Source organism: Mus musculus, chromosome 1, assembly GCF_000001635.26.
Source record: "Mus musculus strain C57BL/6J chromosome 1, GRCm38.p6 C57BL/6J".
NCBI classification, from domain to species: domain Eukaryota; kingdom Metazoa; phylum Chordata; class Mammalia; order Rodentia; family Muridae; genus Mus; species Mus musculus.
Genome location: NC_000067.6, coordinates 156803719 through 157092076, shown reverse-complemented (window position 1 = coordinate 157092076; position 288358 = coordinate 156803719). Strand labels below are relative to the sequence as shown.

Genomic DNA, 288358 nt, shown 5'->3' with positions numbered 1-288358 from the left:
TCCCTGGGACTCCTTTGCTGATTGGTGTATGCTTTTCTGTAAGTCTCAATGTCACCTCATGTGGAGTGGAGTGACTTCTTGTAACTGTGTAGACAGTGTTTTGTAACTTCTTATAACTGTGTAGACTGTGTCTTGGGGGACATCTCTCCAACCCACTTCCTGCTTCTTTGTGCTAAAAAATCTTGCTCTTCTGAACATATCTAGGACCCAGATGATAGCCAGGTGGTGTCTTAGTTAGGGTTTTACTGATGTGAAGAGACACCATGACCGAGACAACTCTCCTACAAGGACAACATTTAATTGGGGCTGGCTGACAGGTTCAGAGGTTCAGTCCATTATCATCAAGGCAGAAGCATGGCAGCATCCAGGCAGGCATGGCGCAGGAGGAGCTGAGAGTTCTACATCTTCATCTGAAGGCTGCTAGCAGAATACTGGCTTCTAGGCAGCTAGAATGAGAGTCTTAAAGCCCATGCCCACAGTGACACACCTACTCCAACAAGGCCACACCTCCCAGTAGTGCCACTCCCTAGGCCAAGCATATTCAAACCATGACAGGTGGATATTGAACCCAGTTGTCTACTTGGATTTCTTTCCCTGGGAATTTGGAATAGGATGTAGTTGACTCCGTTGGCCTGCAGAACTGAGAGCTGGGAACTCAGTTAAATACATACAGAACAGAACAAGCAAAGGCTGTTGTGATAACAACAAAGAGTCAAGGCCTTCCTTCCATTCAGTCTCACCTTCCTGTCTAACCACAGCTATGCCAGGGATGCAACAAAAGGAACTCTGTTCTACTCTGATTTCGGAGAGGAAACAAATGATCTGTGGCTGTTCAGGGGAAACAGAAAGGCTATGTGTGCTAAGCAACACAAACACACCCATGCTATAGAGGATGGCCACTGGCTAGTACAGGAGATAGGGAGGGCCCCAGGTGACAGCATCTTACGCCTATAAGCTCAGTGACAATGACAACAGAGTAAGGAGTAACTGACTCAACCCACCCCACCCACGGCAACAGGTGCTGCAGCCCCAGGCCCTGACACAGGCATCATCAGAGACACATAAGTGAGTCATTTGAGAGCAGCTAGAGAAAGGAGGGCTGGGCTCCAGTGGGGAGAGGCCAAATGGTGTCAACCATTCCCAGTCCCTGCTTCTGACCTGGCACAATACCTCCCCCTAGCAACCTCTCTTCTGTCACAAGGTGAGCGAGGATGAGCTCAGACTCCCACCACTGCATTCTCAGCTTAGACCCCTCTCTGTCCCAACATGCACTCCATTTCTAGAAGACCAGGACTCCAGCCGTCGTGTTTTATAAAAAAGAAAAAGAAGCCAGGAATGTTTGGTGAAGGCACAATATGGTGGGGAAGGGGGCTCCTCTGCCAGCCCATGCAGAGACATCCCTTCCCCCTGAGGTACCAGTATAGTTTAGAATAGAGCTTATTTAGGGCATGGGGAGGAGGGTTGGGGGGTAATAAAGGCAGAGAAAGGCAGAGAGAGAGAGAGAGAGAGAGAGAGAGAGAGAGAGAGAGAGAGGAAGAAGAAGAAGAGGAGGAGGAGGAGGAGAAGGAAGAGGAGGAGGAGGAGGAGAAGGAAGAGGAGGAGGAGGAGGAGGAGGAAGAGGAAGAGGAAGAGGAAGGCAGTGGTGGCGCACGCCTTCAGTCCTAGCACTTGGGAGCCAGAGGCAGGCGGATTTCTGAGTTCGAGGCCGGCCTGGTCTACAAAGTGAGTTCCAGGACAGCCAGGGGTACACAGAGAAACCCTGTCTCGAAAAACCAAAAAATAAAAAATAAAAAGAAGAAGGAGGGAGAGGGGGGGAAGGGGGGAGGGGAGGGACATATGGAGAGAGAAGTGGGGAAGGGAATGGGGAGAGAAGGGACAGAGGGGGAAAGAGTAAGAAGAACTAGAGCAAGAGAGAGAGAGAGGAGGGGGCAAGCAGACTTTATAGTGAGTCAGGCATACCTGGCTATTGCCAGGTAACTGTGGGGCAGAGCCTAGACGAAATGCCAATACCAATATCCCCAATGGGCCTCAGTGGTTCCTTCCCTAGAGCCTCCAGCAACCCACCCAAGTATTTCAAAGACCATATACCTCTCTATATCTGTGACCAGGGTAGCTTTGGGATGTTTCTACATTAAAACGGAATAAAACAAAGCCAAATTTAATCACCAGACCTGAGACTGAAGAGTGAGTGAGAATAAGAACCTGCCTTCTCACCGCAGAGGAACCAGAAGGAGCAGAGGGCCTCAGGAGGATGGGGTGGAGTGCCTCTCAACAGAGGGAGGTCCTGCCCATCTGACATTTATTTTATTGTATTATTATTCTTCTTTTGAGAGAGAGTCTGACTAGCTCTGAGAGTCCCAGAACTCACTACGTAGACCAAGCTGGTGACAGATGCTGGGGTTAAAAGCAAGCACTACCATACCGGCCCACTTGGCATTTTAGTACTGATAACCTCATAGCTGAGTTCTAGCAAACATTCAAAGAACTTTTACTAACACTTCTCAAACTTTTCCAAAAATACTGAAGAAGAGAGAATGATTCCAAACTCATTTTACAAATCTAGCATTGCCTCAACAACGAAATCAGAAAAAGACAAGAAGAGGAAATCATAGACCAATATTTCCAATGAACACAGATGAAAAATCCTCACCAAAATCTAGTGGTCCAAATTCAATTGGTTCACCATAATCGATTGTGATTCATTCCTGGGATGCAAAGGTGATTGAATAAAGAAGTCAATAAATGTCGTTCAATCACTATATAACACAAAACAAAACAGACAATCATCTGAAAAAAATGTAGAAAAAACAACTGGCAAAATCCAACATCTTTTATATAAATGAAAAAGCTCTGGTGATGTAATTCAATATAATAATTAGGCAAAGTATAACTCCGCAGCCGATATAATCAGAAAAAGACAAGAAAAGGAAACCACAGACCAATATTTCCAATGAACACAGATGAAAAATCCTCACCAAGAATCCTGTTCTCATTGTACTGTTAAAGAGTTTAGACAAAGCCGTTGGGCAAGAAAAAAGTAAAGACATCCAAATAGAGTAGAATAGAAAATCGTCTCTGCTGCTATCGGCTTTCAAAAGTGGGGAGCACAATGTGTTGCTTCTTGTGGACAGTAACTAAGCAGAGAAGAGCAGCCCTAAGAGAGATTCGAATACAGTCTTTCTGGGGGCAGTTATAAACTATCACTTGCCTTAAAGACAGGGAAAAATGTGTGCCAAGATTTTACTAGAAGGTTCATCAGAGTTGTTCATTATATATATTTAAAAGTTTGAAACAGCAAGGGGAGGAGGGTGCACGCCTTTAATCCCAGTACTTGGGAGGCAGAGGCAGGTTGATCTCTGTGAGTTCAAGGCCAGCCTGGTCTATAAAGTGAGTTCTGAGACATCCAGGACTATACAAAGAGACCCTGTCTCAAACAAAACAAAACAAAACAAAACAAAACAAAACAAAACAAAACAAAACAAAACGTTGGAACAATGTAAGTGGACACCAGATAGAAATGCTCTACTGATATTAAAAATTATACATACTGAGGCAGATATGGTGACATACTCTTTTGATCCCAACACTCAGGAGGTAGGAAGGAGTGGTGGGCAAATCTTTGGGTGACTTTAGAGCCAGCCTGTTTTATATAATGAATCCCTGACAGCCAGGGCCACTATATAGTGGTGGGTGTGTGTGTGTGTGTGTGTGTGTGTGTATGTATGTGTGTGTGTGTGTCAAGATGTATTTAATGCAATATTCAGCTACTAGCTACGACAGGTAAAGAGACAGCTCAGCAGTTAAGAGCCCTTGTTCTTGTTCTTGCCGAGGACCCAGGTTCAATTCTTAGCACCAACGCAGAGGCTGACCATCGTCTGTAACTCCAGTCGCAGGGATGCAGTGCTCTCTTCTGACCTCCTCAGGCACCAGGCACACACGTGGTGCATACATACATAGAAGCAAAACACTCACACACATAAAATAAAAAGTCTTACAAAAGACAAACATGGCTCTATGGGGTCAAATTCCATGTTTGTATGAGCACAGAGGCCTGAGCTGAAAAAACCTCAGCAGGATGCAGAAAAACCTCAGCAGTAGTCTTCCCTAGAAGTCAAATTATGATAGGCTCAAGGGAGTCCCTGGAGTCACAACCAGCTGGAGCTGCCTGCTCTTTCCCATCTTGTTAGGTCTGCTACCCTTAAGCTCAGAAGTTCCCAGTGGTGTTTGTTTGTTTGTTTGTTTGTTGTTTTTGTTGTCCTTATTTCTGTTTGCTGTTTGTTTTATTTTCTCGAGGCAGGGTTTCTCTGGGTAGCCCTGGCTACCTACAGAGCCCTGGAACTCACTCTGTAGACCAGGCGGCCTTGAACTTGCGATCCACCTGCCTCTGCCTCCAGAGTGCTGAGGTTAAAAACACGCACCCACACCACCCGGGCTCATCCGTCTCCATCTTCACCACTCCCAGCCCCGTGTTACTGTCGCCTCACTCTCTGGATCTAGCCACACTGTTCTCTTAGCATTTCTTCAAATGTATTATGTCCACTCTTGTTTCAGGGCTCTTCTTGCTCCTCCGCTGTCCCCACGGCCCCCTCACTGGAAATTGCCTTATTTATTGTATGTAAATACTAGTTCTCACTCCCAGCATTCCTTGCCTTCCTTGGTCTGCCTAGCCCTGGAAGCAGACTTGTCACCAGCTCTGCAGATAGCACAGCCTCTGTGACTCGGGTCTGTCTTCTCTAGAGGGCAAGTTATTTAACAGCAAAGTTGCTCTTGTCTCCCCTAGACTTGGGTGACCATGACAGTTACCAGGTGGGAAGGCAAACACAATGTATCAATAGTGTGGCAGGCAGACAGGCTGAGTACACGTGACAACTGGCATTGCTTCATTTTATTATTTAAAAAAAAAAACATGGAATCTTTTCGCATTCTGTGAAGTCATTCAAAGGGTTGTACCACTTTATACAGAACAAAACAAGCCAAGAGACGGGTGAAAGTAATTCCTTCCAAGGTCATGTCGCAGGCGGCTGAGCTGGGATTTGAACAGGGCTCGCATTGGTTGGCAGTTTCCTCTTTGCACTTGCTTCTCACAGGGAAGCCTAGGACTGCTGGCATCATCGCTGTCTGAGCACTTGTCAGAAAGGCACTTCGCTGGCTCTGACCTACAGAGTGGGAACCTGCCCTGGACATACACTCTAAGAAGCCCTGCTTGGTGGCTCCAAAGTTCAAGTCTGCTGTGTGGATGGGGTCTCCGGCTTAGCCGCTGTGCCCAGTGCCCTTCAGGACAATCTAATACCTGCTCCCGGGGGAGGGGAGGCTTAGCCCTGACAGAATCCTTTGGCTTTCTGTCCAGCTGTTCCTCAAGCCTCAGGGGAGAACCGAAGTGATGTGTTAGTGAAAGTGCAGCCCTGCTTCTGTGCAAGAACCGTCTCGGAGTTGTTTCTTCTAGCGGGGAGAAACATCTCTTGCTTTTCTTAAGGGACGACAGAGCAGACCTGGAGTAGAAGTCGTTTCTATTTGAGGCCCCACCCCCACCCCCACCCCGGACAGACCGGAGAGGCTGTCGACCCTCCTTTCATTGGGGTTATTGGTACCTAGACGCTCCCTCTGGCGCTCAGTTTTATTAGCATAAAACACTCTCAGATTTGACCTTGACAGAGAAAAGGGCTTAGAGTGAGACCGGAACCTTTTCCTAAATCCAATACAAAACAAAGACCTTGTATTCCCAGGCGGGAAGGGAAGAGGGGTGGGGAGAGCAGTCATGAAAACGCGCCAGCAGAGGGCGCCACAGCCCCATTAGTCTCTGCCCACTGAACTTCCCAGAAGCCAAAGCAGCCAGGATGCAACGGGGACTAGACAAACTAGGAGTCTAGACCCTGGGTACCACCTTGGGATTTTGTGGATCTCCGGGCGCCTGATGATACAGACTCGTGTGTTTACTAGTGTTCATTCTCAGAGAGATTAGTCCCAGACAAAGCCAGTACATGAATCTACAGTAAAGAGATTGTCATCCAACCTTTCGTACACTTCACCAGCGTTGGCTGAGTGAGTGTGTGAGCCAGGCCCAGGGCTACAGAGCATGTCCTCAGAAAATCGGGTTACTGTGGCTAGGTGCTAAGGCTGACCTCTTAAAACCTTTTAAATATTTAAATGGGGGAGAAAAGAGCACTATTTTTTATTTTAACTTCTAGAATCAAATAAAGGTTATATGGAACGGTGGAGAAGAGAAAGTGTGGAGAGAAAAGGAAGAAAGAAGATACACAAGAGTTGGGGACAGGAAGAGCAATCGTATTTTAATTCGTCTCTTATATACATAAAGTGCTAGACAAAGTCCAGTTTTGTCAACCTCCCATTTGCCCTACTAGACCCTAACTTGGGGCTCACGTCTGCAGATCTACTCCAAAATTCAGCACGTGTAGCCTGGCTGGCTGGCTGGCATAGAAGCCACACTCTCGGCTTCTCTCACAGCACCCCTCCCTGTCTGCACCCCTGCACACCCAGGGCTCTTCTCAGCTCCTGACGCTCCACACTGCAGCCCTACCAGGAAGATGTGCAAGTTAAAAGCCTGATTAGTCTCCTTGATAAATTCCCAGACAGTGGGCTAAAGGGAAGTGGCACCGGGCTGCTTGTGCTGAGGATGTGTTGGGGGCACCTGCCAGTGGGCTCTTGTCCTCTTAGCACACTGGTTCTCAGCCTTCCTAATGCTGTGGTCCTTCAATACAGTTCCCCAAGTTGTAATGATCCCGACCACATTATTTATGTTGCTACTTCATGATTGTAATTTTGCTACTGTTATGAATCGTTATGTAAATATCGGTGCTTTCTGATGGTCTTAGGCGACCTGATGTGAAAGGGTCATTTGACCTTCCCCTTACCAAGGGGTCACGACCCACAGGTTAGCAACCCCTGTCTTAGACAGAACAGCTTTCTGGGGAGATCTCTGAGCAGCCCAGAGCTAACTCTCTAAACAGATTTGAAGGGTGTGTCAGCAGGTTCTGTGCAGCTCTGTGTGTGCACTTGGGTGAGACCAGAGAGAGGTCAACCCAAGGAAAAGGATGAGCCATCAGGCCTGACTCTGGAAAACCGCTGAGCTGGGAAGAATTGCCTTGCTGTGACAGCTTACAGGCCTGGCTCTCTGGGGACCCCCACTGAGAGCGCCCCACCCCCACCCCCCCCCCCCCCCCCCCCCCCCCCCCCGGCCAGCGTTTTGTGCTGCAAACAGATAATCCTGGGCAGTCCGACTGCCCACACAGCATTCTCCTGGAGTCAGAGGTCCTGCTTGCAAAGTCCTGTCTCAGTGCTGAGGGGTGGGCTGAGATGGGGGCTGGGACTTTCCTAGAGAGTCTTCAGGTGGGAAGTACATGAAGACCACCAGAATCAGACCGGACCATCGCAAAGACAAGATCCTTCTCCATCACGTTCCACCCACAAGCAGGATTCACCTGCGACCCTCTGTGATGAGTCCGCATTAGAATGTGCTTGCTGCCAGGCATATCTATCTGTGCCTGACCTTTGCCTCCCAGAGTCCCGACTACAAACATACCTGCTTGCCACTTCTTTGTAAAGCTCTGATGGCTACCCAGGGAGAAGAAAAGCTGTTCCCTCTCAGGTCTTGGTAGGACAAGACCAAGGGAGCTCTCACGAAAGACGGAGACAACTGACAGGAGAGCAAAGGAGAATGAAGGGGTATTCAACCATAAGAAGAAAGTGATAGAAGATCCCATAGTGTCCATGAACCTTGAAGATACTCCACTTACTGAAAACAACGGGTATGCTCCTTTAATCCCAGCACTAGAGAAGCAGAGGTAGGCGGTAGGAGTTCGAGGCCAGCCTGGTCTACAAAGTGAGTTTCAGGACAGCTAGGGCTACATATCAAAACTTTCTCAGAGATGGATGGATGGATAGATAGATAGATTATACAAATCTTCAAGCTTACAGGATGGCTGAAAGGAGCTGGGATGACTGGTTATATGAAATTTTTGGTGTGTGTGTGAAGAAATGTTCTGAAATTTGCTGCTGGTGACATTTGCCTAACCGTGACTCTACTGAATAGCATATTGTACCATTTAGTGTGCCCTTTGTCCCGTGTATATTGACTCTCAATTTGTCTTAAGCTTAAGCGGTGGCTCCACAACTCTGTGGCTATGAATTTTTTCTACAAAACAATAACATAAAGCAAACACAACAACATGTCTCAGCTAAAGTACCACCTCCTCCAGGAAGCCTCCATGACTGCCATGCTGAACTTCAGCAATTCAACATCAACACACACATCATCCAGTCGCAGAGCCTGACCACCTACAGAGCCTGGAGAGGCCTTGCTGCAGCATCCCTGGGAGCTTGTTAGGTGTGCAGCATCTCAGGTCCCAAGACCAAGGAGCCAGGTCTGCATTCCAGCAAGATCCCGGGTAAGCAAGGGATAACTAAAAGCTGGTGAGGCGATGTGCTTGAGTCTACCCACCTCCCGCCACAGAAGACACTCAAGTGCCTGGACTTCCATGTCTACCAAATGTGATCTCATCTTTGCCGGTTCCACATTCACACATACTAGGCCTACAAGAACACTCGGGGGCCTCAGCACTAAAGCCAGCCCTACTCTGACTTTTAACACCAGAAGAGAGACAAACTGGAAGGGCTTTTGGCCACATTAAAGTGTAAAGGAATTCCCAGCCTCCTGGCAGGGTGTCCACATGCCCTTTCCTATTAGCTGAAAGCAACACTCGACTCTTGAGCTGTGTGGGAAATGTACAAGGACAAGGTGAGGTTTGCACAAACTGTAAGATTGGTTTTGATTTCTTTGAGACAGTCTATGTCACCCAGGCTGGCCTCAAATTCTCCATTCTCCTGCTGAAGCTCCTGAGTGCCAGGGTTATAAGACTGTGCCACTACATTCAGCTAAAATGGTGTATGAATTGCAACTCTGGGGCCCTGTCTCGCTTGAGAAACCCACACCCACGCTTCTTGGCCACGTACAATGGTCTATTTCCTCAAAGTCAGTCTTCCTCCCTCTCCCTCTCCCTCTCTTTCCTCCTTCATGCTTAAATCTACAGTAAAACCTTTTATTTAAAAATATTTTATCTCTATTATTTTTAAATCATGTGTGTGTAAGTGTGTCAGTTTACAGAAAGTGGGGACAGCGAGCATGTAAACTACACTACAGTGAGACCATCAGCAAAACATGCAGGAGACACACCCCAGTGCTTCTACGAGTAGACTGGAAAGAAAACACGGGCCAGAAGAATAACCTATAGATTAATACACGCTAAAACAGACACCACTTGTTTAGTTTAGTCAGCATCTAAACTGAACTCAAGAGTCTCTGATTCAGTCTCTAAAAGTCTTCATGCATGGTGCTGTAAGGGAACGTGAACACTAGGAAATGTTCATTTGTTTTGGTGCGTGGGGAGTTGTGATTACAAACCATGTTCTTCCTGTGTGATTTGCTAACACATTTACAGACAGCATAAATATGAAACCCAAGGTATACCTCAAAACAGTGCAAGAGAGGCTGAGGTGATGGGGGTGGGGAGTGCTGGCTTGGCCTTGTGGGGCTGGGACACGTAGGTACACACTTCTTCAAGATGCTATCCTGTTTACCTCCGTGCATGTTCAAAAGTCCAAAGCAAATGAAGCCAAAACAAAAACCAGATGTGTAAAACGTAACAATAGATGGTACATTATGAACTATTGACTTAAGAGAAGCAAATATATACAAAACAGAAATGAATTTAAGGATCCCTTAACTGCGTAGGAAAAATAAAGTGCAGTGTGGTTCAGTGGTTAAGAACGTGTGCTTCTCTTAGAGAAGACTTGAGTTCAATACCCAGCACCCACGGCTAGTGGGTCACAACTGTCTGTAACTCCAGTTCCAGTGGGGATTCGACGCCCTCTTCTGGCCTGTGCGGGCACTGCATGCACACACATGCCTCCCCCACAACCCATCCAACCACAAACACACACACACACACAATTTAAAAGACGAAAATAATCTTTTTAAAAGGTCAATAAATATTTTTCCTTGTTTTCCCACATCCATGCTTCTGAAATGTAATAGCTTGCTTTCATAGGCGCTTCAGAGAATTAAAACTTTTATGTTACTAAAATCTAAGAAGAGTTAAAGGGGAAAAAATCCAAGGAAGGTTGGGTTTCAGAAATGAGCATAGCTCTAGGCCACCAATGGAAGGCCTGAGAACCAGCTGCAGGTGCATTGGTGTCTGGGTCAAACAAGAACGTGGAGTCCCCTGTTTAGCATCCCTGTATACACTCCAGGGTCAGAGCTGTGGTCTGAGCCTTGCCTGCGGGGGGAGCGGGGCATTCTGGACACTGTGAACAGGAAGGCTGGTGCTAAAGCAATTGAATCAAGCTCTCTGCTGGCAGCCTGAGGCGGCAGAGGTTCTAAATACTCTTCAGCTGACTCAAGTCCACCGCCAGAGGGAAGACTTCCGGTGTAGTGAAGGGAGGAGGGGTTTAAACACAGAGGAGCAAATGAGCGGTGGTCCACTCTGCTGTAACCTCTCCTGGGTAAGTGGAGAATGGAGCTGCCAGGGAGACATTAGGCAGCCACCTTTGCCCTGTTTGCTATGAGTCACTTGAGGGCATTTGGAGACAGTTGTGTCCAGTCTGAGTCATTTCTCTCTCAGGTGTGGCCGAGAGCCCAGCGGGGCCAAACTTTGGCTTTTCTGGGCCGAGATGAGGGCTCCTTTGGTTGTGGGTTTTTATCGAGTACATATCAAGTATGGGCTAAACAGCTGGTGTGAATAAAGGGTGGGAGGGGAAGGAAGGTCGTGGGTCTATGAGGACTGACCTCCTGCTGAGCCCTGGGCCGTGATCCAATCCCAAGTGACACCCAGCACTAACCCAGCAGACCAGATTCCAACCCCGTGCAACAAATCCTCTCCCGCTGGATCAGTGTCTGGCACCGGTGTCACAGAAGGACATTCAGCTAGTGAGTTGGGACAGAGATTCAAGCATAACTGTCAGGAGCTATGGCCAGCCACAGGGGCTAGGCTGAAAAGCACTGTGTTAACAGTGGCAAGTTCTGGGGAATTGGTTCACTCGGTTATTTTGCTCTGGCACTGGGTCTCTCCCAAAAGCATCCCCTCACGGGGCCAGCAGAAGCCTGTCATGCGCCACCACTAAGACTGACTTTCAGCCCTACCTGTGAGCTTTGTGCCTAAGTAGGCCTTGCACCCTGTGCTCCCTCTGCCTCAGTGTGACCCCACCTCTGCCTCAACCCCTACAGGCTTGCCCACTGTCCACCCATCTGCTCAGTGGTGCTGGTGGCTCCCTAGCACTGGGGTCCCCTTGGATCTGCCTTTTTGAAGAGCTTCCCACAAGGCGTGGCCTGACATCATTGCTGCTGCATAATCAATGATGTAGCCACTAATCAATGAAAGGTTGCAAGCACATCCCACCTACAGCTGGGAACCAGGCCTGATACAAAATTGTAAACTTACCTAAAACTTTGAGGTTTCTTGGGGTGGGGGGGGGGGGCGTGATTTTAAAAAATGACTTTTTTGGCCTGTTTTCTGAGCATGAACTTGGTGATGCTGTTGTGTTATAATGGAAAAGGGTTGAACAAATCTGGAATAAGCAAATTGGATTTATATAAAGGCAGAGTAAGGAGGCTAAGACCTGTGGGCTCAGAACTGGGACTATTTCAGATACGAGGAGGGCAGGACAAGGTAAGATGGACACACAGAGTCGCAGTGAGGAGTGGTAGGGCTGGACTGTCCTTCAGGGATGGGTTGCTGAGAGCTCTGAAGGTAGGAGGTGCTTTAAATATTTACCCATGGACTCTGTCCCACCAGAACTTGAAAGGGCTGGCTGTGCCAAGTGCGATCATTAATTGCAGGATTGGAGAAACATGGCGGCTCTGGGAAAGGCCCAGGAAATAATAACTGTCATTGGTTGGGGGGCTGGAGCTCAGGGCAGCAGCCGTTTATCAAGCAGTGTGAACGTGGCTCACTATATTTAACTGTGACATGGTAAGGTGTGTGCACCCGTGGGATGTCTGTGCTTGTGACTCGGCACTGACCCAGGCTCAGATTGACCCGTGAGTGGCTGAGCGCAGTAATCAGAGAGACAAACCTCACCTTTGTCTGCTTCACGCTCGAGAGCTCCTGTTTATCTCCCTTCTTGAAAAGATGCTATGTCCCAGAGCAGTAGAGAGGCCCTTAGCGCCCTAACTTATGAAATGCTGGGTGTCTCTATTCTGGCCCAACCAGTCCCTTCCACCAGCAAGCATTCCAGGCCCCACCCAGAAGCAGCTCAGAGCCTTCTCTGTGGCCTCCGGGTCTGAGACTGTCTTCTTTGTGAATCAGTCTTTGCCGATCGATAGTAGTGAAGTTGAAAGGAATTCCAGTAATGCCAGGAGCATGAATCTAGACTTGCAAAGCTGCATTCAGGGCCAAAGAAAGCACAGGGTTGTCTATGGTACATGATGGCTGTTGCTCTGATCTCTGTAATTAGACATGTCCTTTGTGCAACCCACTGCAAAGAGGCTCCAAGGCTGTGTGAGAAAGAAGCCTTCCTCCTGCAGAGGGCACAGTGGTTCAAGCCTTCCTCCTGCAGAGGGCGCCGTGATTCACGGGGAGCCACTGAGAAGGGGCAAGAGTCCTTCCTGCAGGAACAGAGGAGAAGCCCAACACTATTCTGACATAGCAGCATGAGTTTGGCTGTGTGGGGAGTCCGGTTCAGCCCATGCTATGAGATCTGAGGTTAGGAGGCTGTCTTAGCAGGAATGGGACATTCTAATACAGACTCTCCCAGGACATCATCAGGGGAAATCTGGCGACCTCAGTGAGGGAGACGTAGGCCCTAGGACAGACTGGCAGCAGGAGAGGTGGGCAAGACTAAGTTACAGAAGTGCAATAATTAAGATGGGACACAGAATGCTGCCAGGGGCTTGTTGCTAGTGCTGAAAACGGGTCTTCCCCATGACCTTTATGGTGCATATCCCCACTTGGATTGTACAGGATAGGACGTCTGCAACTGTGCGAGGAAAGGGAGAAGGGACTGACCTTCAGGACTCCCTTGCAAGGGTTCTTTCAAACACAGTGGCTAGAGAGATGGCTCAGCAGTTAAGAGTGAACACTGCTCTTCCAGGGGATCCAGTTCAGTTCTCTCCCAAACAGAAAGACAGCCGGAAGCCACGCAGCCCCAGGGAAAGGGTCCCCATGTGCTAGAGAAGCCATGTGGGTAGCGGAAACCGGGATGTGCAAGTCTTGTCTTCACACCTGGAGAATATCCGGAGAGAGGCAACACCTCACAGGTGAGAAAAGAGGTTCAAGGCTCTGAGTTCATCTTTCTGACCCTCACGGGGCAAAAACAACCATAAAACTGCAAAAATAACACTTGCGGGGTAGCCGGCCGAGAGGCTGTGCTCTGCACGCGTACGGCAAATGTCTTGATTCTTAACCCTCCAGGGAGACTCAGTTCTTGACTTGTGGAGGTCCTGCATCAAAGGTTGAGAAGTGTATTATGTGGCTGGTGATGGAGGCTTCCTTCCTGACTGATGCAGTCTCCAGAGTGGGGTGGGGCAGGGGCGTGTGAATGCTCTTAAGTCTGTATACCCATGAGACATTTGTGGAACAAGAGTAGTGTCTTCCTGGGGTCCTCTGAGGAGAACATTTCCTAAGCATTACCTCATCCCAACTCCCGGAGAACTGACAGGATGCCTAAGATTTGCCTCCATGCCATTGTTCTAGGCCTGGCATCCCCTCTACATCCCCACTAAAGGGTCGCTCTCCACAAGGATATTTACAAGGCATCTCTGAACACACTCAGACTGGAAGGTGTCACTCCTCTTTCCTGGCAGTGAAACCCATTCATTTCCCATCCTCCCTGACAGTTCTGTCTCAGATAATAACTCCCCTCTTTTACCAAGAGAGAGAACCGGGTGGGTGAGATGGTTCAGTGGGTCAAGGTGCTTGCTGCCAAAGCTAAAAGCTTGAGTTTGAACTCCCAGGACCTCCATGGTAGGAGAAGAGTACCACCTCTGAAAAGTTATCCTCTGACCTATACAGCCATGCCACCGCACACCTAAATGAATAAATAAGTCAATAAAACAAATAATTAAATAATTGTAGTTTGGCATTTTTTCAAAAGAGGGAGCCTGACGTAGCAGTACTCTCTTGTAATCTCTCCAGTTGATAGCTGTGTGACTTCATACAAACTTTCTGTGCCTCAGTTTCCTCACCTGTAGAATGGGGACAATAATACTTAGCTCATAGAAATGCTTTGAAATTTAAAGACTTAAAAACTGTGCAAAGGGTTTTGAATTTTATTCGGCTAACAGTGGGTGTCAGCTTGTTCTACTCAAAACACTCAGGACAATCTATCCCACCCGTCCTTTGATTCTTCTTCCCTTATTTACACACCCAAATTCACCAGCAATTTCCATTCTTCCGATTCGAACCTCACCTGACTCTACGACTTTCGCGCGCGCGCGCGCGCGCGTGTGTGTGTGTGTGTGTGTGTGTGTATGTGTGCGCGCGCGCGCACGCGCACGCGTTGTATGTGTTCATTTGTTTGCACGTGTATGCATGAGCACGTGAGAGGTCAGAGGTTGGGGGAAGAGCTTGGATCACTGGGGTGTACTCTTAAGGAGACCCAAGGTCCCCAGCTTTTGCCATGAGATGCCATGCTGCTTTACCACGGCCTCAGGACGCAGCCCCACCTCTGAGGGCCCAAACCTCTGAAACAGCAGAATGAGTCTTCCCGAGGCTCCCACCCACTGCAGAACTGGATACCAGGTGGAGTGGCGATCTAGGCCGGCTCTCCTCGCTGAGTGCCACTCTGGCCGCCAGGTGGCGCTGCAGCACACTGGGGTGTTGCAGAGATGCACTTGTGGCTGCCTGAGTTCCGGTGCCAGCTGGCAGCATCCTCCGCCTAGGAGAGGATTCCCTTCTTTTCACTGTTCCCGTAGGTAGGCAAAGTTAGCAACGTAGAATAACCCTTCTCTTCTTGAAGGCTGAAAAAGAAAAGCCAGGAGCCCTTGGCATGGCCACCCTTGCAGGAGGCAGGTGTGGATGAGTCGCTTCCACTCAATGGGCATCCAGGACTAGAGTAAAGGGCAAGGACGGCTTGGAGACTAATCGCTGCCTGTGTGTAATGTTTAACCCAGAGCCGCAAGCTTCCATGTAGTAATAGTAATAGTCCTGAAGACGTCCAACTCTACCCTGGGCTGCCAGTGAACTGGCCTAGGACATGGGAAGTAGTGAGAATTTGAAGTCCATTGACATAAGTGTCACTAGCTGTACTATTGGCATTACCGCCACTGCCGTTTCTTTTCCCTGGAGGCAAGGGGAAGGCGTTTCAGGAATAACATTGGTTTATTCCTAGCATAAGAACCAGAGGAATGATAGTGCTGTGTGTTCTGGGCCACTTTTTTTTTGGTTTTTCTAGACAGGATTTCTCTGTATAGTCCTGGCTGATCCTGGAACTCACTCTGTAGACCAGGCTGGCCTCGAACTCAGAAATCCACCTGCCTCTGCCTCCTGAGTGCTGGGATTAAAGGCGTGCGCCACCACGCCCGGCTCTGGGCCACTATTCTAATGTGTTGTGTCCTGAAGTATGCCCTGGGAGAATGCCAGGATCAAGGCATGCATGCAGTTCCGATATCGCCCACGAGGTGGCGCAGGCCCCTGCGCTCTGTCCTGGGATTACAGAATTGATTTTAGCTAGGCTGGGCCAGTGAGTTAAATCGAGCACTAGACAGGCGTTTGGGGTCGTAGGCAAGTGAAGAGCTGTCTCCGCCCCCCCCCCCCCCCTTGGATTTGAGTCTCACAGAACAGTCACGGAGACCATTAGTTTTCCCAGGCCTCAGATGGACCAGAAGTGGGTTCAGGAGGGTGATGGGGTGAGATGACACAGTGGATCTGTAGTCAAAGCTAGACCTTAGGGTCAACTTTTGCTTTGATCTCTTGGCTGTATACCGCTTACTTCCAGAGCACCATCTCTGGGTTCTGACGCTTCTGGATCCATTTATAGCCTTTTTGTCCCCTTCCTGAGCCCTGGCAGTTTCCCCTCCTCCCCCTCCTCCCCCTCCTCCCCTTCCTCCTCCTCCTCCTCGCCCTCTTCCCCCTCCTCCCCTGCTTGGCCTCTCTGGTCAAGTGAGTGAGCCCGTCAGAAAACAGTATCCTTATTAGTGTTGAGACCTCCAACACCAGACAAATCCTGCTGTAAGGAAATCCCCGCTCCCTCCCATTCTCAGAACCTGTGTCCTGGGACTTCAATTCTTTTTCTTAAGCGCAGTTTTGCTCTGAGCCAGAGGTGTCTCCTCCAGTTCTCTGAGCCTCAGAAATCCCAGACCTCAGGGCTGTCAATCACTATTTCTTTATTCAGCATACCTTTTGAGGAATCAGAATAGATTCCTCCACCCCAACCCCGTTGGGTAGCGGTGATGGAAGCTAGGGTCTTCTACATGCTGGATAAGCTACAGTCAGCTACAGCCTCAGGCCTTGACTAATAAAGATTGATTTATTTAATGTATGTGAGTACACTGTCACTGTCTTTAGACAACCAGATGAGGGCTTTGGATCCCAATATAGATGGCTGTGAGCCACCATGTGGTTGCTGGGAATTGAACTCAGGACCTCTGAGAAAGTAGCCACTGCTCTTAACCACTGAGCCATCCCTCCAGCCTGCGATTTTTTTTTTTTTTAATTAGAAAATGCCTCAATATCTTTATCTATGGGTAAAAGTTTACAGTCACTTGTCTGGGTACTTTTCTCTCGCAGCGTGCTCTTCCTTATAGAATAGAAGGTTGGCTGATGAGCCAAGACTTCCAGTCTGGGGGTTTTATTTTTTGCATGATGAAAGCAATGTGGTATCATGGCCCTGCTAGCACAAGGAGTGATCTCTGGGGAAATGAGTCACCAGCACCTCCCTCCGGGTGGCTGTCCTCCCCCACCCTGGGGACGGGATGCACTGTACAGGAGGGAATCTTTGCAAGGCATTAACAATCTGGAGACAGAATGCAGCAACCAGGCCAGCCTGGCCTGTTGTTTTCACGCTTTGAGGGAGAAGTGAGAAATGCAAACCGGTCTCTTCACCTTCCCCGCAAATACAGGGCAGCCTTGCGCTAAGTCTCCTCTGATTTCATCTCCCTGGACACAAGCTGCCCAGTCGCACAGAGTCAAATCCAAACAAAAGATGACCGTCCATGCAGCTCCTCGAGGACCGGGGTTCTCTGAGTACATCGAAAGCAAGGGGGTGGGGGTGGGAGGTGGAGGGGAGGGGGTTGGGGGTGGGGAGGGGCCACGCCCAAGTTCTCACTGTGTCTAGAGACCCCTGGTCACACAGGCGAGGTACAGTTCAATCATACCCCAAAATTGGTTTTAAAGTTAAATTAGGTGTTGGGGCTTCAGGAGAGAGAGAGAGAGAGAGAGAGAGAGAGAGAGAGAGAGAGAACGAGCGAGAGCGCACGGCTGTCTCTGGTTTAAGGGCGCTCAGCTTGCTAAGGCTGCAGAAACTACAGAGAATATGTTTCCTGGCTCCCTCCCAGGCCACGGTCTCCTCAGGCCCCACCACAGGACCACACCTCCCTGCACTGACATACTGCTAGGTGCCAGCCACATACCCAATGCTTTAGTTCCCACAACTATCCCAGAGTTCTTGTCTGCAGATGAAGGCCAGGCCAAAGGATGCTTCTATTTGTCACCTCCATCAGATTAGTCTGTAGGCAAGCCTGTGGGGGCATTTTCTTTTCTCTTTTCTTTTCTTTTCTTTTCTTTAAAGATTTATTTTATTTAATTTATGAGTACATTGCAGCTGTCTTCAGACACACCAGAAGAGGGCATCAGATCCCATTACAAATGGTTGTGAGCCACCATGTGGTTGCTGGGATTTGAACTCAGGACCTCTGGAAGTGTTCTTAACTGCTGTGCCATCTCTCCAGCCCAGGCATTTTCTTGATTAATGATTGATGTGGGGTAGCCCAGCCCCTCTCGGGGTGGTGCCCCTCCCTGAACAGGTGGTCCTGGGTTGTATAATAAAGCAGGCCGAGGAAGCCATGGGGAACAAGGCAACGGGCAGCATTCTTCCATGACTTCTGCTTCAGTTCCTGCCTCTGGTTCTGCCCTGATTTCTCTTGGTGATGGACTGTGACAGGGACGTGTTAGCCAAATAAACATTGTGCTCCACAAGTTGGCTTAGGTCTGTGTTTTATCATAACAACAGAGAACCAAACGAGGACAAAGGCTGGCAGACTGGCTCCAAGTCACAGTGTCACACTAACTGTGCTGTCCTTCACCTGGGTGTCCTGGGTATCTGGGACATCAAGCATGATGGTGGGTAAATGTGTAAACAGTGGAAGAGCCTGTCTAACTGCAGTGACTCACGGTCCACACCCTCGCTGGTCCATCATAACCTTCAAAGCTGAAAAGCCAGGGCAGGGCTGGGGTGTAGCTCAGTGACAGAGCATTTGTTTGACATGGGCCAAGCCCTCAGTTTAATCCCAGCACAGAGAGAAAAGAAAAGACCAGGACACCCAAGAACTGCTGTGTCCCCACCCCGCCTGCATCCCTTCTGAAGCTGTTTAAGCTGCTTACCATTCGTACCCTTCACCAAAGAATAAACTCCACAGTCATGAGCATAAACAGCGCCGTTCTGTCTTGTGGTCTAGAATGCAGGATAGACAAGCAACTAAGGACAGCCACAGGGCACCTCAGAATTTATTTTCTAAATCATGGAGAAAGAATCTCAGGTTGGTATTGTAGAGACAGAGACAGAGAACTCAAACATGCCCACTCTGTCGTGCCCTCTCATGACGGTGGCAGATGAGCAAGGGAGAAGCTCTGAGCCAAGTCTGCAAGAGAAAGTGGGGAACGAGAGCGAGAGCCTGTGCTGTGTAGAAAAATCCGAGGCAACTTGTTTCCTGGACAATGCTTTCCAAAACAGCCATAGGCCTTGACCACGGTGGAACAGTTCTAAACAGCATCCTAGAAACTGGGGCCGGAGAGATGGCAGTGGGTAAGGGGACTTGCTGCTCTTGTGGAAGATCAGGATTTGGTCCCTAACATCCGCATGGTGGTTCAAAACTGCCTGTAATCCCAGTCTTAGGAGGTCTGACTCCCTCTTCTGGTCTCCAGACATTTATTCCGAATACTTAACACGCAGGCAAAACACTCATACCCATAGAAATAAAAACTGAAAATTCATCTTTTTTTTTAAAAAAAGGAAAATTTAGAAACCATTAAAAATAAACTTGAGAGACTGGGATGTAGCTCAGTTGGTAGAGCGCCAGTCTAGCATGCAGGGAACCTTGGCTTCATCCTCCCAGACTACATGAGCTAGGCCTGGTGGCTTGTAATCTCCGGACTCAGGAGATAGAGGAAGGGGGATGAGTTCAGGGTCATAGGGGACTTCACAGTGACTTTGAGGGTAGCCTGGGATGCATGAGACCCTATCTCAAAACAAACAAGGGCCCAGGAAAATCTTGAAAGTTTTGTAAGCACACAGGTGGTATTGCATTTCCCCTAAGTGAACACTCCCTCTGGAAAGGAGAGGGAGTCTCAGGAAAGTCTTCATGTCTGGTAACAAATTTGCAGGATTTTAGAGTTCCACAGCCCCCTCCTGGCACCCCAGCTCATGGAGGAGGCTGGTGACTCTGCTGTGAGAAGAGACACTCCTGAGTGGCCTGCAGGTTGTTCAGAGACCAGGGCTTGCTGCTTTTCTCAAGCTGCCCCTCGTGCTGGGTGTTAGGGTGGGCTTTTCTGTGATGTGGTCGCTTTTGAGCCATCCTGCCCCTTCCTGTAAGTAAATCCTAATAAGATCTCATTGGATTGCTAGGCTGGGCTTCAGTGCAGTCAGGGATTGTGTGTGTGTGTGTGTGTGTGTGTGTGTGTGTGTGTGTGTGTGTGTGTGTGAGAAGTTTCAGCATCTAATCCAGGAGAGTCTCTCCCACAGCACCATGTGATGGAGATAATGTTATGGGGTCCTCTTAGATCTAACACAATGCAAACACCAGGTCAAGGCAGATGACACAAATGTATTGTAATCAAGCTGCTATTTGACCAATCAGGGCCACAGAACAGACTCAGAAGCAGAACTGTGACCCTGGGGCCAGAAATCCACACAGAATTTAAGCTTTTTAGCGATGAGGGCCTTCGTCTTGCCGTTGATCTGTGTCAATTCATACAGAATATAGGTTTTAGAATCCATCCAGTCAAATCCAGTCTCACCCCCTCGATCCTTTCTATAAGAGTTCTCATCCCATTTGTGAGGTAAGGGGCACTCACAGCCTAACTCCTACAACCACTGTTCTGGGACATGCTGCGGACAGAGAACCAAAGACCATCACCCTACGCACTGCATGCTAGTAAGCTGCTCCCTGGAAGCCACATACTGGACATTGGACAGGGTCGTCCAGGCTCACATTTCTCGTAACACTTAAAGGGCAAGGCCAGCAGAGAGTAGAGGAACAAGGAACACCTTATAGGCTGAGCTCACTGCCATGGAGTGGGAGAGGTGAAGAGATGAACAAGGAATGTGGCCCTCCGTTGGGTTTCTGGTTGCAGGCCTCAGAGATGTTCAAGGCAGCCTGGTTATGTCTTAGCCAGTTCACCATCCATCAGAGCTCTGTAATTCTCTGCTGTTGCTGTCACTTACATGGAGCCAAGAAACCAGTCCTCTCAGTAATAAAGTGCCTCGTAAGAACAAAACCATGGTGAGTCTGTAAATAACTAAGGTATGGAAAAACAGTGGAAACTGTAGGTCCTAAGGAATTCAGACCCTGCACCTAGATTAAATTAATTCAACTGTAAAACAAAGAGGGGGGGGGGCAAGGGGAAACTAATACTGAGCCAGAGGTGCCAGCCTTCTTTGTGGTAGCCTGTGTGATGTGGTTCTCTTGTTTTTAAAGCTGCTATAACTTCATTCTCTTAGATCCCACCATTTAAGATGTGGGTAAATGTTGCCAGGCTTAATGGTGTGGGCCTTTAATCTCAGCACTTGGGAGGCAGAGACAGGGAGATCTCTGTGAGTTTGAGGCCAGCCTGGTCTACAGAGAAAGTTCTAGGACAGCCAGGGCTACATAGAGAAACCCTGTTTCAAAAAATAACACACACACCAAACAAACAAACAAACGAAAGATGTGGGTTAATGTGCCTGATTAGTCTGAATGGAAGTGTTCTTCTATGGCACTGAAGAAAAGATTAAGGCAGAGGATGAAGCTGAGCAAGTTTTAATCAAGGAACCACTCTTTAAAGGACCTTTCCAGGATAACTGCTGACATGCGGATGCCACAACGAATTATACAAGACTCACAGGCTCTTAGGAGAAGGCTGAGCAGAACTTCTAACTGGAATTCTGTAGGTAGCAGCTCACATCCCATCACAACCAAGTCCTGATGGCTGGTCCTTGGGGGAAGGCAACATGGGTTGTTGTGTCCGGCCAGCAGATCACAGCCTGGGTTCTAGCCTGGAAAGGCATTTTGGAAACCTGGAAGAGAAGAGGGGCTAGGCGGTGAGAGAAAGAAATGCAGCTAAGACAGGCATTCTGATCAAAGCTCAATTTTACTGTTCTGCACGCAGTTATGAAGCAGGGGAAAGGGCCCCGATTCCCGCCAAATAATCTCAGAGTCCAGTATCAGGGTGACCACGTGTATGGCTCCAAACAGCAAAGCAGCAGGTTCCAGCAGTGGACGTGGCAGAAGGATTGAGCGGGAAGCTCCACCCCTGAGCAAGCAGGTTTCAGGCTGGGGGAGGGGAGACTACAATGGGTCAGTGTCTGCTCCACACACCCCTTGCTCCAGCACACAGGTGAAGCCTTAGGTGTGAGCACGATGCCTCACAACTGAGAAAGGCGAGGTCCCCAAGTGCTGTGCTGGAATCACCCAGCTGGATCAACTGGTCAACCAAGTGTATGTTTTAAAATAAATCTCACATGTGTGCATAGGTGTGTTTATCTGTGTGAATGTGGAGGTGTCGTGTTGTTGGCTGGTTGTGTAGATCAGGCTAGCTGTGCCATGAGCCTCTGGGAGGTTCCTGTCTCCACCTCCCATTTCCCCCATAAGAGCGCTGAGATTACAGATACAAGCATGTTGTTTAAATTAGAGGGGAAATATGAACCCAGGTCCTCATGCTGGTACAGCAAGTTCTACCCACTGAGACATCTCTCCTATACATATACATATATTCTCTTGATTTTAACAAGCTCAGATCTGCTCTCTCTGATCTGGGTTTGGTGAGTTGCACTTCAGCAAAAACAATATGAAATACTTTATTATCCAATTAACTGTTATCCTATACTATGCTAGGAATTCGGGAGAACAATTGTGTGGTAGAATATCCAGTCTAAGCTTGGAAATCAATTATCGAAACACAATTCTTATTTCCAGTTCTAATGCGGTGTTTATTATGTGCGATCAAGGACGAAACCAGCACTGATTCATCAACAAGCCCTGGGGGAAGCTCTTAGCCAGCTGGCGTGCCTGATGCGTGTGGAAATCCCTCCTTTCACTGTCAGAGGATTGTGTAAGGTGCTAACTTAATTACCAACGAAATGTATGGAAGGGAAAGTCCATGACCTCTATAATATTCCGGACAGGCAAACGCAAGCCAAAGAAAATTGGTTAATCTTCTAAATGCTGACCTGTTTTCCCCTTGAATAACCATCGGCTCAATGTTCAAGGGATTATGCAAATACGTTGTATCCTTTACCAGACTTTTTAAATGGTAACTTGCCCTAACTAGCAGCTATAATAAGGTCCAAAAATGGTTGAAAAGAAGTGCTTCCACCTTTTTCCTTCAATATCAAGGATAAAACACGGGGCCTTGCCCACCCTGAGTTGATGTTGCCCCTTGCGCTGCATCCTAGCCTCCAGCTGCGGCAGTAACTAAAGGGAATCAAGTCAGGACCTAGTAGCTTTGTAGAGATTTCTTTCTTAAATCTTATTTTTAAGTATATATGTGTCTATGTATGGGTATCAGATCCCTGGAGCTGGGGTTACAGATGGTTGTGAGCCACACGATGTTGGGTGCTGGGAACCAAACTGGGTCCTCTGCAAGAACAGCGCATGCTCTCAACTGCTGAGCCAACTCTCCAGCCCACGGGATCCAGCATATTTTTAAACTGCAAGTAAAACATTGCCACCTTATAATCTGCAAAAAGCATCAGAAAAAGAAAGAAAGGAAGGAGGGAGGGAGGCAGGGAGGAAGGAAGGAAGGAAGGAAGGAAGGAAGGAAGGAAGGAAGGAAGGAAAGAAGGAAGGAAGGAAGGAAGGAGTCTGCCTGGGAACAGAGGCAGACACAAACCAGAAGGTGGTATTAGAAATGGTAACTGGGCTGGCACCCACTGTAGGTGACCTACTCCAGGAATCATGGTCCCACTATCTATACCGAGGGTCCGATGATCAAAAGTGCACTGTGGAGAGACACTGGGAAAAGGCCAGACAGGACCAAGAACCCCACAGAGAGGAATAGCTAGCTATGGAGGCCAGCAAGGCTCAGGAGACTGCTCTGACTGTAGGAAGTGGGGAGGAGCCAGAAGAAGGCAGGCTGAGGACTTGGAGCTCCTCCTCACAGGTCCCCTAGTTTTTCCTCCTGCTGGCTCCAGCTGCCCCTGCTCCTCATAGAAGCTCTCCTTTGAGAGATGAGCCAGGGCCACTCCCTGGGAATGAATGAATGAATGCTCAGGTTTCAGTTTTGCCCTGACCTCAGCCTCAGCCTCTCCATGGCCTATCTGATAAAGTTACCAAATGTGAGCAATGACAGGTTCCTGGAGGAGAAGGCTGGAAATAATGGCCAATCCCAAAGGCAGTTTTTGAAAGTCCAGGACCTACTTTCTGATAACAGCACTTGAAAGCCACCTTGACTCCACATTGGTTGGGACTTTGCTACTGTTTATGGAGATTTGCAAAGCAGGCTGGGACTACAATATAAAAGCTACCCACCTTTCCATTTTTGGCTTCTGTTTTGTGACAGCCTCGCTCCATGGCCCAAGCAGGTCTTAAAACCGAGATGGTTTTAACCCAGCCTCGTAAAGAGCTGAGAGATTACAGGTGTGTGCTGCTCTGCCTTGATTTTAAATACGAAAAACATTAATTTTCTTCTGCTGTCCTTTTACGTTAAAGAAGTCTGTGTCATTGTAGGTGGGACTCTTGAGCCTTAGAAAATCGTTTTACTCCACGAACTTCACTTTAATCCTGTTGAGTGTGTCTTGGGCTGGGTTCAGAGCCCCATGCTGGACGGTGGTCTGATAGGTGCTGATGGCTTGGGTCATTGCCTTCACCAAGGGAGGGGACCTGGGCCTCCAGTCCAAAGACCTCATAGAAATAATGGGGCCTTGCCAGAAAGAGCAAGAGATGGGGGTGTGGTCCTGATGGCTGTCTTGAAGAGGAGTGTTGGGAGCCGCCCCCACATTCGCCGTCACAAGATGGCGCTGACATCCTGTGTTCTAAGTGGTAAACAAATAATCTGCGCATGTGCCAAGGGTATTTTACGACTACTTGTACTCTGCCTTTCCCGTGAACGTCAGCTCGGCCATGGGCTGCAGCCAATCAGGGAGTGATGCGTCCTAGGCGAAATATAACTCTCCTAAATAGGAAAGGGGTTTCGGTTTCAATATTGGGGTGGCTTTCGCTTTTGGGGCTGGGAGTTTGCGCTCCTAGCTCCTGAAGATGTAAGCAATAAAGTTTTGCCGCAGAAGATTCTGGTCTGTTGTGTTCTTCCTGGCCGGGCGTGAGAACGCTATTAAGAGAGGAGGTGTCTGAGCAGTTGATGTGTTCAAGCTTGGGGTGGTCATGGGACAGTGCAAGGGAGAGAAGGATGGGAGAAGGGAAGGGTAGCCAGCCATCACTGCCATAGAGCTCCACACACAGGATACCTTCTGGATGTCCAGGCAGAGCCACCGTACCTCAGAGTAAGGGAAAAAGGCAAAGGACCTGCTGGCCCTCCCTAGCCTTGGTTCTCACTGTAGGGCATTAGTTCCCACACGGCTCTCTGCCTGTTATGGCCTGGCCTCTCAAGGAGTTGATAGTAAAGTGAGATCCGAGCTCACGTTTCACCCACTCAGGTCTCCTCTGTGGGGCGCATGAAACAGGCAGGCCCCAGCGGGCTTGCTTTGTTTTCTGCTGTTGGATTGCCTGGGAGTGGGTAATTAATTACTTCTGGGCACTGAGAGGTCCAAGAGCATGGAGCTGGCCACTGGTGAGGGCCCTTATGTTCATCATTTCATGATGGAGGGCAGGGGGAACAAGAGAGGGCAAGACAGAGAGAAGAGGGAGCTGCACTGTATGCCATTCATTCATTCACTCATTCATTCATTCAGGAAGACAGAGCCCTTGCAACTTAATAACCTTTTGCTAGGCACCTCTCAGCTCCATTGCACTGGTGACAGAACGACCAATACGGGAACTGTGGGGGACACGCTCTAGCCACAGGAACAGTGCTCACCCAGAAGTGATGGTATCAGTCGCTGTACTGGAGACATATAAAGTGGACTTGGTTCCATGATGAGCTAGGTGTTGGGAGTGAAAGGCACAATTGCTTCCTTGCTGGTCTGTCCCAGCCCGGACCCCACTGCCATTTACAAAACACATGTGTGTTTCTCTAGATTGACATTACTCTGGCAGCATGAACCGATAGAGAGATTAGAGGGGTTTAAGTGTTCTCACTTTGCAAACTACCCCATGTTTCTACAAAGCTTAATGAAGTGTTATGTGACCCCATGGAAGCCACTTACCCCCTCTGAGCAATGGAAGCAGTTTCGTGAGACCCTGGGTCTTGTTATTATGTATAACACCAGATTCAGTGAAATCACCATAGCAACAGCACTTTTGCTCTCTAATGTACTGAACAAGGCAGGGGCTGTTCACCGTGCTCCCCATGCCTTCTGCATCCCTAGTCACTGGGCCTCTCCAAATGGCTCTGCCTCCTTTCTTTGACCCTATTAAGCTTGGTTCCAGTTGTGTTTCCAGTAGCCCTCCCTCCCTCCCGTTCCAGCCCCTAAATGCAAGTTCAGTGCTGCCCTCTACACCTTGAATCATTTAGCACCTGAGCAGCCTGCTCTTGGCGCTGTATTAGAGGGAGTAATCTTAACTACAACCTCTTGCCAGGATAGTAATTCCACAATAGGATCTTTCCCTTGCTGTGCTGAGCGAAGTCTCCGCAAGTGCCAACATGCCTGGAAGGAGAAGGCTTGCCTGGGAAGAGCTGATCCAACTGTCTCTTAGATTCGGCTTCATTTGTCTGAAAAGACAGGTGGGCTTGTCTGTGACTCCTCTCTCCAGCCCCCAGGATCCAGCAGGCTCTGGATCTCTCACACAGGTTCCCTCTCACCTCACGGTGACCTCTGTGTGGTAGGAAGGGCATCTCCATTTTTACAGTATAAGAGGTTTGAAGAGCCCAGCAAGTGGCTGTAGGCTAATTTTATGGCCAATGTGAAGCCAGCCAAAACTATTAACTGTGCCTTCTTGTTCCAAGTTAGTTTCTGTCCCTCTTCTTCCCTTTGTTTTGACCTGTTCTGATTCTCTTTGTTCTTGCCTTTCACAGAAGTGTGCATGCCTGTGTGCTAAGCAATGCTGTTTATTTAACTCGTCATATAATGCTGAAGCCTTGAGAGACTCATGAAGTCCACACGGCCACATTCTATCTTGAGGTAAGTTGAGGCCAAATGGATCTTTCTCACAGGCCAGAGGGCTTCTTGGAGCCATCACCTGCTTCCAGGTAAGGACGATCCAGATTCCCTTCAACTGACCTCATGTCGTGGGCTCTCTTTGTGGTGTGGATACCTCCATTCCCTGAGGTGCAGTGGCCTTTGTCTCTATTGGTGGCTCCCTTGAGGACTGTATGAGTTCCATTTCTAACTGTGAGTGCAATAGGCAGCGTCCAGAGCAGCAATAGGGTGGCTGCGATGTGGGATTCTAGAGGAGAATCAGAGATAAATCGAGGCAGAACATGGCTGTGTGACATGAATCCACCCCTCTTGCTCCTGTCCCTGATGGAAGCTCAGTCCAGTATGTGCTATGTGCTGGTGGAATTGGAGTTAATGGAAAGGGATGGGTCATGTGTGACTGAATAACTAAGATGTGGCAGGGGCCACCCAGAGCTCAATGTCATAAATGTTACACCATGAAGGTCTCACTAGACAAGAGGCTAATGGGGGCCTATGTCAGCAAGACATGACTCGCTTGAGCTACAGAGACAAGTCTTTCAAGAAGCCCTGTGCTTAGTTAGGTTTATATTAGCGTGATAAAACACCATGATCAAAGCAACTTGGGAAGGAAAGGGTTTATTTGACTTACACTTCCACATTGCTGTTCATCCATTGAAGGAAGTCAGCATAGGAACTCAAACTGGGTAGGAACCTGGAAGCAGGAGCTGGTGCAGAGGCCATGGAGGAGTGTTGCTTACTGGCTTGCTCAGCCTGCTTTCTGAACCCACAACCACCAGCACAGGCATGGCACTACCCAAGATGGGCTGGGCCCTCCCCCACCAATCCATCACTAAGGAAATGACTTAAAGGTTTGCCTACAGCCCAGTTGTATAGAGGCATTTTCTTAATGGAAGTCCCCTCCTTTCCGATGGCTTTAGCTTATATCAGGTTGACATGAGACTAGCCAGCACAGTCTGCTCGGTGTTCATTCCAAACCATTCTTCTTCTCATTCAAAATCAAGTCTGGGGCTGGTGAGATGGCTCAGTGGGTAAGAGCACCCGACTGCTCTTCCGAAGGTCCAGAGTTCAAATCCCAGCAACCACATGGTGGCTCACAACCATCCATAATGAGATCTGACTCCTTCTTCTGGAGTGTCTGAAGACAGCTACCTTCTTCTGGAGTGTCTGAAGACAGCTACAGTATACTTACATATAATAAAAAAAATAAATAAATCTTTAAAAAAAATCAAGTCTGTTTCTTCCATTATTACAGTGAGCGCATGTGTCAATGTCAGATATTCTAACTCATAAAACCAAAAACAATAGAAAAAGGAGCTTTGGGGGAGTCACGGGTGGCAGAGTATATGAACGGAGTCCACGGAGACTGTGGACAAAGCAGTCTGGGGAAATAAATTACCTGGTTGCAGATACTGGGACTGCGGCCAGAGGAAGGAGCTATTGCCCTGCAGAAACGGAGAAGAACAATTCCCCTGAGGCAAAACAGAGGATCACGTCAGCAAAGTCAAAATCACCCAGCCTCTTCAGGGATGTGACGTGTCTTTTGATTCTACTCACCCCCCCCCCCCCAAGCCACCTACTGAAGCCACCAACCCTGACCATACAGCAGTGGTGGCTTTCATCTTCAAGTGGTACAAAGCTGTCAGCACAGTTTACTACCCTCAGCCCCTCCTCCTCACATGAAAACCCATCTCCTGTCTGTGCCAAGGACACTCCTGCCTTTGACAGAGACCCAGCCCAGGCCTATCTTCTCAGGGAAGATCTTTCTGTCTATGCTACTCGAGCCATGTAGCTGAGCTAGAAACACATCCAGCCTTACCCATAAGCATCAACAAATTTTCCTTTTTATCAGCTGCCATGTAGATTTCAGAAAGCATTTTGCGTCTCATTTCACCCGACATCTGAGAAAATTGTTGCACGCCAGCTGAGCTGTAAGATGAACCTGCCTGTGATAAAGGGAGCTGGCTTAGCAAAGGCAGCAAGGCCAGCTGACTGGAGTTCTGTGTGCTGCAAGCTATTTCCACCGGGCTGGTTCAAGATCAACTCTTTGTTTTTGCAAGGACTATCGGATTGTCACCAAGAATCAAGCCCATGGTTCGTGACAGTTAATCAGCAGAGAAACCTATGATACATATGGAATGAATGAAACCAGAGATACATATGGAATGAATGGATTCAAACAGACGAGTCGGTATTTGTAATGCATTCAGGACAGACAACTTTGCATTGAACCATTAGCCTAAATTCAGTATTCCTAGCTCTTCCCAGATGGGCCTAGAATTCTCTTCCTGTATAGTGGGGAATGCTTTGCATAGAGAATGTTTAAGATCTCCAGCCTTGTGCCAATTAGAATGAGTTAGATACGCTACAGCATCAAACATTCCCAAATCCTAGAATGGATATAACACAAGTTTAATTTATTTTAGTTCACATGAGATCTTCTGTGGGTTCAGATGGGCAGACTTTAGGGCAACTTTCCTCGTGTATTGATTCTGTATGATGATCATTCATAGCTCTCTATAAGCACATACCTCTGTGAATGCCACAGCGGAAGAAGAACAATTAAGTGTGCCCCCCCCCCAGAAGTCACATGTGCCATATTTAAGTTGCAAAAGTAAGTCTCCTGACCACACTGAACTCCAAGTCAGCGTGTCAGTTATCAACTCCTATAAAATAAAAAACAAATGACCAACCAAGTTACAGTTTTGACAACACAGTTTCTAATTTTGTATGACTTGTGAGTCAGAAGAGAGCTCTTTCGCAGGATTCCCCCCCCCCCCCACACACACACACACAGACAATGGTATCTGGCTGGGGGATTAGTGGTTTGGTTGGCTCAGAAAGGCCACAATGTCCTTGTATGCCTGTGTAGCCCTGGCTGTTGACTGTTGACTGTTGCCTGGGTACCTTGATGACTTCTTATCCTGCAGCAGGCTCAGTTCACCTCCTTACACAAAGGTCCCAGGACAGTGTTTCACGAGGACAAAGCCAAAGAGCTGTCGAATCTCTCGAGCCTAGGCTCCAGAATTTGTACAATGCTGTCATGTTTTATTGGCCAATACTGGTAGCAAATCCAGCCCAGGTTCAAGGTTTATGGAGATGATTTCCGGGCGTAGTTACCCATACTACAGCCAGGCTTTGGCCTATTAAATCAGGCATGCACACAACCCATTCCTGTCACTCACAATCCACTGTGGACTCTGAATTAAATAATACTGAGTCATGGCTGCTGAGGAAATAGAGTGTGTTCCTACAAGCCTCTGGCACATAAACTAATCAACTCTCTAACCTTGTTTTCCATCTACTTAAGGCTATCTTATCTAATACATACCACGGATTTGTAAATATTGAACTCAGAGCCCACTGTGTGTTCAGCCCACTGAAGTCTCACCCCATCAGAGCGTACCGACATGCACTTCCTTAAAAGGCACACCATAGCATTTATGAGCCAAGGAGCGTCAACAACGAGCGCCATGTCACCCACTGTACTCCATGGACACTTGTTAACAAAGTAAGAGCTGGGTCAAGATGGCGAAATATCTCAAATTGTTTCCCACTCTACAGTGCCCCCAAAGACCACAGAAGCAGCGTGAGTCATGAGGACTGATTCTGAGATGACACATTCATTTTTGCAAGGAGATAAGCCCACAAATATGGAACCCACAAATAATAAGAATCAGGTGTACAGGGGGAAAAGATAATGGTGGGAAATACACTGTATTTTCTTTATTTGCTTGCCTTTGGTTGAAGGTTGGCACTTTATTTAATGTGACAGTTCGAAAAGTCCTGTAATCAGATTCTCCACCCACTTTGGGTTTGCACTGATTGCTATTTAGTCACTGTTCTGAGCCGGGATATATTCTCTCTTTCCCTCCCTCTCTCTCGCTGTCTCTGTCTGTCTGTCTGTCTGTCTGTCTCTCTGTCTGTCTGTCTCTCTGTCTCTTTCTCTCTCTCTGAGACCCCACAGAATTGAACCTAGAACCTCAAACATGCCAGACAAATGCTCTATGTCCCCAGCCCCTGAACCTGAGTACCCACTGTTAAGTGTACCCACTGAGGGCTCTGCCCAGTTAGCCAGCCTGGTGGCATGCTGATGACTCAGCTTTCCTGCTCTTGCTTATTGGCTGTGTATGAGTGCTGCAGCACGCCATGGACAGAAGCCGACCCTGGCTGCTCTGTTTTAGTCTTGCTTCCTTCCATTTGGAAGTCTGTATAAAAATTTGACCTACTTTTAGGAAGCCCCGAGGCCAGCAGAAATAAACAAACAAACAAACAAACAAACAAACTTTCTTACATGTCACATCCATCTGAGATACATAAAAGTTTGATAACTGACCTGAGGATACCCCAGACAGCACACAGTGACCCTAGGATGCAAATGGTGATCTGCCCCCAAAGCCTGTCCAGTGGAACGCTTTGCCTTGTTGCTGAAGGAACAGGTTTAGAAAGCTTAAATGGCTGGAGGTCACACAGCTGGCCAGGGCCGATCTGCCTGGACCCCAAACTCATCCTGTTCTCCACTGTTTGCCCAAGCCACTGATGAGCTGTCAGGAGGGAGGACAAAGGGTGGGCTGCAAGGTTCCGGCTGGAGCCCTTCACTCACACACACACACACACACACACACACACACACGCGCACACACACACACACGCGCACACACACACACACACACGCACACATGCGCTCACTCGAGTGTGCTGCAACAATGGTTATCTGAAGGTCAGCAAATGATAGGGATTCAAAGCATAAGCTTCAGAAAGACAGACATGGGGCCTTGCCTGTGTTTGGAGCAGGATTAAGGATCCTGTTTGATACATGCTGTGCGCTGCTATTATAAACCTACTAAGAGTTGCATTCCTGCTGGGTGTGGGTGACTCATGCTTTTAGTTTTGGTTTACAGACAGAGTCTGTCTCTCTTTTTTTTTTTCTTTTTTCTTTTTTCTTTTTTCTTTTTTCTTTTTTCTTTGATTTTTTGCGACAGGGTTTCTCTGTATAGCCCTGGCTGTCCTGGAACTCACTTTGGAGACCAGGCTGGCCTCGAACTCAGAAATCCTCCTGCCTCTGCCTCCCAAGTGCTGGGATTAAATGCGTGTGCCACCACGCCCGGCGACATGTGCTTTTAATCCCATCACTCGGGAGGCAGAGGCAGGTGGATCTCTGTGAGTTGGAGGCCAGCCTGGCCTTCATAGTGAGTCCCAGGCCAGCCAGATTGGACAGTGAAAGCCTGTCTCAATAACGAGCAAACAAAAAATGTTGCATCCAGTGGAGCTGAGTTCTTTCTGTTCATTTTCTCGATTAGCTCCTGGACCTGAGGCCCCTCCAGCCGGTCAGCGGATTCTCAGACCCTCCCACGCATAGGAGGCTCAAGATGGATGGAGCGCCAGTGAAACTCAGGTCTAGAGTTCCATGAGCCCACCTACGCGCTTCACTCTTTTTCTCTGTCAGTTCTTTTCCTTCACCCTGGATAACCCTACAGCTGATATCACCGAGAACTCAGTGTGTAGGTGCGCACTGCGATTACAAATACCAGATGAGCTTCCGGTTCAGCTGGGGCTCCCTGTCACGGTGCTCAGAGGACACACTCCAGAGAGGGTGTCAATGAAACTGTAGTTCTGATCAAACAGAAGCCCAATTGAAGTCTGCTCGCTAATATAGAGCATTCACAGCCACCCAGAGAGAACCCACTGTTCTGTGTGCAGTTTGAGTTCATTACAAAAACACAGGACTCGATTCCAGCAGCTGGAGTAATTTTAGCTCTATCTAATGGTGGATGTTTGAGGCACTAAACTCATGGTTGGACCTCAGGGTTCTCAAAGGGAGAGGCCATCTGCTCCTTACTTACTTCATAGTCGGGAGCCTCCCCATTGCAATGACAAGAGCTTACTCTTCAACTCTGGTACCCCTAAATGACTTGTTCTGATACCCCCTATACACATACCTGTGTATTGGCATTGCTTATGCATGTGCATGAACACATGTGCATACAGGGGGAGAGAGAGAGACAAAGACAGACAGAGACACAGGGAGAGACAGAGACAGAGAGACACAGAGAGAGTCCCAGATGCCCCTGTCTTCTCCTTGGAACATTTTCAGGCTTCCCCACAGATCTTTCTTGAACTGTTATACTTGGAATTTTCTTCTGTCCAGTATAATTAACAGATCTTGGATAAGGAAAAAAAATCAAGTTTAACTATTTTTAGTTAGCCATTTTAAAATTTTATTGAAATTAGCGTTCTGTAAGACAATTCCAATCAAACTGTGTCATCATCTCCTTTCTCCAAAGTCTTTAGGGTCAAATCCACTTGTGTTGGGCAGGGACCACTGGTTTTGAGGGATTCATGTTAAAAGAACCCTTGGTTGGTGGTGTGTTCACACAGTACTCCTGCATTAATCCATTGTCCTTAATTCCCCACAGTGGGCTGCCATTTTGATTTCTCACTGGTAGGGTCCTCTTCATATGACTCTGTGCAAATATTCCCATAGATGTCTATGGTGTACTGGCCCTTTGCTCCATCTGGGCATTCACATGTTTGAAATATAAAACACAGACTTTTTATCAAAGGATCCCTTTCATTCTCAAAGATAACACTTGTCTTTTCATTGCTGTGAAGAGACACCATGACCAAGGCCACTCTCGTAAAGGAAAACATATAACTGGGGCTGGCTTACAGTTTTAGAGGTTCAGTCCATTATCATCATAGTAGGATGCATGGCACCATTCAGGCAGACGTGATACTGGAGGAGCCTATAGATATACATCTTGATCTGCAGGCAGCAGCAGGAGACTGTGTTACACTAGACATAGCTTAAGCATATATAAGATCTCAAAGCCCACCTCCACAGTGACACACTTCTTCCATCAAGGCCACACTTCCTAATAGTGTCACTCCCTATGGACCAAGCATTTAAATACATAAGTCTATGGGGGCCATTCCTCTTCAAACACCACAAACTCTATTGTCTGGGTCTTCAAAATGACACCTGGATAAGGGCAGTGTGTCTTTAGAACCACCAGGAACCACAGTCATTTTAATAAATTACCAGGGCAGAAAGGGGCTCTCCTGGTGCAGCTGTATCCATGTTACCTGGAAACTCAGATGTGTGTGTGTGTGTGTGTTTTGGGTTTATTTGTTTGTTTGCTGTGAGTTTTTTGTTTCTGTTTTCATTGTTTCTTTTTTTGAGACCAGGTTTCTCTTTGTAACCAGCCCTGCCTGTCCTGGAACTCCGAAGTCCAGTTTGGTCTCCAACTCAGAGATCCACCTGTCTCTATCTTCCCAGTGCTGGGATTAAAGGCATACACCACTACCACCAGGCTCAGGTGTCATATTTTAAAATAGCCATAAACTCAGCTGTAAGAGGTAATGGAGATGATGCCATTGCTCTTCACCCAGCTTATTCCCAGTGATGACATCTTAAAACCTATAAACCATATATATCACAGTCAAGATATTGACACTGGTACAATACATAGATCTCAATCAGGTGTCATGGCACCCTATATATTCATATGTGTGTGCACGCAAACATGTACTTAGCCGTAATTATTTTATGACAAATTGTGTGTATCAATATTTCTCATTCTTATGTTAGTTTATTTTCCTTTTGTTGATGCCTCCATCCTCCAGCTTCAGCTCCTATTGATTGCTAACCTTTGCTCTCTCATCCTAACACTGTTATTTCAGGATGCCATATAAATGGGGCACATGTATATACATATGGCACGTATGTATATATACATATGGTACATATGTATAATCTCAGCTTCTTAGAATACAGGAGCCCAGAATTTTGAGGCTAGCCGGGGCAACACTGCAAGACTCTCAAAAACCTAAAGATATCATTCATATACATGACAAAGTAGAATATGTAACCTTTTGTCACTGTATGTTGTTACCTGGTTTTCACTGAAGTCCACCCAACTTTTTTCACATATCAAAGTTTCTCCCCTTTTTATTGCTGAGTGTTTGTCCAAGGCTGTGCTATTTTAGGCTTCTTGAAGGATTTTCTTCTGTTCCATTTTTCTATATGTCTATGTGTCTATGTGTCATAGAAACAGGATCACTCTGTTTCTGTGACTCTGTCATCTTGTTTGAAGTTAGGTGAAGTGACACCTTTCATATGTTGTTCAGGACTCTTTGGCTGCTTGGTTCTTTGTGTCTCTGGATACATTTTAGGATTTTTCTTCCTACTTCTGTGAAGAATGTCATTGGAATTTGGAAGAAGCATAAGTTTTTTTTTTTCATTTTCATGTGTATGCGTGGTATGAATGTGTGTATGCATGTTCTGTATGTGTGATGATGCATGTGTGTGAGTGTGTGTGCATCAAACGTGTACTGTCCTTGCAAAGGACCCAGAGGTCAGTCCTAACAGCCACGCCAGGTGACTTACAACTGCCTGGAGCCCTAGCTCTAGAGCAATGGCTCTCAATCTGTGGGTCACAACCTGCCTTAGTCAGGGTTTCTATTCCTGCACAAACACCATGGCCAAGAAGCAAGCTGGGGAGGAAAGGGTTTACTCAGCTTACACTTCCCACACTGCTATGCATCACCACAGGGAGTCAGGACTGGAACTCAAGCAGGTCAGGAAGCAGGAGCTGACTGCAGAGGCCACGAAGGGATGTTACTTACTGGCTTGCTTCCCTGGCTTGCTCAGCCTGCTCTCTTATAGAACCCAAGACTACCAGCCCAGGGATGGCACCACCCACAAGGGGCCCTCCCACCCTTGATCACTAATTGAGAAAATGCCTTACAGCTGCATCTCATGGAGGCATTTCCTCAACTGAAGCTCCTTTCTCTGTGATAACTCCAGCTTCGGTAAAGTTGACACAAAGCCAGCCAGTACACAACCCTCTTGGGAAACCAAATGATGGTTTCACAGGGGTCACCTAAGACCATTGGAAAACACAGATATCTTACATTATGATTCATCACAGTAGCAAAATTTCAGTCGTGAAGTAGCAACAAAAATAATGCTATGTATTGGTTGGGGGTCACCACACGTGAGGAACTGTATTAAAGGGTCTCAGCATTAGGAAAGTTTAGAACAACTGCTCAAGAGGGTCACCTCTGGCTTCTATAGGTACCCTTCTTCACATGTACAGACTCACACAGACACAGAATTCAAAATAAAAAGGAAAAAAATTTAAGTTAAGCTATGAGGGGACTGAGGGGACTTTAGTGGGCCAGGTACTTATCTTAACCAACATGTATACGTATTCAATCCTTAGCACTATAATAGATAAAAAACAACTAATTAAATTATGAAGAAAAAAAAAGACATGTGCGTATTTCTTTTCTGGATTTACCAGAATGAAGAATCAGATAAACCAGCTGCCTTGCTCTGATCTGCAGGAGGCCTTGACTCTGGGTAACTCAAGCTCCATCCTGCGTTCAGTAGAGATAATTAGGAAGCCCAGTGTCCCAGGCCCCTATTTGACTATGACAGACATCTGGCATTCTTAACAGAAAAATAAAGGTCGCTCTTTTTTAAAAAGCAGGGACCCCGTTGCCTGAATACAATGGAGAACACACACCATGGTAAATGTCGGGGACTTGTAACCTGTTTGTCCTTATTTCAATTTTCAAAATATAAGAAAAATAAGAAGGAGCTTAACAAATAAGCCGCGTCTGCTCGGGCTCTCTCTGTTCTATGTAGTACGTGTGCCCCACGCAGCGGCATACACACATGCATGCAGCAAGCACCTTAGAATGAAACGCCTGCATCTATCCTCACAGTATCCGGGAATTCTAGTAAGGTTTATTCAAAGCAGCATCCATCAAGGCTATAAATAGCAGACATGGGCCTCTGTAAGCACTGTAGCTATTTATTTTTTTAATAGGGGTTCTCATGTTACAAGGACATCACAGATAACTGAATAATTTATGTAATGGTAGATGGTATGGGCTTCGTTCCTTGCCAGTGAGCTCATTCCCAGGTGTCTAAAGCAGATAAGGGGAGCAAAAAGCTACAGCCCAGGGCTCTGCGAGCTGTCAATTCATTTTTGCTAGGAGGAATTCGCCACCGGAGGTGTATGTATAGTCTTTAGTTAATGTTATCTCAGCCGTGGAGGGCATAGACACTGCAGGCAATTCCTTAGTCGCCTTGAGCCAGCTCATAATAATGCATAAAGCACAGCATGAGAGCCACCCTGCAGAATAGCAAATTGCTTTCTGAATGCTTGGTGATCTTAACAAAAGATGGTGGTGTGGAGGCGTATGTTTGTTCTCTAGGAAAATATAGGGAAATGAGGGAGTTGGGAAATGGAGATAAGAAAAAAAAATGACCTGGACGGCTATGTTTCTGGGAGCCTCCATTGTTATCTTTTCAGAGACTTGAAGTATAAAAATAATCTATCGTGTGCTTTACAGATTTACCTTCAGCCACACACAGTAATCAGGCGAGCAGGTGACACTCAGAAGTCAGGCGCGCTTTTCTCTCCAGTGTAATTTTAATGAAGACAAAATTTCATCAAAAGAAAAAAGGTTTAATTCTGTAACAGGAAAACAGCCAAAAATACTCAACAGACCCATAACACGAGAGGAAGTCAGGTGGCCGATAAGCAGTAGGAACTCTTCTGATTTCACTCAGGAGGCAGCGGAGTGCAAATTGTGCCCAGCATGAGACTACAGCAGTGCACCTGAGCCCTGGACATGCTCAAGTTTGGTAATGGCAAGAGCGAAGGATGCAGGGTGTTGGGAATCCCTGGAGAGTTTAAGTTGAAGAAAGAATTTTGGTAAACACTTGCGCATATTGGTAAGTTGCCCTAAGGCAGTGATTCTCAACCTGCAGGCTGTGATCAAAGTAATGTTCAAATGCCCCTTTCACATGGGTAGCCTAAGACTATTGGAAAACACATTATGGTTCATAACAGCAGCAAAATCACAATTACGGAGTAGCAAAGAAATAATTTTATGGTTGGGGGGGTCACCACCACATGAGGGTCTGTATTAAAGGGTCGCAGCATGAGGGAGGTTGAGAACCACTGCACTAAGGCGTGACTTGTCCTGTGTCCACTGTAGGGAAATGCCCCGGAAGTGAGTGTGTCTACTTAACTAGTGGAAGGCTTCAGCACAAAGTGTGCTGACAAGAGCACAGCTCACAAATCCCACAAACTGGAGACAGCTGTGTGCCTGCTCACATAGAAAGGGTCAGAGCCAGACCCGCTCAATGATGAGCAAAGCTGTAAGCCTTGACTGAACACATCAAGCTAACAAAGCTAACCTCTCCTACTGGCTGGCTTTGTGTGTCAAGTTGACACAAGCTGGAGTTATCACAGAGAAAGGAGCCTCCCTTCAGGTAATGCCTCCATGAGATCCAGCTGTAAGGCATTTTCTCAATTAGTGATCAAGGGTGGGAGGACCCCTTGTGGGTGGTGCCATCCCCTGGGTTGGTAGTCTTGGTTCTATAAGAGAGCAGGCTGAGCAAGCCAGGGGAAGCAAGCCAGTAAGCAGCATCCCTCCATGGCCTCTGCATCAGCTCCTGCCTCTAGGTTCCTGCCCTGGGTGAGTTCCTGCCTGACTTCCTTTGGTGATGAACAGCAATGTGGAAGTGTAAGCTGAATAAACCCTTTCCTTCCCAACTTGCTTCTTAGTCATGATGTTTGTGCAGGAAGAGAAACCCTGACTAAGACACCTCTTCTGTTTCGGCATGTGCACTGGGCTGGGAAGAGAGCAAAGGGGGTCACTATGCTAAAAGCCAGGATGCTGGTGACTTCAAGAAGGAGAAAAGAGGAAGCGGCTGAGGGAAATATACAATGGACTTCTGCACAATGGGATTGTTCTGTCCCTTGGTCTGGTTGTGGCTTTGTGTGTTTTCTTTTTATAAGTATGCACTAAGCTGGGTGTTTATGTTGAGCCCTTTTCTATGTGTATCTGTGTCAATAAAATACATATTACTAAACAGGAAAAGATCTGAAAAGGAAGTTTCTTCTTCACTTTTAGTGCCTTTCACAAGTGCACCTGAGGCACGCAGCTCAGCTTAATGATATTTAAGTCAATGCTGCTAATAATGGCATACCTCAAGGTCCCAGCAGGCTGTGGGGTGAGAAGAAGAGCAGAGATCTCTGGCTCCAGACTTGATGTCTGCTGTGACCTTAATAACTAGGCTCCCACCCACCCAGAGCCCTAAACACACACACACATACACACACATACATACATACACACACACACACATATACACACACACATACATACATACACACACATAAATACACACATTTACACATATACATACATACACACATACACACACATACATACACATATATACACACACATACACACGCACTCACACATACACATACATACATACACATACATACATACACAGGCACACTTATACACATAAGCATACAAGCATACACACAAGCACCTACACACATATGCACACATGTGCATGCACAGACACACACACACCCTGGGAAGCTCTCTGGCCTCAGCTCTCTCCCATAAAGAGCTCAGGCCTATTTGAGCTCTGTCAAGAACCTGTTAATATGTTCTTAGAAAGTCTTTGTAAAAACTTTTAACTTAAAAAATACAAATTATTATATAGCTCAAGTCATAAAACACTTTCCTAGCATTCACAAAGTCCTGAGGTTCATCTCCAACGTCAGCATGGTGGCACCTGCCTGCAATCCCAGTCCTTCGGGAGGCAGATGAGGAGGGGCAGAAGTCCAGTGCTTTCCTGGGATATGGTGAGATCCACGACAGCCTGGAATACATGAGACCCTGTCTCAAAAGAAAAAACTTATTTTCATTTTGTCAAGAATCTAGATTCTTATGAGCTGCTTCTGGGGTCATGGGTCCACCCCAGAGCTAACCAATTAATATCTATGAGCCAACTGGGAATGGGATGTGCTATTTCAGCTGCCTTGGGCCAATAAGAAAACACAGGTGACCTTAGTGGGCAGAACACACACTGGCAAACAACTTCAAGGAGACCTCATAAACAGAGTGTCCATACAGCATTGGAGAAATAGTATCACATGAGATTTTGGTCCTGGGACAATACAGACAGGGCAAGCCCAATCGAATCATACTGGTACCCAAGTACAGAGTAAAGGGCATCGTCAAAAAACCTCATCATACCCTTAGGAAGGGGTATGGATTCCGTATCCACTCTGCCACAGGGCACGGCCGCTTGGGGGTGTGGGAGAGTTAACAGTCGCTAGGTGGATGTTGGGCCATTCCGAAGCTCTGGGACACCAATCTGGGAGTGGGGAGGGCCCAGTCTGAGGTCTAGGACAGCTGGAGCTGGCTCAGGGGGTCCCCGGGCCTGTGATGAGGCAGGGGCTGGTTCTCAGGCTCTCGGACACCCAGGCACAGCTGGAAGCTGCGGGACAGCTGAGAACAGAGTGAAGACCCATGGGCTGGATCTGTCTTGGGGTCGTGGTGGGGAGAAGGAGGGAGCTCTGGCTCATCCCACAGGGGGGAATTCTCGGCTTGAAGGCAGCTACAGGCTTCGGCTTGGCTTGGTGGCCATTGTCCGGAGCACAGAGAGGCCTTCTATGGGAGATTAGACTACAGCTCTATAAGCGAAGGCCTTCTCCATGGCTCCCCACAGCGGAGCTGGATGAAAAGAGGCAGTCCATGACTTTAAGGCATTTATTGTCATGGCGGAAAGTGGATGAGTAAAACCCTACCCCAGGCCTGAGGTTAAATGCCTTTTGCAGGGAGGAGTGTCTGGGAAGGAAAGCTTATTGGCTAAACCCTCCAGGCCTTTAGGTACCTCATTAAAATGGAGATCTGTCTTGAGCCTATGTTACTACAGGTCACATCCTTTACATGTGGAGGGACACTGTGGCGTTGCCCTTAGGTAACTGATGGCCACAAATCTATGGGAGGCTGCGGCTAGTGACAGGGACCTGGTATCTGGGAACAGGCAAAACTCCTACCATCCCTTCAGGGTCTTTGGGGTTTCTAGCCTTAGCTTAATGGGGAACCAGGCTCCTTTTCATAGTCCCACACCGTTACATCAGTTGGATGCTATTATATGTGGTTTGTTGTGATTGGGTTTAGTTTGAGTTTATAGCTGTAAAAAAGTTGCAAGCCTGCGGGAAGTTTGCCAGTTTTATGGGTGTCATATTTAACGAAGGATCTCAGTAAAAGAATTACATCAAATCAACACTGGGAATCCTTAAAATCCTTGGAAAGATGCCACATGTCACTCAAATCTGAGCCACATTGGATTCCATGACCCCTGCTGATCCCTCCTGTGATTATATTTCCATTTTGGAACTTAAAACCGCTCCAAAACCAGCGGCAGGAGCATCCCTGGGTGGCCAGGCCTCCAACACGAGGGACTGTCGTGTTGGACAGAACCTTTCAGTTCATACAATGGGATGAGCGGCTGGCCAGTTAGCAGAAGCCAGGGATACTGCCAGATATGCCAGAATGCTTAGGGCATCCTCTCCTGCATAACTGTCTGGACCATGGTACGCAGGCTGAGAACCCATGATTCTGGGCTCCAACCTCCTCCATTAGGAGAGCTACATTGGCTCTCCATTAATCAGTGGAGACAGAGTTGTCTTTTACAGCTTGCCTTTCTTAGTACCCCTTTCCTTCAGCTCAACAGATTAGATTGAACAAGCCCCCAAATCCTACACCCAGCAGGTTAAGATTGCAGTTAGGGGTGACATCAAGCCAGTCTCCCTTTTCTTGAGACAGGCTCTCTTGTGTCCCAGACTGGCTTTGAACTCACTAAGTATTTGAGGATGATTTTGAACTCTTGATCTTACTGCCACCTGCTGAGTTTGGAGATTATAGGCAGGTGGGTTATTCCATTTTCAGATCAGATCCAGGGCATCGTGCATGCTGGGCAAACACTACCAACTGAGTCTGTATCCCCAGCCCTGTCTTTTGAAGTGAGCCTATTCCTGGGCCTTGTGTATGTACAGAGCAACTTTTCGTATCTTGTGAATGCATACCTGATGTTTGCAGCTGGTCACATCAATGGATGTGTTCCATGACCACTAGAATAAACCACCAAAACCATATAAACAGGTATCAACAAGAGCATCAAACAGATGGCGGTGGCTTAGAAGAAAGGCAATGTCTCTGAAGTTGACCACAGGCCCACATAGTTACATTTTTTCCATGAGTTTAGGAAGGTTGCTGGGGGCTTCTGGTTGTCTCTTTGAAACATTTGTCTATAGTTTCCACTGCAGTAGGCTACTATGTAATTCTACATTTAGGCTACTATGTAATCCTACATTTGTTCCTGAGGATCTTGCAGTCTGTTCTTGGCTCTAACCCTGTCTCCATCAGATGTGTAAGTCTTTGAGAACATCCCCAGTCTTATCATGAACAGACCCACCAGCTGACCCAGGGCAGTGGCTTGCTCTTTAGGTAGATTGCCTATGCTGCTGCTGAGTGTAACAGACTAAGATGGTAAAGATGGCTGGGGTAGCACTGGGACAGTGACTTCCTACACATCCTGTGTTTTCCAGCTCGTCCTCTCCTTCACCAGAACCCAGCCACCAGCAGCTTTCCTCTGTCTTTGAAGCATTAGACTCCGTGGCTTCTTCTCCATGACAGAACAGCCCTCTATCTCCTCAACAACAATAATAACAAACAACAACAAAGTATATTCTTACTCAGTGGGTCAGGGAAAGCTGCCCAGGGTGTGACCCCTGGAGTGATATCTGTGTACCTCTCCCTAGCCCTCGTCACCTCATACAGTCATGGAGATTTCTCTGGATAAGATTTCACCCATCCCAACAACCACTGATAACTGGGCAGCAGCTGGCACATGGCATCTGTGCCCAGGTCTCCTCCATAGCACGGGTCCTGAATTCTGTGTGGGAGAAATAAAGAGAAGGAGGAGGAAGAAGAAGAGGATGAGGAAGAAAGTTCTATACCTTTAGAGCAATGCAGATATAGAGTGTAACAGGACCCCTGTTTATTAGCCTGGACTTTTGGGGCCACTAAGACTCCATACGCACAAAGAGATGGGAGCTGCTGGGGCAGAGAGACCTGAGGCACAGCCCTTCTCAGCACACACAGCTGCCAACCTCTTCTCCCTTCAGACTTCAGACATCCTCAGTCAGTGAGGCAGCTTCCTCCTCCAGGTTCTGGGATCTATAGCACAATGGAGACCTGCATTAAGTCCTAGGAGCAAGTACACAGCGTAGAGCAGCTCCCTGGAAAGAGAGCTCAAAGTGGGATGAAGGAAGAAAATAGGATGGAAGGAAGCCTGCTGGTGAGAAGCTGGACCAGGCCAGAAAGGGTCCGAAGTGTGGCTGGTTAGCCTGTAGAATACCGGGTAATGGGATGACCAGGCTGGGCTGGCACTAATGGGGTCCTGGGGATATCTTAGGCCTAGGGTAGAACAATGAAGGCAATCACTTCCTAACACTAAGGTAATTGGGTAAGCCAAACCAAGTGTGGTGACTTGTACCTATAATCCCTACAAGAGGCTTGCCATGAATTTAAGGTCAGCCTAGGCAATACATTGAGATCTGCCCCACCCCCAAAGTGAGCAGGGGGGCCTCAGTGAACCCTCAGATCCACACTTAAAATCCACGATGTTCAGATTTGGTTGGAAGAAGGGAATAAATAGCTGTGTCTATTCTCCAACCTTACCACACAGCCATACTCTGGAGCTGAACCGGTGACCCAAGCAAAAGCCAATCCAGACTCCACCCTGCTCTGGCATAAGGCAAGTTTCTGCCTGCCTGTGTGGAGGAAACGGCTAAGCGTGGCCTCTACACTTTCAATCCAGCCAGAGCCTAACTTTAGCCTATGCAAAACCACGCCGGCTGCCTCGGTCCATCTTGCACCTGTGGTATTTGAATGCCTGTGCTGCCGCCCGGTGGGGCCAGTTCTAGGGCTGAAAACCTTTCAGATTCTTAAACTCTTTGTTCCCTTAGCAACCAACTCCCTCATACCCTCCCACCCCACAGGCAAAGCTGTTCTTCATTCTGCCCTGTGGGTGGGCCCCACGACCTGGAGGGGGCTCACAAAGGTTGCAGTTTGGAGCAAAGTGGAGGTTTGCGAGGTTTTCTGTGGCCCTGTGGGAAGGGGTAGAGTTGGGGGTAGAACCTTGTTTGCCCCGACCCTTCTGACTGCTAGCCTTTTGTTCTTGTTATGGCTCATTAGTTCTCTAAACAGAGGTTGAATAAGGAAAATGAAAGCAGAAAAAAATGGGGGAGGGAGTACTCTAGTAAAAGATGTGGTGGGGAAGGAAGTTAAAACCAACCATCATGAGATTTCAATTATCCCACCCACTGACCTCTTGCTGGTGCATAGCCAGGGGCCAGAATTAAATGCCACACGGGGACATGAAACACATCTTATGCCTGTTATTGGTCTTCAGTTTGAAAGCATGTGAATCCAGCCCCAGGATGCTGCACTGGGGCTCATTCATTGGAGGAGACCAAGCCCTGCCATGGGGGTGTCTAGGAGCACCAGGCTGAGTGTGGAGCTCTAAGATTTAAAGGGGTTGGGCTGTAGGCACGAAGACCATACAAGAAGCAGAGAAGCATCTTCTGCACACCACTTCCTGGAAGATGGCCAGAGTCTTGATGTCTGGGCCAGAGGAATTACAGCGCTTTAGAGGAACATCAAGGAACAGATCTGAGCCGTGGGAAGAGGCCAAGCAGTAAAGCCCCAAGTGCCCCTCTGGCAACAAAGGTGGGCCTAGCTGCCAGGAACATTAGGTCCAGAGTTGTTGCTCTCTGCTTTCCACCTCCTTTGTTCTTTCTCCTCATTGCACTGTCAAAACAAGATGCTAAGGCTCAGCACCATGAGCTGCATAGTTCTAGAATCTCAATGGTCCACTAAAAAGTGGCCTGGGGATGGGGGAATGCCAGAACCAGTGGAGAAAGAGGAAGCCCTGAGATAAGTTCTATCGGCCTGTGTGCTTGCTGTGCAGAGTTGTTGACCCCACTAGGAGCCCTGTCCCTACCCTGTCCATAGGGCTCAGTCAAGTCCTTGGCCCCTCAAGAGGCCCACCTTCTCCAAGGGAAGAGCTGCTGACCCATGTCCCTGGAATCCTTCTGACAGAAATCACAGACCACCAGTTTAGTTCCTACCTAGAAAATCGTGCCTCTGACTTAACACCATATCATCACTATATTGTTTTATAGACAGCAAGGAACATGGAGATACAACTCAAGCCATTTTTGGCAGTTCCATATCCCACCCTGAGTTAGGATCATAAGAGCACAAGGATTTGCTAAACCCACCCTCCAGATCAACCGCACAGTCTCAGCAGCTGTTACCTTGAGAGCTGGAGGTAGAGCTTCTATGGCAAACCCTAGCCAGAGGGCATTGTCCACACTGACCCTCGCTAGGAAGCTTTCTGGCTTTGCAGATAGGGAGCCTAGAAGAAGGTACTGGAGCAAATGTGTTGTCACAGTTTCAGGCTGTTTCCTCTCTGTGTAAAGCATGGCATCAGATGTTGACCAGCAGGACAACTACAGGAAATAAGTTCCCCAGGCTCCACCTAGAGAACAGAGTGGCATTTCCACCACGTGCAGTGTGTCTGGAAAAGTAGAGGAGGTGCTCACTCTTCCCTGTTAAAGTGGAGAAGAAAACATGCCTCGGAGGGGCCGGGCTATGGCCAGGCTGGGGATGTGGCTCAGTTCAGAGAGTGCTTGCTTTGCTTGCACAAAGCCATGACTCAGTGCCAGCATAGCATCAAAACAGTCAGTGTGAAAAGTGCCTTATGGAAAGGGTGGTGGCTCATGCTGTTAGTCCTAGCACAAGGGAGGTAGAAGCAGAAGGGTGATCATTGGCTACATAGTGAGTTTGAGGCCAGCCTAGGCTCTATAGAAGACCACCACTTCATTAAAAAAAATTTTTAAAGAATTTTTTTTCTTCTTGTAAACTATTAAAGCAAGTAGATCAGTCATTTGCGTTCTAAAACATACGATTTTGTCCCCCTAGACCATGGATGAATAGATGTCACGCAGATACAAAAATGTAGAGATGCTGGGGGAAGCAACACTTCCCGCTTATATGGTATTGTAGGGCTACCTTCGCTCTCATGGCTGCCCCTCATGCTCACAATAATTTATTTACTAGACAAAAATTAGGGTCTTCATTTCACAGAAGAAAAAGAAGTAGGTTACACGTTACATGGCTTCTCAAAAGCCTACCTCTTTCCAAGGGGCAGAGCTGGGGTTAAAACCTGGGTGCTCTGGCTTTAAATAATTTAACAGGGCTCTTCTAGCTATGCCAGGGATGTTTAACTGTGTACTTAACAGGAGATCCTCAAAGAGGAAAGGGATGCTGGCTTCTCTGTTTTATCTATGAGAAGTGTTGAGGTAGATGAGATTTTTTGTGTATGAGAAGTTTCAATGTGGTTTTGTTGAAGTTTCAAGGTTTTGTTGAATCGTCGGAGAGTTTAAATTGAAAACTCACGGACCCATGCCATGATCTCTCCAGCCTGCAGTCACCACACAGGGAGCCTCACTTGGAAGTGAATACAAGGCAAAGAGGGGTGGTGACACCAGCCTTAGCAGCCCAGTCAGTTCCAGGAGAGCTCCCAGCATGCCCCAGCTTGTGTTCTGCAAAGGTGCGTGCTACAAAGTTTGCCCCACCATGTAGCAGTATTCGAAGGTTAGTTGCTTAGTTCAGTTGCTGTGACAAAATACAGAACAAAAGCCACATAAGAAGGAAGGGTTTATTTTGGTTCATGGTTTGAGGATACAAATCGATCCTGGCAGGAGAGGCATGGTGGCCAGGGAGTGAGGCAGCTTGTCACATTGGGTCCACTGTCACAGACTCAGACAGCAGGGAAGGAGGAGTACTAAGACCGCACCCCCCTTTACTCCTACAGGATGATGCTGTCCACTGTTGGGGTGGGTTTTCCCCCCCTTGGATGAACATCTCTGGAGACTCACTCACTCCTACCAGCATGTTTGCCTTTGAGGTGATTCCAAAATCTGTCAAACCGACAATGAAGATTGATCATCACAGAGAGAGTGGGGTCTTTAAGAGGCAAGCTTATCGGAAGGCAGTTAGGTCCTGGAGCAGTGTCCTAAGGCAGGATTCATTGTTCTTGAAGAGTGGGCTAGTTCTTGGGCCACCAGAATGTTGTTCATTGAGGTTATGTATGCCATGTTGTTGATACCATCTGCCTACAGTACTTTTCTTTTCATTTCCTTTCCTCTGTTGAGTTGTGCTACATGCCAGAACACCAGCACGGTGCTGTGTGGACCCAGCAGCCACCAGAATCATGAACACAATAAGCTTCTTTATCTATTAAGTTAATAAGCCCCAGGCATCTCTTTAAAGGGACACAAAATGGACTAATTAATATGGGAGAAACCACTCTCTGTTTGAATGAAGGGTTCATGGACTGACATTACACGGTGCTGTCTGGCCAACTCTGTGGCTCTTTCTCAGGTATATTTAAAACTTGGGTTCATAACCTGCCCAAACTTAACCAAGTTCTCCGGCCCCCTTGTCTGGTGACAGTGCTTCCAAGTTTCTCTAGGCCCGTCTTTCAGTGAGATTTATGTTTATTCTAAGAATTACTCTAACACATCAATTTTCCATGGTGCAAGGACATATAGGATGTCTGATACCATAATTCCTAAAATACCCATTACAGGTTGTAAAGTGTTTGAAGGTTTCCTAGTTGGGTCATATATTAGAAACTTGGTCTCCAAGCACTGGAACCATTAAGAAGTAAAGTCTAATGGGGGATATTTGGGTTACTGGAGGCTCTGCACTCAGAAGAGATTAACACATCTCTCACAAAATGGGTTCTTATAGAGTGGTGTGGTGTGTGAGAGCAAGACTGGCCACTCTGTGTTGCCTCTGGCATTTCATCTGGTCCAGCAATCTCTCATTTTTGCTTGGTGCTCTCATACCTACCGAAGGAGCCTTTCCCAGTAGGCCAAACATATCTGCTGCCTTCAGCCTCCAAATCAGCCAATTAGACCTTTTGTAAGATTTCAACACTGAAAGACTAAGGTAGCCTGTCCACCCTTAGTATTTCCAGGCACTTGTATAAAACTCTGCTCTTCTCCAGTTGCTACTTCAATCCAGGAAGCCTGTTTTACCTGCTGCTTTCAACTTCCCACTAGCTCTTTAGGAATCGCCTCCTGATCTTAACCAGCTCCCAGCTAGCAAATATCTGGGTCTCCCCAGGGTCTTCTGTAGGCAGTACACAGGGAAATCATTTAGGGTTGGTTTTTTACCCCCTTAACCTAGACAGGTGAGCAGCTGCCCACTGGAGAGGAAAGACCCAACTATAACCTCTAACTCTGCCCCTGCCGAGCACCACGGAGGCCTAAATCCATCCCTTTGTTTTGATTTTCTGAAGCGGTTGTGTCTTGGTTTTATCATGTGCTTCCGTGGCTCACTCCTTAAACTATGTACGGCAGAGAGACATCAGACAGATTGTTTTCTATCCTTGTTTTGCATTTACTTGGACTGGATACTCGTCTCTCTGATCTTCCTTTTCCTCATCTCTCTGAAGAAACAGCATAGATCATGGAACAGGGCTGTTGTTGTTAAGTGAAGAATGAACAAGAGTCTTGTTTGGGACCAATGAGATGACTCCATGGGGAAGGGTGCCTGCTGGGCAAGCCTGCTGACCTGAGTTTGATCCCTGGAACCCACATAAAGGTGGAAAGAGAGAAGGGGCTCCCCAGAATCCTATTCAGTGAGCGCGTTCACAGTCAGGGTTCAGCAGATGCCAGCTTCCCCTTCCCCCACAACGGGCACAGCCCAGACCTTATCCACAGCTGTGTCGCCAAATTTAATACAAAGGCTCTCACGAAGCATAAATGCAGAAGCCACCAAATCCAAAACAAACAAACAAACAAAAACCTAAGAAAGAGACTTACTTCCAAGTCTGGTTCCAGAAGGAGTTGCCAAAGCTGGTTGAATCCCATAACTCAAATGATCAGATGTTAGTGTTAGAATTTGAGGATTTGGGCTGGGAACCCTGGATTCATTGTAAAAGAGGAGAAAAAAAAAAAAAGAGGAAGGAAGGAGGGAGGGAGGAAAAGAAGAGGAACAAGAATTTGGAGACAGGACGAAATGAGAAATACACTTTAAAAAAATAACAAACACACCAAAGCAAATGCACAGACATTCAGTGCAGTGGTCTTTGTAATAAAGAACTTGGAACAGTCTAAATGTCAGAAGGAACTCTGGGAAGTGGAAATGCCCTCAAACCATGAAGACGAGCTACCTGCTTTTAAAATGTATATTTGAAAGTATTTATAAAGATACCTCAAACATGTTTTAGAAAGAATGGTATGTTATAGAATTTCACATATTTTTCTCTTATAAAATTTTCTATTTTTTAAAATATATAAAACAAATGGCCAGGTTAGGTGTGGTAGCTCACTCGGCTAACATAAAATGGAGTTCGAGGCTAGCTGGGACAGCATACTAAGTAAGTTCCAGAATAATCAGACCCTGTCTCAAACAAAGCAAAACAAGAAGCCTGGGAAAATATTACATGTCACTGTCTCTAGCTGGCTGACAGAGTAACAATTTTTCCTTTATACATTATACTTTTCAATGTCATTATTTTCCTTAAAGAAGTATTTTATTTTATTTTTTTATGTGTCTGAGTGTGAGTAGGCGCATACAAGTGCAGTGCCCATAAAGGCCAGAGACATAGAATCCTCTGGAACCAGGATCATTAGCAGTTGTTAGCTGCCTGGTGTGTGGGTAACTCAGGTCCTCTGTAAGCGCATTGCCTGTTCTTAACCACTGAGCCTTCTCTCTGGTTTCTCCCTGTTGTTTTGAACTGTTTAAATGAACAGCATTCTTAAACTCAGGAAAAGAGAACTTTCTTTTGGAAAATGAAAACGCGAAAGAGGTGTAACAGTGATTCTGTGTCTTGGTTCTGAATGTCAATGCTCACTTTACATTTATTTACGTTCAAAGGAGGATACCTCTGTGGAGAGCCGTGCAATCGCGTGCGTGCCGTGAGCAATCGCCATTATAAGATGGCACTGACTTCCACTGCGCCTAACTAGTAAACAAACCTTATGCTTAAGTGCAAGAGTGAACTCACGCCTAGTCACTGCCCATTTCGCAGCGTAGTAATGGGGTGATGGGCGAGCAACGAATCAGGAGCTGTCACGCCACATCAGGTGCTGAAACGTCACGCTGTGGGCTATATAAGCAGCGCCATTTTCCCGGTTCGGGGTCTTCCCTCCTGATAAGTAAGCAATAAAAGCTTTGCCGCAGAAGATTCCGGTTGTCCTGAGTGTGTTCTTGCCGGCGGGGACAAAAGCTCGGGCAATATACCTCGGAAGGTTACTAGGCTGAGGTGAGCTGGCTGCACCCTACAAGAATTGGAAATTCCCTACAGCTGCCACAGTTCGCCCTCGATCTGCTTTGATGGGCCTGGTCCAGCCCCTCTCCAATAAGCCATTTGCTTCACCAGGACCAGAAAGAAATGTGCTATCATGATGTCCCCCGGGCACTGTGCTCTGTGTCTCAAGGTCATAAATTCCAAGGAGGGATGGCGGAGTCCTGCCTTAATTTAGTCTCTACTGGAGACAACTGTAATCTAGATTGGTCCAGCTTGTGGCCAATCACACATTTATGTCCATTCACTGTGACCCAGGAAGCAGGGCCGTATAGTCAGGGCTTGATGGATAGGCTGAGAAATAGCTGGCCACTTCCCTGTACGCGTCTATGAACCCAAATGGCCTTGAAAGGGAGGATGAGAGGGTAGATAGTTTGTTTTACTTTAAAAAAGTCAGACTGCAGGAAAGCGGTAGGCCAGAATGGCGGGTCCCTGACGATAATCACCAACAGGGAATGGGGTCTCAGAGAAGGGGCTTGGGAAAGGAGGAGAAGGAGAAGACACGAGATGTTATGGACTTCCAATGATTCTCCTAAGATGGGTTTCCTTCTATCTCAGTAGCTGCAGCTCCTTCCCAGAAACTTTACCATGTCTGAATTCACCGCCTCTCCAGGTTAATTAGTCTTTAAACTTAGCCATAGCTGTTTCTTTTTGACTCCAGGAATGGAATCACAATGAGAAGTGATGAATAGAGACTGACCTGGGCTGCTGGCTCTGAGAGGGTGTGGCCTCTGCAGCTAGAGTAAGAAGAGTTCCCTGTAAGCCAGAGACTTGGTTCAGCAGTTAAGAGTGATCCTGTTCTTCCAGAGGACTTGATGGTTCTTAGCGCCTGCATCAGGTGGCTCACAGGCAAAGCACAGGTGGGTAGGTCTGGTCTCTGCAAACTCACAGTTGTACATATTAAAAAAAAAAAAAAAGAGTTGCACACAAGGCCGGGGAGACAGAGCACAGCCCAGAGCATGTATACTGAGCCTGCATCCAAAGGCCAGGCAGGGCAGGGTATCCACAGCTGCTGGAAAGAGACAGCAAAGTCTGTGGCCAACCACTGCTTAAAGTAGAATTCAGTACCTAAAGGGGCTCAACCATAAGCCTCCTCTTTCCCAGTTGTTACACACACACACACACACACACACACACACACACACACACACACAGACACACACAGACACACACACACACACACACAGAGCACGAATATACAAATACAACCCGCTGAGTTCATTTTTGCTGTTTATGTGTATATGGCTTCAGGACTGAGGACTTTGCTTTGGATAACCATTAGGGGATTATCCCTGGGAGATCCTGTCTCCCTCTCTCCGCAGTAATCAGTCCCTGTGCAGTTTTAAACAGCACATTCTAAGAGTTTTGATTTATAAATGTGTTAAAAAAATATATATATATATATAGTAGCTGTCTTCAGACACACCAGAAGAGGGCATCAGATCTCATTACAGATGGTTGTGAGCCACCATGTGGTTGATGGGATTTGAACTCAGGACCTCCGGAAGAGCAGTCGGTGCCACTAAGCCATCTCTCCAGCTCATAAATGTGTTTTTATGCCCAGTTAGAAAAATAAATGGAGGCAAGCCACCAACATATGATAGCACTTATGGTAGAATGCAAGTGCAGGTGCTATAAAGATAGAGATGATGGAGAAGGAAATATGTCCTCTGGATTTGATAGATTCTAAACAATACGCGGTTGAAGAGACTGTTGCACTGGAGTAAGAAATCCATCTAGACTGTAACAATGGTAATGAGGTGATAAAAATTGAGAGTGCCTACTGTTGGGCAATGGACAGAGGCCAGTAGAAAGGCTGCTCAGAGGAGACCTGTGAGCAGTAACCTGACCGAGTCAGAACGGCAGTGCTGTGAATGTAAACAGAAAGAAATCCAAGCGCAAATAGTGGTCAGAGCATTAAGCTTTCTAAATTGCTTTAAGAATTAAGGTAAATAACATAAGGATAGTGCTTGATATTGATACATAGTAACAGTTTGAATCTCTTCTACTTGGACCTAGGGATCTAAGTAAACAGAATTCACACTACCTCTGTGTTAGGGTGTGTGTGTGTGTGTGTGTGTGTGTGTGTGTGTGTGTGTCTCCATCCTTGCTGGTTGCTGGCGTCATACCGAGGGAATTTCAGTTGCCTGCTTATCTCTAGATCCAACAACAGTGGTCTTAGTTCTCTGTGACAAAGAGCCTGCCCAACCGTCAGCTGTCCCTTGCCTGCTTTTTCTTTCTTGAGAACATACTCTGTTTACCCTGCTAGCATTAACTAAAGAAGCCAGTCTCGTCCAAATTTTCAAAATGTAGAGGTGACATTTTGAATATCCAAGCAGCCTGGCTAGCAGATTCCCCCCCCCCCCCCAAGCTCAATATTCCATCCACACAGTGCCATGGAACTTCTGGCAGACACTGGGAGAGGTGGGGGAGAAGCGCAGTCTTTCTGAGCACTAAGCCCTTTCCACTCCTAGGCTGCTGACAACATCTCTAAAGAAAAGAACAAACAAGGCTGACTCCCTGTAAGCAGCAACAAAATGTTCCATCAGGCATTTGGGAAGAGCAGCTTTCCAGCATTTGGGAATGTGAGAGACTGGATGGCATTCGAAGCTAATTCCCCCCAGAACGATAGAGAGTAATCCCGGGGGGGGGGGGGGGGCTCAGCTGCATTTAAAATTCCATACTGTGAAAGAGAGTGGGCTCCATGCCAGGGCCAGGGGGTGGCAGCTGGGGATCCTGGAAACTGAGCCAGGAAGGGACGTGTGACAGACGGCCAAGGACGTGAGTGAGTTGGCAGTTTCTCTCTCCCTTGAGCGGAGCAGATAAAGGAGTCTGTGATGCCCCGTGGAGGGGAAGTTTGTGTTTGTTTTTCTAACCAAAGAGAAAAACGTGTTCTACCCTCAGAGTCCTTGGTCAGGAAACGGTTGTTTGCAGAAGGAAGAAGAAATTCCCCTTTGCTGTCTGACACTGGCTTCCCCATTCGCCTCCATGGGGCAATGCAAGCTGATGGACCATCTTGCCTCATGGATATGCTGGGTTATAACCAGGCACTACCCCTCCCCCTTTGTCAGTCTTGCCCGGGCAGCTCCATCTTGTCCTCATCAGCACAATTGTCCCACACTAGGAAATCTATACAACACGTCACCCCTCAGTTGCTTGGAGTTCTTTCTTTCTTTTTCTTTCTTTCTTTTTTTTTTCTCCCAGAACTGCACATCTCACCAAGTGTGATTTATTTAAAAGAAAACCATCAGGAACTGAACATCCAGACTTGGGCTAGGTGGGGGGGGGGGGGGGTGAATGCTCACGCTTTGAGTGAGAGAGAGGAATTGTGGGTAAACAGAATTTCCCACGTCATCTCACAGCCCATGATACATCTTTCTCCTAATATCTGAAGGAGGCTTCAGGAGGGAGGTGGGGGACTTCAGGCCACATTACAAATAAGATTTAAAAAGCAGATGTTTGAGGTGAGGGCAGAGAGGAAACTGTTGCCAAACACTACCAAAAATTCAAGAGTGTGGCGGTGTCCGCAAGCAAGGGCCTGTGAGCTGGGACATTGCTCTGGGACCTTCACGTGTGTTTTACTTTCTCTCTGTTCATCCCATCCCCACATGCGGCGTAGTAAGATTTCAATTCGCATGGTAAGCAGGGGAGAAGGGGTCATCAGAAGCTTCACGTTGGTGGGGGTGGGGGAGAGGGCAGCTGTGGGGTTTTTTCCTCTAAGCTTAGCCCTTAGGAGGACTGAGACAGGAGGACTGTGAGTTTGAGGCAGCCTGGGTTACATAAGACATAAGCCTGTCTCCAAAAGAAACCAAAACAAAACAAACGAACATCAAAAACCCAGCCGACAGTGGGGCATTGCTTAGTAATGTGTGTTTAGCAGCTGAGGTCTCTAAGCAGTAGGCTTGTGTGTGTGTGTTGATTAATGCAGGGTACTAACATAGCAGGTGAAGTGGTTCCTTTTCATAGGGACTGGCATTTTGCCTTAATTTACAGGTGCCAACCCGCAGAGATGGCCAGAATCCGTCTAAACAATAAGTTGGAGTCTCAAAGCTAACGCCTTCTGAAGCTGGTCCTGAGGTGCAATTAGAAGCACCATGTTGGCCTTTGTTCCCTCTTCTTGCCTCTGCTACTTTAGGACTTTTGAAATACCTGTGCTTTTTAGAGTCAACCCTTTCATAGGACTCTAACCCATGATCCTGTGGGGCAGTGGGCAATGCACAGACAGCCTGGTCTCCAGTCGAATATAGGTCTTGAACCCCGGGGGGGCGGGGGCCAGTGGGTGGTAATTTCCACCCATATGGGATGGAAGGTATTTGATCATGTCTCCTGGACCCCTGGCTCCTGTCAAAGTTACTACCCCCACAACCCCTTCAGGAGAGGTGTGTGGCTATCAGTCACGTGGGAGCAGCACCAAGCCTTCCCACATGCAAATAAGGTTTCCCCCAAGCTCTCAGTCCAAGCCAATGAGAGGTACCTGCTGTAGACCCCTGAATCACCCCCAGAACTGTATATAAACCCATCCAGGGAATTAAAGATGTGTGAGAACTACTCCTTCCTCTGAGTCTTTTGTTCCAAGAGCTGTAACACTTGGGAAGAGATCTGCTCTAACGAAGTGCCACCTGAGGTCCAGCCACACTCCTCACTGGATAGTTGGCTTCTCCAGCCCGACCAGACTCAGTGCAGAGCAACTCAGAGTTACCGAACGACCTGGAAGGCACAGCAGAGACTTTGTCTCCTTGCCTGCCCTCTCTTCCCTTCGCTGGAACCCTCAAACCAGGCTTGGCCAGAGATCTCTGTGGAAAACCTCTGTTACCCAGGCCCACATGATCCCTTGTGACATTCAGAAAAGTACCCTGAAGACAGGTGACTTCCAAGCCACTCTCCTGTCTGCCCTCCACTGGGAAGATGCAGAGCGGGGAAGCTGGAGAATAAGGGTGGAAATCACCTGTTTACCTTGTACAGGAAAATAGCAATTAAGCCAAATGAGAAATTAGTATTTACTGGTTGCAAGTGATCTTTTGAAGAAGCACATTTTCAAGTTCAATTAGACTCTACAGAACAGCTGTACACAGGAAGGATTGTGTCATGTGCTCATTTGTGTAGGGACACATTGAAAAGGATTGCAGAGGACATGTGGAAACTCCAAGACATCTGCTGAGCTTAACTAGCAATATTCATTTGACTAGTGAATAGCTTGACTCGGGGCAAGAAGAGTACTCTACTGAACGTCTTCTTGGATATGGCTCCCAGACACCGTCACCAGCTGCTCCCCTCCCCCCATTTGTCTCCGAGCAGCAGCAGCTCAGCAGCTGTTACAATTCAGCTACTTCATTTCTATTTTAATCAGAGCAGATTACTTTTGACCAAACTAGCATCTCTGGATACAATCTACATCACCGCACCTCTTTCCATTAATGAGAAATGGCCCCTTCTGTTCTTTCTCTGTTTGTGGGAAGCTCATTTGTCCGACCAATGTTATTATGCTAATTATGTAAACACCGGTTGCTCTTTCAGGCGATTTTGATTGTAAGAACTCTTGAAACTGCAGTGAAAGAGAGCAAAATGGGACAGACAGGTAATTAGGGAGATTGCAAAAAATCCATCCCCAGGTAGAAGAAAGACCATTCTAAGTGTGAGAATTTGGGCCTTTGGATTACAATGTGTTTTCATCATCTGGGCCAGGGTGATTCTTCAGTTCCTTGGAGGAAAATCTCAGGTGACTACCATTGACAGGAAGATACGTGAATAAAAACACGGGTGTGGTTCCTGTACAGTTGTGGGAGTGAGGACTGGGAAAGCCTGGGTCAAACTGGAGTCTTGCTGCCTCTGGATCCCCCTTGAGCGCCACCATAAAGAGATCTGCTGGGTTTGATGAATATAGGAGGCTCTGGTGAACAAGTCAGTCACTCAGGGGGGATCCAGGCCTGAGAAGCCCCCTGCTTCGTGAGAGTAGACTCTAGGAAGGATCTCAATGAGATTCCCACACTACACATCAGAGGGAGAAAACCCTCAGGCTCCTAGGGGAGGAGGAAAAGGAGAAAGAAAACATCTTGAAATATGCCAGAGTATTCTGTTCTTAATGAGGCCTTCCCTCGGGAGAAACTCTATCGCAAGCCCAAACTGCTAGAGCTTTATCAGTGTTTAACTGATCTCACTGGAAATGCAGCAGCGACTCTGGGCATCCTGACACAGGTCAGAGAAACTGGTGTCCCTAAAACTGAAGAGATAGATAAGTAGATACAGAAAATCACAGCATACCTACCAGGAGGACCAGTGGGGAGGGAGGCACTGAGGGTGTTGGGAGCCATTAAGACAACACAATTGTCCTGATCTCTGAATTGGGCCTCTCCCCCGAGAAGAAAAGGGGGTCAAAAGCGGGCCACGGACACACCGATTCCGAGAACAACCACAGAATGTTCCAGCCCTAAGTCATCGCCGATGTCCTGACCACACCCTGATACCACCAAGTTCCTGCTTCCCTGTGTAGCCAAAAGAAAAAATTTCTATTGCCCCTCCTCCCAATTGATAAGTACTTCTCCTTTTGCTTGTATTGCCCCACCCCTCCTGCTGATAAGTACCTGTACTTCCCCTTTTGCTTGTGCATTTAAACCTTGGGCCTGACTAATACATTGGGGTCTTGATGCAATTCAGAACGTTTCCATGTCATTATTCGCACAAGACCCTCGTCTCTCTTTACCCCCCAATTTGGTTCTTAGGAGACAGTCCCCTCGAGACCCTCGAATAACTGGACCTGCTGGACGGGTCATGAGGGGTGAGTGCAGTGCAGAGGCAACAGCACTGAAAAGACCCAACCTTGGAAGTACAGACTACCCCTTCCTCCCTGTGCCTACCTGCATGATATGGAAGGCCCAGCTCGGGGCCATTCATTCCCTTACCCAGTACATCACGGCCTACCAAGAAGGCAACAGTACAAGGCATGCTGAAAAGCTTTAAAAAAAATAGTTTGAAAAACAGAACAATCCCCACAACCAGATATGGGCAAATGCTGGAATGATCAGAAGGAAATTTTAAAGTATTGACTATTTATTTACCAAAGACTCTAATAGAGAGCACGCAAAAGTAGACGCTAACACATGGAGAAGTAGAAATCCTAGGTAGAGTAGAGAAGAAAACTGTGGCAGAGACATGGAGATTCCTGTGATGGGCTCATTGGGAGCCTGGACACAGCTGAAGAGAGCATCTCTGATTGCTGGAATATCAACAGGAAGAGCACGTAGTGAAGAACAAAGGGAACTAAAATGCAAAGCAAAGACTATCTGAAATGTGTGCTCATGCACAATGCATGTGTAATAGAGGGTCACATCACACCACAGACTCAAAGAGGTCAGGAAACATGGAGAAAGCCACTGGACCCATGAATGCCATATTCAAAACCCATCAGGAACAAGACAGACCGAGCAAGAGGGAGGCTGGAGTGTTCACTGGTCTCAAAGGTGACAACCCATCGCTTTCGCCATTTCTGCAGCCCACACCCCAGGAAGAGGAGTGCATTGGCAAGAGAATCAGGGGTGAGTTCTTGGGAGCTACTGCCAAGTGTAGAGTGCCCCCTGTCGCACAGACTCTACAAACACAAACGCTTCTCTGCTACAAGCGGCAACTCACATCAAAATGATCATCCATCACGACCAAGTACGCTTCATCCCAGGGATGCAGGGATGGTTCACTATATGGAAATCTATCAACGTAATTCACTATATAAACAAACTCAAAGATCATGATCATCTCATTAGATGCTGAGAAAGCATTTGACAAAGTCCAACACCTCTTCATGATAAAAGTCTTGGAAAGAACAGGAATTCAAGGCCCGTACCTAAACACAATAAAAGCAATATACAGCAAACCAGTAGCGAACATCAAACTAAATGGTGAGAAACTGGAAGCAATCCCACTAAAATCAGGGACTAGACAAGGCTGCCCATCTCTCCCTACCTATTCAATATAGTACTTGAAGTCCTAGCCAGAACAATTAGACAACAAAAGGAGATGAAAGGGATACAAATTGGAAAGGAAGAAGTCAAAATATCACTATTTGCAGATGATATGATAGTATATATAAGTGACCCCAAAAATTCCACCAGAGAAAGGCTAAACCTGATAAACAACTTCAGTGAAGTAACTGGATATAAAATTAACTCAAACAAATCAGTGGCCTTTCTCTACACAAAGGATAAACAGGCTGAGAAAGAAATACCCTTCAAAATAGTCACAAATAATATAAAATACCTTGGTGTGATTCCAACTACGGAAGTGAAAGATCTGTATGATAAGAACTTCAACCCGGGCGTGGAGGCACACACCTTTAGTCCCAGCACTCTGGAGGCAGAGGCAGGCAGATTTCTGAGTTCGAGGCCAGCCAGGGCTATACAGAGAAACCAACCCTGTCTCGAAAAACAAAAACAAACAAACAAAATTCCAACTAAATTCTTTACAGAGTTAGAAAGGGTAATTTGCAAATTCATCTGGAATAACAAAAAAACTAGGATAGCAAAAACTATTCTCAACAATAAGAGAACTTCTTGTGGAATCACCATCTCCAACCTCAAGCTGTACTACAGAGCAATTGTGATAAAAACTACATGGCACTGGTACAGTGACAGACAGATAGATCAATCAAACAGAATTGAAGACCCAGAAATGAACTCACACACCTATGGTCACTTGGTCTTTGACAAAGGAGCTAAAACCATCCAGTGGAAAGAAGACAGCATCTTCAAAAGTGGTGCTGGCTCAACTGGCAGTTAGCATGTAGAAGAATGCGAATTGATCCATTCTTATCTCCTTGTACAAAGCTCAAGTCTAAGTGGATCAGGGAACTCCACATAAAACGAGAGACACTGAAACTTATAGAGGAGAAAGTGGGGAAGAGCCTCGAAGATATGGGCACAGGGGAAAGATTCCTGAACAGAACAGCAATGGCTTGTTCTGTAAGATGGAGAATCAACAAATGGGACCTCATAAAATTGCAAAGCTTCTGTAAGGCAAAGGACACTGTCATAAAACCAAAAGGCAACCAACAGATTGGGACAAGATCTTTACCAATCCTGAATATGATAGGAGGCTAATATCCAATATATATAAAGAACTCAAGAAGTTGGACTCCAGAAAACCAAATAACCCTATTTAAAAAAATGGGGTACAGAGCTAAACAAAGAATTCTCAACTGAGGAATACCGAATGGCTGAGAAGCACCTAAAAAATGTTCAACATCCTTAATCATCAGGAAAATGCAAATAAAAACAACCCTGAGATTCCACCTCACACCAATCAGAATGGCCAAGATCAAAAATTCAGGTGACAGCAGATGCTGGCAAGGATGTGGAGAAAGAGGAACACTCCTCCATTACTGGTGGGACTGCAAGCTGGTACAGCCATTTGGAAATCAGTTTGGTGGTTCCTCAGAAAATTGGACATAGTTCTACCAGAAGATCAAGCAATACCACTCCTGGGCATATACCCAGAAGATGCTCCAACCTGTAATAAGGACACATGCTCCACTATGTTCATAGCACCCTTATTTATAATAGCCAGAAGCTGGAAAGAACCCAGATGTCTCTCAACAGAGGAATGGATACAAAAAATGTGTTCATTTACACAATGGAGTACTACTCAGCTATTAAAAACAATGAGTTTATGGAATTCTTAGACAAATGGATGGATCTGGAGGATATCATCCTAAGTGAGGTAACCCAATCACAAAAGAACACACATGATATGCACTCACTGATAAGTGGATATTAGCCCAGAAGTTCAGAATCCTTCTTAGAAGGGGGAATAAAATACATGGAGGGAGTTACAGAGACAAAGTTTGGAGAAGAGACTGAAAGAATAACCATCCAGAGACTGCCCCACTTGAGGATCCATCCCATAAACAACCACCAAACCCAGACACTATGGCAGATGCCAACAAAAGCCTGCTGACAGGAGCCTGATATAAATGTTTCCTGAGGGCCTTTGTCAGTGCCTGACAAATACAGAAGTGGATGCTCACTATCATCCATCCATTGGATAGAGCATAAGGTTCCTAATGAAGGAGCTAGAGAATGTACCCAAGGAGCTGAAGGGGTTTGCAGCCCCATAGGAGGAACATCAATATGAACTAACCAGTACTCCCAGAGCTCCTTGGAACTAAACCACCAATCAAAGAAAACACATGGTGGGAAATGTGGCTCTAGCTGTATATGTAGCTGAGGATGGCCTAGTCGGTCATCAATGGGAGGAGAGGCCCTAGGTCCTGTGAAGGTTCTATGCCCCAATATAGGGGAATGCTAGGACTGGGCATGGGAGTGGGTGGGTTGGGGAGCAGGGGGATGGGATAGGGGATTTTCGGAGGGGAAACAAGGAAAGGGGATAACATTTGAAATGTAAATAAAGAAAATATCTAATAAAAAAAAGAATTGAACATATATATATATATATACACATATATATAATGTTAATGACCTTAATTTTTGAATTATATATATATAGTTGAATATATATGTATATATGTATGTATATACATATATATAATGTTAATGGCCTTAATTTTTGTGTCAATACACAGAGATCTAAACCAATGTAACAAAATATGACCTTAATTTCTATCAATTTACAAAGATCTCTACTAATATAATATTACTGCCTACTAAATATTCTTTGGTTTAAGAGTAGATTCAATAGCGTACTTATTTTTCCAATTATTCCTATAATATTTCTATATCCCTCAATGTATGTTAATGGCTAAAAGTATGGTAACTATCAATGATAATTCATATTTCAAGACATTACATGAAAATAATTATATTTATCCCAGTAATAAAAAAATTTTATGTGTGTGTCCATATTGTTGAGTACTTGAATTTTTAGAAATAAAACTTAATATATGATAAAGCTAAGCTATATATTTTTAACCTAGAATTATACTCCGTGAACTTTCTATATTATCATATATTTGAGAGGAAATTCAGAGCTATATATAGTTATTTCTGGATGCCATACCAATGTAATGGGCTTGTGTTGTTTATAAGATTGTGTGGTTCAGTGCATAGCATTATGCTTAATCCAATTTACAGAGGATTTTCTTACATGTATTTTCCCCAAATCAGCTTCTAGAATAAAAGGAATTAAAGAAAACTGTTACTGTTAAGAAAGAAAGAAAGAAAGAAAGAAAGAAAGAAAGAAAGAAAGAACGAAAGAAAGAAAAGGAGGCAACACCTTCTCTTCTTCACTGCAGTCCCCAACATTCTCATCCAAACACATTCATGGCTCTGACTTGTTGAGCACCTGAACATGCCCTGATGAAAAGCAACTAGGAAAATCATTGCACCCCAGAGTTAGCTGCTTAGATGATGCATCTTCTCTGTTCAAAGCACCTGTTCATCAGGTGACCTTGGGAGTGGACAAGCATCCTTCCAGAACAGCCTTGGAAAACATGTCTTTGTCTAAATCAAAGAATTTGCTTCCAGCCATGCCGAGAGAGATGTCTCAGTCCAAAGCCACCCCTGAGTTCTCACTCCCTGTAGAATAGTTGAGGCTGGTGATTACAGTCTCTGAGGGAATCAGTTTCCCTGGGTTGGTGGAACTTTGAGACATCTAAAGTATCCTCGTGGTGTGCCTTAACCCCTCTCAAATGTGAAGACTACTGCATTAATTGTAGTTATGTGAGACCCTTCCTTCCTTCCTTCCTTCCTTCCTTCCTTCCTTCCTTCCTTCCTTCCTTCCTTTCCTTCCAGAAAATGGGAAGTAAATTTGCTCTTTGTGCACCACCAAAGAATTTTGAAAGCACTCATGGGTGCTTTTTAAAAGTCTGTTTTAGTCCACTGGAAATCTGTATTTCCTTCATGAATGGCTCTCTTCAAAATTGTGGCCATAAGCCCACTACATCTTCATGTCCCGGAGAACTCGTCCATCTTGGAAAGTTAGCCTACTGCTGTGCGCACACACAATCTCCCAGGAATCTGGTCAAGTGAGCTTCTCCGGCCTCCTACATAGAGATGACGGCTGGCACTATATCTCCACTTCTGCGCTCTCTCGCTCTCTCTCTCTCTCTCTCTCATGTTTGTTTGTTTGTTTGTTTGTTTGTTTGTTTGAGACAAGTTTTCTCTGTGTAGCCCTGGCTGTCCTGGAACTCACTCTGTAGACCAGGCTGGCCTCGAACTCAGAAATCCACCTGCCCCTGCCTCCCAAGTGCTGGGATTAAAGGCGTGCGCCACCACTGCCCGGCTTCTGGTTTCTCATTTTATGAGTCCCTGGGCAACACACTACACACTTGTAGGATATTTTCCCAACTGATGTCTTTGGATTTTACTTTTATCACACGTAGGAATCTAAGGCCTACAGATAATATGACTTAGAACAATCAAAGCTTTTTTTTTTTTCTTTCATTATCTCAAACCTTATTTTATAAAATGGCATTTGGTTCTTTCACAAGGTCAGGAGTCCCATCTGAATGGTAGAACAGCTGCTTTGCTTACAGGAGGTCCAGGGATAATCTTCAATAGCAGCAACACACACACACACACACACACACGTTCTTTCCCATAGAGAAATCCACTGGACTTTCTATCAGTGATCTGGGTTAAAGTCTTGGGCCCATAACCCTTATCACTTAATATTCAGGCTTTGGGAAAGTTACTAGCCTTCCAGGGACCTTATTAACAAAATCCTCATCTTGAAACAAGGTCAAACAGTCCTAGTTTACAGAATGGCTTCCCGGGTTAGATTCTAAGCACACATCTCAACAATGTATTTATCAGGGTACAGGAGTTGTTGAAAAATGTTAATTTTCTGAAATCTTATGGAGAAACAAAGAAAGGTCCCAAGCTCCGAATGTTCAGCTGAACAGGAGAAAATGAATCCTTGAGTCTATCTAAACCATTGACCTTGCTGTATCCTCTTCATTCATCCCGTTAGCAATTTGTCATCCAAACATCTGGACTCATCCTTCAGGCAGCTTTGTGCACTGGGCTGTGAAGTGGCACAAAAGAGACTGTCACTCTGTGCCCTCAGAGGTGAGCAGATTTGCCCCTGGGAGTCACGAGGAACACTACAGGTGGTGCCCGTGGAAACATAGCTCGGTCCCTTCCTGAACTCAGGTTATTTTTGCATTTTCTGTTGTAGCCTTTGGATCTGTCTGTTTGGATAGAGCACATAAAGACTCCTGACAAATTTCCACCGTAGACAATTCTCAGGTGCAGATGCACACAGAATGTCCTCTCTTGTACCTGTGAGCTGCACACAGTAGGCTCGGACTGTCTAAAACATGTGCAACCATGTGGACACACACAGCACCCTGATGTCTGGCCAGGAGGAAGTAAGCAAAGGGACAGACATGGTCCGCCATCAGGTGAAGGAGATGCTCATGCAGAGGAGGTCACTGGCTCTAGGGGCCTGGGTCTATGTCTAGAATACCATTAGCTATGAACAGATAACACAGGGAGAGGATAGGGCCAAGGTACCTCTTGGTCACTGGAGGAGTATGAGGTCTTTTGCAGCTAGAGAGTAAAGACAATGGGCACAACTGATGCTCTGTTTGGAAAGGCGGGGTTGGATGGCATCATCGGCCATCTTCCCTCAGCTTTCTCCTTCCCAAGATCTTACTGTGGGATCCAGCTCTGCCGTGGTTTTCATCTCTAATCCAGAGACCTAGGAAGATGGTTTTATTTCTTATGTGCCCTACCACATCTACTTTCTTCCTCTTCTCTGCCACTGTCCGCTCCATGCAGCTTCATCTATGGCCACTGGTGACAGCTGGCTGCAGGTGCCTCTGCGGGGAGCATGGGGTTCCTTGTACGGAAGAAAGATACCTTCCAAAAGCCACATCAAAATTCAATTCTAATCTTGCCAGTGAGTTTCCTCTGGGATTATCCAGGGTGGAGGTGGTATTCTCCCGCTCCTGTAAGTTCAGGAAATGGATTTATGGTCCCAGCTCACCAGGATCGTCTTTTCACTTCTGTGGGGAGTATTCTACCTTGCCATTTAAAAGTTTTCAATCTCTGTTCCTTTGCATATGTAATAACCTATGGATAAAAGCTCCAAGAGGAGAGACTCCAGTGTAAGAGAATCATTGCAAAAATCTTGGGTTTTTGTGCCCCTTACCCTCCCTCCACGTCATCGCTAGCCTCTTCTCTGTTTTAGTGGTGTGTTTTAAGTAAAAAAAAAAAATTAAATATAGCTTTTATTTTTTTGTTTCATTTGCATGTGGGTTGGGAAGGGGGGAGGGTTGGCTGTGCAGGCAGGCATGCTCACTCACGCATGTCCACATGGAGGCCAGAGGTCAATGTGGTGTGTATTCTTCTCATGATTTCAGCTTTGGTTTTGAGACAGGTTTTCCACTGGCCTGGAGCTCACCGTTCAGCCTGACTAGTTGGCCAGCAAGGCCCAGGGTCCATCTGCTTCGGACCAGTGTGCCAGGGTGGCAACCTGCACCATTGCACTCGGCTTTTGGTGAGCTTGCCTGGGCTCCAGATTTGGACCCTCTTGTTGGAGTAGCGAACCCTGTACTACTCAGCCCTCTCTCTGGCCCCCTAACGTGTTGCTTTCGTCCACGTGAATACTGGATTTTTTTCCTTCCTTCCTCCCTTTATTTCTTTTTATTTGTCTATTTTGATTTTTTTTTCCCTCATGAAACCTAGTCTAGCCTCTTACTATGTAGCTGAGGCTGGCTTTAAAATCCTGGTGATCATGTGTGCATCATTATGCTTGGGTAAAATATTCAACTTTTATATCCTGTCTAAGGATTCAGGAGCTAGCTCAACTACAGGAGCTATGCCTGCCTACCAGAGCATCAACAAAGCTGACCCCCCCCCCTTGTATGTGTGTGTGTCCATATGTCCGTGTATGAATTCAGGGCTGTGTGCTAAGGTATACATATGTACACACATGGAGGTCAGAGGACAACCCTTGGTGTTCATCCTCAGGTTCCTCTAACCTCTCACTGGCTTGGAACATCACCCAAAACACTAAGCTAACTGATAATAGAGCCTCAGGGATCCACGTGTCCCTGCCTCCCCAGCATGGGATTACAGGCCCAAACCACCATGTTGGCTTTCTACATAGGTGCTGGGGATAAGAACTCAGGTCTTTATACATTTGAGGCAAACATTTTATCAAATGAACTTTGTCCCCAGACTGAGTTTTCTATTAATAAGAAACTGCACTGAAGCGATGGCTTCTGTGTTTCCATCTTCAGAGCCTTCCCCCACAGCCCCCACAGCCCCCACAGCCCCCACTCCCCCAACCTTCTACTCTCCTGCATGACTCTAGGGATGGTAATAGTGGCCCAGCCTGGAGGACAGAGTGAACTGCTCTAGAAAGCAAGAAGGTACAGGGCTACAGCTATGACACATTTCCACAGCGCTTGTCTGTGCATGTCACACAGACCCACAGCAGGTTCCTGGTCCTGAACCTCACTCCAGGGTGTGAACTCCACGGCTGTCTGAAAGGATGCCATTTCCATTAAAGGCATTCTTGAAAGCCAGTGCCTCAGGAAGCATCTTCCCAGCATTCCCTTCCCTCTCCTCCCCTTCCATCTGGATTCCGAAGGCATGACCTGCACACACACACACACACACACACACATTTGGGGCCTACCCTTTGTTCTTAGTGTTTATAATACCTTTGTAAGGTACACAGGCGACTTTTGGGGTGCTACACCCAATAAGTGATTTATTTGAAAAAGAAATATCACACACTTGGAGGCCATCAGTCTCTGGGCAGAAGGTGGAGGCAGCAGGCCCAGGAGAGGCACTAATGGTTTGAGATAGACTGCACAGATTTCCCCTCTTCACAATTCAGAAAGCATTTGCCTGCAATGCAGTGCCCAGTGTCATGGTATCACCAGCATGCGGGTAGGGCTGCCTTGCATTTCATCCTGAAAGCTAATGAAGATGTTGGTGAGTTCAGTGAGCAACTTGCATGGACATTAACAGGAAGGGCATGAGGTCAGTAGATCTTTGGATTCCAAAGCCTGTTCTGGGTCTGTTGCAGCAGGCTACACAGCAATGAAACTAAAACCAGCTTAAATGACCACGTAAGGAAAGACTATTGAGACAGAAAATCACATAGGACATGACACTGAGAGGCAGAGAAAACTGACTGTGAAACTAGAAGAGGAGCTGGAGAGATGGCTCAGTGGGCAAGGGCGCTTGTCGCCAAAGCTGATGACCTGGGTTCAATACCCGGACTCATATGATGGAAGAAGAGAACCAACTCTTGGAAGTTGCCCTCTGACATTCATACAGGCATGGCATCATGCGTGAGTATGTGAGCACACATATAAATGCATACATGCACACACACACAGAAACACATACGTGCACATACATGCACACACATACACAGAAACATACATGCACAAATACAAAAACAATCCTTTAAAACTATATGATCATGTGGTGCTAATCTTTTTAAAAGTATACCAGAAAAAAATTTTTTTAAATACTAGGAAAATATCAAATTGCTGTTGGGTAATCCTTACTTATATCCGAGTCATTCTTACTTTTATCATTACGCCTTTCTAAGCCGAAGTTCTTCCTTAAAATTGTATTGCTGTTACATGAGGACAATCCATGTTTTAATTATAAAAGGTACATACTGTTATGGTAGAAATCGCCAAATGGTATTCTTGCAGAATTTTCTACGTAAATGGAAGTATAATTCTATTTTTATGTCATCAATACTGGCATAAAGTGTGCGTTGTTCTCCATCTTATTTTTTCAGTTGGTATGGGTTGTTAAGATTTCCCTATCAGAACCTTTCATTCCTAGTAGCTGCTGTAGGAGGAACCCATTGACTATCAACATCTGCTTTGCCAATCCATTTTTAGATGTATTTAAGATGTTCACACAACACATTCTACATAGGTAACATCTAGGTAGAAATGCAATTTTGATATATTTGTCAAATTTCTTGGCTTCACTAACCATGAGTAAAATGTTTAGATTTTTGTCAATTTGATATAAAGGGGAAAGGGAGGGGCTCTCTCTCTCTCTCTCTCTCTCTCTCTCTCTCTCTCTCTCTCTCTCTCTCGACAAAATATGTTTTAAAATCCAGGTGTTATAACATACATGTGAATATGTCACAGTGAGACTCATTTTATTGTATGCTAACTAAAACATTTATTTAAAAGTAAATTTGAAGAGAAAAAATTCCCATACTAACTAATACAGCATGTATGTATCAACATTCCAAAAGCTATCAAATAATTCTGCAATTCTCTTAGATAAGCTTAACCCTTAAGTAAATGTAACTGAAGGTTATAGTATTTTCCTCTTGGTATTCTCTTATGAAAAATGACTGGTTTTTTTTCTCATTTTTAATGTGTATTAGTAATGAAGGCCCAGTCCTATTTCCAGCAGGACATGAGAACCGGCTTGTGACATTACTGTGGTCCACGATACAAGGCAGTCACTAGAATGTTCATCCCTGTGACTGAATGACCACAAGAAATGTGCCAGGTTGCAAAGTTTAGCTGGAAATAAGGAAGGTTTTCAGGGGCATAGCTCTCAGGGCTGGGGCGGAGGCCTACTTATCACACAGTGGACAGTCCAGCCTAGGAGATTGGGCAGCATGCTCTAGACAGTCAGCAGGGGTCCTCCCTGGGAAGAGCCCCTCTAAGTCTCTGCCCTTAGCCTCTTCCACAAGAACATCGTGCTGTTCAGAGAACCTGGGTGGGCTGCTCTGTCGGTACCTCCTAGCTTTATAGTTTTCAGTTCCAAGCAGGGTCCACATTTTTCCCATGTGGCCCATCTGCCCATTGGAGGTTTGAGGTCATCTTGCTAATTTGGAAAAGATTGTGAAGCGACTTCAACGTGTCGTTTTAGCCAAGACCTAACTCAAATCAATCCACTATTTAGTTCTTTTAGAATATTCCTTTCAAAATATTTGAACAAAGAAATTTCTGTATTAAAGGGTTTTTCCCCCCTTAGAGAAACCCAAACAAAGACCAGTAGAAAAGTCCTTGAAAGCAGAACAAGGCCAGGGTGCCCTTGCCCCCTTTGTGTGGAAGTTGGCTGCTGTCATGACAGCCAATGGCTGGCCTGGAAATGCTGACAATAACAACACTGGAGCGGGACAAGAAATCATCCCCACAGGAAAGCAGTAAGACCCTAGAGAAATGGTGTTCTTATTACCTTGGGCATTATGGAGTACAGGGCAAACCTACAAGACATGGTAATATGCACAAAAGAGATTCCATTTTAAAGAGGAAATAAAAAAAACCGCATACATTCTTGAGAGTTGACTGACCTCAGAATAAATGATACACTATCTTATTCAAAGAAATATAAATCACCACAGTAGAAATAACAGAGACATTAAAAAACGGCCACAGTGGGCTCCTGTTGAAGAACATACAGTAAATTGGTATGCAAAGCAAAGTTGCCCTCTAAGACGATTTATAATGTGAAATTATTCATCTAAAACCAAGAACAGCTAGGAGTAAAATCTCTTCAAAACTTTGCTGTCGAACCCTGTTAGATTTTGAAACCATGTGACAACCCATGTCTCTATAAATTGTGTGGTCCTGACAAAGAAACGGGGAGAAAAAAAAAAGACGATCTGACTCAGGTCGGCATTTCAGAAACAGTTCCAGCTGCTTTTGTGGAAATATTCTGAGAAACAGAAGTCTGAACAGAATCACTACAATAGTAATAAAAAAAGAATATTAAAATAAAGCTGTAGGGAAACCTTGGGTGGAGAGTTTCATGTGTTTGTCTATAAAACAGTGATATGTGGTAATTTTCCGTTCCTTCAGATTTTAAAGTTCAGAATCAAACTGAGACATGATGCATTACTGACAGAGGGAAAGGGGAAGCAGACTTCGCTTCCTTGTAAGTCCTTGGCTGGGTTTTTGTCCCAGATTTTCATTCAGCATCATTAAAACAGAAACGAAATGAGCCAGATGCCATGATTCACACGGGTGACCCCAGGACCAAAGACAAAGGCAGAGGACCGCGAGCTTGAGGTCAGTGTGAGCTACCCAGTGACATTCGTTCTAAATCAACCAAACAAAAGTAAGTGAGCGTGGCATTCACTTAGTTGACGTAGTTTACTACTAAGAAAAGTTACGATTTCTGTTCAGACCAATGGACTGAAGAGGCAGCTGGTCTAAACCTAAATTGTAATACAAGTCTGAACAGATTTAGCATCATGGTTAGACCACTCACTGGTGACAGTTGTGTGCTAACAGTGGATATCCAGATCATATCTTCTCCTCTCTCCCCTCTTCCCAGTCAGTCTTTTCCTCTCATCTTCCCCAGTTCCATCCTTTTGTTCTCCTCCCATGGATGTCAACCCCCCTTGGCATATCAGGTTGTTGTAGGACTAGGTACATCTTCTATTGTGGCTAAGCAAGACAGCTCAGTTAGGGAAAAGGAACCCAAAGGCAGGCAACAGAGCCGTACACCACCCTGCTCCTGCTGTCCCACATGAAGACAGAGCTTCAGAACTGTCACATATGTGCTGAGGGGCTGGGTCTGTTCCACGCATGCTCTCTGTTTGGCAGTTTAACTGTGGGGTCCCTATGGGCCCAGCTTGGTTGATTCTGTGTGTTCTCTTGTGGTATCCCCCAAGGCCCCCCTTTTTTTGTTCCCAACACTTGACCTCTTTGGCTCCTCCCCTCTTCAGTGGGACTCCCCAAGCTTCACCTAATGTTTGGCTGTGGGTCTCTGCATCTGTTTCCATCAGTTCCTGGGTTAAGCCTCTCAGATGACAGTTATGCTAGGTACCTATCTATAAGTTCAGCAGAATTAATATTATAATATTATATAATATTATATTATTAATAGTGTCTGGGGTGGACTTTCTTTCTCATGGCATGGGTTTCAAGCTGGGCTAGTTATTGGTTGGCCATTTCCTCCATTTCTGCTCCATTTTTACTCCAGCACATCTTGTAGGCAGGACAAATTGTGGGTCTAAGGTTTCTGCCTGGGTTAGTGTTCCAATCCCTCCATTGGAAGTCTAGCCTGGTTACAGGAGATGGCCTTTTCAGGTTCCATATCCCTCATTGCTATGAGTCTTAGCTAGGGTTACCCTCACAGATTACTGGGGGTTTCAATTGTTCTAGATTTCTATCTAGCTCATCCTAGCAATGCCCTCCACCAATACTAATTCCCCCATGCTCTCTCCCTCGGACCTCCCCCTTGATTCCTCCTGTTCTCCTGCTTACACCCTCCCCCTCCCAGTTTCCTCCATCTATCCCCCCCCCCATGTCTATTCTATTTCCCCTTCTCACTGTGATTCAAGTGACCCCTATTGGGACCTGCTTGTTACTTAGCTTCTTTGAGTCCTTGGATTGTAGCTTAGCTATTCTGTACTTTATGAGTAATACCCACATATAAATGAGTACACACCATATTTGTCTTTCTGGGTTTGCATTACCTCACTCAGGATGACCTTTTTTTCTAGTTTTATCCATTTGCCTGCAAATTTCATGTTTGTTGTCCTTATTTTTAACAGCTGTGTAATACTCCATTGTGTAGATGTACTATATTTTCTTTATTCATTCCTCAGTTGAGGAACATCTAATGTGTTTCTATTATGAATAAAGCTGCTATGAACATAGTCCTTGTGATTGGTGGAGCAGATTTTGGTTATATGCCCAGGGATGGTATTACCGTGTGGGGGTGGGGTGCGTGTGTGTGTGTGTGTGTGTGTGTGTGTGTGTGTGTTTATAGAATACAAGTAGAGGTCAGAGGACAACCTCGGGTGTCAGTCCTTATTTCCCCTCCCCTCTTGTATGAGAGGCTAGTGTGCCACTGCTGTGTCCATTCGCCTGGCTGGCTGGCCTGTGAGAGTCCAAGGATTCTGTCTTCTCTGCTTCCCACCTTCCCATAGAAGCACAGGCCCTCGCAATTGCACCCAGCTTTCTGAGGAGAACCAAGGTCCTCGTGCATGCAGGATGGGCATTCACGAAGTGAGTCATCTGGCCAACCCTCTTCCAAGCTTTTGTTGTTTTGTTTTGTTTTCTCTTTCCACAAAGGATGTTCCTTCCCACTGCATCGCTAGCTGTGTCTGTTTATTTTCTTTAGGCGATCGCACAAATTTGGATTCAAGAATCTAAATTTAGTAAGTTGGAATGTCATGACTATTCAGGAAAACGGCAGGAAGGCCAAGCTCAGTGTGGCAAGGTCTGAGCTGCTGTGAGTAGTAGTGTGTGACCTTGTAAAGTTGCTTGCTGCCCAGCACTGTGGTCTCCCCCAGACAGGATGGATCTGATGCTCCCCTTGCTGAGATTCCTCCGGGGCTAAGGTGAGGCTCAGGTGAGATATGTCACAACTGTCTTCATTAACATGAAGTCTATAGTCCCCTAAGGTATTCTTATTGGCACTTACTAAGACTCTCAGCACTTAAAGCCCACAGTGCACTAAACTGCTCAAACTGTTAGGGCGCTTTGGTTTTGTTTTATTTATTTTTTTGTTTAGTTTTAGGGACATGTCATACATCCCTGGGGGTCTGAAACTCTCTCTGTCATCCAAACTGGCATCCTACTTGTGTCAATCCTCCTGCCTCAACCTCTTGGGTGCTAGGATGACAGTGTAATCCACCGTGCTGGGCTGACTTGCTAGTTTAAATGCTCATAGTGGGTTCTACGTCCATAGGGAAGAGTCCGAATGGAAGGTATACTGTTGACTCCTCCCCACTCAAAGCTCCACCCTCTGTCCTGGGAGGTGATTTGAATGTAAAGAATCTTGGGCCAATCGATGGAGAATCACTGGTATGGAGTCGAACTATTTGAGAACTCCAGAACTGGTCCTTGCAAAGGATAAACTGGGTCCTGTTTATTTTGGGTTGAGTAGTCAAACACAACATCGCTTTAATTAACGGGTGCTGCATTAAAAGGTGGTACCTGAGGTGGTTTCCCAATGAGTTTTCTGCAGAAGATGCGTCTCCTAGGAGAGTTTCCTTCTCCATCCAGCTGGGTCTCTTTTAGAGCTGGTTGGAAATGCACAAGGCCTTTTGCTTTCCCTGCTCTAGCTCCTCCCTTCCTATTTTGGGCAGCTTGTGCCTTCACTCCCTCTCTGACACGAGCAACCTCCTTCTGGTTGTTCCTTTTCACTTTGGGGAGACTAATGAAACCTTGTCATTTGAACAAGGCTGTGTGCTGAGCCACGTGGGCGTGTCACAGGCCAGATGGATGAGTAAGAAATGAAACTTGAAAGACACTGGCAACGGTTGGTTGTGGAAAGCCTTTTGGGGTACCGTTTGGCAGGAGTCTGACATTGGCTAAGGACAAAGAAGTGGGCTTCAGACAGGAATCTGACGTTGGCCTAGGACATGGAAGTAAGCTCAGGCAGGAATGTGACATTTAGGGCAGGATAAGGCAAGAATCTAACTTTAGGCTGTGATAGGGAAGGAGGACTTTGCTTGCTGCTTTGTTAGTAGTTCCTTATCGTACTGCTGCTTTGTTCCTTATTGTCTTGCTTGCCCAAAATACTTGCATGTAATTATAATGGTATAAAAAGTGGGTTGGAAAATAAAAATTTGCCTTCAGTCTCAGAATTGACTGGGGTCACGCTACAGTGTTGTCTATCTGTCCTTTTTCTTTTGAATCCTCACTCCTGCGCTGGAGAACCTGTTGACTGACTGAGCGGGCTTGGTCAGTTGGTACATCCAGAATGGGAAGTAATAGAGATGCTGTGACCATTCAACAGCTATAGACTCCAATGAGAGCAACTTTGTCGCTCAGGACAGCCCTGAGATAAAGTGCTAGGTCATTAGAGTCCGCTTGACTTTGATGTTGGCAGGATCTTCACTGCTTTATCATCCTTAGGGTCCCTGCCTCTTACCCTGACAGGAGCTCAGCACACTCTCACTAGGATAGCCAACCCTGCCTCTCTGATTAACTGCAATTGGGAACTTTCCTTTTCCATGATGGTGCCTAAGTGGCCTATTGTTTCCCAGAGTTAAGGAGACAGTCAGTTTATAGCGCTTCCTATTAGTCTAATCAACAATTGTGGCTGGGGACATAGCTTGGGACAGGAAATTTGCCTAACACGTCCTGGATTTGATCCTCAGCACGGTAAGAAAACAGGTATGTGCTGGGTTTAATGTATGGTTCCTAAGAAGTTACTGGGGACCCCCTGGACCCATCCTACTTTACCAAGTTTCCTGGCATGGCTTATTGTCCCACACCTGGGGGGCATTTTCAGACAAGACTCCATTTAAAAGACCTTGGACTAATGAATGGTTTAATATGTTGACATGACAAGCTCAAAATCTGAATGGAAGCTGGGGATGTAGCTGAACTGTGGAATGCTGGGATAATTACATCACAGGAATGCTTTTGAGGGCATATCCTGCCTTGGCCCCTTCCCACTTCCTGGTTGTCATACGATAAGCAGCCTTCACAATAGACTCCTGCCTCCATGGTATTCTGCCTAAACTTAGGCCCAAAGCAACAGACGCAGCCAATCATGGGTGAACATCTCTAAAACCAGAACCAAAATACAATTTTCCTTATTTAAACTGTCTCAGGTGTTTGTTACTGTGATGAAAAGGTCTGAAGTTATCTCCCTCCTTTGAAATACAGATCTGACTGGTTGGTACCACTTTTTAAGCAATGTAGACAACCACTTCTGCCATAATTAATAGTGGTGCTATCCTGTTACTTTATTTTTAAAATTATTTTATGTGTACATGTATTTTTATGTACCATGTGTGTACCTGGTGTACCTGGTGCCCACAGAAGCCAGAAGAGGGCATTGAATCCCTGAAAATGAAGTTAGAGATGGTCGTAAGCCACTGTATGAGTTCTGGGAATCCAACCTGGGTCCTCTGGAAGAGGAATAAATGCCTAAACTGCTGAGCCATTTCTCCAGGCCCTCTTAATATACCTCTACTTCTACCTCTACCTCTACCTATGACAGTATTTGTGCCAGGCCTGGTGATGTGGGCTTGCAGTCCCAGCTACTTTCCAGGCTGAGATATGAGGCTCATAACGGCAAAGTCAAACTGGGCAGCTTGGTGAGATAACAAAGCCCTAGGTTTCCATCCCCAGTACCAAAAACAAAGAAGGAAATGGGAGCATAAAAGGGATGTGTATTAAGTTAATTATTTTCAAAAACAAGCATTTCAACTCAATCAGCAATATTTAGATGGTCAATATCAGAGCTATAACATGCTTTCTATTGTTCCGGTGGTACTTGTATGGCTAATTGACCCCGGCAGTTACTTTCACACAGACTAATTGATCTGATCATCCCGGCAGCTAAAGCATCTTGACTGGTGGATTTGGGGGTGAAAACTGAGCAGGAGTCCCTGGCTCCCCCTCCTCACTCCTTTGGAAGCAGCGACTGATTTGGAGGCCACATGTTCTGTTTCTCCTTTAGTTCTTTATAGAAGCCTGTGCTGCCCAGGTGTTACCCTTGATGGTATGGGAAAGGCTCTCTAATTCTGGGGTAAGGCCCAGGAAACTCGTTTGCCTACAGCCACAAGCCACAGATGTGGTTCTGCTTTCTTCCGCCTCAGCACTTCGTTTGTTTCTCGGTTGATTCAGGAACCATCAGGCAAAGAGGAATCTGTTTCTGGACCTCTTAACCTCACTATGAGGCAAGGGAGGTGTGGCTCAGAACTCAACCTTCCAAGGACTTTACTGAAATGATTCTGCGGATTAGTGGGAAAGCCGTCAATCTCTACCCCGGACGCATTCATATTAAAAGTGTTAATGTCCCACTCTGTGGCAATGTCATGTGTCAATAAAGCTCCAGTTTGGGGTGGCCCAGCTCCAAAAGTACTTTCTAAGGGGGAAACAAAACTCCTGGCTTTTCTTCAGAGTCCTCCACCATACACACCAGCAGCCCTGCTCCGGGCTGGGTGGGGGGCCTTTGATCTAGACGGGGGGTCCTCTTCCAGGCCCTTTTGAGTTTCATAACTGAACATTACACCTCCCACACGCTCACCTGGGTTTCAAAGCAAACACTTCTGTCTGCAAACATCTAATCTGAGAGTTCAGACCCTTACCAGAGGGGGAGAAACCCCTATGAACTGTTTTTTCTTTCTGCATCTCTGAAAAGTCCAGTTGAGACTATCTTCATCAGGGAGGACACAATATTTGCTGTAGGAATGTTTATGGGAGTTACTGAGATAAAAGAGACAAGTGAATGTTCCTGATACATATGTTTGAAACCGTCATTGAGGACACTCTCTAATCATCTTCTAGAACCTTCTGTCTGATGGCCTCCACGAGAGGGACTGGAAAGTTTCATCTCCTGTGGGGAAGTGACTTCCTCCTTCCTGTAGGATGAGCGAATTCAACTTTTCTTTGTCTTGGCTGTCAAGCCTGATCCGTCAAGCCTAATTACCTCTGTCTCAGCCAGACTCCCACTGCTGCGATCAAACGTCATGACCCAGGCAACTTGTGGAAGGAAGGGTTTGTTTCCTCTTACACTTCTGCATCACAGCCCAGCATGAAAGGAAGTCAGGCTAGGAACCACGCAGGAACTTGGAGGCAGGAATTGAAGCAGAAGCCGTAGAAGATCACCCCCTGCCTGGGAGTGACACCAACTGCTGTGGACTGAGCCCTCCAGCATCAATCTCCGATCAGTAAAAATGCTCACAGGCTTATGCACAGATCAATCTAGCGGGCATTTTTCTCCATTGGGATTCCCTCTTCCCAAATGTCTAGTTTGTATCAATTTAACAAAACAGCTAACCAGGTCATATACTAATTTTTATTGGTTTAGATTTTTCTCTTTCCTGTTCTTCTTCCTTCCCCTTTTATTGATTTTTGACATGCGCATGTCCTTCTAAGATGAGTTTGAAAGCCTTGTGAAGTGATTCTATAGTCCCTTGAGGTCAGAGAGGGGACTACAGGAAGAAAGAGGGATGCTCCTCGGGAGGATAACAGAATTTCTGTCTCTTGACTGAGGTAGTGGTGACCTGGATGGGAGTATTTGTAGCAGTTCACTGAAGTGACAGGTTAAGATGTTGCATTTTACTGTAGATAATGAAACCGCCTTAACTTTGATTTATTCGTCTAACATGAAGTTGCTATACTCTACCAGGCATCTTGCATGGCTCTGGGTAGAAGAACATACACACACTCATGTGAGTTGTTCACCTACCTACCCCAGGAGCAAAAAGGGCCTGAAATCATGGCATATCTGTTCCTCAAGCCACTGCTTAGCAGGGAGCCCGCTCTTCTCAAAGGAAAAAGCAGCTTTTCCATTTCAAAGTTGGCATTGTGTAGGTTCCTGAAAGTCTGATCCTACAATAGATCAAAAAAAGACGTGGATAATTCCCTGTCATTGTAGAGCTTTGAGGCGGGGGTGGGGGGTGGGGGTGGGGGGTGGGGGTGGGGGTGGTGTGTGTGTGTGTGTGTGTGTGTGTGTGTGTGTTTGTGTGTGATTACAAGCCAGTAAGGATGTCCTGTGAAGTGTCTGGCTTGGGGTGGGGATATGTAGTCTAGGCAAGAAGTCCAGGACAGCTTATATGGGAATAGCATTGCAGCTAAGTGGTGAAAAGAAACCATATTCATAAGTGTGAGAGGAGTGGATCCCAATGACAGGGACAGCCAGAGTGACTTCCCAAAGTCCTGTGGACCATGGGAGATCAGGAAGGGGGCTGCTGCGGCATGAAGAGGCAGGGCAGAGGCTTGCCGAGGTATCGAGTACACAACTCACTTCTGAAGGGTTAGCTAGAAACCGTAAGACGTGACTCTGAATAACGCTAAGGATACTACAGTACCTTTTGCTCCTTAACAATTTTAGGATTGCAGGAGACCTGGGAGATAAGACAGGCCTTTAGCATCCGTCCTGCAGTGAAAGGAATAAACAAGGCCCAGAGACCCAGGGAGTTCAGGCACAGCTGTGTTAGAACTCAATTTGGTTTCAGTTCAAGTTAAACCGGCGTTTGCAGATCATCACACGTGTCGGGTTCTACTGTCTCCCTGTCGCTCCAGAGCCATTTAGGCATTGCAAGACTCAAAACCCACAACAACCAGACTGGTGAGACTTGTGGCTGGACGCAAGAGTTCTGGGAATAGCTGGGGAGCAGGAGTTCAAGGCTAGACACAGCTACACAGGAAGTTCAAAGCCCATGTGCTCTGAGACCTTGTTCAAAACAACAAAAACAAAGCAAAACAATCAGTGTTGAAGCCAGTTCTTGACACAGAGATATAGAAATGGGAGGATGCACGCGAACGCTGTGGAGACGGGAGGATTCAAGAGAACCAGAGTGCTGTGTCTGTCTGTGCTAAAAGGGGATGCTAACAATACCAGGAAGCCCAGAGTCCTCTTTGAAATCCAAGAAAAGCAAGACTTGGATGGAAGCTCTGTCAGGAAACAGCCCCCCACCTGACCCCCACCTCAAGCCATGCCAGTATCCACATGACTCTTCCTAGGTGTGGTCTGCCCCGTCCAGATGCACTGCTCATTACACAAGTGGGAATACAGACGAGTTACCTAGCCTTCATTCCTGCATCCTGTTAGATCAGTGGTTCTCAACCTGTGGACCGAAGACCCCTCCGAGTTCAAATGACCCTTTCACAGGGGTGGCCTAAAACCATTGGAAAACACAGATATTTACATTATAATTCATAACGGTAGTAAATAATAGTTATGAAGTAGAAACGAAAATAGTTTTATGGTTTGGGGGAGGGGGTCACCACACCATGAAGAACTGTATTAAAGGGTCACAGTGTTAGGAAGTTTGAGAACCACTCCATCAGAGGATCTGCTGACCTGCAAAACCAAAGTTCTTATTCCCCCTGTCCAGTTAAAGAATCTAGAAGCATACAACTGAGCAGCCTTCCGCAGAAACACACAGCTAACCCGCTGCGTCCTGCTGTGTATCAGATTCCAAGAGAAGCAGGACATAAGCCTGCCACCTTCTACACTAACCCAGGCGCCGTTCTCAAGCAGATAATGAGGGAATACTGAGAGTATGGCTACCGTTCCAGGAGACGTTGTTCCTTGAATGGGAGGGTTCTTGGTTTTAGTTTTCATTTCCTTTTTTAAAACGTGATCTTTTTCTTTCTTCACCAAGCTAGCAGAAATTTCCTTAGCAGACTTCTGAATTTGTATTTGTGCCCTGAGCAATGGCGTTCATTAAATCGGCTGCACCAATGACCTCGGTGAGGAATCTGGGTGGTACAACTTTAAGCTGTTGCCAATCTTTCTCTTGTAAGGGAATGGATCAACTTGTACCCAGAGGTCAGCGAACTCTTTGTAGCTTGTGGCCTCACACTTCTGCTCAGCCTCTCCTCACATGGAATCTCTCTGCCGCTCAGTGTGAAGAAGATGACAGTGTAGAAATTATCCTCTTCAAAGTTAGGGCTCCTTTTTTGGGGAGCAACAGGGTGTCCCAGAAAACAGCCGCAGCATGTAGCTGGCCTCGGGCCCAGGAGGGTCAGCATCCTGACAGAGTAACGGCAGAAGTCTTGCTCAGTTGCTAGTCCCTGTTTCTTTCTACTCAGTTACAGCAGTTTCCCTCTACAGATGAGCTCTCTCTAGTCTCTAAACCCAGCAACAGCCATAGCCCGTATCTCCCATCCTTTCACGTCTTCACTTCAGGGGAGGATATTCTGAGAATCAGGCCAGTCCTAAACCTTCAGCAAGGCCTTCTGATTCTCCACTGGGTTATCAGTGTCTTTCTGGACAGGGCAGAGCCTGCTATGTGGATTGACCCATGCATGGCAAGACACTGAACACATTGACCATGCTGTCAGTTTGCACTCTATCCTGCTCATGTGACAGCTATGAAAACATCTTCAGCCTTTGCCAAATGGTCCATCTCAGCTTGCTTCATTTGCCGTCTGACTCCCAGCAAAGTCTAACACTGGACTTAGATCCCTAAACCCAGACAGGGGCTTCTCTCCAGATGAATCCTAAAGGGTAGGGGTATATGAAACCTTAGATAGTGTTTTTATTTCTTTGATTCAGAGTTACCTATGTTTGCTTCCTAAAAACTGGACTGTGTTTAGAGCCTGAGCCGTGCCTTCCTTTTGTCTCCCAGCTGCCTTGTAAGCACACGATGACATCGTGATGCAATCGAGGATGTGGGAAATGTTTACTTCTTTTTAATCAGATAGCAGAATTAGTAGTCAACAGGACAAATATTTACTTCTGAGCTGGCGTTCTCCTTTGGACTCAAACATACAAACACCCATACTCCTCAAATGTCCCTCTGTCAGGCACCCCCAAAACAGTGCAGTGTGGTGGGCCGAGCAGAGAAGGATCCTGCCAACTGACTAAGGCATATTTTTCTTTCATCAAAATCTGCTTTGTCTCTGTCACACTCTGCCCACTCCTTTTCTTCCCATGGGCTTGAGATGGGGTTCTCCCTTACCTCAAGGCTGGTTGCATAAATAAGGTTATGTTTCTCACACAAGCACACTGAAAAGCACTTAGAGCAGGCAGAACGGGCAAACATTGATTTTAGTGCAAAACAAAACAAACAAAAAAAATGAAAACAAAAAAACGAACAAAAAAATTGTTGATTTTTAGATAGTCTTCCACTCTAGTAAAGAACAGCTTCAAACTCATGGAAATCTTCCTGTCTCAGTCTCCTGGTGCTGGGATTATAGATGTGAGCCACCATATCCTACTCAAGAAAACTTTTAAAATTGCTATTGTGACTCAGAAAGTACCCAGCACCATAGCCCCAGCTCCACTGAGACTGCTGTGTACTTTGCTCTAGCTTGGACCCCGCACTGGTTAAGAAAGAGGATGGCCATTAAGTTTATGGGTCCATGTTTATAAATATTCCAATTTGGTTTGGTAGTGTTTACTCTTTCTTTTTTAAGTATTATTATCTAAAAAATGCAAACTCCACGTGTGGCTTTCACTTACCCTGTACATGCTATTTCTGTTATGTAGACTGGGCTACAGTATTTTAATCTTCATAAAGTTAATTTTTAGCTGAAAAATTAAAACACACACTTTTCCTATTCAGTGTATTGTTTTGAAGCATAGCATAACAATGTTCTGACCAATCATGGCATAGGATGTTGACCTTGTAAGGTTATAATGACCTTGTAAGGTCTAATATCTAGTAGCATTGTAGCCATGCTCAGGTGACAGAAGAACACATTGTTCACATGGTTTATGATGACGTTGGTATAAACAAACCTACTTTGTTGCCCGTCAGTCATATAAAAGCATAGTATATGCAATTATGTATGATGCAGAATACATGATGATGATAGTAAGCGATCATTTACTGGTTTGTGTAGTGACTACACTATACTTTAAAAAATATTTATTTTTATCATTTTTAAATTATGTGTATGTGAGGGGGTGGGTACATCCACACCAGGGCGGATGCTTATGGAATCCAGAAGAAGGTGTTGAGTCCCCTGGATCTGGAGTTGTGGGAGGTTGTGAATCTCCCAACATGGATGCTTGGAACTCCATCTCCATTTGGATCATCTACAAGGGCAGAGCATCAAGTGCTCTTCACTGCTTAGCCATCTCTCAATCCCCTGTTTATTTACATGAGTCTGCATAGGTATGTATACACACATACACATATATACACATACACACACATATACACATACACACACACACATATACCATGTGTGGGTGGGTGTGCATACCTCTCTGTACATGTGTAGCCCAGAAGAGGGTATCAGATCTCTCAAAGTTGGAATGTTCAGAATGCCAGATTTCTTATGTGGCTGCTGGGATCTGAACCCCGACCCTCCTGGTTACTCAGCAAGTATGCATAGCAACTGAGTCATCTCTCCAGCCTGTGTGCTTTTAATCATTGTTTTGGAATGTACTGTTTATTGTGGGAAAAAATAATTAAGGTGAAGCACAATACTGTACCAACAGTAGCCAAACACATCTCTGATTACAGCATCTCGTGATTGCATCGAGGGGTAATAGTGGGTGAGTGACCTCTACTTTCAAGGTTTGTGTAAGCTGTGCTCTGTGATGTTCAGATACAATTGTGAAACTGTCTAATAGCGCGTTCCTCAGAGTATGTCTCTGCGGTTAAGCTGCATATGACTGTATGTCAGTCTTACCTCTGAATGAACGTGATAAGGTAATAACCATTCTGAATTAATAGTTTTGTAAATGGCAGTACAATGTGGTAGAAAGAGATTTAACTTGGAAACCAAGAGACATGAATTCTAGAGTTAAGGAATCTATGAGTTTTCACTGATATGAATCAATGAAGAAGACAACTTTTATGTAAAAACTTAATATAAAATTCCAGTGAACAAATGTGCAAAAAAGGATATCATTAAATTCACCTCCTGGTAACAACCTAATTCAGACAAAGCACCAGGGGTTAATGAAATTGGAGCGAGAAATGTGTGGGAGAATAGACCTGTATAACATCAAGCTCTCTTCACATGCATTAAGTGATTGCAAAAAGTGATAACCTTATTTTGGAAAAACCCAGCAGATACCATCTTCACCATAAGATCAACATTGCCATTGCTGGACATTGTTGACCTCAGGTGCCGCTGCTGTGATATTTGTGTGTGCCCCAAATTCAGAACTTGAGTTTTATCGCAAGGAAGCGATAAAATAAACCTACATTTCAGGCTATTCTTAGGGTAACTGACCTGTACCCCTTAAACACATCAAGGTCCTGAAAGACAGCGAACAGAGCCAGAGCTGTTTCAGATGAAAGGAAACAATAAGGTCCAACTCAGCCTGTCCGAATCAGGACCCCATGAAGGGAGAGTTGATTAAAGTTCACACTGTTTTAATGTTCATTTCTTCATATTGTAATTTTACTGTGACTATGACAGAGGATATTCTTGCTTTTTTAGAACACTTGGTAAAGTATTAAGTGCAGAGGAGAGAATGAGACTCTTGGCAAGCTCTGATAACCAAAAAACCTAGGACAAGATGCTCGTCTAAGCAGTGGGCATGCTGCTTCTTCTGTAAGATGGGAGCTTGCGCTACTTTAGTCCTCTTCAGATTATTATCCTCCTGAAACAGCTGGGCCATAGTAAGGAATGTAAATTCTTGGGCTCTATCCCAGATGAGAACCAGAAACTCTGAGAATATTCTGATGAACTTGAGACATGTTCAGGTTTGAACAGTACCTTCCTCAATGACCTTTAAGATCTCTTTAACCACGGGAGAGGTGGCTCAGTGGTTAAGAGCACTGACTGCTCTTCCAGAGGTCCTGAGTTCAATTCCCAGTAACCACATGGTGGCTCACAACCATCTGTAATGGGATCTGATGCCCTCTTCTGGTGTGTCTGAAGACAGAGCCAGTGTAAGTACTTATATACATAAGATAAATTTTTTTTTTATTCTTAAGCCTTAATATTCTCTGGTCCGAAAGGCACCCTTCTTCCAATTCATTTGTCATTTTCTTGGTATCACCAAAGGGACCTGGGAGAGTTGGAACTACAAAAGTATCGGTTCTCCTCCCAGGCAGTCAGACTCTGCTTGCAGTAGATACAGATTAAACATAAAGCATTTAATAACCACACTTGGCTTGAGGATCATAAAAGAAACCAAGTAATGCATAATTAAGTTCCATGCAGTGTGCCTTACCTGCCCTGGACTCTTACTAAAATGCCTGAGTCAGTTGTTCCCGGAAGGACAGGGCGGAGAATCATTCCTGCGCGTTTCTTAAGAAAAGTTCACCCAGTCTCTCCACCGGGCAAAGGTTTCCTGGATTGCTCCAGGGGTGTGAATCTTTCCTCCTGCCTTCTAAAGACGTTTTACAAGTGCGGAGCTAAGCTGCGACCTAAAAGAGTATTTAAGCTTGTATCTCATTGGCTGTTATGAGACAGGGTTCTCTGTGCAGCTCTGGCTTTGTAGAACAAACCGATCTCCAACTCAAATACCCGCTTGCCTCTCCCTCCTGAGTGCTGGAATTAAAGGTGTGCACCACCACTGTCCAGCTAGAATTGCTATTTTACTTCAAATTTCTTTTAAGTTTTTAATCTTTTTAATTTTACATTTTTATTTATCGAACTATTATATATTCATATCATCATAATTTAAACGACATGAAGGTCTCTGTAGAAAAAAGATCTATATGCCCAGAAACCTTTCTTCCTCTCATTGCTCCCACCCCCCAGTCCTCCAGGATCAATTTCTAGTTGATTGATGATGGATTTTAAGATTGGGTCTCACAAAGTTGCCCTGGCAGTCCTCAAACTTCTGAGAAACTAAGACTGCAGATATGTAGCACTATGCCTGTCTCCAATAGATGCTTGGCTTGAGAGTCCCTTTTACAAATCGTTGTCACCTGAAATTATGTCCAGAAATGCACTGATCATCTTCCAACACAGGACACACTTTAAGCTTCTGTGTCATCGCTTCTGTGGGATTGTAGTGATAGTGACGCTGTCCTCACAGAACGGTTCCTTCCTCATGGTGACACATTTGGATGCACACTGTTTAGGAACTCAGCACTCAGTAAAAATTAAATCCTGATGACCCAGTAACTGTTATAATCAGAAAAGGAAACTCTTCTTGCATTGAATATCCAGGCAGGAATTTGTCTCCCTCCTCCTCCCCCACTGTCCCCAGTTCCCCAGTCTTCCAAAACAGCAACCTCTGGGGTTCTTTCCCGCCCCCCTCCCCTCTTCCCTTCCATTTTGGTCTTATCACACTTCACACTATTCCATTTTGGAATTTTGGCTGGAGCAAGAAGAAGCCAGAAAATTCCCCTGGGGTCCTGTCTGCCTTGTTCTCAAAGGTCTCATGGACTGAGCTTCTGAGAATATCCAGCTGCTGGGTCACACAGCCTGCTGCAGATACCTCTCAACGCTGTCTCCAGTGTCTCTTCCAGAATGTTGTTAGCAACATTAGAGCTTCATTCCTGACATTGCTGTTTCCTCCTGGGCCAAATGACAGACACAGATATATTTAAACATGTGAGGTTTCCTGGCTGTCTTTGGTTCCTTAATCCTCCCACTGCAGCTTAGACCTTCCCACTTCAACTCTCACAAACAAATGGACAGTTCTCATTTTTGCAATATGAACATTCATAAGAATATATCCTTCTACATAGCACATATTCCAGTCCTTAAACATGTGGGATAACATCTTGACCTTAGAGGCAGGGAGAGGAGCAGGGCATGACTGCCTCACTGACTTCAGTCAGCATTTCTTAGATGGGAAAGATGGTGCCTCGCTCACTTCTGCATTCCATTCTGTAGTCTGTCAGCTCTATTGCCCCATTCCCTGCCCTTAGCAAATGGGCGTTCAACACTAGTGACTGCATTTGAATCTAATTACATAAATCATGAAAAAGTTTTAAGCCCTGAGTTAAGAAAATCTTTCTCATCTTCATGGTAACTATGAAAGTGACTAGACTAGTACTGTTTTTCTGTGTATGTGTGCATGTATGTTCACGTGTGTGTGGATGCCTGAGCACATGTCTGTGCGTACATGTAAAGACCTGAGGTTGATGTTAGAAGTCTTCTTCAATTGTTCTCTATCTTATTCATTGATGCAGGGTTTCTCAATTGAACCCAGACTTAATGATAAGACTAGTCTAAGCAGCCAGCTTGCTCTAAAGCTTCCCTGTCATGGTCACCAAGAGTGCTGGGATTACAGGTGGGTTGCCACACCCACTCAGCACTTACATGACTTCTGGAGATCCAAACTCCATTCCCTAATGCTTGTATAGCAGGTGACTCAACCACAGGTCCATGTCCCCAGACATGGTACCCGAACTTTCAACTGTTCTCCGTGTAACAAGACACCTTTAGAGCACTACAGTAGGACTCGTCCACTGAAACTACAGTCTAGCAAACTGTTGTAATTTTGCCAGATAAAGGGGTTAAAAGAGATATGGTTCATGAACCCAAGCTAAACGTATCTGTTCTCTCGTTGTAATGTTTTATCATAGACATCTAGAGGCATTAGGTTGATTGCAGTGTGTTCTTCTATTCTGTAATGAAAGCTTTCACCGTGGGGCATGTTGGGGTCAGGCATATCCTCCTCCACCAATCCTGCCTTGACTTTATCCTGTTTCATGACTTTAGTTCTCCGCACCCCCCACCCCCACTCCCACCCCCGTGTTCTAGTTATGGCTCCTATTGCTGTGACAAAACCCCATGACCAAAGCAACTTGGGGAGGAAAGGGTTTATTTGGCTTACACTTCCACATCTAAGGAAGTCAGGGCAGGAACTGAAACAGAGGCAGGAGCTGAAGCAGAGGCCATGGAGGGGTGCTGTTTATTAGCTTGCTCCCCTCCTGGCTTGGTCAGTCTGCTTTCTGATGGAGCTCAAGGATGGCACCAACTCAAGGATGGCACCATCCACGATGGGCTGGGCCTTTCCCCATCAATCACTAAGAAAATGCCCCACTGGCTTGCCTGCAGCCTGATCCTATAGAGGCGCTTTCCTTTTCCTTTCCCTCCTTTTTATTCATTCTTCTCTCATATATTACATCTCAACTGCAGTTTCCCCTCTCACCTTCCCCAGTTTCTCCCCCCACCTCCCTTTTTTCTGTTCCACCCTTCCTTCATTTCCCCTCAGAAAAAAAGCAGGCCATCAACCTGGAACATCAACCAAATACGGCATAACAAGGTACAAGAAGACCAGGCACATAGTCTCGCATCAAGGCTGGACAAGGGAATCCAATAGGAGGAAAAGGGTCCCAAAGGCAGGCAAAAGAACGAGAGACAGCCCCGACGCCCACTGTTAGGAGTCCCACAGAACATCAAGCTACACAACTGTAACACATGTGTAGAAGACCTAGGTCAGACAGGCTCCCTAATCGTAGATTCCATGGAAGTTTGGGGGCATTTTCTTAACTGAGGCTCTCTCCTCTCAGATGACTTTAGCTTGTGTCAAGCTGACATAAAGCTAGCCAAGAGGCCTGGGATCACATAATCCAAAGCTAGATGCAAGGAGCCACTGCTTGGGGCCATGCATTTGTTTACAGAGGTATCTGACAATTATGCATCTATGAATCTTGCCAATGTGAGGGTATGTCACACAAGTACAGGTGCCCGAGGAGGGCAGAAGAGTGTACTAGATCTTCTGGGGCTGGAGTTACTGGGAGTTGTAAGCTGCTTCGAACCTGGGTCATTTCCTGTCATTGGATATATTTCCTGATAGAAGGGACTAGACGGGAATAAGGAAATTTAGCTTGCCTAAATGTGGCCTCTAGTGCTCGTATTGCCTCCCACACACACACCTGCCCCATCTTTGCAAGAGCAGTAACAGAAGAGTCTAGCCTTTGCTGCTTCTGTAAGTAGAGAATGTGAATGTCAAGAACTGCCCGTGGAAGGCAGGCGGGCCAGGCCAGTGTCTCTGCCGTCCCTGGAGGGGCTACTTTTCCAGCAGAAGCAGATGCGGCAGACTACCGCAGCTCGGCGACAGGAGCCATTAAGACCATTTCAGATTGCCTTTGCTCTGGTTCCGCACTCCCTTTTAATTGTGCTTTGTCTGTGAGGTTTTTATACAGCCAGATAGATAATGAACTGATCAGCCAGAGTGAAGGCTTTTAATCCACTTGATGTTATTTCTCCTTCATAAATTAGTAATTTGGCCTTCTGGTCCATGCATCATTATCTCATGGGTTGTGTAAGTATGAGTGAGCAAATAGAGCAAGCGTCCTTAGCTGGAAAACCATGGGTGGGCTTCAAGGGATCCACAAAGCTCTGAGAGTGAATGCAAAAATAAGTGTGTGTGTGTGTGTGTGTGTGTGTGTGTGTGTGTGTGTGCTTGGGTATGTGTACATGCCTGTGTGTGTATTTATGTGTGTGTACACAAGTGTGTATGTGTGTGTGTGGTGTATTTATCAAAGGGTCAATAGCTTTCACAAGGTTCTCATAAAGACTTTCAGATGCACTGACAAAACAGAATTTCTGTTTTTGTAAAACCAGAGTGACCCTAATAAAAAAAAAACTATGCTAACATAGCAGTTTTTCTTTTCTTCCTCCTTCCATCCTTTGTCCTTCCTTCGTTCTCTCTTTCCTTATTACACTATAATACAGTAGGGAAACTATTTAGTAATATGGTTTTACTTATTTAATTTTGCTTTTGAATTTTTGAGACTAGGTCTCACCCCACAGCCTGGGGCGATCTGAAACTTTCCACGCGACCAAGCTGACTTCCAGCTCTTGGCCATCCTACCTCAGCTCCTGAATGTTAGGATTACATACGTGAGCAACCGTAGCCACCTGGCAATTTTTTATTTTTATTTTATTCTCACAGAACACACTGGGATATCTTCTATTGCAATTATCCTTTGCCATCATTTTTGAAACGTCATTAAAAAAATACAATTGCTTGAATTCATCTCTTTTAAACTTTTTCGCTTATAGCCTCTGGGAGGAGCTTTGGATGAAACGCTTGCTTGGTGAGTAAGAGTCATTGTTGCTAACAGTTGACATTGGTGAAGTAACAGCTGTGTGTTCCAGGGTAACTTACTGCTTCCCATAGCCTAAACCGAGCCCTGGGAAGTAGGACTGATTTCGACTGAACAGCTGAGAAAACTGAAATACAAGAAATTGACAAGAACACGGCAGTACCGCCAAATCTGCTGATCTCATCCACGGATCATGATGTCCAAGGTTATCCATTAAGTTCTGCTCGGGTACACTCAAAGCTTTATTTCCACTCAAAATAACCTCTCCCTTCTCGGAATTTTCCTGGTTCTTCAACTGCCTCTGAGCCTCCCACGTGAACCCCATTAGAAGCCCCCCGTAGAGGCCCAATGATCATTTTCGATTTGGAGGCCCACATAGTCTGTCACAACCTCTCAGCTCTGCTGCCCACTGTAGCATAAGACTGGCCATCAACAATAAACAAATTAATGAGCATGGCTGCATTTCAGTTAAATTGTACTTAGGCGTGTTGAGATTTTATGGGGGTGGGGGTCTGGGGAGATAGCTTAGTTAGTAAAGTGCTTCCCTTGCAAGCAAGAGGACCTGCGTTTGGTCCCCAGAATAAAACTGGATGTGATAGCGCCTGTTTGTAGTCCCAGCAATTGGAAGGTGGACACAGGTGGATCCCAGGGGCTCAGTGGTTGACCTGATAAGGTCCAGGGCAGCAAGACAGCTTATCTCAAAAACCAATCTGGGGATCTCTGACTCAGTGGTTAAGAGCACTGACTGCTCTTCCAGAGGTCATGAGTTCAAATCCCAGCAACCACAGGGTGGCTCACAGCCACCCATAATGAGATCTGAGATCTGATGCCCTCTTCTGGTGTGTCTGAAGACAGCTACAGTATACTTATATATAATAAACAAATAAATCTTTTTTTTTTAAAGCAATCTGGGTGACTCCTGAGGAATAAGACCTGAGTTACCCTCTGACCTCTACAGGAACATACACAGCCCAGCATGTGTAACTCGTAGCCTCATGTATATTCATAGCTGCCCGTTTGCACATATGTGCAGCTACATTCACATACACATATTTACAAAAAGATGCCTAATGTCATGCAATTGTCGCATGCCATACAACACTGTTCTTCTTCTGATTTTCTTTCTCCAACCATTTAAGAACAATGCTTCTTTAGACCCAATAGAGCGGCACAAAAACAGGTGTCAGGCCAGATTTGATGTCCGGGCCAAATTCTGCTGCTTGACCCATTTTATATGTCCGCATTCGCCACATCTAAATAGAAGAGACATGGAGCTTAACAGCTGTGTGCTGTTCTCCACGCTCTCTCCATGCAGGTCTCTAACGTGAAACACGTCCATTGAAAAACAGGTGCCATCTTTATTTTCTTCACCCTTCACTCTCTCTGATGGGATTCTGTATCCCTAAAAAGGTCACAGCAATTCTTCACGTCTGAGGCCCGAGAAGAAGCTTCTATGAGCTAACTTAAAGGTCTGGTGGCATCTTGGCCTGGGCGCCAAGGAGTGTGGCTGGTGAAAACTCAAGCTGCCATGCTTCTGACTCGGGTTTCCTAGCTCTTTCCACATGAATTTTTAGATTGTTTATCATAATGGGTTAGTGCATGAGCAATCATCTTTAAAACCATAATCCCCAACCAGATGAGATGTCATACCTCGATGGACTAAATTTAGGAGCGTGAGAAAGGCACTCTAAGACCAGCTGCCCTACATTTCCTGGGCCTTGCTCCACCCTCGCCCTATGGTCAACACAGAAGTTGGGTGTGAAGTGCCCCTTCGGATAAAGCCCAACAGCTGCCGGTGTGTCCATTTGTTTTGGCTTAACCCATGAAGCAGAGCTGGTATACAGTTCTCTAATATAGGAATGTGCTCTCTTTGTCTCTCTCTCTGTGTCTTTCTCTGTCTCTGTCTCTGTCTCTCTGTGTGTGTGTGTGTGTGTGTGTGTGTGTGTGTGTGTGTGTGTGTGTTGTGTTGTGTTTTAAGCATCTCAGCAGGCCATGGAATTAAGCTGGTATTTACTACCAAGGACACAGTTAGAACTGATAGAACATATGCCAGTGAGGTCCTTTGTTCAGTGTGAAATCCTTGGGACCACAATCGGCCACTCCATAGAATGACAGTTATATTGGTTTCAGTAAGGATGCTCAATAACAGTTTTCAAGGTAAAACTTGTTCAATATTCCCAGCCCCCCGGCCCCGGCCCCGGCCCCCAGGGAGGTGCTAACTGCCTCACGGGGAGGAAGGACCATTCTGATTTATTTTTAAGTATGTATATATATATATACATACTTAAATATATATATGTATATATGTGTATATATATATATATATATATATATATATATATCAAACATGCTTTCTCACTAGCATTAGTTTTCACCCACTTTTCACATGCTTTAAAATAACCTGGTGTTGAAAAGTCTCCAGACAGCTGCCACCTTCCCTAGGAGGTGAGGAAGCTGCTCCCTAGGGGCGAAACAACAGGTGGTGCAAAGCAAATGCTGAAAACTGGCTGGGACAGAGCTTTAGGAGTGCCTGTTTCCTTGGGTCCTTTCTCTAGCCCCTCCATTGGGGACCCTGTTCTCAGTCCGATGGTTAGCTGAGAGCAGCCCCATAGGAAGAACAACAATATGAACCAACCAGTACCCCTAGAGCTCCCAGGGACTAAACCTCCATCCAAAGAGTACACATGGAGGGATCCATGGCTCCAGCAGCATATGTAGCAGAGGATGGCCATGTAAGTCATCAATGGGAGGAGAGGCTCTTGGTCCTGTGAGGGCTCGATGCCCTAGTGTAGGGGAATGCCAGGACCAGGAAGTGGGAGTGGGTGGTTGGTGAGCAGGGGGAGTGGGGAGAGGATAGGGGGTTTTCGGAGAGGAAACCAGGAAAGGGAAGAACATTTGAAATGTTAAAAAAAAAAAAAAGGAAAGAAAAGAAAGAAAAGAAAGAAAGAAAGGAAAGAAAGAAAGAAAGAAAGAAAGAAAGAAAAGAAAAGGAAAAGGAAAAGGAAAAGGAAATGGGAAAGAGAAAGGGAAAGGGAAAGGGAAAGAAAAAGAAAAGAAAAAGAAAAAGAAAAAGAAAAAGAAAAAGAAAAAGAAAAGAAAAGAAAAGAAAATATCTAATAAAAAAATAAAGTTCCATGCATGCTAATCAAAAAAAAAAAAAAAAGAAAGAAAGAAAGAAAGAGTACCTGTTAACTATAGAAAGAAGGGACCTTCCTACTTGGAAACCCATCTACACACTTCAGCAGATTCATGATCCTCTGTGTGAAGGAAGACAGAAGTCTTAATACAAGTCATATATGTTACATATAAGTGGGCTTAAGGAAGATGCTTTTCAAACATCAATTGCAATTACTATGCAGAAAGCTAACTGGTATTTAGCTCTGTAACCTGAGCCTTCATCCCAGTTGAGGGCTAAGGATGGCTGCTGCATATATCCAAAGATATAGCAGCTGCCTTTTACGCCCCAAATGCTGTCTCTTGCCACGGATGGGCCAGGTGGAGCCTCCCTACCCAGCTTGTGACATATAGTGGGTGTTTGTGGTGCCTGGGTGAAAATTGCTTATCGGAGTGCTGCTACTTGATAATCATTATTATAGGACTGAGAAAGTGGACCGCCTTGTGTAAATACTCTGTTTTGATGTCAGACACTCCCAGCCCCTGATTGGCGGTTAGTGTCATTCTGGTTGGCTGTTACAATCTGTGGTGGCTATGATGGAGCCTTGCCAAACCTAACTCCAAAGAGTGGTTCGCAGCTCTCTGTGTGCATTAGTCACAGAATCATTAATCAGCCAGGAACTCAGGCTGCTGGCATGGCAGATCCTGTCTCTTACCTGCAATCTCTCCCTTCAGCTGTAATGACAGCTCCAAGGTAGAGGTGAAAAAAAAATCTTTCCCCCCAAATTTGAATTTCTCCTGTTTGAAAATGGAAAGCCCACAAAATATTTTCATTAGATAAAGCCTTTAGTTAGCATCAGAAAGAAGGAAAGGGAAGGAGTGATCAGGGGAACTTGCTAGGTCTGTTTGATTACTTTAGTAATGATTAAGTCCCCACTGAAGGCAGAGATGCAAGAAGCTGCATTGCCTAGGAGACTGTAAGCCAGGAGAATATTCAGACAGGTTGGCCACATAAAGGGCCACATGTGTGGATCTGGGGAGATGGCTTGGCTGGTAAAGTACTTGATGAGCGAGTTTGGATCCTCAGCACCACATATAAAGCTGAATGCAACACAAGACTGTAATCTCAGTGTCAGGGAGGCAGAGATGGGTGGCTCCCTAAAGCTTGCTGGCCAGATGGAGAGATTGAAGAAGTCAGTCAGCTCTGACCTCTGTCCTCCATACATACATGTACACAGTGTATCTACACTACACACACACACACACACACACACACACACACAGAGGCACACATATAAGATACACACACTAAACATAGAAGATCCACAATGGTAAACAAAGGCAAGATGGACTCTTCTGTCTGCTAATCAAGTCAGAGGACAGGGGAAAACTAACCATTAGAAGCCCCTAAAAAACAGACGGGTGGACAGCGCGGCAGACTCACAGACCTCCCTTCTGTCAGGGAGCAAGTGTGTGGAGATGAGAAACAAGCCAAAGGCAGAAGTCTCCCAAATTCTGTGATCACGCGCACCAGTCCTGCCCAGTCTGACCAGGGGCCTCTCCAAACACACTCCTCCCTGCATCCTTCCGGCTCCTTTCCTTTCTAAAGCAGCTCCGTGTGTCACTTCTCTGTCATGCCCATCCCCCCTTCCACCCCACTCCATTTCCATTTCTTGGGTCTCTGCAGGGACGTGTGGCACCGAACAACACATCATTCCGCAAACACTGGACTTGATTTAAACCTGCTCAGTTTGAGTCACTGTTACTCTGAGGCAGAGACCCACAGTAGAGACTTGCTTCTGGCTTTTTCCCTTTGAAATTTAAAATATATAGAAAATCTGTACGAATAATACTTGAAACTCTAAATACTTTCCACTTCTACCCTCAAGTACCCCATATGCCGGTAATTACCCAGAACACTAATTTATCACATCTGCTTCATTCTCTGGACATACCCAAGCCATTTGGAGAAAAAAAAAAAGTTGTGGACAGGATGCCCCCTTCCCTGTTTAATCCTAGAATGTGTGTTTCTTATAAACAAAGACGCTATCTCACATAAGAAACCCATCAATGATCAGTATCCATGAACAACACTGGCTACCAATAATCGTCCTAATTTACCATATAACCCAACAGTATTTACCATACAATACCAATTATACCTCATGCCGTTTCAAACTCTTTAAATAGCACTTCTTTTTCATCTTCAGTTTGGAACAATGTCTCCATTTTTCTTTCTTCTCTAACCTTGACATTTTCGGATGCACACGTGTCCTTTTCTGGTTTCTCATATGATTTCCCTTGTGATTTACGCATTCAGAGCAAGAATCTCTGAGGTAAGGCTTTGCTCTCCTCATTGCATCGTGCCAGGAGGGAAAAGCTACCAATTTGTCCGCTTGCTAAAGTCAGTATTTGACGAGAGATTTTCACAGAGCGACACCTAAGTATTTGGTCATAAGATACCTTAAAGCTTCCATTGAAAGACAAAGGTTGCTTCTTTTCTCTATTTGCACATTTTGTTTTGTTCTTGTGTAAAACGGCTCATGTGTGTGCCTGCATGTGGAGGCCAAAAGACAACCTTGGGCGTAGTTCCTCGGACATCATGTACCTGAGTTTTCCTGGGCATTTTGTTTGGTGGTTTTGTTTTTGAGCTATAGATCTAACATGAGCCTGGAACTAGCCAAGCCACAGGTTGCCCCATGGATCCATGTGCCTCTGACTCCCAAGCCACGGGAACCCAGGTTCATGCCTTCACTCCTAACTTGTCCTCAGAATCCTGGGGATTGAACTCATGTCTCTGTGTCTGCAAAGCAGGCGCTTTGCTCATGGAACTAGCTCCCCAACCTTGTTTATTCCCTCTTAATTAGTACAGACCCATGGATTCCTGTTGTACTCTAAGCGTTAAAATCAGGAACTATTGCTGGGCATGGTGACCCCACCTGTAGTCCTAGCTACTCAGAAAGCTGAGGTCTGGGGTTCTCCTGAACCCAGGAGTCCCAGATCAGCCTCGACCTGTAAGAAGCCCTTCAGGGCAGCCAACTTCTGGGTGCTTTTGCTATATCCCCAACACGCTTTAAACATCTCCTTACTTCATAGTATAAATGCCCCTGTCCCATAGTTTATTTTCAACACTCCAGCCCTAGTGTAGTCAACCATTTAAGTGGAGAATGATATTTAGAAGCTGAACTCTTATCTAGGCATGCTCACTACTGTCAGGATATCCTTGCTTCTAACCTTCTCAGCCTAGAGAACCAGGAAATACACACACACAAATGTATGTGTGTGTATACCCACCTACATATGTATCTATATCTATCTATGTATGTATGTATGTATGTATGTATGTATGTATGTATGTATCTATCTATCTATGAATTTGTGTGTGTGTGTAACCACATACACATGTATTTACCTTTACACTAATTCAATATCTATGTCTACTCAAAGCTCTGCGTTTGCACCAGCTCTTGGACCACACAGTCTAGCAACACAGTCTATTGTCTGAATTGTAATTTCCTCCAGACAGCAAGAAGCGTGATGCCCCCCCCCCCATCACCCTCCGGGCATTTACTTATTTGACTAACAATCTTTACACGACCTCAGGCCCCAGCTGCAATTGCCAAGAGCTTGCTGGCTTACCACAGGGCTCCAAATTGGCAAGTCCCTCCTTACAATGGGAAGGGAGCTGTGAATGAACAATGACTCACAGTGATCACCGTGCACCCTGGGAGTGAATTCTACCCGCTCCTGCTGCTGTCTGGACTGAGACCTGGTGGCGACATGGAGTTTGCTTTCCCTGTTGTTGCCTAGCAGAGTGGGTGTGGTCTTCTCTGCCATAGCAGTGAGTGACCTCTTTAAACATGATTTAAAAAAAAAAATTTTTTTTTTCTCCTTTTTACACTTTACCCATGAGACCGAAAAGAACTAGCTGGATTCATTTGAAGACGTGTGGTATACCAGGTTTCCCTCAGGAAGGGTGTGTTATAAATTTTATATAGTTGTTAAGGCCCCAGCTGGAGGTCAGAGGTCAGCTGATCCCTCCCCACAGCTGCCAGATGGTTGGCTCTTCTGGCACATTCTCAGGGCCACAAACTTATTTCCTAGATACCAGTCTTCAAGTCATGCCTGACTCCTCTGTCCTTCACTCCCCCCCTCCCTCCCTGCTGCAAACTTGGAAGCATCAAGGTCCCAGGGCGCCACAGCTGTTCCTCGGGTTCTCCTTGACTTGTTCACTGTGGCTGTGGGGACGGGGGTCTCACAAGGTCCTCACTGTTCTTCAGGGCAAGGGAAACCCTTCTCTGAATGCTGAATCCTCCCAACTCGTTTCAGGGTTGCTTACAGGATTCTTAAAAACCAGACAATTAAGCACTCCATGTTTACCAAGGGCAGTTGGAAATCCAGTTTCTAAAATCACTGTCAACTCTCCCACACTTTCTATTGTCAGGGAAACTAATGAAGCCCCCAGACTTTCATCTCAGAATTGACTTTTGGAGATCCACAGATTGCTGCCTGGCAACACAACACATTGCTGTGCATCGCTTTTTTATTTACAGCCAAGGCTGGAGTAAAGGAGCAGATGGTGAGAAATCGGATTTAAAGGAGGGACAGATGCGCCCACACGGGAGCTGGGTAAATCTCTTGGCTACCGGCGTGCACACAGACGTGAAGCCTAACTACCTCCACAGTTGCATCCCGCTTTACCGTTGCTCTTAGCTTGTTTGGATCTTGTCTGCGAAGATGGTTTAATATATCCCATTACAAGCAGTTTCTCTCATCCCACCCCACTAGGGACTGTGTTTTATAGAAAGTAGCTTCTTGGTCATCTGTATGATCACAGATCTAAAATTTCACGGACACTTAAGCCGTTAGCCTGCTTGTCTGGAGGAGACAGCTTTACATCTCTGTGATCTTAGAAACATTTACAAGGAGCTCCACACATTCATAACTATGTACATAAGCCCCCTTTCTGCCCACCCCCTCTTTCTTTCTCTCTCTCTTTTTTCCTGTGAAGGCAAAAACAACTTTCAGTTGCTGACCCACAGGGTAGAAAATAGCTGTTGTGAATGCAAATGTCGACACTCCCCCAGGCTTACCCCGCCCTCCTAGAGGGAAGTAGAAGTTACACACTTCAGCTATAATTTACTACGCTTGCTCCCTTGGGAGGAGAAAGAGGAAGGATACATGCTTGCTACTCCAGCCACATACAGTCGCAGGAGGCCCAGTTGTTCAATGCTGGAGTAAGTCATGGACAGCTTTATTCCAAAATGGCCCCCCCATATATTTATATATATATATATATATATATATAAGCACAGCTGGGTATGCAGGCTCATTCCTAACATCTCAGCACTCAGAAGCCCAAACTGGGAGGATTACCAAGAGTTGGAAGCCAACCCTGCATCAAAAAAAAGAAAATTATGGCAACTCTGTGGCCTTCACTTTTCTACACCATTGCACCGTGTCAAGAAATGGCACCATTTTCAAAAGTTAGCAGCAGCAGGTCCTGTGGAAGTCACTTTCAAATTAATGTTGACTGAAAGATGGAATTGTTTAAGCAGAACGGTCACATGTTACAAAAGGTCCCTCCCTTACAAAGTAGTCATGAATTTAAAAACTCAGAGCCAGGCGTGGTGGCGTATGACTTTAATCCCAGCACTCGGGAGGCAGAGGCAGGCAGATTTCTGAGTTCGAGCCCAGCCTGGTCTACAAAGTGAGTTCCAGGACAGCCAAGGCTACACAGAGAAACCCTGTCTCAAAACCACCACCAACAACAACAAAAACAAAACAAAAAAAAAAAAAAAAAACCAAAAACCTCAGAGCATTGCACAGGGTTTGCCATGGAGCACATCTGGGTGCGTTGTCAATGAAGTTGTAACTGGTTCAGCTTTACTCCTTGCTTCTCAGTCTATGTCAGGCCAGTTGTTCTTCTTGGACTGGGGTAGGAGTGGGGTTTCTTTTAGCTGGTACCTAGCTTCTCTCTAATGAAACTGCAAGTTGGCCTCCCAGTTCCTCTTGCTACTCCTGAGGCTGTACCCTAGACCTTCTGGGCAACTCTCACATCTGTAAAATTCTGTGTTCAATGTTTGGACAGGCAAGATTAGGATAAGGGGCCCATAGCTTGCTGATACCCTCTTATCTCCCAGGGCATTTAGATTCTGGCTTATATCCTTACCGTAACTGCAGCAATGGGCACAGAGATTTCTTGCTCCTGGCAGACAAAGGCTAAGCCAGCCATGGGATGCCTAACAACAATTTTCCACTCTGTTAACTGAGTCATAGTCTTTTACCTCGCCTAACTTCTGAGCCAGCCATGAATGCTAAACTCCTACCTCCATCCTACTGCAGTGAATCAGAGAGGATGTTCTACCAAGAAATCCCAGAATAACCCACGAGGCATACCTTTTTCACAAGCTACATCCTTGGACACAGGGTTGACTCAAGGTCATTGATGAAAGTCCCAATCGGGGACAAGCACCAAGGCTGTGACTCATCCTACCAGAGTTCTTTAATTCACTTTTGTTGTTTGGGAATCACACTGGTTTCAAGAACGTCATTGTTCTTGCATCTTATATTCCAGGAAACATTGACTGATTCAGATGCCGGCTCTGACCAACATCAGTCACCAGCCTACAGCACCAACCATGTGTTTGCCTTGTTCACGTTCTTGTCTTTGCCTGACACAAATTCCTGTTTCAGTGGATATAAACTTTGAGAAAAGAATCCCACTTGGGTCATTTTAGTGCAGTTCCTTGGGGTCTCCCTAGCCTCTACCATTTAGATTCATAAGATCCAGGGTGGGGCATGGAAATGCATGGCTTCAGAGGCGAACCTAATTAGAAGAACAAGGGCCCTAAATAATAGCTTTTGTCTCCTTGTCTTTCACCTGAAATAAGCCTCTTTCCCATCTGTTTTACCACCAATATGCTAGTGACTTCCACCTGTATATTTTTATTGCCCTAACTATTGCCCTCTAGAACGGTAGGCCAACAGTACCCTCTCCTTCACAAAGCCAGTCCTGTAGATTTGCTAAGTGGGTCAAACACTGAAGATATAACAATTAATAAAACTGATGGGTCTCAACTAGCACTTCAGGTGTAAAACATAGCACATCTAGGCCTATAATCCCCTAAACATGAGTTCTCAACATGGGCCAGCAGCCCCCAGTGATAGATAGTGATAGGTGGTGGGCTGCACACAACCTGGTCTCCAATTGAGCAAAGGTCTGGAACTCCGGTGACCCCATGGGTGGTGATTTTCACCTACATGTCTCCTGGGCCCCTAGCTCCTGTTGAAGTTACCGTCCCCACAGCCCTCCACCCCCACAAGAGAGGTGTGTCATGTAGGAGCAGCACCAAGCCTTCCCGCATGCAAATAAGGTTTCCCCCAAACTCTCAGTCCAAGCCAATGAGAGGTACCTGCTGTCAAACCCTGAATCACCCCCAAAACTGTATATAAATCCATCCAGGGAATTAAAGGTGCGTGAGAACTACTCCTTCATCTGAGTCTTTTGTCCTAAGAGCTGTTTGTAACACTTGGAAAGAGATCTGCTCTCCCGTAGCACCGCCTGAGGTCCCGCCACACTCTTCACTGCCTACTCGGCCTCTCAGCCCAGCCCCACCCGACTCAGTGCAGAGCGGGCGGAGTTGGAGTTACCGAGTGACCTGGAAGGCATGGCAGAGACAAAGGCTCCCTGCCCACACTCGCTTCCCTTCACCGGAACCCTCACACCAGGCCTGGCCAGAGATCTCCGTAGAAAGCCTCTGGTACTCAGGCCCCCAACAGCCCATCTTACCTGTGGTTAGCACTCATTCTTAGGAAGCACTTGTCTAAATGGTGTCAAAATATAGTCTTCTGCTCTGTCTGTTGACAGGCCTGGGGTTCCTCCTCTAGAATGGTTAAGTTAAATGTACTTCCAACTGAACACACTTCGAATAGCAGCCAGTCCACACAGTCTGCATCCTTCTGCCTGTTTCCTCCTTGTCTCTCTCTTTCTCTTCTCCTTCCACTGCAAGCACAGGTCAGAGCTGCTCCCTTCTGTTCCCAGCGTGCATGCATGTGCATATGTGTGTGTACATGCACATGTGTGAATGGATATGAGTGTGTATGAATATGTGTGCATGTAAGTGTGTGCATGTATGTGTGTGGGAATGTGTGTATAAATGTGTGTGCATATGTGCATGAACACATGTGAGTGTGTGTGCTTGTACACGTGTTCATGTGTGTGTGCCTGCACATGTATATGTGCATGTGTGTGGTGTCCATCACTAGTTTCATTTATAGCCCCTTACCCCTACTTTTTATCTTCTCTTGGCCTTATGTTAATGTTTTGACTCTTTGAGACTTTTTATTTGTATGCTTTTTTACTTTTTTTTTGCCCTCGTGCCATGTCTGCCCCTCCTCAATCTGTGTCTATGTATGTTTGTATATTGCTATGTGTGCCATGACATACCCATGGAAATCAGAATATTTTTCCCCTGCTTCTATGATGTGGGTTCTGATGACTCAGCAGCGAGCTTCCTTTCCCACTGAGTGAGTCGTGGTCCCAGCCCTCTGTGCCTGGTTTTTGAACTAGGCTATTACCACTTTGGACAAACTGGAATCAGATAGGTGATGGTGAAGAGATAGTATGAAGGATGCATTAAGTCTGCTTTCTCTTTTGGGGTCTGTTTTGTCTTTGGCAGGGTCTATTATCTCTTTAAATCTAGATGAATAAGTACTAGGCAGAAACTGGGTGGTTCAGGGGAATCCACTCATGTAAATCTTTTGTGATTACTAAAACAGATGATAGCGGGGCATCAAGCCTTTGTACAGAGAGAGAACAAGAGGGGGATTGGACATGGGGGACCAACAGATGTTTCTATGTCCCTGACTTCCAGAATCAGCACTATCCAATTTTAGTGTATTCTAACAGCTACCAAGTAGATCAATGAAGTGGATAGTTTTCAAAGCAGAGTAACCCTGCTCCCTTCTCATAGCTAGCTTGTTAATATTGTTCAGATATATAAGTCTGACACATTGTGCAGCATAATTAGCAAGTGCTTTGCTGGTGAAGCCGTGGCCTGGTTTCCTCGAGACATCTGTTTTCCAAAAGAGTTCTCTCTCTCTCTCTCTCTCTCACACACACACACACACACACACACACACACACACACAGATTAACAGTCACTATTCAATGGCTGCCAAGTAGCATACTTGACCTTCACTTAAATTAGAATCTTGAAGGAATGGCAAATGATTCTGTAGTAAAAGTTGTGTCAGGCACTGCATGAGACATGCATACCCTAAGAAAATACTGTTTACCTGTTCAGCCTGTCTGACACCCGTCTTCCTTCCTTTCTCTCTCCCCTATGTCCCTTCTTTCTTTCCATTTTTTTTTGTTTGTTTGTGTGTGTGTGTAAATGTGTTTGGGGGCGGAGCAGGGCAGGGGAGAGGTTATATAAAGCTCCATGGTATTCACAAAGAGGTCAAAGGGCAGCCTCAAGTATAAACCTTCACTTTCCGGCCTGTTTGAGAGAGGGTCTCTTTGGCTGTTTATTGTCTAGTCCAGCCTAGTTGGCCCAAAAGCTTCCGGTCTCCTCCCATAGCTCAAGTGTCTACTGTACCCAGGTTATGGGGCCTCTGAGGATTCAACGCAGATCTTCATGCTTCTGAGGCAAGCACATTACCCACCAAGCCACCCCACAGCCCCATCACGTCAGCTCCTCTTCCCTTTTCTCTCTTCCTTTCTTCCTTCTTCTCTGTTCACTCCCTCCTTTCCCCATCTCTCACCTCCCTGCCCCCGCCCCTCTTTCCCCTCACCCACTCTTCTAAACCAACACCCACCTGACTGCTCCTGGTCTTCTACTGACCCCCTTTCCCGCCTCTCCATACACCTTCCTTCCATCCCTTCCCCCTTTGCTTCTTTCCCTCCCTCCCTCCTTCATCCCCTCCCTCCTTTCTTCCCTCCCTTTACCCCTCCCTCCCTCCCTCTTTTTTTTTCTTCTAAAAAAATATATATACTCAGCCCATTCCTTAAGAATGGTCTCTTAGGGTGGAGGGATTGCTTAGTGATTAAAAGCACTTCCAGAGGACCTGATTTTAGTTCCCAGCAACCACATGGTGGCTCACAACCACCTGTAATGGGATCCAATGCCCTCTTCTGGTGTGTCTGAAGACAGCTGCAGTGTACTCATATACATAAAATAAATAAATAAACAACTCTTTTTGAAAAAGCTAAAAAAAAAAAAAAAGGTCTCCCTAGTGTGAAGTGTGAATGAATGTTCAGTCTCCCCAGGCCTACTGAATAGTCTCACCTCTATTTCAAATTGGTTTTTTATTTCATCCTCATGGGACAACATACAATAGATGTGTTGCTTTTGCTGGTTTCTGCTATGGGGTTTTAAGATGGATGCAGGATACATTGCTCAGGAAAGCTGCTTTAGCAACCTCTGAACCGATGACTAATCGTCCAACAGTTGAAACAGGTGTAACCAGTCCAGCTGTACAAATGACACGAGCGTCACACGGGTGGAGATCTGTGATAGTTAAGACACAGTTCTTGTCAACAGGAAGCAGTGTGCTCCAAGTTATCTGCAGGGATCTGAAGGCATGTGTGTTTAACTTGTTCCAAAGAAAGATTGATTTACTCTTTTACCTTAGTACTGTTATGACCCCACTTTAGCCCATAAGTTCCTGACCCCATCCAAAGCCAAGAGAATAATCCGTAGGATGTCTTCTCTAAAGGCTCTGGGTCATCCCATATATCACGAGGCTTTATCGCTTACTGTCTGAGGAGTACCTAGCTGAGACATGTCTGGCTGGGATCGTCTCTCCTCTGCTACTGAGGCAAGCAAGTTTTATTTGCTTGCCATATGGCTGATCCTCCACCTGCACCCCGACCCTGTCTCGTGTGTGTGTGTGTGTGTGTGTGTGTGTGTGTGTGTGTGTGTGTGTCTATGTATACACTCGCATGTGCTCACAAGTGCTCTGTCTCCAACCCCTCTTTCATCATTACTTGTGGCTTTCAGAGGGAAATCATAAACAGAGGACAAGAAGTCACATGCTTGTTAAGAACAAGCTGTGTCAGTGTCCCTGGTGTGAGGCTTTAACTTGCTGAGTCGTTATTGTTAACATGTTAGACAGACGCAGGCTGCTTCAGTGTGCAGGCATATGCCTTATGTCTCTGGAAATGATAACTATGTGATCAATAAGCTGTTATCTGTGTTTAAAATGTTTTACTAAGAATCATCTATGATATGAATGCATGTACTCAACCTAGATGCTTAGAAATGTCAAAGAACTTAGTGGAGCAAGAATGAGATACCTCCAAGCTACAAAGAACAAACCTGAAACCCGGTGAGCCTTTGGCTCTTAAAACTTCATACACACACACACACACACACACACACACACACACACACACACACACAAACCCGTCCCTCTCGCTGTTGTAAATACAGGCTGCTCTGTGCCCCGTCTCCAGGGACTCTGTTCCGTGGGCCGTACAGCATTGTTTGTGAGAACAGCTCAGGAGCCAGACTCACCAGCTGCTGCCACTCTCTCGGGCTTCAGACTCTTCGTCTGTGGATGTGAGGGGCACAGTGCCTATGGCTTGGTGTGTAGCATAGCTGGTGACCACATGGGAAGCACCAAGCAGAGGATGTTCGTGTGACAGCAGCTGATTTTAAAGTAGCACTGCAGGTGCCCTAGATGCTGGCAAGGCTTTATTTTATTCTTTTAATTAATTAAATTAGAATAATCCCACAGTCCTACCTTTCCTTTCCTTCCTCAAACCCTTCCCAGCCCCTCCAACCACCTCTTAAACCGATGGCCCCTTTTTTAGTGAATTATTTGGTTATTTGCAGAAATACGTAAATACAATATGCTGAGTTCATTTAGTGTTGCTTGCATGTATATGGTTTCAGGGATGACCATTTTGTTTTGGATAACTAATTAGGAGACGCATCCCTGAGGGGGGGAAAAAAACCGAATCCTCCCTTCACTCTGTGGTCCTTAGTTGCCTGGAGTTCTTTGCCTAGGGATGGGACTCCGTGAACTTCCCCCTTGTTAGCATGTCTATTGGTATCACCATTGTGTCATTTAGGCAGCTGGGTCGTAGAGATGTCATGGGTACAGCTTTGTTTCTAGGAGATGCAATCTTAGCAGCTTTCCTGGTCCTCTGCCTCTTAGGGTCTTTCCTCTTCTGAAATGTTCGCTGAGTCTTAGGGGCAGGAGCCGTGTTGTAGATGTGTCTATCGGGATGGACTTCCCACAGTCAGGTGATCTCTGCATCATGACCAGTTGTGGTTTTCTGTGATGGTCTCTGCTTGCTGCAAAGAAAACCTTCTTTGATGTGGGATGAGAGCTACAGTTATCTGTGGGAATAAGGGTAAGTTTTAAAATGCAGTTGGGAATTATGTAGGTCTAGTAGAACGGCGGTAGTAGATTCTCCTCTAAGATCAGCCCACACTGTAATGAACACTGTGGCCGTGGGCTGGCTTCTGACGCAGCTGAGCTGTGCATAATTTTCTCTGCTTTTGTTTACTGCTAGGTGAGCTAGTCTGAGAATCCAACCCTCAAAGATCAGAGGAAGCAGAGGGGTCAGGAATACCACGAGAACAGAGCCCACAGAATTAGCTGACCAGGGCTTGTGGGAGCATACAGAGATCAAGGAGCCTTTAGGGGGCTAACCTAGGTCCTCTACATGTATGTCATGGCTGAGTAGCTGTTCCTGTAGGATCTCTAACAGTGGGAATGGGGGTTGCCTCTGACTCTTTTGCCTATTTAAGGGACCCTGTTCCTTCTACTGGCTTGCCTCATCCAGCCTTGGTGTGATGGTATTTGCCTGTCTTATTGTAGCTTGTTATACTGTTTGGTTGATGTTCTTGGAAAGCCTGGTTTTTTTTTCTGAGAGGAGGCCAGGGTAGGGGATGGTGAGCTGGAGGGTGGATTTGGGGGAAAGGAGAGGTGGGGGAAAGAGATCGAGGAAATGGAGGGGAAACTGTGGTTGGGATATAATATATGAGAGAAGATAGATAGTTAGATAGATAGATAGATAGATAGATAGATAGATAGATAGATAGATAGGGACGTAGAGCCCAGCAGTGTCTTTCTGCTCTGAGAGTTTGGAACACTGTGAAGCACATGGCAATCAAGGACCCTACCGAGATCATGTACACCAAAGAAACACTGTCAGCAGGGCTGGTGAGATGGCTCAGCGGGTAAGAGCACTGACTGCTCTTCCGTAGGTCCTGAGTTCAAATCCCAGCAACCACATGAAGGCTCACACCCATCTGTACAACTACAGTATACTCATATATATAAAATAAAAATAACAATAAATCTTTAAAATCTTGTGAAGGAAGGTAGCATTGGTCCTTCCTGACAAACCTAACATATATGGAGCTGTTAGCATACTGTACACCGTGTCTGAACCTAAGAACCTAAGTTCTAGAACACGCCTTCCGGTACCGCCTTCCTGACCTCAGATGCTCAGAGCCCTGGTCCTCTCTCCTTTCGACCTACATTCTTTTCTGAAGTTGTGTTCTGCAGGCTCCTTGCTTTTTGTTTGTTTGTTTTTCAAGACAGGGTTTCTCTGTATAGCCCTGGCTGTCCTGGAACTCACTTTGTAGACCAGCCTGGCCTAGAACTCAGAAATCCACCTGCCTCTGCCTCCTGAGTGCTGGGATTAAAAGCGAGCGCCACCATGCCCGGCTAGGCTCCTTGCTTTTGATGAGTCCCAAGTTTCTATTAGATCTCATGTTGGGCCACAGACTCTTATACATCCCATAGTCTGCTCTGCATCTATCGGGGCGGGAGGGGGTGTCTAAAGGGCTTTTATACTTAATGTGTTGGAAAAGTACTCTTGCTTCCAGATCCAAGAGCCCCACTGTCTGTCTACACAAACCTGCCCTCACTTCCTTCCCCGAGTGTTTCCTCCTGGGAACGGGCACCATGTATGTCCCTTGGGGTACCAGGCTGAACACTGAGGAGGAATTCTGGATTCTGGTCCCCACCCCATGCCTGACATCTCTCCCCACTCTATTCCACTACACATTTCCTACCATGCTCTGCCCCACCCTTTATCTCTCTAGAACATTCACGCCTCAGGAACTTCCTGCATTCCTTTTACTTCAAACACTCTTCTCTTGTAGTAATTGCTGGACAATTTGTTTTAGTGATTTAAGCTTCTGTTTAAATAGCAAAAAAACTCCTCAAAGAAATCCTCTTTACCACCACATGGAGAACAGACCTGTTCCCATGGCTGTGCCCCAGTCCTTACCTTATCTTTAAAAAAATTAATTAATTGGCTCATTTATTGTTATTTAACAATGTTTTCCTTATAGCTCATTGGTCAACTTGAAGCTATGGTACTTCTTAGTATACTGTCTTCTACATTACAATAAAAATCTTCAAGAATCTGAAGACTATCTTATTCAACATAGTATCCCAAGTTCTAGAATAGTGAGCCACTAACACTGTGCTCTTCTAAATACTGGTTTCAAGAATGAATGAATGAAGGGTGAGTAAATGAATTGGAAGAATAATTAGCATTAGTATATTACATTTTTTAAAAAATTCTACTTGGCTCTGAAGGACTGGAAGGACCTATCAGATAGGTGAGTAAGAAGGAGGACAAGCAGGAAGAGAAGGAGGAGGAAGAGGAGGAGGGGAGGAGAAGGGGGAGGGGGAGGAGGAGGACAGCCTTAGCAGGTGGAGAAATAGCAAAGGGAAAACAAAGAAGATCACAAGATCTGTGTGAGAGTAGATACAAAACTGATCTGGTAGCAAGTGACAGCCATAGAGAAACAGCAAGGAAAGGCATAGCTCTGAGTAAATGCTGAATGTGGTGGCGGTGGGGTGTGTGTGTGTGTGTGTGTGTGTGTGTGTGTGTGTGTGTATAAAATGGGAAGCTGGGAATAAAAAAAACTTGGCCAAAGCCTGAGGAAAAGATAACGGACTCTACAGTGAGCCTTCCCCTGGCCTCAGTAGATACTCAGGAAGAGGCCCCTTTGCTCTTGAAATGTCAGAAACAAGTGGTTGCAACAGACTCTGACAGTGGCCCAGCCTGCGCTCAGTGCGCACGGAGGAACTGTTTATTGCTGCGAGGTCTAGCAAGTGTTAGGGATTTGTTGTTACTGTTGTTTGTTTGTTTGCTGTTTCTCCTGAACACAGGATCATGGGGCCCTACTTCTCAAAGACGAGTTGGAAATATATGGGGGAGAATGTTGGGTTTTCAATCATCAAAAAAATAATCACAGTGGTGTCCCAAGTGAATCACCTCCATGTTCTTTGGTGTGGTTGCTTCACAGGCCATCCTGCTTTAGGAAGTGAGATTTTTGTATTTGAAGTTGTGCTTGGCAGCCTCGCTCTGAAGATGTGCATGTGACCTTTTGGGGGAAATCCCGTTTCCTGCTGATGTCCTGGGCTTGTGTCAGTGGTGCAGAATCCACTGACTGTGTGAAGATTCCGGAAATGACCTAGATAAGTCCAGCAAAGCCCAGAGGATCTGCTCGAGTTTGTTGTTGTTGTTACTTATTCATTTGTTTATTGTATTAAGATCAAGTGGCTAATTGGCAGACAGGCAAAGCCTGGTCCAGTTGCCTGGCTTCCACCTCCCCTCCAGGATGCAAGCAGCAGCTCATTATGCTGCACCAAAGCCATGGCTTAAAGAAGCCCTCAGCATCACTTCAGCCCTAACCTGTAACTGGGTCATTCATCCTGCTGGGCAAAGCCATCCTCCCACTGTGCCTCCCACCAGCTCACACACCAGTAGCATCTCCGTGGGTGGTAGGAGCTTGTGCTGCCCTCTCCTTGGCTCCAGGGTGTCACCCCTCCCCCATTTTCTGATAGGCTTGGAGAGAAAATTGCATTTATGAGATGTTACATCACAGAGTCCCCACTGTGTGCCTTCCATGCAGTCACTAAGTGAGCCCTCACACCATGAAGAAAGTGTCACACTGGCACACCATCACACAGGAAGAAAGTAAGCCCAGAAGACATCTGTCTTTCATGGTCTGTTTCTTTCAGATAAGGAAATTGTTGACCCTCTGAACTCTTCTGAGGCCCTAAACAACAGTAGCCCCACCTAGTCACAAACACAAAGATCATTTACAATAGCATTGCTGTTTGAGCTTGCTCTATATTTTCAATCTTTCTCTAGCTTTGGGTAGGGGGAGAGGGTTGAAACAGGATTTCTCTGTGTAGCCCTGGCTGTACTGGAACTCACTCACTCTGCAGACCAGGTTTGCCTCAAACTCTAGAGATCCACCTGTCTCTGCCTCCCTGGGTTGGGATCATGTGCAACCACCACCTGGCTTTATTTTATTTGGGTGTTTTCATTTGTTTTGGTTTTTGAAACAGGATGGTGTTTTTTAGCCCAGGTTGATTTCAAACTAGCAATCCTCCTGCCTTTACCTTCCAGGTCCTGATATGACACATGCCAGATTTCACTTATTTCAAGCTATAGCTGAGAAGACAAAACTAGGAATCAAAAGAACATACACGTCACACACAATGAAACCTTACCTCTTCCTCCTGCACACAGCGCTGCATCCATCATTTTTGTTAATCTAATCTCAGTGCTTAAAATAAGGAGAAACTGAAGTAGACTTGCGTGGTAACAACCGGTCCTGTGTTGTAGACTGCAGCCAAGAACAGGCCCAGATGAACTGCCTCTGGCAAAGTTCTCTAGTTCAAACAGCTCTTGAAAAAAGCTATTGCCATCATTATTATCATTATTATCACCATCATAGCATTGCATCCAAAGAGTAGATGCTTCTTCCAAGCACCTGATAACTGCCTGCCTGAGAGGGCTACTCTTGGCTGCCAACGTGGCTTCCTCTGGAATTAACAGAATCCAAATGGGTGGGCACACCTGTGAGGAATATTTTTTTTTCCTTAAGGATATCATTTGAATGGGAAGCCCTACTTCTAATCCAGATCTTTGCGGTGGGAAGATCTACCTTTAATCCGGGCCACACCTTTTGCTCGCAGCCTATGTAAAGGACATGGAAGAAGAAAGCTTGCTCTCTTTGCCTGCTTGCTCTTGCTAGCAAGTCCATTCCTTCACTGGCTTTAGAGCCCACTTCTTTAGGGTCCTGGCATGTGCTGACATCCATCTGAGACATCCAGCCTCATGCACTGAATAACTACTGGATTCTTGGACCTTTGACTGGAAAACAGCCATTGTTGGATTAGCTGGATCATAGCCTAAAAGCCATTCTAATAAATCACATACATACATACATACATACATACATACATACATACATACATACACATTTTCTAAGTTTTCTTCCTCTAAAGATACCTGACTAATATACTGCCTCACATGGCAAGTGTTGCCAACAAGCCCAGCTTAATTTCTCCTCCTCCTCCTTCTTTTCTTCTTCTTCTCCTTCCTCCTCCTCCTCCTCATCATCATCATCATCATTTTTTGTTGTTATTGAAACAGGGTCTCTGTGCATCGAACCCTGCTGATACTGAACTCAAAATCCCCCACAATCCTCCTGCTTCAGCCTCCTTGTGTTGGGATTACAGGCAGACTAAGCAGACCCACCTTCCTCTAGAAACTGGGCAGATATTAAACTTGGTTAAAGCATTTTTTAAAAAAGTATTAAAATTACTGTTAGTCAGTAGGAACAAGGGCTGTCTCTGACTCAGATGCCTGCCTTTGGATCCTTTTCCCCTATCTGGGCTGCCTTGCCCAGCCTCAATAGGAGAAGATGCGCCTAGTCCTACTGCAGGTTGAGGTGGGTCTAGGCCTAGACAGGTTGATAACCATGGGAGCTCTCTCCTTCTCTGAGGAGAAAAGAAGAGTGGGGAGGGAAGGGGGGGTGAGGGGGGAGAGACTGGGAGGAAAAGCAGGAGAAGCTGAGATTGGGATGTAAATTAATTTTTTAAAAAGAATTGAAAAGAAAAACATCACTATTAGTGTTAAAGGTAAGTTCTTCACGTTCTAAGGTTCATTTTCCCATAAATAAGCCAAAGCACTGGGGATGGGTCGATCTGACTCCCTAATTATCAGCTATTGACCTCTCTCTGGTTGCCTGAATTGTCTCCAGCAAAAGCACTTTGTGTAAGAGATGGTCAGACTCTTTTGCATCCCCACCTTTGAGATAAAGGCACCAAGAGTACAGTTGATTGTTCCCGGCCCAGAGAAGGTGCAACCAGACAAAAGCTGGTTAAAGCAGCTTGTTTCAAGCTTTTTGCAGTCCTAAGTCAAGGTGTCCTTGGTGAGACACGGTGCACTTTCTGTGGCGAAGGGACTTCTGTGATTGGAGAGAAAGGGGCAAGGCTAAGTTTGGTTTACCACACAATCCTTACTGACTATTGCAGGTTCTTAGAGGCAAGGCCATAATTGGCTGGAGCAAGGACCCCTAATTGTCCCCAAATTAGTGGCTGTGATTGGTCCAAGCATCTCCTCAAGCTGCTTAGCGTCACTGGGGGAGTCATTGAAGCTGCACGTGAAATCTAATGAAGCCTTCGCTCAAGCAGATTTCAGTGTGACCTGAGCTGGTACAGCGCCAAAGAGGCGGAGAGTGAGAAACAAAGAGAAAGCAACAATGTGGCTTGAAAGCTGAGCAGGTGTCTGCCCCAAGTCACATGGGATCCGGCATCGCTTGCCTTGTGACCCCTGATGCTGGACTCCAGAGCCGCCCAGTTTATATTACTGCACTCCTGGCCCCAACTTCCAGACATGCTATCCTGAACAACCCGACTTGTAACTGGCGCTCAGTTCTTCCTGGACCCCAGTTCCTAGGGCAGAGAATTGAACTACTGAATATCTGCCTACCTGCAGCACCCACTGCCTTAACCTACCCAACTGTATCAATGGCTGCCCAGGGAGCCCATTGACCACTGGGATCCTGCTTGCTGGCCAATGGGAGCGGATGCCTATCCCTGAGTATTCCAGCCATGCCCTGTGCCCAGTTCCTGAATGTCCCACAGAAGCCCCAGCTTGCACCCCACCCAGCTGCTGAACAGTTTTGACAGAGGAAGATATTCCAAATAGGTTGTGACAGCAGCCACTGAATAAACAAATAAACACATCCAGAGCAGCCTTTGACTTGCAACATGACATTGTGCTCAACAAATGTATTCGTAGCCGTTCTGGGGCATCTGCAACCAACGGGCTGGACATGCCTAAAGCTTTCTGTGCCAGGGGCCATCCATTCACACTCTGCATAGCATTCGCCATGCTGCTACCTTGTGTGTAATACATTTTGTGCAAAAAAGGAATGGATGAGGAGGGGAGTGAGAGAAAGGGGAGGAGAGGGAAGAATGAAATCGTTTTCTGCTTCTCAGCCTTCATTCGTCCCAAGGCTGCTCAATTTGTCTCCAGTTCCCTTGAAACTTCATACATAGCCTCTTCCCCACCCCATCTCTCTCAAGTGAACCCTTGTGTCTAGGTGACATTTAGAGCTTTGCTTTTTCTTCACATTACAGCCTCTGTATTAGCCCCCTAAACCACACCTACTACTACCATGGTCTTTTAAGCGAGACTGGACTGGTCATGAAACACACTTAAATTACAAAGCTACAAAGCTACAGGTCCTTTGCACTCCAAGGTCATCCTTTTCTGTACCACGTGGCCCAACCATGTATAAAGTGTAGGAGAATGGCAGATGCTCGCGAGCGCACGCGCACACACAGAGAGAGAGGGGGGGGGCCAAGAGGAAATAAGCTATAAGCAAGCTGATAAGAGAAGAGGGGACAAGCTGGAGGAGTCAGTTGGTAGGAACAGAAGCACCTCAAGGAGAAGCAGAGAGGTTGAGCAACACAAACAGCAGAGCATTCAGAAGTGCATAGCAACCTCTTCCATTCACAGTGACGGACGGATGCTGCCCAGTTAGGCTGTGATGGATTTTACCCTAAGCCTTCCACTCCCCTCATTATGTACAGAGGTCCATGAGGGCTAGCTGGTCATAGATTCTGCCTTCCCCATGAGACCTGAGCGTTATTAATGACATTTCTGTCTTCCTTGCTTTCCTGAGTATTTTCTATTTTAACACACAAAGACTGCAGAACCGTGACAGGGAACTCGTATGCCCATTGTTTAGAGTCATCAATTTTTAATATTTTTTTCATATTTCCTTTTCTCTTTCTTGGTTTTTTTTTTTCAGATGCATTTAAAAGTAGGCTGCAAATACTGTGCCCCTCTGCCTCTGAATATGATAACATATTTTCTTAGACGTTTTCACACAGTCTCGTTACAGACATCAAATTCAGGAAATTTTGCATTGAAGGGTTACTTTAGCGTGGAAGTCCACATGCATGCCAGTTCTCCCAGCAGCGTTGTTCACAAGAGACAGTGTAGGAACAACCTCAATGCCCATGGAGAAATGACTGCAACCAGGCTCGTGGCATTTACTCCTAACCCTATACACACCTCGCATCCTAGCACACGGAGACTCATAAGGGGGACTATGTTCAAGCTAGACTGTGTTACATAACAAAATCCTGTGTCAAATTTCTCAGAAATTTTTGTTTTACCTGGTGCTAGAGACAGAACCCAGGGCCTTGCACTTTCTTATTTATTTATTTATTTATTTATTTATTTTGGCCTTGCACTTTCAAGACAAGTACCTTGCTGCGGCAAACCCTCAACCCCTTGAAAAATATAAAATTAAGACTGGGAATATAGTAGGGGAATTCTTGCTTAGCATGTATGACACCCTGAGCTCAAATTCCTTCCTGCCCCCATCACCTAAAGGACAAGCAGGTAAACAAGATGTGGTACATGCAGGCAACCCAGTCTTAAGATAAAATGAATTCTTAGATAACATTCGTTTTGGAAACATTATCCCAGGCACAATAGGACACATGCAGTGTGGCGAGTCCACTCAAAGGTATTTAGGAAGGGCAAATTCCTAGAAAAGGAACGAATGGTGGGCTGAGAGGCAATGGGGATTAATTGTCTGACAGACTCGGAGTTTCTATTTCTGGAGATGGGATTGTAATGTCGGCTTCACAGAATGGTAAACGTGCTCGCTGCCACTAGACCGACCATTCCAGTAAAATAGCTAAGGTGGCAATTGTATCCGATGTCTATTTTGCCACATTTTATTAAAGGTTCATGTTATAATTGTGTGACCCATTCTGATAACATCTTTTATGCTACTTTCCCCTGGAATATAGAATCCACACCAGGACCCTGCCTTTCACAGGTAGCTTTTAATTATTATGTGTCCCTAGGAGGGCTCTTTGGCATGCTCTGGTTTGCCTGGACCCTCTTAATGTTAGCACTCAGAGTCCCACATCCTGGATAACTGTTCAGAGCCAAGCCAACAGGGGCAGCTTCTCACCCTACTTTTCAGCCTCTTTTAATCATGATAGCTCCTCAGATTTGCTTTGCTTTTGTAATACTTTTTTGTTTTTTTAAAGAAGTTAAACCAGAGATGGGTGTGGTGGCTCATGTATGTCACCCTAGCGCTTGGGACGCTGACATGGTGGAATTGCTACTAGTTCAAGTCCAGTATAGGCTACGTACTGTAGCCTGGGCAACAGCATAAGACTCTACCTCAGAAAAAGAAACAGATCCAGTCATTTATCTTACTGACTGTCCCTCAGTTCGTCTGTCTGATGCTCTCGCAGGGTATGCATTTGGGGCCGGGATGCTACGCTAGCAATGTGTCTGTTTCAGCGTATAGACATCGGAGACATAGATGTCTATCTGCATGTGCTGGCAACGCCAAGTTTGACTATGGTCGAGGTGTGGGCTGGGTTCATATTCGTGTACATATGACTTCCTCGCCTCTCCATGCTTGCTTACAGTAAACTTTTGCAAACATACAAACACATGCACATGGACACACACTCATTTTCCTTGTGTACTTCAGAAGCTCAGCACTTCCTAGGGAGCAGTCGATAGCTTCCTTTCACTTGACAAAAGAAAGCTCCTTTGAGTCCTCTCCCATTGTCATGCACAGTATAATAACAACCCATCTTGGTCCTCACACTTTCTCTTCTTTGTTACTTTAAATATTTGAAAGGAAAGAGTTTTTTTTTTATTGTATTTAATCTTTTTTTACAGTCCAGATTTTTTCCCCCTCCTGGTCCACCCTCTGACTGGTCCACATCCTGTACCCCCTCCACTCCCCCCCCCAACCCCTGTCTCCAAGAAGTCCGCATCCTCCACTCCCACCCCACCAGACCTCCACACTCCCTGGAGCCTCCAGTCTCTTGAAGGTTAGGTGCATCTTTTCTGAGTCCAGACCCAGCAGTCGTCTGCTGTCTAGGTGTTGGGGGACCTCATATCAGCTGGTGTATGCTGCCTAGTTGGTGGCCCAGTATCTGAGAGATCTTGGGGGGAGGGGTCTGGGTTAGTTGAGACTCCTGGTCCTCCTACAGGGTGGCCCTCCTCCTTAGCTTCTTCCAGCTTTTCCCTAATTCAACCTCAGTGGTCAGCAGCTTCTTCTGTCCATTGGTTGGGTGTCAATATCTGCATCTGACTCTTTCCGCTGCTTGTTGGGTCTTACAGAGGACAGTCATGATAGGGCCCTTTCTGTGAACACAGCATAGCCTCAGTAATAGTGTCAGGCCTCCCCTTGAGCTGGATCCCAAGAAAGAAAAGAATTTTCAAACTGCAATTGTCTCTTTTAATTTGTTTTATTACATTTGTGTGTGTGTGAGAGCACACATGAGAGGCTTGGTGGCAGTCCCCTTTATCCCCTGAGCCGTCTCACTGGTCTTTTTTTTTTTTTTTTTAATTTTATTTTTAATCGAACTTAAAATTACAAAAGCTTGTATTTCGACTGAGCCCCTTTTTAAAAGGCATCCTGTTATACGTGAACAAGGCGTGTTTTTCTGTTTGAATCCAGGGTCTAAATAGCTGTTCTGAAAGTGAAAACTGTTCAGGGAAAGAAAGCATACGGTGTATGTGTAGTTGAGACCTTTACACTTTGATATTGACAGTCTCCATTGCCAGTCAGACTCTGTTGGGTATTTAGTAACCAGAGAGCTGTCTGCATTTAACCACAGTCTAGGGGGTTGGGTTTAATGGGGAACGGGTAAGAGATGGCAAAGGTCTTCGGCTATCTGAAGACACAGAGGTCAGCAGATATTGGGCACACTGTACCCAAGTACTAACCAAGTTTATCACCTGATAACATGCCGCATAATCTACTTATTTCTTATTTCTGCTGTTTATTATTTTCCTCCCTCGGTGCTAAATGAAGAAAGTTCTACAAAGCCAGGCAGCTTTGCTTTGTTCCATAAACACTGGCTCCTGTTCCACAGCCTTCCCTCAGATCTGCCGGGTGAGCAAGCAAATGAGCTTTGTCATCAACACTATTAATGTAATGACCGCCATTGGCTTGCCTACTTAATGTGATTAAACAGGAAATGTATTTTGCCACATACACACAAAGTTAAAAATACAACCAGTTGCCAGGTGTGGTAGCCCATGCCCTTTAATCCCAGCATTTGGAAGGCAGAGGCAGGAGGATCTCTGTAAGTTTGTGGCCAGCCTGGTCTATAAAGAAAGTTCCAGGACAGGTAGAGCTACATAATAGGGAGACCATGTCTCTAAGGAAACAAAACAAAACAAAACAAAACAAAACCAATAAGACAACCAGACAAACAATTGCAGCCAGTTAACATAGGCTGGGCCTGGATTATTTGGTATAACCTCTGCCCTCCCTCATCCCAAGGACCAATGGAAGATCAGTCAGCTTCAAGGCCCCTTGAGCAAGCCCGGTTTAAATGTGTAGTGTTTCTTGGTGAGGCCGAAGGGTTAGACAGATAAATACTTCCTTTAGTTTTAACTATTCCTGCCCTGTGGTACACCCCGGGGCTCTTCTTGTTTCTGCTTTCAGAGGTTTAAAGAATGAAGCCTCAATCCCTAAAGTCCCCAGCTGATCATTTTGCTTTCCCACAAGAAAAGGTGGGGCTGAGATAGAGAGGACTCTGGTATTTTATGCCGTACTACTGGTCTACCATCCGTACCTGAGTGCTTGATGCTAGGATTCTAGAAACTAGTTGTGGCATTAGGTACTGCCCCTGTCCTCAGGCAGGCAGGTCCTCCTGCCTCAGCATGGGAAAAAAAAAAAAAAAAGTACAAGGATGACAATGACTAGGTGGTGCTCCTGGTGGTGCTCCTGGTGGTGCTCCTGGTAGTGCTCCTACAAACCTGGATCCCAGAACTTAAGAGAATAAGGGAAGAATTAAAAGTCTGAGGCCAACCTGGACTACAATTAGAGACCCTGTTTCCAAAAGAAAGCAGAGTAACAACTATAAAACATTCTGTGAGTTCACCTAACACAAGAGTAGTAGCGACATTTATCATCTACCCCAGGGGAACTTTCTGCATCTTTGTACACGGCCTTATGGCTCCTGATTGACAAATACAAGCAAAGCCTCTACTAGGCAGAATGTAAAGTCATTACATACGGATCAAAGCTACTACACTTTGCCTTTCAAATGACCTGGTTTGCTTTTGAAGTATGTAAGCATTTTGCACGAGGTAGGACACGAATCTGGACACATCGTGGTCTTTATGAGTAGATCCTGACCTATAAAAGTCTGCACCCCAACACGGACTTACTCTGAGGTTTGAGGGGAAAAGAAGCTTACAGAGGTGCAAACTCACAGAAGCTTCCGAGGTTCATAGGAGAGCTGGCACATAGTGAGTGTTGTACCCCACCAATGCATCCTATTGAACTTAACATCTAATCCAGTGAGTTAGTGCCCGGTGGGAAACCAGCAACACAAGATGTTAAAGGGCAGAATGGGTGAGCACGTGCCACTCACAGGTTCAGACAAGGATACTGCAAGCACCAGATGCCAGTGTGTACCATCTTCAGCGTTTCTGTACCGTTTATCTTATTTCACTTACAGCAATAGCTACATGGGTCAGAGAATCATACTAGGGCCGCAGTGTGGCTCAGGGGTAGAGCTTGGGTCTGACTTGCAAGTTAAAAAAAAAAAAAAAAAAACGTAAAATAAAACAAAACAACAACAATTCTAGTACCCAGCGTACCCTGTCTGTCTCTCTCTGTCTCTCTCTTGGGAAAACTATGCTATATCGTTTATTTAACTTTTTTTTTCCTGTGTTGGGGGTTGAACTCAGAGCCTCAAAGGTGCTAGGCCAATGCTCTACTGCTGAGCTTCAACTCCAGCACAGCGCTACCTAGACCACTTTGAGACAAATGGCTGTGTGCTCTGCTAGGAACCTGTCAGCCTCCCTCTCTCTTCACTTCATTCCATCTGCCTGTGTTTTCCTCAGACCTTCTCTTCCTTTTGTACATTACAGAAAGAGGAAGATATTTTCATTTTCATACTGCTACCTCCAAAGCTTAGATCCCTATTTCTCGCCATCCTAACAAGTGGGGAAAGAATGCTTGTGTGGAAAGCCTGCAAGGTTAATTTTATCAACTCCAAGCCGATATTTTGTAACTATGTTTTATTGTAACTATTCATTTCTGTTAGAATGTCACTACCGTCACTACCATATTTAGCTTAATTGCACGCTTTGATTATGGGTTACAATAAAAATGCTGGCTTTGAACTAGAATTGTCACAGAAGAAAGTACAAAAGTTGCCAGGGGAAAGGATAAGAACTGTTGCCTCAGCTGAATGTGATGGTGCACGGCTGTGATCCTAACACTTGGAAAGCAGAAGCAGTAGGATCGGGAGTTCAAGGCCAGCCTGGGCTGGAGACTGGGTCTCAGAACAAAAGCAAAATCCAAAATCCAAGGACAAACAACTAACAAAAAGTAGTGAGTTCAAGGCCTGCTAGTCTGGAATCCATGAAAGCCTGGAATGAGGGTGGGGGTGGGGAGAGGAAAGGAAAGGAAGAACAGAGAGAGAAAAAAAATTAAGAAAAATTCCTTTTATAATAGTACCAAAAAGAATAAGATATTTAAGGAATAAATTTGAGCAAGGAGATGTCAGACTTATGTACTGTGATGGTTAAAGTCTTGACCAAGGAAACTGACAGACACAGGGAAAGCCAAGGCTGTCACGGATCAGCATTGACGGATGCTACGAAAGCATCCATTCCTCTCAAGCGATGCTTAAACATAAGCTCTAAAGCCATAAAACTATTAAAGGAAAACATAGGGAAACCCTCAAAATTAGTCTTGGCAATCGTGTGTGTGTGTGTGTGTGTGTGTGTGTGTGTGTGTGTGTGTGTGCACACGCGCGCGCGCGCATGTCCATCCTGAAGCACAAGTGACAGAATCAAAAGAAGCACTCAGAGTGCATCACACTGAGACGCTTCCGCACTACAAAGGAAGCAATCTGCAAAAGGGAAAAATAAAAGAATTGCTGGCCCAGGTCTGGCAAGCGGGTGATGCGATAGTTAGAACTGATAAAGTAATTATAGAAAGAACTCAATGCTCAGTGCTCAACCAACCAAACAGCAGAATGGTTTTTAAATGGGCAAAATATCTTGCATATGGTGGCCCATGCCCCAGCACTCTGAAGTGAGGTAGTGTGACTGCTATGTGTTTGAGGCCAGCAGAGACCACACAAAGAGTCCAGGACAGTCTGGCCTAGAGAATGAGATCCTGTCTCAAAAACAAACGAACAACAACAAAATGAGTCTAACTTTGTCCAGCTGAGGGGCTATGCTGCTTAGTTTTATGTCAACTTGACAAAACCTAAAGTCATCTGAGAGGAGAGAACCTCAATTAAGAAAATGCCTCGAAAAGATGTGTTATAGGCGCCGGACGTGGTGGCGCATGCCTTTTATCCCAGCACTCGGGAGGCAGAGGCAGGCGGATTTCTGAGTTCGAGGCCAGCCTGGTCTACACAGTGAGTTCCAGGACAGCCAGGGCTACACAGAGAAACCCTGTCTTGGAAAAAAAAAAACAAAAAACAAACAAACAAACAAAAAAAGATGTGTTATAGGCAGGCCTGTAAGGCACTTTCCTAGTTAGTAATTGATAGGGAAAGACCTGGATCATTGTGGGTGGTGCCATACCTGGGCTGGTGATCCTGGGTTCTTTATGAAAGCAGGATGAGCAAGACATGGGAGCAAGGCAGGGAGCAGCACTCCTCCATGGCCTCTCCTTCAGGTGCTGCCTTAGGGTTCCTGCCTTGTTTGAGTTCCTGTCCTGACTTCCTTTGAGGATAAACAGTGATATGGAAGTTGGAAGTGTAAGCCAAAAAACCCTTTTCTCCCACCTTGCATTTTGGTCATGATATTTCATTGCTGTAATAGAAACCCTAACTAAGATAGTAGTGGAGTTCTTGCCTAGTATATGCAAAGTCTACCCCCAGCACCACAAAGACAACAAACAAACAAACAAAAATGGATCAAAGGAACTGAGTAAGCAAACATTATCCAAAAGTGACAGCACATGACTAGAAGGCATGTTTTAAAATGTTCGGTGGTGGTCTGGCGAGATGGCTCAGCGGGTAAGAGCACTGACTGCTCTTCCAAAGGTCCAGCAACCACATGGTGGCTCAGAACCATCTGTAATGGTATCTGACACCCTCTTCTGATGTGTCTGAAGACAGCTACAGTGTACTTATGTATAATAATATTATTATTACTTATGTATAATAATAAATAAATCTTTGTGCTTGGAGCGAGCAGTGACTGAGCGAGTGGAGTTGCCTGGAGTGAGCAGAGGTTTTAAATACAATCCCCAACAACCACATGAAGGCTCACAACCATCTGTACAGCTACAGTGTACTCATATACATAAAAATAGACAAATCTTTAAAATAGACGTTCAGCGTCATTAATCTTCAAGGAGACACAAATCAAAACTGCAGTGAGATAGATATCTATCATCACCACATGTTAGAGTGGCTGTTGTCAAATAGATAAGTGTTCTCAGGGCTGGGAAGAAAAGGAAGCTCGCACGCTGTTGATGGAGCATAAATTGGTACAATCACTGTGATGAAAACAGTGGAGGATCTTCCAAAAGTCAAAAACAGAATCGCTAAATGATCCAGCAATCCCACATCTGGATATGCAGTTCAAGAAATGAAATCAGTATGGACACGTGTCTGCATCCCCGATGTTCATCACAGTAATATCCATAATAGACAAGATCTAAGGACAACCTCAAAATAAGAAGATGGGTGGAGGGATGGATAACAAGAATGTAAGACACAGACAGACAAACTTATGCCAAATAGGATAATTAGCCTTTTAAAAGGAGAAATCTGAGCTAGGCAGACAGCTCAGTCAGTAAAGAGTTTGCCTATGTGAGGTGATGGGTGTTAATTAACTAGCTTGATTAAGGTAGTAATATCAGAATGTGTGTGTGTGTGTGCGTGCGTGTGTGTGTGTGTGTGTGTGTGTGTATGTATCAAGTTATCACAAAGCACATCTTAAGTATATGGGATATTATTTTTCAATTATATTTTAATAATATTTTTAAATTATATTTTAATAATCCAAAATAAAAATAAATATGATCAGTTTGTAAATTCTCATTTTAAAAATCAGCAAGATGACTCAGTAAGATGGCTCCGTAGGTAGAAGCTCTTGTGATAAGCCTGACGACCTGTGTCTGTCTGCCCACTGCACTACCCGTGGCAAGGGAGAGAGCGAGCCGCCCTCTGACCTCTACAGTACATTGTATTATATGTGCACTTGCCCTCACACATCCATGCTAAAACTTTTAAAAGCTTTTTGTTTTTTTTTTAAAGGAATTCAAGAAAGGGAAAAGAAGAAAACAAGCAAGGAAAGACATATTTTAAGCAGCCATATCATTCTTCCTTACCTCCAAACATTTGCTCAAACATGGCTTTCTCGGAGACCTTTTCATGACGTCTGCATTGAAATTGTTGCTCACGGGCTGGGGGTGCTGGTGAGGATGCTTGCCCCAGTGCCAACAGCACCAACAATCAACAGATAACTAAAATAATTGCTGCTCATCGCTCATCCATCTCCACACGTGAGCACTGGGCATTCCCTATCTTCAGCACCTCCAGATGTTTGAGCCACCATTTGATCTATCTCTGTACCCTGTGTCTCTCTCTTCAAGTTGTTCAACCCAGTGAGAACAAGAGTTCTTCCCATTTTATCCACGGTTCTAACCTAACAGCTACACTGTCAGCCTTGATAAATGTTTGTTGAATAAATTGAACACAAATACGATTAACACAGGAGTGTGTTTCTTCCAGCACTTTTACATGTATACGGTGAGTTTATTATTATCTTTCGAGCATTAAGAAAAAGGAACATCTTTTAAACATCAGGCACAGTGTAGGGATTTTACATATTGTATTTCATTTAATCTCTCAATAACAGTGAGAGGTGTTATCTCTGGTTTACAGACCAGAAAGCCAAAGGCTTGAGATATTAAGCAATGTGCTCAAGGCCACACTCATAAAACCAAAACTATGTATTCAAAGCAAAGTGCTTGACTCCAAAGCCTATGTGATTTCTCTGAGCCTTTGTCCCTCTACCTGTCTTTATTCCCGTCTCTCTCTCCTCACTCAGCTCTATATCTGAAGCATTTTTTTCATATTTCATTGCCCATTCTGAAGTACATGCTAACTGTGTAAATGAGGGTCACAGTGGAGAGAGATGAAAGCCATATGTATCTCTCGTCGTAGTATTCAGTCATGAGCTTTCCTATGTATCATAGTTAGCCCAATCTCTGTGCTTTTATCCAGAAGCATCCCCATCGCTATACGTCTATGGGTTAGGATTCTTGGGTTTAGACAAGCTACTAGAGATGATTTTTGTTGCTATTGGTTTCGTTTGGTTTTAGGGAGGTATTTATAAGAGGACACTAAATTTGAAACTGAACAGTTAAGCCCTGAAAGGACATGTCCACTGGCCCCTGGCCACTGAGGCGTTCTAACCACGCCCCCTCCCTCATTTCTGCATGTTCCTGTCAGGCTCTCAGGGAGAGGATTGGGGGTTGGGAGGTTTTTTTTGGGGGGAGGGGCTTCTCCACGGGAGACATCTAGCTATAGGCGCACATCCTTGCAATTTCCTAGGAAAAAGAGAAGGGGGATGGGAGAGAACAGAAGAGGCAGGGAAAGGAGAGAGAGAAAGAAGGAACAAGAGAGGAGAGAGAAGGAAGGAAAAAAGGAAGGTGGATGGGGCAGGAAGAGGGAGAAGAGAAAGAAGAAAAATGGCAGGGATATCTTTATTTAGCTTTATTTAGTTTGAAAGGTATTGGCAAAAGCACAGATTGGCCTGGCTGGAGACTTGAGCCTTATGAGGACTGGCACATGTGTCCCTGGAAATGAAGGGCGGGGCTGGACTCAGCTTGGGTCACGGGTCTGTCCTTGGAAGCACTTTGTGATTAGTATCTCTCTCCCCACATGGAGCCTGTTTCTGGAAAGTGTCTGCAGTAGATAAACCAAGTGTTGACTGCTCCACGGGGTCACAGGAACGCTGACTCCTTCCATGACTCTTGTAGGCAGTAGTCATACCATAAGTACAAATGCTACCATGCAGAAGGCATTGCTGGGTCCTGCAGACACCCATTCATTAAGCCTCTCTCCTAGGGCCATGCTGAATCAAGCCTCTCTCCTAGGGCCATGCTGAATCATCCGGGACACGGCAGTGAGGAGGACAGATGAGTCAGATAAACGTTGTCAAATAAGAACAAGTAGATAAATGAAATGAGGCTGGCTTGTAAAAAACTTCATTCCAGGGTAAGAAAATAATGAGGGTGGGCATAAGGACTGAGTGCTCTTAATGTGGTGAAGGCCAGTTTCTCTAAAGAACTGACTGACTATAGATGAGCCACCCAACCTACTGGGACCTGCTCAGCATTCTTCCATGGGATTAAAGGCATGTGCCACGACACCCGGCTCGAAATTTTAAATTTTTAACTGAGACCTCTTGGTTAAAGAAGTCATTTAGGACTTAGGGTTTTGTTGTTGTGTTTTGTTTTATGGGGAGAGACATTATTGAGCAGTCATTAAGAAAAAATGTGTCCACAGGCACTGCCAAGCTCACAAGGTCTTAGCACTCATTTGACACGAGCTTCAGAAATAACAACCAAATGTATCGCTGCCGACCAACTCCTTCAAAAGCGAATCCACAAGGGCAGGCAGGAAGGAGCAAGGCTGTGTGTGGTCCGAGCTGCTGAGCATCAAAGGGGCTCCTCTGCGAGCCCAGTCATCTGATGATTTGCATCATTTTCTCCCTGGATAATTTTGTGATGATTTATGAACAACAAATAAGAAAAAAAAATGCATTTCAGGATTGCTATGAATGCATGTATGCTAGCTAAGCACACAGAATCACAAGCATATGTGCATGGTGCATATATACACGTAAACACACTTATGAACGTAAAGGCAGGGATGTGTGGGAAGGATCTTTGGGGGTTAGATATTCAAAGGCTTTCCTGCCTGAAAATCCCTTTGTAAAATTTGTATACTTTGTTAACCCTTAAAGCAGGAAAGTGGCCAGGGCACTGCCTGCTGAACTCCATCAACCAGGCCCCTCACCTAGACTTCCCTAACTGTCATAACTGTCACAAAGGTCATCTCCAGCCCCTCAACAGGACCCTCTCCAGTTTATGCTAATTTTAGGTGAAAAGTTGGAACAAAATCCACCAATCCCTGAGCACGAAAATCCACCAATCCCTGAGCTCTGCATAGGAAAACCCACCAATCCCTGAGCTCAGGATATGAAGTCCCACCAATTCTCACCCTAGAAATCTCCACCCTAGAAAGGTCCCTCCAGGGACCCCTATATAAGCACTGCCCTTTGTCCAATTCCCTACTGCTGTCTGCTCCCTCTTGGGAACTTAGGCACCCACTCCTGGGTTCATTTCTCCCCTGAACCCTCCTGGAGATACCTTCCCCTGGGAGCTCTAATGCCTCTGCTGAGGAGGCTTCCTCTCAGAGCTGTGTGGTTCCTGGGCTCCTGTGTCCCCGGATTCCCGTCCACTGGGATACCTTCTCCCCCCAGAGCTATACAGTTTCTGGGCTTTCAAGTCCCAGGACACCTTCCCATCGGAGCAGAAAGGCCAACGCTGGGTGTGGTTGATTAGAATTGGCTCTCAATTCCAATTCTGCATCTTCTCTGCTATGTGATTTTGAACTCAATACTTAGCCATTCAGGATCTAAATTTCTACCAGTAAACAGAGATAACATTTTCATTAAATGAGTGTTTTAGATGCTAAGTGGTATATAAAACAAACACTAAAGCGTACTGATTACACACCAAGTATATTAGGCATGGATCAGACATAATCATTTAAGTTTATAGTCTATGAAATAGCAAACTTGGGAAAAATTTTTTGTATGTGATTCTGATAGAAATGTTGGATGAAAGCAACCATTCAGATACTGAACATAAATTGAAGCAGGTCCAGATGTGACGTCATCAGAAGGAGGTTGATCAGAGTAGAGGGCAGTGTGATGATTCACGTAAACAGAACGCGGCAAAGCGTTCTGTCAGTCAGCCCTTTAGCGCATCAGAGTGTCTGTGAGATGCAGCTACTCTCCTGGCTGCTCTGCTCATTCTGACGTCCATGTTCTGTCTGGTTCACGTGCCCTTTCACAGGCCTGACCCCACCCACTTAAGCCTCATCCTCCTTAGCGACCTACTCACTTCATCTACCATGATCACTATGTTTTTAACCAAAAGGGGCCTAAATATATTTTTCCAGTCATTAATTTATTTTTTAACTTTATGTCCTGATTGAAGCTTTCTCTCTGCACTTCCTCCCAAGTCCTTCTCTCTCACCTCCTCTTCCTCCCTCCCCTCTCCCTTTTTCTTCAGAGAAGGGGAGGGCTCCCATGGAGATCTCTCTCTCTCTCTCTCTCTCTCTCTCTCTCTCTCTCACACACACACACACACACACACACACACACACACACACACACACACCCCGTATTGGCATATCAAGTTGCAGTATAACTAGGTGCAGCTTCTCCTATTGAAGCCAGACAAGGCAGCCCAGGTGGGGAAAGGGATCCAAAGGCAGGCAGCAGAGTCAGAGGCGGCCAGTGCTCTTGCTGTTAGGGGCCCCACATGAAGACCAAGATGCACACCTGTTACATATGTGTAGGGAGTAGTTGTTTTTGCTTCTTTATTTTGGTTGTTTTTTAACCCTATAGTTCCAGTCTTCACAAAGCTTTTCACCAAATGGTTCCCTGAGATTAACTCTAGAGAGTTCTGGCAAAGGGACATGAAAAGTGGGAAAGAAAAATGAAGGAATTTTTCACATTCCGTGAAAAGTTTTGATTGTTTTTACCTTTGTGGATGGATTACTTATGCAGTGGGTTTCATAGAATAAAGTAATCCATCTTTGTTTGTTTGTTTGTTTGTTGTTGTTTTTTTTGAGGCAGTGTAGTCCTGGCTGTCCTGGACCAGGCTGGCCTCGAACTCAGAAATCCGCCTGCCTCTGCTTCCCGAGTGCTGGGATTAAAGGCGTCTGCCACCACGCCCGGCAGTAATTCATCTTCTAAAGGACACCTTTGAGGTTTATAGGTTCAGAGGTTCAGTCCATTACCATCAAGGCAGGAACATGGCAACATCCAGGCAGGAATGGTGCAGGAGGAGCTGAAGGCTGCTAGCAGAAGACTGGCTTCCAGGCAGCTAGGAGGAGGATCTTAAAGGTCACGCCTACAGTAACACACCCACTCCAACAAGGCCACGCCTACTCTAACAAGGCCACACCCTCTAATAGTGAAGCTCCCTGGGTCAAGCGTTTATAAACCATCACAAATCCCTTATCCTTTTTATGTCTCTTCTCTCTCAAGTAGGAACTCTCCTGGTTTTTAATATTCTTCCTAGAAGGAGGTGATCGCTTTTATTGGTCACCTCTGCACCCTCCATTTCTCCCTCCTTCTCCCTTCCTGATTTCCACCCATGTGGCCTGGAGAGCTGGGAACCACAACACACTACCTGGTTAGTGTTTCATTTTCCTGGGCACAGTGACATCTTATGGAAGGCACAGTTGGTAAATCAACCCAGTAAGGGGAAAAAAAAGAGAAATCTTAGGACTTCCTCTAGAATTGCCAGCTCTACGCTAAGCAATAAAGGATGCACGGAGGCTTGGGAACAGCTGGCATTCACCTGCTCCGTGAAGGAGGAGCCCGTCTGAAATAATCACTCTCCAGACGCAAGTGGAGAAAGTCTGAGGTCGTTACAACAGGAACTCTCGGAGAAGCTTTGGGTGTTCATTCGGAGTTTTCGTTTCGATTGCTTTTGTTTTTGAGACGGAGTCAGATTCTGTAGGTCAGGGTGCCCTAGAATTCACTATGCGGTTTAGACAACCTTCTACCTCAGCCTCCCAAGTACTAGAGGTACAAGTGTGAGCCACCATGCCTTGCTCCAGAAAAGCGTTCTTTAAAGGATAGTTCTAGCCTGGACCTGGTGGTACACACCTAGGTCCTCAGCTTTGGGAGGGAGAGTCAAGGTGATTTCAGCTCAAGGCCAGACTGGGCTACACCAGAACCAACAACAATAAGTGATGATGATGATGATGATGATATAGAGAATTGTGTGGTTTAAATTATAGGTATGTTATTTTACTTAGCCCCGGTTAATTCTAATGCTTTGTTATTCACAACTTAAAATATGCTGACTAGCACAAGAGATCTGGATTTTTTTTTTTCCCATGATTGCCTTCTTTGGACAAACTCTAGTTTGTCGTGACTCTCTCACCACATTCTCAGAAGAGAGCCCCCTGTTCAGTACTGACAGGGCAGTGCAGGTCATGAGTGTCTTCACCAGTCCAGATTAGAGTGTGTCAGTCTACCTGAACTGGGGGTTGTGCTAGGGTTTTGAATATCTCATTGCCAATGGCCTTCTCTGAAAACCACCCAGTTTTCCAAATTGTTGTCAATACAAACACTAAACACCTAGGATCTCGAAGAACAAAAGTTACGTTTTTTAATATACTTTTGAATATTATTTATATGTCAGCCCTTTCCCTATAAAAAGTCTCCAGCGCCCTTCCGGTTTTGCATTGGCTTTCAAAAGCAAAACACCAGCCCCTTTCTTGGCTCAATGTTATCACATGTCTTTAACAAACTGTATCATTCAAATGTGTAATTAGATAAACACTATGTTAAAAATACTATTTCGCTAAACAAAATGACATTGTTTTGCAAACATGTTGAATGGTCTCTACCCACAGTGGAGTAAGAAAAACAGGGCTCAGCCGGGTGGTGGTGGCACACGCCTTTAATCCCAGCACTTGGGAGGCAGAGGCAGGCAGATTTCTGAGTTCGAGGCCAGCCTGGTCTATAAAGTGAGTTCCAGGACAGCCAGGGCTATACAGAGAAACCCTGTCTCGAAAACCCAAAAAAAAAAAAAAAAAAAAAGTAAAGAAAACCAGGGCTCTTGGTGCTGCCTGGTCCCACTCGCGGCTCTGGGGTGATCTGTCTTTGGTAACTTTACCCAGGTGCAGGTTCTAGATCTCAGTTGGACATACTTGAAAAGTAGGCTTTGAAAAATGTACCCAGACATGCAAACTCAGTGACTACTGCCCCACCCACCCCGGTCCCGACAAAGGTAGATATGAAAACCAAATGCCACTACATTTACTTTATGGAAGAGGGAAGATACCCTGCATCTCATTCAGAACAGAGATACCCAGGATGCTGAGTTAGTAAGCAAGAGAGCTGTCTGTGAGCATGAAGGGCTGTTTCCTCCAGGCCTTCATGGCAGTCTGAGCAACTAGATCTTCATACCCTGGACTTGTGGCATGGCCCTTACTGCTGACGTTTTCTTTGCAGAATGACTACTATTTAAGATGACTGTGCTTATCACGTGGCCAGTTGCTGTTCCAGACACCTTAACTATAAACCATTTTATAAAGACCTTTTGTAGTTTGAGATATCAGCCCTCCCCCCATTTTATAGATGGTAACACTGAGACACAAGGGTATAAGACAGCTGCCCAAAGCTGCACAGTTAGTTCAGTAGTGAAGTAGAGATTCCCATGTATCCTGGCTCTGGACTCTGTGCTAAGCTGCTATGCTGTCCTACCCTTGGATGCTGTGCTTTCCAATGCTGTGCATCTGCCTCTCTCTCTTGCTCTATTGCACAGAATAGATCAGTTGCCTAATATCCTTGGTCATGCCTTCTTATAGATCTGACCTCCATTGACATTAACATTGTTGCTGAAATATTTTTCCTTTAAAGTGTTATGTAATAGGGCCTGAGGATGCAGCTAGGTTGGTAGGTGCTTGACTATCATGCAGGAAGCCCTGGGTTGGGACACTACATACAAGGCATGATGCCACCAGACTGTAATTCCATCACTCGGGAGTTCAAGTTCAAGGTCATCCTAGGCGACAAAGCCAGTGTGAGGCAAGCCTGAACCATATGAGACCTTTCTTCAAACAAAAACAATGTATGTGTGTGATACATATGTGTATATACATATAATTACATTTTTCTTGAGATTTGGTGTGTTGCTACATATTATAATGCTAAATTCTGTATCCCAAGGTTTAGTTGCCTCAAGAGGAGGGACTTCCTCATATACCAGCCTTTGTTGTGCAAAACTTGCTCCTTAATTTAAAACTACTAGTTGAATAAAAATGGCTACAGGCAATTACTGGAGGGAATAGAGGTAGGCATGTTTTTTTCCAGTTACCTGGTTGGGGGTGGGGGCGGGGTAGGGGTTGGGTTGAAGGTCATGGGTAGAGAGGAAAGAAGTGAGCCGGAGGGTAGAGGAAGCCACCATGAGAGGAGATGGATCCTAAACACTTGGCCAGGAGAAACAGCGAGTCTTTGGGGTACATGGCTGGGGAAATAGCCAGTCCAGCAGTTAGGAAAGTAGATTAGGGGTAGCTTCCAGAAACTGTCAAAGCCAAATAAAATAACCATAGTCTGAGTCTCATTCATTTGTAAGCTAGATTGGATATGTTTAAATTGGTTCAACTACAAGATTTTTGCAGGCATATACAATCTTTACTGTTACTTTCACGCATATCAACATATCCCAGCAAATCTGAGCAAAACCATGCATGGTGTGGGCTGTTGGCCCAAACGGGGACTTTGTTATATTGAAGTGGACAGCGTGATGATAGCTGTTAAAACAGGAGAGTACCCACACTCAAGCCTTCTACTAAAAAGGAGATACTTTGTTTCAGACAGCTATTTAGAAGTTGCCACAAGATCTATTCTAAGGGAATGAGAAGCATTCATTGGCTTGATGCTCTGGTGAGAGCCAGCTGCTCCCCCGCACAGCTCCAGGCTGCACACCCTTGGCCACACTCTCCTCAAATCTCTGCAAAAGGTTCAGGTTAGTTCTGGATTTTATTAAACTGCTCAGATCCTGTTTCCGCAAGGATTGGGGTTTTAAAGCCCAATAATCTTAAAGAATACTTCATTATTTCCCTTTTTGGAAATTAATTTAAAACAAAACAGATGGATGCTTCATGATTTGAGTGCTTCAATGTACAGAAGGCCCTGCAGTGCCTTGCCCGTGGAGTCTTCCCACCAGACCCTGCAGCCCTCGCTTCCCTCCTGGGAAGCAATTAGCAGTTCCTTTTTTTTATCTTTCCAGGGTGGTCTGCTACATCCTCTTCCTGTCACAAATTTTACCCCTGGAGAGCTGATCTTAGCTTGCCAGGCTTCCCTCCCTTTCCCATCCAAGGGAGACAAGGTCTCTGGGGACTTTTCTGTCAATGCCAACGTGTTGAAAGTGAATTTTTGTCTTAACGCCTCCTCTCAGCTCTCGTTTCTGTTCTGGCTGGGCATACCTTTTTTTACACGACAGCTGGTGGCCCCAGTCACCTTCTGGTGCATGATGAATGGAACCAAGAGGAGCAAGTGTTCTCTGATATCATTAATTGCAAGGTTTTTGCAAATTCAAAACTCAAAGAAAGGACAGTTGTCTCCAACTGTTAGCAGCTGTTCATTTGCCTGTGGTGGTAGATACCAGAATGCCCTTCTGCAAACCCTCTGGGGGCAGGCAGCTAGCTGCTGCCTCGGTACACATCTCTGTCACACTTCATTCTGATTTTATTTTTTAATCACATCTTAAACCCTTTCTAGAATCCCACTGTCTACTACCTACCAGGAGACCTTGGAGGAGTAACCTAACCTCAGTCCCATGCCCTAGTCTATGAAATGAGCAACCTCCGTGCAATGACCTTGTGGCTTCCACCCCTAAGAATTCCATAGGAATGGGATCTACTGTTAAGTGGTGAGTGTGGCTGCAGTCCTTTGCCCTTTACCTCAGAGAACTGAAAGCCTGAGGGAGTGGAGAATCCATGATCTTAACGCCTAGCTTATATGTTCCTGGGCCATTTGAGAGCAACTGTGAAAGGGCTTCCTGTCTTTTGACCTAGAACTAAGTCTCTTTACAAAAAACGAAAATCCTGTCCCTGTGCTAGGGCCATGAAAAAATCATGTTGAACTGTAGGTCCCATTTAAGAGATGGAAGTAGGCTGTTGTATTATAAAGGATCTGCCCTTATGAATGGTTTGACCTAGTCACCAATCAAAAGATTATCCTGATAGTAAATCTGATATAAAGCACTGTGATGGTTTGTATATGCTTGGCCCAGAGAGTAGCACTATTAGAAGGTGTGGCCCTGTTGGAGTAGGTGTATCACTGTGGTCGTGGGCTTTAAGACCCCCCACCCTAGCTGCCTGGAAGTCAGTCTTCCACTAGCAGCCTTTAGATAAAGATGTAGAACTCTTAGCTCTGCCTGCACCATGCCTGCCTAGATGCTACCATGCTCCCCACTTGATGATAATGGACTGAACCTCTGAACCTGTAAGCCAGCCCCAGTTAAAAGTTGTCCTTTATAAGACTTGCCTTGGGAGCTGGTGAGATGGCTCAGTGGTTAAGAGCGCAGACTGCTCTTCCGAAGGTCCTGAGTTCAAATCCCAGCAACCACATGGTGGCTCACAACCATCTATAACGAAATCTGATGCCCTCTTCTGGAGTGTCTGAAGACAGCTACAGTGTACTTACATATAATAAATAAATAAATAAATCTAAAAACAAAGACTTGCGTTGGTCATGGTGTCAGTTCACAGCAGTAAAACCCTAACTAAGACAAGCATCTTTGGGGGCAGGGATATAATTCAATCAGTCGAGTACTTGTCTTGCAAGCATGAGGAGCCCAGTCTGATCCCAGGAAGCCAGGTAAAAGACAGCCTTGATGCGGTGCAGGAGAGATGCAGCTAGGGAACCCTGGGGCTCACTGGTCAGCCAGCCTGAACTGTCCAGCAAGTTCCAGGCCAGTAAGAGACCCTGTCTCCAAAACCAAGGCGGATAGGTGGATGGCTTCTGAGGAAAGACACCTGAGGCTGATTTCTGGCATGCACACATGTACACACACACACACACACACACAGACACACCATCTTGGTTTTGTATCTTGGTTTCTCCCTCATTGTGTGATATCTTTGACCACCTGCATCCTCAACAACAAGCAAGCTTTTAGTAGATGTAACCCCTTGAGTCTCTGAAACCCTAAACTGAATAAATCTATGTATCTCTAGATCTATGTATTGGTATGTATGTATGCATGTATCTATATGTGTGTATGTATTTATGTATCTATGTGTTTATCTATCTCCCTACTTATTTATTTTGTGTGTTGTGTATGTGTGATATATAAATTTTCAGTGAGGGTGTGTACATGGGCAGGAACATGTTGAGGCCTGGGGTTGATGTCTGTTGTCTTTCTTGGCTGCGCTCCATCATTGTTTTCTGAGACAAAGTCTCTCACTGAACCTAAATCTGCTCATTGATTCAATTAGAATGGCTGGCCAGGGAGCTTCATGATCCACCTCTCTCTGTACCTGTCCTCCCCACCCCCTCCCTGTGGTTATAAACACGTGCCACAGCACCCCGCTGTCTACATGCATTCTGGCAAATCCAAACTCAGCTCAGGTCTTCAGGTCAGCCTTTATTTTAACAAGTGAATTACCCAGTGAATGGAATGAGGACTTGACTGCCCCAAGGTAAGTAGACGGGAGGTTTTTACTGTAGATGTGAGAGGGAACAGCCAGGGCCATCTGGAGGAGTCTATCTAGAGCAGGGAGAGAAAGCAGTAGACCAGCAGGCTGAACTGAGTGGGAGGTGGGCTGGGGGGTGGCGGGTGTTAGGTGAGGATGAGAGAGGAAAGAAGGGACAAAGGAGAGGAAGACACAAGAGGAAGGAGCCAGAGAGGGCTTGGTTGAAAAGGCAAGATTGTATAAAAATGAGACGCTGGAGGTGGGAGGGAAGCAAGCCCGCGGGCTAGAGAGGTTTAGGTAGGGGGTGGGGTGGGAAGAGGTGAGAGGAACCAGGAAGGCATGGTAGGACTCTGTACCCGGTACTTGAAGTACTGAGCCAGCCTAGAGGCCAGTACTTGCTTTGTTATGCTAATAGGCACCACACTTGGCCATTTGTCACTGACAACCAAGTCTGTGACAGAGAAAATGAATTGACACCTGGCATACTGGTAGGTAATAAACATTCTTCATCATTTTAATTTATGGAAACATTAACTTTAAAAAAAAAAAAAAGAGCTACCAGGCAACAGAAAATCTCACCTGTATAATGTCCAATTAATCTAAACTGCGTGCTCAAGTTTGAGTTATCAGAGTCACAACTTGGAGGTATGCTTTCTGCATAGATGCAACTCTCTGGGAAAGGCCGACCTGGCTGCTGGAACAAGGCCCACGGGTTACTTCTGTAAGAATGGGCATTGGTGTATAATATGTTCTGAAACCGAGTTCTGTCAGGACACATGAAGTATCAAGTTTTAGGGTCCAGCTACACAATGAAAACTCCCAAGAGACTGGTATTCAAATGGGATGGACAATCAATCCCCCCACCTCCTGGCCCCCAGTGGAAGGGACCCTGGGTCTACTGTGTAATTATGTTCCTCAGTGATGAAGAACCTTCGGGGAATCCCTCTGATTCAGAAGATACGAGGGACATGGAGTGAGAAAAAGGAATAATATCAGACACTGGTAGGGAGAATGGACAACTCCTGTCCCACAAGAGGGAAGCCTGGATTGCAGTGTCTGATATGAGGCACATTCAGCAAACACTTGTCAATCCCATGAGCAGATTTACTGACATGTTTGTTTGTTTACTTGGTTGGTTGGTTAGTCAGTTTTGGTTTTACTGAGACAGGGTTCCTCTGTAGAACAGCCTGTCTGTCATGGAATTTGCTCTGTATACCTGGCTGTCCTTGAACTCAGAGATCCACCTGCCTCACCCTCCCAAGTGCTGGGATTAAAGGAGTGTGCCATTACCACCTGGCCAGATTTACTGAGGTTTTTAATGTGTAATTTCAGCTTTTAGGAGTCGGAGACGAGAGGATTGTGAGTTCAAGGACAGAGTGAGTTACAGAACAAAAACCTGTCTCAAAATTCTGAAGGCCGGGGACAAAACTCAAGGTTAGAGCACTTGTTTGGCATGTGCAAGGCCATTGATTTTATCCCATACATCACCCACAGCCAAAGCTTATGTTTTATAGACCCTTACTAAAGTCCCTTCCATACCATGATTAATGGGATCTTGGTAATATGAATGCACATTTATTGATTTTTTTTTTTAATCTGAAGAATTAAGATAATCTTAGTTCAATCTGTTAAGACTCTGGTGCAAATCCCTTTCAGTAGGATGTGGCAGACGTGGCCACAGGCATCCGAGGATCTGGCAAAGGAGGACCTGAGTTCAGGATACAGTCTTCTGGAGATTCCTGGTCCACAAACACTTTTGTAACTAAGTAAATCACTTGTGGATGCTCTCTGTCCAATGGCTTCAGGATGCTTCTTCTATACACTGAGCAGCCTCACCAGGCACTGAGACCCAGAGGTTCCAGGCCAGATGCATGTTACAGTATGAACATGTCCTGGCACATTATGAGAATAACTTCTATTTTCCTGTTGCAATAAGATTAAACAGCTTTTCATGTTTCCATTGAGCCGTTGGGGCTTTTTTTTTTTTTAATGCTCGCTCTAATGTGGCTTTGTTTCTATGTTTCTTTTTTTTTGAGGATATAATTTTTAATATTCTGGCTTAAATTATTTGCCAGTTATGTTTCAGGAATATCTTCTCAAAGTTTGCAGGCTTGTCTTTAATAATCAGTGATGAAACCTTAATTATTATTTTTTAAGTGTGTGGTGAGTGTTTGGTTGTTTTTTGTTGTTGTTACTACTTTATTTCCCCTTGAGACAGGGTCTCTCTGTGTGGCCCTGACTGTCCTGGAACTCACTCTGCCAACCAGGCTGGCCTCGAAATAACAGACATCTGCCTGCATCCTTCTGAGTGTTGGAATTAAAGACATGCAGCACCACTTGTTTTTAAAGACTCATTCAAGCCAGGCTTGGAGGCCTATACTTATAATCCCTGTACTTAGAGCCTGAAGCCAGAGGAGTGAAGGTTAGAGAGCAGTCTAGGATACACAGTGTGATTCTGTCTCAAAAATAAGAAACAAACAAAAATCCAGTCTTGCTCAGGAAGTCCTTCTGTAGGCAGGCCATTCCTCCTTCCCTGCCTGCTGCTCTCTTTACAGTATACCACAGAAACTTGAAATAAAACTAAGACTAAAAATAAAACATAAAGGTATTGTGGGAAAAGGAGGAGGAAGAGAAGGAGAAGGAGGAGAATGAGAAAGAAAAGGAAGAAGAAGAGGAGAGAACTTTATTCCTCGGCTCAGAAATTACGAAGGTATTTCCTGAGTGATTATCTAAAAGCTTTGTAGTTGGGGCAGGTGATAAGGAAGCTAGAAATAGAACTCAGTAAAGTGCTCTCCATGTAAGCATGAGAACCGAAGTTCAGTCCCTGGCACACGACAGAACACACACACACACACACACACACAGGTAAGGCATGCACCTATGAACCCAGTGTTGGAGAGACAAGAAACAGGAGGATCTCTGGGGTTTGCTGGCCACAAATCTGTGAGCTTCAGCCTCACTGAGAGCTTTTGACCGTTATAACTATCTGGAGTTGGTCCGAGTAGGTAGACAGACCCAGCACTGTTGCCTGTACTTACTGCACTGACAGAATTCAACTTTGCACATCTGTGTGGTCTTTTTATGGGCTCCTTATTCTGTTTTATTGATCAATTTGTCTATTCTTGAATTAACACCACACTCTTAATTACTCTAGCTTGACAGGAAGTTCAGCTAGTTGATAAGGTAACCCTGTGCTTTTTTAAAAAATAGTTCATCAAATTCCAAAGGGACAGAAATATGGCAAGCTTTTGATTGAATTCACACACATTGAACCTTTAGAACAGTTTGCATTGACCTAATACGCTATGAGACTGAGATTTCTGAAGCCTACAATGATATGTATATTTTTATTTATATGGATCATCTTTAATGACTTCAATAAACTTAAAGAACTTTTTATAAATCATGTGTTTATGTTGTTACATCCATTTATATAAAGATTATTTTTTAACGTATATTTTGCGTTCATTTTCTTACTGTTTCCAACTGGGAAGTAGTATAGCTCTTTCTTTAACCCATCAGCCTTAGGAAACCCTCTTGATAACTAGCAACTTCAGCTATAGATTCTCTGCAATATTTATCAGTTTCTTCCCTTCCTGTTGTCATGCTTTTGTCTCTATCTTGTTCTGGGAGGGCAGCTTTTTGAGTTAAACAGAGGTCAAGATAGGTAACTTGGTAGTGGATCTTAAAATGAATGCTTTCTATCGTGATCCTGAATAGATTTTTTTTTTTTTTACAAACACTATGCCAAGGTACATATCATTGTACAAGAAATCATTTCATTAAAAGACTAAAAATGACAGACATTATTTCTCATGATTCAGTGGGGTGAGCTAGAGTTCCAGCCTCCACTCTTGCTAGTGCCAGAAGAACTGACTGCCAGGTGTGTAAGAGAGTCTGGAATAGCCTTACTGCAGCAGAAGTGCTCGAAATTTGGGGCTTCTGTACCCAAAATCTTAATTCCTTTACAGCCTCCCAGTATTCTTCTGCAGAGGACAGTCAGGAGTTGGCTTTGTTTTGTTTTGTTTTGTTTTGTTTTGTTTTGTTTTGTTTTTGTGAGACAGTTCAAGGGCTTCCAAGTAGATGATGTACCAAGCATCAAAGCCCAGGTTTAGAAATCTGTAAATGGGATAAGTTCTTCTAGCTGGGCTGCCTTGTGTGGCCAGCAGTGGGAGAGGAAGCACCTAGCCTTGCTGAGACTTGAAGTGTCACGGTGGGGGGAAAACCCAAGGGGACCCTCACCCACTCAGAGATGAAGGGGAAGGAGGATGGGGAAAGAATTGTGGGCGGCATGGGGGGGGGTGGCAGTCAGTGGGATGTAAAGTAAATAGGTAAAAAATAAATAAATAAATAAATCCCACAGCAACTTCCATTGCAACCTGGTGCAAAGTTCACAGTAAAGAGGGAGGAACACAGTGAAGCTTGCTGGGAGCCACCTGGCTCTGAGGAACAGCTGCTCCGAGGACATGTGTTCTCTGGTTGTCATAAGGACATCAGCATACCACGAACCAGAGCTGATTGTCATTTATCACCACATTGATGCTATTGGCTGGCCTTTATTGATGTTTCCTGATGCCTTTTTTATGAGCAATATCAACCACTTCTGGTTTTTTTTGTTTGTTTGTTTGTTTGTTTTTTCAAGATAGGGTTTCTCTGTACAGTCTATGTAACCCTGGAACTCACTCTGTAGACCAGGCTGTCTTCCAACTCAGAAATTTCGCCTGTGTCAAAACTGGGAAGAGAAAGAATTGAGAAAATTAGAAGCTGGGTGTGGTTATATATGCCTTTAGTCCCAGCACTGGGGAAGCAGAGACGGGCAGATCTCTGTGAGGTCTACGGAGTGATTGATTTATAGGCCAGCTAGCACTACATAGTGAGACCTTGTCTCAAACAAAACAAAACAAAAAAATTGGAGCAGTCCCTACCCTAGCTTGGCTAGGAAGGACATCTTCACAGGTTGTGCCTATGCGAAGGAACACAATCTAAAATACCAAAGTGAAGCCTGCCCTGCATTTCACCTAACAATCAATGCCTTAGAAACCTTTGAATTTTCCACAATGGCTCTTTTCTTTGGTGCTGCATGAAGTAGAGAGATGCCTCCAGCTTGAGAGGCATTCCATTTTCAAGGCACATAGCCTCTGGGAAAGTTAGAATGAGACCATAGCATCACTCAGACTGCCTCAGATTCACATCCACTTTCATTACTGAGCGTTGTATTAAGACCCGGTAGGAGTCTTTCCACTGATGCTCGCTGGGTTCGTCGCTCCTTTCTCACCAGCTCGTTGAGGAGCTAAAGAGTTGAGGCCCGTGTGACCCCAGGCACCCAGGAAGCTGTCAGCTCTTCCTGGGTTTCGCTTTCACAGATAAACCAGATTTCCTTTCCTCTAATCTGCTAAGGTCAACCCCACCCAGGGCGCGGATGTTTGATGGGAAGACAGCCTAGTAGGGCGGGGACCAAAAGTGAGAGAGATGATAGGTGGAGAAGAGATAGAGGAGGGTGGAGTTTTAAGTACTAAGGAAAGAGAAAGCTAAGGTCTTTGCAAATAGAACAGGTCTGATTAGGTGGGTTCCTCTGATTGGTGCCCTTGGGCCCCTCCTGTAAAGGACGCAGTAAGATGGAAAGAGGAAACAGACAGGAAGTGGGAGAATACCCAATACACAGCCCTTGCATCAGCTTTGTCTAGGATTCACTTTCCCCCTCTTGGACTAATCTCACACTTAACTGTATTATAAATGAATAAATTGCCGTGGGCAAAATTGAGGTCCCAGCCGGATCGTTTATAACGTTGCTTCAGTAGGGACTATTTCCTGAGCTCTGCACACCAAGCTTCTGTAGCCTTTTTGAACAGAACTTGTGAGTTGGGGCCTGCCTGTTTGCTGAGGAGGGAGGCTGCAGCTGGACAGGCCAGGTAGAGCTGGCGTTTCGCCATCGGATACTGGAGCTGTAGTGTAAATTCTCTGGGCAAAAGACACAGACAGAACTAGATCCCTAGCCCCCAAATCCCTGCATTTCCAGTTGACAGTTTAACCTTCAGAACCAATGCTATTCAACAAAATAAGAACAGTGACTGTGGGGGAGCCTGTGGTAGTGCCACATGCCTCTAATTCCAGCACTCCAGATGCAGAGGCAAGGGGCAGGCAGATCTCTGAGTTCAAGGCCAGCTTGGTTGGTCTACAGAGTGAGTTCCAGCAAGATCTTGAAAACCAACCGACAAACAAAAAAGTGATGTGAATTGAATGTGTCATATAGTACAGATCACACACTACAGTACATACAGTACTTCTGGCACAGTGTCCTCTGAAATGCTATACACGTCGTTTAAAGGCAATTGAATCTCAGTTTGTGGATACTACCACCCAGTTAGACGTTGGTAACTGGGAACTGTCCTGTCTGCCCTCACACTCTTTGGTTGGGGGTTGGAGGAAAGCAAAGACTAGATGACAGTTTGTTGTTCTCGGTGGCTGAATCCAGTATCAGCTGGGAGGAATACAAGAGGTGGAGAGAACAGGGAGCCCCCCCCCCCCCGCCCCCAGTCTCCTCCAAACGCAAGAGCCTTTATTCTGTCCTTCCTGACTTTAGGATACAGCACAGTCAGTGTCAACCGCTTGGTCTTTTTTCTTTGAGTACTGCAAATCCCTGAATCGGAATAACTCTCCAGTGACAGGCCTGTGATCTAACCTGATTTGTTAGAAGGGATAGTTATAAATGACTTTGCATTAGCAAAGATAGAGAAATAATTTATTCTTTACGTGTAAGAAATATCCAAGATCAATATTGTCACGGGGTTTTTGGGTTTGCTTTTTTGCTTTTTTCTTTCTTGACAGCTGTAGGGAATACCACACAGCAGATTCTCTGGAGATAATGGGGGCTACAGCAAAGATACGTGGGTCCATCAGGGGACCATCTTGACTGACATTGTGATGATTTATAATCTGATCGGTTTTTAGCAACAGCGTACACATACACACCAGTAGGGCGAGTGGCAAACCTGTATGAGTACCTCTATGTCCTGTATGTAACTATGTAACTATATGAACTACGAAAAGAATAACAACAGCTGCTACCAATTGACCACCTATTATATTCCAGATATCGTGTTAGCCACCTTGTTTCCATCTTCTCTCTACACTTTCTGTGTGTTTGTTTTCTGTTTTGGGGGTTGAACAGTGCACACTGATCAAGCATTGTACCATTTTTCCCATCCCTTCTGATGGGGGTTTTATGATTCCTTGTCTTCCTGATGAAGAACTGAAGCTGAGAGATTCTCAGCGCCTTGGCCTTATTCCCGTAGCTGATGAGAGGCAGTGCCTAGACAACCTTCAGTAGACGTGGTCCTCTGTGGCAGGCAGCAGCAAGGGGCTCTAGAATGTCGTCGTGAGGTGTTGGATACAGAGAAGAACTTTGACATAGTTGTGGTATCAGGGATAACTCAGTGGTAGTGTAATATTTCTATAAGAATGGAATGCATGATAGCCGCGAGGCAGCCACCATAGGTTGAGTTCGAAGCCTCTTGGGCGCCGTAAGGTGGAGTTCCAAGATGGCGGCTCTGGAGCAGAACTGCCTCACATCGAATTCACAAGCGGCCACTTCCTAGCAATTCGACCTTGATCTCCTGACTTATCTAGGACCTGCCACAGAGGGCTGCCTGCCATGGTGGCTAAATGGATAGATGCAGCTGATGTGTTTACGAGGCAGCCAGTACCGGGAGAGGGGTGTTCAGAAAAGTGCATACGCCATGTGATAAAACTGAAGGCTTGGGTCCCCACTTTCAAGGAACTTAAAAATCAGCTAGGAAGAAACAGAGAGAAAGTATTTGTTTATAATAAAGGGTCTTAGAAATGGATACAATATTAAAACCAGCTCCTTTAGTCAAGATGTAACTTCAGCATCCCTAACTCCCCCAAATTGCAAAGCAAAAATCAAGGATACAAAGAGAAAGGTTTCTGGAGAAAAGAAGCTATGACAGTATACTTTGAAGAAACTGTGATTCACCACTTAGATATTTAAATCCAAGCAATCTGTCCATTAACAGTGTACATTCATGCTGCTTTGTTACACAGTCCATGCAAGACACTGGGGCCTGGGTCAGAAAGAACTCCAAATTTTAAGACAACCGTTATCTTTAAGGAACTTAGAGTCTGTTATATGAAATTATACATAGTTGAGTATGGTAGTACATGCATATAATCCCAGCATTCTGAATCAGAATCAGGGAGAATAGGAGGCCAGTCTGGGCTGTAGGAGACCCTATCTTTTTTTTTTTTTTTTTTTTTAAGTCAACAAATAGAAAATCAAATACAACATAGAAAGTTCTGTGGAAATGTGACACCAGCTGGCAGCACAATAGTTTCTAGAAATTCTATTAAGCACATTTGAAAAGTGGGTTAGGCTTTGGTGCATGACGAAGCCCAGATGCCCAGCGTGAGGACAGACATGCAGGGGATGCTGGGCTTTCCATACTTTTCAGGACGAGAAATTGCTCGGAGCCTGGTGAGGCCACTGACTGAGCAAGGGAGGGGTCAGAATGAGAATTTATTAAACTACCTAAGTATGCAACCAGACTGACCAACGAGACATCTCCTGATTCTCTTCCTCTTCCTCTACTCTTTCTCATAGATCCTCTCAGAGAATAGTTCTATATCAAGAGATGGGCATTTTCCACTCTAAGAATAGTTCAGTGTTTGACCAGTTTGTGTCCAGACTGTTCTTCTATAAACTCCTCCCTTTGAATTTTTCTCTTTGACACTTTTTTCATTTTTTAAAAAGATGTCTTACATTCTGCAATTTCCAGTTTCTTATCTCATTTTATACCAGCTACATATTTTTTTTCTTCCTGATGACATTCAGGGAAGCAATGAGTGCCTTACTGATATATCTGGAATCTTACTGTGGGAAGAATTATGTCGAAAGGCTTTCTGTAAAAAACAAATACTGTCCTAGTGACTGAATCTTTTTCTTTTCTTGGTAGGCATAGAGCCCAGAGGCAGAACACTTACCCAGAATGCACAAGGCTCTGAGTTCAAGTCCCAGTACCTCAAACAAAAGAATGATTTCTCTTCCTGAGGATTCAGTCTTCATCCTTTTTCTCCATTTCTTGCCCTAGATTTTAATTATTATTGTTTTAGATGGAGACTTTTATTTGCTGATTATACATTTTGTATGGTTAGTTGAATCGGATTCACATCTTACCTAAAACCTTCATAGCTATGCATCCAGGGGACTGTCCCTAGGGAACTTATGAAACTTAAGAAAAGCATACTTCTGCCCCCTCCTAATGGAAACAAAGTACTGACTATCAAATTGAAATAAGGACCAAAGGGAAAGAAGTCAGAAAGAGCTTGGATCAGGAGGGGATGCAGCTGTGTCCGCCCTGAAAGGAAATAGGTGCTGAAAGATGGTTTTTCTGACACCCTTGCATGGCCAGTCTCCCTGAGAGACAGGAAATTCTGCAATGTAAATTTGGAACCTACTTTGGTTTTATCTTATGCATAGCTCTGGAAAGGATGAAGTGTGCTTATGAAATGTTACCCGAGTGAGTGTAGTTAGATCTCCAGGAATCTAGCTTGGGTGTGGCCTCATATCGATGGCCAGGGGTTAGTGATGCAGAGGCCTGGATGTCTGAAAGGCAGTGTCCCCAGCTAAAAGTGGGACAAGGCAAATGCAGCTTTGTCCACACAGTTACCCAGTGGTCCTAGGCAATATGGAATCAAAAAGGAAGAAAATGGAGACATAGTTAGTACAGGTTTGGTACCATCAGGTTAGGGCCCAACATCTAAATTAACTTTAGCAATTCAAGGAACTGCTCAGAAACTTGCATAGTGGCATACTACAAGGAACAGTACCTGATGTTCTAAAATGCTGCTCGAAGTTAATGTTGCTTCTGCGATATTAAGGATATGGAGACTAGGGAGAATATTATCTTACTTTAACGTAAGGGAAGCTGGCTATGCCAGGGGGTTGTTTACTGTGGTTAACTAGGGGAATGATGTAACTCCGAGTTCACCATGTGTCCACCATAATATTATTTCTACTGGAATAAACAATGGGATTATTAATAAATAAAAGATCAGTTCTTAGGAGGCTCAGAAACAGTGTGTACATCATAGTTGGCATTCTAGCTAAGGAATGGTTTAGTTAAACGAATAGAAAACGAGACACACCAGCTTAAGGCACAGGCATGGGGACCGTAGTGAGGAATAAAGACAAGATAGACCAGTGAGCCCATGAATCGCCCTTCATGTAGCCTCTGTCACTTTTCTGCCTTGTATTCTCCACTGGAGATATGGGCTTCCTTCCCCTGCTAATTTATCTCAAGTCTCCCATAAATTGAGAGGTTTGGCTCCCAGAATCAGCAAACTGTTTCTCTTGATTCTGTTCCACATTCCTAGAGAAAGTGGAAGGGTGGAGAGTATGGCTTAGGGCATCTCCTGTGGGAGCAGGGGAGGGGTGGTTACTGGGTCACAGTAACTCGGAGCCATCATTTTAGCCAAGACTATAGTGGAGGCTGAAGTAGGATTATGAGGGCCCGCTCACTGTCTGTGGATGTAGGTTAGTGATATAGTGCTCCTTTAGCATTTGTGAGGCCCTGGGCTCTGTCCTCAGCATTGGAACATGCACACACAGACACAGACACACGCACACGTATATGCACACGCACATACACCGATGATATAAAAAAAAAAACTGAGAAAGAGGACAGTGTATCTTCATAGATGTCAAATTTAGCCACTCATGTTTGTGAATGTCTTTACTCCCAACACTCAGGAGGCAGAGGCAGGTATATGTTTGTCTGAGGTCAGCCTGATTTTTGTAGTAAGATCCTGTCTGGCAAATTCAGGAAGAGAAGATTTATGCATGTAAAAATTAATCAGGAACAGAGTGCTTGGACAGTGACTCTTTACTTATGCCCTGCTTGCCACCAGCGAGCCGCAGGTGAACTGGCATTCTTGCTTTGGCTTCTCCTGTTCTCCTTGTCCCCAGAACTCACCTCCAACCACAGGAAACCGTGTAGGTCAGGACTCATTGCTCTGAGTAGGTATCACTCCTTTAACACAGCAGAATCCTTCAGAAGTACAGTTCAAGGTACCTACTGGGAAAGAACCCCACAGTTCTGAAGTGGAGAACCCACAGATGTAAGATTTATATGAAACACAAGCTGATGTGCAAGCTGCTTATTGGTCACTTACGAATACATTTCTATAAAGAAAGCAGGCCAGTCACACGATTGACACAGTCCCACCTGAAAACATTCCCGAGCCAAGCTTCCAGTGGGCGTGGCAGTGAATGGCCCCGGGGGTGGGGGTGGGGGTGGGTGGGGGGGGAGGGTTGGCTGGAAAGAAAGATGGCTCGGCTTCTAGGAGTACTTTATCTTTTTGCAGGCAACCAGAGTTCTGTTCCCAGAATTCATCTCACAGCTGCCTAGTAACTCTAGTTTTAAGATCCAATGCCCTCTAACCTCCAAGACAGCTGCAGGCGGTACACATACACTCACACAGGCACATGCACATAAAATAAACACATCTTTTTTTTTTTAAAAAAAAAAACAAAAAAAAACAAAAAAACAAAAAGGAAAGGAAAGGAAAGGAAAGGAAAGGAGAATGTATATGAGCACTGTTCATTCCTAAGATTCAACCAAAAACTGACTACAAAACCGAATGGAGTTTGTTTACAATGGTTGTGACCTTCCCTTCCCTTCCCTTCCCTTCCCTTCCCTTCCCTTCCCTTCCCTTCCCTTCCCTTCCCTTCCCTTCCCTTCCCTTCCCTTCCCTTCCCTTCCCTTCCCTTCTTCCCTCCTTCCTCTCCCCTTCATTTCCTTCCCAAAACTTTGTTTTGTTCTCAGTGATGTTTGGTTACACATGGCAAGCAAGCATTTGAATCGTTTTGCAATGCTCAGTGGGAACTTAGGTTGGCTTGCTCGGTTCAGGTGTTGGTTGCTAGATTCTTCTAAGGTCCTGAGCCTTCCTGATGCTGCCACCCTTTAATACGCTCTTGGGATCTGTTTGTCTTTCTTCCCCAGTGCTGAGGTTACACAGCCCCACCATGAGTTCAGTCATTGCTGGAGATTCAAAGTCACTGCTTTGCGCTCATAGGAAGAGGGCTCTTATCCTCTTAGCCACCCACCTAGCCCTCCATTGTAACTTTTCTTTTATTCAAAAGGATTTTGAAAGCCACTTGTTTGGAATTCTTTTTTTTTTAAGATTTATTTATTTATTATATGTAAATACACTGTAGCTGTCTTCAGACACACCAGCAGAAGGCTTCAGATCTCGTTACGGATGGTTGTGAACCACCATGTGGTTGCTGGGATTTGAACTAGGGACCTTTGGAAGAGCAGTCAGTGCTCTTAACCGCTGAGCCATCTCACCAGCCCCTTGTTTGGAATTCTTGAGCTTCCATAACGTAAGTAAGTTGTAGAAATCACTTTTTAAACTAAACATGTGTTGGGTATCTTGCATCCATTGGATGGTTCATTGTTAGCATTCAGTATTTTCTAAGCCTCATCAACATATGTGACATTGTGCTATGATTGACAAGGATACATGTGAAGGATTTACTGCAAACAACATACCATGGGGACATGAGGCAGAATGCCTAGATTGGATGCCAACTTTGCCTCTTCCCAGTGGCATGACCCTGGGCAAATCATTCAACACTTTTGAGTCATGTAATCAAAACATATTTTTAAAATTCGGACTTTTCAGGGTCATTATGAGACTTAAGGTGACATTATATAAAGCATTGGCTGTCATGCCCGTCTATTGTAAGTGCTCAATTAAAAAATGAATCTAAAGAAATTCATGGATTATTCTGTCCAAGAACTTATAGTCTACTGGGGGACTTAGGAAATGTATGTCTTTGGCCAGGCATGGTGCCAAATACCGATAATCCCACCAGAGCAGGAAGATTCTTGCAAATTCAAGGTCAGCCTGGGTCTACGTAGCAAGTTCCAGGATAGCAATGCTACACGGGGACAGCCTGTGTAAGGGAGACTTTACAAAACAGGAAAGAAATGAGCACATTGACAACACAGTAAACCATTCTATAATAGACTGTCAAAGCCAGAGGACTCTAATGTGTGACCTCCACTCCTGTGTGGAAAAGGGAGAGATCCTGGAAGAAGCAGAAGGTGGGTCTTTAGTTGGATCCTAAGAAAAAAGTGGAGTGGGAGATGTGTTGTAATGGAAGTGTTATTTTGTAAGGAGAAACAAGAATTTGCATATTTCAATCAGCCAAAGAATGCAGGTGAATTAGTAGGGTAGCCTGAGGTTATAGCAGATCTGAGGTGCTACTTTAGCGAAGTATGTAGGATGTGGGTGTGAATTGGGTGGTGCAGGGGTCAGTATTCATGAAACAGTGAAGATGGTGTAGGAGGACCAGCTCACTGTTTAAAGGGGATTGCAGCAAGTCTGATGACCAGAGCTTGGGTCCCCAGAATCTCATGAGAGAACGAACAAATAACTCTGCCTTCATACAAGTGCCATGACACGTATATGCACATACACACAGATACAAGAAATAAATGTATAAATAAATGAATAAATAAATCAATCAATCTTGGGGATTTTTTGTTTTGTTTTTAAGAAAATGATGTAGGAAAAAATGTGTGCCAGTTGTCTAAAGCAAATAGATCATGAGGAAACACTACATTCTTCCCAGGGGCTGGGATTACAGGCCTATGGCCTCACCTGGCTCAAATAAGAATTTTCCTGTTGTTTAAAAAAAAAACCCTTTGAGCAGGGTGTGGTGCCACAGGCCTGTAATCCCAGAATTTGGGAAGTGGGAGCAGAACAAGTCAGGAATTTAAAGTCATTCTCTGCAGTATAGTGAGCTTGAAGTCAATTTTTTTGTTTGTTTGTAGAACATGATTTTAATATTTTTAAATGTTAATAGTCAACAAACAGGGCTGGTGAGATGGCTCAGTGGGTAAGAGCACCGACTGCTCTTCTGAAGGTCCTGAGTTCAAATCCCAGCAACCACATGGTGGCTCACAACCACCCATAATGAGATCTGATGCCTTTTTCTGGTGCATCTGAAGACAACTACAGTGTACTTATGTATAATAATAAATAAATCTTAAAAATATTCAACAAACAGAATAATTATTTTAAGATATATTTTGTTGTTATGTCTCCCTTTTCATTTCTGATTTTATAAATTTGGATACTGTCTCTGTGCACTCTGGTTAGTCTGGCTAAGGGGTTATCTATCTTGTTGATTTTCTCAAAGAACTATTTCCTGATTTTGCTGATTCTTTGTATAGTTCTTTTTGTTTCTGTTTGGTTGATTTCAGCCCTGAGCTTGATTATTTCCTGCCATCTACTTGGGTGTATTTGCTTCTTTTTGTTCTAGAGCTTTCAGGTGTGCTGTCAAGCTGCTACTGTAAGCTCTCTTCGGTTTCTTTTTGGAGTTACATAGAGTTATGAGTTTTCTTCTTACCACTGCTTTCATTGTGTCCCCAAAGTTTTGGTATGATGTGTCTTCATTTTCATTAAATTCTAAAAACCCTTTAATTTCTTTATTTCTTCCTTGACCAAGTTATCACTGAGTAGAGCATTTTCAGCTTCCATGTGTATGTGTGCTTTCCGTTGTTCTTGTTGGTATTTAAGACCAGCCTTAGTCGGTAGTGATCTGATAAAATGCCTGGGATTATTTCAGTCTTCTTGTATCTGTTGAGACCTGTTTAGTTACCAATTATATGGTCAGTTTTAGAGAAGGTACCGTGAGGTGCTGAGAAGAAGGTATATTCTTTTGCTCCAAGATGAAATGTTCTATAGATATCTGTTAGATACATTTGGTTCATAACTTCTGTTAGTTTCACTGTGTCCCTGTTTAGTTTCTGTTCCCATGATCTGTCCATTGCTGAGAGTGGAGTACTGAAGTCTCCCATGATTATTGTGTGAGGTGTGATGTGTGCTTTGAGCTTCAGTAAAGTTTCTTTTTATAAATGTGGGTATCCTTGCATTTGGAGCATAGATGTTTAGAATTGAGAGTTCATCTTGGTAGATTTTTTCCTTTGACCAGTATTTTTTCCTTCCTTATCTTTTTTTGAAAACTTTTGGTTGAAAGTTCATCTTATTCGATATTAGAATGGCTACTCCAGCTTGTTTTTTGGGACCATTTGCTTGGAAAATTCTTTTCCAACCTTTTACTCTGAAGTAGTGTCTGCCTTTGTCAGTGAGGTGTGTTTCCTGTATGCAGCAAAATATTGAGTCCAGTTTACATATCCAGTCTGTTAGTCTTTTTTGGGGAATTGAGTCCATTGATGTTAAAAGATATTAAGAAAAAGTGATAGTTACTTCCTGTTATTTTTGTTGCTAGAGGTGGAATTATGTTTGTGTGGGTTTGTTGAAAGATTACTTTCTTGCTTTATCTAGGGTGTAGTTTCCCTCATGTTGGTGTTTTCCATCTATTATCCTTTGTAGGGCTGGATTTGTGGGAAGGTATTGTGTAAATTTGGTTTTGTCATAAAATATCTTGTTTTCTCCAGCTATGGTAATATGAGTTACCATATTACCATATTACATGGTAATTACATATTATTACATATTACATGGTAATAGAGTTTTTGCTGGGTATAGTGGCCTGGGCAGGCATTCATGTTCTCTTAGGGTCTCTATTAGATCTGTCCAGGATCTTCTACCTTTAATCGTCTTTGGTGAGAAGACTGGTGTAATTTTTTTTTTTTTTTTTTTTTTTTTTTTTTTTTGGTTTTTCGAGACAGGGTTTCTCTGTATAGCCCTGGCTGTCCTGGAACTCACTTTGTAGACTAGGCTGGCCTCGAACTCAGAAATCTGCCTGCCTCTGCCTCCTGAGTGCTGGGACTAAAGGCGTGCGCCACCATGCCCGGCCGACTGGTGTAATTCTAATAGGTCTGCCTTTATATGTTGTGTTTTTAATATACTTTCTTTGTTTAGTGCATTTGGTGTTTTGATGATTATGTGACGGGAGGAATTTCTTTTCTGTTCCAGTCTATTTGGGGTTTTGTAGGCTTCTTGTAATGTTCATGGGCATCTCTTTCTTTAGGTTAGGGAAGTTTTCTTCTATAATTTTGTTGAAGATATTTACTGGCCCTTTAAGTTGGGAATCTTCACTGTCTTCTATACCTATTATGCTTAGGTTTCATCTTCTCATTCTGTCCTGGATTTCCTGGATGTTTTGCATTAAGAGATTTTTGCTTTTTGCATTTTCTTTGACTGTTGTGTCAATGTTTTCTATGGTATCTTCTGCACCTGAGATGCTCTCTTCTATCTCTTGTATTCTGTTGGTGATGCTTGCATTTATGACTCCTGATCTCTTTCCTAGGTTTTCTAACTCCAGAATTGTCTCCTCTTGTGATGTCTTTATTGTTTCTATTTCCATTTTTAGATCTTGGATGGTTTTGTTCATTTCCTTCACCTATTTAATTGTGTTTTCCTGTAATTCTTTAAGGGATTTTTGTGTTTCCTCTTTAATGGCTTCTAGCTGTTTACTGTGTTCTCCTGTATTTATTTAAGGGAGTTATTTATATCCTTCTTAAAGTCCTCTATCACCATCATGAGAAGTGACTTTAGATCCAAATCTTGCTTTTCCAGTGTGATGGTGTATCCAGGACTTGTTATGATGGGAGAGTTTGGTTCTGATGATGCCAAGTAAGCTTGGTTTCTGTTGCTTATGTTCTTATGCTTGCCTCTCACCATCTGATTATCACTAGTGCCTCCTGCCCTTGCTATATCTGATTGGAGCCTGTCCTTCCTGTGATCCTGGTTGTGTCAGAACTTCTCAGAGTTCAGCTGTCTCTGTGATCCTGTGATTCTGTGATCCTGAGATCCTGGGTGTGTCAGAGCTCCTGGGAGTCAAGCTGCCTCTAGGACCCTGAGATCCTGGTGTGACCAAGCTCCTGTGATCCTGGGATCCTGTGGTCCTGGGCATGTTAGAGCGCCTGGGAGTGGAGCTTCTTCTGGGTGTTGTGGGACTGGCTGTGGCGTTCACGCCAGAGGTCTGCTCAGGGCACCGACTCAGACTGGAAGGAACCTGTGCCACTGGTCGGATGGAGTTCCTGGGTGCCTGGGTCCTGCTGATTACTCCCAGTGTTGGGGCAGATGTTGTGTCCTCCTCACCTCTGATCTTGACGTCAGTTTAAACTACATGAAACTGTCTCCAAAAACCAAAAATAAAAGATCTTTTATTGGACTTAATTATGAATTTATAGAAATGCCCACTCTTTACCCAGTCACCTGCTGTTAAAATTTTATCATTACATATATTTGCATAAATAATAACTGTAGACACTGTATTTTTAAAAATCATATATACCCTTTACTTTTGAATACTTTAGCGTATATTTCTAAGAATGTAGTCATTACTAATGTCAGTAACTTTAACGTTATTGAAAGACTGGAATGGATTTATCATGTTTCCCTGTTGACCCAGCAATGCCCCTTTTCCTTCCTATAGAAGCCCCAGCCCAGTAACTCCCATGTCGTTTCGTTCAGTGTCACACCATGCCCACTCTTGTATTTTCACAGCGTTTGTCTTTCATGACATTAGCATGACCCAAAGACAGTTCACCCCATTTTATAAAACCGACCCAAATGTTGCTCACTGGGGACTGAGCATCATTGCCCCATTTAGGTGCCGTCTCCAGAGAATCAGATCTGAAGGCAAATGATGTCTGTCTGTCTGTCCCTCATCTGTGATCCAACTGTGATGAACTGACTTTGCCATTGTAGTTAATAAAGCAAACTCACTAAGGCCATGCATGCATACATCTGGCTCCTCCTGTATACTCCCTCCTAAAGTTCCATGGATGGTTTTCCCCAGTCTTTGCCATTTACTACATAATGGTCTTTTCCCACTCTATACTCTAACATAAGAATATTTCTTTTTTATTCCTATTTATTAGTACTATTTTTCTTTATTAGTGGTGGGGACAAACTCAGGGTCTCATGCATGTTGTCAGCACTCTACTACTGACCTATATTCCTAGCCAAGCTGTTTATTATTAGTATGGACTTATGAATTCCTTTAAAAACTTGAATCTATTTGATATTTTAAAAGGAAATGGATGTGATATTGGATAATGAACTTTTCTTTCCACCACATCTGAAAATTTATGCTTAAATTTCTCATAAGGAAACTTGAACAAGATCCACTTAATTGGAAAAAAGCTATCAGATAAATGCAATTATCCAAACTTAGAGGAAGACACAACAAAAGGACTTTCCGATAAATAAATGGCCCCCAAATCGGATTTTTGCTTTTTTTTTTTTTGGCATTTTTATTTTGTTTAAATACTATTTGTTTTTACAGTGTACTCTACATGCTATAAGGCACTTCAGAGGTATGTGTGGGTAGGTATGTGTGTGTATATCACTATAGCAAGGCAGTGCTATAGCAGTAGGGACAGTAGTACTAGGACAGCAGAAAACTCAGTTCTCAGTGCCAGATCCGTGATGCTGCAGAAACAGAGTAGCCAAGACTGTCTATTAATGGTTATGAGAAAAGACATTCTGAGCTCCTAAGGACATCCTATATCACAGTGGGCGCGTCGGCAAAGGTTCAGCTACACTGTGCTCTGCTTCCTTGTGATACTGCAGACTGAACACAGGGCCTTGAACATGCCAGACAAGCACTGTACTGCTGAGTTACAAGCTGGATGGTATTTTATTAGTTTAAAGGAAAAAGGTAGTGATGAAAACCCAGTTTATCTAGAATAATTATAACCCCTCAAAAACTTCAATAGGCATGTCAGATACATAATTGCTGAAACTGTCTTTATTCTTTTTAAGATTTATTTCATGTATATGAGTATATATACACACATATAGGTGAATATGCTCTCTTCAGACACACCAGAAGACGGCATCAGATCCCATTACAGATGGTTGTGAGTCACTATGTGGTGGCTGGGAACTGAACTCAGGACCTCTGGAAGAGCAGCCACTGAGTGCTGAGCCACTCTCCAGCCCCTGAAACTGTCTTATATTGAAAACCATTTAAGGGCTGGTGAGATGGCTCAGTGGGTTAGAGCACCCGACTGCTCTTCTGAAGGTCCAGAGTTCAAATCCCAGCAACCACATGGTGGCTCACAACCATCCGTAACGAGATCTGACTCCCTCTTCTGGAGTGTCTGAAGACAGCTACAATGTACTTACATATAATAAATAGATAAATCTTAAAAAAAAAAAAAAAAAAAAAAAAAAGAAAACCATTTAAAAATTCTAACACTTACACACAAACTTGCCGCCAAAGAGAATTCCAGGGAAATACTAATCATCTCCAATGAATCCCTGCTGATTCATGCCTGATACAGAATAGACACAGAATTCCTCCTTTAAGGATAGCTTAATTGGGAATTACTTAATATGGCGCTCAGATTTGAATAGTCTGTGGATCAACTTTGTTCGGAAACTATTGCATGTCTTTCTCCACTGGGAGTCTGGAGGACTCTCCTTAAACTGTTTTCTGTGGAACCCTTTGAGGTCCTTTCTTACATCTGTCCCCTCCCCCCCAGAGAGTTTTGAATATCCTGCTCTGCCTATATTTTAGATAAGAGCACTGGAACCATGACTGATGGGTTTCCTCAAGAAGCCTGTCTGATTGGTTTTGACAATAAGATACATCGTTTGTTGATCTTTTTGCTGCAGTTGTGTTTTGCCTTTGATGTGCTAATTCTCTATCTAAATGGGTCCCTTGGCTTACCCTTTGGAAGCAAAGCACAGTAATAAAACAGTTACACAATGGCGACTCCCCTGAAATGACATTTAAGTGTATTGAATTGTTATCGACTTCTATTTTATATAAGAGCGTTTCTGTTATATCTATTAGCATTTTTTGTTCTAAGATTCTGCATATTTCCTCTCTTTTGGCAAAAGCAAATGGCTCTCATAGAGCAACTTACAGAATTACAAAAAAATAATGCTCTGGTAAAGAATATGCGTTGCAAATAGTCATTGCTTCATTTACATATAAATGGATGGGGAACAGACTTTGAGAAATAACTCAAGGGTTATAAACAACAACAAAAACATAAGTAGATAAGCTATTTTCTATCCTTTTGGTTTTTGGAGCTAGGATCTTCTACTGTAGCCCAGGCTGGCCTGGAAAAGAAGACAGTCCTCCTATCTCAGCCACCTGAGCCCAGGGATTACAAATCGAGTACCACACCCAGCTTCTCTTTTTGTGTGTGCACATGTGGGCACCCAGGCCATAGCTTGTGGGGAGAGGGCAGCTCTCAATTTCCACCTGATTGAGGCAGGGTCTCTCTCATTTCTGCTGAGACCAGTTGCACAGTTGTACATCCCAGGCTAACTGGCCCAAGAGCTTCCAGCCAATCTGCTGTTCCCACCTCCCATTTCCTTGCAGGATTTCAGGATTACAGGCTTGCCACATCTAGCTTTATATTCATCATGTAGGGACTGAACTCTGATCCTCAGGCCTGCCAGGTTATCACCTTTGCCTCTTAAGTCATCATCTCAGCTTCTCCCAAGTTTTTTTTTTTTTTTTTTTAATGTATTTTCATACAGAAATTCTTAACCTTATCAAGTTTAGAAAATCCTGAGCTCTTAAGAGTAATAAAAGTGTGGTTTTGCAGGCTGTCAACATGAGCGACCCATTTTGAGTGATTTATTCCAAATTCAGACATTCTGTAGGCATAGGAATCTCCGGTATAAATCCATGAACTCTTGGGCCTTTTCTCTTCAAAGCCGGAGTGAAAATTTTATTGCTTTTACAGTAAACTGTGAAAATTACTGGCAGATGTGGGGACCTGGGATCTTTGTTTTTATGAAGCTCCAACTCAAGTGGCTGCAAGACATTTATACCAAATGAAATTCCCCGAGGCTCCTTATTTTTTCCTACTTTAAAAGCAGTTAATAACTTGGGACAATTACACACACACGCACACACACACACACACACACACACACGTATCTCTATCTATGTATCTATGTATCTATGTATGTATCTATCTATCTTTGAATGTATTGTTGTTGGCACATAGCCATCCACCTTTCCCTTAATCTCTTACTAACTTGGGGAAAGAAAGATCAATCATTTACTCAGTGACTCAAAGGGTTCCCCCTCCCAACTGTTACTTCAGTTTGTCTGTTGTTTCTTTGGGACTTGAAGCAAACAGCATCGAAGTGAAAACTGCATCTAAGTAATTCTCCTGGAGCCTTTTGGTCACTAGTGTTCCTTAGCCCCGCCCCCTTTTCATTAGTCTACGCTCAGTTGAAGATTTCTGACAGGCTTTTCTTCTTTTTGGTTTCTGTGCATCTATTGGAGAGACTTCCAACTTAAAACGGAATAAAAAACCAGCACTGGGCTTTATCGCTTTTCCTTGCTTCGTTTTTATCTTCCACCTACTTTTGCATGGGCATGTTTTAACCAAGGGGATGAAGGAGCGTTCTTCTACCTTCTCCACAGAAGGGAACAGTGGTCAAAAGGGACAGTGTTTAACTTTCTTCTGCATAAAAGAATCCACTGTTTTGATTAGTTATTATAGGGAAAAAGGAAATCAAAACGAATTTGGTCCCTTCACAATCTACACTCAGTGCTGCTATAGAACTGTCCCTCCACCCTCCACTGCACATTGCCTAGAAAAGGATCGCATCTATTCCCGAATGACCTAATGATTACACCAAGGTGGCTCACTGAAAACCTTCCACTAAGTCACACTGCATCAAATGGTGCTAAGTTTAAGTAGGCCACCTAGGTGCACCCCAAGAAACAACACCCTTCTATTCCCTTTCATTCACAGGAAAAATTTCACCTTTTAGAATCACGTTCCCGCAATGGCGTGAAAATACAGTCCACCTGAAACTCATCAATCCGGGACTAGGGGATCCCAAATATTGTTATTTGCTCCTTAAACCACCGGCAGCCACCCTGCTTAACACCTAGAGGCCGACCCAACACTTCCGGCATGATGATGTGCTAGAGTGCAGACTCCATCATTTAAGATCCCACGGCTGTGGGGTGACTCTTCACATTTGCAGTCCCCCTCCACTTGTCCGCCACGACTCCTAAGGACGCCGCCCTCACGGGCTGGGTATTTGATCTGGGGGCCAAGCGTTTCCAGACTTTTGTCCTCTGGCCCGAGCGGGGAGCAACGCCCGCGTCCCAGGCGCCAACGAGACCCGTGCGGGGAGCAGCCGCGGGGCCCCACCTGTCCGTCCTGAACCCTGCGGCTCGTCCTTGCGGCCGGTGCTGCGCCTGCGGCTGGGGCACGCGCCTCGGACACCGGTACGGGGCGGCAGTTGGCCTCGGGGGGCATAGCCCGGCGCCCGCAGACTGCGCCGAGACCCCGGCGACCCGGCGTTCCCGGCCGCGCGAGCGCGCTCGGTTGGTGCGCGCGCCGCTCCGCCCCGCCCGCCCGGCGCGCGCCCCCTGCGCGGCCGGGGTGGATCCAGCGCACTCCCCTCCCCCGAGCGCCGGCGGCAGGCGCTGAATGAGAGACGCCGACTGCTCGGTTGGGCGAGCGATTGCCTCGGAGCCGCGGGCGAAGCGGAGGCGACGGCCGCGGCTGCACAGGTCGGCGTGGCGTGCGGGCGTGTGGGGAGGCGCGGGCAATGGCGGCGGCGGCCGCGGTGCGCGGCGCGGGAGGGCGGGCTGCGGGTCGCTCGCGGTCCCGCGGTGGCGGAGGCCCCGGCGTCGCCTCAGCCTCTCAGGTGAGCCGGGGCCGGGCCCCGCCGCGCCAGCCACACCCCCTCTCGGCCGGGGCGCCTGCACCCCCGTCACCGAGCCGAGGCGGGTGACCTGTTGCGGGGCCGAACCGCCCGCGGAGCGCGGGGTGAGCGGCGCCGCGGCGGCGGAGGCCGCGTGCGGACACGGAGGGGGGTCCCGCACCGCCGCGCTAGCTGCCCGCAGCGCCTGGGATTCCTTTGCTGTGTGGGCTTAGGCGGGCTCGTAAACACCGGGCTCGGGGAGGCGATGGGGAGCTGACCTGGAAGGGAGCCCGGACCTGTGCGCTGCCGCCGCGGCTCCCCGCCCCCCTCGAAGCGCTTTTCCTGCCGCCGTGTGCGGTGTAGACGCAGGCGGGTTTCAGGGTGCGTGGGCGTGTTTGGGAAGAAGCTGCGAGCTGATAGGAGGTACCTTAGTGCGAATGTTAATTTGTTTGAGCTGGGAGGGGTGAGGGAGGAGGAAGAAAGGGGCCTGTTGGTGGCCGTGGAGGAGGGGCGTTTGCAACCCCAAATCCCTCTGCAGAAAGCGCTCTCCACCGAAAGCATCCAGCGTCTTTTGTTTAAGATCGGAGGATGAAAGCACGGGCGGCAGTTAATTGAGCCTTTCCTCGTAGGTGCTCTGCATCCCCTCCCCACCCCCACACCCCGTCTTAGTACGCTGAAGTAGCTATAGAGCTTTGTTTCGGTGTTGGTGTTTGTTTATGAGTTGACTTTGGCGTTGTTTATGTAATGTTTACCATCCGGTGTACTCGAGGTCGTGTGTCTTTGAAGATGACCATTCGAATTTTGTGGAACTTTTCATTCCTTGCATGAGAGAGTACCGCAGTGCCACAGTTCGTTAACTTGCAAACTGTAAAAGCCTGTCCCACCCAGATATGATTGTTCGGGCTGTAGCATCATAAATGTAGTAAGTGTAATACTGTTACTGCAGGAGTGGGATTTGTAACCAAACAGTATTATTTTAATAATAATAACCTCTACTGAATGTGTGTAGTCATGAAGCTTCAAAAATGTGGAAAATTGCTTGTCTTAGCCACATGTATATATTAAATGTGTCTATTAGAGTTCCCATGAATGGTTTAAGTATAGTTATTTGAGCTTAAATTCTGGCATAGTAATTTTAAAATAGTAAAACCCAGTCCATTCTATCTCACCATGCATTGATTTCAGGAATTTGACTTTTTCTGCAAATACTGTTCTCTATCTTTTATTCACCAGATTGCAGCAGAAGTTGAAAGATCTGCTTGTGTGTCAAGATCCTAGTATACTTTTTGATATTACAGTATCAGGGAGGATACACCCAAAAATTCTGAGAGAAAATAAAATTTAAAAGATAGCTATGAACCAGACATGTGTGAGTAATGAATGCAATTTGTGTGCATTTTAAAAACGAGCTTACAATTAAAATTGGGGCAGTGGTTGCCTTTGGTGAAAGATGGCTTTGTTGGTAATAATAATTTGATTGCAACTTGAAACTTTTTTTTTTTTTTTTTTTTTTTTGAGGCAGAGCCTCACTATGTAGCTCTAGCTGTCGGTGGAATTCACTACATAGACCAGGCTGGCTTCTAACTGGCTGAGATCTGCCTGACTCTGCCTATGAGGAGTTGGGATCAAAAGCTCCTTTTAAGCTCTTGTCCAGAGGGTCAATTCTTCTAAACACACAGAGTATCTCCGCGTCCCGCTGTGTCCTGATGGGTGTGGAGGGGATGCTGCAGCGCACAAACGCACACGTGCTGTGATGGAGATAAAGTCATCAGTGGGCAGCTCTGTTAGTGTAGAAGTGAAAACTCAGGATGCCTTTTGAGTTAGGATACTGCTTGCATTTTTCCTTCTGAGGATAGAAGGAACTGTTAGTGAATAAAAGCATCAAGACAGTTGTCTTAAACTGTGCTTGTGTTTATACACACTAGGTATCCGGCTTCCAAACATATCTAAATATTACTCTACCTGGAGTCAGAGGGTGTGTGGTTTATATGTGGCTAGACAATTAATCTGTTGGTTTATATACTTAAATGAAATGTGTGCTGATATTCTTGTCTTGGTATTTACTTGTTTGTAAGAGTCTTCAGGAGAAGTAAGCCGACATCCCCCCAGGGAAATGGCATTCTACCCGTCTGTTAAAGAAAAATCTTACTGGATTCCAAGGGGCTGATGAGAAGAGATTAGTTTATGCTCTGATTAATAATCATGGTGACATGCATTGGTGTAGATCTTTGTAGATTTCAGAGCTTTAAAAGTATTTACCCTACGCAGGCATTAGTCTCTCCACTTCAGAGTGGGAGGCCAGCTATCAGTAATCATACAGGGATCCCAGGCCTAGACTGTTGTTTCTAGAGTGTGATGTGCCCAGTCCCATCCTGTCCCCCCCCCCCCCCCACTCCCCCGGTCTCTGGAGTGGAGACTTTGGGAAAATGCACAGCTGGGGACTTAGTGTACTGCTAGCTTCCAGAAGTTTCTAAGGAGTTTTTAACCGCTAATCTATTATTTGAAATTGCCTTCCTTTTCTCTAAAGCTCTGCTTTCCTTTGATATGGAAAACGAACACATACAAGCTTTTGAGAATAAAATACATTAAAATGGATCCTGTGTTTTGAATATTAGCTTTTGTTTAATGTTTGCTTTTGAGATAGTTACTTTTGTCTGCACTTCACACTTTTTATAGTTATCTAGTATTCAATGAAAACATAATTCAGATAGCTTGAAATAGGTCCCGTGGAAAAAAGTGAGTTTATGGCATTACTCCTTAATTACTTCCTTAAGTGTGTTTTAAATTCCCATTAGTTCCTTGTTAATGAGAGAATGAAGATTGGATATGATAAAACTTCAGTATTTTTAAATTAATCTGTACTCTTTCATGCTTTATAGTTTTATTTTCTTTGGTTCTCAAGTTTTATTCACGACCTCATTCTAAATATTCCAGATGGGTTTTATTCATCAACCTCCTCTGCCCTCCTCCCTCTTCCTTCTCCCCTTTCCCTGCCCCCTCCTCCCTTCTTAGAAAAGTACCTCACACTTGAAACAATGTCCAGTTATTGGTCAGAGATTATGACCAGAGAGTAAAATAATTGACATTAAATGATATGACTACTTTGTTCTTCTTTTAAACGTTGCTACTTGAACTTATACAGTTAAAAGTTACCCTGTAAGACTTTTGGTAAAAGCTTTGGTCCCTTGCCTCATGTCTTCATGGTCTCCTTCCCAGGTCCTGCTTACAGAGCAGCAGTTCTTGGTACTCCGGCTGCTTCTTGCCGTACCTTGTGTCTGTCTTCTTTCTTCTGGCACAAGTGCATGGTTCTGCAGTTTTATTTTTCAACTTTAGATTTATATATATATATATATATATATATATATATATATATATGTGTGTGTGTGTGTGTGTGTGTGTATGTATGTATGTATGTGTATATATATATATATATATATATATATATATATATAAAATTTATTTATATAAGTACACTGTTATTCTCTTAGACACACCAGAAGAGGGCATCGGATTCCATTACACAGATGGTTGTGAGCCACCATGTGGTTGCTGGGAATTGAACTCAGGACCTCTGGAAGAGCAGTCAGTGCTCTTAACCGCTGAGCCATCTCCAGCTCCAACCTCAGATTTTTTACAGTGCCTTTGCTTTAGGATTCCTGTGGTACCTTGACCGTCCTCTGTTGTCTTCATGTGTTTTGATGCCATGCTTTTGATTACACGTTCGTTGTTTACATTATTATGGCTCTGTAAATACGTTTAACAGTTGTACATTGCAGTATACTATGATTAAATTTCTTGGCTTTAGATTGTTTTCTTTTGTAATTTTACTCACTTTCTTATTTGCCTTTACCCTTTTCTATAGTCTATCCAAATCTACAAACACATAGGGTGATAGGTATTCAAACTTTTAAAAAATTGGGAAGGACCTCCTAAGCCCTCTGTCTTTGCTCAGATCTGCAGTGCTGCTCTGTGCTGGATCTGCGCAGCCCATCTGTAGCTTCTCATCATCGCACGTCTGACAGGTGTCCTGTCTGACTGCATTGGAGCCTGTGCTCTGGGTTAATGTCCCATTCCCCACCCCACCCCACCCCACCCCCTTCCCGTTTTCAGTTTTTCTTGTTTGAGTGAGTTGCATCTTTTGTTGACTTTAAGATGTCTCACACTCTTGCGCGCGCTCGACTGGCCAGGAAGAACGACGCTGCAACAGGATCCTTCTGCACACATTTATTGGGAGAGCTTGATTGTAGAGGCGAAAAGACCTCGAGCCCAGAACTGGTGCTGCTTTTATAGGCCTAGGAGGGGCGTGTCTCACACCCGGATTGGTTATGCACTAAGCCTCATTTGCATGTTCCTCATCTGATTGGCTACTCTCAGTACCTTACAGAACCTCATTATCATACCTCATTTGCATGTCTCACATCTGATTGGTTATACTCTCAGTACCTGACAGAACCTCATTATCATGCCTGGGCCAGGCAGTGTCTTTGCAAAAAACTTTACTGCATATGTACACATTGGTTGTTTGTCCAATCTTATGCGTGGTGGCCAGCAGTAGTCAGTGCCACTCTGCAACGGCACATGTGGCTTCCCACATCACACTTAAAATCCTACCACCTAAAAGCTGAGGCAAGAGGGTTTCTGGGAGTTCCAGGCTGATCTGGGCCGAAGTGTGAGACTGTTTTATAACTATGTATGGCAGGATGAACCTTTCGAATTGTTTACGTTGCTGAAAATGCTTTGTTCTACCTTGATCACAGTCTGGGCTAAGTTCTGAATTAAGATGATAAGATTTCCTTGAAATTGAAAGTAGCACTGTGAAATAGGAGGGAGCACTGTGAATTAGAAGAGAGCACTATGAATTGGAAGGGAGCACTGTGAATTGGGAGGGAGCATTGTGAAATAGAAGGGAGCACTGTGAATTAGAAGGGAGCACTGTGAATTGGGAGGGAGCACTGTGAAATAGAAGGGAGCACTGTGAATTAGAAGAGAGCACTATGAATTGGAAGGGAGCACTGTGAATTAGAAGAGAGCACTGTGAATTGGAAGGGAGCACTGTGAATTAGAAGAGAGCACTATGAATTGGAAGGGAGCACAATGTAATAGAAGGGAGCACCATGAAATAGAAGGGGTTGCTGTATGATTTTCTACCTTCAAAAGTTTGTTGAAAAGTCCTAGTGTCATTCAGAGTTTTCTTCCTTTACATGTGACCTGGCCTTAAAGTTTTTTCTTTGTCATCAATATGTCTGAAGTATTTTATGTGTCCATGAGTCTTTGTTTTTTATGCACAGAATGTAGTGGGTCGTGGAGCCAGTGTACTTTAAGAGCTGGAGTGTAAGCTGTGCAGGTAGAATGAGCCATTACGGTCTTCGTCCACTGACCCCCTAGTTTGCTGTTCTGTAGCGTGAAAGCGGCTGCAGGTGGCTTGCAGGTGCAGACTTGTGGTTTGCAGGCTTGATCTAGCTTTGCATGTGTTTTACCAGCCTCTCTCACATGCTACTATAGAAATGGGAGAGAAGGCAGAACATGGACAGAGACAAGATGGTAATCGCTTCAAGCCTCCTCTGAGTGTTTCTGTTCACTTTATGGGAATCGGTCATCAGCAGAGAGTAAGGAGGAATGGAGACTGTGTAACAGATTTGAGAAGAAAACATGACATCATCAGAGTGATGGAGGAATATTGCGGGGACTGTAGAGTGCTTGCCAGACTCCCCTGTAAGACGGTATCTGTTGGCTCCTGCCAACCTCAGGCTAGCTGGCCTGCTTTTAGGGATTCTCCTGTCTCTGCCTCCTGTCCTGCCTTGCAGCCCTGTGGTTGCAGATGTGCACTGCTGTGTCTAGCTTCACATGGGTTCTGAGGACTCAAACGTAGGTCTCCACACTTGCACTTGCCCACTGAGCCATCTCCACAGCTCCATGAATTTTGTTTGTGTTCAGAACTTTACTAGGAATACTTGTAAAAATGTATAAGGTATCTTACTATTGATATCTAATATGTAAGGTAAATAATCCTTGCTCCTCCAGGTTTTGCTATGAAGTCCTGGATGACCTGGAACTTGCCATGTAGACCAGGCCAGCTTGAGTACTGGGATCACAGGCGCACTCCACCATGCCTATAAGCAGTTTTGTTTTTTTTTTTCATCTTTGATAAACACTTTGTAGTGTCACTCTTAGTTTTTGAAGTTTCTAAAATATAAGTGTTGAGGTCATCAAGTCTTTGTGTTGTTATAGGAAATCACAGATATTTTCTTGATTAATAATAGGCTGTGTTGTGTTAATGCTGCTTTCTGCTGAGCTCTTGAAGTTCTGAACTAACTCCAGCCTCCACCTAACTGTGATGCTCTCCTCCCACTCCCCAGCCCCCAGCTGGAGTCGACTTGCCAGTGCCTTTGAGATTGCTTTGTAAAATTTCATTTATAAGATTTATGTGTATGCGTTTTGGTTTTCTTCAGCGTTTTCCTAAGTTCATACACTACATTGTAAGGCATTCTCTCTTGTTCTTTCTGTCTCTGAAACAGTTCCCTAGGGGTTACGCACACTGCTCAGACTGTGAAGGAGGAGCAGGCAGGTTGTAGGACAGAGGGTGTGTCCTAGTGATGGGGTACTTAAATGCACCCCCATGTGCATGGCCCTGGGTGTGTTCTCCCTCGTCCCCACTTAAAAATCCTAAAAGAAAATCTGTCTGCAGGAGTCTTGCAGGTGAAAGGGTCATTTGTTGTTGTTTTTGTTTGAGTAGAGCAGGAGAACTTCTGGCTGGAAGAGTAACGATTGGTAGTGTGTGTGAACTGATCTGTCCATCAGGTAGTAGCATTCAGAGAACAAAAGGGCAAATGACAAGTTAGAAAACGTGTTTGCCTCTGCCACAGGGCTTGTGGTGAATGTACTTTAAAGATACACCATTGTGAAAACATAGCAACAAATGGGTGAAGGATCTGAAGAGGTGTTTACAAAATGAAGTGTCCTAAAGGCCAAGGTAACAGAAGCCCTTGCCTGTTAAGTTCAGAAAGACAGTTTAAAATGAGAGTGCAATGCTGCCCCTAGAATGACATTCATGAAAATGCTTGGAGCACAGAGGTGATCAGCCCAGAGAGACATTGGACTTGGGAGAGTCCCTCAGTAGCATCTGCTAAAACTCTTCATGTGTGTGCTTGGATCCAACAGTCATACTGCAGACTGGATGTAACCTGTCTGCTGCTGGAGTCCTTTCAGTCTCTACAGATAGAAATTATGAGTAGGTGAGAAACTCTATTGGAGTAGACCAAACTCTGAGTGCCTATGGCCAAGGAGCCAGGATGGCAGACCCAGCTATATAGCTCTAGTCTGTGAGACTTGAGTGCCATTACACTAGGCTTTAAGCAGCCAGATCTTTGGCTGTAAGCAACAGTAAGCAGTAGCCAGCAGCCACAGTGGCTACTGCTTAATGCCGCAGCTCCTGTAATGTCCTCTGATCATGCTTTGGGTATTGGGCCTATAATCCCTACAGATGTTAGTGTTAACAGCTGTTGGTCCTACCTAGGGTGTCATGACCTTTAAGACCTGGCAGTGCCCTGAACTCGAGCAACTGTGTGTGCCCCACAGTTTCTCCCCTTGGCCATGCCCCTCGTTGCCTGCCCTCCCTCCAGCAGTCTGCACTCCTCAGTGGTTTCTGGTTGTTGCTACCATTGCTCTGCTGTGTTTTTTGCTGAGTCTTCTTCATGTGACCAGCTCACCACGCTGTAAGAGTGATAAAGATCACAAGTGGCAAGGACAGATCACCGGGAAGCCAGTTGGGGGACTAATGCTGCAGCACTAAGGGGTCAGCACAGGAGCGTGTCTCATGGTGCTAGCCAGAAAGGAGTTGTTCGACATGGGTGATTCCAGTGCCTGTGGCACTGCCTTCTTGCAGTCACAGGCCCCCTGCCGGAAGTGCTCCCTCACTCCTTCTGTCTGTGAAAGGGGCTTGCAGGTCAGCATTGACTAGAATAGAGCTGGAGAGGGTCAGAACTGCTTGGACAGCAGCTGTTGCTGTAGTGTATCCTGCAAGGCAAACCTAGAGTGCGGAGCGCAGCTGGGTTGCTACTAGGGCAGGTCCGCTGGCTGCCAAAGGGGCTGTTTGGCTGGCAGTCATCTGCTTCAGGCAGCCAAGCACAGGGAAGGCTCTAACAACTGTCAGGAGTCAGATCATCCTGCCCTGTCTGAGCTTGTGTAATAGAAATAAAGAGTCAAGGGGGCTTACAGCAGAGACCACCTACCACTGACTTCAGCAGGGCTTGGTATTACTTACCAGTGCTGTAGTCTCAGCCAAATACACGGTGGGTCGTTTTGTCTGTCTCAGACATAATGGAAATCAGTCAAATTACAAGTCCATTAGTCCAGCAGTCCGACTACATGTACATTAGGAGAAACATAAGATTTCACAGTCTTGGAGTAAGAGAAGGATTCTTTGGTATGGCACTAAATGGCACCCAAAGAGTCTGCCATTGAGGCCACAAAACATCTGGTCACAGCACAGGAGTGAAAAGCACCGACCCCTCTTACCCACACATAACCAGGTGTTCTCTAGTATTTAATCTGTGTTTAAAAGTCAGAATGATTTCAGTTTCCTTAAAGAAGGAAGGATACTAGCTTAAGCTTCGCTTCCTTGTTTTCTTTTGCTGCTTCCCAGCCTCCCTGAATTCACTCTCGGGGTTGAGTGGATTTCAGGTGGAGTGTTGAGGGGTTCTGTTGGTTTTGTTTGTGCTAGCTTTGGACCTGATATCCCCTTGCCTCTGCCCCCCAAGTGCTGAGATTATGGGCATGCATTTCCTGACCCTGGATTTTGCATGAAAATTAATTGTATATAGTAGTGGACTTGGCGAGGGACTTTCATGCACTAATCAAAGTGAGCCCTGTCTGTGGTCTCCCCCTGCTGACTGCCAACTTCTAGTAACAACTATGTACAGTCAGGGGGACTTGGTGTGTGCATGGATCTCTCTCTCTCTCTCTCTCTCTCTCTCTCTCTCTCTCTCTCTCTCTCTCGTGTGTGTGTGTGTGTGTGTGTGTGGCATGGCAACTGTGTGGATTCGGTTCTCTCCGACCTTTATGCTATGCAGGCTCTAGGGGTTGAGCTCAGGTCGCCAGGCTGCTGTGTGACAAGTGCCTAAACTGGTTGAGCTATTCTCAACAGCCATAATTTCTCCTATTTTATTTTTTGTCATGTGACTTACTACATTTTATTGATCCTAAGTTGTTTCTAGTATAAGATTCACTATTTAATATACATCTAGGAATAAGAATAAAAATGATAGCACTCTGCCTAGAGAAAGGTAAAAGGTGAGAAAATGGATTCCTTGAAATCAAACCTATTTTTTTTTGTGTGTGTCTTAGATTTTCTTTAGTGATATCTTTGTCATTGTTGTTGTTAGTAATACAAGTTTTAAAATGTATGTGTCAGCCTGGCGTGGTGGCGCACGCCTTTTAATCCCAGCACTTGGGAGGCAGAGGCAGGTGGATTTCTGAGTTCAAGGCCAGCCTGGTCTACAAAGTGAGTTCCAGGACAGCCAGGGCTATACGGAGAAACCCTGTCTCGAAAAAACAAAAACAAAAAAAAAAAAAACCAAACAAACAAAAATTCAAAATGTATGTGTCTGTGTCTGGAGAGATGGCTCAGTGGTTAAGAGCACTTGTTGCTTTCTTGGAGGACCCAGGTTCAGTTCCCAGTCTGTCTGTGACTCCAGTTCCAGGGGATATAACACTTCTTAGTGTACACACATACATGCAGATAAAACATACACATAAAGTAAAAATTAATCTTTTGAAAAATACTTTTCTATGTCAAAATGTATTGCTGAGCTAAATCTCCGTCCCAGTTTCTCCTTTCATAAAAAGGCCCTACTATATACTCACTGTAAAACTAAACAAAAATTCTAGAGGTCAGTGCTTTTCATTCCTGTGCTGTGACCAGGTGTTTTGTAGCCTCAATGGCAGACTCTTTGGGTGCCATTTAGTGCCATACCAAAGAATCCTTCTCTTACTCCAAGACTGTGAAATCTTATGTTTCTCCTAATGTACATGTAGTCGGACTGCTGGACTAATGGACTTGTAATTTGACTGATTTCCATTATGTCTGAGACAGACAAAACGACCCACCGTGTATTTGGCTGAGACTACAGCACTGGTAAGTAATACCAAGCCCCGCTGAAGTCAGTGGTAGGTGGTCTCTGCTGTAAGCCCCCTTGACTCTTTAGATTCATTAGATGGGCAGTGTGAGTATCAGACATGAGTGCTTGCTGCCCTCTGAATTTCCGAGGTTTGATGCAGCCACAGCACGGTCACTCTTGTATCTGAGATCACTCTGGAGTTTGCTTTACTCTCCCAGTTCTGATATAGAGGAGTAGATAAGAATTGATTAGAGCTTTCCTGGCCTGGGATTAGTTTAGAATATCCTTGTATATTCTGTGGCACTCATGTGCATGTGCCAAAACCTCAATAGACGGTGTAGGATTTACAGGTGGGTGATTTCAGGTTTGCTCAACAGAAGTCTTAGTTTGTAAGTGACCAAGAGTTGTTGTTTAGCAGTGACAACTACTTCTCCTACAGCTTGATATTTCCGTACATTGTATCCTGTCTCTTAGGTCAGAATATGAGTGAGGGTACTGAAACAAACATCCCGAGGTGTTTACAGATAAGCAGCTAATGTTAGCATCTTTTAGGCAGTGATATTTTTTGTTTACTGTGTATATAGTACTTGAGAATGCTACACAGGCATTATTGTTTACAACTTGGTAAAAGACTAAACCTTATATGTAAAACCACAGTAAATGATATTACAATTGCATAATACAATTACATGTCAACTTAGAGAGAACTAGCATTTCATGGGTGGCGTACCCAGGAGGGGAGTTAAGGAGAGGGCATACTAAGAACTGAAGATAAGGCAGGAGGAGTTAGTCCTGGGCGTGCCATCTTGAGGGCTTATTTGGGTTGGGGTGGGAAGAGCAGTTTCATTAGAGGTAAGGTTAGGTTTTGAGTGAAGCAGAGCTGGGGAACACGCACTGTTAGCTAGTGACTCGGAGCTTCTCACTCCATTTTCTTCTCAAGGGTGAGGAAAGTTTGTGATTGAAGATAGGAGAAATTTAGACTGCTTAGAATATGTTGAAAAGAAAGATGTCTCTTATGAATATATTAGACAGCCTTTCTAACAGAAAAGCTTAAAAAAAAGAACCAGTGATAGCACTTAGCACTGCTAAGTTTTTCTGATTCTATTAACTAACTGGTCTTAGGTAGTTATGTAGCAGAAAAAAATTATAAATTTTTATTGCTAGTAAAAGCCAAAAGGTGGAGGCCAGAACTCATCTGCCAAAGTTTTTCTTCTTCTCCTCCTCCTCCTCTTCTCCTTTCTTCTCCTCCTCTTTTCCTTCTTCTTCCGAGCTGCAGCTGCCTCCTCTTCTTTTTCCTTCTTCTCCTCCTCCTCCTCCTCCTCCTCCTCCTCCTCCTCCTCCTCCTCCTCCTCCTCCTCGTCCTCCTCCTCCTCCTCCTTTTGGTTCTGGAATTCAAACTCAGGGCCTTACACGTGTTAGGCAAGAACTCTTACCACCTTGACTACATCCCCAACCAGGCCAGATGTGATAAAGAGTCTTTCCTTTGTGTGTGCTTAGACCTCAGGAAATTCACAGTAGTATTGAAAACTTCTGCTATAATGTTGAAGTTTGATGTGGCTCAACATATAAGCTATGGGAATGGACATTTCATGTAAGTAGAATGAGAACTGAGAGCAGACAATAGGTTTTCCTTCATTTATTCTCCAAATACAACATAGAAGTGCAGATTACCCAGGGGCCTGTATGATAGAAGGATAGTTGATTCCTACTTCTGCAGCTGTCCTCTGACTTTCACATGCACATTGGTGTGTGCACCTGCAAATACAAGTACAAATGAATGATAAGGAAATAAAAGGTCATTTTAAAAATTGAAAAAGCAGTAGCTGTAGCCCTGACCCATGTCTTAAATACGTGATGCTCCTGTAAATTACATGATCTCCTTAGTAACAACCAAATGTGTATTTATAGCTGCGTAGTTACTATAACTAAACAGATTAGAAAGACCAGCAGGATGTTTGAGCTCCAGATTAGTGGTTTATCTGACTCAATGTCTCAGACATGCTGATTATCATTCGGGCCTGCCTATGTCCCTTTGAAGGGAAATCTGCCTTTTTCACAGTACACTGTAGAACTCTATAGCAATGCTTTATGGTGTATAAAACTACTGCAGCAGATGGTTCACAATGGACATTTGACTTAAAGGCCACTAACAATGGCTAAAGTTATGTGACAATGTGGGGATATTTGGTTAGGAAAAGTACAGTTAGTTACAATAAACATGGAGTTAATTTGCTCTCAGGCTGTGTGAACTGAAGCTGGAAGGCTGCATTACATTAGAGTCCTATAAAAACTAGTTTAAAGGAATGGAAGTCATTCTAATCAGAAGCTGAATTACAGGAAATTTAAAGGTGATGAGGAAGCTGTTTGATAAGCAGAAAAGAATTGGACATGTTCCCCTAGACGAGCACAGGTTACATTCTGAAAGGTACAGAACAGGTGATGAAGCATCTGGTTTTATGTTACTAGTCTTTAGTGAGTCCTGGTTACTTTTCTATTGTGATAAAACATTATGACCAACAGCAACTTGGGAAAGAAAGGGTTTTACAGTTTACACTTGGCAACAGTTCCTCACTAAGGGAAGTCAGGAGTGGAGTGCAAGCAGGGCAGGAACCTGGAGTCAGGAAATGATGGAGAGGCCATGGAGGGGTGCTGCTCCCTGGCTTTCTCCTCTGGCTTACTCAGCTTGTTTTCTTATTCATCCTAGGACCACCTGCCTGTGGATGACAACACCCTCCATGGTCTGGTCTTTCTCCTGTCAATCACTAATTAAGGAAATGCACTACAAACTTTCCTAAAGGCATATCTTTTGGAGTCATTTGTCAGTTGAGAGTCTCTCTTTTCTAAATGGCTCGTCAAGTTGCCATAAAACTAGCTGGTACAACTACTGTTTTTGAGACCATTTCAATTTCCTACCATCTCCCTTCAAAGATTGTCAACTTAAATATTAGTTTTAGCTTTAAATTCTGGCTCTATCTTTTAACAACTATGTTAAGTCAGTAAAGTTTTGTTTTACTGTGTTTGTGAGTGACAGGGTGTTACTGTAGCTGAGACTGACCTAGAACTCACTGTGTAAAACTCAAGCAATCCTCCTGCCTCAGCTTTCCAAGCAGTGGGATTACAGGCATGAGCCACTCACCAGTCTAGGCCCAGGTTATTCAACTTCCCTCTCATTTCACACCTGTAAAGTGAGCATCTTTACAGTACTCTACTTCACAGGTGATTTGAGAATGATAGATGCAAAGCCCTTATAACAATGCTATGCACAAAAACAGTGTCCAATAAAATAACATGTGTTTTTATGTAATTATTTTGGAATCTCACATCATGCACCCCAATTGTGCTCACCTCATGGTCTTCCCATGTCTGCCCTTCTCCCCTGTGACTCTTGCTCCCCCTCCCTAGAAAAGGAAAAAGCAAGTCCATTCGTGTTGTGCAGTGTTGTCCTCACTGGAGGATGGTCAAATTCCTAGTGGCCAGCTCCCCAGGAAGAATAAGTCTGTCTCAGCCTACTCCAGAAGGCAATAACTGAGAAGAGCTTTGTGGTGGTCTGGGAGGGCGGGGCCCGCTCTCACATGTCTATCAACATTCATATGGCTTCAGGCAGCAGCCAGGCCGCAGACGTCTGCCTGGGCTGAGACATCAGCGTGGCCCCTGGTTGTGTCAGACCCACTGACCCACTCAGCAGCTGCACAGGCCACAGGCCTCAGCATTGCCTTCAGTGGGTAAACTTGCCACTCACATCAGCATGATCTCCCTGAAGCAGCAGAACCTGAAAACATCACCAAGTCATCAGTGAGTGTCAAACAGTAGCGGTCCTTCAAGGAGGACCACTCCAGAAAGTGAAGCTTTCCTCATCCCTGGTTCCATTGTTGCCCAGAACCAGGGGGATTCGGTGGCCAGGTGGCAGGTTGGGGGGCTGTGTCTATGACATAAGCTCCAGGCTGGTGCACACTGTCCGGACAAGTATACTTGGTAATGACACTCATCCACCAGCCCTCTGACCTGTCACTGCCATCAGGTCTCTAGTTCTGTCTCTGTTACTTGCACAGCTGTTTTTTTGTCTTCCCCACCTATCTGTCACATTTGTGTATTGCAGTGACACCAACCTGTCCTAGTCTCTCTGGTACAACTACCCCCAGGGTGGCACTGGGGTGTCTGCCACGTGTCCTGATGATCTGTTTTATTTATAGTAACTCGTTGGGTTTTCATGGTAACTTGGTGAAGTACTGTTAGCTTTATTGGAGAAGTTAAGGCACAAAACTAGATGGTGTGTAAATGGCACTGTGGCAAACTAGTTTTTATTAGTTTTATCAGAATACATATGTGGCATTTTGTTACATGATTGAAAAAGACATAATCAGAATGAGAGAGATAAGTACCTAAGGAGGTGTAGGATGAAACTCTTAGGACCAACCAACAACCCGACTTTTAAAAAATGTGCCAATAGCTTGATAGGTACATCACCAAAAAGCTTAATGTGTGTGTAAAGAGATAGATGCCTTTCTGTTCATTGAAATAGTTACTCACTAGCAAAATGAAAATTAAAATCATAGTATGCTATCACCATGGAACACCCCTCATGGCAAGGATGTGAGGGAAGATTAAGATCCTGTGTGTTGTGTTTGGGACTACCATGGTACAGCCTCCTTAGGTCAGTTACTAAGATTTTCCAGTTATCTGACTCGTGGGTATTTGATGGTGATACAGGGCCTTCATACTGACTGCTCACAGCAGCCTTACGTATAATAGCTCCACATGCTCAAAGGTATGCAGATGAATGAATAAACTGATAATTGTGAACTATGCATGGGACAAGGCTGTACAAAAGCATGAACAAAACAGAGAGAGCCCTACAGATGACTGTCTAGAGCAGTGGTTCTCAACCTTCTTAACGCTGCGACCCTTTAATACAGTTCCTCATGTTGTGGTGACCCCCAACCATACATTTTTGTTATTTTATAACTGTAATTTTGCTACTGTTATGAATTCCAATGTAAAGGGGTTGTTTGACCCCCCCAGGTTGAGAACCCCTGCAAGTCTAACTGGGCTAAGTATAAGAAACCAGACATTTGGGGGTGACTGGGCATGTTCACTGTTTTCATTGTAGAGGTAGAGGTAAAATCTCAAAATCTCGCCAGGCGTGGTGGCGCATGACTTTAATCCCAGCACTTGGGAGGCAGAGGCAGGCGGATTTCTGAGTTGGAGGCCAGCCTGGTCTACAGAGTGAGTTCCAGGACAGCCAAGGCTACACAGAGAAACCCTGTCTTGAAAAACCAAAAACCAGAAAAATGTAAAATCTATCTTTCTTCCTTCCCCCTCCCTCCCCTCTTCTCTCCCTTCCCCCTCCTTTCCTCCTGCCTTCCTTCTTTCCTTCCTTCCTTCATGTGTTTTTTTTTGAGACACAAAAGATCCTTTGTAGCCACCTAGTCTTGGATCTCAAGCGTGGCCTTGAACTCACTGTTCAGGCCATAGCCTCAGGAGTGTTGGGATTAAAGGATGAGCCAGCATCACTCCTGCCAATAGAGTGAGTTGTTTTTAAAAAGTTTAAGAAATGATATGGTAAAGCTACTTTTATGGCTGTGAAATGGTATAAGATGGATAAAATTATACCTCTCACATAATTATTTTAAGTATATACAAAGTAGGAAAAACTTGAAATTGTGTTCTTAGAAGAAGAAGCCTGTTGTGAAGGTGTTTTTTATTTTCTAATTAATTAGTTTATTTAATATATATAAGTACACTGTAGCTGTCTTCAGACACACTGGAAGAGGGCATCAGATCCCATTACAGATGGTTGTGAGCCACCATGTGGTTTCTGGGAATTGAACTCAGGACCTCTGGAAGAGCAGTCAGTGAGTTCTCTTAACCACTGAGCCATCTCTCCAGCTCGAAGGTGCATATTCTTATGGGTGCTTCCAGCACCAGGTGGCTGAGGTGAGGGGAGCGGAAGTTCGAAGCCTGCCTGTTTGTAAACCCTGTTTGCTGTTGGACCCTCTGTCTCCCTGGGGACATTTGGCTTTAATAGTTATCATTGGCATCTAGTGGAGAGAGGCAATATGTACTGCCGAGCAGCCTACAATTGGAAACAGAGTCCTCAGCAAAGAATTAACCAGTTGCATCTGCTAGAGCTGTGAGGTGAGGTGAGAAACCCCGAGGAAGTCAGCTGACCATCTGACTCCGCTTGTTACCATGCCTGTGCTGAGGGTGTTCATTGGCAGAACAAGTCACAGAGCAAAGCCTCTGCAGAGATTGTGTCTCAGGGGTGTGTGTGTGTGTGTGTGTGTGTGTGTGTGTGTGTGTGTGTGTGATGTACGTCTGAGACTTGGAGTGGTTTCCTATCTTGTGAGAAGTCACCCCTCGTGCAGGCAATTCCCCAGCCTTGTCCAACTGAGGCCTGTCAGTACAGCTTCGTTTTAAACTATGGGCTGGGGTGTAATTTTGGTTTTGAAATAATTAGTGACTGTTTAAAGCATGAAATTTGTATTTAAGACTGATGAGTCAAAAAGGCCTCTTTGGTCAGGTTTTTGCTGGTATTTCATAATAGGCCAAGACCTCCATTCCCAGATCAGATACTTCAGTTGTTTTATATGGTAATGCTTGGGTCTTCGTAGTTTTTTTCTTTTTCATATAAGAGCTACAAAGTTTTTTTTTTTTTAATTTTTAAAAAAGATTTATTTATTTATTTATTTATTTATTATATGTAAGTACTGTAGCTGACTTCAGACACACCAGTAGAGGGCATCAGATCTCATTATGGGTGGTTGTGAGCCACCATGTGGTTGCTGGGATTTGAACTTTGGACCTTCGGAAGAGCAGTCGGGTGCTCTTACCCACTGAGCCATCTCACCAGCCCCACAAAGTTTATTTTTAACTGATCTTTAAAAACAGAAACCTTTACCTATTTGTTGAGGTATCCTGGTATTTCAATAATATACACACTGTGTAAATCTAGTTCTATCTCTCATTTCTTTGTGGTAAAAATACCCAAACTCCTTTGCTCTAGCTGTTTGAAATACACAGTATACTGTTTATTGTCTTTCACCGATTTAAAAGAGCAAGGTAGAGGTGAGAGGAAGATTCGGGACCAAGGATGACATGGTTGAGGTTGAGGCCCTGAGCCCTCAGGCTCTGCTTGTGGGATAGTCACTCCCAGGAGTTTGTGAAGTCAGTTTGATGGGGACCTTAGACAGAGCTTGCTGCTACTGCCGACTGGCCTGCAGCTGCTCCCGGAGGCTGGGGTTGCTTGGCGTGCGTGTGGAATAGTGTGTCCGCTCTTGCTTCGTGTCCTCTTCTTTTCTGTCACATTACAGCTTGTTTGCCCCTAGACCTTGCTCTAGACTAGGAGTGGCAGAGTCTCTGTAAAGGTGCAGTGCTGTTGTGGAGCTCAAAGACTCCTCAGCGGCCTGTGGCGTGAGAGCACAGAGGGCCATGCATGGTGACTGTTCCACTGAGGCTTCTGTGCAAAACTGCATCAGGCTTAGGCCTGTCACTTCCGGTTCTCTCGTCAGCACTTCCTCTTTGCTGGTGAGTATTTGGGGCTGGTTCCCCTGAGGTGGACAATTGCAAATGGAAAAAAATGGTTTCTTTTACTGTGCTCATTCTTATTGATAGCATGAACTTTAAGGAGCAGAATGATAAAACAGCCTTAGCCTCTTCATTTCTCACACAGCCCACATGCAGACAGCAAATTCTGGCACTATTTACCTTTGGAAATAGTCTTGGAGTTAGGCTTTCCCGTCCACACTTGGAGTAAGGCAGTGAGCTGTCTGCTTTCTCTGCTTTTAACTTATCAGTCGTGTACGTTGCTTAAATACTTTCCAAAATAAAATTGCTATGACTTACTTTTCTCCCTCTAGTTATTCCCATCACTCAGGATACAATTCTTGACTATAGCTGTATACCCACGAACATAAGGACTTTAAAAAATATGTATTCAGTACACCCTCCCCCCCTTTTTAAAGATACTGGACTGTGTGGGTGCCTGGGGCTTTTCTCCTGATGTTTCAGTTAGGATGTGCTTTCTCGGAGAAGAGCACGTAATTCTTCCATAGCAGGAGCCTCGCAGCAGCCCACTAAGTCTGCCTGCCGAGTGTGTCTTTTTGTACATATATGCATCCTCCTTTCTCTCTCTCCAAAGAGTTGTACATGCCATTTTATCCATTCTTAAGGCTTTGTAAAAAGTTTTTCCTGGTGGGTGATGGAGAACGAAAAAGGAGTCCTAAGCCTGGTGGAGGAGAAAATTTGTTGTAGACGGAGGCAGATATCTGGGAGAGTCCCAGAGTGTGCAAGACCCTGAGCTGAGCCATGTGGAGAGAGCAGAATCAGGAGACTCAGCGGCCGAAAGGGGGAAAGGGTGTAAAGGCCTGGACAGCCGGAATGGCTGGGTTATCTAGGGAAGGGGAAGGGAGAAGGGCAGCCCAGCCTCTGGGCTGCAGTAGTTTAAGGTAGGGGGCGGGTTTGCCAGCTGGGAGGACTCTGTCACAGGAAGGGATTTAGGGACTAGGAGAACCTGGTAGCCAGTGTCTGCCTTGATATGCTAATAGGCACCCCATTTAGCCTTCTGTGCCAGGTTTGAGACGGAACCCTGGGGTGGCCCCTTCGCATAAATTTATACTCTGCATGTCTCTGCATGGATTCTACTTGCTAAGACTCATCTAAGATGTAAGACTTTTCTGTGAATATCCTGACATTTTCTCTTTGGCAGACAAATCTGAAGGAGTTCTAGCAAATGAAATGTGACAGAGAAGTCTTCCTTTGGTGGGAGGTGAAGATGAGAAGTGGAACTTTCTAGAGACTGTTTGTTGAGAGTTTCTTCCCCTAGGCCCTGCTGTTTGTATGTTAGTAGTTACCTTAGAGGGCTGTTAGAACCAATAAAGGACAGTATTCCAGTGTCCAAAACACTTCACTGTTTACGCAGTAAACTGTCTTTTCTTGGTCATAACAAGACCAGGAAGTTGTTCAGGAGTAAGACATCATCAGAGAGCCGGTTCTCAGCGCCCGGTAAAGACAATTTAGAACTTCATCTCAAAAACCACAGCCATCTAATGTGTTTGTAGTACTATCAAATTGAGGCTTAATTTACATTTTCCTAATGACTAACTGATAAACACTTCTGTGTGTGTGAGTGTGTGTGTGTGTGTGTGTGTGTGTGTGTGTGTGTGCGTGCGTGCGTGTGTGCGCGCGCGCGCAAGCGCTCTTGTGTCTGTGTGTTTGTGCAAGTGCATGCATGTGCTTATGTAGTATGTGGAGGCCAGGTAGGTATCTTCCTCACTTTCTTCCCTAATTCTTAAAGACAGGATCTCTCCCTGCCCTGGAACTCATTGACTGGCTGGTGAACTCCAGAAATCTGCTTCTCTCTGCCCTTCCAGTGCTTGTGTTAGCAGCATGCCTGAGGGCTTTTGTGAGGATGTCAGAGATCAGGACTTAGGTCCTCATACTTGTGTGACAAGCCCTTTACCCACTGAACCATCTGCTGAGCTCTAGGAGGAATCCCTCCACTGATTAAGGTGTGTGTGTGTGTGTGTGTGTGTGTGTGTGCGCGCGTGCACACGAGCGTGCATGCTCACGCTATAAATTATATAAGCATAGCAGTTCCTTCCCAAGTATTATTAGTTACCAAAGTATGCAGATCTTCAAGTACTCTATTTTAAATAGTGTAGTAGCTGGGCATGATGGTATAGGCAGACCTATAATCTCAGGTTAAAAAGTAGAGATGAGAAGATTGTAAATTCAAGGTCAGCCTGGCATCATGGGAAGGCTATCAAGAAAAAAAGTTACAGTATTTTCATATAGCCTGTGCAGATCTTCCTAACATCTAGGTTATTTACAATATTTAGCCCAATATAAATGCTATATAAAGTAGTGACAGTGTATTGTTTAGGAAATGATTAAAAATATGCATGTCCAATGCAATTTTTCCTCATATTTTATAGCTGGTTGAATCTGGATCCATAGAAGCCACATATATTTTGCAAACCAGTCACTTCTACCCCTCCTCCTTTCCTTCCTTTTTTTTTGAGATAGGGTTTCATACTTGAGCTTATTATATAGCCAAGACTAGCTCTTGTCTCCCGACCCTGTTTCTTACATACTAGGATTATAGGCATGTGCCAACACACCCAATTTGATAATCTGAAATTGGTGGAAAGCTTTAGCCCAGTGGTAGAGTGCTGGCCTTGCATACCCGATGATACAGGTTCACTCCCAGTACTGCCAAGACACAAACACCCACCCTTAGTTTGTGGGATGCTTAGCACTAGAGAATGTCATGTTCATTTGGCTGGTTAGATACTAGTGGAGTAGATCTCTAGCTTTCTTGTATTGAGGCTTGTGGTTTTCAAGCCTGGTTCTGTGAATGACCAGGAGGGTGTAACACATAATAATTTATCATTTATGCTGAGCAGAGATTTGAACCCAGTCTATTACCCAGCAAAGCACATTCCAGTATGATTTATTAATCTAGAAGTATGTGTCATTTCAGACTTCTTAGAATCATTAACTGTTTGTAAGACTAAAAAGAAAATTATACCGTAATGTTTTGTGTGCCATTATAGTATTTTCAAAGGTGGGGATCTTTCAAGGTGTTTTGGGATAGATCCCTCATAGTATCAAGGGTTTATTATACTTGAAGTTATCATAAAGGTATCCATTTGTTGGAACAACTGACAGTGTTCTTAGTCTCTTTGTCTGTATATTTTAACTTTCTAAGTCAGATTTGCAAGCTTGTCAGCAGTGCATTTATAAGAACTCATCCATACTGGGGGCACAATAAAGTCCAGGGTGACAGACGGTAGTCACCCTTTATATCAGCTTCTCCACACTCAGTCCTCATACTTCAAATTTCTTTCTTGAATTTTGCTTTCTGTTACATTCACACTATTTTCATTGTTCTAATAGAAAGAGGATTTTTGCCTCTCTTCGCCTTTGTTTATACTACTAACTGTATTGTTTGTTCTTGTAATGAACTGCCATCAAGAGAGAGAGACAGACAGACAGAGACAGACAGACAGAGACAGAGACAGAGAAACAGACAATTTATCTCCTGCCACTCTGTCATTTTCACAGCAGTTGAGCATATGAGAAAGGATAAGAAAGATGGTCTGGCTATGAAGAAAGTGCCAAGGATAAGCAAGCAGATGTACAATTAGAACCCACCCATCTCTGGTTAACCCATTATAGATGAGCACACATGAGCTCAGCATTGGGTTGGTGCTCTCGCACGTAAATCTGAGAAATGGAGTTCGCAGGTAAGCTTTTCTCTTTTCTTTCTTTCCCTTCCTTTCATCTTAACACATTTCATCAGTTTGCAGCAAGGTTTCGTAGCTAAGATTCTCCATGGGAGCAGGAGAAGGGTTGAGAAGCATGCTAGGTATAAGGGGCATCAAAACATGGAAAGATCTGGGATTTGAAATATAACCCCAGTTGAGATCTTTAAAATACCTCTACCTTTTCAGTAATATTCATCTCTGTTATTCTTTCCTTTAGCTTCAGGCAAAAATACTTGTCTATCTGTAACTCAGTCCAGAAAAGCCATTCTTGAGTACATTCCGGCTGTATGTTCCTTTTGCTGAACAAGTGACCTATATCGCCACCTATCGGTAAAGCTGTACTTTCTACTAGACATGTAGCTTGCTTAGATAACTGAATTTTTCAAGGTGAAGAGTTTTGTAGTTCAGGAGAATTTAATTTCCTTTTATATTATATATTTGGAAATAGTTTCAAACTAGAAGTGAAATTATAAGAATAGCATACTAGGATTCTCCACAGAAACAACCAAGAAGATAGATAGATACACACACACACACACACACACACACACACACATATGTGTATATATATCCCTTTAGAATAATTGTGTATATATCTTAATAGATTTTTATAGATAATGAAAAGCTCTTTTAATACATTTTGTACATATATGCACAACATGCATACATGTGCACACATTAAGGAGTTAGCCCTGTAGTCAGAGCGACTGAGAAGTCCCAAGGCACATTCACAGTTAGCAAGCTGGAGACCTAGGAGAGCTGATAGTAATCAGCTTTCCTCCCATGCCAGTGTGTTCCCTCATGACCCCACAGCAGCACACTTTGCTAGACATGTAAATCTACTTAGGATTCAATTGGGTTGTTTTCATGCTTTGATTGCTAGTATTATATAAGCATGCTTTAAAAAAACCCTCAAGTACATAGTATTGTGAGTTAAGTGGACTTCTAAGAGCCAGTCTTGAGTACAGAGTCTGACCAGAATGTATAAACTCCCAGCAAAGCTACATAGTAAAACAATGTTTAGAGCACATTTATTTATAGTTAACCTATGTGCATGTTTTGGTATAGTAGAGGCTAGAGTTCTTTTTTAAAATTTATTTCTTTTATTTTTTTGAGATTATAATTGTATTATTTCCCCTTCCTTTTCCTCCCTCCTATATAGCCCTTCTTAATCTTTTCATATTTATGGCTTCTTTTTCTAGTAATAATTGATATATATTTACATAATATTACATATAAATTATACAAATACACAAATGCAAACTGCTCAGTCTATATACTCTTTAAAAGAATATTTTGGTGTTTTAAATTACAAGTATGGGGGCGGGGAGTTGTATTTATGGGCATGTGCCCCATGCTGGTAATGAATTACTGTGCCACCATGCTGGTGATTGGACTAGTGTGCCCCCATGCTGGCGATGGACCAGCGTTCCAAGGTTTTGCCTGAGTACCATGTGCTTCAGCTCAGGTCCTAGAGGGCTACAGGGTAGAAGAAGCACTTTTGCTGTCTTTATCCCCTCCCTTCTAGTTTAATATGCTGACTTAGTTTTGAAAACCTCCTTTCTCAGGCTTCTTAAATGTATGCCTTAAGCATTTAGAAACAAATATGAAGTATAAATAGATGTTTTAACTCAAACAGTCATTTAGTGAGTGAGTAAGGCTTCCTGGAAGGTGGTTTATTTAGTTGTTCTGACATGACACTCTAAACATGTAGTAGATTCACTTAACATTACCAGCGTTTCCCCCTTTTGCTTCTTGGGTGGTGTGTGAATTTGCTAACCCTGTCATTATGCTTGGCTTCAAGCAATGGGAGTTTGCCCAGACCTCGCTCTCTCACAGTTTCAGGGTGTGCTCATGTCCATGAGAACTATCACCATTGTTTGAAATTCTAGCTACTCTCAGATTTAGACTTAAGTATAGCTTATACTTTTTACATTTCATGCCAAGGATGAGCGACCTTTTAGTCTTGAACTGAGAATACATTTTACATATTAGAATACGCTGATAACATGGTTAATTTATAGATACTAAGTATCCTTAGAAGATTTGAAACACTTCAAAGTAGGAAACTTTTAAAGTTATTCAACTGGTGTCATCTGCATAAATATTCCAACATTTGAGGAACTCTGACATTTGAACCATTTCTAGTCCTCAAGCATTAGAGCTGAGGGAGGTTCAGCTGGCACTTAGAAGTCAGTTGTCAACATTAGAGGTTAGCACTCTGAAGGTATGGATGGATCATCGTTAAAGCAGCCGTTTAGAACTGCATAGGTATACAGCATACCGAAGATGTAGTGTTCTTATTAGATATGTAAACTCATCTCTTTTTTCCCTAAGAAAATAATTTGCCCAGTAAAACATACTTGGTTAGACCTGTAACTGAAGCTCCGTATTCCCTGTTTTTACACTGTTTTTACCATTTTATTTGACTCTTAAGCAAGGGGGGCAGTGTGAATTATTCATAGATTCAGGTAGATTACATTTTTTTCTTTTTTTTATGTTATCTGCTAGAGACTGTGTTTTCTGTGTGACCAAGAATTCTGAGTTAGGTGGAGTGATAATGTATGAGGAAGGCTGAAGCCAAAAGGCTAGAGTGTGAACATGTGTGGTGGAGTGTGAACATGTGTGGTGGAGTGTGAACATGCGTGGTGGAGTGTGAACATGCGTGGTTTGTAGAAAAAACATGTAAAGGAGGGCTCTGAAGAGAAGAGGTTTAAGAACATTGATGGGAAAGGACTTGCATGTCAGTTTTGTCTTAAAGACAGCTAACAGCTTCCTAGGATGATTTCCTTACAGAAACCGTTGGTGATTCCCAGTTCCTGTCTCTGCTAGCCTGCATGTCTCTGCTTGACTGTTGAGACCTGTACAGTCCTGCTGCTTCGAGCCTGCCCAGAGCTCATCAGAGAGTCTTCATGTGTGGCAGGCCAGGCTTCTGTGTCGCATCTTTTCTTAATAATGCCTTTTAAATCTGTGTGTTTGTATTGTTTCTACTATTTCATCATGGTTTTGATTTCTTTTTACTCTTCAGCTTGTCTCTCTTTATCATCTTAGAGTCCTACTTTTATAGAAATCACCTGATTCTTGAAACTGAATCACAATACAGTAGTTTCTTTGTTTTTCTTGCTCCTTTCATTCCTAGCCATATTTTAAGTTTGATCAGAGTAGGAACAAACTTTTAGGTTCCCCTTCATCTGTCCTTTTTTTCTCCTTCTCTTCAGGCTGTCCATCTCAACATTGTAAACTTGGTCAAGTTGTTAGCCCTCTTTAAAATGGTTTTGGATAACCATTTGCTGTATTCTTGCCTGGGGAAGCCAGTTTCTTTCTCTCTCTCTCTCTTTCTCTCCCTCTCTCTCCCTCTCTCTCTCTCTCTCTCTCCCTCCCTCCCTCCCTCCCCCTCTGTGTGTGTGTGTCTCTGTTTCTGTCTCTCATTCCTTAGTTGCCTTTAGCAATTGTTTGTGTAGAGCCAAGGCCTCCTGTGTTCCCCTCTCCCCGGCACCTCAGGATGTCTATGTTTGTATTGGTGAGACTTGGAGTGTAGCTTCTGACATTTCCTAGGACACACAATCTCACAAACAACTCCCTGATCCTCTGGCTCTTTCTGCCCCCTCTTCCACAAGTTCCTTGAGCTGGAGTTCTGTTGTAGATGTATCCAATGGGACTGGGCACAACCTCTGCATTTTGATTGGTTGTCGTATTCTGTAATGGTCTCCATTTGTTACAAAGAGAAGTTTCCTTGATGCAAGATGAGGACTAAACCTCTCTGTAGGTATAAGGACAGATTGGTTATCTAATACGAAATGGTCAGCCCTGAAAACATACATGCAAGTTATATTAAACAGACTGAACAGGTTGCATTTATGTATAGTATACATATATCTATATAGTAAAAATAATGTAGAAAGAGGCCATCAGTTTGGAGGAGAGTAAGGAGGGTGTGGAGGGGTAAGGAGAGGAAAGGGAGGTGTGCATTTATATTTTCACAAAATAAATAATTAAAAAAATAGACTCCCTCAGAGGTTGATTGGGTATACTAAGGATAAATTGCATGGCCTCCTGGTAGAAAGTACCCCATAAATGCTAGCCTCATTGTTGTACATTATATTGTTGTAGCCAATGTATAAAATGTATGACCAGACTTTGTATGAAAACAGTTGCTTAGCCTTTCCTTATAAAAGCAGAATATTGTTCACAAAAAGGCTAGTAATAGGAGTTAATTATGAACGTCTAAAACCTTTTGGCAAAGCTCCAAAAATATTAGTAGTCTTAATCATGGTTAAAATAATTATTTCTTCTCTGAAGTTTTCTTCCAGTTGGTGTAAACTTAAACAGGAAATAGTTTTTCATGTGTTTTTACTCTCTGAAGTATTTTGTGGTGCACCAATCCCTTGAAAATGTTTTTTTGTGGTCCCCCACCCCTACCCCTGCCCCAGCTGAGAACAAAACTCAAGGCAAGAGCTCTACCACTGCGCTCTTGCCAGTGACCCCCAACCCCGTTCTCTCTCTTCAAAAATGTTTGTTTGTAGTTGTGTGTGCATGTGTGTGTGTAGTGGGGAGTGGTATGTGTGTGTGAGTGCAGATGATGGACCGTGGCAGCTGTAGGTGGAGGTATGGGCGCTGTTCATGGAGGGTGCTGGGCACCAGTCCTCTCTGCAAGAGCAGCGTGGGCTCCTAACTGCTGAGCCAGCTCCTTAGCTGGGCTAGGTTTCTAAGTTGATGGCTGTTTTCTCTGGGTACTTTGAAGCCCTTACTTTCTGATTGCCGGTGATGAGAAATCTTCAGGGTTTTATTGTTGTTAGAAGTATTTTGCCTTTTAAATCACTTTTAAAAGAATTACTTGTTGGTTTAAAGTAGTACACGAAGAATGCAGTTCTTTTTGTTTGTCCTGCTTAAGGGTGGCCCAGAGTATGAGTCCCTCCCATCTTCTGAGTTCTGGAAACTTCAGCCTGGGTCTTGAGCACTTGCCTTGTTTCATCATCTCTTTTGGATCTGCTCTCAGGGCGTGTAGGGTTTACCCTGATTTTTACTTCTTACATGGTGTCTCCATCTGGACAGTGCTTTGTGTGTTGTTTTCCTGTTTGTTTACCATGAATTCCCTCTTGAGTAGAGTTTGCTATGGTGCTTCTGTAGTGAATATTAATTTTGTTTTAAACTCTATTTCTCTTTATGCCTTCCTTCGTTGAAAGCCACTGATTTTAGTCCGTTCTGCTCTGTAGGGTCTATCTGGTAGTTTTGGTGAGAGGTGAGCAGTCACTGTTGCTCCCTGCGGTTTACAGTAGGTTGTGTGCTCACAGAGTTGCCGATGCTCCTGTGTCGGGTCTGCCAGTGAGGCTTTGTTTGACTGGTATATAGTATGGAGTCCATGCTCAGATTTGTTTCCACTGTCTGTTGAAGAACTACAGTTGTTGTGAACTTTATTTTTAAGGCAGTGTCTTACCATGTAGTCTTGCTGGCCTAGAGCTCTCTATGTAGACCAGGGTGACCTCAAAGTCACAGATATGCCTGGCCATGTGAACATATTTTAATGTGGATTTCTTATGTTGAGGGTCTTGGGCCATGATGGTAATGTATATGCCTGGAATAGATTCTGTCTTCTGACCTCACATTAAGCCCAGGCCAACACAGTTAAGTTTATAGATCTTCCTGGCCAAGACACATTTTCCTCCCCAGCATCTTGCCACCGATGGGCCAGGCTCTGACCTCCCTAGCTCTGCTTCAGATGAGATGGGTGGGGTGGGGCTGGAAGGTGAGGGTGTAGAAGGTGAGGGTGTAGAAGGTGAGGGTGAGGGTGTAGAAGGTGAGGGTGTAGAAGGTGAGGGTGTAGAAGGTGAGGGTGTAGAAGGTGAGGGTGTAGAAGGTGAGGGTGTAGAAGGTGAGGGTGTAGAAGGTGAGGGTGTAGAAGGTGAGGGTGAGGGTGTAGAAGGTGAGGGTGTAGAAGGTGAGGGTGTAGAAGGTGAGGGTGAGGCCTTGGTTCTGTTTTTATTTTTTAGCGGTCTTGTCTTTTCTCTTCAGCTGGGAATTAAAATTCAGACTCTTTCTACGTTTCTCATGAAGCACAGCATGCTTTTAGATTATTTTGTCAACTATGTTACTAGAAATGGTCAAATGACCGAATCTTAACCTGTCGCTTTGTGGGCTTGTATGTAATATTTAAATACCATTTCCAATGTTTTTACCGCTTGTCTGGCTTTATAATCCTGCCCTGTGCATGGTTGCTTTGTTCAGGCATCCACTCATTCTTTCAACAGGTATGTAGTAAGTAGATGATTAGATGAAATATATTATATGTGTATGAATGCAAAGAGGAAGGATAATGCTTTAATTTTCTTTTAAAAATGTTATTCTTTAACATCAAGGAGCTAAAAGAAGATAAAATAAACAGTGTGAAAATGCCACTTTGTGGGAGATGTTAGGCAAGGAACCTTTTGTAACCCAGATATTTAGCAGAACCCATTCTTTTGAAATTTCTATCATAATAAATTGAACTTTTGTGATCTATAAATAGCATGGATAATCATGTAGTCCTGTACCCAAAGTGGTCCAATTCATAGATACTCAACATTTCAGTTGGCTACTGAATAGTATACATTTATTATTAAATACATGCAGCAGAGTGAGGCTGACAGTTACTGGTGTTGAAGAATAAAAGCCAACAGTACAAACTGAAAGTTTTCTCTATAAACTTCAAACTAGAATAAACTGTGTAACTGCAGCTGGAGTGAAGATGGAGAGGCAACAGAAACTGAAACCTTGTTGTTAGATTGAAGCCTAGAGGCTTCCCTAGTCAGAGCAACTGAAGCATGACTTGATGAGTCAAGAAGTAACAGCATAGTGGTATCTGGGAAACTCAGCAATGACCTGTGACGCTGGCAGCAAGTCTCTGTGTTCCCTAGTGGAAGCATTACAGTATAGACTTCAACACAGAGAAGAGTGCATACATAGACTCAGGTGCTAAAGGAAATAAAGTTTCGTTACATCAGAGGCAAAAATATGCAGCTATGCACTCAGATCAATCAACAGGGAACTTTTTTTGTCAGCTTTTATCCCTTGTTTGTTTATTAAAGGGAAAAAGAAAAATACTTTGTTTGGTATTGGAAGAACCCATGAAAAGATGGTCATTTTGGAGGCTAAATGGTTGATTGGGTGCAGTTTAATGGACCAAAGCAAGAGTCTAATGCTGCATATTTCAAGGTTTTCTGTCTAAGGGCTGATATTGCTTGTTTGAAAGAAACCAGAAGACAGCCAAATAAATGTCTTCAGAAGTAGAAAAGAGAGTAAGTTGAATTAGCGAACTTAACTAAGAAAATAGTTATTATGATATTTGTAGTCATGAATGAGAGTGCCACTTTATATTCCTAGGAAAATGAAATAAACTACAATATATATTTGTTTCATTTAATTTGTCTTGAGATGCATTTTTTTTCAGTTTCCCACATAATGGATTTTAATATAACTCATGAAATATTTTGTCTGACAAAATAGACAAAAACAGGCAACAGGGTTACTGTGGATTTGTGGCCAGTCTAAGTTCTAATTTTTTTTTTTTTTTCCCGAGACAGGGTTTCTCTGTGTAGCCCTGGCTGTCCTGGAACTCACTCTGTAGACCAGCCTGGCCTCAAACTCAGACATCTGCCTGCCTCTGCCTCCCAAGTGCTGGGATTAAAGGCATGCGCCACCACGCCCGGCATCAGTCTAAGTTCTATGGTTAGTTTAAAACACACACACACACACAGATTGAAAGCAAGCAAAAAAAAAAAAACCTTATTCAAGTGTATTGATGCTTATTTTTAGTCTGTATTACCTCTATTCAGTAAATAGTAATAAAATTTATATATCTAACATGTAGGGTAAAGATATAATCTTTTTTACAATTAAATAAAAATCTTTTTCTTAACACTAGGGGGCTCTCTAGATTTATGGATTCTTGTTCTATGTCACAGTGTAGGAAATCACTTGAAAACATTTTATTACAAAATGAGTACTATTGCCAGAAAATATTAGATCACCTTAGGCTCTAGTAAGTTCTAGACCAGTCTGGTTTGCAGAGCAAGGTGCTGTTTCAACACTACCCCCTTCTACACCAGGAGTAAAGTTGAAAGCAGGTAAAGGAAACAAGATTGAATTGTATTAATGCATAATGCATTATAAAGCTGGGTTTTTTTTTTGTTTGTTTGTTTTGTTTTTTTGGTTTTTCGAGACAGGGTTTTTCTGTGTAGCCCTGGCTGTCCTGGAACTCACTTTGTAGACCAGGCTGGCCTCGAACTCAGAAATCCACCTGCCTCCGCCTACCGAGTGCTGGGATTAAAGGCGTGCGCCACCACGCCCAGCTTAAAGCTGGGTTTAAAAATACTTACTTGTTTAAGATTGGGTCTCACTGTGTAGCCCAGGCTAACCTAGAACTTTCTGTGTAGCTTAGGCTGCTCTTGGGCTTGTGATCTCTGACCTTTGCCTCCTAGGGTCCAGGTAACAGGTGTGGCTCATCGTACCCAGCACAAGCTGTTCCTTTAGATAGCAAGCAAGTATCAGCCTCATCCTAGCAGTGGCCTGTATGGTGAGATAGTGTGAGCTAGAAGGAAGTTTCGTGCTCTTTATTGCCATACTGATTCTGTAAATGGTTCCTAAATCCTATTAATTCAAATGTATTTATTTTAGAAATTTAACATGTGCTTGAAAGCTGCTGTCAGCAGTTATAATTTTGAAGTTTTAAAACCCCAGGAACATGTTTTGGTCTGTCTGAGGAATAGTCTTACTCTTTCTGTGTTAGGATTTTCATGACACTCACCAGATATACTCTGATTGCCAGCAGTGTATTTAAACAGTTTTTGTCTTTTTTTTCCCCCTTTATTTAGAAGACTATTACATTTAAACTTTATGTTCATTAAGTAGATAATGAAAACGTTTGCACCCTCACTGCATTGCTACAGGAACATATTTACCATATGTAAGTGCATCTTAGCTCAGTCTTCTTCAGCACAGCTCTGGGAAGTAGATACTCATTGTTGCACATTTTATACATAAGGAGACAGTAAGAAAAGTTGACTTGTTGTGTTCATATGCAGACTATAAGCAGTCTTGTTTCAGAGCTCTTGATTTCTTTGGGAGTTGGAGGGGAGTTTGTACTAGGAATTGAACCTAGATCCTTAGATGTACACATTCTACTACAGAGCTGTATCCCCAGCCTCCCCTCTCCCTTTAATAAGTTGTCTAGTCTGCCCTTGAGTTTGAGATCATCTTGCCTCAAGACTGCTGCCTTGCTGGGATTGCAGGCTTGCATCGCTAGGTCCAACAGAGCCCAAGCTTTGTAGAGAAAGGGTATAATAGACTTGGTAGAGTTTATACTTACTGTGTGTGGTAAATAGTCTAGAATACCCCAACTTACAGTTTCTTTTATGATAAAAATAGGTATTTAAAGTTGGAAATGAACTTAAAGTCTGTTTTCCCTGTTATTTTATGGAAAAGAAGAAATTATACTATGTTATTTAGGAAAGACGGTAAAATCAGTGAACACTGTGATTTTAAGGTGGAAAGAAAGAATGGTGTTAATGGAAAGAATGCCTGGCTAGCGTCTTAGATGTCTTGAGTCACGATTCTCTGTCCTCACCTGCCCGATGCTGCCCCAGAGGCTGTTCTCTGTGCTGGGGAATAGCAGTGACATTTTTTTTTTTGTCAGAGCGTGAGTACAGTATTTTCCCTTAGCTCGTGTTTTCAGTGGGATAATGGGTTGAGAGTATTCAACAAACCTTAGTCCCTCCACACAAATGGACATGGCTTGCATTGTTCTTTTGCGACATGTCCTGTATTTTTAAGTGTTAGTGGCGTCTTGGTAGGGGAATAATAAAGGCAAGTCTCGTCTGCATTGTTAACCTAGAGGTTGCATCTAAAACTGGGAAACTGAGCTGGGGGATGTATTACTTTGCCACGTTTTAAATGCTTGTTATTTAGTTTAAACTAAAAACACTGTGCAGTCTGATTCGTTCCCTCACAGTATCACTTAGTGGGGAAAGTCCTAATTTTATTTCACCTGTGAAGACTGATCGTAGCGAGTGCTGGCACCATTGCAATCCTGATCCTTGGGACACAGTGACTTGGCTAAAATAAAGATCGCAGCACAATCACAGCCTTTCCCTAGTGCATGCTGGTTTTCTTGAGCTTAGAGAAAGACACACATTTTAATTTCTTCTTTGTTTTCTCCAACAGGAATGATGCATTTGTGGCCTTGGACATGAAGTAATCAGACCTCTGTTGCTGTTACTGTAGGCTCAGGGGCTGATGAGGAAAGCATGGACCTAATGAACGGGCAGGCAAGCAGTGTTACTATCGCAGCCACTGTTTCCGAGGTGAGATGTAAGCACCGTGTTGTAAAGTTTCTTCCCTGTTTTCTAAATGTCTAAAGTTACGTTTGGTTACATTTTACAATCAATGTGAGCAAAGGACTAGGCCACTTCTACAGCTTGTCTTCAACTACTCCTTAGTCATCAGACACAATAATAGATTTTATTGTTACGTCTTTGTACCTTGGTCATATTTGTCCCCCTCCCTCTTCACCCACTTGCTAGTTTCCTTCTCCTTACAAATAGTATTCTCAAATAGTATCCTTCAGCTTTGAATACATACATGCACACACACACACACAAGACATGCAGTGGGTTGTCTCTCCACCCATTGTATCTTCTCTTATGTTCTCCTCCCTCTAACGCCCTGTCTCTCTTGTTGAGACAGGTTCCTCTGTGTAGAACTGGCTGTCCTGGAACTTGGTCTGTAGACCAGGCTGGTCTTGAACTCAAGATCCTTCTGCCTCTGCCTCCTGAGTGCTGGGATGAAAGGTGTGCACCACCACTGTCCAGCTCTCCCTTCTCTATAGATATCTTACCCTCTCACTTACTAGTCCCCCTTTGACTTTCATGTTGTATATAAATACATATGTATTTATATTTAAATAAGATTCTTTATAATCCAAGAAGACGATATAGCTTATTTTTCTGAGGACTATTATTTGTTTGTGTATGGTGTTTGCATATTAGTGTACAAGCTCATGTGCCTGAGTGTGTGCGTGTGGAGGCTGGAACAGGACATTGGTTGTCTTTTTCTACCACCTTTAGCCTTATTGCCATGAGACAAGGCCGGGCACTGGGTAGTCACACTCAGAACCTCATGCTTAGAGAGCAAGCTCTCTAACCCACAGAGCCATTTCTAAGGGTTTGTGCTTATTAATTTGTTTTGAAACAGAGTCTCACAGTATAACCTTGGCTGGCCTAGAAGTCACTTTGTAGATCGTGCTGACCTCAAATTCCCAGCAGTCTGCCTGTTTGAACCTCCCAAGTGCTAGGACTAAAGGACATGAGCTATCTCGCCTGACCTTTTGTTTTTTAAACTAAATTTTGTCATTCACGTGTTAATTGCATCATACAAGTATTTTTATCTACTTAAAATACTTGAAAATAATAATACATAATGATTGTTTACAACTCTTTTTTGTTTTTTGTTTGTTTGTTTTTTGTTTTGTTTTGTTTTTTCAAGACAGGGTTTCTCTGTGTAGCCCTGGCTGTCTGGGAACTCACTCTGTAAAACAGGCTGGCCTCGAACTCAGAAATCCACCTGCCTCTGCCTCCCAAGTGCTGGGACCAAAGGCGTGTACCACCACCTGGCTGTTTACAACTCTTTATTGGGGTTAGTATTTAAAGAAGCTGTTTTGGGATATTTTGTAACACAGGTACCTTGGAGACCTTGGCTTTAACACTGTTGGAGAATAGAACCACCGTTTGGAGAGCAGTAGGAAGGGTTTGCATTGCTGATGTAGCTTAGAGTTTAAATGGACGTTAAGACTGAAGGAGGAAGTCAGCTCTTGCATTCATGTGTTGTGACTTTATTTTTTCCTCATCATTTTATTTTATTGCTTTGTATATAGATCTTAAGTACTTTGCTTAAAAATTATAGTATTTCCTACTCTTTTTTAGTTTTTCTTACAGTGGTAGAAAAGAATGCTGTTTAATTCCTCAATCCCCTGACTATATTGATCTTTAACAGTCTTAACCAACAAGCCTGACAACCCCTTTCCTGACATCTGTCAATAGCAGGACGGTTTCATAGCTTCCTGTGTAAAGATAGATTTTTGCTGTTGTTTTGTTTACTTGAGTGGCTTTGGGCACCGCCCTGTTCTGTCACAGCAGAGTCTGCCAGCAAACTCAAGATTATAACCTTACATGATACACTCACAGAAGTCATACCCTCCCTGTTTTGCATAGTCTCTTCATCAGAAGCAAGTCATAGATCTTGCCCACACTGAAGGGGTGAAATTTGGTCAAAAAATGTTTTGTTTTATTTAAAAATGCCACATCTTACGGAGCCCAGCTCACCTCAAGGATCTCCCTGCCTCTTCTCTTCCAGTGCTTGGGTTATAGCCGTGCGCCTCCATGCCTGTCCAGTGCTTGGGTTATAGCCGTGCGCCTCCATGCCTGCGCTGAGCTTGCTGTTTGTTTTTTCCTGATTCAGTTAACTAAAATTTAGTAGTAATTAGTATTCTTTCATTTTAGGAGTTGTTATGAAGTGTGTGCATGCATATGTGTATTCCTCATGAGTCCAAATTCCCTCGGAGGATAGAAGAGGGTGTCAGGTCACCAAGCCATCTTCTCAGCCCTCCAGATTTTCTGCCTAGTGGACTTAATTCCCATTAGTACTGTTTGAGATTTAACATTCTGTTCAGAGAATATCACTTCTGTTGACGTTTCATAAGCAGTTGGCGTTTCCCACTTCTGTTACAGCTTGCCTGAGTCAGATTTTACACATGGGATTTTTCCTTTTTCCTGTGTTTCCCTTTCTTCCACATAGAAGAGAAATTTCATCTTTAAGATATATTTTAAATACTGTATTTTTTAACAAATCCTTTTCCTATAAACAGATGGGAGTTATTTTTGAAACTATAACTTAAAAAACAACTCATATTTTCTTGTATAAATTTGTTCATAGTTTTTCTTCCCTGAGACAGACTGTTTGTGTGTTTACGTGTTACATTAAAACCATATTTCTTAAATGTCTCATGTGTCTGTGGTTAGTGTATTTTTAACTGTGTATCCAGAGACAACTGCTGCAATTCACAAATATTTATCAGATGAAACAGATCCTTTTATTTGCATAAAAATAGTTTCTTCTAAAAGTAAGTGACTTACGTTAGGCTTCAGGTTAATATACTTAATTAATTAATTAATTAATTGATTGATTGATTATATGTGTACAACATAGCTGTCTTCAGACACTCCAGAAGAGGGCATCAGATTTTTGTTATGGATGGTTGTGAGCCACCTTGTGGTTGCTGGGATTTGAACTCAGGACCTTTAGAAGAGCAGTTGGTGCTCTTAACCGCTGAGCCACTTCACCAGCCCGCTAATATACTTTCTATATGACAAGTGAGGACAACAAGGTCTATGTTTAAATAGTTCTGCTGTGGTGAGACAGTGCAGTTAAAAACATGTGTTCTCGACTTCAGCTTAAGCTTTAGATTTCTTAACACATCAATCCAGATTTCCTTAAACGTGCTAGGTTTTTGGATAAAATACGTAACCTGAACCAACCTGAACCCACCGACTTCTTCCTTAGTACTCTCTGTGGCTTTTAGGCCACGGATTTGTCAAACAAGTCCATTATCTTTAAGTTGAGCTTCATTCAAGTAGTCAGGACACAGACAGAAGGCAGTCATATTCATTGCCAAAATATCCTACACACCCCAGTCCAGTTTCCAAGGAGTGCTTGTTCCTTTCCGAAGATTCATGGTTTGAGCCTCCGCTCTCTTGTTTCTCAGTGTTCTTCTCTGACTGGCGTCCTCTAGAGTAGTCCACTTGTGACAGTAGCTCTGGTGACAGTGCTCAATAGCTTTTCCAGGCACAAGGTCCAAACTCTTTACATTTCCTCCTATAAAATAGTTACAAAGTCCTAAAAACCCTGTAGTCAGGCTTATCACAGCATCAGACCCACTTTGGTACTGTTTTCTATCTTCACTTCCTGTTGTTATGATAAAACACCTGTACAAAAGCTACTTTAGGAGAAAGGGCTTATTTGGTTCAATTCCAGACTACAGTCTGTCACCATGGGGAAGTCAAGGCTGTAGAAACTTGCAGTACCAGTCCCATTACATCCCTAGTCAAGAGCAGAGAATAATGAATTACTACACCCAGCTGGCGCCCAGCTCGCATCCTCCATTCTTACACAGTCCAGGATGTTCTGCCCTGTTGGCATTTCCAGCCCTCACTTGAGAGGCTCTAGCCATCTCCATGGTGCCAAGCCTTAGTTCTCTCCCAGACTCTTTGGTTTTGGGGCTTCTGCTGCCGCTAAGGCTGCACCTTTACTAATGGCTACTCCTGGATTCTCTGCCTGAACACCAGCCCTACCATGTGATGCAAAGCTTCAGCCACTCTCCATGACCTGTTTATTCCTTCAACCCCAGTACCCTGTGGGGCACTCTTACACATTGTTCAGCGTCCAGCTTGAGATTCAGCCTTACCTTGCTGTGTGATGGCCTTAAGGAAATACTTCCCAGAAGACTTGGCCTCAGTGATGCTGGACTTCCAGTTGTCCCAGATTACTCTTCAGCACAGGTTTATGCCATAGATCCTTAATCCAGAATATTCCATGAACAGCCCTGACAGCTATGCTTTGTTCAGACTCCCACCATTGTCTGCAATTTCTTTCAGCATTCTCACGTCTAAGCTCCCATAGAGCAGCCCCTCCCTTAAGGTCTGAGTATTCAGTGGCTTTTCTAGCCCAGAGACCCAGAATCCTTCCCCACATCAACACGGCCAGGTCTGTCACAGTAGCAGCCCTACCTTCTTGATACCAGGTTTCTTGCAGTTGCTTTCTGTTGGGGTGATAGATAAATAATGTGACCAAAAGCAGCTTGTGGGGAAAGGGTTTATTTCAGTTTACAGGCTGAGTGAAGGTCGGCAGGAACGGAAGTAGATTCCTTGGAGGAAAGCTGCTTACTGGCTTTTCCCCAGGTTCATTACCAGCTTTCTTAGAGCCCAGATCCACCTGCCTAACGGTGGTGCCTTCCTCAGTGGCTGGGCCCTCCCATATCAATTAGCAGTCAAGAAAATGCTCCACAGACATGCCCACAGGCCAGCCTGATGGAGGCAATTCTTCACTTAAGTTCCCTGTACCAAGAGATAACCAGTACCAACCATTAACATATATGAACAAATACAACAGCTTGTACCATTATATAATAAATGGCATCCTCTGTATTTTCTTCTGATATATGCTACAAGAGTATTTTCTATTTCTCCTCGTTTTAAAAGTTATAGACTCATGCCATGCATGATGGCATTTTGCTCAATAGCAACTTCATGTATAACGATGGTGCCATGATCATGTAGTCGTGAGGAAACTGTGATACTAGTAATTGACAAGATTGTTTAACGACACTTTGACAGTGTCTGAATTGCTAAGTGATGCATAGCTGTGGATGTGCAGTTTTCTTTACCTATGTTAGAACTATGTAAAATCAGAATGTTTGTTTGAAGAGACATACGAAAGGGAGGGTCTTACATAGGAACCCAAAAAAGTATAAATTCAACATTGGCTTTCATATTTCTGGCTTTATATTAGCATTTCTCCACCTAAGCAGCCTGCTCTACTCAGCTTTTCTACATCTTTTATTACATAGTGTTCTTAGTTCCTCAGTTTGTGTGTGTGTGTGTGCGCGAGAGGAAGCATGCTCATGTGGTGTGCCCATGTGCGTGTGGACACCAGTGGTTGATACAGGTGTGTCTTTCTTCATTTTCCAGCTTATTTTTGAGAGATTCTACCACTGAATCTGGAATTGATTAAAATGTAGCTACTCTGATTGGCCAGCAAACTATGAATCCTCTTATCTCTGTGCACTGCCCAGCCCTGGGGTTGTAGGAGTGTACACTCTACCTAGATTTTACATGGATGTTGAGACTCCTAGTTAGATCTGTATGTTTCTATAGCAGACATTTGACCAGCCAACTATCCTGTCAACCCCAGAGTTCCTCTGTCTTTAAAGGCTTATCTACTTTGTGTGGCCCGGGCTGTGAAACGATGTTTAAAGGCTGTGTTTTCTTCCATCTTGTCAGAAGAGTAGCAGCTCTGAGTCACTAAGCGAGAAGGGCTCTGAATTGAAGAAAAGCTTTGATGCTGTGGTGTTTGATGTTCTTAAGGTTACGCCAGAAGAATACGCGGTGAGCTTTCTGTCTCTTGCTTTCCAGTTTTGCATTTAATTTATATACAGCATCTTTATTGAATTAGAATTTGTGGCCTCACAGATCTCCTCAGAAGAGGAGATGGGTTTTTAAGGCTGGATCTAGGAATTGTTAGAGAATAACACAAGAATGGAGCATTAGGGGTGAGGGGTGAGGGGTGAGGGGTGAGGGGGCGAGGGCAGCTTTCTTCTGAAGGGCAGCTGCCTGTTACCCGGTCAATGTGGAGCAGAGAGATGATAACTTGATCACTGCTGTGCTGACTCACCAAACAAATATGAACATGCTCACTATTTTTTTTTAATGATTTGAAATTTAAAAATTGAGAACTCTGATTTACCAACCATTGGAATATGAGTGATATAAAATTATCTAGAGAATCTTTTTAACTGACATAAGTGTTCATTGATTACATTGCTTTTTTGGTCTTACACCATCTTACATTCTAAGAGTAAAATATTCTTGCTTGGAGTACGTGGTACCTTTCCCTGATTTCTCCTCTTAACATTCTTTTCTCTTAACTTTTTTTTTTTTAAAGAATGTATTTATTTTTAAAATATATGTGCATACACCATTGCTGTCTTCAGACATACCAGAAGGGTGCATCAGACCCCATTTCAGATGGTTGTGAGCCACCATGTGGTTGCTGGGAATTGAACTCAGAACCTCTGGAAGAGCAGTCAGTGCTCTTAATTGCTGAGCCATCTCTGGCCCTTAGCAGTTTTTTATTACATTTATTAGTTTATTTGTGTGAGAAAGGGAGTCATATACCATAGTGCACATGTACAGGCCAGAGGGCAGCTTTACAGTTGGTTCTTTTCCTCTACCATGTGGAGACCAGCGATTGAACTCAGGTTGTCAGTCTTTTGCTGAGACCCCCTGAGCCATCTAATGGATGACAGTGCCAAAGTATTTCCCCTTTCTTGCCTTACCTAGGAAGGAGGTAACTAGGAGTTGTATTTAATGGTGCAAAGACTAAATTTTCTACTTTTTTTAAGTCCTAAAAGGCTACACATTCAGTAATTTAGTATGGAGTACAAATTTTATTTTGAATAAATTTTGTTTATTTGTATTTTGTTTGTTTACTTGTATATTGCTATCTAAACCAAACCAAATCCCTTTGTCTTACAGGGTCAGATAACACTAATGGATGTTCCAGTGTTTAAAGCTATTCAGCCAGATGTAAGTAGTTTTAAGAATATTCTTTGAATATAGAAGATAGTAAACCATAGTGTCTTAAGATGTTGAAGAAATTCAAATCATATTTTGTATTAATCATTAAATGTCTAAAGCTTGTAATGTCACTTAACCTATTCAGATGCCAGTCATCATAGTGCATTCTTTAGTCAAAAATGGGATGTTTGAATCACTTGGTTATGGAAGGAAGGAATAGACTTAAGGAAGTTTTTACCCATGGTGCGGAGACTGTTTAATGGGAAGGTGAAAATTAGACATAACTTACTAGTCTTTCCTTCTACCTTAATTTTTTTATAATATGACTTATTTTAGCTTATTTACCTTTTAAAAATTATCGGGTGTGCTCATGTGTTGTGAGTGGTGTGGATGCATGTGTAGAGGTCAGGGAACAACTTTCATGAGGTCGCTTCTCTCTCTACCCTCATGTGCCACTTGAACTCAGGGCTAGGATAGGTGGTCCCAATATTGACACTTTAGAGGAGGACCACAAAACACATTTTTCTCACGATAAAAATAGAGACTAATATGACATATCTACCTCCTCACTGTAAGTGCATGTGTGTGTGCGCTCAGGTACATTTATAGTTTATCATTTAAAGGCCTATGTATAATAATCTTGCTTCATTGATGAGCTAATAGTGACACCTATGCTTTATATACAGCTGTCTTAGTTGACTTTGCATTGCTATAACAAAATGCCTGATGCTGGGTAATTTATATAGAGGAGGTTTCTTTAGATACTAGTTCTCAGAGGCTGAAAGTTCAGAACCAGGAGGTATTATTTGTTGGACCTTGAGTCTGCCCCACAGTGTGGCAGGAAAGTAGAAAGGGAAATGGCATGTGCAGCAGAGCCAAGCATGGGTGTCTTTATGACAGCCACTCCTAGAGAGCCACCTCACTCTTGTGTGCGCCTGTGCTATAAGACTTTCCATAAGACTCGGAAAGCTTCCCTCATCTCCCTACATTAGAGACTCAGACAGCACATGTACCTTCAGAGATGCATTCAGGTCACAGCTAAACTATTATAAGAGCTCAGTATTGACAGTAGCCTTAGATTCGGGAAAGACAGGTTTTGCTCTTAGTAAGCAGCAAACTTGATCTTTGTCTCCCAAAGAAAGCCATTTGGTAATTCACGGTTGGGTCTTTGGGAATAGTGTGCATTATCTGTTGTGTTCTATGCGGTCTGTAGTGACCCTGACTGCTGTAATAGCTGAAGTCCAGCACATCTGAGTGTGAACAGGTCATGCTTGTGATTTTTCTTCCCCATGTAGGCTACTCATGGGTTAGTATCTCAAGTTTGCTGCCTATCAAGTGACAGGAGAGCTGGCCGAGTGACCTCCAAGCCCTGTCATTTCCAAAAGTTGTCCTTCTCTAACAATGCAGAGGGGTTAAAAAATAGTTATGGGTTAATAGGAGACAAAGAACTGTGTACTCTATAGATAATGGTAGACAGAGAATGTTGTATTTAAGTGATCAAAGCAAAACACCTTGGAGCATTCATTCCTGTTTTTCCTGAGAAGCCCGTCTGCCGCCTTGATTTCAACAGTCTTCTAAGAATCATTTTCCTTTAGAATAAAATATATTTGCTATTGCTCTTTCGTCTGACTCACATAAGCCATGGACAACTGGTCTCATTTATTTAACTGTATATTATGTAGTAGCCACATTAGACAGTATCAAGGAGTAGGTCAAATCAATGGGTGACTTATTTAACCTCCAGGAGCCAAAATATTTCAGCTTGTAATCAGGATAAAATTTTTATTGAGATATTTTATACTTTCCCCCACGCTAAGTTTTGTGAATTCCAGGTTTACCATTAGATGATGGTATTCTTTTACCTGGAGTAGCCCTCTTTCAGGTGCTGTGAAATGGATGACTTGGAGGTTGGACATGGTACACTAGATTGTTACTTGAAGACATAGACTTCCATTTTAAGAGGATTTTTTTTTTTTAATTTCCCTTGGGACACTGAACAATGCTTTGAACCTTCAAAGTTGATTCCCAGTCCCCCACGTTTTTGAGACAAGGTGTTAGGTAGCCCACACTAGCCTAGAACTCAGTATATGTAGCCAAAGACATAAGCCCGAGAGCTTCTGATAGTTCTTCCTCCACCTCCTAAGTGCTAGAATTTTAGGTGTGCACTACTGCACCCAGTTCTTGATAAATACCCAATTCTCTATCGTCAGCACCTCAATCCAAAGAAGCCATCTTCTCTCCACCAATCACGGCAGCACTCCCTCACTTGATCTGTGTGTACACTGTGCCCAAATACCCAACAGAACCAACTTCCTGGAGGAAAGATCTGGGCTTGTGGTCTGAGAGAGTCCATCCTGGTGGGGAAAGCATGGTGCAGCCGAGCAGTTATTACCTTGTAGGCCATAGAGCAGAGAAAAGAGGGAAGCTGGCACTCAGCTGGCCTCCCCTCATTCAGAGTGGGTCTTCCTTTTAGTTGTCATTGGAGAACCCTCACAGACACCTGGACACGTGCATCCACTCCCTTGGACAGTGCTGGTTACTGTTACAGGAGCTTCTGCTGTGACCCCTGCGGTCTGTCTTCTCAGGTAGCCATGGTAAGCAGAGTTGAAATGTGCTCACGTGGTCTCTGCTCACCACCTCAGTGGTCTCACTTGCTTTGAAGATCTGAAGCAGGATCTGAGTCGCTTCATTGTTTTGCCGCCTTCTTGCTTCTAAGCACATTTTCTACTGTTTTTGGTCTAGCAAAATGACCTCGTTTCAGTCCTTCATCCCTAACTCCCTCTTCCTCCTTGAGTTATCTGGTGGTGTTAGTTAGACTTCCTTGCTTTTCTACAGATTCCCGACATTTTACACGTGTTATCTGACAGAACTGTTTACGTTGTGATGCTGTCAGCATACCTTCAAGTGTCTGTTATGTGTTAGGCACTGCTTTAGTTGCTGGAGACCCAACAGTAAAACGTACACTGAAGTTTGTTCCCCAGATTGCTTGTTTGAGTGAAATGAGTTAGACAGTGTTACATGAACAATACAGAGGAGAGCATAGGGCACAAGGTGTAGTCGTCTTATGTGTTGATGTGATAATCAAGTCTTCACTGAGCAGCACTGTAAGGAGGTGAGACTGCGCACTGTTAGTGTGTTTGGGGAAATGTGTTCTGGTGAGGAACTGGTGAGCAAAGGCTAGTGGATGGCAACCCTGTAAGCTGGATGAAAGGGCTGTGCACGAGAGGACTGGAGTGAGGGCTGGGTGGGTGTGTTACCGTGGAGACTGTTACTCTGATGAAGGTGGTAAGCCTTTGGGGACATTGTTTGCTTTTAATTATGTGTGTGTTTATTAAGTGCCCTCTCCTGACTAACAAACAAGCCCACTCTCCATCCACAGTGGCTTTTTTATCTCTCTTCTTCCTTCACTTTCCACGGCCAATTGCTATGTGCTTTGATGCTGCTGTGAAATCTGCTGCTTCAGTACACGGTTCTAAATACATTCTTTCATTTGTTTATCTTTATTTTTAAAGTAGTGCTGGTTAGCAAACTCATGCCTTGCTCACACTGTGGTACTTCACCCTAGATGCTAAATACATTCCCTCCCCTCCCCTCTCCTCCCCTCCCTCGAAGTTTCCTATCTTCTGTCCCCCCTGCCCCCCCACCCCATATTTTCAAAGGTGAAAAGGTTTGTTTTATTTTAATTCAGTCATGGCAGCAAAGCATGGTAAAGTGGAGACATTTTTGTCAGGGTTGTCCAGAAAGCAGAGAAAGGGAAATGCCAGTACATTATAGTTTTTTTTATAGAAGATTTTTTTTGTTTTTATTTTATGTGTATGTTTTGCCTGCATATGTGTTTCTGCAGCACATGATATGCAGAGGATAGTGCTGGAACTCCTGGTACTTGAAGTCATAAACTATGTGGGTGCTAGAATCCTAGCCAAGGCCTCTGCAAGAGCTATAAATGCTCTTAACCACTTACCTGTCTCCCTAGTCCATTTCATTTCACATACACTTAGGATGACGAGTCAGAAGAGTTGTGGGTTTTGTTTTCTTTTGTTTTTTCAGCTTTGCTGTTCATAAATTGTGCCACTAATGTATTCATCTTTGCCTTTAAAAAGCTGGCTTAACCTGTGGGGAGTGGGGGCTAGTGATGGTGGTGATGGTGGTGGTGGAGGAGGAGGTGATAGTTCCTTGAAACTGCCAAGTCTTTCGAGTAAATCTCAGAAGTGGGTGATTTCAGAACCAGGGGTCAGTTATATGTAGATACAGCCATTGGGAGAGCTGCTGTCAAAGCTACAGCCGTCTTCAGAAGTGGTAACAGCAGAGGGGCCACCATGAGTCAGGTTCTTATGGATTGTAGATTTGTCACCCATACAATGGCAGGAAACTTTGTTTCACTTGTAGTGAATTGAAGCAGTGACTATTAATCACTTCCACCTTCTTAAACAATTTGTAGCCAGTTTTACAAGTCTATTCTTAGTGCTCCATGATTTCTAAAGGTGACATTCCTTCTGTGGACAGAGGCTGTTGTTTTGTTCCCCTCTGCTAGAATATTTTAGGTTTCTTCCCTAACACTGGATCTTCTAATACTGATTAAGGACGAAAAGTTAGCTGGGAGGCTTTGTACAGTCATTAATTTCTAATATTTCCAGCACCGAGCTCTTGTAGAAGTCTCTTGCATACACATGGTGCTGGTCGCTCTGACGTCTCTCTGGATCATGAAGAAAGTTGTTACACATCCATAGGGCCTCGTCTGCGTGCAGTATCTCACGCTGGAGCTCTGACTGATTCTAAAAGTTCTCCATTGCATTCATTACTCTTCTGTTGCTCTGATGAAATTCCATGACCAAGGCAGTATACAGAGGGAGTTTGTCTAGACTTATGGTTCCAGAGGAGTCTGTCACAGAGAGGGGAGCATAGCAGCGGGCGAGGTGTGGCTGGTGGAGTGGGAAGCTGAGGGCTCCTTGTCTTGAACTGCAGGCACAAAGCAGAGAGAGAGCAGGCTAACAAGCCTGTGAGGCTTTTACTCTCAGCACTCTATACTTTCCTCCAGCAAAACCATACTACCTCCCCACCCCCCAGAACACTACCACCAATTGGGAACGGCTGTGGGGGGACATTTATTACTGAAACTACCATATCCATCCTACTGTGTTCATAGGAGTGGGGTAGTTTTGTCTTTTGTGAATTCTCTGATGTTCTGCAAAGCTTGTATTCTTCTGAAGTCATTGCTGCATTTATTGTGCTAGTGGAGTTTCTCTTCAGGGTGAATTTTGTATTTTTCAGTATAGGGTAAGATATGCCAGAAAATTGGCTTAAAATCCAGAAATACTGCCTAGTATTTCCATAGACCTTAATTAAGGGTTGAATTATTTTTGAAATCTGCTTCTTACAAAGTTTCTGTTGCTGTGATAAAACATTATCAAGACCACTTAGGAAAGAAGGGTTTCCTTGGGGCTTACAGTTTCAGAGAGAACCATTACGGTATAAAGCCTGTGGCAGGCCAGCATGGTATTGTTGTTCAGCAGCTGAGAACTCACAGCCTGGCCCACAAATGAAACAGAACACTCACTAGGAAAAGCTGGAGGCCGTTGAAGCCTTAAACCCTTCCATGGTGACACACCTCCAACAAGGCCGCACCTCCCAATTCCTATCGAACAGCCAACTAAGGACCAAGTATTCAAATGCCTTATGGGGACATCTCGTTCAAACCACCATGCAAGGTTCTCATATGTTCTTTTTTTTTTTTTTTTTTTTTTTTCCCTTTTGAGACAGGGTTTCTCTGTGTAGCCCTGGCTGTCCTGGAACTCACTTTGTAGAACAGGCTGGCCTCAAACTCAGAAATCTGCCTGCCTCTGCCTCCCAAGTGTTGGGATTAAAGGCGTGCGCCACCCCCACCCAGCTTTTCATATATTTTTAAAGGACAAGGTCCACCAAAAAATTTTCTAACAAACATTACACTGCGTGAAGAAAATTCTACATTTTAATTCTAAGCAATCACAGAGCAAAACTATTTAGAGTAAGCAGTTCTCTATGTATAGACTTCTCTCCCTGCCGTGCCCAGTAGAGTCCAGTAGCCACAGGCTCAGGAGTCTGAATCTGGAGATCCTAATGAGCTTGGGACATTGTGGATTTTTTCTGTTCTTAGATTAGGTACCTTTGAAAATTGGAAAATTTCAAATGTAAAACACTTCTTGCCTAAGCCTTTCATATAAGACATATAATTGACCTATATAAAATAAGGCACAATCCATTGGTAACACTTCATTGTCACTGTGAATGTAAACTTATTTAAGCCTTTTATAGTAAATTTAATATTTATCATCCAGAGTACTTCATTATGGGGTAATGCTGAATAAGCCTGCAGGTGCATTGTGTTAGGTATTACAAGTGACCTGGAGGTGCTTTAAGGTGTGGTGGAGTAGGCCTGGAGGGATGGATGGCTCAAGGGCTAAGAGCATTGGCTGCTGTTTTGCAGGTCTTGAGTTCAATTCTCAACAACCACATGGTGGGTCACAACCTTCTATAATGTGACCTGATGCCCTCTATGTCTGATGCCTTCTTTTGCCATGCAGACATACGTGCAAATAGAGTACATAAAATAAGTCTTTATAGTGGAGGACTGCATAGGTCATTTACAAATTAATTATTTTTATGATTTTTTTAATTGGCAGGAGATCCTAGAACTAGTCTTCTGTTAGAACTGTCTCAGTTTTATTATTTACTAGGAATGAACATGGCTCATCTGTGTGATTGAGAAACTCTAGAGATTGTGGGAAAATGCTAGCTAAATTGGGGAAATCTTATTAATTAATTATGAATCTTATTAAACATTTTGGAAAAATTTATCCTATGAGACATTTCTTGTACCATGTATAAAAGACTTTCTCTGCAAATATTTTTATGTCTGCCAAAAGGCTATAATGTTAGCAGCATATAAAATTTTTAACAAATATTTTTCTGTTTTAGTAAAAACAATGCATTAAAATGTAAGCAGGTCATGGACTTAGTGAGAGAGTGGAAGCTGTCAAAAGTATGTTAGAATAACATAGGCACTCTGTTAGAAGCACAATGCAGCTGCCTGTCAGTGTGTGTCTGTTGTTCTCATCTTGAGTATCTTAGGACGTCGTAAGGTCAGGTTTCCATTGGGACCAGGGAAGGCAAAGAGGAAAGTTGTTTTGGCATTTGCTTCTATGGAAGCAGAAAATAGCTTCTGTCTTTATCCCTAATCTCATTAGAGGTGGTCATCAGGGAGGAGGGAAGGAAGGCTTGAATACATTAGAGAAGAGGGCCTTACCCTGTTAGGTTGTATAGTTTCAGGGGTTTATTTTTGTTTTTAATAAAAATGCAGACATGATGGAATCCCATCCATGGTGGCGACTTCTGTATAGCCTTATAGTTGGGTACAATGGATGCCCTATCTCTTTCTAGCTTTCACTTTGAACACAGAGCTACCTCACTAACAGTCAGCCTTCTCACAGACACCCTCTGTCCTGTCGCTTCCCTCCCTCAATCTTTAGGATCCCACTGTTTTCTGTCCTCCCTTGGTCTCTGTCTACATGCTGGTCTATATTGGCCTTTTCTCTGCTTCTGTCTATAGGTATCCCTACATCATCACCCTTAGAACAGTCCTTTTAAGAGTGTTGGAACCTACAAGACGTAAGAGAAGCTGTGACTCCTGTGAATTGAGTCATTCTCTCATAGGGTAGGTGGTCATCAGCTGTGGGGTTTGCCCTCCTTGTGCTTCTGAAATAAATGCAACTGGAAATTGATCTTGATAGGTAATGATTCACAGTGAGTCCATGCCTGTTCTGAAATTCATTTTAGCAAAGATTACGATTGTTTTATATATTTGAAGATTGTCTTTCCTGGATGTGCTTAAAATGGCAAGTGAGCATATTAGAGCAAATATTAATGGTTCAGGGCTGAGGTGAGTACTTACACGGCACACCCAGCCGGCCCTGTCTGTTCTTACGCTAGACCCTCCCAAAGGGTTGTTTGAGTGGCTGACTCACTTGAGCTTGGGGTGTTTGTGTGAGATTCATTAGTGCAGGATTCTGTGTGACCAAGGCGTCAGTATAAATAAGACAGAGCAAAAGCATGATACTATAGTGCTATCTGTAGAAAGATCCTAGAGTCTGAAATGAAAAGAGAAAAGACCATTCGGAAGTTTTAAATTCTCTGTTTTGCTCTGAGGAGCTCAGATAATTTTCGTTTGTAAAATGAACCTGACAGTATGTAGATTAAACAAAGAACAATCTAGTGAGTTGTTACCTGCAGAGCAACAACCCTTGCTTTTCTGACCCGGCTTCCCTCAGCCACCAGGTAGCCTTTGGGACATTTCAGGTTGCTTATTCAGAGTAACTACTGGCATGGGAGCCACAAGAACGGTTCTGGAACGTGTTCTTTTGGAAGGAAGGAAGGGATAGAAGAGAAAGAATGGAAGAAAAGAAAAGAAAGAAAACATTTGCAGTTTATTGTGGTGCCTGTTTGTAATCCTAGCACTTGGACAGCTGAGGCAGAGGGATTGTAGTGAGTTCAAGGCCAGTCTGGGCTATATATAGCAAAGTATCATCTCACTTTGTTTTTCAAGTTGATCTGCATTAATGAAGTAAGTTAGGAGATGCTGTCAGAGTCCCTATCTGGGACTCCAGTACTGCCTAAGTGTGTGTGTGTGTGTGGATGGGCCAGTGCACATGGACGGAGGCCACAGGTCAGTGGTAGATAGATGCCCTCCTCTTTGCTCTGCACTTTGTTTTTTGAAGACTTTTTTTTTTTAATGTGTATGGGTGTTTTGTCTGTGCACATGAATATGCAATGCCTATAAAGGCCAGAAGAGGGTGTCCCTGGAACTGTAGTTCCAGAAGCATGTGAGTGCTGGAAACTGAACCCAGGTGCTCTGCAAGATCAGCAAGTTCTATTTTCTGCTGAGCCATCGCTAGCCACTTCATTTTATTATTATTTTTAAATAGGTGCGTCCTGCAGTGCCTGCCTGGGACCTGGGCATTGAACTTGGGTCCTCAGGATAGCAGGGCAAGTAGTTTACCAACCGAACCACCTTCCAGCCATGTGTCCATTCCTCAAGACAAGGGAACTTATTTCCTCACAGAGAAATTCAGGGACTCTTGGGAGGTAAGGTGGAGCCAGGACAAAATTACCTTTCAGTCTAGGCAACTATAAATGCAGGTCGGCATTTAAGAGAAAGTGGTGAGTCCTGGTACAATTCTAGTCTTGTAACCTATTAAGTGGATTTTTTTCCACCTCTTAAATATTGTGGGTGTTTTTTTGTTTTGTTTTGTTTTTTGTTTTTTTGTAACTATAGAACATAGAATGTTGCAGAAAATAGTACAAATATTAAAGATTTATAGAAAATTGCAAAACCTGAACAGAGAAATCTTCCATACCTTTTACCTGTTCTTTGTTTTTTCACTTGCATCTTGACTGTGTAGTACTATATCAAAATAGAAAAGTGATGTTTGTGCCATGCATGCCTGTGTAGTTCTGTGATGTTTTATTATACAAGCAGATCTGTGTTGCCTCATATACTGGAAACAACTCTTCCTTGGCGCCCCCCCCCCCCCCTTCGACCCCTTTTAAGTTACAACTATCTCCCTACCTGCCCCCAACCCCCAACCTGCCTTCCTTGATTATTTTCTTCTGCCTTTTGGAATTTCTGACTACTTCTTTTGACTCTACCTAAGATCCCAGGATTACTCTTTACTTTAATCAGTGGGTTTCCAATTATTTTTTTTTCCCCTGTGGCAGTTTGTTCAGTTTGAAGATCTTACATCTTATTTTTTTGTTTATTGGTGTTGAGAAATGAACCCAGGGCCTCACTCATGTTAGGCATAAGCTCTACCACCAAGCTACATCCCCAGCTGTTCTGTTCTCTTCCTGTGCGCACGCGTGCGTGTGCGTGTGCGTGTGTGTGTGTGTGTGTTGCACTGTACATTCATGCACATGTAGGTATGTGAATGCTACGAGCACTTGTGGAGGTCAGAGAACAACTTGCGGGCTCTTGGACCCTGTGAGAATAAACTCGAGCCAGGGAGCAGACAGATTGACCCACTGAGCCACCCTTCCTCCTTCCCTGATTTGCCCGTCTGTTTTGAGCTTGTGTCTACTGCTCTCTGGGAATGAGCACACACATGGCAGCATCTCTGAGGATCTTTCCTGTCTCGAGAGGATCTCCAGCCTTTCTTATTTCACCGGGTGTAGAATTCTAGAACTTTGAAGTTGTTGCTTTCAGTTCCCTAATAGCATTCTCTCAAGATAATTTGTACTTTAGAAAAAAATGAACATAAGATTTATTTTATTGTTTTAAATCTTGTTTTCTACAGGCCCCTGCTTTTGTAAATTTTTAAAAATTGTTTTGATGCTATGCTTTGGCTTCCCTTCCACATACTTCATGTGTGTACTAAGCTATAGGAGGGTCAATTGTTATCTTTAAGTTCTTGGCAATTTTCTTTAATTGCTACTTTCTTGCATCTCTTAAGGTTTTTGTTGTTTAAATGTTAACACATAAATTCTTACTTAACATCCAATTAGGGTCTTGGTGGATTTTACGAACAGGTGTTGTGTTATTCAGGGTTCTCTAGAGGAACAAAACTGATAGAGTGAATCTATCAGTCTGTCTGTCTATCCATCCATCAATCCATCTATATCTAGAAAGGGCATTTGTCAGACTGACTTACAGGCAGTGGTCCAGCTAGCCCAACAATGGCTGTCTACCAACAGAAATTCCAAGAATCCAGTAGTTGTTCCCATCTGTGAAGCTGGATGTCTCAGCTGGTCTTCAGTCCACACTGGAATCCTAAATAAGTAGGCTCTACTGCCAGTGAAGGAGGGGACTTGCCATCCCGCGTGAGAGCAAACAGGCAAAGAGCAGAAGCTTCCTTCTTCCATGTCCTTTGTATAGAATTAGGTGGTAGTGTACTTTAAGGGACATTGTTTTAGTATCTCAAAAATTAAATAGAATAACCACTGATATTCTCCTAGTTGATATTTACACTACATGATAAAGAAATCAAGGAAAATACACAATTATATGCGCAAATACATTTTGAACAAAATATGGTAGTTATAATAAATTTTCTCATCTATCAAAGACTACTGATGGCATATTTTTCTTTCTCTGATTTCTTTTGTTGCCTACCCAAAGGGTTTTTCTTTTTTTATCATGAGCCCTTTTCTCTGATGGTTTTTGCTATATAGAACCTCTAAGCTAGACCTAAAATTTATAGGCAGAAATTCTCCTTTAAAATCAGATGAATTCAGTTCTACTAGCATACATGCATCAGAACATTTTGAATGGTGGTGTAAACTAGACATATGTATGTGTTTCATTTACATTCAGTATGATATGGAGATAATAATCATAAATTTGAAGCAGCAAGGCAAAAGTGACATTTTTGAGCTCTCTGTACCAGTTGTGTTTATTTCTTTTATATTACAAAGAGTACGTATATTCTGCAGCCTACATTTATAATTAAAAACGATTCAGTTATTTTTATTTTATGTGGATGGGTGTTTTGCCTGAAACCACGTCTGTGTAACACTTGAGTGTGTGGCGCCCACAGAGGCCAGAAGAGGGCATATGATCCCCTGGAATTGGATTTACAGACAGCTGTGAGCCACCATGTAGCTGTTAGTTAGTTAAACCCTGATCTTCCATAAGATCCAGCAAGTGTTCTTAACTGCTAAGCCATCTCTCCAGCCCACAGTGGTTCATTTCAAGTAAAGGGGATTAGTATATATATATATTTAAGTTTCTTTTTCTTTTAATACAAGATCTTGAGGCACTTGAATTCTATTCTTAGACCACTGGAGTGATCAAGAACTTCTTTACTAAACAGGTGTCTGCAAATATCCGAAGTCAACAACTGTCAGATCAAAGAATGAGATGTTTTCAAACAATTAATTGTGGACCTGAGAGTTGGCTCAGTGGGACCGGACTTTGAATCACTAGCACTTACGTGAAAGACCAAACCAGACAGACTGTCTGCAAACCTGAGCACTTGATGGGACATGACTAAAGGGACAGATGGAGCCTGGGTGGCTGGGGATGGCTATGGCCAAGCCAGTCTAGCTAAAATGGGAGTTCCAGGTTCAGTGAGAGACCATCTCAAACATTGAGGTTGAGAGTGACTGAGAAAGCACCTGATGTTGGCCCCTGCCCTATGCATCCACATATCCATAGCAAGCCACAGCACATGCACACATGTACATCACACCGTATACATGTACAAAGGAAGAAAGAACAAGCTACTTGGGTTGTCACTGACTGATTGAATAGGTTGGCAATCAGCAGTATTTATTAAGTGTGATAGGGTATTCAACCAGAGGACACTCTGTCATACTCTGACTATCAAATACAAGTTTGTCTATATTCGTTTAGATAATTTGCATATAATCTAATAAATTTGTTCTAGCTTTTACAGAATAATTAGTATTGTTATGTATTCCTATTGGTTGTTCCAGAAAAGAACATACGCAGTCTTTACTGTTTAAATTCCCCAATGTAAGAAAACTGAGTTGTTTCTTACATGTAATTTATACTTAATTTCTGTTTTAATCTTCTAGGAACTTTCAAGTTGTGGATGGAATAAAAAAGAAAAATATAGTTCTGCACCAAATGCAGTTGCTTTCACAAGAAGATTTAATCACGTGAGTCATACTTGATTGGTGAGGGAGGGTGTGGCTGTCCTTAGTTGTGTATGCACATGTGGAAGGAAGCCAGAGAGTATTGTCTAGTGTCTCCTTGTCATCACCACCAGCCCATCTTGAGACTCTCAGTGAACTCTGAGCATATGGACTGACTGTACTTGCTGACCAATAAGCGTCCAGAATCCTGCTGTCTCTGCAGACCCTTCCACCCCAATCCCAACGCTGTCTTCCCAGCTTTTTACATAATGCTTGAGATGCAAACTTCTTGGGATCAATCTCGGGTTGCCAGCCTCGAAGTTTGGTGGCTTTTTTACCTGCTGAGCCATCTTGTCGGCTTCTGATAAATGGTTTTTAAGTCTGTTTTGCTTTGTTTGCTTAAATTAGGGCTTCATTGAATTCAAAGACATCACAAAACTTTTTACAGTTTATGTGTTTGTGTATACAGGTGTGTTTTGTCTACATGTGCATCTGCACACCAGAAGAGGGCATAAGCTTCCATTACAGATGATTCTGAGCCACCATGTGGATGCTGGGAATTGAACTCAGGTCCTCTGGAAGAGCAGCCAATACTTATAACCTATAAACCATCTCTCCAACGCCATCACAAAACTTTTAAAATGAAATTTTTATTTTTTAATTTCATGATATTTTCTTCTAGTTGTAAGAAAACCATAGTCAAAAATAACTATAGCAAATCTATCAAGAAGAATTTAATGTTAATTTTAGTCTTGGAATTTCTTACCCTTTGGTTAATTTTTATTTTCAGGTAAGCTTTTGGGTTGTAAGAGAGATTCTCCATGCTCAAACACTGAAAATAAGAGCAGAAGTTTTGAGCCACTATATTAAGACTGCTAAGGTAAGTATGACTTGATCTTTAGTTAACCCATTCAGAATTGTTTTAAGTGATTGTTTATTGGTCCTAGAAAATAAGGCCTGTTGAGTACATTGAACGCCTCTTTTCTCTGCCTTTCTCTTTATTCTTGGTCACCCCCCTGCCCCATTTATCTAGTCAAGGGTTAGATTATGGTAAATTACAGTATTTGTCAAATATTAGACTATATTGATGGAGAAAGTCATGTAGTATTCACTTGAAGAATACATAATGCTTTTTCTTACTTGGGTTTTGGTTTGTTTTGTTTTTTTGTTTTTGTTTTTTTTTTTTTCTATTTATTTATTAAATTGTGAAATGAACCACTCAGCTATATAGAAAATAAGACTTTGCAGGCTGGAGAGATGGCTTAGTGGTGAGCAACTGCTGCTCTTGCAGAGGACCCAGGTTTACTTCCCAGCACACAGTTGGTGACATGATGGCTCCTTCTGCCTTGCACGAGCACCAGGCACTCAAGTGGTCCATGGGCACACATATATGGAAAACACTTATATACATAAAATAAAAGCGCATGAATCTTAACAAAAGACTTTAAGACCTTGAACTTGTGTTTTCCAACCTCTAACTCCCAGGACTAAGATTATGGGTGTGAACCACAGGCCTCTCCTCGAGTCTAGTTTAAAAGAATAGCACATACGACGCTAGCAGGAACACTGAGTAGTTGTTGAGAGGCATAGATAATAAACAGAGTTGGAGAAAGCAGCATGGTTTTCAAGGATAATCTGGGTTTCAGAGGGAGGAACAGAAGATTGCACAGGGAGACAGTAAGATCAACTTGTAATGACTCGAAATTCATGAGTGTTGATGGATCCAGAATTCATCATTGTTTGTTATGCGTGGAATAGTCAGGTCTTCCCTGACCTGTGAGTTGAGAGGTGGGAGAGTAAAGCAGAGAAGCTCTGCTTATGATTTAAGTTGGACTTCTTCCTATATTTTCCCTGAGCACAGGAAACAATCTTATTCTAACATTCTGTGGCACTAGGTGGCAGGACTAGCCTTCCTCATATATAAGATTTTACAGACATGTTAGAGGAATTTTTAAAAGCATTCTTTGTAAGATGTTAGGTAAGTATTAGTTTTTAACTAAAGAAAGTAATGGCTTTCCCCATAGATTCTGAGTTGTTTTTTTCCCCCATTTATTTGTATGTTTTTGTCCATACAGACTACAATTTTTCTTACCAAATGATTTCTCTCCAGACTCTCTGACCTATATTTGACAGCCTTTGCTTTTATTGCAAGCCCCAATGCCCTGTTTTCCTTATTACTATTAAATCATATTCTGACACTGTGTCTTTTGTGTTCAGTTTGTAATAAAGGCTCACGTAGGTCGTACCCTTTAATATCTGTTATAGTCAGTATTCTCTAGTGAGAGAACCAACAGCACTCTGTACAAACAGTGTATAGTGAGTCACATACAAAATGCAAAACAAGATTTAGGAAATCAGATCCAAGTATTGATGGGACTGGCAAGTCTGGAAACATTATGGCATGACAAGCCGCAAACTCAGGCAGGAGCAGAGGCGGAAGGTGCCATTTCTTCTTTTCCTTCTAGGTCCTCTGCATGTTTAGGCATCCATCAAGTCTAGCATGGCACTTAGTCTCCAGTAAATGTTTAATATACATTCCTTTAGTGACTAGTTCCTCCGCTGGATTATAGAATCCTGTGTGAAGGTTTATCTCCTGTTGCATGTGTATTGTTTTGTTTCAGTTTGCTCTTTTTGGTTTTTCAATTAAGTGCTCACTATGGGGCTTACCTGGTTGCTTGAGAAAACTGTAAAATGACTAATTTTTAGATACCACTTTTAGGGTAGAAACTATTATGTGGTATGACAAAAATAAAATTTTGAGAAACTAACAGCAAATGTAAAGTGGGTTTCTTGGGAAATAGTAGAACTTACTGTTTGTGTTTGTATACTATAAGAACAACATCCCATAATGTCAAGGGTCTTGAACATGAGGAAGCAGGAAATGGAGGCTGCACTAAAGACAGCAGGTTTGAACTCTAGCCCTGGGATAATAGGAGCACCGGGCAAGAAACCAAACCAAGTAGACCCTTTCTTATGACTTGGACCACAAAATAGATGACCAGTCATAAATCATTGCAAGGATACTCACCAGAACCAAGTGCATGGCCGTTACAGTCATGCCAGTTAACCTTGAGAGCAAGCCATAACTTCAGCTTTGTGAATATATTACCCATTTAGAGTTGGGTTTATTCCCACAGCTTGGGTGAAAGTGCCAGGGTAGAACATGAACATTATATTATAGGCCAAAAATAATTTACTGGGTATCCTAGAAGACAGTTTCCAAAAGTGACAGTAACAATAATAAATAGTTATTCTATCCACTGCCTAAATTGTGCTAATCTGTATTTCCCTGCAGTCATTTTCTTAAAAAAACAATCCTCTTCCCCCTTTTTCTTAAATCTTCAGAAACTATATGAACTTAACAACCTTCACGCACTTATGGCTGTGGTTTCTGGCTTACAGAGTGCGCCGATTTTCCGGTTGACTAAGACGTGGGCGGTGAGTAACTCTGCCTAGTTTAATGAAGCATAGACTTTTGTGCGAAGTAGAAATATTATTTGTTTCTTTTGTAAGTCTTAGACAAATATAATAGATAAGAATTCTTAAATTGTCTTGCACTTTGTTCTTTGAAACCAACATTTAAGACTTTTAAAACATTGCACTGAGCTTTTGAGGGAATGTTGAGGGCAGTGCTTATTTTGCTCTTCAGAGAATCATTTTCATACCTTGTTGATAATATCACATGTAATACTTACCTGATAATTAGAATTTAATTGTGTACAGATTATACTTCTTGTAAATCTGAAAATCTAAATCATGACCTTTAAAGTTCTTTTATTAATTTTGACTCCATTATTTTTTAGCCATAAATCTTGAGTATAGAAAAATCTCATGATAAACATGCTACTTTCTGTTACAACAGCCACCATATTAGGTTCTGTTACTTTGACAAAAGCAAAGTATGATTTTTGGCATGATCAGTATTTGTATCTCTGAGTAGAATGATACCATACTCAATCTTTCTAGGTTATCTCTTCCCCTTTTCTTTCTTTTATTTCTTATTTTGAAACTACGGCCTCGTTTAAGGTATCTTGCTAAGTCACCCAAAGTTGCTTTCAAGTTGGGGACTTCCTTTCTTGGCCAGTCAAGTAGCTGGAGTTATAAGCCTGATATACTAGCCTCTATGAAGGGGTGTGTGCGCGTACACACACACACAGTCTTTTTTTATAGCCCAAGCTAGCTTTAAAGTCATGGTTCTGCCTCAGCCTCACAAGTACTAGGATTACAGGTGGACCATATACCGTGCTGAAAATATTACTATATATTTTTTAAAAGATTAATGTCTTTTTGTTTTTCAAGACAGGGTTTCTCTGTGTAGCCCTGGATTTTCTGGAATTCACTCTGTAGACCAGGCTGGCCTGGAACTCAGAGATCCACCCGTCTCTGCCTTTTGCTAGGATTAAAGGCGTGCACCGACTTGCTAGGCAGATTAGTACGTCTTAATGGTCTTGTGCTAAAGACATTATTTACTCTATAAACTCAGTTATTCATTTTTGTCTTTTAAGACAGTGTCTTTCTATGTAGCCCAGACTGGCCTTGGATGTGTGTGATCCTCTTGCCTTGGCCCTTTGTGCACTAGGATTCTAGGTGAATTATTACTATACCCAGAAAAAGCTTTTTTTTTAAAACTATCATTGTGTGTGTGCACATACTTTTTTTTGCACGTTTATGTGTTAATGTGTGTGCATTAGAAACAAAGGATATCCTCTGAGTGTTATTATTGAGAAGCTATCTACCTTCTTTTTCTGAGATAAGAATGCTCATTAACCTGGAACTCAATCAATTAGTCTATGTAGGCTAGCCCTTGAGCTCCAGGGATTCTTTTGTCTCCACTTTCACCTTCCCACCTCCCTACCTCTCACCTTCCACCTCCCCACCTCTCATCTCCCCACATCCTCACCTCTTACCTTCCACCTCCCCACTTCCCACCTCTTACCTTCCACCCCTCACCTCCCCACCTCTCAGGACTGGGATTACTCAATTTAGGGCCTGTGCATTCAGTGCAAGTTCTTTACTTGGTGTCTAAAGATAGGTTTTACATAAAAGGTAGTTTTTATATTGAAAAGTATTAGTGTGGAAGAGCTTACAATCATTATTTTTCTATTATAAACATCCGAAGAAAGGATTTTTCTACCTTAAAAATTCTTTTTAATTATGACGGTCTCATACTTTAAAATCTGAATTCCACGGATGGGGTGGAAATGACTGCTAGTACACAGTCAAGAGTTCTGTCTTGCTCCGCCATCTTCCTTCTGAGCCCATTAGAGACTGCTAAGGGCTCTAGAGTGCTCTCCAAGCAGGACCTTGGGATCCCCTTGGGATCACTGGTAAGTGGAATGCAACATCAGCTCCAAAGAATTGCGGAGGGTCTTGTGCCAGCAGAAACAGGGACAAAGGAACCCCGCCTGACCAGAGGCTGGGATCCATTCAGGTCGGGGCCAGCCCCGCCATCTTCTGCATGAACCCCCTAGCACACCCAGGACCTCCTGAACACCTGAGAGCACGTTGGCATTGGCGATAGAAGCAACAGAGCTTCTTGGTCAGGGTCCCGACGGGCCTTCATCCTCAGCCAGGAGGCGGAGCTGAGACCCAGACCCCTGGGCACATTCCTTGTCAGAGGAGAGTCGGTCTACAGGGAGGATTCTGACCCTAGAACTCAGGAGGTGGCTCCAAACTGCTGGACACCTGCCCTGAAGGAGAAGAGCTTGCCTGTAGAGAGTGCTCTGACCACTGGAACTCAGGAGAGAGTTGGACTCCCAGGAGTGCTGACAGAGGCTAACAGAATCACAGGTGGAACAAGCTCCAACCAGAGACAGCTTGCACATTAACACCAGAGATTTCCAGATGGCGAAAAGCAAACGTAAGAATCTTACAAACAGAAACCAAGAACACTGGGCATCATCAGAACCCAGTATGCCCACCACAACGAGTCCTGGATACCCCAACACACCCGAAAAGCAAGACACGGATTTAAAACCATATCTCATGATGGTGGTAGATGATTTTAAGGGCATTAATAACTCACTTAAAGAAATACAGGAGAACACTGATAAACAAGTAGAAGCCCTTAAAGAGGAAGCACAAAAATGACTCAAAAAATTACGGGAGAATACTGCTAATAAACACATGGAAGCCCTTAAAAAGGAAACACAAAAATCCCTCAAGGAATTACAGGAGAACACTGCTAAATAGGTAGAAGTCCTTAAAGAACTAGAGGCAAACGCTGCTAAACAGGTAGAAGAAACACAAAAATCCCTTAAAGAATTACAGGAAAACACAACCAAACAGGCAATGGAATTGAACAAAACCATCCAAGATCTAAAAATAGAAGTAGAAACAATGAAGAAAACCCAAAGGAAGACAACTCTGGAGATAGAAACCCTAGGAAAGAAATCAGGAACCATAGATGTGAGCATCAGCAACAGAATACAAGAGATGGAAGAGAGAATCTCAGGTGCAGAAGATTCCATAGGGAGCATGGATATATCAATCAATGAAAATGTGAAATGCAAAAAGATCCTAACTCAAAACATCCAGGAAATCCAGGACACAATGAGAAGACCAAACCTACGGATATTAGGAGTAGATGAGAATGAAGATTTAACTTAAAGGGCCAGCAAATATCTTCAACAAAATTATAGAAGAAAATTTCCCATACCTAAAGAAAGAGATGCCCATGAACATACAAGAAGCCTACAGTACTCCAAATAGACTGGACCAGAAAAGAAATTCCTCCCGACACATAATAATCAGAACAACAAATGCACTAAATAAAGATAGAATATTATAAGCAGTAAGGGAAAAAGGTCAAGTAACATATAAAGCCAGGCCTATTAGAATTACTCCAGACTTCTCTCCAGAGACTATGAAAGCCAGAAGATCCTGGACAGATGTTATACAGACACTAAGAGAACACAAATTCCAGCCCAGGCTACTATACCCAGCCAAACTCTCAATTACCATAGATGGAGAAATCAAAGTATTCCATGACAAAACCAAATTCACGCAATATCTTTCCACGAATCCAGCCCTTCAAAGGATAATAAAGGGAAAACACTAACACAAAGATGGAAATTACACCCTAGAAAAAGCAAGAAAGTTATCCTTTAACAAAACTAAAAGAAGACAGCCATAAGAACAGATTCCCAACTTTAACAACAAAAATGACAGGAAACACCAATTACTTTTCTTTGATTTCTCTTAACATCAATGGACTCAATTCCCCAAGAAAAAGACATAGACTAACAAACTGGGTACACAAACAGGACCCAACATTTTGCTGCTTACAGGAAACCCACCTCAGGGATAAAGACAGACACTACCTCAGAGTAAAAGGCTGGAAAACAATTTTCCAAGCAAATGGTATGAAGAAACAAGCTGGAGTAGCCATTCTAATATCAAATAAAATTGACTTCCAACCCAAAGTTATCAAAAAAGACAAGGACACTTCATAATCATCAAAGGTAAAATCTACCAAGATGAACTCTCAATTCTGAATATCTATGCTCCAAATGCAAATGCAGCCACATTCATTAAAGAAACTTTAGTAAAGCTCAAAGCACACATTGCACTTCACACAATAATAGTGGGAGACTTCAGCACCCCACTTTCACCAATGGACAGATCCTGGAAACAGAAACTAAACAGGGACACAGTGAAACTAACAGAAGTTATGAAACAAATGGATCTAACAGATATCTACAAAACATTTTATCCTAAAACAAAAGGATATACCTTCTTCTCAGAACCTCATGGTACCTCCTCCAAAATTGGCCATATAATTGATCACAAAACAGGCCTCAACAGATACAAAAATATTAAAATTATTCCATGCATCCTATCAGATCACCACGGACTAAGGCTGATCTTCAATAACAGCATAAATAATAGAAAGCCAACATTCACTTGGAAACTGAACAACACTCTACTCAATGATACCTTGATCAAGGAAGAAATAAAGAAAGAAAGAAATTAAAGATTTTTTAGAGTTTAATGAAAATGAAGCCACAACATACCGAAACTTATGGGACACAATGAAAGCAGTCCTAAGAGGAAAACTCATAGCCCTGAGTGCCTCTAAAAAGAAACTAGAGAGAGCATACACTAGCAGTCTGACAGCACACCTAGAAGCTCTAGGACGAAAGGAAGCAAATTCACCCAAGAGGAGGAGATGGCAGGAAATAATCAAACTCAGGGCTGAAATCAACCAAGTGGAAACAAAAAGAACTATTCAAAGAATCAACCAAACCAGGAGCTGGTTCTTTGAGAAAAATCAACAAGATAGATAAACCCTTAGCCAGACTAACTAGAGGGCACAGGCACAGTATACTATTTAACAAACTCAAATGAAAAAGGAGACATAACAGATCCTGAGGAAATCCAAAACATCATCAGATCCTACTACAAAAGGCTATACTCAACAAAACTGGAAAACCTGGATGAAATGGACAACTTCCTAGACAGATACCAGGTACCAAAGTTAAATCAGGATCAGATTAATGATCTTAACAGTCCCAGCTCCCCTAAAGAAATAGAAGCAGTCATTAATAATCTCCCAACCAACAAAGCCCAGGACCAGATGGGTTTAGTGCAGAGTTCTATCAGACCTTCAAAGAAGACCTAATTCCAACTCTCCTCAAACTATTCCACAAAATAGAAGCAGAAAGTACTCTAGCCAATTTATTTATTTTTTTTTTTAAGATTTATTTATTTATTCTATGTAAGTACACTGTAGCTGTCTTCAGACACTCCAGAAGAGGGCGCTAGATCTCGTTACGGATGGTTGTGAGCCACCATGTGGTTGCTGGGATTTTGAACTCTGGACCTTTGGAAGAGCAGTCGGGTGCTCTTACCTGCTGAGCCATCTCACCAGCCCCCTAGCCAATTTATTTTATGAAGCCACAATTACTCTGATACCTAAACCACACAAAGATCCAACAAAGATAGAGAACTTCAGACCAATTCCCTTTATGAATATTGATGCAAAAATGCTCAATAAAATCCTCCCAGACCAAATCGAAGAACACATTAAAGCAATCATCCATCCTGACCAAGTAGGCTTCATCCCAGGGTTGTAGGGATGGCTTAATATATGGAAATCCATCAACGTAATCCACTATATAAACAAACGCAAAGACAAAATTCACATGATTATCTTGTTAGATGCTGAGAAAGCATTTGACAAAATCCAATACCCCTTCATGATAAAAGTCAAGGAAAGATCAGGAATTCAAGGGCCATACCTAAACATAATAAAAGCAATATACAGCAAACCAGTAGCCAACATCAAAATAAATGGAGAGAAGCTGGAAGCAATCCCAGTAAAATCGGGGACTAGACAAGGCTGCCCACTTTCTCCCTACCTATTCAATATAGTACTTGAAGTCCTAGCCAGAGCAATTCGACAACAAAAGGAGATAAAGGGAATACAAATTGGAAATGAAGAAGTCAAAATATCACTATTTGCAGATGATATGATAGTATATATCAGTGACCCTAAAAATTCCACCAGAGAACTCCTAAACCTGATAAACAGCTTCAGTGAAGTAGCTGGATATAAAATTAACTCAAACAACTCAACAACCTTTCTCTACACAAAGGATAAACGGGCTGAGAAAGAAATTAGGGAAACAACACCCTTCACAATAGTCACAAATAATATAAAATACCTTGGTGTGATTCTAACTAAGGAAGTAAAAGATGTGTATGACAAAAACTTCAAGTCTCTGAAGAAAGAAATTAAAGAAGATCTCAGAAGATGGAAAGATCTCCCATGCTCATGGATTGGCAGGATTAATATAGTAAAAATGGCTATCTTGCCAAAAGCAATCTACAGATTCAATGCAATCCTAATCAAAATTCCAACTCAATTCTTCACTGAGTTAGAAAGGGCAATTTGCAAATTCATCTGGAATAACAAAAAACCTAGGATAGCAAAAACTATTCTCAACAATAAAAGAACATCTGGGGGAATCACCATGCATGACCTCAAGCTGTACAACAGAGCAATTATGATAAAAACTGCATGGTACTGGTACAGTGACAGACAGGTAGATCAATGGAATAGAATTGAAGACCCAGAAATGAACCCACATACCTATGGTCACTTGATCTTTTGACAAGGGAGCTAAAGCCATCCAGTGGAAAAAAGACAGCATTTTCAACAAATGGTGCTGGCACAACTGGCAGTTATCATGTAGAAGAATGAGAATTAATCCATTCTTTTCTCCTTGTACAAAGCTCAAATCTAAGTGGATCAAGAAACTCCACATAAAACCAGAGACACTGAAATTTATAGAGGGGAAAGTGGGGAAAACCCTCAAAGTCATGGGCACAGGGGAAAAATTCCTAAACAGAATAGCAGTGGCTTGTGCTGTAAGATCAAGAATCGACAAATGGGACCTCATAAAATTGCAAAGCTTCTGTAAGGCAAAAGATAATGTCTATAAGACAAAAAGGCCACCAACAGATTGGGAAAGAATTTTTACCAATCCTAAATCTGATAGGGGACTAATATCCAATATATACAAAGAGTTCAAGAAGCTGAACTCCAGAAATTCAAATAACACCATTAAAAAATAGCGTTCAGAGCTAAACAAAGAATTCTCAACTGAGGAATACCAAAGGGCTGAGAAGCACTTGAAAAAATGTTCAACGTCTTAATCATTGGGGAAATGCAAATCAAAACAACCCTGAGATTCCACCCCACAACAGTCAGAATGGCTAGGATCAAAAATTCAGGTGACAACAGATGCTGGCAAGGATGTGGAGAAAGAGGAACACTCCTCCATTGCTGGTGGGATTGCAAGCTGGTACAACCACTCTGGAAATCAGTCTGGCGGTTCCTGAGAAAACTGGACATAGTACTACTACTAGATCCAGCAATACCTCTCCTGGGCATATACCCAGATGTTCCAACTGGTAATAAGGAAACATGCTCCACTATGTTCATAGCAGCCCTATTTATAATAGCCAGAAGCTGAAAAGAACCCAGATGTCCCTCAACAGAGGAATGAATACAGAAAATGTGGTACATTTACACAATGGAGTACTACTCAGCTATTAAAAACAATGAATTTATGAAATTTTTGAGCAAAGGATGTATCTGGAAGATATCATCCTGAGTGAGGTAACCCAATCACAAAAGAAGTCACTTGATATGTACTTACTGATAAGTGGATATTAGCCCAGAAACCTAGAATACCCAAGATACAACTTCCAAAACACAAGAAAATCAAGAAGGAAGACCAATGCGTAGATGCTTCATTCCTCCCTAGAATATGGAATAAAATATTCATGGAAGGAGTTGCAGAGACAAAGTTTGGAGCTAAGACGAAAGGAATGACCATCTAGAGACTGCCCCATCCGGGGGTCCATCCCATAATCAGCCACCAAATGCAGACACTATTGCATATGCCAGCAAGATTTTGCTGAAGGGATCCTGTTATAGCTGTCTCCTGTGAGGCTTTGCCAGTGCCTGGCAAATACAAAAGTGGATGCTCGCAGTCATCTATGGGATGGAACACACAGCCCCCAATATAGGAGCTAGAGAAAATACTCAAGAGCTGAGGGGGTCTGCAACCCTATAGGTGGAACAACAATATGAACTAATCAGTACCCCCAGAGCTCGTATCTCTATCTGAATATGTAGCAGAAGATGGCCTAGTCAGCCATCATTGGGAAGAGAGGCCCCTTGGTCTAGCAAACTTTATATGCCCCAGTACAAGGGAATGCCAGGGTCAAGAAGTGGGAGTGGGTGGGTAGGGAGCAGGGCGGAGGGGAGGGTATAGGGGACTTTTGGGATAGCTTTTGAAATGTAAATGAAGAAAATATCTAATAAAAAATTGTGGGGGAAAAAAGAAAATAAAAAAACAGGCCCAACTCTTGAGACTTTTGATATGCTCATGGTTTCTTAGACATGACACTGTGGTCTTCTATTACTTTGTGACAAACCATTCATTTCTTCAAGTTTGTCCTCCTATACCTTTGTCATTTGTTTATGATACTGAATATATTAAAATTTATCCACTTAGAAAATAAAAAAGAAGCCAGGCGTGGTGGCGCATGCCTTTAATCCCAGCACTTGGGAGGCAGAGGCAGGTGGATTTCTGAGTTCGAGGCCAGCCTGGTCTACAGAGTGAGTTCCAGGACAGCCAGAGCTACACAGAGAAACCCTGTCTCGAAAAACCAAAAAAATAAAAATAAATAAATAAATAAATAAATAAATAAAAGAGTTCTGTCTTTAAAGTCCAAGGAATTATACTTTGATTATGTTGTGATTTACAAGTGGGATATATTCTCTTCAAGTTGTTATTTTCCTTGAAAATATTTTTGTTAGCCCTCAGGTAGTTCTGTAAAAACAGCTTTTTTTATTTGGTAACAGCCCTACTAACCCATAGTGAACTTAATAAACTTTAAAAGAATTTCATTCCAGTGAATATAGTTCCCATTCTTACACAGCTGATAGTCTGCTGGAGAGAGATGAACTGCAATAGAATTGTCTAGTAACAAGTTATCAGAATAAAATAGGATGAGAAGGGAAATAGTGCAGCATTGTTTTTAGTACTGTGGGAAGAAGTTATTGCTTAGCTGGGTGCTGTCAGCTTCCCATTACTAGACCCCTGAGGTAGTCGGGGGAGGAAGTCATGGACAGGAGAAGCACATGCTATAGGAAAGCCTTTTAATAGGCTGAGGGCAGGGAGAACGTTCAGCGTGGCATTGGATCTGACAGTTGGCAGGAGTGATATTGGTGTGGTAGTGGGCAACAGACTGAGTGGATTTGAGAGTGAGGAAGAGGACTAGGTCAATAAGTGTAGACCCTGCCTTTGAGTGAGTCTGCTGTAGACCTGGCAGTAGCTGGAGAGAAATAAGAAGCTAAAGGTTTGTGGCACAATGGTTTTGATTTTGGAGATGGGATCCATGACCTTCTTCAAGTTCTGTGCTGGTCGAAATGATGAAGTGGAGTTGGGGAGAAGGTGAAAATAAAGAATGATTCACTTTGTCAGCACTGTAGTGTTTGAGGAGTTTGTTACCAGGCTGATAGGCAGGAAGAGGGTGTATTTGTACAGATGCAGGCGAACTGGTAGATTGGATGGTGGAAGTCTATACAAGTTCCTCTGGCTGCTCTGATTCTTTGAACCAAAGTATTAAGTTGAGAATATTGAAAGAAAGCTTTTGGAAGTTTGAAGAAGGAAGGACCATTCATCCACATTGGATGGTGGAAGTCTATACAAGTTCCTCTGGCTGCTCTGATTCTTTGAACCAAAGTATTAAGTTGAGAATATTGAAAGAAAGCTTTTGGAAGTTTGAAGAAGGAAGGACCATTCATCCACCTGGGCATGAGAGCACTGTGTCTCGGGAGGCCTGAAAGATTGCATGTGGGCTTTATAAAGATGATTACTGGTCATGAATTTGAAGTGAGAACTGTCATGTGCTTTCTAGGTTCAGGCTCAGTGTGAATGAGAATTGTATTTAACTAAACTTGGGGCTTTTAAGTTGTGTTTGTACAACTTAAAACACAGGACTATCTAGGGTAGCACAGGAGGTGAAAGAGAATATCAGAGTTGCTTTATTGAAAGCTTAGGAAACTGAGCCAAACAGAAAAGGCGGGGAATGATGAACAGTGGGAAGGACATGAAGAGAGCAGGGACCACAGAAGTCCCAAAAAAGCTCATGCTGTGTCTTAGATGACAGGGTGGCGTGTAAAAATGGCTGGAGATGGGAGAACGGGAAGAGAAGAGAGTTCTCACACATGAAGAACGTGACCAGAAAGACTTAACGATAAGAGAAGATGGTTCCTGGCCCCCCTTTCCCTCAGCTTCTAAATTTCTAAAGATCTAAGGGGAAGTTCCTTGCAGGTCTTAAATAACAGTAACATAAAGGGTCATTTCTCAGTGTTCTCCTGTCTAACGTAGTAGCCATGGGTGGCTGTTAATTTTACATCATTAAAACTCATTCCTCTACCTCAGCAGTACTAATCGCATTACAAGTGTTCAGGAACTCTGGATATCGGCCATTGTATGGAAACAGCCCCCCAGCCCCCATCACATAAAGTCCACTGGACAGTGAATCAGCGCTGAAACATCATAGGTGCCGAGGGCTTAGGGAGAAAACAGGATGATATGCTTGGAGAGATGTGAGACCAGAGTTAGATCCAAGCCCCTCTCAGGCTCAGATTGCAAGGTTTATAAGCAAGGAAAGGATGAGTGCTGAGGTAGATAGGGAAGGCTAAGGGTGGGGGCTTTGTGAAGGCCTCTGAGTTGCAGTAGCCATTGATAGAAGGTTTGGGTAGAGTAGGTATTGCATCTGAAGTTAGAGGCATAATGTACAATGGGAATGCTTCCTACCTATTTGGATCACACATTTTAATGAATAAAATCTTAAAGGTTTTAGTCTGTTTGGAGTTTTTTAATTTATTAAAGGAACATGTCAAAAAGCTAATTAATATCCTATTACTAAGTAAAATATTTAGAGCATTGTCTCCAAATTAATATTAAGTTAATATTAAAAGGATGCCTGTTTTCACTATTCTTGTTTAACATGGGGCACTTAGCTGCCATAAGAAAATAAGAAAAAGATAAATTTTTCCTACAAGGAATGGAGGAGGATAATTATTTAGGTTAATTTGTTTGTCTATATAGGAAGCTTTATTTTTTAAAAAAGAAGTTATTGAAAACAATGAAAACTCCCCTAAAAATTAAATAAAATTACCTTGTAATCCAGTAGTTCTGCTTATAGACATATGCTCAAAAGAATTAAGAGCAAAGATATAGACATATTTTTTTTTCATAAATGTTTGCAGCAGCCAAAAAGTAGAAACAACCTAGTCATCTGTAAGTAGATGAATGGTGGGAGAAGGTGATCCGCATAGTGCAGTCTCCTTCATCCTAGAAGGGACACAGCACCTGTGATAGCATGGGTGAGCCTTACAGGCGCACTCTGTGAAATGAACAGGTGTAAAAGGAGGATTCCAGTCATCTAAGCTGCCTGGAGGGGCCAGATTCTTAGAGATTTTAGAACAGGGGTGGCCAGAACCTGGGAGAGGTGAGAACGGTGCATTACTGAATAGTAGGATAGAGTTGTCACTTATAATAGTTACTTTTTCCTCTGACAACACGTGATTTTGAAATAACTTGAGAAAGGTAAGTTTGGCTCACAGTCACAGCTGGGGAGTATCTATGGTACAGAATTGTTACTTGACTGCAGAAGTACATAGCTGAGACTCATGTTTCAAGGCTGTCCTATGCCATGGAAGTCAAGTCAATCCCAGAAGCAAGCATAAACTTCAAGCCTTCCTTCTTCCCAGCAACTCACTTCTGGCCAGGACCTATGCTCCAAAGGTTCCACAGCCTCCCCACACAGTCCTGCTAGCTGGAGACCAGGCATTCAAACAAATTAGACCAGGAAGGGGAAATTTCAGGCTTAGCCTAAAACATTAAATGTCTCCTGAAGGATCATGTCATCTTCAAGGGCCACATGGTACAGTCTTTTAGGAAGTAGTAGCACCTTCTAGTAGAAGAAGGTTACGTCATTGAAGATGGTCTCTCATGTACACACACATCCCTAGATTACCACGAGGTGAGCAGCTTGTCTCTGCTACATGTTCTCTGTCATGTTTTACCTCATCACAGACCCAATGCAGTGGCTCATGGTTAAATATTTCCTTCCTTCTGAGAAGGTTTACCTCAAGTATTGGTCACAGGTATAGAAAACTACCTAAGTCAGGACTGTCACTGTAACTGTCTCTACCTGCTGGTGTGGTACAGAGTCTGTGGAATCAGTTTGTGAGGGGTTTGGAAAGAGAGAAACAACCAAGAAAAAGTTTAGAATCCTGAGGGTGGAGCTTAATGAGGCAGTTATGGTTGGAGCTTAGAAGACCAGGGTGGAGATGAGCTGATGAGGTGAGAGGCTGCTCACTTTACACTAAAGAGCTGACTGTGTTTTGTCCAAGCCTTGAGACTTTGCAGGAGGCTGAGTTTGCAGCTAATGCATTAATGTAGCAGAGGACATTTCAAGGTACACCATTTCTTGGCACTGTTATAGGCATAGGTACTCAGGAACAGAAGGCAGAAGAGAAAGGTTTTTAAGACTTACAGTTTTGTTAAAGTTGAAATCAAAGAGAGTGTGATATTGCTAAAAAAGATTAACATTTTAAAAGACTCTCATAGTTAAGAATTCACCTTGAGGCCCTGAGAGATGGCTCAGTGGTTGGGAGCCCTGTCTGCTCTTCCAGAGGACCCAGGCTCAATTCCTAGTACCCATATGCCAGCTCACACCTGTGTAGACTTGTGACTCCACTTCCAGAGAATCCAGCACTCTGACACAGGTACACAATCAGGCAAAACACCAGTGCACATGAAATAAAAATAAATTAAAAAGAAAAAAGAATTCACCTTGAGTTTCAGAGAAATTTATCCTCATTGTCTAGACTTTTTTTCTTCATTATTATAGAGTAGACACCAACCTTTGGGCAAAATGTTTTGGTGCAGATCCTAAATGTCTTCCAAAGTCTATGTGTTAAGTATTTCCAGAAGGTGATGGTGGAGCTTTTAGAGACTACAACTCAGGGTAGAGCAAATCCAAGCCACATTGAGGAATCACCTCACCTGCTAGGCTGCTTGCTACCAAAAAGATAAGAAGTCCCAAATGTTGGTGAGTGAGTTGACCAGAAAAGGAATTCTTATGGTTGCAGCCATATTAGAAAGTAGAAGTAGAACTGTGGTTGAACTTGCAGCAACAGAGTGGACAGTTTTCAGGGTAATAGGAAGATGTTTGTTGTTCTGTGGGTAGATTCAAAGTTTAGTTTTATAGAATATATTTGAGATTTAAGATACAAGCCTAGTAACTATAGGTAATAATTTTACATTATATACTAGAAGAAAATCTGAACAGAACCCAGAAATAGATCTCTGACACAGGACAAGGAAAGTATTATAAATTGGTGTTAGGGTGTTTACTATTGTGATAAAACACCATGACCAGAATCATGGGGAGGAAAGATTTTACGTCATTGTACAGTTTTCAGGTCACATTCCATTACTGAGGGAACCCAAGGTGGAAATCTAGAGACATCCACCGAAGCAGAGGCCGTGGAGAAATGCTGCTTGCCAGCTTGCTGGGCTTAGTTTCTTGACAACTAAGGACTTCCTGCCACATTCCACTCCACCCACATCAATCATCAATCAAGAAAATGGACCACAGATTTGCATACAGTCCGGAAAATACTAATGGATTAGGTGTCAGAATGGTCCATTATCAGAACCAATCTTTGAAACTCTAAGAGACAAACAGCATTCTTTTACTTGCTAGCCATGTGCTTGACTTTCAGTTTTCACTACCTCTAAGTAAATACACAAACTTCTGTTAACCTTACAGGAGAATTAGGTGAGTTTTTTTTTTTTTTTTTGGTTTTTCGAGACAGGGTTTCTCTGTGTAGCCCTGGCTGTCCTGGAACTCACTTTGTAGACCAGGCTTGCCTCAAACTCAGAAATCCACCTGCCTCCGCCTCACGAGTGCTGGGATTAAAGGCGTGTGCCAACAAGCCCCGCTTAGATGAGGATTTTCTTAGTGAAGTGTTTGCATAGTACACAAAGAGCCAGTATTTTAAGATGTAATAAAAAGTCAAGTGTTACTGTGTTGTAACAAAATAGTATCTCCAGAGGTTTAAAGAAAGAAAAATGCAGTCTTTGGAATGATAACAAAATAGAACAAAACAAACATCCGGAAGCTTTCAGTTAGGTTGTGGGCACTAAGATTGCTTGTCTCTTATCTTCTTTGATCATTTGCAGTAATCTCAAAGGACGTGTTCTACATATTGTCTCTTCAGGCCACGTGAAACAATCTTGTGATAATGCTACCTATGATAATGTTCTGGTCAAGAAGAAAATTCGTTGCCAGAAGTTAAAACAAAACAAAACAAAACAGCAAAAGCAAAAGGCTATGGGAGGATGGCAGGTCCTGTTAAGACCAGCTACAACTTGACTTGTCAAGAAAAGTTGTCACTTAACACCACAAACTTGAGGGTTTCTTAGTGCTTATGAAAGAATGACTTTTGAGGAGGCAGTCAATGAAAATATTTGGGTATTTGAGCTAACTGTATACATATAATTATTTTAAATTAGATAAAAACAACAAATTGCTTAATTACATAAAATAGTAAAGATAAATAATGTGTTATAGTTCACCACTTATTAAGTTCATTTATGTTTGTATAAAGGTGAATTTATAAATACTTGGAGTGATAAATATGTCTGAATCTGTTTTATTTATGTCCTATCAGTAAAATTAAGGAAAGTATAATTTTGAAATTAAAGTCTAGATTTATAGTAAATACAATTTTCATTCAGATCTTTGTTACAGTGAGATGGAACTTGTAATAACTTAGGCTTTTCTGTTTGCTTTTTAGTTATTAAGTCGAAAAGACAAAACTACCTTTGAAAAACTAGAATATGTAATGAGTAAAGAAGATAACTACAAAAGACTCAGAGACTATATAAGCAGCTTAAAGATGACTCCTTGCATTCCCTATTTAGGTGAGTGATGTCATTGTGTTCGTTATTCGTAGTTGTTGCTCTTCCTGAACAAGTCATTTTTATGAAATGCAAAGTAATTTTTAAAGTGCATGTGTCAGATTTCTAAGCTGAAAATAATCAGGTAAGGAAGTATTTCCCTTATTGCCTGAAATGGTTTTCATAACAACTTAGCCTTTTGTCTTCAGGTTTTCTGTAGAGTGTAACAATAACTTAGAAGTGTTCCATGTGGTAAATGGTATGTTTTAGCTATTTTAGTAATGCGTTTAAGGACTGAAACAAACAATGACTAGTCGTGAAGCTTAATATATTACCTGAAGACATTGATCCAAGCTGTTTGGTAGTAGACAGTGAATTCTGAGGAGTGATTTCAATTAATTCAATAATTAGTATTGTTGTTTGCCGAAATGAATTGTTTAAGTGTGGAAATTTAGCTTAGTACATGGCAGTTTTGTATTTATTATTTGATCAAGAATTTGTCTTAAGCCGGGCGGTGGTGGCGCACGCCTTTAATCTTAGCACTTGGGAGGCAGAGTGAGGCGGATTTCTGAGTTTGAGGCCAGCCTGGTCTACAGAGTGAGTTCCAGGACAGCTAGGGCTATAAAACAACAACAACAACAAAAAAAGAATTTGTCTTATATAGCTTACAATAAGTTCCAAAAACTACTTAAATGTCGTAATTTTTCAACAAAATATGAATAATGCTTTGTTGAATCTTTAGTTAAAAGAGGCCCCCAAATAAGCTGTACTTTTAAATTTGCATGTAAATTAAAGATGGGGGATGCTGTGGATAATACACACCTAAGATACATCAGAACAAGCTGGCTTGACTGTTCAGCGATTCATCAGATGATGAGCGTTTGTTTCTTATACGCCTGCCTGTCTCCTCTCTACCTTTTATGTAGTTACCTACAGTAGACTTCAAGAGAGCAGTTTCTGAGAATAATTACAAGTGTGTTATTTGTTTGGGATACTTCAGTGTCTCCTTTGAAATCTTTGTTAGTGACTAAAAGGTGGACTCAAAGGGTGGTATATAAACATCCATCTGTCAGAGGGAGCACCAATCTTAGGTCACAGAGAAAACCTGACTAATTGCATTGTGGGATGTCCTAGGATCTCTGGTGTGGGTCTGCATTTCGCCTTGTCGCCAGGTTGTCATGGAGCCTCTCAGGGAGGCGAAATACAGAGGTGCTAGGCTGTGTTTCTTCAGGCTCACGGGGCACACAGATATGCTGCACAGGGGACGTGAAACAAAGCCTAAGTTAGGGCCCCAGCCTGTGTTTCTCTGGGTGAGAAATGGTACAGGCTGGAACTGAGGCTGGGGGTTCTCAAACTCCTGGGCACCCAGATGCCTAAGATGAGCCTGGGGTGAAGGGTATGGGGGTGATCCAGCTTAGTTCTGGGTAAAGCACCAGGAGTGAGAGGGGCCTTCTGCAGGAGACTTAGGCGTGGCTCTATGATGACGGCTTCCCTTGATAGAGGAGACAGTCCTTGCTTGTCCAAATTGTTTATTCATGGTGGAAAAGAATGCATACAATGTACTCAGGGTGGACCAGAGATTAAGTACCTTTTGTTGGAGGGGATGCCCAGGAAGGTAAATTTATTGGCTAAACTCTGGATACCCATCTTTATACCTTATTAGCATAGAGCACTCTAGGCTCTGTGCTACATGGCCAGTTGTCATGTTAAAGGGGTGTCGTGGTTACATGCTCCAGGACAGGAGACAGGTCTGGAACAGATTCAAATGCCCACCATTCTCAATTATGAGAATTGCTGGGGTTCCTTAATCAGCTCAACCTTATCAGTCTTTTCTGTCTGGTGACATGGTTCCATGAGCCCCACACCCTATTGAAGGCATAAGTAACCCAAAGCACCGTGTAGTTAATGATTACTGCATTGGGTTTTTTGGTTTTTGGTTTTTTTCAATCATAGCTTAGCTCCACCCATATTTAGGAATGTAATTTGAGGGAAAGAAAGAACAAAGGAGCTTTTAAAACCTTGTCTTGATGATCCGTAGGAGCATTAATAACCCTTTGTTACATGGGATCATTAGACTGAGAATTGGTGATTGTTGGTTCTAAGAAGGCTCTTCTATGCTTAATCCTTTATGTTTAGATTTCAGTCTCATTTCTTTTGGTGATGCCTTTAGTCCACCTACTTCAAAATTGAGAGCTAAGGGCCCTAGAGTGGAAACTGACTTACAGTCCTAAGAACTCATTTATGATATCCACAGTCTAATGGTATTCTCTAGCATGCTCCCAGTTATACCTGCTAAACTCACTAACTCAGAAACTTTCTGATTCTGTGATTGCCTTCTCACTGAATTGCTTTTCTGTATTAGATGCCTTAATTAGTTATCTTGTAGGGAAATTGTATTTAGGAGTGAGAAGAATGACAAATTAATCCCTGTGCTGTGCTTTCCAGGTCAGGGATCTTTGCTCTGTATGGTTTCTTAGTGGAAACATGGTGCAGAAGTTGAAGCTGTGTATGTGAGCATATATGTTTGTGTGTGCATAAAGTTGTGTATATTCATGAACCTCTGTGTATACAAAGGAAAGAAGGGAAGTTGCTGAGCAGAATGTGGAAAGGTTTTCTGTTGGAGACGGCCCCTTGTCTCCCTGTCTTGGGGCCTGAAACACTGCCATTCCTTTGAGTTAAAGCAGACAAGGCAAAACTCTGACATGAAGGTGTTGATTTGTAGAAAATACCAGAACCATTTTCTTTCCTGTATGCTCTCACATGACCCCGGGTTTCCTTTCTTCTTATATGTGCTTGTGTCTTGAAGTCTTACTTTTCTGTCGCATGCTTTTGACTTTACCTGAGGAGAAGGTCCTGTTGTTGCTCTCTTGCTCAGCATGCCGCTATCCCTCCTCAACCACATGACAGCATCCTGTAGGTTTTCTTCTGTATACTTCTCAGACTTCATCTTATTTTGCAATTAAGACGCTAGTTATTTTTGCTCTTGGAAATTCCTAAGCCTCTGGGCTTTGTTTCATTGACCTCCCCCACCCCAAATATGTAGTCATATAAAGATACCTGTCTAATTATTTTGCACTATACTCTTGAGTACAGTAGAGTGATCTTAGGATTTGCCATATATCATTTAATAACTTCGCTCTAGGTTGGGCCTGTATGTCTATCTACTTAATTTTAGAAACTAAATTGTCAACCTGAGATACTTACGTTGGCTCCTAGTTGAACATGTGCTTACGTGAATGCTTCCCCTTCCTGCAGAGCGATCCCAGTCTCATCTTCTATTTTAGTTCCCACGAATGTCATCTGTACACCATTTCTAAGCTGCTACCCATTACTTTGTTCTGTGAAGAACACCCATTCAAGAGTGAGAAGATACGGACCAGTTGACATAAACACTTGAAACTTGTCACATGACAAGTTATGACTTAAGTTTACTTTCCAGCTTGAGAAATGTTCTTCTCTTATAGGGCAACTTTGTTCAGTTTAATTTGTCAAGGCATACATACTTTTGTTTTGTTTTGTTTTTAAGTTTAGTTGTGTGTGCGTGTGCGTGTGTGGACGCTCTCCTAGATGCACGTTGTGCATGACAGGTTGTCAGATCCCTTGGAGCTCACTTTCCAGATGCCCAGCTTGTCACAGATGCTGGCATCCAAATTCCTACCCTCAGGATTTCACAGCCAGCGTTCTTAACCCCTGAGCCACCTCTCCAGCCCTTAGACTTGGTTCTTTTAAGAAAATATTGACGTAAACCTCATATGACTTATTTTACATTGTAGACAAATGGTTCGTTTTCCTCATTTGAGGTCTGTAGTAATGACGTGTGTTGAAGAAAGAAGATTTGCTGCTGATTTATATTCTATGCTGGTGTTTCATATTTAATTTCATTTTAAATTAATTAGGTCTTGATTTAACATTCCTTGGTTTTAGAATCCTACTCATGGGAAAATATACTTAGAACAGCTTCCAAAATGACTCTTAAGATTCTGTACATTTGATGGGGCAGAATCGACTGAAGATGTCTGGAAGCAAATACTCACTTCACTGTTCTTTTCATACTCAGTTTTCAATGCTTCCGTTCTCCCTTTTGTCTGTAGAAGTTCTTAGAGAAAAGATGTCATCAACCAAAAGGATCTTTAGTGCATAGAGACAGGGTAATCGGTGAACAGCTGCTTCCTAACAGAGGTGTTCTAATCCTCTAGTGTTTCAGGGTGGTGTTGAGGCTGTCGGTGGTCAGCAAGCTTAGTCCTGCCACACAGTCCTGAACCCATATCAAGGTGGAAAGAGAACCGTGCCCTCACTTCTACAGGAACACATGACACACCAGGCACACACGTGCTAATAATGCATTTTTAAGACTAAAAAACATTAAAAGTTAGTAATCAAAACTGATCATTCATTGTAAAGATTTTTCTAAAGGAGTGTTAGGGATTTATATAGTAATGAGATTCTTCCATATTGCCAAAAGTAAATCAACGTGTACTACATTTCAGGAAGTAGAAATTACTTTCCTGGCACCCTACTCCTCCTCCCTTAAAAATGGCCTCTTCTGTTGGTTTGCATTCAAGGCAAAAAAAGTGGAAAAGTGGTCAGTTGGACAATATAGTCAAGAAATCTCAAAACAAGGGTGCAGTTTGTGTAGAGAGGAATAGTTTGGCAAGTGTCAAGGAAAAATTGGTTTTATATGAAAGTTGTTGCTTTAAATCTGAAAACCATTAGCAGCATTCATTTGTCCTTGTCACTGGAGAGCAATCTTAAGGGGTTTGTTGAGGGATTTGGCATGGAAATTCCACTTCGCTGTGGAGAGAGAACTAGAACATTGCTCAAAAATAATTTAATTTTGTGAAACATGGTAAATACTTTTTCATGTGTATTTTCTAAACCTCGTTTCTACTTAATTCATGCCACAGAAAAATGCAGTAGTGTAACCAAATTAGAATATGTTCTGAGGAAGGCATATTTCTAGCACTGAAAGTGAGTGAGTTGTCACACGCTTAGGGAAGCAGAGCACAGAAGCTTTGGTAGCTCTCCAGCTGTGTGGTAGACAGCAAGTCAGTTGTTTTGATGTATGGAGATACAGTTCTCTCAGCCTTAAAGAGACAGCTCTTTCCAAGTCTCCCTTTCAATTACAGCGGAACTATCACATTTTCACTGAGGACTCTGTTGGAAGGATTGCCCTTTTGTGGTCTTTGCCCTGCAGGGTTGCTGTCCATCCACTCCCTTCTCTGTAATACCTTGTTCTGTCCAACCCACGCTGCAAGGCCTTCATTGTCTTTGGCTTGTTTTGTTGTTGTTGGGCTGGTTGTTTGGTTTGGATGGGAGGTTTTAGCATGTAAATAAAAGGAAATATTTAATAGATACTTGCCAATTCAAAGGATCCCTTTCTGGCCTGTTCATTTGTTCTATTGTCATACAGAACTGTGTTCATGTGGCATGTTTGCAGTTCTTTAGGTGCCCGTGGGTTGGGGGGGAGAAGTAGGAGAAGTAGAGGGGGAGGGCGCATGCCTCAGCTGGCAGCTGTACTTGCTCAGCACTGTATTTAGGGCTGCTGCTGGACACATAGCTGGGAATGCAGCAGCCCTATTCCAGGGTACATGCTACTGAACATGGCCTTAGGAACAAGGAATCTGGCAGTAACTACACCTCCTGAGTGGCTGTTTCTTATGTTAGAGGAGATCGGTATTGTTTCTCACAGTGGGTTTTTAATCCATCATCAAAGTTAACAAAAATTTTAAGGCATACCTAAATTTAAAAGAACCCTCAGACTATCTGGTTTTGTTTTGTGTTTTTCAGTTGTTGATCCCAGAATATAGTTTTTCAGTGTAGTGTTGGTGTTAGAAAAGTCTGCTATCCTATATGCAGTTCTTAAGGCTATAATTCTCAGTAATTTCTGTTCAGATATTTCAACAAGGTCCTGCTTCTTGCAGTTACTTTTGTTGTTTTGGGCTTCTGGGTGTGTTTGTGTGCTAGCAGGCCTTGAGTTCAGGATCTTCCCATCTGTTCATGCTATCTGTGTCCTATTTCCTGTCCCCTGTCCCCAAGCTGAGATTACAGGTTACACAACATAACTGATTTTCTCCCCTCCTTGTGTTGGAGATGGAACCCAGGTCTTCAAACATGCTAGACAGTCTACCACCAAGCAGCCCACACTGCCAGTCCCGTCCTATAGTTCTTTCTGTAAGGAACTAAAGAAATACTTGCCCTTTTCCTTTGATAAAATGTTATATACAAAAGTCACCGACAGTGATATCAAGATCTCTAATGGTGAGAAACATGTAGGTATCTATATTTTAAGAATTTTACTGCACTTTCATTTCTTTGGTTTAGTAAGTAATATATGCTCTGGATTAATTTTACTTATTTAAATGTTTATATTTACTCATTGATATTGAGAGTGTATACAGAAGTCAGTGGACAACTTGCTGGATAAGTTCTCTCCTTGTGCTGTGTGGAGAATAAACTCAGGGCATCAGGCTTGGCACCTGCTGTCCTTAGCCGCTGAGTCATCTTGCTGGCCTTTGATTATATATCATGTTCTAAGCCAGCAGTAGAGCACATTCCATCATTTTCTTGTGGATTCTGAGATTGAACTCTTAGCCAGTGGCACCTGGCTGTAGGTTTCTCCTTAGGCAGAACTGCAGTCTCCACCCCTCCACCCCCCCCCCCATCCCTTTGACCCTCACTCCTGTCAAGTACGTTCAAAGTCCCACTGATGTCCTTTCTGTTGTGAGGGTGGCTACTTTCAAAGACTTGTGACAGATGTCAGTTGGGGATGGAGTTAATTAATATTCTTGTGCTTATGGTTTTTTAAAAGAGGTTATTAAGCCAGTCTCTACTTCCCCTACTCTACCTCTCTGCCTTTCTACAATAAATGTCTAAAAACAAAAAAACAAAAACAAAAACAAAAAAACAAACAAACAGAAACAGATACTTAGAAGTGACTGCTAGCCACAAACAGAATTGCAGTTGTTGACCCTTTAGTAACGTGTTTTAATAACAACTAGGCATTCAACCATATGTGCCTGATATAATTATTGTTGTCAGTTCTTCTTTAGCTTTGGTTTGGTTTTTTTTCTGAGAGACAAGGTTTCTCTGGGTAGCCCTGGCTGTCCTAGAACTCGCTGTCATAATCACTGACAAGGAAAGCTCATGGGTCACTGTAAGCTCATGCAAACTTGGATAGTGTTCATCCAGGGCGGTGGAGGGGGTGCAGTCGTTAATAGTACAGATGGTACTTCAGCCACGTTTCTGCGAGCTCAAGAGCGAACCTGCACCAGCTGTGCAGTAGAGTAGAATCCATCCACAAGGTAGGGCAATTTGAAAGCTCATTTGTTTTCTATCTTGTGTGTTTACTTTTACCTTGTTCTGGTTTTAGTTCTGGGATGGTTCTGTAAGATTTGCCTCTGATGTCAGGTGTGACATGCTGGTTGGTGGCAAAGACAAATGCCACTGCCACTCAGTCATGGGTTTTACCAGGGGTTTTCACTGCCTCTGTGATGCATGGGAACTTGGATTGCCTATGGCTGTCCATGTTAAACTGTCCCCATGTGGACAGGGTGTCTGTGTGGCTGTCCGTGTTAAACTGCCCCCGTGTGGACAGGGTGTCTGTGTGGCTGTCCGTGTTAAACTGCCCCCGTGTGGACAGGGTGCTCCTTTAGTTCTGCTGCATTTTCACTTTACCTTACCATCTGTCTCACATCTTTATGATTTTAGCTTGATGGATGATTAGCTGTAACAAGTGAATAATTACTGGGAGGAAGTGGTTCTAGGAGGCCCTGATAATGGAGATGATTGGGAAGATGAGTTAGACAAAGTAGGACAAAGGTCAGTCACACACACTGTAAAATGAGTTAGCAGTTTGAACCTGCCAGGGCCTATGGAGTTTGCTTTAAGGCTGTTGTATCCTCACTGTTAGGAAAATGTCTTTAACTGATTGTTGAAATTCTTTTAGATGTAAGTATAAAGCTATCCAATCTTTTTCACAAGTCACAGACAGATTTTTTTTTTCCTTTGCCATTGCTATAAATCAAACCCAGGCCTTCACACATGCCAGGCATGCACAGTACCACTGAGCTACACTGCTAGCTCGTAGTTAGGTGGGTGTTTTTGAGGTAAAGTTCAATGACTGGGATAGGGGGATAATGAATACATTTAGAATCATAATTCAAATATATTAAAAAGTTGGTATACTGGCGATTTTGTTTTGTGATATCAGTACCCTGTTGCTTTTGTCATTACATAACGTGTATCAGGAGATTTTGATATTAGCATATCATGACTGTCAAGAAATTAACTTGTTTATGTAATGAGGGTGTTAGTTGTGCATTTTTAAAGTGATACATTTTGTACTTTGTGTCCTAAATTATTAGAGGAAAATCATTACAAGCATAAATTCAATTTAAAATTTTATTTTAAAGTTGTACTTACTGGAAAAACATTTCCTAGTGGCAAAACTAGAGTTTTTTTCCTCTAGTTTCCTGTCTGTATTTTCATAAATAAAATGCACTAATTGGCTGAACTCTTGAAATAATTTTTTTCAGTGAAAGTTAGAGCAGACTTATATTTTTTAAATAAATCATGAAGTATCTTGAACATGTATTTGGATTTGATTCAAAATAAAGCTAAGATTTGTTTTACATTGTGGCCAATATTTACATTTACCAATATTCAGTCAATATAATTTTTAAAATAACAAGGATTTGCATAATCTTCCTTGAAGGAGAATGGAACTGTTTTCACAGATACATTTTTATAGTAGTAAAATGTATTTTAAAAACTGTACCTGTAAAAATAAGTTGTGCAGAGTAACGTGTAATGTTTAGATTTGGGGAACTGGAAGTGAAGTTCTGTGTCATTTACTTGGAGGTGTCAGTCAATAGGCTTGATCATCATCTGTACTGCCCTCAAGGAGTAGGACCCGCCTCTGTATTCAGCCCAGAAAATGCCATCTTGGTGCTTGCTTCTGTAATGACCACCTCTGTACCATACTCCGTTGAGGTTAGAGTGTGCACAGGCGTTGTACCACCAGCCTCCTTTATGGAAGTGGGCGCAGTTTCCTGCAGGAGAAATAGAGACAGTGAAGTAAGAGTCCTTCTGTGCCATGACACTTGCAGACTGCCACACGTATGTGCTTCTTTTGGAGCCGTTTGAGTGACTGACTCCAGGAGGAGTCACTTCTCATTACTCACTTTACTAGAATTACCGTATTCATTTCACTCTGTGCTGACTTAACATTTAAATAATTTCATTTTCTTCAAAGTAGAGTAAATACATGCAGTATTTGTGTTTAAGAAATATATTGAGGGAGACAAAGGTGAAATGGGCAGGATTGACTAAGGGAGATGGCAGAGCTTGAAGGAAAATTGAAGTCTGGAAGTAGCTCAGCTAATTAAATGAGTGTAAACAGAAAGGCGGGCTTTCAGTCCTGGCTCTCTCCTTCCTCTTTTGCCGGTAGGAAGTAAGTTAAAATAGTGTCCAATATGCTGCTTGGTAAGGCAATAGCTGAATACAAAGTTAAGTCAGTATTCATGGTAGGTATGTCTTTTATCAGTACAGAAACATGTTTTTAAAAAGACAGAAGTATAGTAGATTAAATTTCATGAAACTATTTCTTTCTCCTCCACCTCAAGTGATTTTACCACCATTGTGCTGCATTTCAGTCTCTGCTGTTTCCATCTAAGACATACTCTTAGACCATATAGCTAAATGGTTTACCTCCCATAAGCCTTTGTTGAGATGATGTCATCTCATAAGAACCTTTTCTGGACAACAGCACCCACCCAAGAGCCTGATGCCCCCAGCCATATTCTGTTCCCTGATGGATTGTTAGTGTTATTGCCAACTTGACATAATCTGGGAAGGGAGTCTCACTGGGAGCTGTGTAGGTTAGGTTGGCCTACAGGCATGTTCTTGGGGGATTTTCTTGATTAAGTTAATTGAGGTAGGAAGATCTGCCTGCAGTAGGTGGTATCACTCCTTAGGCGGAAGTTTCTCAACTGAATAAGAATGCAGAAAGCAAGCTGAGCCACCAGCATTATACCTTTGTCGCTCTGTGCTCCTGATTGTGGGTGTGATGTCACCAAATCCCTCAAGCTCTTGCTGCCATGACTTCCTTGCTCTGAGGAACTATAGCCTGGAGCTGTGAGCTGAAGCAAACCCCTTTAGCCTCTCCTTACCCCTTAAGTTGCTTTTCTCATAGTTTTATCATAGCAGCAGAAAAAGGAACTAAAAACTGTTACTTGGTTTCATTTTTCTAAGAATATTTATCTCCACCTAATAAAACATTTTGTCTCCTCTTGAAAGGAACCCCCAAAGGACAAAAATTTAGTTCCCCACTGAGTCTCCAGCATCTACAGTTTCTGACATGGTTGGTGTCCAGCTATATACCAATGTTAGTCAGAGTTTCATTTTCTTTTTATTTATTTATTTATTTATTTATTTATTTATTTATTTATTTATTTATTATTATGTATAAGTACACTGTAGCTGTCTTCTGACACACCACCAGAAGGCATCAGCTCTCATTACAGGTGGTTGTGAGCCACCATGTGGTTGCTGGGATTTGAACTCAGGACCTTCGGAAGAGCAGTCACTGCTCTTACCCGCTGAGCCATCTCACCAGCCCAGAGTTTCATTTTCAAGTGGGTATAGGTTGGTTTTGTTTTGGCTCTCCCCAGAACTTGTTTTTCCCAAAGAACATTGAGGTTGCCTTAGAAATCCTAAAAACCAGATTATATATATTCCCTTTGACTGTGTCCAAAATACCCTTTGTGAGATTGAGGGCCTGGTTCTGTTTAATGTGTAGCACGTATTGAATGACAGCCATGCTTGTTTGCTTTACCTGTGTACGTATCTTTATCTCTGTCCAGCGTGGTGAACTGTTTACCATTATGCCACATCATAGAGTCCCCAGCATTCCCCTGGTACGTCCCCAGGCGCAGTCTGTAGTAGTCACTTTCGGGCTCCAGACGAAAGCTGCTGTATTCTGCATAGACCTTCTTCTCGCTCCAGTCTTCTAGTTCAATCATCAGCTTATAATTGTCTTGATTACTAAGCTTGTAGATATTGTCCAGTCCAAGCCAGTACTCTCCATCAATGTTTCCAAACCCTTTCTGTTAATAACACAGACACATGAACATATTGGTAAGTTTAGATGGTAAATGTTGCCACAACTACAAATGAAATTTAAATACTGAGCAGAGTGAGGATATTGTCCACTCAAGGTGATGTGCCATGGTAGACAGCCTTATTTTTGTTAGTGCGCTTTGGTTCCACATTGACACTTTCTTTTCCTTTGCTTTATTTTAATGTCACTATTAGTTTTTGTAGCTTCAAATGCTATAAAGAAGAGTAAAGCCAAAGACAATAAAATTCATTGATAGTTTCTAAAAGTATCGAACTACCTCAATCCTTCAGAAAGGTTCCTGGTCATCCTCATCCACAGATGTGTGTTCTGAGAGCATATGATACTGTGCCCATAGTAGGCAGACAGAGTGCATCTAAAACCATGACCATTGTTCAAACAAAATGATAGCGTGTATGTCTTTAATTTTATTATAAGTAAAATTAGCATGATAGTAATCTTTACAGTTCACCCTGTGAAAGTTGTAAGTTACTGTCTGAAAGAAGTGGACTAAATTATTTTAATAAGCATTTGACATTGGACATTTGCAGCAGAATATATTTAGTAAAGTTCATCTTATCACTGAAAGTTTGACTTCAAAGAGATTTCAAGGAAGTTGCCCCACTCCCAATTTGTGGCAGTTGAGGTTTAGAAATTTCTGGACATATTACTGTTTTATTCTTAACTGCCAGAAATTTTCACCTGAGCCTGAGTAAGCACGTGGTTGCTTCACAGTTTGAACATGGAAGTCGTCCTCTAGAAATGCAGGCAAAACAGACTCATACAAGTCAACATATAGATTTAAAAACTTGAAAATGGAATTGAGTTATCTTTGTAAAATATGCATGCATGTATGTATAAGTTATCCAGACTCAAAAGATACATTTAAAGGATAATTTTAGTTTTCTTTTCACATTTTAATTCTGGCTGTTCAACTAGAAAAGAGAATAATAAACCTTTTGCTAGATGATGAATATCAAATGGATAGTTATGTTTTTAGCATGCCTGGGAGGGTCACTATTGGAAGGCCTGCTCAGGTCTACCTTCTCCAGGTCTGAACTTGCTCATTTACCTTATAATTTTCCCAGTTTCTGAAGAAATTGACAGAGCCATCTGTTCTTTTCTGAATAACAGTCCAACCCCCAGGATCCAAACTGTTCTCACACCATAACTGCATCAGACCGTTGCTGTTTTCAGGTTTAATCATGTAAATTCCACTGGCTGAGTGTCCAGCTTCCTTTGCTTGCTGACAGTCTTTGAATGGTCCTGTAATTTAAATATTGATTTTTGAGAAATGTAAAAGATAAGTACTAAATAATTCTTAAATCAATATTCTTACCTTCATTTGTTTCTTTACAGATAACCACATTTTATCTGCTGTGTGCATAATGCTCTATACAAGTTGAAGAAACTAATTAAAATACATACAAAGCTAAAGGAAAGGGTGACATCAGGCCAACTCCTCAAAGCATTAGCTTGTTTTATCTCCCACTCTCCTCTGCTCTGTATACTGTAGATACGCACTCCTAAAACGCAATGCATTATATTGATTCTTTTTAACAAATGTTGCCTGAAGCTATGGTCTTTATTTATTCTAGCAGCAGGTTAGCCCCTGGTGCTTCAGTTGTCTTGTTAAGGTTTCTTCTTCTGATCTGTGCTATAGCACACACTGTGCTGAATGCCTTCATTCTTACAAGCTTTACTTTCTTCATACATTTTTGCAAAATGCTGTGGGATTGACCTGCTGGCATTTACATACGTGTTTTCCTGGTGCCAGACTTATAGTGTCTGAACTTTTATTTCGAGGGAACATACAAAGTTGGTATGTTCATTGGAAGTGGAGCAGCAGCCTGGTAAGTTCTGACAGTATTAAGCATTGTGTTCCCTTTTGGTAACTCGGTCGTATTCATTCACTCACTCATTAATTGCTAAGAAGCTCTAGAAATAAAGAAAGTAGAGGGCTGGAGAGATGGCTCAGAGTTTAAGAGCACCGACTGCCCTTCCAAAGGTTCTGAGTTCAAATTCCCAGCAACCACATGTGGCTCACAGCCATCTGTAATGGGATTTGGTGTCCTCTTCTGGTGTGCAGGCATACATGCATACAGAACATTGTATACATAACAAATAAACCCTTAAAAAAGAAAAGAAAGTAGAACCCCCCAAATTTAAATAATTTGAACTTTCCCTCATATTCGTAAAGAATGCGTGTCAGGCCAGGTGTTCCACCACACACTTTTAATCCCAGAACTCAGAAGCTAAGGACAGATGATTACTACAAGTACAAGGTCAGCTTGGGGTACGTAGTGAGTTCCAGGCCAGCCTGGCTTCAGTGGAGACCCTGTCTTAATACTAGAAAAATGTAGGAATGTTGGTCTAAATGTCTCCCTAAGATACTGGCTGATCTCATGCATGATATCATGGCTCTCTTATGGCTAAGAGTAATCTTCTTATCAGAGCTGCCCAGTGACCCTTGACAGCTTTTCTGTTGCACAGATAATAGCTAGTTAAGGTCATGCGACAGGTAGTAGTAGTTAAGGTTATGTGAGGTGGTGGTAAGCCCTCCTTCATGCTCACTTCTGCTCCCAGGTAAATGTTCTGAACTCCTGCGCACTGTTTGCTCTTTTATTTCATAGTATTCACCAGGCCATATTTTTTAATTTATTATTCTGTGCAAAAAAGTCAGAAGACAGCCTGCAGGAGCAGGTTCTCTCCTTCCTTCCTTCCTTCCTTCCTTCCTTCCTTCCTTCCTTCCATCCATCCATCCATCCATCCATCAGGTAGGTGCTGGGATTGATCTCGGGCTGTCAAGTTTGGTAGCAAGATCTTACCCCTGGGCATTATATTTTTAGCCAGCTAAGATTTTTCAACTTCTTAAAAATGAAACAAAACGGGCTGGTGAGATGGCTCAGTGGGTAAGAGCACCTGACTGCTCTTCCAAAGGTCCAGAGTTCAAATCCCAGCAACCACATGGTGGCTCACAACCATCCATAATGAGATCTGACTCCCTCTTCTGGAGTGTCTGAAGACAGCTATAGTGTACTTACATATAATAAATAAATCTAAAAAAAAAAAAAAAATGAAACAAAACAAACAAAAAACAAAAAAAAAACAAAAAAAAAAAAACCATGAAGTTAAATCATTTGTAGTGTCTGATTGGTACATTGTGGGATCTACAGAAAATAACTGTCTAGTTCTACTGAACGTCCTTAAATTTCATAACTATACCAGTGCTTCAAAATTTTTATTTTAAACAGCATACAAAAATTATGGCTCAGAAAAAAAGAATTATGCTAAATATAGATATATTTGAACAAGGGAGTTTTAAAGGCATTCATCAAAAATTTTTACTGAATATTTTAAAATTCTGATGTGTAATTTTTAAGTATCTGAAACTAGTTTAGTCAGAATTCTTAAGATTTTTTTCTGCTCTATAATTTTAATAAGATTGCTGAAGTTTTGAGATAACAATACATAGTATTGTCCCCATTGGTTCTTACTAAGATAAATTAATTTCATTATGTAAACACCATTCATTGTGTCTGTCATTGGAGGCAACTTGGGGAATGTGAGCTCTTCCTTCTGGATTGCCTCTTGAGGATGGAGTCGCCGTGCTCTGCTGACTTCACGTCTCTCTCCATGTTTCAACTGGGCATCAGCCAAGGTTGTTAAGTCAATGAATCAGTCCTTTAGTTTTAAGTCCAAGGAAATGGAAAGCAATATGTACAAACTGAGTGGGTCAGAGTCTCGACCCCATAGTCTTATATTTCATATATAGCTTTTTCAAAATTTTAAAATTATCAGTGTCCATCTGTACTATAGATTATTAGTAAAAATATAACCTGGAAAATGGCATCTTTTAAAAATAACATTAGGAGAGCTGGAGAGATAGCTCAGCAATGAATGCTCTTCCAGAGGTCTTGAGTTCAATTCCCAGCAACCACATGGTGTCTCACAACCATCTGTAATGGGATCTGATGCCCTCTTCTGGTGAGTCTGAAGATAGCTACAGTGTACCCACATACATTAAATAAATAAATAAATAAATAACAAACAAACAATTTTTTAAAAGGTAATATTAGGTATTGTGGGTTTTTTACTCTCAGTTTCATTGGCTCATTTTTTTCTCTTCTGGGATTTCCTTGGTTTTGTGTCTATTATGAAGGCCTCCAGAATAGTTGCTAAAAAAAAAATTATATATATATATAATTCTTGTTTTTTGCATTCCCTAGTTTGCTAAAGTTGTTTTCATTTTGAGATGGGATCTCATGTTGTAGCCCAGGTTAACCTGGGACTGGTGGTGTAGTACAAGCTTGTCTGTAAACACAGTCACCCTGTTTCAGTCTCCCAAATGCTGGAAGTACAGCCCTCTTTGCTGTAACTGGTTCAGCGTTTTCTTTTCAAGTCATGAGTGGATTCCAGAGTTCTCAAAGTATTCAGAGATTCTTTTCCTCTTTCCTTTCTCCTTGTTTTGAGACAGACTTTGGTCTCCAGATGCTCGTGCCTCAGCATCCAAGCGCTGGGACTGTGTGTGAACACTGTGCTTAACAGAGCCAGTGTCACCAGGGACTGTCAGTCCCTCTTGCCTCTCTTGTCCCTAACCTTCATGTGCAAAAGTACTGTACTAAATATCTTTACTTAATACATATATGCTCATTGAGCTGTTTAGTCCGGCTAGTTGAAGGTTATGATATAGTCATTTCTGTCACAGAAATAAAACATTACTGAATGATCATGTTGTGAAAATTCATAGATTAAAAATAACAGCTGATTTTAGCCAGTAACATACTTTACATTCTGCTGTGTTCCATGCACCACAAAATACTATAGGGAAACACCTCAGATATTGATGTCACCCCTTCTCTTTCCCTTAATCACATAAGAATAATTTCACATTGTAGACCATGTGTTGTCAGGCAGAGAAGAATCATTCCATTTCGGGTAGGGTGAACGCTGTGATGTTGCCTGTGGAGGAGCAGTGGAGAGGAAAATGAAGTGGCCCCCGCTCCCACCCTCCGGCTTCCCTGCGTGTCATGTGATACATGTCAAGTAAGCAGAATGCACAGGCAGGACCTTTTCTTTGTTGGCCGTGCACAGTTGGAGCTCATTGGGGGACCCTCAGATACTAACTTTTCTGATGGTGGTCATTTTCAGAATGTCTTTGGGTTTCTATTGTCATTTAAGAGCCTTTTCTGGAGGGTGGAGCGAAGGCTCAGACTGTAACTTTCCTTCTGTACAGTGTGAGGACTGAGTCTGGATCCCAGCATTCGCACGAGCCAGACACTCGAGCATACACAGTGTCTGTAGTGTCAGCACTGGGTTAGGGGTCAGAGACAGGAAATCCCAGCCAATTTACCCAAATCAAGGAACTTCAAATTTAGTGAAAGACCCTCCTATCTCAAAAAGGAGGACACCCAGGGTCAACCTTTGGCTAAATACAAATGAACAATTTTTTTTTTTTAATTTAAAAGAATGATCTTTTCTGAATCTAGTGCAGGGTAGACTCAGGTCCCGAGACAGATGAAGAACCCTGAAGTTAGGTGGGAGATGAGAGAAGTGGTAAGAAAAGGTTCCCACACAGCGTGGCGAAGCACTCTAATGAGGTTTGAAGCAGAACTCGTGGTAAGAGTGTGAATTGAGAGCTGAGATTGAGCAGGGCCTTGCTGTCTTCCTGTCTGAGCTCAGCATACTGAATCCAAGTTAGGCCGTTGGGAGTCTCGGGACCTCATCTAAGCCACATGTGGGCTACATGCTGAAGTATGTTTAGTCTTCCACAGCTGTTGTACATTTCCTATGTCTGAAATATAAACGACAGGATGATGTTTATAGCCTCTCAGGTGGGCCAGAGACTGCCTCACTCATGTGCTCGATGGTTTTACTTAAAAACAGTCATGGTGGAATCTCTAAAGTTAGCTACATTGTGCTCCCGAGTCGCTACTTTTAGGGAAGTTAGGGTGTCTAAGGAGCATATTTTACTTTATTGTAAATTCTTATTTTAAGACCTGATGCTACTAATGGCACACGAGGGGCTCTGTGAGCATTGCACCCAAGGGCTGCTCCTGTCGAGTAGCTCCCATGTCTGAGATTTGGAACTAAGCTTTGCTTGTTGAGATCTTACTGCCTGCTCTCAAAGTTTAGATTGGAGGCCATGTAAAGATTCTGTTTTAGCCTGGTTTTGTTAAATACCAGAGAACTGTTTTTATTTTCCGCTATTTAACGTGTGTTTAGGTGTTTAGATAAATTGAAGAATACTAGCTTATCTGAGTTCAGTTTTCATTTGATAAAACTTCTAATACAGGCAAATTTAAGTTTATCTTCAGCTTCACTAATTTATCCACTTTTGGACAGTGGACCTTGTATTTACATTTCAGGATCTTTGAGGCTTACAAAACCTCAGGAAATTTTAGTTCAAATTATTTTGTGGAAGACAGATAAACTTGACAGTGCCTTCTCTCCTCTTTAGAAAAGACAGTAACTATCAGAGCTCAGTTACTGGGTTTTATAATTATACCATCAGCTCATTGATCTTGGCAGAAACATTTTCTTATTGTTACTTTCATTCCTTTTAAATTTTTTGCTCTAGAATTAGATGATAGTTTTGTTTTGTTTTGTTTTGTTTTTTTTTAAACAGAAACTAACTTCTTTCTCTGGATCATATTTAACAAAAAAATTTTAAAACTACTATTAGAAACTTATCAGCTTTATTTTTGAAAATCCAAATTTACCTCTGGTTCAGAAATTTGGTGCTTCAAAGAATGTACACAGGCAGTATCTCCTCTATAATCATATTTATCTTGAATGCAGACCCTCTTCTTGGATGCAGTAATCTTGAAATAGGATTCATTCATCTCCCATGATACACATTTTAATTCTTCTCAAAGCAGAAAACTAGATTCCATGGGTGAATTTGACTCTCCCTGTATCTCACCTAAGTGGAGTCATAGTTTTTGTGCCGGCTTTTGACTCCAGCTTACTAATTTTTAGGTAGAATGGATTGTGTGTCTTCTGTCATGCATATAGAGACTCTAGCATGGCTACCTATGTGTACCACACTACAGTGAGTCACTTGGTGCTAGAGCATGGATGAGCGCAGTAACCACCTACGTCAGAGTGTGTGTATGCACAGCAGCAGCATCTGTCAGAGCGTGTGTAAGTACAGTAGCCACCTATGTCACACGACATGTAAGCACAGTACCCATTTATGTTGTTCTTTCCTTGAAAGTCTCCAGTGTGAGACACTTCCCCTAGAGTTGCAAAAATTGTTTTAAGCTACTATGTAAAGAGATAAAACAGTAGGCTTATTAATTGTTTTAGGAATTGTTTGTTAGGAATCAGCGTGTTAGCACTGGGAAGCAGGTTACAGGCATCGGTCTGTTCAAGTTTCTGTCATGAGGGAGGGCTGCTTGTTATGATACAACTGATTATGTCACTTGGCTTATAGAGTAAAATGGAAGGGAATGCTTACTTAAAATAATATTGGAAAGTTATCTCTGTGGCTGAATTTTTTACATTAAAAATTGATTTCCAATTCATCTGGAATAACAAAAAACCTAGGACTGCAAAAAGTCTTCTCAAGGATAAAAGAACCTCTGGTGGAATCACCATGCCTGACCTAAAGCTTTACTACAGAGCAATTGTGATAAAAACTGCATGGTACTGGTATAGAGACAGACAAGTAGACCAATGGAATAGAATTGAAGACCCAGAAATGAACCCACACACCTATGGTCACTTGATCTTCGACAAGGGAGCTAAAACCATTCAGTGGAAGAAAGACAGCATTTTCAACAATTGGTGCTGGCACAACTGGTTGTTATCATGTAGAAGAATGCGAATCGATCCATACTTATCTCCTTGTACTAAGGTCAAATCTAAGTGGATCAAGGAACTTCACATAAAACCAGAGACACTGAAACTTATAGAGGAGAAAGTGGGGAAAAGCCTTGAAGATATGGGCACAGGGGAAAAATTCCTGAACAGAACAGCAATGGCTTGTGCTGTAAGATCGAGAATTGACAAGTGGGACCTAATGAAACTCCAAAGTTTCTGCAAGGCAAAAGACACCGTCAATAAGACAAAAAGACCACCAACAGATTGGGAAAGGATCTTTACCTATCCTAAATCAGATAGGGGACTAATATCCAACATATATAAAGAACTCAAGAAGGTTGACTTCAGAAAATCGAATAACCCCATTAAAAAATGAGGCTCAGAACTGAACAAAGAATTCTCACCTGAGGAATACCGAATGGCAGAGAAGCACCTGAAAAAATGTTCAACATCCTTAATCATCAGGGAAATGCAAATCAAAACAACCCTGAGATTCCACCTCACACCAGTCAGAATGGCTAAGATCAAAAATTCAGGTGACAGCAGATGCTGGCGTGGATGTGGAGAAAGCGGAACACTCCTCCATTGTTGGTGGGAATGCAGGCTTGTACAACCACTCTGAAAATCAGTCTGGCGGTTCCTCAGAAAATTGGACATAGTACTACCGGAGGATCCAGCAATACCTCTCCTGGGCATATATCCAGAAGATGCCCCAACTGGTAAGAAGGACACATGCTCCACTATGTTCATAGCAGCCTTATTTATAATAGCCAGAAGCTGGAAAGAACCCAGATGCCCCTCAACAGAGGAATGGATACAGAAAATGTGGTACATCTACACAATGGAGTACTACTCAGCTATTAAAAAGAATGAATTTATGAAATTCCTAGCCAAATGGATGGACCTAGAGGGCATCATCCTGAGTGAGGTAACACATTCACAAAGGAACTCACACAATATGTACTCACTGATAAGTGGATATTAGCCCCTAACCTAGGATACCCAAGATATAAGATACAATTTGCTAAACTCATGAAACTCAAGAAGAATGAAGACTGAAGTGTGGACACTATGCCCCTCCTTAGAATTGGGAACAAAACACCCATGGAAGGAGTTACAGAGACAAAGTTTGGATCTGAGATGAAAGGATGGACCATGTAGAGACTGCCATATCCAGGGATCCACCCCATAATCAGCATCCAAACGTGGACACCATTGCATACACTAGCAAGATTTTATCAAAAGGACCCAGATGTAGCTGTCTCTTGTGAGACTATGCCGGGGCCTAGCAAACACAGAAGTGGATGCTCACAGTCAGCTAATGGATGGATCACAGGGCTCCCAATGGAGGAGCTGGAGAAAGTACCCAAGGAGCTAAAGGGATCTGCAACCCTATAGGTGGAACAACATTATGAACTAACCAGTACCCCGGAGCTCTTGACTCTAGCTGCATATGTATCAAAAGATGGCCTAGTCGGCCATCACTGGAAAGAGAGGCCCATTGGACACATAAACTTTATATGCCCCAGTACAGGGGAACGCCAGGGCCAAAAAGGGGGAGTGGGTGGGTAGGGGATTGGGGGTGGGTGGGTATGGGGGACTTTTGGTATAGCATTGGAAATGTAAATGAGCTAAATACCTAATAAAAAATGGAAAAAAAATTGATTTCCTAGGACTACTCTGTGCACCGTTTCTTGTAAAAGTGAGATAAACTTTGGCCTTGGGTATGCCGTATCCCTGCATGCATAATTGTATGGATGTATTTAATTGTATGCATTTTCTTGTACTGATGCTCAGTGTGTGAAAAAACTAGAGCTGATGTTTTCATTCTGTAAAGTATTTCCTTTGTTTGTTATAAATAAATATGTTTCTTCATTTCTGCTAAAATTGATGATGCCACTGACTTAAACTTAAAAACTCAACAGCAGCTGTTTCTACACTTCTATAACTATACCTACTGTAGCTTAATAAAATACATAGGAGTTATCTTTATCTATAAATATTATAGGAACTGCTATCCTGATAAATCATATCATGTCTTAAAAACTTAATAAAATGTAAGTTTGAAATGAATGGGAAAGATTTTTTTCCTTTCTAAGTCCAGTGGACAGTTTTGTACGTGTCTTTGAAAATTAAAGGGCTTGAGTTGCTGATTGACCTAATTTTATGATATTCTTGCTGCTCTTAACACTTGTTTTCATGAAGGTCTTTAGGTTGACCACGCTAAGAGGCTCTGTGTTATCAAGTCATGTAATGTTTCAGCACCTGCAGTTGAAATGCAGGAAGGAGCTTATGTGTTAGAATGCCTCTCACTTAGATGGGTTGTGGTTACTTGTAAAGGTGAGATAATTTAATAAATGTATGTGTTACAGACAGTAGAGGTGTTTGTGATTATAAACAACTACTTCAGGCCTGTGAGGTCAACTAGGGCTTACGGAGGGCCTTCTGTTTACATCATGTACTCATTCGTTCGGTCTCATCCTTATCATTTGAATGGACAGAAGTCCTACTAGAGTTTTAGAAGGAAAAAGTGGATTTGTTTTGTTGAAACAATTTTTTTGAAGGAAGCACGTGAAATGAAAATGAGACTTTCTTGTAGTGAGAATTCCAGAATTTTGTTTTTTTAAAAAACACAGAAATATTATGAGAATGTTATCATTTTAATCCCAGTTGTGGGGATTATGGGTCTGCTCTAGCAGAATCATGGTTTGGCCAGCTGTAGATAGTTTCTGCGATTGTGACATTTAGAATTTAGGGGGAGGTTATATAAATGCTAGGACCCCAAGAGATGGGGTTCCTGATTGGTTGTTGTTGGTTGCAGTTTGTTAAGTACTTGTGCACAAAGAAGAAACAACAACAAGAAGAAATTAGATATCCTGAGAGCTAAGATCAAACTTGCCCTAAGTAAATTGACATCTCTAACCAGCAGGAAATGGTCTAATGGTAACATCACCCCCTTTCCAATTCCTGGTTTTATTCCGGGATCTCTTTCCTTTCCTCTTTATCCCCTTTTCTCTGTTATCTAGTGTTAGGGGGTTGAAAGGGTGGAAGAAAGAAGAAACCACGAAGTAGCAAAGGACAGCTACACTTGGGTTTTTCTTGCACAAAATTGATGAGCAGCAGCACGGTGTGTGCATGCTTTACAAAGGAGGCTGGTACCAGTGCAGAGTGTGTTGCAAGGGAATGGCTGTGGGGAGCAGTCAGCAAGCACTTAGACATCTGGGTAGGATGTGTCAGGCACTGCTGCAGCACTTCTGTACTAAGCTCTGAGCCAGGACCCAGCACTGTTACTCCCACGCCCGCTCCCTCCCCTCCAGCTTCTGGATCTAAATGACCAGTTTGTTTTGCCTCTGAATGTTTACAGGGGACTTGAGTAGAATTCAGGTGACTGTGCTTATGGGACAGGTGAGGATCAAATAGATAAGTCTGTCAGTTTTACTCAGAGAAATGTGTCTTAAGAATATAATCTTCAGAAAACAAAGTGGTTTTTAAAGGTTAAACAAATATTGATAGCCATGTTTATAAGAAGATAAAAGAAATGAATAAAATGTTAACTGTTTATTTCTGCTTCTTAGGCTGTTGAGCATTTTTTAAAAGATAGTTGGTATTTTCTAGATTTTGTCAAGTAAATATGTATTTGTTTGGAGACAATTTCTCTTGGTAGCCCAAATGACCTCGGAGTTAGGAACTCTGCACCGCCTCTCAGCCCATGCTGTAGTTAGAGGAATGCACCACCCAAGCCTGCGTTATTCTTGTCATTATAATTGCTTCTGTAGGAAAGTGTTGGTGAGAAGATGATTGTTTTAGGACTTGCTTACTTATTCTTCACATACGATGAGCACAGTATGCCAAACCTGGTCCCACAGGAAGGCAAACAAATGGATCTCAGTAACTCCAGTGTAGTGTGGTACAGAAGACAGAAAGCAGAGAAAAGAGGGAAAGAAAGAGCCTAGGATGTGGAAAAAGAGAAGTTCAGTATTGTCTGTTTGATTCTTGGAAGTCTTAGCATTAGTCTTGAAAGCCTTGAGGTGAGCCTTGATCACTTGTTTCAGTAGAGGAACCCTTGCCACAGTCAGGCGGCTCCTACACCAGCAGGCAGGTAACCCTTGCCATCCTGAGATGTGGGGGAGCTCTAAAATACAGTCTGGAAGACAGCTTGTTCATGTGACTGTGGAAGCCAGGCGCAAGGACACATGTGTCAGTGGATGCCATTGCTGCAGACAGCCTCATGCGTGCGGTGGCTTCCTAGTGCAGCTTTTATGTCCTGCCTTTCCTTATGTAAATGAGTTTTCATCTTCCTTGTGGGCATCTGAGTCCCTCCTCCCCCATTGTAGGGAAGCAGTAATGTAACAGGTTCAGGAGAGTGGCTTGTGGGACAGCGGATGCACATGTGACAGTTCTAAGTGAAACACGGGACTCTGTTGTGCACTGGGTGCTCACCCCAGAGTCAGGGCCAGAGCAGAGCAGTGAGAGGAAGGCAGGGTGCTCAGTATCATTTAGCCTTGGAAGACAAGACTCCCCTTTTCTCTTGAGGTAGCAAAGGTAGGTTTTATATAGGTGTTTTGAAGTTTGAAAGAACAAGAACCCAGGACCTGATGAGACTTAGAGCAGTGTAGGAAGCACACCCTGAGTGGAGATAAGGACAGACGACTGCAGGCCTGAGGACAAGGAGAGCACAAGGTTAAATACTCCTTTTGAAGACAGCAAGAAGGCCAGAGGAAGCAGTGGGAATCTGAAGGGTGGGGCTGCGGTGGAGCTGGCCGCAAAGTGGGGTGTAGAGTGAGTTCCTTCAGCTATATGTCAGTGGTCATTCTCTTTGACAGCAGCCTCCATTGTAAGAATTTGGGTGGCAGAGTGCTTTTTTTTCCCACAGAGGGGAAAAATTATAAACACCTAGAAACTTATAGCACGGAGAAAAGAGATGTTTTATATCAAATCCAAACATCACTTTAAAAAGTGAAAATTTTGATTGGACATGTATAATGGCATCAGCACATAAGAAGTAGGACTTACTAAGATAAGAGTATTGTTGCGTGAATCATACAGCATCAGCATACCAGCTTCGTTCTTCCATTGGCCAGGAAGCAGTAACTCACCTTCATTGATGAAAGTCACTGCTGGAATCTTGAAAGGGCTTTTCGTGGGAGCTGTTGGCAGATCAGGTGGTGGCATTACGTCTCTGGGGTAACCTGGGTCCCTCTGTATCTCATTGCCTCCCAGCAGACCAGGGGTGTACTGGTGGCTGTTAGGACTGTGTCGCGGTACCACCTGGACAAGAGGGGGAGACGCGTGGGGGTCTTGTCGGGAAAACATCCTCAGGCACTGCTCTTCCAATACAGTGATCGTCACAGACTGGTTATTGACAAGATCCGTCAAGGACGCATACTTCACCTCTAGCTCCCTGTACCTTGTTGCCATCTTCAGCATTTCTGTGGTGACATTGAGGATTTTGTTTTCCAGCTGGGAAAGTTCGAGTGAATTGTCTCTTTTACGGATGATCTCATGTAGTAGCTGCATGTAGAGCTGCGTGACTCTGGAGTTCATGTTCCGGCTTTCCTTTCTCAGCAGCTTCACCTCGTTTACAATGTTCCCGTCCACATCTACCACCAGCTGCAGGACATCTATCTCCCGCTTCTGCCTAGACAGCACATCCTTGAGGTTCTCCAGGTCCATCCTGGTGATCATGTCCTTAATAGTGCCTGCATCCTGACCTTTGGTGTTGACACAGATTGGCCCTGTTATTTTTTGTTCAGGTACCAAGAATGTATATGAACATTTCTTTGCTTCCTCTTTCCCATCAGTAGCACGGGGATATCTCCTTTGGGTTATTTTTTTTATTTTGAGTTGTCCTCCTTTGCAATGACCACTGCCCAGTAGGAAGAGTAGTACACTTAGGGTCCAAACAAAAGCCTTCATTTTGAAATGAAATTCTACCACAGCGTCTTTTAGGAAGCAGTGAGTGAAGAAGAAACAAAAATAATTAATATGAGTTTACATACAAACTAAAATTACATTGAGATCCTATCTTGTCCCTGTTAGAATAGCTATTATTAAAATATATAACAAATGCTGGCAAGGATGAGCATGGAGACATCTTTTCTACACAGGCAGTAAGTGGGCTATAAGCTAGAACAGCCACTATGGGAGTCCATATAGGGGTCCTCAAACAAGAACTACAACCGTCATATGGGTGAGATGTTTCCTTCTATCTGTCTAAAGGCTCTAAGTCAACACACTTCAGAGACACTTGCTCACATTTGTTTATTGCAACATTATCTACTACAGCCACGTTATGGCGTAGGTGTCCATCAAGAGAAGAATGAAAAAAAATTATATATTACATACATGTATATATAATAATTAAAGTATATGTATTTATATATTATATATGTATACAGTGCCTCAACCATAAACAACAAAGTTAAGTCTTTTTTTGTTGTCTGTTTTTTATTTTTCGAGACAGGGTTTTTCTATGTAGCCCTGGCTGTCCTGGAACTCACTCTGTAGACCAGGCTGGCCTCGAACTCAGAAATCTGCCTGCTTCTGCCTCCCGAGTGCTGGGATTAACAGAGTTAAGTCTTACTGCAAAAAAATAGAATTGAAGTCATCTTACTAAGGAATTAGACCAGACCCAAAAAGGCAAATATCTTGTATTTTCTCTTATTTATAGAACCTAGGTTTTTTGTAGACATGCATGATACATGACATGAAAACAGGGAATTATGAAAATAGATTATTTTAGGAAAGGACTAGAGGAGAAAAATGGGGCATGAATATGATCAAAATACACCATATACTTGAACAAGAATACTATGCAACCCAGTGAATATAAGGCTAATCATTTTTAGAGTAGTTACTGTTCTGCTCCTGTGGTAACACACAGCCAGAGCCACCTACTAGAGAAAGAGTACGTCTTGGCTTACATTTCCAGAGGGATGAGAATCTATCCTAGTGGAGAAGCTGGTGACAGAGACAGGAGTTGAGAAGTCAGACCAGCAAAGACATGGAACTGGACGTGGGTGGGATCGGGCTGTGAAATCTCAAGCCCAGCACAGTGACTCTTCCCATCAAGGCCACCCACAGTGCCATCAGCCCCGGAGGTGGAGGTGGGGGTGGGGGTAGGGGCGTTTGTGTAAATACACAAGCCTACAGAGGACATTTTTCATTGAGACTACTAAGGGAATACTGAGAGGTTTGTATTAGTAAATTAGATTTCACTTGAAGTCTCGAGTTCACTATTAGGTTTGTAGGTTTGTATTTTGACATTTGTGTAAAGATGAGACCCTTCTCTTGATGAGCTTGCAGCTGCCACCTGCCATCTTACTCAGAGGAGATTTTGATGCGTGCCCGTGCTATGGAAGGCACACTGCCAGGCCTGGGGACCCTTTAAGAGCCCTTAGAAAGCTCACTGCCTCGGGACTGAGAACAGTACGTGATCTTACTACTCAGGGTTTTAGATTAGAATGCTATAAGATCAGTTAAGTTGATCTTCTGCAATAAATACTGCGACATTTTTTCAACCTACCAAGTCAGACATTTTAGACCAATAGAAAGTGAGCATTTTTATATCATCGCTTTGGAGACCAGAGACAGTTTTAAGAATGACGAGATGCTCCCTGTCGTCGTGTAATTGTGTTTCCTGAACTGCAGTTATGGTTCTGCTTTAAGCTTATAGGTGACTCGGTGGGTGTGTTCTGTTAAGAAAGTCTGGTGGGTTGTATTTTAGTTTTAAAAAATCCTAATTGTCAACAAGCATTATCAAATTGGATATAAAAGGTCTTTTTGTACCTATGTGTGTACTAAGGGCCAAAGCAACACTGATATTAGAAACAGGTCTAAAACTTTGGTTCCCTGGCCCCTGGTCAGAATCTGTCGCAGCCACAGCTACGCCAGGATGTGTACTTGGACTGTGCCCTGTTGGCTGTGGCAGATGAGGATTACCTGTTATTTCCAGTCTGACACTGGAACTCTTTCCAAGAACCTAGATTTCTTCCTTCCTCTTTAGTTCACTCCCAAGTGAGTAGTGCAGTAGACTGGGGAAGAAGTGGGCAAAGTGTGTTTGTGCTCAGGTTCATGGCCAAGCTACCCCACAGCAGCTTCATGCCATCTGCTGTTTGTAAGGCTAGCAGAGGGCACCCGAGGAGCAGAGGGCACCTCAGGACCTTTTCTTGCCATCTTTGCTACTACCCCAGCCCTTGTTTCTTGATCTAAGAGGTCGACCCCGGTTGTTTATGTGTAGTCCAGACAGCACAGCACTAACACTACTGAATACCTAGTGAGTGCTCTCAGGAGGCATGGCTGTCTTCAGTTCCTTATATATGAACATCACAGCCTGGTGAGGCAGATGATTCTGATACTCATTTGTACAGGAAGTGGTGCCCTAAAGGCATATCAGTAGCCACACAGCTGTTAAAAGATAGAGCCAGAATTTGAACCCAGGTTGTCTTCTATCTGGGTATATGTTTTTAAGTTAACCGTTTCATCATATGGCTCCTCTTTCTAAACTACATTCTGTCAGAGTTGCACTCTCTGTAGCAGAATGAAGAAAAGAAATGGTATCACTTTCAAAAGAGAAGTCCCCGAGGACCAAAACCACTCATATGGGATTCAGATACTAGACCTGGGACCTGTGTTTTACAGTGTCTGTAGTAACAGAAGGCATCTTGGCATGTGCTGCCTGCAGCTTTCTCTGGCCTGTTCGTGTGTTGTGCAAAAGCATGTGCATGCCGTTGTCTGCAGTCTGGCCTGGTCTACACCCCATGTTGCTGTCGTTCCTCTCTGCCCATGTGTGCTCCATCAGTTGCTGCTTATGTAATCTGACTTGCAACCCCATACGTACATGCACGCACAAACACACTTTTCTTAGTGAAATGTGGGCTTTCGGCGGCTGTGCAGATAGATGGCCGCCACCTCACTGGAAAGCAAGGTCCTCAGATGCTGTTTCCAGAAGAGAAATAATAAACACAGCAAAGACTGGGAAGAGCTGGGGAGTTGCTCAGTGAAATGATACCATTTACTCGGAGCTTTCTGTGGCTGGCTGATGGCAAAGGCACACAAGTGAGAAAGTTGGCTCCTGTTCTGTGTTGTGCCTTCTGACACCAGGAAATACAAACCTGAGGAATCACTGTTTCTCACAGAGCATCTCTTACTCTCCAAGAGTTACCTGTACTAAAACTGATGGTATATTTGGAGTTATATTTACAGGAAATTCTTGGAATTTAACTGTAGTTTTATCAAAACAAAGAAACAGAACAGTAAAATAAGGTAAAAAGCCATTAGCCTCTGGGCAAATATATATCATTTCTCCTAACTCTCCTTGTCTTATTTTAATAATAGGACAGAAAGGAAGTATCAGGGTCACCAGGATTAATAGTATGAACTCAGGAAATGTCAGTACTGAAGACTTGACTCATAAAATTATTTAAATACTTTCTAGAATGAAATAAGCTACCAAAACAAGGGAACTTTTAAATTAAAAGCTTGAGGAATATTTGGGGTGTTGGTCTACTCTGCCTTGAGTCACTATGGTTCGTAAAATCAATCATAAGATTTAAGATGGTGTTCAAAGCTCCTTCCGGTCGCTGTTTGTTCTTTGCTTCCTTGTTCCATCAGTGATGAGCGCATTGTCTCTTTAATTGGAGTTAAGAGACATCTTTAAGTAGTAGACTAGATATAAGCGAAGAATTGATTTTTAAAATTTGTTCACTCTCACATTGTCTAAAAATACTTTCTTATTTAATGTTTCCCACGTATGTTCAGTGAAAGCGCCATAGATATGTCACCTCGTAACCCTTCCTATTTATGTTGGGTTTCTCCTAGGTCTCAGGGGAATGTGGAAAATTAGTTACAGTCACTCAAGTTTGAACTGCGCCTTTGCCTGGTGGGTTTTAGAAAAGGGGTAAAAAAGCTTGTGCACTTATATTCATATTCTTAGTAGTATTTCTCTGTACTGTATTGCCAGCTATAAGGAGGATAAAAGCTGCCTTCCCTTCCCTTCCCTTCCCTTTGGCTGTACCCTGCACTGAGAGAAGCCAAAGGCATTGAAGTTAGCTGAGGAGCACTGACTGGCCAGGTGGAAGACCTTCCTAAGAATAGCCCTGGAAATGTCCCCAAAATAGACAGACGTGATCATTTGTGATTCGTTCGCACGCACACAGACACACACGTGCATTCGCTCTGTGAAATGCCTGCATAGGTGAGTGAGACTTGCTTTCATCGTGGCAGGAGCCACGGAGATGATGGTGTTTCAGATGGAGTATGATTTCGAGATTTTACAGACTCTCCTGTAAAATACGTATTTAACAGAGCTCAGAGTTGAGAGTTTTAATGTTTAAGCAAAGTTGAAAAAACAAAATCTGAACATTACTATTATTTGTTTGTTGAAAATTCCTACCACTAAAGATTAAAAGTCAGGGAATCCTCCCACCATAACCGCTTGCTGTCTTTGGTGTTAAAGCTTGCTGTTGGTGAGTAGCAATTTCATAATTCTCATGACTAACCAAGCCCCCCAATAGAATGTTGAGGGCATGCTCCTGCCTCTTAGGGACAGTTAGGAAGGTTATTTTATTTTTATTTTTTTAAAACAGGCTTTTGGCCTTGCCAGTTTTTCTTCAGTACTGACATTTTCTGAGTTCATATGCTTAATCCTGGTGACCCTGACAGGTCTCAATCCTGACCTTGAAGGAGGTTTTAATTATTGTTTGTATCAATATTACTTTTCCAAGGAATTTCCAGCTTTAATCTGTTGCTGAAATGAAATTTCTGTTGTAGGAAATTGTTTAAAATGATTAATCATAACAAGAAATAACATAGATTAACAAAGACTCAGAAGAGTTTTGTTCAGTTGTAACTGAGATTCTGTTGCAAGCATTCAGCTGACCAGCTCTTAGCTTTGTTTTGTAGCCATACTTTGAAAATCGCAGTAGTTGGTGCACGTCTTTACACACACACCAGTGTTCAGAAGAGAAACTCACCGCGCTCACAGTTGTTTCCTTTATCCTACATCCTTCGCTGTGTAAGCCTTAGGCATTTACTGAGTTACTTGTAAAATTTTGTAATGTCACTAGAGCATTTGTGTTTAGAACCCAGCATGTATGTCTCAATCTGTAGTCACATATGAAGCACTTCATGACTATTTTTACAGAAAGATGCAAAACAAAACCTTCAGATACAAATTGGCAGCATCTTCTAAAGTTCCCTGAGAAATCTCTTACTTTCTAGTACAAAGGACAATGATGCATTTGACATAGAATTTTGAATAAATCTAAGAGAAATATTAAAATACCTTTGTTGTCTGTTGAAAAAAGCGAGTCCGTGAACGTGCGTCCTTGCCCTTGCTCTCTGAGATCAGTGTAGAAGTTTGTTCGGCTTTACTTCAGAGGTAACTGCGTTTTTTGCTCTGACCGGTGAATCCAAGGAGTAAGGAACTTCTTTTCACAGCACTAATGGACTGAGTTTGCTGGGCCACCTATGTAACTTGGGGCTATCTGTGGACTTCTCTAATGCAGCAGAGAAGGTTCTGTGCCTGTGCTGTCTGCTGCATGGAAATGTGCAGAAACCAGCCGCAGCTGACAGACTGTCCACACAGTCCGAAGAGTGATTCCCTCTCGTTCTCAGTAGACTCAAGTTCAGCCCACATATTACGTCATTAGAAAAGAGCTGGAGCCAGGAGAGGGGGTAGGAACCTCCTCCTTAGGATTTCCTCTCGCTGCCGAGGTGGGGCTGGGGGAGCTGGATCAGCAGGAGGCTGAATAGCTCTAACAAGGAGAGATTGTGTGCAGGTTGAAGGAAGGGCACCATCTGGAAACAGGCTATCATAGTTCAGCAGGCAATTATAAAATAAACATTTTAGTCTGCCTGCCACAGAGCTTTTGAGTTGGAAGAGAGAGAGAGAGAGAGAGAGAGAGAGAGAGAAAGGAAGAAAAGAAAAGAAAAGAAAAGAAAAGAAAAGAAAAGAAAAGAAAAGAAAAGAAATCCACTTTAGAAGTAGCTGCAGGCTGTAAGGAGCTAGACTTTCCCCAGAAGCAGCCACCTAACAGTGCTATTCTGACAGCCTCCGGGACGCTTAAAATTGTAAGTAATTGTGTAATGTTTAAGAGAAAATTGCTTTTATTAGCTTGACCTTTAATCTCAGCACTCGGAAGGCAGTTGAATCCCTATGAACTTGAGGCCAGCCTGGAATACACAGTGAGCTCCAGGCCAGCCAGGGCTAATAAGTGAGAATCTGACTGAAGAAACACACACACACGCACACACATGCACACACTGCAGACCAGCCAGGGCTAGTGAGAACCTGACTCACACACACACACACACCCCTTGTTTTTATATGTAGTCACCTAAAACAAGGGAAACTGGTAAATCTGGTGAAAGAAAAATCTTAAATTCTGTAATACATAATTGATGCTTTTTCTGATCTTAAGTTCTGTGATAGGTAATATACTTGCCTATAAAATTATGCCTCCTGTCCTAGCTAGGGTTGCTGTTGCTGTGAAGAAACACCATGACCAAAGACAACTTAGGAAAAGGTTGATTTGGCTTACACTTCTACATCACTGTTCATCACCAAAGGAAGTCAGGATAGGAACTCAAACAGGGGAGGAACCTGGAGGCAGGAGCTAAGGCAGAGGCCATGGAGGAGTGCTACTTACTGGCTTGCTCAGCCTGCTTTATAGCACCCAGCCATAGGACCACCAGCTCAGGGGTGACTGGGCCCTTTCACATCAATCACTAAGAAAATTTCCTCCAGGCTTGCCCTCAGCTGGATCTCATGGAGGCATTTTCAGTTGAGGCTTCCTCCTCTAGCTTGTGTCAAGATGAGTTAAAACTAGTCAATTCAGTGTCAATTGTCAAAATAAGGTGGTGGTTGTTGTTGTTGTTGTTGTTAGTTGATTGGTATCATTTAAAAACAAACACAACCCTGAATTAAAAGAAAAAAAGAAAACCCAAAGGATCGTTGACTCCCCATTGACTGTGAACTGAAGATGAATCATCATGTCCTCTGGCCCAGCCTTTTCTACTATAAAAATAGGTTCCAAAAGAGCAAAAGAGTAAGTCTTGAATAACTATTTTTTTCATGAAACAAATATTTAGTAATTCAATAGCTAAGGAAACCCGAATTTCAACATCTTCAATAGCTTGGCTTAATGCTCAATGATAAGTAGAACCTGAGTTTTTAACTCTCACTCAAAAGCATCGCTTTCTTGGCATCCTAGTTGCTGAATGAGGCCTTGGGGCTTCTCATGCTACACACGCTGTGTGCTTTCACCCCCCTCACTGCCTTAACTCCTTCCAGTTGTCTTGTAGGACCTGTATCCTTTACTTACTGGACGAGGTTGTTACCACTTTTGTAGAAGTATTTCTTAGAACGCCTCTGTCATATTTAAATATATAAGGGGCTGTAAACTTTAAATAATAAATAAGCCAACTAGAATCTTAACAGGAAAATGCTGATGGTTATTGGTGGTTACTATGTCAACAGCCATGAGGGTCTATGAGGCTGTACTGTTTGTTGCCATCTATTCTGGGTTCTGTTTTTTTTTTTTTTTTTTAGGGAAAGCAAGTGATTGGAGTTTTCCTGGACCCTTTTCAGATTTTCACGGGGACAGATAAGATAGTAGCTTCTAAGCTCTGGTTTGTGTCCCACAGTTACTGAGTGGTGTTTTCATTCACTACTACTAGTCGGATTGGGAGATGGGAGATGGTTCCTCTGAGCTTTAAGTTTGAGAGTTATTTAGCTTTCTTACTTGAACAATTTCTGTTACTAACCATCATTTTTCAAAAATTGGAGTGACAGATTTTAGGACCACATAACACTTGATTTGGCTTGTTTCATGGAAAATTAAACATGGAGATGAGTTCTGTGGAAAATCCTGAAAAGCAGAACTAAGGAACTACAGAGAGTGCGCTGTAGAGTGAGGTGTAATGGCAGCCATGGAGAACAGTGAAAGGAGCCCCCAAGGACGAGAAGCTAGGAAAGTGGAAAGGAGGAACAGTGGAGCAAAGAGGGAGGGAGGAGACGTAGCTCAGCCGTCCTGCTTGCCTGTCCTGCTTGCCTAGCATGCGGAGGCTCCGTCACTGTCAGCCGAGTGACTAGGTAGTGGTGAAGACCAGCTGATAAAGTGTTATAATGAGGAGGTCCAGAATTGTGACCTTGGCTAAAAAGAGTTTTTAGTACCTTGATGTAGGTACTTTGTTTTGCTAATTTTAAGACATCTGCATTTAATGGTAAATACACCTCAGAATACATCTTGATTATATTGTAGTTCAACACTGTTTTCAACCCTTTGTGGATCTGTATGTAAAAGTGCACATCACAGTCCAATACAAGTCAGAACCGTGAGCTCTAGGCCCTGAACCTCTGTACCATTGCATATAATTAAGAGCGAGAAAGAATTGAGAATGGCTTACTCAGGTTTAGCAAATTGATAAAGTAACATCGAAAGACTCATGATGTCATGACTCAGCCTTTCAGAAGCTGTAGAGGGCACCACCGGTGGTGCCCTAGCATGGTAATGTACAACTGCTGCCAGCCGGCTGGTCCTGTGTCTTGAAGGCCACCGGGAGCTGGCGGCAGAGCCAACATGAATGTTGGAGTTGCCCACAGTGAGGTAAACCCCAGTGCCCTGTAATGACCAGCCATGGTTGTTGCCGACGTGTGCTTTGGGAGTTGGCGTGCGTGCGTTCCTGTCACTCAGCGTTCCTGTCACTCAGCGTTCCTGTCTTCAGTGCTCCTGCTGCTTGGACCGTAACAAAGAGTACATAATCTGGGGATATATGTATTTTGCATGCAGTGAAAGGAACAACTTTTGAAACCCAATCCAGATAGAGCAGGGCTCTTAACCCACTGGGAACAGCTTGACTATGGAGGACAGTTTATATCTTCTCAAGAGTTTTTCACAAATTCTCCAGTAATTTCTTAGATGTGACATGCTGTTACCACAGAGTTTTGGATAAAGAAACAGACTCAAGCCAGCGAGGGTGGCATATCCCTAACCTTAGTATTATGGAGGCAGATGAGTTTGAGGATAGCCTAGTCTATACATCAGGTTCTAGACCAGCTAGAGCTACTTAGATCCCATCTCAAATGAGAGAAAAAAGAAACAGACTCAAATCTGCTACTTTGGTAATGATCTTCTGTCTATTTTGGATCAAGCCTGGATTAAATGGAAATTTCTGCCTTCTATTGCAGGTCTCTTTCAGATATACACCTTAGCAAATGACCTGTCTTACACTGATTTAAAAAAAAAAAAAAGACTCATGATGTAGGTAATGTGCACTTAAAAATAAACACTCTGTTCTTTACAAATTTTACCTTTTTATGGCTAATACCAGTAAACATGGTTCTTTAATTTTGTATATAAAATATTTTTAGCATTCCGAAGTTGCTTGTTTTTCAAAGCCATTATTACCATTTTAAATTGCACAGATACTGAGTCATGGACTTAAAATTAGCAGCACAAACCACATACATACAAGTCAATGTACCAAATGCAGTATTAGGTGAGGATTAGAGTCCAGGATTCTGTGGGATTAACTGTGTATAAAAGGTAGGCTGTCAGTCATCCTGTTACAGAAGATGCAGAAGACTGTGCGTGGACCCTGCTTTATTAGTGATGGCACTGGGAAATGTGTTTCATGAACCTAACAGAAAGTGGAAAGGCTAGGGCGCCTTTAGGCACTGATGTGATTGGCCCTTGTTTTGCAGGTGCTATGGTAATTCCAAGAATGCTGAAGTTTTTTTGGCCAGTCTCTCTTGTTTTGTTTTGTTTTTTTTAAATCTCTGAGTAGGGAAATACACATTTCTAGTCTCAAGGACCTAAGAAAGAAACGCATCTCTAGCATTCTGAGTATACATTGTCAAGTTGGTAGTTCTCTGGCATGGCCTTTGGTGAGAATGCTGGGCAGTGCAGGCTTGTTCTTGCCCAGAGAGAATGTCAGCAACATGCAGAGATGCATTCAGTACCTAGGTTTGACTGCTATTTCTAGTTCCTGGTACATTTGACACAATACTATAAATGGCCGTGCCTTAGATTCTGTTTCTTTCATGAGACGATAAATTACTGGTCTTGAATAAGATTGTGAAACACAGCTGACAGTGTAGAAAGGCAGAGAGGTTTTGTGTACGTACGTTGGGCTGGTTTATTCAGTAGGTGTTTTAACTTGGGACCGTCCAGTCCTTTAGTGTCAGTAAGTGACAGAAGTAATGATGTGAAAGTTGGTAAAAGCTGCACTAGCTGTGACCACCAGTCCTGAACCTTTCAGTGGGAGCATCCTGTGACTACCTGAGCCTTCACAAGCTAATTCAAGACAGTAACAGAAAGGGAAAACCATACCGAAGAAAGTTCCTCCCAGTGGCCTGAAAATCCCTCTGATTTAGGTTGGGATGGCAGAGTGAACCTCTATTCCAGGTGCTGTGGTTATGGTGAGGTGAATCATTTATTTCAGGCATTGGCATCCTTGCAGATGTCTGGGGGGTAGGGGGCTGTTTGTTTGTTTTTTTCATGTTTCTAATAATTTTGAGAATTTAGAAAGGAGATGCTTCCTTCAGCAGAGCCAGGGCCTTTTCAGTATTTCCTCACTCCTACTACCAAAACAACGACTATATAAACCCAGCGATACCACTGGGAGGTACTGTAAAATGTATTTCATCTTCAGTTTGATCTTACAACCGTGCGTTTTAGTTGAGGGCTAGACAGAATGCAGCCTATTCATAAACACTGATCATTGTTCATATAGCTTCACATAAAAAAAACTTTGAAACATCACTTCAAAGAGAAAAACAACTTTGCATTTATCAAATGTCAGCATTGGAAATGTAGGCTAAATTTATAAAGCTATTTGCTAATGTTTCACATTGGTTATATATTTGGTTATAGAAATCTCAAAAAAATGTTATTTCAGTAGTGTTGCCTTTTCTTCTCCTTCTGGGGTGGGGTGGGGTGGGGTGGGGTGTAATAGAGAAAAGCTGATGGAGTCGTTACCTGATTCTCAATGGATGGATTGACACTTAAGTTACCTCATAACTGCCACATTTAAAGAGAAGCTTCTGGTTGAAAGCAAACTGGCTTTGTGTTATGAATAGTGTTCATGTGTGGTATTTGGGAAGAGATGTCAAACTTAGGGAAAACATTAACTTCCCCACAGAAGGCCTTGTCTGTAGACTCAGGAAAGTGGGTTATGCCTGACTACATGTAAATACTGAGTTTCAGATATTAAATAACCTTCTCTTTGGCCACTTTGCCCACTGATAAGGACTTTTAATTGCAGCCCAAGACTTTACTTGAAAACAACATGGGGAAACCTGACAAGGACCTTGGGTTTGTATGGTTTGACCCCAACTCTAGAGATCTCAACCCCAAGAGATCATGTTATGTTAATAATACACTCTAAATATAACATACTGGAAAACATACACAGGTTGAGTTTTCTTACCTTTATTTACTTGAAGTCATCCAAACTGCAAGTCATGTGCCTGGTTTCTGTTGCAGGCATCTATTTGTCTGACTTGACCTACATTGACTCCGCGTACCCATCCACCGGCAGCATTCTAGAAAATGAGCAAAGATCAAATCTGATGAACAACATTCTTCGAATAATTTCTGATTTGCAGCAGTCCTGTGAATATGGTGAGTTAAAAGAATGGTTTTTAGAGTTAATTTCCGTTTTGGTACCACATGGCCTTAGCTACCTTCAGTTATATTTCTCTCTTACGTTTTCAGCTACTATGTACTTTACTTTAATAATCATTTATCATCTTTTGCCTAGATATTCCCATATTGCCTCATGTCCAAAAATACCTGAACTCTGTTCAGTATATAGAAGAACTACAAAAGTTTGTGGAAGACGATAATTACAAGTAGGTCCATCTTCAAATTTGGATACTTTATCTAGTTCTCTACTTTGAGCCTTAATCCTTTCATCTAAGTATGGAGTCTACTCTAGTGCCTAGCCAGTGGGTCGCAGTAATTACCTGTGTTTCTTTTACTCACTGATACAACTGAACCAGTACCAGCTTCAGCTGGGTTGTTGTTAATGATGTTGTTGTTGTTTTTTAATTAAAAATAGTGAAGCTCTTGAGCCAGCAAGCGTTCAGCAGGTAGACAGGCACTTGAGGACAAGCTGACAGTCTGCGACTGATTCCAGGACCCACACGGGTGAGAGGGCAGAATCAGCCACACGAGTTACCCTCCCTCAAAAAATAACTAGACTTTAAACACAGTTTAACGTTTTTAAGCTGTAGAGAACAGGCATTCAAAATTGGGGGTTTGGGTTTTTTTTGGGGGGTTTTGGTTTTTTGTTTTGTTTTGTTTTTTCCTTTTTCTTATGTAATGGGACTCTTATAGCTGTCCTTTGTAAGGATCCGTGGCTGGCAACCACATCAGTGCACATCAGTGCAACTTCAGTGCACATTGCACAGCTGCGGTGCTGCCTCTTGGTTTTCTTTTGGTTTCATTTGTTGATTATTTTTTTCTTTGCTTTCTTCATCTGTATATTTTTCTTCTGGAAAGTTATAATTTGCTTTTTTTTTCTGACATTAGATATGTGAACTCTTAAAATATTTTTAACGCACCTAAAATTTTTGTTTGAAACCTTTATTACCATTTTCTTCCCCATATCCTATTATTAACACTTAAACATTTTGTGTCAGTGACTCACTTGAACATACTATGAAGTCAGGTTAGCCTTTGAAGGTTGAAGGTTCAGAGAGCTCCTCCCCTGTGTTATAACTGTCCTGAGTTTGATGTTCGGGGTATTACTATTCACCGGTTATTCTTGTGCCTCTAGTTACTGGTATAGAATTTATATTTCATAAATACATTTTGTCTAGGGAAATAAGATCGATTCTCTTGATGCCTTGAAAACTCAAGATACAAGTATTTATTAATATCTCTCTTCTGGCCAAAGAAACTTACTGGTTTACGAAGAGTTAAAGCGTCATGTAACAGACTAGACTCAAGTGAAACCTACACAATTACAGAGAGTGGTAAACTTTTACTGACTATAGCAAGATTGTGATAAGAGTTTTGTTTTGCTTTAATTAAAGCTAATTGTTTTGATTTTGAGACAGGGTCCCTCTACGTAGCTCTAGCTGTCATGGAACTCACTGTGTAAACCAGGCTGACCTTGAACTCAGAGGTCCACCTGCCTTTGCCGTCTGAATTCTGGGATCAAAGGCAACACCACCATGCCTGACTTAAAACCATTCTCATTTTCCTGAAGGACATAGACTTAGCTAGACTTCAGATATTTCCAAAATGACACCTGACAACACTTCATATTTCTAGGCAGGCTGGTGCGACATACGGATTTTGTTCTCCTTGGTGGTCAGAATCAGAGCAGGCTTAGCAGGTGCTGAGTAAAGCTTCTGCCAGTTACTGTGCTTGTTGCTTAGATTAAAAAGCGAATAGATAGTGTACTTTTTCTCAAAGAACTCAGTGTGGCACATGACGCATGCCTGGTAACCCGGGGTCAGAGGATTCCTTAGATGGTTGTGCATCTCCGTGTGAGTGCTGGGAATCTAGCCTGGGTCCTCTGGAAATCAGCCAGTCCTTTTAACCACTGAGCCATCTCTGCAGCCACTTAATGTGGGGTTTTTGGTGGATAAAAAGAAAATAGACACTTAACTAATGGAAATGATATTCATCCTCTGTTCAGGCAACTTCATTTATTATGGCCAGCATAAGTGTTCCAGACAACATCTGTGTCTTTCAGCCAGGTAGAAAAAGTTCTTCATTTGGTTTTAACACAGAACAGTCTTTTTTCTTCTTTGTGACTTGGCATCACTCTTATGAGATGGAAGTTTGATACTATTGATACTTGAATAGCAGTGCTTTCATACTGCAGTTAAGTGCCATAGGTAGCCCTGGGGTGTAGCCAGCCAGCTCCTGTTCTCTTCCATCCTGAGAGGGTGCAGTGCCCAACAGAATGGGTGTGCAGGGCACACATCCATCTACACTGCCAACCACTGAGCCGTCTCTCCAGCTACCTATTGAGGTTTTCGTAAGGAAATATGACATTAATATTTTGCCAGTACTTGGTTTCTTAAGTTTTGCTCTTTTGAAATTTAGGCTCTCCTTAAAGATAGAACCAGGAGCAAGTACTCCACGCTCGGCTGCCTCCAGGGAGGACCTAGCAGGTGAGTCCGGGGCTGGTGGTTTGTGCACGGTTGCTTGGTAAGGGTGTTCCCAAAGTGGGGCTCATTATCTCCCAAACAGTAGACCAGGTAACCTGATCTCAGATGAGAGAACTACACTGTAGAATAAGTGAAGAATTTGCATGACTTTCACTGCTACAAAAAAGCACCTTCTCAAATATATCAATATAAACCTTCAAACTAAGCCTCCCTCTTAGTACATAGCCTAAAAGTCCTCGAAGACCAGGTTGGTCGGGTGGGGCTAAGCTACGTGACGGTGTCTGAATGAAGCACACTCGGAACTGAGCAGGCGCAGGTGACTCTGTGCTTCTCACACGCACCTCTCATTCCTTTGCTGGTTTGTTTCTTTTTTAATGGTTGATTTTATATATGTGAGTACTCACCAGAAGAGGGCATCGGATCCCATTACAGATGGTTGGGAGCCACCATGTGGGTGCTGGGAGTTGAACTTAGGACCTCTGGAAGAGCAGCCAGTGCTCTTAACCACTCACTGAACCATCGCTCCAGCCCCACAAGACAGACTCTTACTGTGTGGTTTGTGCTGACCTCTAACTCGATGTCCTCCTGCCTCAGCCTCCCCATTGTGGGTTTTAGGTGCACACTTCCATGGCCAGCATTTTTGGACATGCTGCCACTCACTGTGTAGCCCTGGCTGGCCTGGAACTCCCAGAAATCCACCTGCCTCTGCCTCTTGAGTGCTGAGACTGAGGCTGTGTGCCCAGCAGCTTTTTATTAAGGAGGTATTTTGAAAGTCATATGCTGTGAGGTGATTTTTACTCACATAAATAAAATCCAGTGTTGGGCAATGTAGATAATTTCTAACTTGAGCACTTGACCTAGCCTATACATTTCTTTAAGTAAATTCAAAGTTATATATATATAAAAAAGTAGGGTATCAAATTGAAACTACTAAATCTAGGACTCAGAAGACCTAGGTATTTAGTCTAGATTTTGTTTTTGAATTAAGAGTGCACGCCTATCTCTTTTTCTCATATATAAAGTAGGGAATTATTTATACTGCCTTTGTTTACTGTACATAAGAGAGAGAAAAATTTTTGTATAGTTGATTTATTTTAGAATTTGGAAAATAAGTATTTTCTTCAAGTCAATCAAATAAAACTAACAGGATCTAAAATTTAGAGCACAGTTTTATATCAAAGGTTTTGTTTTTGTTTTTAAGGATCATCCTTAGAAAGCTTGTGACAATTTCCCTCTGTCTTCTCCCCTTGAACTGTTAGGTCCTGACATAGGCGCCTCACCCCAGGGAGGGAGGAAGAGTAGTGCTGCTGCTGCTGCCGCCGCGGCTGCCGAGGGAGCCTTACTGCCACAGACGCCACCTTCCCCTCGGAACCTCATTCCACACGGACACAGGAAGTGCCACAGCCTGGGTTACAAGTCAGCAAGTGTTCTAAGTTGTTTGTAGATGGATTGTTTTATTTCTTTGTTATTAAAACATGCTTCTACATTCTGTTTACTTAAGTAGAAATTAGGTGCTGTGTGATTGCTTTTGTTAATAACATCCGTCTTCAGATTCAGTAAAAAACTACCTTGTTTGCCTAAAGAGATTTATTTTTTCTTATACCTGGATTTGGAATTGAGTATTCTTGAAATGCCTATATTTGAGGAAGATAAATTAGGAGTTTAGAGAGCCATAGTAATACACTGAACGTTTCTTGTTAAAACTGTAACCTTGTTATCAAGAACTGTTATGTGTCATAACAAATACAAATAATAAATTAAGCCCTAAAAATCTACTGTTTATATTTCTAAATACAAAAGGAAAGAAAGAGGGAGGGAGGGAGAAAGGGGGGAGAGAGAGAGGAGAAGAGGAAAGAAAGAGAAAGGAAAGAAAGAAAGGAAAGGAAAAAGAAAAGAAAAAAAAAGAGAAAAGAAAAGAAAGGCAGGCAAATCTTGCTTAGCATCAATAGGTTTGCACTAATGATTCCTCAAGGAGGGACGCATTCTCAGTGGGCATGGTTCTGTTCCAAAACAAACTCTGCAAACAGGTTGATTGTCTTTTATCTCCTGAACTAGAAACATAGGAAGTTATAAAGAAAGTTTCTCTTTGTTTCTAGTTTCATTCATAAGATGAACACAGCAGAGTTTAAGAGCGCAACGTTCCCAAACGCAGGGCCACGGCACCTGCTGGATGATAGTGTCATGGAGCCGCACGCACCGTCGCGAGGCCAGGCTGAGAGCTCTACACTTTCCAGTGGAATATCCATAGGTGAGAGACTCACCCGCACTTCCAGCTGCTGCAAAATACCTCAGCTGCAAAACCATTCATCAACCCTAGCACAGTGGTTCTCAACCTCCTAACGCTGTGACCCTTTAATACAGTTCCTTATGTCATGGGAATCCTCCGCTATAGAAATAATTTTGTTGCTGCTTTTGCTAGTTAATGAATTTTAATATGGATATCTGATATGTGACCCCTGCAAAGGGTTGTTAGACACCCCCACCAAGGGCTTGAGACCACTGCCCTAGTATAAACAAAAAATTTTGGTTTAAAACAAAGGTACAATTAAATATAAGATGATGATAATTTTAAAACTATTAATGGTTTTGACTCTAAAGAAGACTTTTGAGGACTTTGAGAAAAGACCAGAGACTACTTTAATTGGTTGGTTAACTGCATGCAATTTGGATATGGAAGAGAAGAAAGGAAAGAGTCAAATGGGATTCCAAGTGCCTTGACTTCAGCACCCAGTTGGCTGGTGGTGATCTTAGCACACAAAAGACTGGGAGAGAATCGATGCTGACTGCTGACATACATATTGAAGAGGTGGATGAATTTTGCAAGTCGAGAATTTTATTTTGAAATTGTTTGGTCCTTACTAGAGATGCCAAGTCACTGGACGTATGAGTCTGGGCTCCCTTTGGGTAGTGTCAGGTCTACAGCTATATGAAAAGCACCAATATCTCAAACTGTAAGACTTGTTTAGATCACTTAGCTGCAGTATAAATAAGTAAGACTGTTCTCACATATAGAAGTTTATAGGAATTATTCTTTAATAGAAGATGGACTAACAGAGGAAACTATGAAGGGGAGAAGCAGATGGGCTCCTGCAGAAGCCCGTTGTCTTGAAGAGGGAAGTCGTTTTGTGTGTATGTGCACCCCACGTGTGGAGGCCGAGGTTGTCCTGGGATGTCCTCCTCTGTCACTCTTTACCTGATTTTTGAAATAGACTCTTTCACTGAACCTGGAACATGCTGCCAACCAACCCTGAGGATCCTCCAGCCTCTTCCTGCTGGTGCTGGGGTTACAGGCATGTGCTGCTGTGCCAAGCTTAGATTTTCATTCTTGGACAGCAAGTACGCTCCACTGAACCAGTGCCCCAGTGCAGAAGAGGGAAATTGTAAGCACAGCAGCATGTGGTGCGGAGCCGAACTCAGATGCTGTGTCAGTCGGTTTCCTAGCTGCCTGAGATGCTTTCTGCTGTGGTTGATCACCCTGTGGCTTTCTGAGCCTGCAGCAAGGGAGCCGTCATGGTGGAAGCGTGCAGCAGAGCAGAACCATTTACCTTGAGTTGGAAACTGAAAAGGAATGGACTGAGGTCCTCTAGGCCCTCCCTAGAACAGTCCCCTCAGTGCCCCACCACCTCCCAATAGGGCCGAGCGTGGGGACCATCCCTTTAAAACATGGACCTCTACAGGATAGCCTAGGTTCAAACTGTAGCCAGTTGGCACAACAGTAATCCCAGCACTTTGGAGGCTGAGGCAGGAAGAGCTCAGTTTGGAGGATAATCTAAGGTAGACAGCCAGACTCTGAGAGATGGAGAGAGAGATAGAGAGAGCGTGAGAGAGAGCTAGAGCAAACTCTCTAATGATGCACATAGGCCAAAATGCCTCAGATAACCCTGGAGCTGGAGCCAGGCATTTGTGAGCTGCCAGCACACATCCAGGGAACACAACTCAGGACCTCTGCAAGCACAGTAGAAGCTCATAACTGCTGAGCCCTTTGTCTAGCCCCCATTTTTTCTTCTTAAACTGTGTTTTGTTTTTTTGTTTTTTTATCTAGTCACTACTTCTTTTTATAATTAAAAACTGTACCCATAGTATGCTCAGCTGTGTTTCCGATTGTCACATTGCTCAAGGGCTAAGCTGTATTGATGTAACCTCTCAGTGTCAGTAGAGATTTATTATCTGAGCTACGGACTCCCTCAGCCTGAGAATTCCAAACCCTAAACACAGAATTGCTTCTGACCCCCCAGCGCCACCCAGCACCTGTGATGCTGGTCTTCTCTTTCTATATAAATGCTGCTAAGTAAATGACAAGACAGATTGTTGCCTGACGTAATACCTCTCTATCAATGTTCAAAGTAGCCACGTGTGCAGCGTCAGCCTTGATAGAGGGGAAAAAAAAAAAGAACCTGTTTTCAGTTAAAAGCTTGTTATTCACCAGGCGTGGTGGCGCACGCCTTTGATCCCAGCACTCAGGAGGCAAAGGCAGGCAGATTTCTGAGTTCAAGGCCAGCCTGGTCTACAAAGTGAGTTCTGGGACAGCCAGGGCTACACAGAAAAACCCTGTCTCGAAAAACAAAAAACAACAAAAAAAAGTTTGTTATTCCAATGGAATATAGTGTGCTACTTAAGAAAAAAGATTTTGTATACATATTTCGCTTTTCCCTCTGTGCATTAAAATTATATTCTAATTTAGCTGTAGTTTTTACTTTTGTTGTGAATGTGTCTTGTCAGAAATGTAGATGAAACATTTATGAATCTCCGTGGAATCAGGATTTATTGAACATTGGTTTCACAAGTACCACAATTTCATGGCAGCAATTTGTCAGATATTGCTACTTGCCAAAACAAACACAGGGTCTCTTATTCCAGTCTTAATTGATATTAGCTCAACGTCAGATATTACATGTGACACAGGCAGGTTGTGGAATGGCTACAGAGGATCAAGTAGGCAGGGAGCCTCAGCTGGGAAACCGGAAATGAGATAACAAACGGGCAGGAGGTCTGTGTGAGGGGCTACAGGATCGGACTTGAGCTGTAGAGCTGAGTGCAGGGACAGAGAACAGAGGCGGGACCAAATTCAGATGAAGGAACGAACAGAGACATGGTCAGTACATCCAGACAGACAAGCAGGGAGACAGACAGACAATAATTTGAGTAAGTCACCTCAACAGAGGTGAGCTGACACAGAGAGTCAGGACTTCTCTTCCTGTCTGTCCCCTGAGGCACACACCAATGGTCAGGTAGTTGGTTGGAGCTGGCACCATCAGAGGGCTATGACCTCTGTGAAATCAGGCTGCAGGTGCTGCCCCTCCTTGATCTCCTGTCTCTGTTAAGTCCTTTTATGAGGTCTGAATATGCCCCATGGATGCTTACAGTCCCCGTTCACACCGGTAAATGGGTAGGGTGGCATCATTTCTGCTCATGAGACTTGTCTAAGATGCCCAAGCCTCTGGGTTTGAATCCCACCACTGAAAAAGAAGTCTTGAGAGGAAAATTACTTATATGTGATAGTCTCAATATGAAGTTAAGACACAATAATCGTTTACTGTTTGCCCACATGATAGCCTTAGGAGAAGTAAGAAAATAAATTCAAAGGCAGAAACCTGAAGAGATGGCCTCCAGCTTGAGGCACTTAGTCTAACTTAAGTAATCAGATAATACATTGTACTTACTTCGGGAAGTCTTTCAGTCAAGCTGTGTCCTGCTGGGAACTCTGTGGTAATTCTACTGAGCCCTAAGATCATTGCTTAGATTAAATATTTTTGTTCTATGAAAACTTCGTATCACTCATTTTTAAAAGGAACATTTGAAATTATATTTAAGTCGTCTCAATTTCAGGCTACTTATTGGAAACTTCCTCTTTAAAGATTTCTCAGGTGATGCCATGCCCTGGGGAACGCCATTTCAAATTTCATTAGGCTGTTTATCCTCATCATGGTATACTGGTCTCAAAACAAGAAATTCATATGCCGTGAACCTCTCTCAATTTCAGTTACAGCAAACTTAGTAAGAAAAGGCCTTTTCTCTCTCTGCACACTTTGATGGTAGAAGACTTTTGGTTTTGTGGTTTTGAGCGTCTGATTCAGGGGTAGACCAGTTCTCTTCCATTAAGCTACATCTCCAGCCCTTGTATTGGTTGTTGCTGTTTGTTTTTGTTTTCAGACAGGGTCAAATATTACTTGAACCAAGCCATCTTTGAATTTGCAACCTTCATGTCTCCCCCTCTGAGTACTAGGATTATTAGCAGCATTAACATATTATTAATAGCTACCACCAGAAATTTTATTTTTGAAATATAATTTTATTTATGGAAAAATCACTTCTGTAACAATAATATAACAACTTTGGTTTTAGGGAGCAGTGATGGTTCTGAACTAAGCGAAGAGACCTCATGGCCGGCTTTTGAAAGGTAAGAGAAATGATTTACTAAAACTGTTTCAAACTTACTTGGTCTGTCTTAAGGAATGTATGAATTTGAATTTGAAGAGATACATGTTACATATCACTAAGCGACTTAAGTTTTTTACTGGTCAGAAAAAATGACAAATAGACATTTAAATCTGGAATTGTACATGAGAATGGCTATTGGTGATCGTTATGTATGTTTATTTGGTGTTTTTACATAGGGTTTGAATTTTTGAAATTATAATATAGACTTTTAATAATGAATTTCTAATAAAAAGTTTAAAATAACCATAATTAACTTCTATATTCCAAAATGAGATTATTTCCTTAGGTCTGGGTAATTTAATGGTAAGACATTTATTTATCACTTTGTTGCTTTCCTAAGGACAGAATGACAGCTAACTTAAAATTACAAGTAAAGATGGATGTTTGACATAAAGATCTGTGTATGTGTAGTGCTTTGCACAGACCTGCTGTAAGGCCATGCTGCCTTCTCCTCCCCTTAAAGCTATAAACTATGTCATCTGTGTGGAGACGGTGCTCTCCAGTGCTCATTAAACAGAAGACCTCCCTGAGACTAATGAAAAGGTATTCACATAGGTGTTTGCTAAACGCCCATTCGAAATCTTATGTCATTACTTCAGTATGCTTGGGCTCAAGACATTTGACTTGACAGAAAGAATTGTCCCATTTTTACATGTAAACCAAGACCTGAACTTGTAAGCAGTGAGTGCAGTGGGGAGTTGCTGTTTTTTATGCAATACTAAGGAGTGGACCTAGGGCCTTCTACTGAGCCCTAAGATCATTGCTTAGATTAAATATTTATGTTCTATGAAAACTTCGTATCACTCATTTTTAAAAGGAACATTTGAAATTATATTTAAGTCGTCTTAATTTCAGGCTACTTATTGGAAACTTCCTCTTTAAAGATTTCTCAGGAGTATGACAATTTCACTTAAACACTCTACTTTTTGATCTTTTATATACCGAGTGTCCTATTTTGTTATCACCATTGGGGAATTTGTAACAACTTGATTTTATGTATTCTCTTCTGGAGTTTTATTTTCATTCTTTCTTATTTTTTTTTTTTAAGTTTTATTTTTATTTTGTGTGTATAAGTGCTTTTGCCTTTATGTATATCTGTACCATTTCATGCCTGGTACCCACAGAGGTCAAAAGAGGGCATCAGATCACCTAGAAGTGGAATGGCAGATGGTTGTGTGCCACTGTGTGGGTGCTGGGAATTGAACCCAGGCCCTCTGCAAGAATGGACAGTACTCGATGCTGAGCCATCTCTTCAGCTCCCACTTTCATTCTTTTGAGTTTACCTGAAACAGAGAACATAAAAGTTACATTGAGTTTGCTCTTTGAATTTGTAAAGAGTGTCTTTCCCTCGGGAAAAGGCGTAACATCAGTCTTGGTTAAGGTGTATATTGTCATTTTTAGGTTAACAGTATTGTTTCTTAGGTTGCTCAAACTGTAAATACATAACCCAGTCTACCACTGTGTTAGTGTGTTCTCATCTCAGCAGGTTACCTAGGAAGGCAGTTTATAAGGTCTTTCATAACTCAAAATAGTGATTTTCTTGTATAAAAGTTTGTTTTACATACAATTGCCATTAACATGTCTGTACTTGTGCCAAATTCAAAGCAGTGGCTCTTCAGACATTTTTTAAACAGCTAAAAAAAATATAGCCCAGAAAAATTTACACTTGAAATAATAGTACTGTCACACACACACACCAAGTTCCCTGCATCAAGCCTGGGGCCTTAGGCATGTAGCAAATGCTGTATCAGGAGCCATAGCCTCAGCCTCTGTATTCTAACCACAGTGTTCCTAGAGACATACCAAATACCACAGTAGGTTTTTACTTCGGGTATCATATATCACATCCTTTTGACTTTCCCAACTTTCCCAAACAAACACCATTGTTTCTGGGTATATTTCCTGCATCAAGTACAACATGATCTGGGATGAACATGGGTTCCTACTGTCCTTATCATTTATTGCCTTTGTGAGCTGATAGGAAATTACAAACTATGAGTATTTGCTCCCTAGTTTATCTCTACTAGTTTACTTTGAGTTATAGTAGATTTTCTCATTTTTTTTTTTTAAGTTTATAAGCCACATTACTTTTAGGTGTCTTCAGAGGGACATACAATAAAATTTATATATGCCCATATACCATATTTAAACTGGAATCTAAGAAGAGCAAAGGGGCTTTGGAGCATCTTTTCAGGTTTCCATACTATTTGGCCATAAATAGTTCTTAACCTTTTGACAGATGTATGACAGTGAGTGCATGTGTTACTGTATACGATAGCATGTACTTTAGACCTGTGTTTCTAGAGTCAATAGAAAAAATTTAAATGTGTTGAATGTTTTAAAAACGAACCATATCTTACCCCTTTTAAGGATTACTATAGAAAGCTAGATTACATAGGAAACTGGAATACTATTCTAGGTATTGATGATGATCCTATGAATAAAAATATGAGTAATATATACAATTTATAATGGAATCCAACAGGAACAGATTATACCATTCTCTCGGCCCGGTGACAAGAGTGCCGCGAAATGGCTATCGAAGCCACACGAAGGCCAGCAGGTACAATCCCCTGCATCAGGGGCCATAGAACTCCCTTCTGGTGTTGGTGGCTGGCTCATATGGGTGTGGTCTGACATTTTTTTCTCTTCTTCCTCAGCTAATTGGTTTTAAAACTAAACAAATTGCCCATGAAAATTTTCTTTCAAAGATTTAATGCAGTTTAAATTTGAAGTATTCTTTCTCAATCACAAGGCTAATTATTAAAAATTGCATCTTTATGTCACACTTTAAAAACGCTATTAGACCTTTAATGACACACTTTCTAGTGCTGCTAATTATGGCTGAGCTATACAAAAATCAATTTATTTTTCTTACGTTGCAATCAGACCATTTATTTTTCTAGTAAGTTTATATCAGTTTGTCCTTTCAAGGTAAGCTTTTTCTTTTCCTTGGATAGACCATAGAGCCTGGATTTAGAAACATCTTCTTTCATTAAGTAATTTTTATTGAGTTCTCTACTTAGCTGGGCCTCTCTGAACTCTTCTAACTGTAGGAGCACCTAAAGATGGTAGATGCAGGGGGGCGGGAACTCGAGTAACAGGAAGTCACCTCAGAGCAACGAGAGGCAAACCCTGTCAGTTTGATGGTGTCTCATCCCGTGTGTCCCCTCCATACAAACAGCTGGAGCATGAAATCTCTAGGTTGTCACTTTGAAGACACCTAAATAATCATAAAGAAAATTGAGCTTCTATATTCTTGGCTGTTTTAAGAGCTGTACATCTCATAACACATCACCAGAGACTGGCATTTAAGTCATTCTATCTTAAACATAGGTTCTAAACTCAACTGAGGGAAGACATTAAAATGAACGCATATGAAAAGGGAATTGAAGTGTTAGGTTTCTGTGTTACAGAGCTCTCTGTTAGGCTTCCAAATGTCACTAAAACTTCTTACCCAGAAAGCCAGTTTCTAAAAGCCCGTGACTGACACAGTTACTTTTATTTAAATACTTTAAAAGGAAGTGTGAGTTTTTTGGGGTTGTTTTGTTTTTTTTGTTTTTTTTTTAGGGAGTGGGGTGGAGTGTTTGTTGGTTGTTTATTGTTTTTGTTTGTTTGTTATTTGTATTTCTCTGTTTTGTATACTTAAATACTTGTAACAAAATCGTTGTCTCCTTGCCAACTGTTTGTGATGGTTTACCACAGTGATGTACTGTGGCATGTTAAAAAATTACCTGGAAATCTTAACTAATTTTAGTTAAAGTAAATTGCTGCTTTCTTTCTAAAGTCTACTTTTTGAAATATGTGATGAATGTGTATTTAAACATCTGCTGGCCTTAATAACTTCCTAATTAACCTTTACGACAGCTTAAAACTTTAAAATCAGTAAGTCTGTAAGATCCTCCGTATCTTACCATCTCTCAATAAAGTCTCAGAGTTTTCAACATAAGAATAATTGGATTGTTTATGAACCCTCTCAGTGACCACCGCAGACACACTCTTAGCCACTTTGCTTCGTCTCATTGTTACAGCTCTGCGGAGTCGGAAGATTTGGCGGTGCATCTGTACCCCGGAGCTGTTACTATTCAAGGTGTGCTCCGGAGGAAAACCTTGCTAAAAGAAGGCAAGAAACCCACAGTAAGGCTCACCTCTTAGTCATTAACCCATACATTTCCTTACTATGTTTCTTTCTTTGTTTGTTTTTAATGTAAATCCTGGACAGGGAAAACTCTGTTCATCAGGAGGGTGAGCACACAGGCAGGAAGTGTACCTGGTTGTTGATTTGGGTGTTCACAAAGAAGAGTGCTCGGACATGAGCTTCAGCCAGTAGAAAGTTTCTGTTAGCTGGCCGGAAACTGCACTGGGTGTTTGGGTTCCCAGTATAGCCCTGAATCTTTCTCAGGGTGAGCTTCTAACCATAAAAACTATGTTCTGGGTTGGCATACCTTCAGATAACAAGTTAGCTTGAAGTGTAACTACAGAAGCCAGAAGGCAAGGTTCCCAGACCTGTGTATGGACTTTGGACTTGGCCTTTGTTGTAGTTTTGGCAGGTGGTGCTGTGTACATGCTGAGAAATGGAAATTGACCAATTTTGTTCCATCAGTTCATTTAAACTTTGTAATGCAGTATTTTGTCATGTAAAACAGAATCCCAATTCTAAATGTTCTCCAAACAATAATCATACTAGAGACAGAAAGTTCATGGGAGGAGCCTTTAGTACAGAGAGAAAGTTTGGCTTTCTCAGCACCAGGGTAGACTAAGGGAAGTTTGTCTCTTTACCACAAATGACTGGTAGATGAAGAGTTAGCTGAGGTGAGAACCAGAAGCTGTTTCTACCTCAGCAATCCTCTTTGAATAAAACATGAATGGCATTAGGTTTACACCTTAAAATTAACATTAGGTTTGCTACTGTTGAGCAGTGGTGGCCCACGCCTTTAATCCCAGCACTTGGGAGGCAGAAGCAGGAGAATCTCCGAGTTCAAGCCCAGCCTGGTCTACCTACAGAGTGAGTTCCAGGACAGCCAGGGCTACACAGAAAAACCCTGTCTCAAAAGAAAACAAAGAAAAAGAAGGAAAAAAAAAAAAACATTGAGTTTGTCTTTAATAGATCAGCATTGATGAGATTCTCGTAGCAAGAGAAAAGACTGCTGCTGTGGTGTTGGTGAGGCAGGGTGTGTGCTGGAAACCATGAGCTTTTTGTTTTTAAAGCCAGACTTTGTTTTGTACAGGAGTTATAGAGCGACGTGATAGAAGAATATAATAAAACTTTGAGGAGTGGGTATGTAATCGTTGTCTATAGAGAAAGAGTACAGTGTTTTAATGGAGTAAAAAATAAAGAAAAAAATACTAAGAGATTGGTAAACTTTAGTCACTCTTACCAGTGGCACAACTGGGCTTCCTCCTGTGATACTCTGCTCCTATAATATGGTGCCAAGAAACCAGATACAACTAGAGGTCCCAATTTCATCAGGAGAAGACGAGGGCATGGGGTGAAGGTGTGAGAGACTAGATGGAGTGCCTGCCTGTGGGGTGTAGACCAGCTGGGAAGAGTGGAGAAATGACATGGGATTGGGGCTAGAAGGTGATGGCACCACAGAGTAATATTGAGTACTGATCTGATGTGTCTGTGTCTATGTACATATCCATGAGTTCGTGCATGTGTGTACTCATGTGCATATAAATGCACAATTCTGCACGCAGTTGGCCAGTTTCAGGGTCTTCTTCATCACTACCCCCTTATTTTTTGAGACAGGGTCTCACTGAACCACAAGATCACTGGATGGCCAGGAATCTGTTGTCTGTGTATGCCCCAGATACACCCAGCTACTACACCCAGCTTTTACATGCTGGGGTTCTGAACCCAGGCCCTGTGCATGCACACCAAGCAAGCACTTTACTGTCTCCCTAAAAGTTACAGGATTCTTGAAGAATTACTGGATCCACACTAACGTATGTTCACTGAACATGATGGGGGGTATCTAAGATGCAGATATCAGAAGTGCTGTAACCTGCCTCTGAACTTGCAACTCCAATAGCTGAAATTAGAGTAGAGTGCTATCACAAAGAAGGGGAAGCCAAGCCCTTTCAGTAGTTACCCGTGTGTTTATCCTCCACAGGTAGCATCTTGGACAAAGTATTGGGCAGCCTTGTGTGGAACACAGCTTTTTTACTATGCCGCCAAATCTCTGAAGGCTACAGAAAGAAAGCATGTGAGTATTCCTCCTCAAAATCCTTAGCTTTGTTTCACAACCTCTTCCTGGTTGTAAAGAAAACACCCCTCCCTAGTAGGACATGGGACCATGTTTCTCACCCACCAACTCTCATGCTTCCTCCTGGTGTGCAGTATTGGAGTTGGAAATGTGTATAAGGGGCCACTCTGGAATGTTTGTCTTAGGGTTTTACTGCTGTGAACAGACGCCATGACCAAGGCAACTCTTACAAGGGACGACATTTAATTGGGACTGGCTTATAGGTTCAGAGGTTCAATCCATTATCATCAAGGTGGGAGCATGGCACTATCCAGGCAGGCATGGTGCAGGAGGAGCTGAGAGTTCTACATCTTGTTCTGAAGGCAACGAGGAGAAGACTGGCTTTCAGGCAGCTATGATCAGGGTTTTAAAGCCCACACTCACAGTGATGCACCTACTCCAACAAGGCCACACCTCCTAATAGTGCCACTCCCTGGGCCAAGCATATACAAACCATGACAGTGTGTAAGGGATCATTCTGGAATGTGTATAAGGGGTCATTCTCGAATGTATGTAAGGGGCCACACTACAATGTCTTGGGGTCGCTTGTGTGTTCTCAAGTTTTTTGAACACTGTTTTTTCATTGCAAGTGTGAAAATGGCAGCTTACAAATAGCTATCAAGGCATCAGACCTTTCTCAGCCATGAGTTTGGGTCAGAACATGGCTCAAAACCTTTGCCTCACAGCCTCAGTTCCTGTTATGTAAAATGGAAATGAAAACAATACCTGAAATTCTCTTCTCACCTGGGCATGCCTTTAATCCTAGCTCTCAAAGGCAGAGGAATTATGACTTCTGTGAGTCTGAGGCCACACTAGTGAGTTCCGGGACTACTTAGGGAGACTCTGTCTCAGGCCTGAGAGATGGCAGAGTGAGGAGGCGAGCGAGCGAGCGAGCAGGCACTGCACTCTGCTTCCTATCTTCCCTTTTCCTTTAGAAGTTCTTGGTGCTCTCTCTCTGCACATAGCCTTTACTTATAGAATGATTACGTTTTATAGTATACCAAGTGTTAGCTTTTATTGTGGTATTTCAAACAGAAATTTTGTTTTGTTGATTATCCTCCCCATCTCTCCCCAGGCCCCTAGCCCAGCCCTCATTCTTCCCCCAGAAGTCACCTTTCCCACTGTTTTTTATTTGAGAATTTCATGCACAAGTACATTTATGTGAATTATTTCTGCCCAACTCCTCTTGTATCTCTTGTATGACATTATTTTCTTTTGTATATACACACATATATACCCTACGCTTGGTATGCAACCTGCCAAATCCAGTTAGTGTTGCTCTTATTTGCATGTGTTTAGAGGTGACCACTTAGGACTCATACTGGGACCTTAGGGAGGGACTGAAAAGATTACCATGAGTTCAAGGCTAACTTGGGCTACTTATGAGACCTAGTCTCAAAAATGAAGGCAAGAGGAAAGATACTTGACGGCCATATGCCTATATTGGGCACTATTTTGTTATATTGCTATTTTTTGAAATTTAAAAATGAAAACATACTGATATTAAAAGATTTAGGTAAAGTGTAATCATTGCAAAAAAAATTAAGGTATGTTTAAATCAATACATGATAATGATTCAACAAATGTTATTTGATTGGTTAAAATTTGAAATGTGTAAAAAAGAAAAGTATTTTTATAAAGTAAGAATAAACCAGGAGAGTAGAGCAGGAAAGTGACCAGAAGGTAAAATGCACTAACTAACCAACCACCTTAATTACATGCTTGCTCACTGGGAAGAATGGAAAGACTAAGCCTGCATCAGCTGTGAAGTAAGGTTGCGTGTGTGTGCCTGCATGCGTGCGTGTGTGTGTGTGTGTGTGTGTGTGTGTGTGTGCGCGCGCATGTGTTAAGCAGGCAGGCCTCATTGGTACTTTCCTGAATATCGAAGTTCCTCATCTAAGGAAAACTTGTGGTCTTTGAACAAGTGAACAGAGATGTTGGTAGAAGAATATTTCTATAATGTTTACAATAGCAGAAATCTGAGAATACATAAAATAATGAACAGTAATTGTCTTAGGGTTTTAATTGCTTGGAAGAGACATCATGACCATGTCAACTCTTATAAAGGAAACCATTTAGTTGGGGTTGGCTTAGACTTGAGAGGTTTAGTCTGTTATCTGAATGGCAGGAAGCACGGTGACACAGAGGTAGGCATGGCGCTGGAAAGGTAGCTGCATCTGGATCCATGGGCAACAAAAGAGAGAAACACTAGGCCTGGCTTGAGCATGTGAGACCTCAAAGCCCGCCCCCAGTAATGCACTTCCTCCAACAAAGACCCACCTCCTAACGGTGCAAGTTCCTGTGTGCCTATGGGGTCGTTTTCATTCAAACTACCACAGCAAGGAAAGTTATTGATCAGCTTTAAAAAAACCACACATCACAGTAAAAATAGATCCAGTTAGCATGAAACTGTATCAGCACAAAGAGGCCCTGTTTGCAAGCATAGGATGGAGTTGGGGAGAGGCATCCCTCCCCACACATGACTGACTCCAGACCTAAGGGTTCAGCATACTCCCTCTGTACCATGGGCCTACACTGCATGACAGGGTAGACATGCAGCAGAGGTTAAGAAGCCCATGAGCTGTCAGAGGATGGCCTAGTCGGCCATCAATGGGAGGAGAGGCCCTTGGCTTGCTAAGATCATATGCCCCAATACAGGGGAATGCCAGGGCCAGGAAGCGGGAGTGGGTGGGTTGGGGAGCAGGGTGGGGGGAGGGTAAAGGGGGCTTTGGGGATAACATTTGAAATGTAAATGAAGAAAATATCTAATAAAAAATGTATTTTTAAAAAGTTATCAGCTGTCAAGTGTGCTATCCTAATGTATTTTCATTGTCAGTTTTATAGCTTCCTGGTTTTCTTTTTCTTTTCTTTTTTTTTTTTTTTTTTTGTGCCATTAACATTACTGTGGTACTATAGTCATTCCTTTCTAGTAATTTTAGCTGTAAAAGATAGTGAGCAGACATGCTTACATCCTTCCCAAATAAGATGTAGCACCTTCCCTCGCCTGCGTCATCTTGCAGTCCTTTGTAGTCAGCGCTCTGCTTTCCTTCACCTCGGGTTGCATGTCACATGTGCACCTGTGCACTCTCCCTTTTTGAAGACAGGGTCTCACTATGCCAGTTTGGCTGACCTAAAACTCCTATAAACTAGGCAGGGATTAAAGGTGAGCAGCGCCACAGCCAGCCAGCCACGTGTGTGAGTGCCCGCACTTGTGCACGTGCACTCCTAAGAACTGACAGTCACTGTTGGTGCCTGCAGTTGTTATTTATTTTTTTTCACAGTTGGATAGGCTTGTATTCTATGAGCTTATCATAATTCCTGCATTCCTTAAGCTGTGGGTTTTTATGTCCAGATTCTGTGGGTATATCCTGAGGAGTGCAAATACCAAGCTTTTCCATAAAGGGCAAACCCCGGTTCCTGCTCACTAGAAATGATGAAGCTGGCTCCCTTTGGTTTTTGCTGCCCGTAGCATAAAGCCTAGCTTTATTCTGTGCTGTTGGTTATTTAGTGAGCTTCACCCTTCTTGTGTTTTTGCTTCTACTTAATGCCTGTGCAGGTCTTTTGCTTGTTCTTATTCTAATTAATAAAAGTTCTTCACTAAACCAAAGCACACTCCACTAGTAATGTCACGGTAGAAGTGTTGTTCATTGTTCTGCTGTGTACTGTGACTTCTGGCGGGTTTGTCTGTTTTAGCTGCTGCTAGGATTGAGTTGCTGCTACTTAAACATTCACTTTTCGTTTCTGTTACTGAGGTTAACCTCATTTTCTACCCTTCTTAGCTCCCCTTTCTCAAGAGAAAGAATAGTTAACTATAAAAATAACCAGCATTCCTAAAGCACCTACCTTTTTTTTTTTTTTTAAATCTATCTTGCTTTTGCAAAATGCAAGTAGGAATTGTCTGATAGCCTTGCGGGCACATGAAATATTCAGGCTAAAGGCACACAGGTGTTTGGGAACAGCAGATTCCCAGCATGCCTGTCGGGAATGTAGAGTGGCTGCCTAAGAGGGCATGCGGAGCTGACCTGAGCCAGCGTCCAGTCACACAGCTTATCTCGTGTGGACACACTGAGATAAGCTCCCTGACACTTTTAACTTTGACTGAGAACTGGACATAAAAGTCACTGGTCCTCTCTGTTTTCTCTGCTCCTCTCATCTCAGTTCAAATCAACGTCAAATAAGAATGTGTCTGTGGTGGGCTGGATGGTGATGATGGCTGACGACCCAGAGCATCCAGACCTCTTTCTGCTGACTGACTCCGAGAAAGGTGAACGGTTAGACAGACTGGGGTCAAGTACTGCAGACCCTAACTCCGGATCCTGATCCGGCTTCTGCTGTATTATCAACAGAGAAGTATTTGAGGACTTGTATCTATTGGGAGGACTTTTATTCCATATTGTGTTTTAAGCTTGAATTAAAAGCCCAAGTAGTCCAGATCATGGAGTCTGGATGTCATACTTTGGACAAATGCTCACCAGGTGTAAATGCAGTGTGCCTCGTCATCTGTACCCAGCAGTAACATCATTCTCAAGTTCTGAAAATTACCATTGCCCTTCCATAACTTTTATTGTGACTTTATTGCTTGCTTAGCTCAAATCCAATTCTAAAATAAAATACCTTACATACAATATATAGAAACATTCGTTAGGACTGACCATAGGAGTCTGGGAAGTGGGTGAGAAGAATTGGAGCGTGGGCTTGTCAGAGTTCCCCTGCCTGGCCTGCGGCACCCGTGGTGGCTCTCATAGGCTCCACCCGAAGATCCCGAGCAGTTGCTCCTCTTCCTTCACAGCAGCTGCCAGCTGTTTCTGACAGCTACCACGTACAAGTCCATCTGGAGAATTCTTGCACATCTGTTCCAAATCGTCCACTTAGCAACTCTTACTGAAGTAGATCACCTTTAATTAACTTCACCACTGAATATTTACATCTCTTCAGGTGTGATTTTTGTATCAACAAATAGCTTTTCATGTATTATAATTTTAAATTAAAATTTTAATTTGTATAGTAGATGCAAGAAAAAAGTCGCACCAAATTGGCTGTAAATCAGCTTACAGAGTAAGAACACCTTACTCCCAGCTCTCTAAATTAAAGCCTCAGTCCCGTAGAATCTCATGGCTACTCATCATAAAATTGCACTTTTAAAATGGGATATTGAGTTTTATTAACAAACTCTTCGGTTTCCTTCCATCTTCTTAGCGAACTTCCTAGAACTATTTCGGAGTACCCAGGTTTTTATGGTTCGTACAAGCACCAGTATTTACTGTGTAGATTGTAGCCTTGACGAGTTGCAGTTGCAGACCTCTCTATTCCGATTAAGTAGCGATGCTTACCTGAGTTCAGCAAACAGAACAGGACTAAGGGGCTTTATGAGCATCCCATGAAGACAGGACAGCAGCCTCTGCAGGTGAGGAGGCTTCAGGAGCCTCTCGGAGGGCTCTGAGCACTGCTGGGTGCAGGCTCTGCATCCTAGGAGATGAGTGGCAAAAGAAGACAGCTGGGCTCAGCACGCTGCAGCTCACAGATCAGTGCTCGCCCCACCCCTTCCTCATTACTTTATGGAGCCGTGTAAAACACCCTCATCACGTACCCGTCTTGTCTCACATTGAATGAGATTAGACACAGGAGCTGCCAGGTTCACACAGGGTAACTTCCTAAAAGAGAAACACTTGCTGTCTTCCTGGGGCTGGAGATTTTAAACTCAGTGGTAGAGCACTTAGCAAGTCGGAAGCCCCCAGAGATCCCCCCAGAAGATATGAACATTTGTAATAACTTGGCATATGTCTTAACAATGTTGGTGTTATATAACTGGCTATTTGATGTAATTAGGAATGACTATTTAAGTGGTAGATGTATAGAATCATGAACAGGTGAAACCTCTGTACTGCTTTTAGAGGATGCATTGAGAAGCAGGGCTCGGGGCTGGCATGAGCAGAGTTGTAGACTCCCTACACAGAGAAGGAACCATAATCACGTTTACTGTATGCATGGTAGAAAGGTGACTTTCTAAATGTTAGGTCCTGTGAGCAGATGGCATAAAGAATTTCCATTGGGAAATTCTGAAACTGAGCTCTGTAGTCATATTTCATTCAGTCTTACATATCTGGCAGGAATATTGTGTTATAGTCTTTAAACTGATTATTTTTTACTTGCTTTTGGCAATTACAGGAAATTCATACAAGTTTCAAGCTGGCAGCAGGATGAATGCAATGCTGTGGTTTAAACACTTGAGCGCGGCCTGCCAGAGTAACAAGCAACAGGTGAACTCTCCTCCTCCTCCTCCTCCTCCTCCTCCTCCTCCTCCTCCTCCTCCTCCTCCTCCTCCTCCTCCTCCTCCTCCTCCTCCTCCTCCTCCTCCTCCTCTTCCTCCTCATCTTCCTCTTCCTCCTCCTCCTCCTCCTCCTCCTCCTCCTCCTCCTCCTCCTCCTCTTTCTCCTCCTCTTCTTCTTCCTCTTCATCTTCCTTCTCCCCCTCCTCCTCCTCATCTTCCTTTTCCTCCTCTTCCTCCCCTTCCTCTTCCTCCTTTTCTTCTTCCTCCTCTTCCTCTTCCTCCTTCTCTTCATCTTCAGAAACTGTATCTTCAAACTTTTATTCATGTGTTTAAGAGACAGATTGTTTTAGAAAGATATAAGTAGCTGAGCACACCTACTAAAGATATAAGGTGGTACACGCCTTTAATCCCAGCACTCAGGAGGCAGAGGCAGGTGGATTTCTGAGTTCAAGGACAGCCTGGGCTACACTGAGAAAAACCCTGTCTCAAAAAAAAGAAAAAAAAAGAAAGAAAGAAAGATATAAAGATATAAGTAAACAAAACTATGTAATATAAACTAGAGAGAGAAAGACAGGTAGGTAAATATGTGACTGAGCCTTCCCAGAGTGATACTGAAGTGAGTGGTTGGAAGGAACAAGCTGCATAAGAACAGGGTGAGTGGAGGGACAGTTTGGGGACAGCAAGTGTGCAGATAAAGCTAGAGGTTTTTAGAATGCCTGTGTCTGGAGTACAGGCAGATTATCTAGTAGAATTCTCCATGCAAAAGCTAGCATGTCAGGCTGGAGATTGCCCCATGGCTAAGAATGCTTGCTGCTCTTGTACGGACCAGAGTTCAAGTCCTATCACCCATATCTAGTGACCCAACTACCTATAACTTCAGCTCCAGAGGGTAACAGGTTTCAGAGAGAGTCTGCTGGCCTGTGAGAGCCACTGGGCCACTTTATGGGTGAGGAGGGGACCACTGACCTAGCAGCTCTGCCAGCACTTAGGATTCCTGTGCTAGTAGCTCCATGAAACTCAGTAGCCCTTAGGTAGAGAGTCCTGAGTTTTAGAGACTGGAATTGTGCCCCATGGGAAGACATTTGACCAGTGTGTTGAAGCCTCTGAGCTTCATCCCCAACACAGTAATTCTTTTAATTCAGACATATAAGAAATCAAACTAAGAACAACAATATGAACTAACCAGTACCCGGGAGCTCTTGTCTTTAGCTGCATATGTATCAAAAGATGGCCTAGTCGGCCATCACTGCAAGGAGAGGCCCATTGGACTTGCAAACTTTGTATGCCCCAGTACAGGGGAACACCAGGGCCAAAAAGGGGGAGTGGGTGGGTAGGGGATTAGGGGGGTGGGTATGGGTGACCTTTGGGATAGCATTGAAAATGTAAATGAGGAAAATATACCTAATTTAAAAAAAAAAAGAAATCAAACTAAATACAGTGTAATCTCAAAGTGCTAAACTGTTGCATATATTTTAAGTCAGAAAGTGTCAGATAATTTTCCTAATAGATTTGACTCTTTAGTATTTCTGAAGTTTTCATAGAAAAGTCCTTCATGATTGCTATAAAACAGTCAGTGTAGCTTTTTAAATTGATGGTAATTGTATGGAATTCTGTTCTACAAGGTTTGCCATATTTCTTTGATTCATTTATTTATTTTGGTAAACACCCATTAGGCCCCTGTAAGGCACAAAAACTGTGTCCTTCCTCCTGTCCAGGCACATCAACTTGGAAAAGCGTATTAACCGTGATTTTCTAGTGATGTGGCATGCTAGACTCACTGTTGTAAACCACACAAAGCAACTTGTAACAAATTCCCTGTGAAGGACATTTAAACCGAGTGGTGGCTCATGTTTAACTCCCAGCACTCACAAGCTCAAGGGTGGCCTGGGCTAAAAGCTGAGTCTGTCTCAAGAGAGATGTGTAGGTCAGCGTGATGTGGGCTTGGCTAAATAACAAGACAAAATAAATGCTGAATTTGGTTTGTTAAATTTTATATAAATTGTTAAACACATTATTTAATAGGAAACTATATTTTATGTGTTACATAATAATACAATTTATGTGTTAAATTTCAAGTTACACAATCCCCCCTCACCGCAGAGTGGATTTGAGGGATGATTCACTTTAGGACATTGTGACAGAGGTATTCAGTGACAGAGATGTATCCAGGGACTTAGTAGAAACAGCTAAGCAGTCGGCTGGAGTGGTAGCCATCAGTGTGGGCTGCTTGTATTTTTCAGGTTCCTACAAACTTGATGACTTTTGAGTAAACGCCTGAGACAGAAGAGGAGTGCTATTGTTCCCGTGTGGAACCGGGACCTGCCGAGAGCCCCAGCCGCACCATCCCGTGCCAGGAAGAGCCCCCAGGCTCCAGCCCAGCCTCCGGAGCTCAGAACCAAAAGCACTAATTTCAGGGAATGAAGTGAGATGTTCCCAGAGAAAAACGATGGAGTTGCAAAGCAAACTGCCATGAACTTCGCTTCTTCTCTCCGAACTGACCTGTGGAAGCCACTGCCTTAACAGAGTGCGAGGAGAGCCGACACCAAATAGTGTGTGTGCGTCTTCTGGCGGTGCTGTGCTTGGAATAAATTGTAGCTAATTTGCATTTCTTTTAACTTTGTACTAATTTTGGAGGGGAAACCATCTTTTTTAGATACACTTTAAAATGGAAAAACATTTCTTATGGATTCCATCAGGAGCTGTTTTAGGTGCAGTGAGAAATACCCTGCAGGTTCTGCTCAGCCTCTGCCAGTGGCTGCCTCACGTTCCCACAGCAAGACCTGGGAGGGACCTGCTGTGGAAGCTGTGGGTGCAGGCTGGGATAGATAGGGAGGGCATGCCTCGCTTTGGATGAGGGATCCATTTAAACACTACCGTTTGGAATTGAGGGCTAGAAGGAGAACATGATTTCCTGCAGGAGGGACAAAGGCTGAGTGTTCACGTGCCAGCAGGCTCCAGAACACACCAGGGTTAAAGTTTAACTTTCTGTATGAATTCATTGTTGGGCCCAAATCCGCATAGGAGCACGGTGATCCCGCGCTCGGGTTTCTGTAGCCTTTTCACAAGTCAGGTGGGTTATCCAGCCACGGGTGTCCCAGGGAAGACCCTGGTGTTTCTTGTGCTGTTGCCCCTTGCAGTGTTTAATGTGCAGTATGCCAGACTTATTTTTTATTGAATTTGTTTTTGTTCAGTATGAGGTTCAAAAGCATACTTGTTTAAAAGGTTCTTCATGTATATGTATGTATTTTATTGTAAGACAAAGCAATTTTAAGAAGAATAAAGGCAAAGTTTGCAGTTCTAGGAATTGAAAATATAAAACCTTTTCTTGTATGACTTCACAAAATGTACCAGAACATTGTATTCAGAAAGTTACTGTCGGTCCCCAGTGTGAAAACCATGTTTGTTAGTAACTGACCAAGCATTGGAGAGAGCTCTCCTAGGCAATAACACATTTAATTTTTAAAACGAATGTTGGACTTGACATAGCTTAGAATTTTAACCAAAAATAACGCTTGACTGTTGAGGGTCCCCACTTTTACAGTGGCTCCGTGTGCAAAGGCCTTGACTGACAGACACCTCCTAGCAAACTGCTCTTTGGGTCTCATGTAAAATGTCTCACATTGTGTCCTTCAAGAATTGTATACTTTATCAGAAGTATTTTATCACCAAGCCCATTGAGCTTAACTAGAAAATACTGTCTATACAGTAATTACAGTAATTAGCTAAAAAAAAGAAATTAGTCCAAGAGAAAATGAAGAGCCTTTTCTGAGTGTTTCTAATTTGAATAATTCAAAGACGTCATGTGACAGAAATACCTTATTTGAGACTTCCTAGACAAGCAGGGAAAGGCACATATTGCCGTGAGAGAATGATTTTTCAGATAACGGTCTAAGCTAACCCGTGTTGTGTTGAGTATACGCAGACAGATCCGCAGTGGCCAGCGGGGCTACAGCGCAGGCTTTCCCCGTGTGTCTTACTTTTGTCTTGCCTCTTTTTTTTTTTTTTTTTTAAAGCAATTCCTTAGTTTGTTTTGCTCCAGAATAATGTTTTAAATAGTATGCATACTGTTTTTGAGATACTGTGAATGAGAGCCCCGTGGCTGTTGTAGTACTACTCTGTCATGAATATGCTAAAGCCGTTACAATGTAGGTGAATCAGGTCTGGGGAGATGGGCAGCTCGCACAGGCCAGCCTCACAGTTTTGCCAAAGAGAAAGGGCTGAGATGGGCGTTGTATTTGGTACACCCAGCTCTGGACACTTACGGGTGTGTAGAGGAAGAACCGGATTCAGATTTGATCAGCCAGGCCCTATTAGCACCATGGCTCCTGGCTGAAAGTAAAACTATTTTTCTACCTTGAGATTGCTCTAAAGATCAGTCATTGCTTTTTAGGATGATTTTAGAAACCGTGAGAGATGCATTAGAGTAGGTGAGTTGTTTTTTATCTGTAATTCACCAAATGGTATCAGATTATAATTGAAGCAAAGAAAACATTGCCAAACTATATTAAATATTTGAGTATTTTACTTACTGGAGAATGAATCCTGTTATGCTTACCCTCAGGTGTAAATTAGTTCTCACCAGCTCATTTCCCACAGACAGTAAAGCTCATTTGTTTCTCTCATAGCCAAGGAGAACTCTTTCAGAAACTCGATTAAAATTTAAACTTTACAAGCAGACCGACTGGGATATTGTATGTTCTGGTATGATAGTGTGTAGTAGTAGCCATCTCTCATCTAACAACTGATTCAAACAGAGAGGCTTATTTTTCAGCAGTCTGTTTTTAAAGTGTACCTGTAACAATGACTGCATAATGCCCCAAGCACCGTTTTGGGCTCCATGTGCTTGCTTTTCAGAATATTTCAATATGCTGGCTAAGCTGTAAGGATCAGGAGAGTTGATGGAATGCAGCCTTCTGTTTGGTTTCGTTCAGTGTGTATTTGTGTAAACAGTTCAGAAAGGATCTGCCTTGGGATTGTGTTTTTCCCTCTTTGTAGGCCTATGTTCCCGTAGCAGTTATTTTTCTGTGTCAACAGGACCACCCACTATTGTGCCACCTTCTTACAGGCTCTTGATCCTGACGTTGAGTCAGTCACAGTGTTCATAACTGCAGAGTTTGCAGAGTTTGATTTATTAGAAGCCCAACAAGAACATTGTTATCCCGGAGGAATGAGCCATGCTTAGCCCCTCCATGGTTGGAGCAAAGATGGACACAGCCTCGTCAGTCTCTGGCTGCATTTCCTCTCCAATGACCTCAGCAGAAAGTCTTCTCCTGAGATTAAATCTGTAAATTACATACATCTAAAACTGAGGCAGTCTATTGATTGGAAATCAGTACTAATAGATTTAACTCATTGGCCTTTTAAGAGAACATACCCTTCCTGTTTATTGAGGCACATTCCTTTCTACCTGGATTTTAAGCCATCATGCAAAACCTCCTGCAAACAAGAGTTACTGGTATTGCTTACTGGAAGATTGGCTTTAGTCAGAAGAAATCCTCTGCCCGCAATGCTTTTGAAAGACTTGGATCCTTTTGAAATGGATGCTGAGCTGCACTGTGCGGGGCAACAGCAGTGAGGACCACTGCTGCTTGTGGGGTGACAGCTAGCGGTGGTTGGGGTGTGGCTGACAAGCCTCCTTTTAGGGCTTGCATTCATTTTCTTTTATATTATTTCTTAGAAACGTAGTGCCATCCTGGTTTTATAGCTGGGGGTTTATTGCTTCTTCAAGCCTCTGAGGTACAAGAATTGCTATTAAATAGTATTGATGATAAATTGCCTATGAACCACTTCAAAATGACTTAAGTACCTTTTGGATTTGCTTCTCAAAAATGGCTTGTGTCTAAATTTCAGTTTGAGAATCTTCTGAAGAGATGTGTACACACCAGCTCTTCAGCCCAGTGAAAGCAATTTCTTTTTCCCTATCTCCAGCCATAGTGTGGGGAAATTGGGTCAGTGTCTCAGCGATCTGAAGGTCAGTGTTAGGGCATTGAGGATGACTGGGATCACCTGCCCACCTAACCCCATGACTTGAGGGCCGTGCTTGTCCCTCTCTCCACCCACTAAATCTGGCAGTCGTAAAGGAGACTACAGACATTTGGATGCTTGCAGGCCTCTCATCTTAGATCTTAGTTCTTTTTCAGATAAGCCTCCCCCACCCTGTTGCTCTCACGTCCAGGTAGGTGAGAAATAGAGCCACTCAAGTCAGCCTCTTAATGTTGGCTTTGAAGAACCTCCATCGAGCTGAGTATACATATTTTGTGTTGTTTTGAGCTTAGGTTTAATGATGAGGCCTGTTGGGGAAATCCGAAAGGAGTAAGATGCACACAGAAGCAGTTGTTGAGATGTCACTAAAGTCCTGTGATGGCAGTGTGTTGAGCCAGAAATGGAACTTATTTCAGTTTCCTACTTGAGACAGAAGGAACAAGCAGTCCCTTCTCCTGCTTGTTACTGCTGACTTGAACAATCTTTATTAGTAGTAGGAATGGAGCGGCACTAATAATAAATCAGAGGGAAGACTCAGCCAGGGCGGGGTTTGGAAACATCTTGCTTAAGACCTTGGAAGTCCAGGAGATACCATCATCTGAGTAGGAACACTGTTTTCAGGGTCCTTAGAGAATAGACAGACACACAGACACAAGGTCTTTGGATACAAGGGAAGGACTAGCTGTTCCTTGGGGGTTTCAGACGGTTGGTCTGCAAAATAAGAGTTACAGGTGTCCATAGAGCACTTGAGGGTAGAAGACAGAAAATGCCAAATATCAGCAGGATATTTCAAATTTATATGCCAAGTAAAAAATGTCATGTCCCTGAAGATGTCACCTGAACTACTCAAAAGGATTCCAAGAAGTACTAATTTAACAGGTGTGACTAAGGTAGCTGAGGGGACACTGAAGTGTTTCTCAAGTGTTTCTGCACCTTGGCTGTTGACACTCGTTCTTTGACAGCCTACTGAAGGACCTGGAAGAAAGAACTCAAACATCTGTAGGGATAATTACCCAAAGCTAATAATCTATACAAAACAAAAACAAACCAACCCACAAGCCATTTTCGTTGTGTGTTCCAGTTAACTTGAGGTACTTAATGATGAACCATTGGCTTGCACTATGACCTCCTTGAGTGATGTGCAACTTGGCTCCTCTCTGCTTTTGTTTCGTTTTAATATGCAGAAGTGAGTGTGTGATCTTCAGTGTGTTTGCATAAGCTAACCTAAAATGAATTTAACAACAGTTTTCTGAAATATTTCTATCGAAATAAATGACTTAAAAGTATAGATTGTGTGGGCTTTTTTTGTTGTTGTTACCGTATTTACACTTAAAATGCAGTCAGCTTTGTGGGTTTAGTTTGGGTTTTTAACCTTTCAAGAGAAATCAATAAGGACAGTGGCTGCAGAGGAGGTTTCTGCCCCGAATGGGATTGTGTTCTTGGCATGCAGTGTAGACAGAGGGATCTTCTCTCCCCCACTGAATGTGAGCAGTGCCCCCAAAGGCCTCATTGCTGAAACACTATCCCGTAGGTTCCAAGGCACAACTTTATGCCTCCAGGACTGAACATTGAAGCTTGAACATTATGTGTGCTTGCCAAACATTCTGCCACTGAGGTGTATACTCCCTGACTCCTCAACACGGGATCTCAGTTGCTTGGGCTGGCTTTTTAAGTGGGCCTTGAATTTGAGATCCTCCTATTTGATCTCCCAAGTAGCTGGGATTAAAGGACCA

General features: G+C 43.4%; 2 protein-coding genes and 3 long non-coding RNA genes across 27 annotated transcripts; 3 read left to right on the top strand and 2 right to left on the bottom strand.

Moving 5' to 3' along the window:
• The first annotated feature begins 10445 nt into the window (after positions 1–10445).
• Gm30568 lies at positions 10446–32616 on the top strand. Its single transcript, XR_373631.2, has 3 exons — positions 10446–10515; positions 26490–26595; positions 31911–32616. It is a non-coding gene; the product is annotated as a predicted gene, 30568 (long non-coding RNA).
• A 69767-nt stretch (positions 32617–102383) lies between these two features.
• Positions 102384–109302, top strand: Gm39685. The gene is made up of 2 exons (XR_865664.2): positions 102384–102638; positions 108590–109302. It is a non-coding gene; the product is annotated as a predicted gene, 39685 (long non-coding RNA).
• Positions 109303–151881: 42579 nt separating this feature from the next.
• On the bottom strand, positions 151882–153283 carry 4930439D14Rik. The gene is made up of 2 exons (XR_003948625.1): positions 153019–153283; positions 151882–152950 (listed from the first exon to the last, which is right to left on the bottom strand). It is a non-coding gene; the product is annotated as an RIKEN cDNA 4930439D14 gene (long non-coding RNA).
• Positions 152227–287911, top strand: Ralgps2 (Ral GEF with PH domain and SH3 binding motif 2). Of its 23 annotated transcripts, none has more exons than XM_030243663.1 (21): positions 152227–152300; positions 184299–184438; positions 190187–190291; positions 191441–191491; positions 199065–199169; positions 204047–204130; positions 204897–204986; positions 207452–207544; positions 222510–222636; positions 259045–259182; positions 259322–259412; positions 261625–261692; positions 262949–263105; positions 263786–263937; positions 268032–268086; positions 270613–270690; positions 272159–272264; positions 274244–274336; positions 278534–278639; positions 280541–280632; positions 282884–287911. In XM_030243663.1, the coding sequence occupies exons 8-21, from the start codon at positions 207485–207487 to the stop codon at positions 282911–282913; spliced, it is 1353 nt and encodes a 450-aa protein (XP_030099523.1). In that variant the 5' UTR covers positions 152227–152300; positions 184299–184438; positions 190187–190291; positions 191441–191491; positions 199065–199169; positions 204047–204130; positions 204897–204986; positions 207452–207484; the 3' UTR covers positions 282914–287911. The 23 variants fall into 23 exon arrangements, 21 of the variants coding, with proteins under 21 accessions (XP_030099523.1, XP_006497093.1, NP_076373.3 ...); XM_006497033.2 differs by lacking the exon at positions 152227–152300 and adding an exon at positions 152504–152588; XM_030243662.1 differs by lacking the exon at positions 152227–152300 and adding an exon at positions 152576–152725.
• Angptl1 (angiopoietin-like 1) lies at positions 230999–253054 on the bottom strand. Its single transcript, NM_028333.2, has 5 exons — positions 252840–253054; positions 246652–247497; positions 234801–234994; positions 233447–233717; positions 230999–231662 (listed from the first exon to the last, which is right to left on the bottom strand). Exons 2-5 carry the CDS (start codon positions 247469–247471, stop codon positions 231475–231477), a joined length of 1473 nt encoding a protein of 490 aa, NP_082609.2. The 5' UTR covers positions 247472–247497; positions 252840–253054; the 3' UTR covers positions 230999–231474.
• Positions 287912–288358: the final 447 nt, after the last annotated feature.

Coding starts and splice junctions, on each gene's coding strand:
- Ralgps2 (NM_023884.4), top strand. CDS start 184,382: ATGGACCTAATGAACGGGCAGGCAAGCAGTGTTACTATCGCAGCCACT. Junction 184,439..190,186: donor TCGCAGCCACTGTTTCCGAG/GTGAGATGTAAG, acceptor CCATCTTGTCAG/AAGAGTAGCAGCTCTGAGTC. Junction 259,183..259,321: donor GCAGCAGTCCTGTGAATATG/GTGAGTTAAAAG, acceptor TCTTTTGCCTAG/ATATTCCCATATTGCCTCAT.
- Angptl1 (NM_028333.2), bottom strand. CDS start 247,471: ATGAAGGCTTTTGTTTGGACCCTAAGTGTACTACTCTTCCTACTGGGC. Junction 234,995..246,651: donor AGTGACTTTCATCAATGAAG/GTGAGTTACTGC, acceptor TTTAAATTACAG/GACCATTCAAAGACTGTCAG. Junction 233,718..234,800: donor GAAACTGGGAAAATTATAAG/GTAAATGAGCAA, acceptor TGTTATTAACAG/AAAGGGTTTGGAAACATTGA.